This window comes from Balearica regulorum, chromosome 6 (assembly GCF_011004875.1).
Source record: "Balearica regulorum gibbericeps isolate bBalReg1 chromosome 6, bBalReg1.pri, whole genome shotgun sequence".
NCBI classification, from domain to species: Eukaryota; Metazoa; Chordata; class Aves; order Gruiformes; family Gruidae; genus Balearica; species Balearica regulorum.
In genome coordinates, this window is record NC_046189.1 from 9,192,149 (window position 1) to 9,475,390 (window position 283,242).

General features: G+C 40.5%; 4 protein-coding genes and 1 long non-coding RNA gene across 16 annotated transcripts in view; 3 read left to right on the forward strand and 2 right to left on the reverse strand.

Annotated features, from left to right (window-relative positions):
- The first annotated feature begins 3,847 nt into the window (after nucleotides 1-3,847).
- LOC142602325 (uncharacterized) lies at nucleotides 3,848-16,175 on the forward strand. 5 transcript variants are annotated; one of them, XR_012836027.1, is made up of 4 exons: nucleotides 3,848-7,178; nucleotides 7,860-8,305; nucleotides 8,446-9,368; nucleotides 11,516-16,175. It is a non-coding gene; the product is annotated as an uncharacterized LOC142602325 (long non-coding RNA). The 5 variants fall into 5 exon arrangements; XR_012836028.1 differs by having other exon boundaries at nucleotides 3,848-6,122; nucleotides 6,782-7,178; nucleotides 7,860-9,368; XR_012836029.1 differs by having other exon boundaries at nucleotides 3,848-5,750; nucleotides 6,782-7,178; nucleotides 7,860-9,368.
- A 1,490-nt stretch (nucleotides 16,176-17,665) lies between these two features.
- Nucleotides 17,666-82,078, forward strand: GLS (glutaminase). 2 transcript variants are annotated; one of them, XM_075756195.1, is made up of 18 exons: nucleotides 17,666-18,090; nucleotides 25,081-25,177; nucleotides 25,750-25,871; nucleotides 31,723-31,852; nucleotides 32,583-32,662; nucleotides 34,608-34,771; nucleotides 39,347-39,405; nucleotides 47,048-47,080; nucleotides 47,355-47,413; nucleotides 48,555-48,621; nucleotides 49,176-49,226; nucleotides 51,656-51,832; nucleotides 52,971-53,102; nucleotides 54,783-54,875; nucleotides 77,099-77,160; nucleotides 78,076-78,152; nucleotides 78,317-78,380; nucleotides 78,738-82,078. In XM_075756195.1, exons 1-18 carry the CDS (start codon nucleotides 17,741-17,743, stop codon nucleotides 78,892-78,894), a joined length of 1,974 nt encoding a protein of 657 aa, XP_075612310.1. In that variant the 5' UTR covers nucleotides 17,666-17,740; the 3' UTR covers nucleotides 78,895-82,078. The 2 variants fall into 2 exon arrangements, with proteins under 2 accessions (XP_075612310.1, XP_075612311.1); XM_075756196.1 differs by lacking the exons at nucleotides 77,099-77,160; nucleotides 78,076-78,152; nucleotides 78,317-78,380; nucleotides 78,738-82,078 and adding an exon at nucleotides 55,744-58,981 and having other exon boundaries at nucleotides 17,692-18,090.
- Nucleotides 82,079-82,569: 491 nt separating this feature from the next.
- Nucleotides 82,570-109,957, reverse strand: STAT1 (signal transducer and activator of transcription 1). The gene is made up of 24 exons (XM_075756194.1): nucleotides 109,830-109,957; nucleotides 107,693-107,821; nucleotides 106,902-107,046; nucleotides 105,569-105,667; nucleotides 103,614-103,709; nucleotides 102,814-102,892; nucleotides 101,588-101,679; nucleotides 100,851-101,002; nucleotides 100,423-100,581; nucleotides 98,962-99,054; nucleotides 98,398-98,457; nucleotides 97,510-97,539; nucleotides 97,334-97,427; nucleotides 96,415-96,456; nucleotides 95,822-95,905; nucleotides 95,177-95,275; nucleotides 94,497-94,632; nucleotides 91,924-91,979; nucleotides 90,739-90,833; nucleotides 88,245-88,384; nucleotides 86,726-86,911; nucleotides 86,022-86,097; nucleotides 85,464-85,566; nucleotides 82,570-84,865 (listed from the first exon to the last, which is right to left on the reverse strand). The coding sequence occupies exons 2-24, from the start codon at nucleotides 107,818-107,820 to the stop codon at nucleotides 84,842-84,844; spliced, it is 2,268 nt and encodes a 755-aa protein (XP_075612309.1). The 5' UTR covers nucleotide 107,821; nucleotides 109,830-109,957; the 3' UTR covers nucleotides 82,570-84,841.
- Nucleotides 109,958-112,476: 2,519 nt separating this feature from the next.
- Nucleotides 112,477-154,690, reverse strand: STAT4 (signal transducer and activator of transcription 4). Of its 4 annotated transcripts, none has more exons than XM_075756200.1 (24): nucleotides 154,585-154,690; nucleotides 151,898-152,026; nucleotides 150,211-150,355; nucleotides 137,115-137,213; nucleotides 136,226-136,318; nucleotides 134,259-134,337; nucleotides 132,556-132,641; nucleotides 131,502-131,653; nucleotides 130,156-130,314; nucleotides 129,204-129,296; nucleotides 128,285-128,344; nucleotides 127,476-127,493; nucleotides 127,303-127,396; nucleotides 126,440-126,484; nucleotides 123,581-123,664; nucleotides 122,696-122,794; nucleotides 121,323-121,458; nucleotides 120,139-120,191; nucleotides 119,261-119,355; nucleotides 118,693-118,829; nucleotides 118,098-118,289; nucleotides 116,840-116,906; nucleotides 116,201-116,274; nucleotides 112,477-114,076 (listed from the first exon to the last, which is right to left on the reverse strand). In XM_075756200.1, exons 2-23 carry the CDS (start codon nucleotides 152,023-152,025, stop codon nucleotides 116,208-116,210), a joined length of 2,181 nt encoding a protein of 726 aa, XP_075612315.1. In that variant the 5' UTR covers nucleotide 152,026; nucleotides 154,585-154,690; the 3' UTR covers nucleotides 112,477-114,076; nucleotides 116,201-116,207. The 4 variants fall into 4 exon arrangements, with proteins under 4 accessions (XP_075612315.1, XP_075612314.1, XP_075612312.1 ...); XM_075756199.1 differs by having other exon boundaries at nucleotides 116,201-116,292; XM_075756197.1 differs by having other exon boundaries at nucleotides 116,201-116,309.
- Nucleotides 154,691-188,274: 33,584 nt separating this feature from the next.
- Nucleotides 188,275-283,242, forward strand: part of MYO1B (myosin IB) — a 112,587-nt gene continuing 17,619 nt past the window's right edge. For 2 of the 4 annotated variants that reach the window (XM_075756203.1, XM_075756204.1), the window contains exons 1-22: nucleotides 188,299-188,426; nucleotides 204,851-204,991; nucleotides 219,032-219,147; nucleotides 237,926-238,020; nucleotides 241,158-241,262; nucleotides 244,185-244,231; nucleotides 246,849-246,912; nucleotides 256,074-256,172; nucleotides 256,540-256,643; nucleotides 257,535-257,682; nucleotides 258,362-258,480; nucleotides 259,250-259,336; nucleotides 259,666-259,731; nucleotides 271,620-271,724; nucleotides 273,214-273,276; nucleotides 274,054-274,254; nucleotides 276,362-276,588; nucleotides 276,761-276,961; nucleotides 278,202-278,295; nucleotides 278,742-278,891; nucleotides 281,095-281,163; nucleotides 282,801-282,887. In XM_075756203.1, coding sequence (XP_075612318.1) covers nucleotides 204,857-204,991; nucleotides 219,032-219,147; nucleotides 237,926-238,020; nucleotides 241,158-241,262; nucleotides 244,185-244,231; nucleotides 246,849-246,912; nucleotides 256,074-256,172; nucleotides 256,540-256,643; nucleotides 257,535-257,682; nucleotides 258,362-258,480; nucleotides 259,250-259,336; nucleotides 259,666-259,731; nucleotides 271,620-271,724; nucleotides 273,214-273,276; nucleotides 274,054-274,254; nucleotides 276,362-276,588; nucleotides 276,761-276,961; nucleotides 278,202-278,295; nucleotides 278,742-278,891; nucleotides 281,095-281,163; nucleotides 282,801-282,887 — 2,382 coding nt within the window. In that variant the 5' untranslated portion in view covers nucleotides 188,299-188,426; nucleotides 204,851-204,856. Of the gene's footprint in view, nucleotides 188,427-193,165; nucleotides 193,328-204,850; nucleotides 204,992-219,031; nucleotides 219,148-237,925; nucleotides 238,021-241,157; nucleotides 241,263-244,184; nucleotides 244,232-246,848; nucleotides 246,913-256,073; nucleotides 256,173-256,539; nucleotides 256,644-257,534; nucleotides 257,683-258,361; nucleotides 258,481-259,249; nucleotides 259,337-259,665; nucleotides 259,732-271,619; nucleotides 271,725-273,213; nucleotides 273,277-274,053; nucleotides 274,255-276,361; nucleotides 276,589-276,760; nucleotides 276,962-278,201; nucleotides 278,296-278,741; nucleotides 278,892-281,094; nucleotides 281,164-282,800; nucleotides 282,888-283,227 lie in introns of all 4 variants that reach the window. The other 2 variants (XM_075756202.1, XM_075756205.1) reach the window with 2 other exon arrangements.

Consider the following 283,242-nt stretch of genomic DNA (forward strand, 5'->3'; position numbering starts at 1 on the left):
ACTAATGGCATTTCAGCTTTGGAAGTGAGTCATCTCCAAGCTAAGGAGTGCACAATGACTCCTTTCAACTGCCTTGCCCAGCAGGGTGACTTGCATTTGAAGCTCCAGTTGTCAACATTTAAGCAGACCAGTTGCAGGCCTGTAGAAAAATCAACAGGCATATTGCTAATCATCTGTAAATAAATGATAAATTCTGTTAGTTTGCTACCCCAAAGTAATTGCTGTTACTTAGGCGGAGAAGGATGAGGGCTAAAGATACACTTGGCCGCTGGCTTGTTATCCTCAGCTGCCCTGTCTGCTGCAGATTATCATCTTCTCTGTCACCTTGCTCCAATAGTTCACTGAATCCGTGCCCTAAATTGGATCTGGGCAATAGCTTTTCTTTAAGAAAAGCACGTTTTTTAGGCAAATGTTTAATCAACTCAGTGAGATGTTAATTGTTAAGTCTTTATGGGTTAGGGTGGTTGATGCAGAATAACTTTGCCCAGGGCATCACAATCATGTGCAGAACTAAGTACAAACTTACCTTTCCGCAGCTCCTTTGAAAACCGAGGAATCCAGAGATCTGGGCTGAGCTTGAACCTTATCAGGTCAAGCACCAACATGGTTGGGTTTAATCCTGGCTTTCAACTTGAGTGTTGTATAAATATATATGCCCCCACTGTCTGAATATTCATCTGTCTCTTCCTTTCACTTCCCAGTATTGCTGCTGCAGTAACCGAAGTGCTTGTCATCTTCAAATTCCTTTGCAGTCCCTGCGTTTGAGACAATAGTTGGCTTGGCCTAAAGGCTCCAAAGGGAGTTAAAAGGGAGTTAGCTGGCCTTTGTGAGCGGGGATGAGTACGGGCCCAGCCCAGTCCCCTGGTAACTCAAGTCTTGGCAGGGTGTTGTTTGGTGGGGCTTTCCCTGTTTTCTGGAATGCCCAGGGGGCAGAGGGGCAGAGCTCTGTGGAGTTAAGCGCTGTACGGCCATGCGAGAGAGACCAGTGCTGAAGAGTTCGTGAGCTGTTGTTGGTGTGCAAAGCTGATTGTACACGCGGTACAATTCCTCTGCGCTGTATGTTTTTGGGGGTGGGGTGTTTCGGGTTTTTTAAATGGTGAAGGCAGCTGGCATTTAGTAAAGAGAGGAATCCCGTTTTTCTTCTTTCCAGTTTGATACTGGCGCAACAGCTACCAGAGCGCAGGTCTATTTTTTGCAACGAAGACTAAAGACTCAGGGAATAGCTAAGCCCGGCTGAGCCCGGAGCTTTGCCTTATTAGGGAACTGCCAGAAAGCGCACTTCTCCGGCGAGCCTCTCCCCAGCGCAGAAATCCATGTGATGTGTCAGAAAGGAGGTTGCAGGGATAGCCAGAAAAACAATGTTCCTCTAAATAACTTTGCAAAACTTCAGTGTGAAGGAGGCCACCGGCTTCCTTCTGACGAGCAGCGCGTGCAGCCGTGCCAAAGAAACAGCTACGCGTTTGCCTGAATGGGAGCCTCCTCTGTAACAGCTTGTGCAGAGAGTCTCTATTGCAGACCAGTACCTCAGCTGGCTTCTCCTCAGCTGGAAGCTATAAACACCTTCTGGACTACCAGGCGCTTTCAGCTGGATGGAGAAAGCTCCTTCCCCTAGTTTAGGAAATGTTCCTGGTTGTCACCCAGTCCTCTCTGGGACTCCTGGGGCAGATCATTTGTGCTGTGGTCCGTAAGGGCTTCATCCATCTGCAGACGTGTCCGAGCAGCCCACGGGTTTCGAGAGGGGAAACTGGGATGGTAGGTCCTCCTCTTGTGCCACAGGTCCCTTCCACAGTTAACGTGGTGCTAGAGAGACAGCAGAGATGCTTTGCAAAGACTGCTGGCTCAGCCACAAAGGTAATGCATTTTTTAATTAAAAGGGTAAATGGTTATGAAATGTTCCTGTAGCCTTAATGTAAATAGGCATTGACAGCACCAGTTTTGTTTGAAGTATAATCAATTTAAATAGATCTGCTAATATCTGCCACGCAGCTGTGTGACTCCCCTGGGTTTCAGCATCTCGGCTGTGAGGTGGCAGTTGCGGGGGGCTTGCTGGGACAGGGCGGGATGAAACGCAGCCTTGGTGGGAGAGTATAAGGTCGGCTTTGTGGGGAAGGCAGTCTCCCCAAGCAGAGCATCGTGGCAATACGCCAGCCCCCAGCTCTGCTCGTGCTTCCTCCAGTGCTGCGATTGCAGGGTAGCAAACCGTGCTGTCAGACAGAAACTGGATTTGCAAACAAGCAGATGTGGGGAAGTTCCCTTGCTCGCTTTAGAAAAGAAGGGCCAAAACTGAGAAACCACTGCCAGCTTGCCGTGCACGGCCTGTCGCCCAACAGAAGAACTTCACCTGATCTTACTTGGTGTTGAGCCCAACTTTGAAGACCACAGCACAGGGCAGAGACCTCCCAGTGCTTTGGGAATTCAGAAGTGACCCTGAACACTTCAAAAACCCGATCAGCCCCCTGGTTTGGAGTTAAAAAGGATGCTCCCTGAAGGGGAGAGGTGCCTCTGAGGAGGGTTTTAAGTGCAGATCGTCGGAGATTCTCCAAACCTGGTTATGACTTTTGGGGGAGCAGGTTCAGCTGCAGAATACACCTTGAGGGCAAGCGGTCGCGTAACGTGTGAAATGTGCTTGCGAGAGCACTCAGGTGCCACAGCTGCTGTTACTCGGCGTGGGCCACGTTGCTGGGTCACATAGCCGTAAAGCTGGGATAATTTTTAGGTTGTAATGGTAAAAAGCTGTCGTTATTAAATGAAAGGTATGGCTCCCCTTGCTAAACAAATGACAGTATAAAATAGTAAATATATATATATGCGCTGCTGTGCCTGGAAAAACTTTATTTGTGCAGAACCACCTGATATCCAAGAGCTCAGTTAAGTCTGATGGATGAGCTTAAAGTTACACTTCAAGAGCAGGCTTCAGAAACGCAGAGACGTTTCCCCACGTTAGGTATGTCCGTGTGTAAGTGGCTCTGTAGAGGTCTGAAATATTGCCCACCGAGCACAGGTGCAGGAATATTACACCTTGCCAAAAAATCTTAACAGGTTTAACAAAACCTAAGCCCTAGAAATAATTAGGAATAATAAATCCTTTTGCACAACATTGTTTGTATTAACACTGAAAAAAATTGAATTTAAATTAAATCAATCCCTATTTTATCCTCGTCAGTACTTAGTGCAGCATCCTTTCTCCCAGGGGGACTGCTTCACTGCATGCTGGTATTTAACCTCCCGCGTGTGAGCGAGCCACAGCAGAACCTGTCAGATCTAGAAACACGAGAAGGTACCTGTCCCTCAGGAAAGTTAAAGCTGTACGCTTCCATCTCAGGCTGGAGTTAATAATTGATCTTCCTCAGATGTAAGCTACATGCTTCTGAGAAAATAAAAACAAACATACATTCCTGCCCTGAACAAATGTCCCTGTGTCTGAACGTGAACTGCCAATGAGTAACTTTAGCACGTAGTTTGGGAAACGGGATATAAGCTCTTTTGTATGAGCCTTGGTTAAAAACCCTCAGCTTTGCCTCTTAAAACTATTGCAGTGTCTAGAAAGATATTCTTAGGCATCTTTTTTCTAACCTGTGATTTTGCGTGTGCTTTTCCTAACCACTCTTCTCCTCCTGGCACCTATCCCTAAACATGTAATGCACCTTCCTGGAGTTGACATAGTCATACCGATCTGTTGTTCCAGCTGTACAGTACGACTTGCCTTTGACTCACAGGATCATCCAGGCTGATTTTCCACTCAACTCATGCTCTTTCAAACAGCAGCATCTGCAGGGCGATGGTGGTGGTCGCTCGCGCTGTCCTCTCGAGTGTGGTGGCTGGGTGGGCTGGGATCCGCTACCTGCGTTGCGCTGGCCGCAGCACTAAGCTGACAGCGAGGATGGTGAAAAGCAGCTGCTGGGGCCCTGCTGGTAGCAGCGCCCCGCAACAGGAGCCTCAAAGAGTCGGTGTGGCGCGTACCGAGCGCTACGTCCGGTAGCCTCGTGGCTCAGCATCTCTCTTGGCTTAGCACGGCCGTCACAGGCAGGCGTAACCTCCGCAAGGGCATGAAACAGCCCTGGCATTCTGCAGCAGTTTATCTAGTGTTATGGGATGATGGCTCTCAGCTAAAAGTTGAAACGTAGGATATATTTTCTTTCACTGCGGAAGAAAAATCCCAGCTGTTCTTGAGCTGGTGGTCATCAGAACCTAATGCTGTGGAAAACCAACACCTTATCCCAACAGAAAAAATAAGTTTATTGCTTGCTCTGCTCTTCATGAGAAAAATTGTTTTTGATTATCCATCTTAAACGTCTGTCTGTATGCTCAACTACCATGGCCGTTCCTTTTTGCATTTGGAAAGATGTACTGTGCATGATCTGTGTCGCTGTACTCTCATTACAGCTACCTGTAACATAATCCTGTCATTGTCACTACGTTGACAGATTACCTGCTGGGTGCTGTCGCACGCTCCAGCGAGGCGGTTTGCCTTCAGACGTGGCGTTTGTTCCTCTGGGTTAACTAGCAGTACCTGTTTGGAAGGGATGGAGGCACACCTGGCAAGCCGGGGGGACTCCTGTCTCACCTTGCTTCTGCTCCTTTCCTCTGTCGCTTCCATGTCCTTGTTCCCGAAACCACACGTCTTCCCTCTGGTGTGTGCGGGTTTTTCGTGTTTAAGTTTAGCCAAAATTCAGGGTGCTCAGGCCTGACTTTAGCCTGAGGACCATAATTTTCACATGTACTTGCATGGTTTCTTTTTTGCTGTTTTCTTCTTCCCTTGCTCACGAAGCCCTCTGCTCCATCTCCTGCCAGAAGATCTACTGCACCTGAGCTTTCTGCCTGCCTTTCTCTCCGATTAATGTGCCCTGTTGCTTTTCTGCGCGTCTTCGGTGCCTGCTCTCCCCGCTGACTCCAGCCAGCTGCGGCAGGCTGTGGCTTTAGCTCCTGTGCCTGCCAGCCTGAGCAGAAACGGTGGGTTTTGCAGGAGAATGGTGGCTCTGACTGAACGTCCATCTGATGGAGTGACGCTCAGCAATATCCTCGTGCAGTCGGGGTGCCAATCATATCTCCAGTGCTTTGACCGTCTGGTTAGGGAGTTGATTGAGAGGGTGTAACGGTGCAGACCATGAATGAAATCTGTGTTACCTGATGGGCCTGACTTCACAGTTCTGTGTAGGCCAGGTATCTAATTTAGCGTTTTGTGAATATGTCTGCTGTTTAAGCCTGGCGAAGATCTGCACGCATTCTGCTATTTAAGCAGGGACTTCAGAGAGTGTAGGTCAATTAGTTGAGCCAGGCTGTAAACCTCTATCTTTGATGCAGGTAAGTGTATTTTGGCTGTGTTGATATATCTAGACAGCTTTAAAAGTACCGTTTGTGGTATGAAACTTGTCTGGGGCTGTCGCTCTAGGAGGTGATGATGACTAGGAAGATGGTCAAGTTGCCGTACATGTCTCTTCTGGTGGCTTTGCCGTCTTGTATGTCCTGTAGAGCATCGTTGATTCTGGGCAGCAAGAAAGGCAAAGGAACCTCTATCGATGCTGCCAAACCACATGAGTTACGCCGGACACACGCAGTATCAGGGGATGACTCACAGGATGATATGTCAGCGATGTGACCTTCTGAGCTGGGGCTCGGAGCCAGTTGGAGAGCACAGACTAGCTTGCTCGAGATAACTCGTGCTTGCTTTGTTCTTGTCGTGCCGTCTCTTCAGTGTCGTGGCTGATGTCGCCTGCATGTCCTGCAGTAGCTGCTGAAGCGCTCGACTGCTGGTCTGCCTCTCAGCAGGGCTCGAGCAGTGAAATAAACACGGGGGGACGGTTCACCTCCAGATGAACAAAAAAGGATCTCTTCCACTTGCCCTGTGTCAGAGCTCTTGGGATGATTTAGCATTCCCAAAAATGCAAGGGGCTAATAACACCATCCATATACTTGCAAATGCTTTCCAGACACAAGACACGGCGTTTGTGTTGCTATGGCTATAGTATTGCAGCCTCTTTTATCGTGCACCTTTACTGGGGCAGGGAAAGCTTGCTTTGTGCAGTTGCGGCACTATCGGATTGCTGAAAGGCCCCGCTTCATTTATCTTCAGCTCCTCGGAAGCGCTGCCGACCGTCGGCCAGGCTGCAAAAGATGGCTGTGAGGTGAGAACAATTGCGGCACTCTTTTCTGGCAGCAGCTAGGAAGGATGTTTTCGTGGTGAGGAGCCAGGCGCAGGTATATGAACTCTGGCTCTGCACACCTGAGAAGGTGGAGGGGAAGCCTCACATGAATCTGTTTTAATCCCGAGGGTTTAGAGCCAAATAGCTGCATGGGTTCGCAACGAGCGCGTCGGTCCTGTACGCAGGAAGGCTGCCCAGAAGCGTGGAAACGCGCCAGTAACTCTTATTTCAAGCGCTGCGATAGGTCGCGTCCATGGTGTAACTGACTGAGCCGTGCTCCCGTTCGCTTGCGTATCCTCTCCGTGTCCGACCAAACACCGCCGTGGGCATCCAGGAAATCCTTTCCACTGAGTCAGAGAAGGGACCCTGTTGTATAATATGGGGTTTGCACTCTATCATGGCTTCCACACGGGATTAGGACAGCATCTGCGCTTTCCCTAAACTAATCTTCAAGTATGCTAGCAGCCAGCCTTCACAGGGGTGTCCCTGAAAGTGTAAAATGAACTCAAGGGACACCAAAGCCCTGCTTTGCAGGGACGAGCCACAGCTGCAGAACTTGCCAGGGAGAGGCAGCGGGCTCCAGCTTGCAGCTGCTTCCAATCATTTCCATTTCCTGGATAATGGTCTTCATTTCCTTCCAGATTTTACTTGTCTGGGAACACAGTAACATCTGCTCCTCCAGGTTTCATGAAAGATGAACTTCATCGTGGCAGAAAAGGCTGATTTATTTTTGGTTCTCAGAACAGTTGCAACAATAATAAAAACTACAAGCTTGCCTCTATGTTTGGCTATTTGCTAAACAGTTTCTGCTCCGACCTGCTCACGACCCCAGCCCCGAAAGCCCATCTTGCCCAACGCTTGGGGCAGCACACAGAGCACCGACGGCCGCGTCTGTGCGGGGAGCAACGCTCCCGTGCGCTGCCTCGTGTCGCACAAAAGCTGAACAGATTGGCGGTGCAGCGAAAATGTACCTGTGTTGTAGGCAGCTCTACTGAGGATGTGTAAAATGCTATGGGAAGAAACCTTTCCCATGCAAAGGTACGTTCAATCTGCTGCACTAATATGAGTAAAACCCGAAAAGATTCACGACGATGAGAGTAAATGGATTATTCACTTAGTAAAATACCTCATTAAATGGTCATTCTTCTGTGTAAGCTTGGATGTTTTTAAGTAGAATGTGGCATAATTCATCTTTATAGAATCACTTATGGAACATAAATCATAGGGGGTTTTTGCATAAAATCAAAACAGCTTTTGTTAAAAATGCTACCTACCTCATGATTATCAGTAACATCATACCTCATTGCTTTCCTCCTCTTGTCACTACTATATGGTAAAAAGTATGTGTATCTCTAGGGAGGAAGAGAGATGTGGTTAAGAACAATTTAATTCTTGTGCAGCCCAATTCTAAAGAATTTTAACCCTCTAGCTCTCTTACTGTCTTCAGCAGGAGTCTAGCATCTCCTACAGCTTCTTGACACCTTTGGGGAAGGCATTTATATAAATGCCCTCCCTCTTTGGCCATCGCACGGCCTTGTAACAAACTTCCCCAAACCTTTGCACGTACGTGAGCCGTGACCCAGTGGACTGAGTGTTTCCTAGGGCATCCCTTTCCGCTCGAGACAGAGCGTCCTGCCATGCCTCTGCACGCTCTGCTTTGAGATAATGTGTAACAGGCTGCCAGACCGTTTGGAAATAACTTGCTCCATCCATTTGCAGCTCTGATCTGAAAGCCTCTCGGAGTTGAAGGTTAAGCAGTTCGAGTTCCAGCTGGAATAAGCAGGCTGACTTTATAGATGAACTCTGAAACGTGCATTCAAAGGTTACACCTGTAACTTTCACAGCACAGCTGCCTGTTACCCATGCCCTTGAACTCAGAAGACCAGCAGAGGTACAGAGAAACTAGCTTTGTCCTGCTACGGGCAACCTGAAGCCAGTCTTGCTGCTGCTGCTGCTCTTTTTGGAGCACAAAGTTCCCCACGCTGAGTTCCGGCAGTACTCAACAGGCTCGCGACGGTCCGGCTGGGTACAGCCATCCAGTGACTGTACTGCTTCTACCCTTCATCTCGACTTGCGATGCTCTTCAGATTTTGAAGATGTAGGTCTCAACATGCCAATAAATGTTGCCTAAACGTTAGAAGTGTACGTGGGAGAGAAATAAGCAGGTGAGAAAGCACAACTGTAATGCTATTCAAGATGCTCGTTCCTTTTCTCCTCCCCGTAAAGTTCACAAGACGGCGTCGGAGCCGGTTGTGTGCAATCTATTCAGGGATGCAAAAAACCACAGTAGCAGTCTGTTTTTCAGAACTACCATGTGGGAAGAGCGTCGTTCCTCGTGGGTTTATTTTTCCAAACTACTACTTAAGCCGATGGTAATCCCGAGCAGAGCTGAATGCCGTTCGTCTGGGCTGCACCGGGCATCCAGAACCGGGCCAAGTCCTCAGGAAACGAGCAGCAGCGTTCCACCACGCACATCCCTCGGCTTTTCCTGACGTACAGGGTCATTGGACTGAGCTGGTAGATGTATCGGTTCATTAACTTCATAAGTTAATGGTTCTCGTTATGCAAATTAGTATTGGGATGTAAATTAACCTTTTCCCTGTTAGCTGTTAAAATATGAGGGTATAATCTCTATATTCAGGATGTTTGTAGAAGATTATTACTCACTAGCATGTGGATTTCGATTGATTATTTCCAGTTCTAGTAATCATTAACAGCTACTGGTAGTTTAAGAATTACTTTTTATTTCAAAGGGTAGAATTTATTTGGCTTTACACCAAGGTAGATGAAGTAAGCCACGCTGAGCAGTTATTGCCTTTCCCTTCAATCATACTGCTGTGTAAAGAGGCAATACATTCTGCTGTTGTGCTTTTTCAACTCTGAATTTCACCTTTAATATTAATAAAATATGTTGACATATCAAACAATGTCACTAATAGGTAAAGCAGAACAAAATGAGTCACTATTTAAACTATTTTTTTTAGATCATGCTTTCTCCATTAAAGTATATCAATCAAAAGACAAAGAGATACAACTTAGATAACCAGAGGAAAAACTTGCAGAAATGTACAAGGTGAGATAAACTGAAGCTGAATAAAAGAACTGCATCAAAATACCCATAATGAAAGTCCAAGAAATAAACCAAACTAACTTCTTGATTAACTATGACTCCTAGGAAGACACGTGCCCTATCTTGAGAGTTTGTAATTCTGCTGCAGACATGATGCAGTAAGTCAAAGCTGGGGAGGAAACAGAAAGGTGGCTGGGTGATGTTTTCCTAACCATAGGTACATAAATAACTGCATGTATCTGTTCTGCATGCCTTCTGGTCCAAAATAAACAAAATGAACACAGTTCACTTTTTGCTTTGTTCTCTTAAAGTCCTTTTAGCCCAAAGTATCTTTGCTAACACAGCCCGGTTCTGGTCTCATTGCTCAGATGATGTTTTAGCAGAGCCCATCCTCAAGCATCTAATGAGAGTTTAGTCTGATGCAGCGTATATAGCAAAGGGCCTGGAGGCAAAAAAAAAAAAAAAAAAAAAAAAAATCCTATTAAATGGACTACTGGTAGGGTCTATTAGATTTGTTCCCAAATTAGGCCCATGATATCTTGGGTGATTACCATAGGGTATTACAAGGTTATTTTGTGTGTAAGTATGTGACAGAACAAGGGATGTTCTAGTAATTCCAGAACTGCTTATATTTTTTTCCTAAAATCAATACAACCGTATTATCCAGACAGACAACTGGTTTGACTTCATGCTTGATTATAAGGATATCTAACTGCCTGAAGCTCTGCTTGTTGATTGAGCTACCAAATGAAACTTTATCTAAATATTCAAAATATCCAAGCACTTGGTCATCGTTTAAAAACTGCCCGTGACAGGAAGACAGTGAAGTCTGTTGTGCGACAATATCCCTTTCCTGTGGTACGAGGCCAAGTATACAGAGAGAAACAAAATTATCAAAATTTCTGGGCTACTGCTCCTTCCTTTGAGCCATCCTATGGCAGCTCTAACTCAAAGCTCCTCAAGACATGTTTCACTGACTTATTATGTGAAACTCCTCTTCCTCAAAGAGGAGAATTATCACTTCTCAATTTTGAACCCAGGTTCACTCGCGCAGTTTACAGCGTCAGCCAATTCAATAGCTGTCTCGGAACAACTGTGAGGGGGTGACAAGCCACCGCGTGTGTGTGGGAACGAGTGACTTTGCCACCAGAGATCACGCTCTGAACTTCAACAGCACAATGCTGTCAGTCGAGGCAAAAGCCCACAAAATTGGGTCTAATACTGCTGTGGAAACTGTGCTGAGGGCTAAAAATATTATTTAAAAATTAGAGTTTCTTGTGCATTTTTCCATCAACTCCTGACTTCAGCGGGAGTTGTTTCAAGCCCTGTCTGAAAAGATGGAGCATTATGGAGAAGTTAAAGATGACGTGAAGGTGTTCTGTGACAGCAGTTAACTCTAAAGAATCACAAATCTTGTGCTTCTAATGCACCAAAAATACCTTACAAGAATTTTGAATGTTTGTGTCTTGGAAATTAGGATGAACATACACACATTTAAGCACTAAACTAGTTATTAGCAAAAACACATGCTTAATCCAGGCTAATTTACAACTTTGATTGCTCTATTTTTTTAATCTTTGAATACAGTTTTGCAAATTTTCAGTCCCCATTGACCTGCTGTTGTGGAACCGTTCAAAAGTCCTTGACTAAATATTAAATACCCTTGGAGTGTGATGGTACATTGTGTGCTACTGGAAGCGCTGCTGGTAGCACGTCCGCAGTCACCAGCAACGCGTGGGCTTGCCCACCGGTACCAAGAGTATCTGCTTTGTTATGCTCCCTTGCCTCCTTCCTTTCACCTCCTTAAGAAAGTTAGGTGTTTCTAAAGAGAGAATTAGATGGGTGGAATCTTCTTTCAAGGTTACGTGCTTCAAGAATTAAAAAAAACATTGGATGTTTTCCCATCAGTCTTTATGGGACTGAGTCAACAGGAGACATAAACAGTCTTGCAACTTGCAAGGAGACTTCCAGCTCGTGGTGGTTGCAAAGGAGAGCTGAGCCCTAAATCACCTGACGCGTCCATTCCTCTTCCTTCCGTGCAGCAACAGACGTGAGAAGGTGCCAAAAATATCCGGGCAGCAAGAAACATGTGGGTTTGCTGATTAGTTCACCATTTCAGAGGTCGTGGGATTTTGTTGATGCTAGCATTATTCCCTGCACTCGATCAGAGTGGTTCTGTGTACTCCAGAGGAGCCTTCGGAAGGACGGAGACTTTTTAACCATTTGGATTACCACTCGAGATGAGACAGTTTCTATTACAGTTTTGTAATAGAAACTTGTTTTGTTTTGTTTTGTTTTCCTTCAGGATGGGTAGCCCTGCTCCTAAACCCATGTGTCCTTGTAAGCTTAAGCTTCTACATGGCCACAAGTAATTTCAACCTCAATTTGTGAAAGGGCAAAACCAGGTGTGTTGAGAGGGTTTTTTCCTACATGGGACCATTACCTGGGATTCACTTGTGTGTCTTTGCCTGAAAGACTGCATCTCTCCCAGTGCCTTTTTGTAAGGTGCTGGAACTCAGAGGTGAAAGCAACCAGCTCGGGACGAGTGTGGCTGCAGCACGCTGCCATCTCCATCGCTTTGGGGCTGGGGTGGTGTGTGCAGATCTCAACGGTCAGCCAGCGATCGCCCAGCACCTGTAGCTTTGTACACGATGAGCCGGCTTGTGCTCAGCCTAAGTGCTCTGACCTTCGCTTAAATGCAGGCAGCAATTTTACGTGTCCGTTCTCCAAAGTAGCTAGACGTGAGTTCACAGACTCCCTGGAGCTCCCAGGCGGTCTCGTGCACGCTCGCCGCAGACATCTGGGATACGATGGAGCGGCCAGATGATGTTGTCGCTTGTTTCTATTTGCTAGCACAAGGTTACCAAGGCTAATATTTGAGGATCAGGAACATGAACAGAAGATCCAAGTCTGCTCCTGCTCCCTGGCCAGCTGTGGTAGCTAAGACCCGGACCGCAGTTTGGAAGGTGTCATCAGAATTAAGCGTTAAATACGATAGTGGGTGGAATGCATGGGGTTTGTAAAGCTACGATTTGGGTATATTATAGACCGAATAATATGCAGCGTGCTGGACGCAACAGGGGATGCTTCTCTGATAGATAAGCTGTTGGCTTCTGAAGGTGAATTTCTGATGCATAAAGAACTGAAAAGTGCTATAACTGATAATGTGCATGAGGAACAATGGTGCTGTCTCACTGGTGAAGATGAAAGGAAATGTGTTAACAAACTGAGTAATAGGAAAAAATTGTGACTAACAGACTGAACAAATCAGACCATAATTCAGAAGTTGCAGTGCAATTTGTCCATGTAGCTGTGAAAGAAGTTTTGGCCCCTGTTTGGTAGCAGGGATGCAAGATGTGAATGCAGAAGACTCGAGGTTACCTGTAGGTCAAATGTTACCGTTAGAGCTAGAGTCACTTTATTGTTTGGGCATATAGAATGCACATAGTCATGTGGTTTCCCTTTGGAAGTTATAGACAGAAAAGACCCAGCAATTGCATTGTTCATTTGTGTATTAAATCTAGTTCCTTTTTTTCCCCTTGAATATTCTCTTAATAATTTAATTTCAAGGCAGTTAACAAAGGAAGTCAAACCGAACCCCAAGCCATGGGGTAAGGAAGTGACCAAGCCACCCCATCAGTGCCAGGAGTGGGGAATAAACTTTGTCTCCTGAGAATCTATTCCTGTGCAGTGATTTTAGTGGCAGACAATCTTCCCCAATAGTCAGGTTAGGAAATGAGTCAAACCAGAAGCATTTAAAATATCACTATTTTGCAAATATTTGGGTTTGTATATTAATCATCATCTTTTCTGTTTATTCAAAATCAAATGGCAATTCTATGGCTTTTATGCATTTCTTTGATTTCACCCCTTGACTTTGTGCTAGTCTTTGCAGATCATTCTCAATGAATCTACTTCATTATTTGTTTACTCAGTCATGTACACTAAAAACCATCATATATTGTCTCTTAATCATGCTAGGAACGTTCCAGGCCTTTGTAGTCTCTCTCCACGCCAGTCTCAGCAAATCCTCCAAATATTTTTGTTGCTTTCCTTTGAATTAATTTCCTCGCTGCCTGTATTTGCCTGGAACGAGAGTGATGAGAAATGAGCTATGGTCTCACTGATGCCCTACACGGGGAAGACGATATTGAGTTTTTGCTATTGCTTGTCACTTGAGGTCACTCCCTCTACTGTTACCTTCCAGGTAAATTATTCCTCTGAATATTTTCCTCCTCATTGGATTTCTGAGCTATTATGCCTAAACATGTAAACCTTCATATTCTTAAATAGTAACTTTATTTACTGCCTATGCTTCTATGCTCAGAGGAAGCTGTTCCCTATCCTCTGTTTAATTTAACAGAGAATGTTTATGGTGACGGAGCACCTTTCATCTGAATCGATATCAAAATGTTACCCAAATGTGCAGCAAGTTAGACTCACAACAGAAAAATTTATTTTTAGGAACTGCTGCTAGAATTGGTAGGAATACTCGAATAGAGTCGAAATTGCAGTGTCTGGTCCTCAGTTCTCTTTTGGAAAGCATTACCCAGCAACAAATGAAATGGAGCCAACATAACCATTTAAAATAGCAAAGTAAACAGTTCATGTCGTAGTCAAGATAATCCTTAATTTCTGCTGCTTATCTGAGATCTGCCCTGCCGATCTGATGGGAGGATTTAACCTCCCTGAAAGCTGTTACCAGTGTATGTGCTTGAACTGGGAAGACCCCTTTCCACCTGCTTTTCAGAGCCCTTTCTCCTAGAAGATTAACGCTGCTATGCCCCTTTTTAGAAAGAAAAACCTCTGAAATACGGATTACTTTGAGGGATGTAAGTAGGAATATTTTGCTACAATACAGCTTAAGGGAAATACTTAAAAAAATAACGCCTGTTTAGAAGAGCTACTTTTTTCTTTACAGAAGAACTGTGTTATCTTAAATTCTCATAATTTCTGTTAATTGTGGAAGTGAAAAATAATTGGCCTACGGTTACTGCCAGTTGTGTAACCAACTCAAAATAAAAGCTATAGGGGAGTTTAATTTCAAATTTCTTTGCACTATGTTGGAAACCATTTTTGTAATTTTCTGTTTCTCTGGGGATACCGTGTGAAACACAGAATGGCAGAGCAGATGGCCTGTCTGCTCTTTCCAAAGAGACGAGTAATATTGCTCTGTTCAAGAGGGAAGTCTAAGGGGGGTTTCACTGCAGTATGGGAAAGCCCAGTCTAACACCTGGAGCAAAACAAAAATCAGAGCCAGTTTAACAGGTTTAATGTATAATACTTTTCACAAGCCAACGGCTGTATTTCTGATGCTATCTTTACTACATTTCTTATGGCTTATTTTAAAAGCGAAAAAGATAAATCCATCTTTAAATTATGACCCTCCGGTATACCTGAGCCTGTGGGAGGAGGGGAGAGAATCACTGGGTGGAACTTCTCAGGCTTAGTCACAGCAGGAGCAAGGAGCAATGGCCTGAAACATGCAGCAAAAGTTCTCAGAATAGGGAATGAGTCACTAGCACCCTTGAACTTTGTGAATCCGAAACTATATTTATCATTTTGCATTGTTCCTGAGCTGTGTATTTGTAGTTCCACACACAGAGCAACTCGCCTTTTCTGCCCTCAAGAGCTAAAGCACACACAAGGGAGTTTCCAGGGACAGAAGTTGAGGATTAATTTCTTGAAGTGAGTTTTTAGAAAAGCTTCATTGAAGAACACTCGTGTTGGGAGTTACTTGATGTGAGGGTGATAGGAAAAGGTTAAATGAAGGAATAAGGCAATAGTGTATGAAGTTTTAAAAAAAAAAAAAAAAAAGGAAATGAGTAAAATGAAAGAGTTCATGTAGGGTCAAGAATGTGTACTACGGGGTACTGTCACAAGAGGCAAATATTTTTGTTAATGTAGTACTTTTTTCTTTTCCTTCCCACAACCTTATTTGCAACGTTCCGAAGAGAAACCAGAGCACTAAAAGGAAAGATCCAGATCATTACATTTCACATTCTTCCTCTTCTTTCCCCTCTACGGTATAAGAGATGAATTGGACAAGTTTTTGAACGAGGTCAGCTGCTAAACAGCTGGCTTGTGAAAGAGTGCAGCTGTCGCACCAAAAATATCACCTTGGCACTAAAAATCAGCGGGGAATCTTGTAAGTGTCTGCAGAACCGCGTGATCAGTTAGTGACCCAACGCACACGCGTTTGGGAAGCGCACTGGCTGTCTCCGGTCTTACAGCAGTACAGAGAATGGAAAAGGTGCTTGAGAGACTTCTATCTTTACGGTGCTTTACATAACAAAATTTTAAAAATGAGAAATATTATTATTGGGTGGCAGGATAAAGGAGGCAGTTATTGGCTTGCCAAAAAGACTTAGCAAATGGAAATGCAGAATCAGTTCCAGGAAATATAATAAGTAATGTAATAAGTATGTGAGAACTGTAGGTACTTTGCATTTTTTATGTGAAGTAACTGTAGCCCAGGATTACACATCCCACACTGATATTTCAAGTTTCCTTGTTCAGCGGGAAGGAAAACCACCGGTGCACTGAGGCTCGTTTTATAAGCATAGATTATCAGTTATCTTTGAATCTGCTTCCATAACCTCTCATGGCTCTTGTGACAATTTGACAATTTATTAGCAGCAGGAACTCCTGTGGGCATTTGCGCTGTGGTGTAAGTGTAAGCAAAGGCTATTCTCATTGTCTGTCTGTAGCGATTAGTTCAAACTCAGTGTGCGTGGAAATCAGGTAACAAAACCCCCTCTGTGTTTTAGGTGGTTCTCTACGAGCAATTTACTGTGCCTGGACAGCTGAAACTTTCAGTCTGGGGGGTGGTGGAAAATAAATGATCAGTATCTTCGGAGTAAAACATTTCCAATAAAGCGTGCAGCAAGATCATTTTAACTCAGAGCTACAACTCGTCCACCCGCACCTCCCCCAAACATAATAAGCATACCGAAAGAAATAAACCTCAGTGCATGGGGAAATTGGTTCACAAGGAAATTTAGCAGTAACAGGCTCAGAACTCCAGCAGTATTTACATTTTTTGCTCAGAAAATTATGGTTCCTAAAGCGAGAAAGCTAGTGGCAATTTAAATACTCGTTTCCATGTTGGCGTTACCGATGAAGTAGGATGACACAGCTCTCCTCTTCTGCTGTTACCCATAATGGATACAATTTACCAACATAGATTCGTACTCCTCTAGGACAAATTTAGTACTTGGTTACGTGAGCAAAGAGTTTCACCAAGTAACTGCAAAATCCATGACTTCCAAGATGCTGTATACTGGCAAGCAGCGCGTCGGGATGCTGTGACAGACGCGTAAGTATGTGCAAAGAGTGACATTTATACCTTGTGCTAAGCCCTACAGTTATTTTCTGCTACTCTTCCCACTTTGGCCTTTGGCATTGCGTTACATGGGTCAGTGCTTCCCAAACTCAGACCTGTAGATGGGCAGTAGCAAAATTTTCACGCTGATTAAATGTTTGATGATGTGAACGTGAAGAACAGCCGCACCCAATTCATCTAGGCGTCCAGGTGGTTTACCTCTTTTTGTTTTGTTTTTTTTAAAGTGGTACACTTTGGCCTGCACAGCACATTCTGGCAGTGAGCTACGCCAGTACATTTTCACTGCAAGTGCACGGAGAGCTGGGGCACGGCTCCCCCGGCCGAGGCCATTTCCAACACGCTTTTGTCTCCAAGGCATCCTGCCCGCCCCGCATCGGTGACCGGCCCGCTCCTCTGTCCCGGCTGACGCGGTGCACTTGATAGTTAAAAATATAATTTTTTTTAATTTTTTTTTTTAAATCGCCTGTATCCATGGCAACCTAAACCTGACACCGCCGAAGCCCAGCCCGTTTCTAACCCCTTTACACGTCGCACAGGGAGGGAAGCGCCGCTGGGAGCGTTTCACGCCGCCCCGGGGCCCGCGGGGACCCCCGGGCTCGCCCGGCGCCGCCCGCCGCCCCGCAGGTGCCAGCTTCGCCCCGCGCCCCTTCCCCGCCGCCGCTGGGCCGCGCTGCCGGCGCGGGGGGCGGCGGTTACTCAAACCTTCCCCCCTCAGGAGCCGGGGCCCACAGAAAATGGAGGCGGCGGGAAGGGCGGGCTGACCTCGGTGCGGACGGCGGCCCCGGCCCGCTACGCGCCGCCGCCCCGCCGCTCCCCTCAGCGCGCCGCCGCCCGGCCCTGCGGCGGAGCCGCCCGCGGGGGGGCGCTGTTCTGTTCTGCTCCGCTCGCGCCCCGCCGGCCGCGGCCGGTACCGGCCCCCGCCGCGCGCTACCCGGCCGCCCCCTCCCACCCCGCTGCGCCGTCGGCCTCGCGCCGCCGAGACCCCAGCGGCCCGCGGGCGTCCCGCCCCGCGCCCGGGGGGGCGTGGCCCGGCCGGAGTGGCGTCCCTGCCGGCCAATGAGAACGCCGCGTGCCTGACAGTTACGTAGTCGCTCCCAATCGGATGAGTGGGGGGTGTGCGCGGCGGGGCGCGAGCGGCGCCGCAGGCCGCCGGCTGGGGCACTCGGCGGAGGGAAGTGGCGCAGCATGATGCGGCTGTGGCGCTCGGCGCTGCTGCGGGAGCTGCTGCTGCTCGGCCCGCCGGGGGCGGCCGGGGGCGGCGGCCCGGGTCCCGGCGCCGGTTCCAGGCGCCTCCCGCCGCCCCTGGCCGCTTTCGGCGCGAGTCCGCCCGCCTCCCGCCGCGGCCCGGGGCTGCCGCCGCCGCCGCCTTCGGCGCGGGGCTTGTGCACTCGTTCGGAGGGAGCCTTAGAGGAGCCGGGGAAGGGGGCACAGGCGGCGCCGCCGCCGCCCCCCGGCGAGCCCCCCGCCGACAGCGGCCACAACAATAACCACGGCGGCGGCAAGGAGCTGACCGGAGGCGGCGGCGGGGTGGAGAAGTGAGTGCGAGGGGGGCGGCGGAGGCGTGCCGGGGCGCGGGCGGCAGGGCCGGGCCGGGCGGCGGGGGATGCGGAGGCGCCATGTGAGCGCCGCCTTCCCCCTCGCACGCGTGGTGCCTGCGGAAGGGAGCCGGGCCGGGCCGCCCCGGGCGAGGCGCCGGGGGCCGCCGGGCCGCTTCCCCGGCAGGTGCGAGGGCCGGGCCGGCGCTGCTCCGCGCAGGCATCGCCTCTCCCGGGGGCTCCCGGCGGCGGCGGCGGCGGCGGGCTTGGGTCTGTCACGGCCGCTCCCCGGGCGCGGGGCGGGGCGCGCTGCGCCTGTGCGCTGCATGTGCCGGGCGGTGCGGGGCGGGCCCGGCTGCCGCGGGGCTCCGGGTGGGTGCTCGGGGGGGGGGGGAGCCCGGCTGCCGCGGGGCTGCGCTGCCCGGTGGGGTCCCGCGGGCCATGAAAGGCGGGATCGAAACGAGGAAGGAAGCGCAGACGCGTGGCGTGGGGAGGATGTGTGCTCCTCCGGGCTGCCCTCCCCGCTGCTGGCGGTCCTGTCCACGCCTTGAGCTTCCACTTGGCTTGGGGTCCCTGCCGCGTTAGGCGGTGTGCGTGTGCGGGGGTCTGGTGTTTTGGCTCGGAGGAGACTGTACGTTAGTGTGTTTTTTTTCTAGCGCTGCTACTTGGCATAAAATATTTTCCAAGAGAAGTGAAAGCTGTGTCATCTTACGTTAGTTATTAAAGGCGACGTAGGTGGTGTGTAGTTCTGCCTTGGAAGTTTTGCAGCGCTGTCTTCTTCCACGTCTCCATCTAGTGCAGTTAGGGATAGATGTTACCACGCGTTACTTATGTGTACCGGTGTGTTTGTAAGTGCTGCAGGATGTGTCCCGGTGCCAAGAGGTGGTGATTTGTTCCCTAAGTGACAAAGGTCTGTGCAGGTAACAGAATGATAAGGCTGTACATGTTTATGAAGTTAACATTCTTTCGCTTAGAACCTGAAACATTCCTAAAAGAATTGGTCCAGGGACAGGTGTATCAGCTCCAGCTTGTGTTCCTGGTTAATGACCAGCAGCAGATACCAGGGAAGGAGTATAATGATGAGGTAAATGGATTGATGGTTCTCCTTGGCGCTCTGCTCTGTTAATCCTCAGCGCTATGAAGGTCTTGAAAAAGTTTTGTTCATTTCCGCCCACCATCTGACATTTTGCCCTTTGCTTGTTCTGCTTTTGAATTCTGGTTTTTAATGGGTTTTTAGCATGAACTTGTACTCCTTCAACATGGCAGGCAGGGAAAGAAGCTATCTTCTTGTTCTTCTCCCCTTTCTCCCACCAAATGTCTTAGCTGCTCAGCGTGGTTCAAGCCTTTTGTTTTGGAGGGATATAACCCTCGTTAAAGGCATCATTTATCACTTCTGCTGTCAAATGCCTTTAAAGATGCATGCATGTCAGGTTATATAACCATATACACTATATGATACACAGTCACATATGTATTGTTCAACATACGTGGAGTCTCCTTTTTGAATTATCTCTATACATACTGTTTTGGAACAAAAAAATTACTCAGCTGTGGCTCAAGTAGATGTGGTTTATAAAGGTTGTACTTCCATTTTCAATGAAAAATACAGACCGTGCCATTAAAAGGTTAAGAAAAAAAGAGTATGCCAACTGTGAGGGGTTTTGAGGATGTTGCAAAGGTGACTTATTAAAGCGGTAACATGTTCTTAAACTGAGCTGTTATAAAACAGCTTCCTACAGCTAGCATCAATTGGGGAAATCCTGTAATTTCTACTACATCTGGTAAGGCTATGTAGTCACAAACCAGTTATACACTTTTAATCATTTTTGGCTTTTGACAAGAGGATGTATTTGAAAGTCAGATGCTTGTTCTTTGAGCCTTACTGCAAAATGGACAAGGAACAATTATGTAAAACAGACAGCATATAGTTAGGAGCAAGGAAAAAGCTGGAAACAGTTTCAGTTCAGGCTGTGCAGGAATTCCTGGTGGCATATTAGCTAGGCTGCTGGATACTTTCATTCTTATTTTTCTTAATGCAGAATTATAAAAATCTTCCTTAAGCATTTCTAAATGGTACATTACATGTGGAAATCATTGCTAGATTAAAACAGAATGCAGGATTCAGAAGAAAAATTAAGTTCTTCAAAAGACAGCATTCTGGCCTAAACTGACAACTAGGCTCAGTCAGTACAGTCTGCGTGTTCTGCCAATGCCAGCGCTTTGCCATCCAGCGGTATGTAACATTTGAGCCGTGTTTGGCAGATGGCTTGTGGATCCAACTGGGAATACAATAGTCTTTTTTACACTTTCTTTTTTTGTTTCTTTTGGGGGATTATTTTTTCTGTTTGGTTGTAAGGTCGTGGTTCTAGGATACTGGAATAACCTACAGTGTCAAAAGACAGCACCGAGATTTTTTTGCTTGTTTGCCTGCCTAACAGTCCCTGTGTACAGAAGAGTAGGAGTTGGAAATGAAAACCTAAAATCTTTCATGCAAAGACTGCACAGAAATTTAGAACTGTTTAATTCCTCACAGAGGGAATGACTTATGAGGTCTGTGGCTGATGAAATAGCTAGTATCCCATTGCATAACCAGATCCTCTTGTGCATTTTTTCCTAAACATCTTCCACCACCTCCTTATCCCTGCTATCCAGCCTTCACTCTGTGTATCCACCTGAAACTTACTATATTTTGGAAAGGAAAAATATTTGAGCTTAAACTGAGGGTCCTCATAGACCGATAATTTTGATTAATGAAGGATGTGGATCAAAATAAATGATATCTGTGTTCATGCCTAAATCATTTAAACACAATAACCTAGTGCATTTCTAAATTCTAAACTTGTGTAATATTTAGTAGTGGTTACTTCTACTTTCAGTATGTGTGCATCATTCTTCTTGCATCTTATGCTGGGCAGTAGTAGGATAAACATAGTTTATCTCAGTATGAGCTATTTCTAAATTACAAAGGCCTTGATTAAGGTGAGGGAGGAGGAAAATGTGAGCATCTGATTTTTAAAGTATAGCTAAATTGCAATAGGGATGGGTACTAGTATATGGAATATAGCAAAATGGTTAATGGGAGTGTGTTGTTATCTTTTCTTAAAATGACATGGGAGTAGTAGCCCTCCGTTTTAAAGACAGGGATGAATTCTGGCGATACTTTTTAAAATTTGTTTTGCTTTCACATCCAGGCCAGAGTGCAGAGGAATAATTGTAGAGTAAGCAGGCAGAGGTTCATCTCGCTGCTACTCCTGTCAGAGTGCAAATATAATAGTCGCAGATATAAGAAACTGTTAGAAGTGTGCTTTCATTGGATCTTTCATAACTTCCTTAGAGGCTATAAGGTTTTGAAGCAACGGTTCTTATTTTTACCATAAACACTTTGACATCTACTAAAACACGTTCATCTTTGGTCTGAGGTTATAAATACGTAGTTTTGTCTGAATCTTTGTAAGTGCTCAGGTAAACGGTTCCCCACCACTGTTAATGGGATCAGTATCTATGCAGGTTTTTTAGTGACTTGATGGATGTTTATAACTTTTAGTTGGAGATCAGTTATCTGTAGTATTGTGCCAACTTCTTCAGGATGCGTGTTTTAGATGGAGTGGCTACTGACTGCCGGTTGCAGCCCTTGCAGTTTTCAGTTGTGACCTAATATTTTTATGACTGGTGTCTTATGATTAATAATGAGCCTGGTACTATTATTAGCAGTATCATATCTTTATATCACTTGTTCTATAAAACCTGTTCTGCATTTTGCCAGTCACATCTCGAAGCATGAAGAAGGAATGTTTCACTGGATTTGAAATTGAATCTCTTTTATATAGTAGAAATCACAATTCAGCTTTGGCTAAAATTAAATCCTCCGTGGAATCTGGTATAAACATTGTACTGATGCAAAAGGAAGAGCTGAAGGAAGGAACGATATGGACCGCAAAGTCCTTGTGCTTGGAACTCCTGCATTCTGTTTTTCTTTAAATATAAAGAACAGTGTCAAGCATCCACTGGTATTCTAGTCCACAGATTAGAATACCACTGAAGAAGTCCAGTTGTGTAGTAGTCTGGGCCTCAATATTTTTTCTTTTTTTCTTTCTTTTTTTTTTTTTTTTTTTTTAAAGAAGGGAAATAAGTATCAAATGTCATTATTCATGAAATGGAATAAACTGGAATTTCCACTTTAATTTGACTATGGAAATTGCAAGTTCCCTGACTTGAAAAACAGCTCTTTAAAACATGTGCTGAGCAGCACTATCTTGCTAAGTGTGCTCACAGTGCCAAAACATAGCTTTTACGTTAAGCAAACACTAGTTACTGACATCACTGACCTGATAAACTGCAGAGCAAGCCTTTCCACCTCTATTTAGCTGATAAGCTTTGTCAAATAGTCCATCTTTTGATAAAGAGCAATTTTCTGTAAATATATTGAATGCCATCCTCTATGCTTTGGCAGTCAAGTGCAGATCCATGTTTAAATTAGGCTGACTGACCCAATATTGAACAGCAGCAGATGTGAAAGATAGGGAAATTGTGTCAAGAGAGAATTTATGCTGCGAAAGGTGCATATCTCTAATAGAAGAAAATTTTGGAGACACAGATAAAAATCTTGGTCAAATGTCTGAAGGTTTTTTCCCTGCACCTTTCCAGATAGAAATTCCACATTTGGAACAGCTGTAAAATTCTGAGTAATCACTCAGAAACTTGTAATTAAATAGGTTATCAGTTCAAATTTCTCAGTGTGTTTGCCAGCTTGTTTTGTCGGAGTGAAATGTGGGAGTTTCCTCTGTCAGACCTTCAGCAATCCAGTAATGAGTCTTACAGCAGAGACATTCCTTAAAGCATGAAATCTCCATGCTTTGAGGAGCTTAGTTAAATGCTCTGTGTAAATGGGGAAAACGTAGGACCATAGACTATGTAACTCAGCGTAGCTTTGAAAAACAAAGAGGTAGCATGCAGATACAGGATGAAGCTTTAATTGGTACGTTAGTAGTTTGGGTTCTGTTGGCTTGACTGGATGTACTGTTCTTAAAAGATCGAAAGCGCAACGTGCTGCGTGGAAGACTTGAATTTTCTTTAGGAAAAAGGGTGTTCAGTAATTTGCTTGAGGTAGTTGCAAGCGTTTGTCTTGGTTGAATTGCCAGCCTGTCTGTGCATTAGTCAGCCAGCATCATTTAAAAAAAAAAAAAAATCCAGACTGGAAGACAAGGAAAGTTCTGTTGGCTTACAAAGCTGTCTTCTGTTCTTAGTATGTAAGTACAGTGTTTTAAATGAATTGGAAAATGAGAAGTGAGATTTTTACTACTGGTTTTCACTGCTAGTTATGAGGAAAGGAGGGAGGTGAGTGCAATCTAAAGGTTGCCTTAAATTTAAAAGAGTATTTGGATATAATCAGATTTTTATTAAAAATAATCATAAATCTGACCTATTTTTGAGCTAGAGTAAGCTAGTATCGGGAGAGGAGGGAGCATTAACGTCAGTCTGTTTGCATTGGCCTACCTAGGTTCTCTGCTTATTTGTAGTATTTTATTTTCCTAGTTATAACCCTGAGTGCTGATATTCAAAGAGTTACTAACCTTGTGAAAACTTTCATGACTAGAATTTAGACCTGCTTTTTGTACACACATGCATACATGTATAAAAATAGATAAATTGCCACTGAACATTCTAGTTTCAGACAATAACTTTTATGTATTGCCCAGTATGTTAACAAAGTATTGCCCAGTATGTTAACAAAGTATTGCCAATATTGTTAGATTATAAGATTGAGCTTTAGAATTGATGGCTAAAATAATGTGAGACTGTACACTCTGCATTTTATTTAGTTTATGTCTACGTTTACTAGAGAACTGTTTTGTTTTTATTTATTTTTGCTTGTCAAACATCAGAACATTGGCTTTCTCTAAACTGACTTTGGCCAGAAACAAAGCCAAGCACTTCAGCGAGGCTGAAAGAGTTGATCCGAAGCCCTTTACTGTCTCTGCCCCTAGCAGTTTGGAAGCGTACATTCCAGCTGTATGCTACGATGCCATACTTACAGGGGAAGCATAAAGAACCGAGTCCAGACTTGCGGTCCTGCCTGCTGCAGGGTGCTTTGGAATATCAAGGAAGAGCGAAACTCTGAGGTTAAACCTTTAGAGAACTTGCAGAGGCTTTGAGGGAAAGCGGTCAGTATTACAGCCTTCTCTCTTGGAAAGACTCTTGTTGCTTAATCTGATACGTTTCCTTCCCATTTCACTTAAAGCATATTTCTGAGTAACATAGTTAACACAGGGAATAATTGGAGAACCAGTGTGTTTACATTGGTAAACATAGTGACCATTGAAGATGTAGCTACTCTGAATGTTAACTTACTCTGAGAAGTATGCACAATGAGAGTTACTGCTCCTGGTGCCGGAGCTGGTTCAGGTTACTGTACCATGCTGCAGATGGCTTTGCTTGCTTTCACCGTAACTGATGTGGCTTACGTAAGCTTCTAGAAGGACAAGGGCTTTTACGAGTTGCTAAAAAACAGGACTATTTTGGAGGAAATAATACACATTCATCATCCTTGCTTTTTCTCACCTGTAGAACCATTGGGTCAATCTGCTCTTACAGCTTTATTATGAGGCATATAAGTCTTTGAGTCTCATAAATACTTTATCCTATGTGGTATCATCAAGAAGAGGGAAATGTGGTGAATCTGCTCAAAAAAATTCCTAAATACAATCTTAGGAATGAATGTATGTCAGTAAAAACGTGACTATGTTGCAGTCAAAAGTGTTGGCTATTGTAAAGTATACTTATGCTACTTTTAATATTGCTATTTTTTCCTACTTAAAGCTGAATTAAGCTTTGTGCTCAGTGATAAAAGCGCTATTTGAAATTAATGAGAGCAGTTATATTGGTAGTGAAAATGTCTTTCCTTGTGAATAATGAAAAAATGTCTATACATAAAACGTGCTAAACTAATCTATGCATATGTTTTTTTTTTTTTTGTTTTCTTTTTCTTTTCAGTAAAATGAAGCAAGGTCTTCTTCCTAGCTTAGAAGATCTACTTTTCTATACTATTGCAGAAGGCCAAGAAAAAATACCGGTTCATAAATTCATAACTGTAAGTTTACTGTTTCAAAGTGCTGTATGAAAGCTAACTACTACAAGGTTTTTTTTAACATTCTATGTGCAATAATACAAAGCAAATAATTTCTCTTATACATGGTTAGCTGCAGCAAGATGTGTAACTTATTTATATAGTTAAGAAAAAGAATGAGTATACTAGTATTGGTATTCACTTCTTTGCTATGCAAAAGAGTATGCTTGAAAGCATATGTGTCTATGGCAGGGCTGGGTAGTATTTATACTTGTATAAAATGTAGTTGGACCACTGGATTTCAAATGACATTAACCTTTGATATCAGATGCAGCCAAAATGGCAAAAGGATCAATAAGGTGTCAAAATGTCTCTGCTGATAACGCAGTGGCAGATGTCTCATCTTGATAAATAACTGAGCAATAGAGAACTTGATTGTAATAATTGTTGCTTAATCTGATACGTTTCCTTCCCGTTTCACTTAAAGCATATTTCTGAGTAACATAGTTCACACACGGAATAATTGGAGAACCAGTGTGTTTACATTGATAAACATAGTGACATTCATTTTAGTAATTATTGTTTTATTGTAATAGGCACTCAAATCTACCGGATTACGTACATCTGATCCCCGATTGAAAGAGTGCATGGATATGTTAAGACTGACCCTTCAAACAACTTCAGATGGTGTTATGCTGGACAAAGACCTTTTTAAAAAGTAAACTTTCTGTCACTAACGTAACTGTGTAATGCTGAGTGAATGTTGTCTGTGTGTTACTGACTGCTGTCCTAGGAGAGACATAAGGTGTATAAATGAATGTGTAATTCGAAAGGGAGTCAAACACATGCTCCTACTGATGCTATTTTCATGCAAGCTTGTTCTCTGGTTTTATGCAGCAGACTGATTGGGTGATCTCCACAAGAGTTTAACGTGTCAGTGTTGTTTGCATGTGTATCTGACCCCATACTGCAACTCTTGGTCCGATGCCAAATAAACTAATTGATGCAGCATGGAGTATTTAGTATGAGTACCTAAAACTTCTGTCTCGCTGCATCATCAGTTTTTAATCTGAAGTTCAGGATGCTACTTCTGTGTAATGAGATGTTCAGAGTAGTTAATTCTAGAAGTGAGTATATGAAAAATAAAGCAAATTTCAAGATGTGTAGAGATGAGAGCAGTTAGGACTGTAGACTGCTGTGGTCTGTTTTGGAAGAGATTTATATTCCATATTTCAGTGATACTTTTTTTTAAGAAAAATCTGCGGTCAGTTAGCTGAAAAACATAAGCGTTGTTCAGGTTGTCTTCAGTTCATTCCAAGCACGCTCCTTTGCTCCCCTACTTATAGTTTTTGTGTGCCAAAAGATTGGTAGTTTAGAAGCTCTTAAATCTTGAAATGAAATTTGTAGACCATTTTAGAGTCTATATTTTTATCCCATTTACAGAGTAAATAACATAATATCTAAAACTTGCTTCTTTCATGAAGAGTATGCTTTTGTCAAAATTGGTACATTTTTGTTGTTCTATAGCATTTTTTGAATTTGTGAGCTAATGCTGTTTAGTGCTATTTCCTCTCAGTTACAATTTAAAATATATGTGCGTATAAAAATGTGTTTACATATATCATTACATGTATATATTATATACATGTAAGTATATTAAATATATAGTATACAATATATGCTTATACTGTATTATTTACATAGTTTATATAAATATAAACTTAAATTATATATGTTTTATATATATAAAAAAGTATATATTTTATATATTTTTAAATATGGAAAACTTTTTTTGGAAGTACATTGAGAAAAAGTGAATATCTGTGTGTGACAAAATAACAAACCAGTCAGCTCCTTAATCAAATGTGGGATACTTCCTAAAGATACAACGTGGACTAACTTTATGCCTGTATTTAAGTTCAAGGTCAGGTCTTTGGAAATTTGTCAGCACAGTAAAAACGCTGAATTGTTAGAGTCAGAAACCTTCCCGAGTATATGGTTGGATTGGAAAGGAAATGCTTTTGCTATGATGCATTACATTTGTACTAGAAGACTTGTTTGTGATACTAAACTATGAATTATGTTTTAGGCAAGGACTCTAGATTAAAAAAAGGACAAGTGATTGCTAATTAGAGGGCTGAAGATTAGCCTGTGTTCTACATCACATCCCTCGGATTTGATCCTCTGTGTTGGGGGAGCGGTTGTTAGTATGATAACTTGCAGAAAGCTTACGTGGTTGCTTCTTGTGCAGGAAGGGTTTTGAACATAAAGACTGTCCAGGGGGTGGAGTGGTGAATCTCTTCACATAGCAGATTTTCCTTCCAAGCAGCAAGTGTTAACTTTTTTATAAATGAGAAAACCCCAAACTTCAGTTATTTATTCCTCCTAGGCACACTGCATTTGCTGTGTAGAGACTTGTACAAGGTTCCTGTATTTTTTGTTCTTCTCCAGGTGTTTAAGGTGTGAAATACAGTGTATCTACTCAGCTGTTCTTACCTCAGGACTTTGAAGTCTCAGTTTCTTAAATGTGAAAATCAGTGGTGTAATTCTGTTGAATTTTAATACAAAGCCGCTAGATCAAATAAAGCATCAAGGATAAGTGATGTGGAGAAATGGTACATAAGCTTGACTAAATCCATCAAGTCCAGTAGAAATTAGCTGTAAAATATTTCAGCTCGTGCATCTGTACTGTCCGTCTTCGTAACAGAAGTTTCAACACCTTTTTAGTAGTTCTAAACATCAGACTGTAATTTGACTAAAATTGCTTTCTTTTGAAGATTTTTGGCTCTACAGTGCTGTCCACTTCCATGGAGATTTTTTTCCAAATTTTTATTTTACAGGCAGAACAACCTGGGGTTTTAATCTTTCATCTCCTGAGTTTCTTGAATTGCAGGCTTCACTGGTGCACATTTCAGAGAGAGTGCTTGACAAATTTCTTGAATTAGCCGTTCATGTTGCATCTCTCTAACAAAACACATGAGCTGCATAGCATGGGTGATACCTCACTGAGAGCAGCCTGCTTACTGAAAGCAGTGCAGCATGCCAGTTAGCTTGCTATGTGATTTTTTTTTTCCTTTTTTTTTTGTTTTTGTACCCTAGCTATGGTACTTACTTAATAAAGTAGTACTACTACTACTAGTTAACTAATGTTAGGTGAAACTTAGGCAACTTAACAAATATGGAAGATTGTACGCTCAAGTCTTCCTCATGAAGTGTGCACATTTTGACATATTTTTAAGATAATTTCTATGACATTGTGGCTAATTTGTAGAAAAATATGTAACAATCTTTCGAAGAAATCCTCCTACCCCTTTTGGCTTTTCCTCTAACTCACACCTCATTGCTAACACAAAAATAGAAGACTTGTAAAAAGCCCTGTTTCTTAACTAACAATGTTTTTGGTGGTGGTGGTGGTAGGGGAAGGAAAGGCATGAGGCAATCAGTATTGAGTTATTTTGAAAATGGTGTAAACTTGAATGAGATGATAGCTACTAAGTAACAGTTATAACTCTGAGGTTTAAACTCAGTTCTTTTTCAGAATAATTTACTTGGCTTTGTAGACTTAGCCTTTGTCACCCGGCGCTGTCTGTCCTGCTTCATTGACCCAGAGCTGAGGTCTTGCTAGCCAAATCTCCTCTCACCTGCGGGCGGGAAGCAGCGATCTGGGCACGTTATGTCCTGAGCACAAACCTGACAATCCGCTGCTGGATCTCAAACAGCGTATCTGTTTGCTTCCGAGTGGCTCCGCTGCGCCGTCAATCTAGGTAGCAATTCCCAAGGAAAACTTTCATTTTAGATATGCTTAACCCAGGCATTAATAAACGTTTTCATCCTATTTGTCTGAGCAATTAGAAAGCTTTTCACAGAAGACAGAGAGGGCTTCTGCTATAACATTAATATCTCATTTGTCAAAATAGCGTCACTTTTTTTTTCCTGAAATGTCTAAGTATATTGACCAGTGCTACAGACCTAATCTTGTTAGTTGGAAATGGAGTTTCACATTCCTTTCCATAACGCTTATACTATAGCTTTTTAAACAGGGAAAAAGGGTGCCCATTCAGCAGTATAGGTAGCCTAACAGTTCTGCAGAATTGCTTCGGTTCAGACTGTTCCTAGCGGATGTCTACTTTATGTAGGGAGGCTGTGATCAGCAGTTAGGGCCAGGACTTGGAAAAGAATGGATAAACGTAACAGGTTGTATGAGAAAGGAAACAAAGTGATACTAGCCTTATGCTAGAGACCAAAGATACAGTTTCAAAAAAAAAAACCCCAAAAAACCCCTACACTGTTACTTTCAGATTACAACAGTCACTGAAAGTTGTTACAGATGATAAGACTTGCATTCTAATCAAGTTTTATAGTTTGAAAAGACATGTTTTCAAATGGAGGAAGAAATGCTTAGACTGGGATTTGGCAAAACAGAATTTTTCAATGTGCAATTATAAAGCTTGGAGAAATGGAAGAATTTGAGGTTGGAAGTTTTTAGTGTACCCATCTTGAACGCTGCTAAAGCTACATTGTTCATAAAATTTGACTGCAGAAAGATTTTTATTTATCAATATATTAATTTACTTAAATTCCGCCCTGTGACCTTTTCCTACTGTTCTGCTTATTCTGAGCCTCAGATCATTCATCTCTGAAGGGTTACCCGGAACACAAACCAGTTAGAAACTCCGGTGGGGAGATGTCAGTTCCAGAATATTAGAGGCTGCCAAGGCTAGTGTCCTCTGTTGACTGAAAATATTACTGCCCCATTAACTGGGGCTTACCAAGACCCCTGTCATGTTATAGTAATTGATCTGTGCAGTAATTGTTCCGAATACCCATCTAGATTGACTGAACTCCCATATTTAGTGTCTGCGTATTCGTATGACTTGCCTGGGTTAAGGACTATCAGGATAAATACCTGGACGCTGACCTTGGCAGAAGTCTGGGAACAATAACTTCTTGCAGAAATAGGTAATGTCCTGAACCAGCATAAGCTATTTCTGCAGTGAGTTTCAATCTCTGGCTTAAAATGATTGCATTATTGAAGTGAGCATCCTAGACTTGGTGTGAATTGGTAAGTGTATAAATGCCCTTTCTGTTTCAGAAACATAATATGGTATCAGAGGACTGTATTGCACTGCATACTGCATCCTGCTTGTTTTCCTCACTTTGTATTCTTGAGTTGTTCTAATAGCTTTGGGTGAACTTTGAATATTTTATCTTTTTTCTTCCAAGAGTGCTTAATGCTGTCCAGGTAATACAGACAATGTAGAAGTGCACCTGAAAGTTAAACCTCGTGCATGTGTGTGTTGTTATTCCTTCTGCACACATAGCTGACATTATTTTGAAATAATTAATAAAATTTTGTCCAGGTTGTTGCACCTGGAGTAGGTAACTAAGTGGAGGCTGTTTGGAACAAAAACGAACAGGATTTTTGCAGGATATGTAAAAAAGCAGTGAATAAGCATGGCCAATTATTGCAACAAAACCAGCTCAATTGCTATTTTAACATAGACTATCAAAGGAACTTACTACAGACAAAGCAAATCTTAAGATGCCAATGTGTACAACAGAAACTTCTCTTCTACTGTATGTCGTTCACTCTTGGAGAGTAGTGCCCACCAACATTTGAAAGGGCTGTCACTGAATTTTGGATAAAGTCTCCTAAGTACAAAGGAGTTCAAACCGAAGCTTTAAAAAGAAAAAGGGGGGGGGGGGGAGTCGAAGGGAATATAATTTTGTCTCTTCACTGGTTACCCCTGCTTCTGCTCACTCCCCGCCCACAGACACACCACTTCAAGCAGCATGTCTCAGCTTGTATTTTGATCCTTCCCTTCTTCTGTTTCTCCTAGATAAGCCCTTTCCTTTTTTCCTCATCAGTTTTTCAAATGTACCGGATGGGCTGATGTTCAGAGGGTGTGGGCAATAATGTGTTGTGGGTTAAAAGGCAGCGAAGATTCCTTAACTGCAGATAGTTTGAAGCAAGAGACTTGCAGAACCGCTCACTGTCAACTTTTGTTTAGTTTAGAAGATGTTATTGAGTACTTCCACAGGGTTTTGTTCTTACTAGAGTGGAAACTCATTCCAGCTTGGTCTGTTGGCAGTGTTCTTGTTCAGTTCTTGGTGAAGCCAAATTCTTGGAGAAACCAGCCCTGAACCTCAGAAGTCTGATCTAACTCTAAAATTAGCACTTCTTTGGACAAGGACTGGATTAAGTGGCTGTCATATGTCTTGATCCTGAGAAATGGGTGGCTTAGGTCCCTTTTGCCGGCTTAGATGGTACTTGAAGGCAAATTGCTAGTACCCTGCAGTACAACCTTACTGTTGAAACTTCAAATAAAGGCTTTAAGTAAAAAGGCATAAAAGTGAATGCAATGAAACAATTTTAAATAATTTTAAATAACTATTTATAACTTATGGAGTGGAAAATGGAAAATTTTTTCTACTAAAGACCTGTTCTTGTAGGCATATAACTTCACGGGACTGATGGTCCTTATTTAAATAGCGTGTAACTGCTGCTTGAGTAGGCTTTTTGATGGTACTTTGTCAAAATACTAATAAACTTTTTTAACTCTTTGCAGGTGTGTACAAAGTAATATTGTGTTGCTTACTCAAGCTTTCAGGAGGAAGTTTGTCATTCCAGATTTTATGTCGTTTACTTCACATATTGATGAGCTGTATGAAAGTGCTAAAAAACAATCTGGAGGAAAGGTAACCTGTTTGTAAAGTCAACTTCAAACTTCTATAGATTTCTCAATACTAGCGAAATACATTCTTTAAATAGGCAGATTTTTTTCTTAATATCTTTAGCAAATTGTTGAACTAGTAACTTGATAAAATAGTTTTGGAAGTTCAGTTATGTCTGCAACTTCTAAACAGTGTTAGAAATACAGCTCCTTACCTCTAACACTCTTACAGTTTTCAGGTTAGAGAAAATTGTGTTATTTCTTTAATTTCATATGAACTAGTAAACTGCCGTATAATTTGTCAGAGTAAACTTAGTCTATAAAAGAGTTATGCTACTTTGCAGAACTGGCTGGGTTGTGTGACAGAAGTAATTGTCAACACCATACCTTTTTTAGTACTTTATTGTAGTGCTTATTTTCAATGAATTAATTGAAAAACTCCCAACTTTGTTACAAGATAAATTTGTTTGTGTGATTTGAAAATGCTAAACATAGTGCGATATAGGGCAGAGATTCCTCTTAGAATGTGCTGAAGTTTATACTTTCATTGAAAAAAATATTTTATTTGATAATGATCTAGTGAATATAATAACTTGTAAGGAAGTTTTAGATATACTAGATTATTATTAGTGGAATAATTTGGTTGTACCTTGTGTATCCTTTCCATTGGCATATATTTTAATTAACATATGTTAACATATAGTTAAGTATTTTGGATATTGTAATGTGTCTGTGTTTATTTCACATTGTGATAGGTTGCTGACTATATTCCACAACTGGCCAAGTTCAGCCCTGATTTGTGGGGTGTATCACTTTGCACAGTGGATGGACAGAGGTATATTCTAACTTGTAGCTTTTAGTGTTTCAGTTATTTAAACTATCTGACATATACAGCACTTCATGATATTTCATGGTTTAATAAAGAAAAAGCTTTATTGGACTTGTTTAAGAAGTAAAATCCACTTGGTCGTCTTAGCATTTTTTTCAGCTTCTTTGGTTAATCGTAGAATCATTAAGGTTGGAAAAGATCTCTAAGATCATCAAGTCCAACTGTCAAAGAATGAACCGTTAAGATGAATTAATTTGCTATTTTTATAAAATATTATGCGAACTGTATTTGTAAACACTATATTTAAGGCTGGATTGTATTGTGCTTATGATCCAAATGCAATAATGAAGTTATAGGTAGTTCAAGTGATTACCAAAGGACAAGGTAGAGACAATGCTTAAGTAGTATTAATCTTCGGAAGTTGAACAGCTTTGTCTAATAGTACCCATGCCTTGAGCTGTATTATTTATTCTGTAGGTCATGATATATTTAAAAGTTGGTTCCTTTTCTGCATTTTAATGTTCTTACTGTAGCATTATACATCACTATACATCACTGAAAATTTTCAGATCTATATTCTTTAAAAAGAAAATGAAGACATGGAAACTTGACAGAACTTAACATGATTTTGCCTTTCAGGTTTATTAAACTTTCTCCTGTAAGGGCATATATAGGTCTTAGATATAGCTAGAATTACTCTATTTTATTTTTTTCTTGAATAGTGACTCAGTGTAGCAGAGAGAGTTATGAGCCCAAATGTAAAGAGTGTCTCTCACCATCTAGCTGAAAAGTAAGATGAAATATTCTGTGTCTGCCTAAGATACTCATCAGCTTGCCTGTCTCTGCTGTCCTGCAGTTTGCTGTGGTCATACTGCAGATTCTGAGTACCATAATTTTTAGGTGTTTGGTGTGTCCTGGATGAACAGGGCGTTCCTGAGAGAGCATCAGACTTGCTTATGGTGGCGATGGATTGGGGTTCATTTAAATGTCATCTATTATGATCTGTATGTTTGTTTCTTATTAGCCATATACTCCATAATCTCATGGGGAAGAGCTGTACAAGTGAGTTGAAGTATCTTTCAGCTCCTTGACTGTCTGAATTATGATCTATTCTTAGTAAAACAGCTTTAAAAGTAAAAATGTTTTCCTTTGAGTGTTTTAAATTAGCATTTTGCATTGCTTTTTGGTATTATAACATGTACTAATGAAAGTTTTTATAATGCTAATTTTTGTAATGTTTAGTGTTGTGTAGTGTTATATTTTATAATGCCAAAATGGTTTTGTGAGAACCTGCTCGCATTTTCTGCAAAGAAAAAAGAAAAGAAGCAAATATGCTTCTGATCTTGCCATCAGACAAGTGGTTGCTTGGAGCCTTTTGCTCTAAATGGGGCATATGCTGCTTGTATGAGTCATTCTTTGATGCAGTCTGACTATTACTGTGATAAAATACCTACGCCATTATCAAAGGGAGCGTAAATACAGCTATTTAATTATTGCCCTTGAATTCCAAACTAAATTGGATCTCATCTTTGTTTATATAGACATAAATGTGAATAGTGGCTATATTCAGGTCAGGTGTACCCTGTACGTGGTTTGCAATTGAGTAGGGTAAGTGTGGTACTAGACCTCTGAGGAGATTTTTTTTTTGCTCTGGTACAAACCCATTTCTGAACTTGCTTTTATTTTGTTACATCTGCAGTAATCACCAGCAAGGGACTTGGTTATGCTTAGCTTATGGAGGCAGTTGTTAAAACCTTTAAATCTTTTTCTTCTGCTCTTTAAAGTGAGGCTTAATAATAATAACATGCTTTGGGGTTTTTGCATGTTTTTGTTAATAGTCGTAGTATGTTGAAGAATAAATGGAGCATTTAACATTCTTACTTGCCACAGCTGGCAAACAGGACATTTCAAACCTCTTCATCTGTTTTTCATCTTCCTGTGTTTTTCCCAGGCATTCTGTTGGCGATACCAAAGTTCCATTTTGTCTTCAGTCCTGTGTAAAGCCTTTGAAATATGCTATTGCTGTTAATGATCTTGGCACAGAGTATGTGCACAGATATGTTGGTAAAGAGCCTAGTGGATTAAGATTCAACAAACTGTTCCTGAATGAAGATGGTAAGAGAGATATATATATATAAAATACTTAATAATGCAAATACTCAATTTTAGAAAATTATAAAACAAGCTACACAGTTTTTCCAGTCTTATCATTTTACTGTATCCTCTTAAATCTTATTATTAGACAGTGTCCCAAAGTATTTTGCCATCAACAAGACAGGCTTATCCTTTGTCACTCACTTTTGCCTGATTTAGAATGCTAGTTAAAGATGCTTTATTATTTCTGTTCTATTTCCTAGTATCCAGCTGTAGGAAAAAACAAAGAATTTTGATAATGCAGATATTTGAAATGTGTATTTATTTAGCTGAGTTGGTAAGCGAATGTTCCTTAATCATGCCTTCTGTAAAATGGTGGTGAAAGAATGAAAGATATTAAATTGGTTTTAATAAATGTATATAATTTCTCACCACTCTGGTGCCAAAGACCAGCACTGGCTAGCTTCCAGAAGGCAAAATTGAATGCATCTTCCACAGACTGTTCTAAACTGAATTTGGCTATTGATTCAAAACAATATTTTTATTTTATTTCCTGTGGCAGGAGTGCTTTAGCAAGAATTTCTTGTACAGTACTAATCTAGATTTATTTCTCTTTCATATTATATTAATTCTCAAGCATGAAAATGTTATTTTTAAAAATAACATTATGGCAAAAATCTGAGAAGGATGACTCATGGAGCCTTAGAGGAAATACTGATGTTCTCTCTGAAACACAAATGTTTCTTCTAGCAGATCTTTCTCAGTAAGAGAACAGACAATGTTTCTGTTGCCATGGTATTGCAATTAATATTTAATTAACAGCATAAGGCTTGGATGGTATTTTTGTCAAGGACTGTATTGAATTCGGACTTAAATATCTATATTATATTAATATATGTGAAACGTAATTATGTTTAGTACATACCTTAAAATCATCTCTCAAAAATGACAAATGAAATAATCTTGACAATTTATTTCTTCTTTTTTTATGATGTTAGTAAGTGGTAATGAAATACCAACATATCGCCAAGGAGGAATTAAGCATTTTGTCAAGCTCTACTGTCTTGTTTTTGCTTTCCCAGTTATTCCAAATACAATGTTATGCGTGTGAAGACTGCCTTTCCTATCCTACAAAAGCTTTCGTATAAAAAGTTTTGATGGTGCTGAAAATGGCCACTTTTTTCCTTTGGATCAATATAGATGTTCGGGGTTTTTATTTTCTTAAATAAAAGCATCTTTTTATTGCTACTTTTAAAATAGAACTCTGAGAAAAGATGAATTGTTAGGCTGTGGTCTTTTATTATATAGTTGTTCGACTTCAAGAGTTTTTATAAGACTGTTAGGCCATAAAAGAATTGGGATTATTGAAAGTTTGACCAGTGTGCATGAAATTAATAGAGAGGACTAATTCATATGATAGGAATTTTAAATTTTAAGGATGTGCTTGTGTGGCTGGTAAAACTGGCAGGAGAAAAATGCATTAGAACTAACTTGAACAGCCTTTTATCTATACAATCCTTAAACAAAAGACTAAAACAGAAGGTAGAAATCTAATAAATAGGAACATTTCGGTTACAGGGAGAGAAAGGGAAGTTGAGTTTCTGTGAGTGGAGGAGGAAGGAAGAAGGAATTACACTTGCAATTTTAAATTGATGTATGAGGCTTGGATACGCAGAGTATTTGGCAGTCTGAACTTTGAAGATCAGATTTGGAAATATCTATATAATATATACATATTTAATCTATTTGTTTTCTAATTATTCTGGTAGAGTTGAATTTCATGTTTCTAATCAGGATTTTATGAAGTGATGCAGGTATTTAAAAACTGGTTAGACGTGCATCTGAAGGTATTTTTTTATAGTCACTACATTAATGAAGCCTAAACCAGGGTATTGTTTCATTTGTTGAGATTCAAGCTGGAAGGAATGGAGAATATTACAAGACAATTTTAAATCATAGCTAAAAATGCCAACTTAAAAAAGTGTTACTAAGAATCATGTATGTTTTGAGTAAGATCTGTGCTGGGCAATGGAAGTTTGGAAATCTCTGCACTCTTGTGAATATTCAATTTTAAAACTTTTTTTTTATCAAAGGGAACATATGGCCCATCAAACTATTCAGATGTCTCAAGGACTAAAGCTATATTCCCATGTTAATTAAAACCAGATTATTCTAGTTGATGTAGGTAGATCAGGAATTTTACATAGTAAAATGTACCTGAAATAGGCATCATCAGGAATAGTTTTTATGATCATCAAGCAGTTTGCAGGTTTTTTCATACCTATTGAGTTCATAATGTGACATGTCTGACAATACCTGTATATATTTACAGTTAATATCTTTTATTCATACGTGGGACCTTCTCTTGATAATTATTTGTAGAATTAGTCCAGTAATATAATTGTTTGTAGAACTTAGTCAAGTAATGAATGTTGCATTGTAATTGAATGAATGATTGCCAGGCAGTTGTTTGTTCTGCGGAAGGATTTTGTTAACCAGAGGTGGAATTCTTTAAGTTTTTGTATTGGACAAACACATTTTGATGTAATTTCAGGAAGAATTTGCCATGACAAGCTGTTCTGTGTATTCAAATGTCTGTATTGTGTATGTGTGGCAACCTCTGCTTTCTGTGCTCAAAGACTGCAAGCCAGTTGTACAAGACAGGCCTCGGGCCAACGATGGACAAGAAGGGTCAGAAGAACTGGCAGAGGAGAAGAGCTGTAATTTGAGCTCATTAGGGGAGAGGTCTAGTTTGCATATGACATAACTGCGTGGCAGGTTGCTAGAGCAGTCATGCTAATTGTCAAGCAGTTTTGAGGTATTAAAAAACCCCATAATTTCTCACCATTCAATAGTGATCTCCAGTGGAGAGTTATTTAGGTAATTATGTAAATTATTTTTTTATTTATTTTGAATTTAGATACACCTTTTAAATATATTGCAGTCGTCTATGTAAAAGGCTGTTCTAGATAAGTATCTCCTTCCTACAGGGAAAACAGAGCCCTGTATTGGAGAATATATTTACTATTCAGAAGCTGTTAGGTGGGTTGTCTATGCAAGAGACAAATCATTGAATCAGTGCTAGACTTAATCAGGGCACCCCAGTTAAAATTAAAGGGTTATTATGACTTGCACTTTTCGTTAAGGATAAAAACATGAATTTACTCCACAGTACAATGAGATGATACAGCAATATGAGAGACTTGCAGAGAAGCTGTGTAAAAGACTTTTTTCAGTCTGAGCAGATCATTGCCATTATTATTTGATTATATATAGAGAGTATATGTGTGTGTTTTTGTTTTTAGTGATGTATGTCATTTAGCTTTGCAGAGTTTTATACCTCTTTCAAAAGATTAATAGATGAGTTCATCTCTTTGGCAAACTGTTGCAATTACAGTATCAATCTTTGCTTCTTGTTATTGTACAATGTGGAATCCCCTTGCTGATGGCATCCACTGCGGGATAAATCGGTTGTAGTCATAGATGGCTAAGTGCCATTGACTATGACCAGTGTAATTTTCATGGGAAAAAGTGTATGTGTGTGTATGTACTGTGAATATCAGACTAATCTCCAAAAAGCAATCATCTCAAGTTCTATTTAGTGTGCATCTGTGTGTATTATGTATAAAAATAGCAAACTGTTTATGTGGTGGTTTTTTTTTTAAACTGAATGTTTTTTCCAATTTGGAAATAAACAAAGTAACAGCAAATAAAAAGAATTCAAACCTGTTATAGTATTTATGTATTGAGAATTGATTGAGGTTTTCAGACACTAGAACCCTCAAAAATCAACATCATAGTTAGAAGGCATAGCAAAAATGTTAGTTAAAAAATAAATAAATAGTAACTGTAGGAAGTAGATGTTGATGAATGAAAACTTGTATTTGGGAAAAGTAGACAGCTGATAAGGAAAACATTTTTGGAAAAAGAAGAAAAAAAAGTGACTCCTTCACATGAGCAGTCAAAAATGACTGGGAATGCAAAAATACTCTTAATATGGAGATCAGTGATAAAAAGAAAAACTGAAGTGTAGCAGGTGTATGCAAGTCAATTATAAAGTAAGTTAAATTCTAGTGAGGATGAGTAAATTGTTATTTGTATTTCAGCAGCTGCCAATAGAAACCTCTGATTCTTAAAAAGAATCAGGATTTTGTATTTATGTACAGCAATAAGGAAATTTAAGAACTGGAATTCCCTTTTCTTTTAAAGAACTTGTTTGAACACTTAAAATCACTGAGACTTGCTAACTTGGAGAAAATTTGGAAAGTCCCTTAGGGATTTTTCCACTTGCAAATGTTGCATTGATCAAATCTTGGAACAGTGGAGGGGACTGAAAATTTTCATGAAAAGAAATGATACCAAACTGATTAACTTATTGGACTTTTAAGTAGCATTAAGCTGAGTTGTTCTAAGCTGTAAAATGCTTTGATCAGAGTTACAAAAAAATGTGTATAATGTTGGATTACAGTATTTTTAATTTAGGATTATATTCCATAATCATAGCTTTAAGTCATATATTAATATTTATCATGTTTCACTTAAACACTTGACTGGTTTTGTTGGGATACATTTCTAATTGAAAACTTTATTTCACAGACAGGCCTCATAACCCTATGGTGAATGCTGGAGCAATTGTGATCACATCTTTAATCAAGGTAAAAAGTTAATTTTTAGTTTCTCTCGAAGTATTTTAATAGAATGTAGAAAAAGAATATTGTACAGATTATGAACTGTTTTTATTTTATATGTGCAATACCTGATGGCAGTTGATTCATTAGCAGATAGACAAGATCTGATGTTTTGGAAATAGTAACACTTCCAAACAAATGCAATATTAGAATAGAAATTTTTAAAAAGTGATAGTGCAGCTGAAAGACTTTTTCCTTAGTGTTTTTACTTTTTGTTTCCTTCTTTAACTGCACAACACTTGATATTCTTTTGAGAGAATTGCCTCATACTTCTTAAATTGTAAGAGTATGTCCTCAGGAATATACTTTTCAGCACTCAGAAATATGTTTCTGAATGTCTAATGCTCTTATATAGCATAAAGTTACAAGAGTATTTCTTGCTGTGCAGAAGAAATGAAGATACTCTTAATTTATACAGGAGCAATGCAGCTATATTTGCACGTCAGTCTTAATACTGAACTTGTCCGCTATTAACATACTGTACAACTAAATTATGTTTAACTTCTATGTTATGTAGTTTCTGTTGGAGTGTTAAATGTGCTTTCTTAAATAAGTGTATTTGGAAACAGTTACCTGTATTTTGCTGAGTAAACCGTAGCTGAATAATATGACTTAACATCTTTAGTCCATGATCTTGCGAATTTTGGAAAGCTGTATTTTATTTTTCCTTAGAATAGCTATATATATATCTCTTGAAGTTGTAAATGGCTTAAATTCCACATAATGCTAATGTTTGCCAGATACTTCACTTGTATTTTCTGCCTTTTTCTGGTAGCCACTAGTAAAAAAACCAACACATTTATTTTAAGGGTACCTGCTTAGAATTGTGGGGAGCATGTCAGTCCCCTGGAGTTTTTAAGTAGAAAACTTAATACTGTTATTTCAGGGATCTAAAAATTCTTATGTACAGCCTTTGTCTTCGTTATGTTTCAAAGTCCACTAGCTATAGTGTTCCCTACCTCCTATTTCCAAATTGTTGACTTTAAAATTACTTAGATCATGATTTTCTGTTATTTTGTATTTAAAAAAGGTGTAAGAACTCCTGCTTAAAGACATTTATCTTTAATAGCTGTAGGTGAAAGAAAATGGCCTTAAGTATGACAGGTAAATTTATTCACATTTAATATTTTTTAAAGGTTGACTGAGCATTGAAATTCACTTGGATAATAGTGAATTTTAAAATCTGACTTAACACATTTGTCTGAACTGTCAAAATGTTAGTCCTACTACAACATGCCCTACTGGCCTTAAGGCAAAACACAAGCATGTGCCTCTTGCAGAAGGCACATAGTTCTTGATAAATGGTGTACTTCTAAATAGATAACATGTATTTGTTTACTGCATGCAACTGTGATATTTGTTAGAAGGTTGGGTGGATTTTTTTTTTTTGCTGGGTGGTTTTTTATTTTTTTGCTGTAATGTTCTTATGAAGAGTATTGCATTGCACTGATGTTTTTGCATGTGGTAACTGCACGTCTAATGGACGCATATCATACTTATCGCACTCCATTATTTGTTTTCAGTGTGATTAAAATGTAGATTATGTTATGTACTGCTTCCACTAAGGTGCCATTTATCATTTGAGTAACTAACCAAACTAAATATATTCTGAAGAAAATTACATAGATGGTCATAGGTACAAAGTTACTTAGAGTTGTATCTTTTGTGAAATAACTTCTTGACAATCTGCAACTTACCAGTATTCCTACTAATTATTCAGTGATATAAGTAATTCACATTTAAATTTGATCTAATCTAAGACTTTTTTTCTGGATAAAGGTGGCTTCATTAACCCCTGTTTTGCTCTCAGTTCCTCTGCATTCATTCTGTTTATTTAAGGTGTTCCTTGAGTATCTTGAAGACTGTGTATGGCTTCTAGAGTCCAAGAAAATGAAGGGATTATTAAACATGGTCGAATTTACCATGTATGACAGATTTATCTAATGATAGCATGTTGATAGCTATGGAGAGATTGTTGCTGTATTTCAGTGTTAAGAATGCTTTTACCTCCTTGGATATTCATTATTTTCTCTCTTTCTGAGAAATTGATATAAGAAGTCTTTCAAAATTTACATACATTGTACTGAATGTAGCAGCTGTTTAGCTGTTACGATTTTGCACACAACTACCCTTAGAATCTGACATGAATTATGATTACTTGTGGATAAGAGATGAAGCTTGGAGTAATCTTTTTGTCAGAATATGTAATATGTTAACATTGTAGGGGCAAAAGGCGTTCCTGACTACCTTAAGAGTTTGGTATACGTACCTTGGAACAGAGCGTTGACCTAAACTGTAATGTTACGTTTAGTCTGTACTATTCATGATAATAATAAAGTGCGTGTGCATGTTAAGTTGTACGTTTGTTGGGCTTACTTAGGCATGACTATGTCGTGCTTTTACCAGCTTAAATGATCCTCCTACTGTCATGTGCTTGGAACTACAGCATATTGACATTTTGGTCCCTTATCTCATGGCTCTGTTCTAATTGTACTTGCATTACACTCCACACGCTGTTCCAGCAATTTAGAGTGTGTATCTACAATAAGAATGCTTTAGCAAAAGGACATCCTGGGGGCCAGTTTTAATGAAATAAAATTGTTGAAAAACCCTAAGGACCTTTTGTTTGTAATTGTACAGCCATTTGCCTTTATTACTACTTACATAAATTACATAGTTATAACAATTTTTTCAAATAATTGTTATCAAAAGAAAATAGTGGCAATTACAGGAGTTTGTGGAAAAGCGATATTAGATAAGATGGTAAATTCTTCCATGTCTCCAAGGAAACACAGGTGCTCGAAAGAAGATGATTCAGTTCCTGTACGTATTTAGCACAGATTCAGTGCTCTAACCACACAGCTTTCTGTACATCACACTGACTGGGAAAAGTCTTCATTGCCTGTAGTATGAATAGATTTTAATGCTTTGATCTGTTGGTTTTTTTTTTTTTTTTCTTAAACCTTAAACGCAATTCCCCAAGTGTGTCAACTCTGGGCATATCAGCGGTTGTGTCAGCAGTTGCCCACTTCCACCTGTCTTTGCTGGCTGGGGAGGGCAGTGTGTTAGAGGTGCAAGGGAGATGAAGAGGAAGGGTCTAGCCTGAGCTACATTGAAAGCAGATGACTGTGGAAGGAACCATCAGAGAACAAGGGATTAATCTTAAGTCATTTTTATTGTATGCTTCAAGATTCCATCTGTAGATAAAAGCTTTCCCAGTGTAACAGCAAAGGTTTGGGCCAATATAAAACCTGTAAGTGCTGCCAGCCACATGCAGAACCTTACACAGACAGTGGCGACAGATTTGAACGCTTGGTGAAGGGAGGTATTCTATGGTAATGGAGTGATGGGGGAAGCATTGAGACATGTTCGGGGACATAGCAATATTCATAGTCCTTGCAAAAAACCACGGTGTACGAGAAAATGAATATGCTGATCTTGCTGATGCTGAAAAACTTAATTCAATGAAAGCTTTGCTTTATTTTGTACAAAACATAGAGGTGCATCCGATATACTTCAGAGCTTTCTAAGGATGCTGATAAGTCATAAAATAAATGAGGCAGAGCAGTGGAAAAACCTGTCCAGCTGTGCCAAGGGGCTGTTTGCTGTCAGGATACAGTTATTAGGAAACTTATACAGTTACGGCCTAATACTTGACGGGTGGGGAAAATGCATGATTGATTGGGTTTATTTGACAGTATAGTTGCAATAAATAGTGCAGATTTAGCTTAATTGCTCTAAGCCATCCACTCCAGTTATCCTTCCTGATAGACTGATGTATAAATGTTCATGTGTACCACTTTAAAACATGTGTTGGTGCTGTGATCTTCTCTGCCAGATACTTATCTTTATTTTGATGATGTTTCCTCTCTTCCTGGGTTATTAATTTTCTTGTAGTAACTAATTTTCGATAGAATGTACATTCATGTTATTCTGCACTTGCTTTTTATTATGACTCAACTGTATTTGATGTTATTTGACATAGACTATGTAGTAATGATACTTGAAATGACGTGTTTTCAGCGGTCACATTTGCAAGTATTTAATACCTGAAGGACACAAAAATAATTCTTACATGTATTTGAAATAGTAATACTGTTGGTCTTAGTGGGTCAAATACTGTCTGTGACAGTGTGCTCTCAAGTATTTCAGAGCTGAAAATGGCACGCTAAGCAGTCAAGACACCACTTCTCACAGAACAGGCCCAGATTAACAAATAAAATTAAAAACATGTGTAAGTACATAAAGCTAAAATAAAGACATTAATAGTTAAGTTGATGTAAAATGCACAAATGTAAAAAAAAAAAATAATATTTTCTTGCACTCTGACATAGTGTTATCATTTTTTCCCCTGGATGTTTTCATCACAGTATAGGGTTAGGTTATAAATTTGGCTTAAAATTCTAGAAATTAATTTTTAAGTAGTCTTCTATTAGAAGATTATAAACTTCTCATGATTCAGATGTTTTTATTAGCTTGGCTTAGATTCTAAATTTAAAAATTATTTTAACAAGAGACACATGGTATGAGCTTACTGGTATAATCATATAAACATTGAATGTTGATCAATGAAAAGTGGCTACTATTAACTACTTTTCTAATAACTATTGCTGAATTTTGTTGTTGCAAGCTCTGGTAAGTATCCATGGGTCTCTTTCCTATGGATATCTATATAGGCATGCAACCTATGCAACTGCTTATATTCTCCTAGTAGAAATACAAATAAAAGTACCTTGGTGGTTTGTAGTTTGTTTGTTTTTTTTTTTTTTTTTTTTTAAAAAGGGAAGATCACTAAAACCTGACACAGTCAAAAAATTCAAACTTAGGATTGACAGCCATAGTGTCCGTTGTGATTTTAAGTGTTTAAAAAATTGTATTGAGCTGTCTTCTGCGAGTTTGAATTTTCTGCCTATCAAACTGCTTCAATTTCATTTTGTATTCATTTAGAAGTGCTTCTTCATATGTGTATATACACACAAGCATGTATACAGTAAGTGTGTATATGAACATATGTTCCAGTAAATGTACTAAGTGTTTGTGGAGTTAGTGCATGGAATGTTTCCTTTGATGTTCTAGACAGATGAATTGCATCTGAACTTAAATAAAAATACTTTTTAAGAAATACTGTTGCAGTGGCCCCAACCTCATAGGCTAAATCGAGCTAAAAATAAGAAGCACTGGTGCAAGAACGGAAGTTTTCTTGTTTCTTATATTTTTTTTAAATTATTATGGAAAAGTTGCTCAGTATTCTGAATGTTAGGATTTTATATTTGCAATTGAATTTTAATCATAGGATGTGTGTTGCCTCTGTGTCTCTTCAGCTTTTTAGGAGCAGCAGCATACCTCTGTCAGCTGCTGAAAGAGGGAAACTAATATGTTGGTTTTTTTAGTCATCATGTGTATAAAGCGAAGTTTTCTGTTTTCATTACCCGTTATGTTAAATCCCTACTGAGGTCTTGGTCATGTTATTACTTAGGCAAGTATTTTAGGTATACGAGCAGTCTAATTTCAGTAACAATGCTTTTGTGTGTGGTATCGAGTACCTATACAAGTGTGTGGAACATCAAGGACTAAAAATGCATCATATGAGTTAGTATACAGAAGATTTTTCTTCCCAAAATATGAGATTAGATATAAATTTTAAAAGAAACCTTTTTTTACAAGTTGATGTGGAAAATTTACATTGAGTCTTTTGCCCACCAATTTTATATGCTGCTAGTAAAGCCAGGTTTTCGTTGAAGGGCTAGGGATTTTTTTTCAACTGGGCAAAAAAAGTGAAGTATTATGTATTTATATTTTTGCAGAAAGCATGATCCCTTCCTTCCTCTTTCTTTTTTTTTTTAACAAAAGAACTTGTTTCAATTTATTATACGTGTCTAACCATACAATTATCAATGCAGCATCCCATAACTAATGCTGACCCACTTTCCCAGAAAAAGATGTTCATTGTGCATTTGAAAGGTTGAAAAGGTTTTTGTGGTTTAAATGTTGTTACATATTTTACAGCATTAGGATCTATGGAATATTTTGACAACTGCAACAGTTCAATGAAGTTGGTAATTTCTTCTTTTAATTATTTTTCATTGAACAGATTTGGAGTTAAATTTTTAAGACTTGTGTTCTGGTATATTATACAGGAACATTTTGATGAAATGTGTCATGATTTTTTTTATCTTATTGCAAATTAGCCTAGAGATTATTGCCTCTAATAGTAAGGTTATTAGCCTTTAAGCATAAGAATAACCACTGGCGCATAATTTTGACAAAAGAGTGTGGTGTTCCTTTCAGCTAGTGATCGTACGTGTATGACTGCACATCCTCTTGTAGACGAGCTGATGCATGGGCTTCAGAGATTATCTGCAACACCCTAATCCACATACAGAGTGGGAAATGAGACTGGCTTTACGCATTTCATTAAGTAAAATACTGGTTGATATAAAGCTTCAGTTTTTTCCACTTCCTTCCCCATTCCCTTACTAAACACCGTGCAAGTAGTGTCTTGAATTGCTTGAGATATGTTAAACTGAATTCTGTTATTTAAATGTAGTATCTTTAATACTAAAATTATTTATAAAAATATCTTCTCCAAATACATTGTTTCCACTTGTGTATTTGATGCCATTGGTTTTTTAAACTTCCTTCAAAAAAATACTACTTGGCTACTTCAAAAAATTAAAAACTCCCAGTAGACCATGTGCTATTTTTTACTTCCCACCCCTCTTTCAACATCTTGCTATAGGAATTTGTGAAAGGTCACCTGTCAGAGACCTATAAAGAATTAAAGCATCTTTAACTGGCAGCTACTAAATTTGAGAATGTTCTTAAATGGGGGGAGGGAGGGAAGAAGCCCCAAAATAACACCCCTCGTCCTCCCCAAAAAACCAAACCAACCAACCCTAAGATTTAAGTTTCACTAGCATCCTTGTTAAGTTGGATTTAGATTTCTCCTTGCATTGTTAGCAGAATTATGTACTCTACAATGTGAAATTCCATTTTTCTAAATATTTAATTTTTAATAGGTAGGACATTAATCAGATATTAATCAAATCAGTTTTTTTTTTATTAAATACAATGCTTTTCATAGTAAGGGGTAACACTTTATTTTAAGTCTTCATTCTAAATTCTTAGCATGGGCGTTAGCCATGGAAATATTTTAACTTCAGTAGCCTGAACTTTCTTATGCTCAGCTCTGTTGGTAATATAAGAATACCTTTGGGTTACTAATCTATAAAAAGTTAGTGTTTTCATTATAATTATCCTGATTGTAGTTACTTTAGTATTTTTTACTTATCTACTACGTTTACTTATGCCAAGCACGTAAAGTTGAATAGAGAGCACTTAAAATAAAGCATACCTTTTTCAGTTTAAATTCATTTCCAACATACAGGTGTTTGATAAGTCTTATAGGATTATTTAATTTAAATTATAATGAAAGATTTACTTATCTAACACTTTAATTTTTTTATTAATATACGAAATGATTGTAGTACCTTGTTCTTAATTAGCCTCATACCTTAGTTATAAGCATTAAAAATCCTAATACTGTTAAGTGAACTAACTTCTTTCTTACGTTAACAATTTTTGTAAATTATTTTTTCTTTTCTTGCAGCAAGGAGCAAATAATGCAGAAAAATTTGACTACGTAAGTTAATGTTATAACATTCCTTTTCTAAACTTAAATTCAGTGGTAAAAGTCTCAAGATGGCAAGGGAATTGCAAGTGAAATTTTAGTAATTTCAAATGTTTTGTATTTTTATCTGTACTTGGTTGTTTAAACATTTAGTGATTTGGATTGCATTTGTAAAATTATGTTACAAGGTTTAGAGTAAGGCTGGATTGAAAGTTCATCAGTTACAACTTTTTGATGTCCAAAAATGTTAGCATGCTTTTCTCCCCCTCCTCTCTGTCTCCAACAGGTGATGCAATTCATGAATAAAATGGCTGGTAATGAGTATGTTGGATTCAGTAATGCTACGTAAGTATTTTTTATTTACTTAATGAAGTGAGGTGGAAAATGCCTCAACTGATAGTTGACATACTGAGTTTATGGCAAAGTTCAGTTATTTGCATTAAACCCATCATTTCATTCCTAATATTTGAGGCTGTCTTTGGCTTAAAATTTGCAGGAACTGAAGTTGTGCATGTCTGACATCAGTGTGGCTAAATCTCACATAAAAGTGTCGGTTACCTCTTTGAAATGTCATTATTCTGTCTTAGTGCTCTGTTGGCGCTATGACAGTGAGAGCTGTAAGTGCAACTTTTATCTTAAACTCTGCATGTTGATGGCTGCATATCAAATGTTTAGATAGCATACTTTATACACTTAGGACTCTTCATGCTTTTTCACTTTGCATATTTAAATTCTCTTCTAAAACAATTCCCCCCCCCCCGCCTTAACTCAATGTATAGCATTCCAAAAGTCCTGAGAGCTTTTTGAGGCAGCACTGGGAAAATCCTAAAGATGCCATATAGCAGAGTTGCTTCCAGGTTGCTCATTGGCATGCACGTGCAGAGAAGCAGAATGAGATAACTAGTGTTTTTCTGAGCTTTGGTAATGTAAAAGTGTTTACTGTGGAAGGAACCGACAGGTGAGAATTACCTACCCTTGTACCCATACAGGTTCCTCCTTTAGGTTTCATCCTGAACTTAATCATCACAATAAACAGTGCAGCCATCGGGCTGGTTGCTGTTTGATCCGCAACTTGATCCGTGGATTCTTCTCTGGTTTGGTCAGTGTTGTCAGTGAATGACCCTTTCACTACAGCTCCCTGTGGGATGGTTCATGCCACTATGGCCTTCTTAGAAACCCTTCTAAGAGCAGGGTCTTGCACTTCTTTGCCTTATCTCCAAGTCAGCTTATGTATGCGTAGGCAGCCAGTACCATGTGTATTTGGATGTCAAAGCTAACTCACTCCATCCAACTGGGTGTACTGGGGTGAGCTTCTATGGCAACTTCTGTCCCATTCGTAGAATGTTTGTGTTCAGAAGTAACGTATCCTTTACATGCAGTTTTACTGAATTGCGTTATGCGTCTCTGAAGTTCAGCAGTTGGTTTTTTTGTTTGTTTGATGTGTTGTCTTGTCTCGTTTTTATTTTTTTAAATTTTTTTTTTTAAGGTTCCAGTCCGAAAGAGAGAGTGGAGATAGAAACTTTGCGATCGGCTATTACTTGAAAGAAAAAAAGGTTGATCTCTTTTGTTAATTGTATTTTGAAGACTGTGTGGTGGGATTTTTTCATAGTCTGTGAAGATTTTTAATTTATTTAATGTACAGTATGGCATAAATTATTCTAATACTGTATATGTTTTCATACTGTTACTCAAAATGCTGTCATTTAGAAAGTGTGATACTTATTCTAATAGAACACCTGTAATATTTTTTCTGTATCATAGCCATGATAATTTGTTTTATCTGTTGTAAAATGCATAACCTGTGCTGTACAGATGACTTTATAAAACTCCTAGATGCATTTTGAAGTTTGCTGATTTAAAGATGTTGAAAGCTCTACTGAAAAATATTTTAATACCTAGCTTATTGACCTCACTGCACTGTGTTATTTTAAAATATCTGACGTGATTTAAGATTTCTACTTGTTATATATAAGTACATACTTGATTTTAAATCAGCCTAATGTTAATATGCTGACAGGAATATAGCTTAATTTATGTCTCTCTAAAAGCAATACTTAAAAAAAAATCATAATTTTACCTAAAGACTCTCTTTATTTTTCTTCCTCAGTGCTTTCCTGAAGGCACGGATATGGTTGCTATACTAGACTTCTATTTTCAGGTAACTGACTTCAAAATTGAGACTCATTATAGACTTAAAATTACTATTATAAGCAGTAGAAGCTGATTTGTTCATAGATATGAAGACTTTAATGGCTTAGAGTTAAACTTGTCAGCTTCTGTTAAACTCTGGAAGTGAGCAATGTACATTTGATGTATCCAGATTTGCTTTTGTTTAGGTGATATACTTAGGTGTCTTTATTGCTAATTCAAACTAGCAATAGTCTTTAAAGCACTAGTAGTTAGAAGCTTAAAATGTTTTGTATGACTTCAATGAGTTTGACAAAATATTTCTCCTTCTTTGGGTTGCTGCTCTATATTGTACTGTGAAATACTTTAAACTCTATGTGTAACTACAGTAGTATATGCATGCTCTGTTGGAAGCTCAAGGGTAGTGTTATAAATGAAATAATATTAATATCTCCTCCCTCTTCTTTAGTTCAATGCTTATGAGTAACACGAAGAATCTAGTCATGTATAATCTCTCCTCCCCCATTTTTTTTTCTTTTTTACTTTCAGCAAGTTATTTGCAACTGTCACAAAATAAGAACTTGGCAAATGTGAGGTATTTCCTCAGTAAGGATTTCCCAATGTTAAAACATTCACAACTCTCAGCTCTGCTGCATGTAGTTCTCAAGAGGCAGTTCAAATTGTGTTACTGATTCAGTCTGTCTGGGATAGTTTAAAAAAAAAAATTCCAGAGTTTAGTTCTCAGAATGAATCTGCTTTTGAGTCATGAGACATGCTCTCACTCATGCAAATTATAAACAGTATTTTTTTAAATGCAAATTTTATCTGAGTTTTTTGTATTGGGATGCACCTGCTCCAATCTTAAATGGAGTTGACTGTTGATGAAGTAAGGTATATGTGATTAGCCTTAGTTGACCTCTTCTTGAGGTGGAAACTAGGTACAAACTAATAGTCTTCTCTGAACTTCTGTTACAGAACAAACCTGATAATTTATTTGAATTTACTGTTTAAACATGCTTTTTAAATGCTTCCTATCCCACTGCCTCAAGTCCTGATATGCTTCTGAGTGCAAAGCTAGTCATAAGTTAAGAAGTGCCAAACCTAACTTTTCTGATGTATTTTAATTTGGCCTCATTTTCATGCGTTGTGATCTCTGATTTCATAACTGTGTGTCATTCTTTCTTCCCCTTGCAAAATGCCCTTTTCACTCCATACTCAGAAAAAGGGCAGCTCATACATGAGCGGCAATTCTGTTTTTCTCTTCTTCTTACTGTACAACACTTACTTTCCACCACTCTGCTCAGATTCTACTTAAAAGGCTAGTTATTTCTTTTCTTTGCGTTTTCTGTAATGCTTCTCCTTTGTGTAATCGGAACTTTCTGAACAGGAATGAACTTATTTTCCTATTGTGTCTGTAAAGTCAGGATGGATTATTCTCATTTTAGAGAACCGAGGTACAAAACGCAGGTGCTTAAAGTGAGAGAACCTAGAAACACTTTTTTTCAAAGTAGGTGATATTATGTAATACTTCATATGTTTAAAACACAGTTGCCATTTTAGATGCGTCTCTGACAATCTCTTGATTTGCAACTCCAGTTGATTGGACTAGGATGTATTGAGTTTGGCACCCGGAAAATAAGAATTCCAGGTAGTAACTACTCATGCAAACTTGGCTTAGGTAACTTCATGAAGTATCATGTAATACTGTTTGGCAAAAGCAAGAATACAAGCACTAGTTTGTTTACTTTTCAGAGTAGCATTTCAGTTTCAGGTTGAAACCAGCTTATCTTTTGGTTTCTGCAGAAATGAGGCAACATCAGGTGATGGCATCATATCACATTTCCTGATGTGTCACCAAAGTATGTATAGTCTGTACTGAAGCAGGGATCCTGGGAGAAACTATGGTGTGGTCGTATCATTAATATATCAAAAAGCATATATGAGAGAAAGGTGAAATAAGGCTGCATCAGCAGGAAGTGCTGGCATTAAGACTTGCATGTGCTAGAGTTTGCAGCTTTAAAATGTACTTTTAATAAATGTGTGTGGTCTTCTAAGGCTTAAAAAAAAGCCACACAAAACAAACTCAAATTGAAAAAACCCCAGTCATTCTGTGGCTTTTCCATTTAAGCAGATGCAAAATACCAAGATTGTTTTCCAGACCTCTTCCTCTCAATGGAACGTAAGGGGGGGTGGGGGGAGGAATCAGGCGGAGGCACTAACCCATGTAAAATACTATCCCAAACTATTAAGAGGGCTTACAAACACTGTTGCTGGGATCTTTATAGTTGGAAGATTCAGACCGTATTAGTTGACGCTACTAGCGTCGCCTGTAATAAATGTTATGCTACAGGTTATTTTATGAAATGTTATTTCTATAGAGACATATCGTTGATCCTGCTATAGTTGGCCTTGCTGTGCTAGAAGTATCAGTTCTTATAGTCTCAATTTCTTTTTCATAAGCTTTGCTCAATAGAAGTGACATGCGAGTCGGCAAGCGTGATGGCAGCAACTCTGGCTAACGGTGGCTTTTGCCCAATCACTGGTGAAAGAGTACTGAGTCCTGAAGCAGTCCGGAACACCTTGAGCTTAATGCATTCCTGTGGCATGTACGACTTCTCAGGGCAGTTTGCCTTCCATGTAAGTAGTTTTCAGATATTAATCGTAGCTGACCAGGAAGGTTGGTCTGTGCGATTGTTTTCCATGTTCCAGGGCTGGCTGGCTGGCTTCTGGGGTGAGGAGGGGGGTGTTACATTAATTGTTTAGAATTTGAACAAACCGTATGGGAAAATTCCACCTAGAATTCATGGCATGTCTAGTACACCATACATTATAGTACTTTTTATTCTCTGCCACTTCACATTTGGGAGTCCTTTTCGTGTTAAATACTATCCTTTAAGAGAGGCTCTTCATGAGAGAAACAAGTGATTGATGCAGATGTAACTGGCAACAGCGTAACTCAAGAAATCCTGCTGTGTGGGAGAAAAGGATAGCAGAAAGCCTTTGCAGACGGTTGCTTTTTCTTCACCGACTCGGGCTGTTTCATAAATTGTTCTCGTGTGTTCTAAAAGCGGCTGTCACACACAGCATATGTACTATGCTTCCATTTTCCAGCAGTACATTTCTTACATGTAAGTATTTAGAGAGGTACTGCACCTTATTTGTGTGTTCGGCATTTTGTTTTGAATGTCTTTAGTTTTTCCTTATTGCATACAAGTAAAATTGATTATGATGCTTTGTGTGACCTAAAAGTTATTAGCTTACTGAGCTACAGGGATATGTGACATGTTAGTTCCTATAGGAAAAAAGCAATACCTTTATCCAGATTGTAGATAAGTAGGATATTGGATGGCTTTATGGACAGACTCTTCTGTTTTCTTAGTGGTTTTTTTAACCTTTCCAATCAAAGTTTTTAATGTATATAGCTTTGTACTACTTCCTTGTTGCAAACTGTTCGTGACAGATACACTTGTACACTACTGCTTAGTCATAATTACATTTTATAATAGATTTGACTTACCTTTTTCACTGTGTTACTGACACTCTTTGTTACTGAGAGCAAATAACTTTATGATCGTGTACCTTGGATTGCTACGAGCTGTGCTTCAGGTTATTGTCTATATAAAAAGAGGCAAGTAGTAATGCTTTCCCAGCTTAAATTACTTTCCAGACCTATGTCTTATAAATGCTGCATAATAATATTCACGAAAATGCTAATGCATTGTGTTACAATAGTGAAGAATGTTTGCAGAGGACTAATTGTCTAATTATTCTATAGGTTGGTCTTCCTGCAAAGTCTGGAGTTGCTGGTGGGATTCTTCTGGTTGTTCCTAATGTCATGGGCTTGATGTGCTGGTCACCTCCTTTGGACAAGATGGGCAACAGTGTTAAAGGAATTCACTTTTGTCATGTAAGCAGCATTGTCTTTAGCGTGGTGGGTTTTTTTTTTCTTTCTTTTTGCAGCTGATGTTTACTGAGCTTCAGTTAGTATAGCTGAGATCTAACTGAATTAAATAGTGATTCATTACTCTTCTATACTTAGCAAGATTCATCTGATCCAAGGCCAAGAAGATATGTTTGCGTTTTAGTAATAAATAACGCTAATTCAGTAAGCATTTAGAAAATACAATGCCAAAATCACTGGAGAAACTTATTGTGAAAAAGATTGGAAAAGGAACACTTCATGAAGTAATGAAAGAGCTGGTCTTCTGTATGCTGTGTTAGAAACTATGGAGCTTTATTTATAGCTTCTTTTCCTCTCCAGTCATAAAGTAAACAATTTTCAAAACTTTGGAAATGCAACTCTTATTTCATTGCAATGAAGGAAAAAGATTCTCATGAAATATTGCTGTTCGGCTATATTTTTAAACAGACTTTTGTGAATAATTTGACATAAATATCTTCATACATCAGACCTTGTTGTTGGGCAAGCTCTTCCTGGTTCTGTCTCTTGCTATAGAAAGGGCTGTGGACAGTCTGTTGATAGCAGAATTAGAAGGAGGAGAGATTTTCGTAGGGTACTTTGTAACAAGTAATAAAGATGTTTTGTGGGAGAGGAGAATGTAAAAAACCACTCTTTTCTCCCCAAAACCACCTTGTAATACTGATTAAGTAATTATAAATGGGAGGGAAAAAAGGCTCAAAAAAGAGAATAGTAGGCTATCTAGAGCCCTGTAGGAAATCTAGGATTATTGGTAATGCATTGGAAGTTGAAGGCATAACCAGGCTTTTTCTTGTTGGTTTTCTGTGTGGTTGTTGTTGTTTTAAAGTAGTGATAACAGTTAAGCTGCAGCAGTGGTACTAGTTTGGACAGACTTCAGTTCCTAGGGTTATTGACAACAGCATGGAATTTACAGTATTCAAGGGTTTAGATCGTGTGGATGAGCAGCAGTTAAAACTTTTCATACTTCTATTTATCTAACATCTGTACAGTTGCAAATTAAGAGCACTAGGAGTTAACTAATTCTAGTTTAAATGCTTTAAAATAGTTCATATGAAATAGTCTTGTACTTGATAATTTAAATACAAAATCATAGAACAGTAGGTAGGTGAAGGATTTACTGCATTTATTCTGTGTTATAATGAGACCTAAAAACTGACCGATCATCATGGCATACAAGTAACCTGATGTAACATTCACTTGTAAAAATACAACAGCATAGCAAAGTTCCGTAATTACAAAATTTCACGTTGTAATTCAAATGGACTTACAATCACATCACACGTCTCCTTGTTTTATCCTTTTGACTGAATTTAAAAGCTTTATGTACTAGACTAGCCCAGACTATTCTTCCTGTTCCTGAAGTATTTAGTACAGCTGGAGGAGAAATATATTAAAATACATATTTTGTAAATTGCTACCTGTTTTGTCTTTCTTTAAAAAGGAGTTTAAAGGTGGTGTTAGAACTTAATCGTATCATTGTGTTATGTTCAAAAGGCCTTACAGAGATTAGTACTAATTTATTAAATAAGCTTCTCTTATGACTGGTTTAAGTTACTAGGATATGATGTAAAACACAAATGGTAGTATTAGTATATGCATTTGACTATCACATGGAAATAATAATGTATGGTTTTCTGATATTTGCAGGATCTGGTTTCTTTGTGCAATTTCCATAACTACGATAATTTGAGACACTTTGCAAAAAAGCTTGATCCTCGCAGAGAAGGTGGTGATCAGCGGGTAAGTTAATATGTGTGTGTTCAGTGAGTATTGCTTGTGGACATTAGAAGAAATACGGAAGGTTCTTCTCTAAATGCAAAACTGCTCAATGACATGTATTGCATCAAAGCTTTCAGATAAACTAGTTAGTTTGTGTTAGTAGTGGACACTTACCTGGGTGGGCTACACTATCACAGGGGTTTGTGTAGTAGAGTTTCATATTAGATTTGTAACTCCGTTTCATGCAGTTCATCTCCCGTGCTAGAGTAAGTATATGGTATCTGATAAAAGCTGCAAAAAGTTTTACTGTTCTGGTTGCCTTTATTAAAGATTTGACCAGCTGGTCAAAGGCTTAGCCTTTCTGTTCTGTGCTGCAGTGCATGAGATGTGTGTTCAGCACTATTCCACAGTGGTATCTCTGAGACCACGTCTTGCTGAGAGTTGCACAGGCAGTGAATTCAGGTGTTACACGCTGTAGGCAAGTGCCTGTTACTAAGGAAGTGGTATAAGCGATCTCTGGGAATGAACTGAATGAACTGAATCCGCTCCAGCTACATGTACAAAAGATAGAAGCGTGAGGGTGCTTGAGATAAGGAAAACCTCTTTGCTTTTATTACCATTAATGTTTTAACTAAGGCATGAAGATTTCAATAGGAGAAGATACAGTAGAATGATTTTTCAAGTGCTTCTGTTTGCATGTATATGTCTTAAAAAATACCCAGTTTGGAATTTGTGGTTGTTTTTTTTTTTTTTTTGTAATAACTGGAAAAGTGAAAATAACAATTTATGTGAAGAGGTGAAAAACTTGAGTCTGATAGCATTGACTGCAAGTATGGATTTTTTTCCTTCAAACACACTAATAAATAATGTATGTTGCTTGAACAACTAGCATTCCTTTGGACCAATGGACTATGAGAATCTCCAGCAAGAACTTGCTTTAAAAGAAACAGTATGGAAAAAAGTGTCACCTGAATCAAACGAGGACATCTCCAGAACCGTAGTGTATAGAATGGAAGGTCGGGGAGAGCAAAACTAAACGAATGGGTTCTAGTTTCATTAAATTCTTCATTTAAAACTCTCAAGCATCTCTAGATTTAACTTTGATTTGAATATTGTTTGCCTGGTGTTTCATTTTATATATACATTTTGTATAAATTCTGTATGCTATACCAAAAAAGACTGTCAAAGTTCAAGAGGAGAGGGGTTGGGCGGGGAAGCACATGCAAACAAAACCAAAACTGTTAACTAACTTTTGTAGGTACTTAAAACATATTTACTTTTTTTTAAAAAAAAAAAAGTAAATCTGAATGTTTTCAAAGATATACCACTTTTGTGTATATCTGTTTATTTTTGTTTATATCTGAGAATTTTAAGTAAACTAACTTTCAGAGCTAAGCAAGAACTTATGATGTGTCCTCTTATCAGGGTCCGCATGTAAAGATAGAAGAATTTTAATGAAAATATAAAGTACAATAGTGTCAGCAAAATACAGCAAATTCATGAATCTCTAAATAATTATCTATTAAGTGGAAATAGGTTCTGAGTCATGTTATTATTGTATCCTCTTTTTTTTTTTATAGCTTTCAAATTGCTTTGAATAGAAATGGATCCTTTGGATATGCCATGCTAGTGAAGATTATATATATATTTTTTGATGAGACCTTTAATAATTATTAATGCTAACATTTACATAAAAAGAGGAAAAAATGGCTGGGGAGGACTGGGAGAAGGGGGGGAAAAAACCCTGCCTTGTCTGCAAGTTAACTAATGCAACAGAAAGATTTCTTACCAGACTATTTTGAGTGTCTTGCTAGCTGCTTGCACTGCCAGGCGGTAGTTATGACTCGGAAGCCTGCCTTACTAACACTGCTGTGCTCCACCCTGGAGAGGAATGTAAGCAATCTTGGGTTTAGAGTGGTAACCGAGTCGTGAGCAGGAAGTATATTCAGAGCAAAGCAGATAGGTAGATATTATTAAAAGTGTTTACAATTAACTTATTTTTCAACTGCTAGTGTGTGTGCATGTTCATATATAAGATCAGAGGTTTTGTTTACTTACACATGAGCAAATTTGTAAAAAGATATCATTAATTGCTACTTTTTAAAATGATAGCGAGTTTGCACCTCTGTCAGCTTGCTAAGAAACAGGACTTGCATTCTTCAACAGGCAACTGCATCTGTTCATCTGCTAATTTGATAATTTTGAGTATCTTGAGCAGAGTGTCTCTTGAAATGGTGTATGTAAACTTCAAATAGGCTCATAGGCGATGCTGGACAGAGGGCACAGACTTGCTAAATTCTTGATAGTTGTAGCTATTAGATTCTTAATGATGCTAAAAATCTTAAGAAAATTATTCTCTATTTTTATAAAGTTTTCCCCTTTAAAAGCTTGCAGATATATCCCACCCCTGGTACACATAATGCAGAATCCTGTTTATAAAACTGTTGAAAACTTGTCCAAACAATGATAAATGGTATTAGCCGGTTGAGTGTTTTAAGAGACAATGACAGATAATTCCTTAGTAACACCTCCACCACTTCTCCCTCCCCCAGTCCCTCTCCTTTTAGTTTATCTAAAACTCCAAACTGGACTCAGACAAGTTTTGCATAAGGGGAGAGTTAGGTTTTTCCTGCCCCTTTTTGTCCCATCTGGATGTTTGTGAATTAAGGGAGATGCATAAAGCAAAAGCTGACGTTCTCTGAGAAAGCAAGCTGTTCTAATTACTCTGTTTAGGTATTGTTAGTTTTGCATAAACATTTGAAATAAGCTCTAAACCCTGAATAATCTTCATCTAGCAGCGTATTGTAAAAAGATGGGCTTCCTGTCTTTGAAGCCTAGGATTAAAACATTTAAACAAAACAATACAGAACATCAATTTTCAGTGAATTCGAAGTCCTACTGGGATGAAGAGGTAAATCTGTGGTGCAGATGTCAGTACTAAACGTCAGTCATGAATTGCTGAATAATAGCTGTTTTATAGTCTTATCACTATCGATAAGATTTGTCAGTGCTTATCTTGAAAATAAAGTAAAATAAGTAAAGGCAAAGTCATGAATGTGAAAATGTCTCACCTGTTGGAGGATTTTACGGTAAACTAGTAGTTGCCAAGACATAACAAGTATTCAGATCCTGCAAAACAACATGTCTTTACCTGAAATACCCTCAGTTGCAAGAGGGAACGTAATTTGTCTGTGCTGCTAATGAATAGTATTTACAGTGATGACGTGTTGCTGGTTAAATTACTGATTTAATTAGAAAAGGAAAATGTATGATGCAGGATTTGCTTATTAAATCTACACACTTTATTTTCTGATTTTTAGTACTATTTCAAGCTAATTCTAAAAACGTGGTTGAAGATGGAAAATTGTTCCATCTGGGTTTCAACTTGAAAATAAAAATCTTTACCGTATTTATATTTGTCAGTTACATACAAAAGTTATGGTAGAGGCAAGTCCTGCATGGTCAATAGGAAATTAAGGAAACTAGGAGATCTTTAATATGCATAATAAGAATATTTAGGGTACAGCTTACACAATCTTTACTTTAGATATATATATTACAGTTCTGTAATATATGCTTTGGAAGCCTGTCTCAGAATTTAAGCCAGCCTCTAGTTAGGAGGAGACTCCTTTGGACCAATGATTCGGTAACTTGCCTCCACTCGCAGTTTCTCGTTGTGGCCTGCCACGTCTGCAGATGGCCCTTGGCCCTTGGCCGTGGCAGGGTGCACAGCAGCTGGGACCATAGTTAGGTCTGCCACCGCCGCTTAGCCATGCCGGCGCTGTGTGCGGCGAGCGGGTCCGCAAGAATGCGGTGAGAGAGGCTAGGCATTGAACATTCGAAGTCTGCAACGGTTTTAGTGTTCACCTGTGCTACAGTAATAGCAATTCTTGATATTCAAGCATTTTAGCTGTTTGTTTGTTTTTCTTTGTCAGCATCATTAACATTTCATTAGAAATGTAAATGCTTTTTAAAATTTTATTTTAGCATTTGTGTTGTACTTTTTGGCTCAGTTGTTAAGTTACCTGTCTCATTTTCCATTTTTCATTTGCATTGTATGTTATTTATGTATCTCGGTTTCCGGCATGCTTAATTTTGTATTGTTTAATAAATTTATTTTAAGCTGATTTTTATTGTATTTTTTTTCTCTCAATGGAGAACCGATTTGTTCAAACACATTTTTGAGACTGAAGTGAGATAGTGAGTGCTCCGTTCTAAAAAAGACAAAAGTTCTCGAAAAGTAGGTGGAGTAAGCAGATTTAGTTAAATCAGTCATTGAAAACCTTCCTAAGATTTCTTTAACATTTTGTACAATAATCAATTAATTTTTTTTTCACTTGGAACTGTTATCTCGGAAAGTTGACAGCAAAGATCAAAGTAGCAAAACTTTCTCACCATGGCTTGTCTAATAAAAATGTCATGGTGCAGTAGGTTATTATCGTCACGGTGTGTTTGTGTGGTTTGAAGATATTCATTCAGGCACTTGGAAAATATGTGGTTAATGGCGCCAGTGCCAGGGTAGTAACTGTTGGTCCTGAGCAGTATGAAGTGAAAAATACAGCTTGTACTAAATCACACACAGCAAGGAAGGTGGTCCAAAAACCACATCCCTGTAGTAGCAACAGTGGGGTCTGAGCAACGATTTGTTGAATCTGGGTTTCTGGCAAAGCACTTGCCCTTTTTTTTTTTTTTTTTTTTTCCCACAGGCTTGCTTTTTTTGCCCTGTGAACATTTGAGATACTAAATAGTAAATGTATTTATAATGTGATGATTCTGAGGCAAGATTTTGTCACTACAGACATGCCCATACTGAGGATGGCCATAATTATTAATTTAGTTTTTCTGTAGATAGGTTTATAAACTGCAGTTACTTGTACTACATTTTTAAAATTAGCTCTGTGTTCATTGTACATACCGCATATCAAAAAAGTTGATTTTCTGGAAGTCATAAAGACGAGGAAAGGCAGAAGAGTTGTAGATACAGAGAGAGAACCACGGGTGATTTACTGTAGAATTACTTTGGCTCTTACATCTTGGTTTTCATTGTGCATTTGTGTCAAAAGACCAGTGGGTGGGCAGGTGAATAAAAAGGCAATGGAGTCAGAAGAGGGTGGGTGGGAGGGGGGATAGAGAGTATGTTGGGTTTTCATGCCTAATATTCCTCTTGGTCTTGATACATACATGTCATTGATGCACAGTAGTTAGCTGTGAGCAAAGTAGTTAATTAGGAGCTTCATAATTTCTGTATAATGTTTTAGTATCCTAAGCATTGTTTGGGAGGTTTTACTAATTTATTTTTTAATTTTGTTTAAATATTTCTGTAGTTTTCTGATGGGAATTCAGAGCAGTTACTCCCGTGAAAGAAGAATAGACTTTTTTCAGTGGAGTTCTTATTAGGATGACTAAATACGCCTAATAATTTATCTTCAGTGCAGAGTCTCTGAGGAATTTGAATGTCACAAATGTCCCTAGTAGTTGTAGGGATGGCAAGAGGCTTTAAATCAGGTAGAAATCTAACTAAAACTTAACTCCTATTTTTTTTTTTTATGATGCTAGTATCTTGTCTGTTCCACACTTGTCCTGTCTAGAAAACGCATGACTAAGTAGTCTGCGTAATGACACGCTTTTAAAGGATGGGCCATGCACGCTCCCATTTGCCTTCAGGGATTTATGTCCTGGTATGTTGAATGGTTTGTTGCAGTCTAAATTATTAAGCTACCTACTTGGAATCAAGTGTGGTTTCTGACTTGCCGTTTGTTCTTTCTAGAGAATATTGTGTGCAAAATAGAAACACCCTGTTTCCTTTTGGTTTTCATGCAGGTAGAAGTTAATTTTATTATCGATGTCTAATAATGCTTTATGCAGACTTTTGATACCACTTGAACACTTAGCATTTAGAAGTTTTTGCAAGACCTGAGGGCAGCACAGCTCTGCACATCGTTCAGGTGCATCTGAAAATGCACGTGCACTTCTTTTGTGTGTAGCAGGCCTTCTGTAATGGTTGCATCTCAAACTGCAGTTTAACTAAAGCAACCTTACGAGAGTCTTTAGCCTGTGTGTGGTGGTGGCAAGTTTTTGGTTGGGTTTTTTTTGTTGGTTTAAACTGGTTTAGTTTAAAGTAGTTTAAACAGAATTTAATGTAGGTAATGAAGCTGCCACGGATGCGTGACCTATAGTAAGGGTGTTAGAGTTAGCTGGACCATGAAGATTTTTAAAAAGAGAAAGACAGACATGTTTGCACATTGGGAGAATAATAGAGACTTTGGCACCTCAGCACTAAAGCTGATGGGGAAACAGGGTTGAAGGAAGGATAAGGGGAAAAGGAAAGAATTTCAGAACGCTTTTCTAAACTCAAAAATGTTCCAGCCAGCCGTACTTTCATGTATTTCATGTACGCAGTGGGCATGCGGGGGAGCGTATCTGCTCTAAGGTAACGCTTCCTGTTTTAGCTGCTGCTCTGCTCTGATTTTGACCAAGCTGGCACTGAGCTGGTGCTTTCTGCAGCGTCGTCCGCATGCTTTCCTGATACCAGTTATGCTTGCACAAGGTAAAAGCTGGCTTCCACATATCTACTTTCCAGATTTCCTCTGATGCCTTTATCTGATCAGTTACAGCAGATCTTTTCCTGTTAAGTAGCACTATTATTTTGTGAATTATGGGCAGTTGGTAGTGCTTCTGTTAAAGATCACTATATGTTAATTTCGTTGTTATTTGGTCAGACTTGGAATAAAGTCTGACTCTCTTTTTTCCCCCTTGTATTTGCACTTCTGTTAATCTGTTCGGCATCATGATTTTTCAGTGAAGTTGCTGAAATTTTATTCTTATTTTTACATTGTTGAATATTCTAAAAATTTGAAGTAATTGTTTTAATAATACAGTCAAAAAATACCTGCTATTTTCTTTGGAAGGTTCTTTAATGGCTAAGTGCTATTGTTAAGTAGGCTTTTCACTTGAGTTGCCAAACAGCTGGTATACAGAATTTGAAGCATTCATATGTTATTACAGAATTCTTGTGCACAATGTGAACTGGAAACTTATCTTCATACTGCATCTTTTCTTAAATCAGGTCATTTTTACTTAGCTGGGTGTGATCATCATAAGCCGTTCGTATGAAGTGCAGGAGATTCTAGTGACTGTAAGGAACCTAAGAATGAAACCATAAGGTCTTAGAGCTTGGAAGGGATCTCTGGAGATCGTCTAGTCCGACCTCCTGCTTAAAGCAGGATCTAACATCAGTTAGATCATGTTGCTCAGGGACTTTGTCAGTCAAGTGCTGAAAACCTGCAGGGACGTTGGTAGCTGTAACCTCACTGGGTAACCTGTCGCAGTAGCTTTATCACTTCCATTGTGAGGAATTCTTTCCTAACCTTCAGTGGAAGTTTTCCCTTTCTGCAGCCTGTGATGGTGACTCCTGTCTTTTCACTGTACGTGATGAGCTTACCATCATGTGGAAATCTGTTGGTCTTTAGGGAGTCCTAGAAGTGGTGTAGGTAAAAATGCCTTTTGATCAGCAGTAACTAACATTTTCACCTCCTGCTATATTTTCCTACTGGATCCTAATTTTTTTTAATTGTATCATTGAAATGAAAGTGATTTAAGGATTTCAAAACTTGGTATTCCCTTCATTTTTCTATTAAAGCTGCTAAATGCAAATGTAGCAGTATGTTATTTGCCGGGGACAGCATGTTACTGTTAGGACCCCTTGTGATCAGAGCACTTATTATCAAAACAATGAACTGAGAACACAAGTGGAGTGATAGGAAGAGATAATGTTGCTTGCTTCCTGTTGATGTCATTCACCAGCCCAGCTTTTTCCTTGAGGCAGGCAACTTTATTGTTTGTTCAGGAATTACTCATTCAATATCAATTTTTTTTTTTTTTGACTGGTAGACCTGGTTTTGGTTATATGTGTAGCTTTGGCTTTCTGTCTGGTAAGTGTATTTCACGCTTCTTTGAAAGGACTTGTCTTAAACTTCTCCAACCTGTAATTGTTTCAAGACAACTAATTAAAATGTAATTGCGATCTGAGAATAAGCTGTTCTGATCAAACATGTTTGTTTTTTTTTAAAAAACCCCCACAAAACAACAAAAAAACCCCCAAACAAACCCCCCATACCGTTGCAGAACAGGATTAAGAATTGTGATTGAGGAAATGGAGAAGAGGCTAAACCAGCTGAGTACGTTGTGCCCCATGTATCAAAGGTGGTTGGGGAATAATATGACTGTTCTCAGGGTTTGGAGCTAAAACCATGGAGGCAGAAGATCTGTGTAAGCTAATATTTCTGATGCAAGAAAAGCAGGTACAAATATACGGTCTAAAAATTAGAAGAAGGTTTCTAGAAACTTGTTCCTAATAGTTTAGAAATAATCCTCCCAACAGAGTAGAGTGCAAATTTCTGGTACAATTTCCTCTATTCTGCTTTCGACAGAAAAGGTTATAGGCAGTCTCTTGCTTGTAAAGTTTTGGTAAATATCTTTGGAGAACATCCCCCTTTATTTTGGGAATAATTCCTGCTCTGAGTCCTGCAGTTAAGAGTAAACTGTCATCTCTACATTGCAAAGTACCTACAACCTGGAAAGTGGGAGCATCGCTGTACTGGGAAAGCGGGAGCGTTACTCAGTTGTGTGGATATCTGCGGTAGTCAACAGGTCCTTGAAAAGGCAGACGTTCTTTTGTCCTGTCTGCTTAATACAGCTAGTGTCACTAAAGCGCCCATCAGCATTCTGCTTTATCCGTGTGACTATCATTGATCCCAGCCCTTTGGTCCCAAATCTTGCAGTGTTAGTAATGTCTGTATCCACTACTTCAAAGGCTCTTGTTTTTTTTTCCTGCATCCAGGGTCAGCTGGTCAGTGTTCATTCCTCTTGTTAAGATTTCTGTATATGTTCTGCATGCTTTTTGTTGCAGAAGTGTTTGCAGGGTTTAGTCTATGAAAGAACTGAGCAGGAATACCAAAATCTGTATTATGAGGTGATGCTGACCCTAAGATTCCTGCAATAGTTTTCTGCAAGAATTGCTACTTTACTATTTTGGAATTTACAGTCATCATTTACTGGCCAAACATTATTTCATTGCTGCTAAGAAATGCTGAAATACTTTAATGGCAGCAGAGGCAGTTAAAACCTTTGAGAAGGTATTTCATTTTTCTCCACATAACTTTGATTTGAACAGCAAGATTCAAGTATTTCCATTCAAAATACTGATGGCAAACACATACCACCTCAAACTGAAAATTTGCCTGGTCTTCATCTTCTGACTTGAAGGGTAAAAGTCTTTATGCATCCCTATGCCTTAAGTGTTTTACTTGGTCTAGTAAACTTTGTGTTGGGGTAATTTGTCTACCTACTACTCCTTTGTCATTCCTCTTATGGCAAACAACACAGCAGTAACATCTCTTATCAGGACAGGAGTCAAGTCAGATTTTTCTGTTACTCCCTCTTGTTAAGTCGCAGTTCTCTGGAATTGTCTGATTCATTATAGTTATTCCAATTTGGTTTTCCTTATTAGACTTTCCAAAATTTCTGCTTGCTGTCATGATTTATGCATTTATGAATGTCCGTGAAAGGGGTTGTTTTTTTAAAGACCCTGTCAGTATGTGGAATCAGTGAACTTTAGGTCTTAAGTCTAGTTAAAGATGATTAATTTTTTTACTTCACATTTTTTGAGTTTTGTCAGTGATATGCTTAATTCTGTTGTCTCCAAAAATAAAAAGTCTGTTAATTCATTGATACTAGAAGAAATGAGAAACAGCAGGTGGAACCAAGCATCCCCATGCTCACTGTAGTCTGTTCAGGGCAAGTTTGGTATTCGGGTTTCTCTCCTCTTCCCAGTATTCTTACCTTTTGAAATCAACATAATCATCCTCAAAACAAAGGTGATGGGTATGAAGCAGAGCATAAGACTTTATATGTAAGTAATTTAGTGAGTGGCACTTGGGATCAGCTACTTCTCTACCAGACTCATTGATTTGTCCAAGCACACATGTCACTACATCATCATCATCTAAGCTTTGGTGAAGCTTCAGCATTAGTTACTAAAGGTGTCCAGTGCTGAAAATTTTAGGATCATCTGTGTGTTGTTCAGGGGTATCTATGACAGAACAATATTGGCTGTGTCCATCCTAGTACCTGTTCTTAATATTGGGTACCATAGTTGTGTATAAGGGAATCTTGAGGCCTTTTGTCTTCCAAGTAGAGAGGTTTCTGCTCCTGGGATCTTGTAATCTAATACTGATGAAGTCGATGTCTCTGAATCTTGAGCTCTGACTTGTGTGTTCTTTTTTCTGCCTGCCCCTTGAACCAGTCCATCTTTAGTGCTGGCTTTATCTGCTAGAAGGGGAAAGACACAACCGATGATGCACTGCTCCTCCTACAACGTGTCCCACTGTCTTGCTGAGCAGTCCCTGCCCCGGTGATGGTACAGGAAAGGAGAAACTGCCCCATCCATGCACCCTGGATGTTCTTATGATACTACGTACTCTTGTCTAGATAAAAATGGTTTTGAATGCCCTGGTTCGGGGGGAGAGGCAGGGATTCAACTAAACTGCCGTTTGCGTGACCCACTCTCCATCTCTGGAGCTCAAGTTCTGGAGTCGGTGGTGGTGGAGGAGTGATTCTTCTGCATCCACTGAGGAGGCAGGGGTGGGAGTGGAGAAACGTGGCTGGCCAAGACAGTCTGGGCTCACCCCGTGGGTTTTATGCATCTCAGGAGTGGAATGGGCATGGTCTTTCTGAAAGGATCTCAGTTACTGAAGGTAAGTAGGTGTTTCACTTAATCTAGTAAATATTTTGTTTAATGATTTAACTCTTAATTCATTTTAATTAAATAGCCTTATCTGTAGTTTAAACAGAATCAGTTTACTAATACTTTAGAATTAATCAATAGCCAGAACTGTAAATAATAAGTCATTGCAAATTCACGGTGTTTGTCATCATGAAATACGGTCTCTGCTTTCGTAGCTTGCCATCTTCAAGGACAGTTTAACCGGTTCCCTTGTTACTGTCTTTCAGGCACCTGAGCAAAACCAAACATAGTATGAACTAGACTATTACTTACAGATTCACAAAGTATATTGGAAATATGTAGTATTTAAAATTTCATTTGCAAGATGCTAAATCTCACCATTTAAAAATTAGCAAAAAGAAGTTCAATAATCTCTGAGCATGCAGTGGCTGAATTAGTTGTAGAACTGAGCTCAGTCCTATCTACGACTCTTGCTTTTTTCCGTATGTAATAAAGGATTTTTTTTTAAACTCCTGGAAGAGCTTGCACTTCCTGCCTGTTAGTATTTAAGATGACTTAGCCTTTTCACAGGCAGAGAGATGTTGTTTTGAGGAATACCAGTGAGACAGACTCTTTCCAGAACAGTGTGTCCGCTCAGTGAGCATCTTATGAGCAAGAGGTTGGGATTGGAAGAGGTGAATTCTGGTTTCGTCTGTTTTTCGTAGCTGCAAATACAATCAGAAGAAAAGGTCGTTCTGTTCCCAATGACTGCTTTCTGTGTCCTTGTTAGGCTTTTCAAATTTTATGCAATATAGTACAGTAACGGAGCAGAAAAGATGGACAAACAGTTATGGTATTGTGCTAGCTTATAGCAAGTATCATTTTTAGATGCTTTTAAATACCTAGATTATTTTAAAGTATTTTGATGGAAAAAAACTACTTTGGGCAGAGATGGGCAAAGAAAATCAGTTTACTGTAAAATGCAGTGTTGATACTCTAATTTGCAATTTCAGGTAGGCATACTCTAGTGCTTTAGAGCTTTTGACCGAGCTCTAAAATGTTTGAATCTGAAGGAAATGTGAATAGTAGGAATCCATTTGAATCTAGTAGATGAGGAGAGAGAGAGAGAAATCATCTCTGCTCAGCCTTCACCTCCAGGAAGGCCACCCCTTTCCGTTTGTGACTTTAGCCTGTACGTTAACCAGTAAAGGAGATGGACAGCTGTTCTCAGGGTGAAGGCAGGTGTTTAGGATCACTCTTTTTTTTCCTGGTGTCAAGAGAAATCTTTAATGTATGTATTTTGTTTAATTAAATGTTTCTTGGGTTCAGCTACATGCACAGGTTCTGTGGCAGGTACTAAGATTGAGCGACCGGTCCAAGCTTGTTTGCACGTTAGCATTTCTGAGTCTGCACTGAACCTAGTCAAAGCTCTTTGCTCTGTTTTCAGGCTTTTAAAGGGACACTCCTTTAAAACCGTAGGATCGCTCTGTCAAATGCGCACCTGCCAATTTAAAAATGTACGTAGTCAGAAGAAGAAATGCCCAGCTTTATCCTAACAGATCAGATTTGGATTCGAAACAATTTTAAATGTTGAATTGCAAAAAGAGGATGCTTAAAAGCATACTAGGATTTTGACCAGCTTGATAAACAATTAAAAAAAAAAAAAAGAAAAAAGTCTCAGGATTGCATGATTTTTTCTGCTGAGTTGGTGTGTTTGTTAGTAGTCACACCTGTCTCATAACTTTTCGTGCCTTTGTTCCGTCTGGGTCCGGAGGGCAGCCTGACGCTGAGGAGCGAGGCAGCAGCCGCAGTGCTGGCCCTGGGCACTGCCCTTGCCGTTCCCTGCCCTGCGCGTACCGCCGGGCTGCTAACCCAGCTGCGCGTCACTGCCCCGCTGCCTCAGGTGGGGTTTGATCTAAACCCCTTTTAACCTACAAAATTGTCCAGCACGTTTGTATCGTTTTTAATAAAGTACAAATTCATGAGTAAGCAGTAACATCACCTCAAATATCTTGTTCCTTGTGTTTCTGTGTAATCAGCTCAACTGTCCAGGTGCGGTGAGGGTCTGCGTGTAGGTCACAGAGCACAGGAGCAGGTCCTTGTTGGGGTTAGGAACGCCACTAACTCATCTAAGTGATTCCAGACTGAAGGCTGTCGGTACTGTATTGCTGTCTGATATGGCCACGGGGAAACTGAGAAGCTCCTCTGTGAACCTGGGTAAAAAACTTCCCTGAGGTTTTTGCAGCTATAGCAGTAGAGCTGGTTTAGAGCTGCTTTGCATATGTGTACGTGGAAATGCAGCCTCTTGGGTGGCTGCAGTCTAGACATAACTCATGGGAGCAGGAGCTGTCAGTATATACCCAAATCGTGTTGGAACATGGCCGCTGAAAACTAAGGCAGTTACTGAGGAATAAATGTGTGTTTTGTGAGTCTGTTAGTTTTTGACCAACAGCACAAGCTACGCGAATAATTGCTGTGCAAGCGGCATTTCAAGTTAATTCTACCGGGGAGACTCCAAAAATAAACTCTGCGGTGGCAGCTTTGAAACTTACTGTTGCAGCTCTGACTCCAAAAATAAATGCTGCACTCGGGGCTCGTAAAACGGGAGGAGCTGGCCATCCCCCTGGCAAGGGGAGCTTGCACCATCTAGAGGGAAAGAAATGATAGTCGGTGCTCTAGAAAATGGGCTGGAGAAAAACTTGGTAAAATCTTGTTTCCTGTGTTAGTTTCAAAACACAGAAGAGTAAGTGTTTGCAGGTTCTAGAATTGGTTTTGCACTTTCTTCGAGTTACAGGAGGAAACAAGGATCAGTAGTGCAGAAAATAGGCTACAGAGGTGGGGGGGAAAGTCCTGAAGAAGAAACGAGAGTTTTATGGAACAGCTGGCCTTGTCTGTATTTACAAATATCTCTGTGTGTCACTAGTGTGTGTGAGCGTATGCATTAGTTTCTTCACATATCCTCTAATTATTTAGAGTATAATGGGAACAAAGACTTTCCCAAGGAATTCTAACTTTCTAAACTTGTTGTGAGTCTTATGTTTGCCCGAAGTTGGGGCAAGAGGCTCTCTTGGAGGCAGTTGCCGTTAGGTTGCTGTCGAGGTAGGTGTTGGTGTTGGTCGCTCTTACTCGAGCCAAAAGACTTATTTTTTACACGCTTCACTAAGTTACTTTGAGAAATTATGTTTTCTTCTGTAACTCTCAGCTTTCTGTAGAATAAGCTAACTTTGTGGCTTAATCCCAAGGTTGCTTAGTGCCTTTGTGGACTGTCCGTCCCTAGAAATGCTGGGGGGGTAGATCCTCGCCAGGCGAGCTCTGAGACCGCTTCAGAGCCAGCCCTCGCTTGGGGGGGGGCTCCGGCCGCCCGCCTAAACTGGTCTAAAAAGGGGCACGAATAAACCACAGTGCTTAGTTTGGGCATCGCGTCCTGGCAGGCTGCCTGCGCGGGAGCGGGGCTCGGGGCTCGGTACGGCCCTTCGCATCCCCGCGGGGAGAGGGAGGTCTGGTAGCTGTGCTTGGACATCTCTGCCGGGGGGTCTCACACGTGCGCTTCCACAGCACCAGGTTGAGTCCTTCGAGGGCGCTGGATGCCACACAGCTCCTGCCGGGCTGAAAACTACCGGCTTGAAAAGCTGTAAGGAACTTCAGTGGGAAGGCAGAGTAATACTGCAGCGCTGTTGACAAACCCCTATTGTTTTCGTTGGATATTTGTTTACAGTTTGAGTTTTTACTTTTAAAGGGAAATGTTTTACTTACCTGTAGCTAATAACTTTCATTTTATTTCAGGGGAAACAAAGCAGAAGCTCAGTTGCAAAGATACTGACTTTCAATTGAGATTTCTTTCCCTACAAAATACAGCTTATCTGCATATTGAGGAATGGTATTTTAAAGGAAAATTGTGGCTGTCTCTTTTAGACTTCAACAGTGATTGATTTTTTTTTTTTCCCCCCCAACACTGGCCTTGTCAGTAGACCCTGGACAGCAGATTCCAGTTTATTAAAAATCAACCATTTTTGTATTTACAATAAATTTGCAAAGCAAGTGGTCCTGTCTAGTGTCTGAACATACGTTCCTCTCTGAGATTAATCCCTGGTTTATTTTTGTCCTTTCGGGGACTACTTGCATTCTAGATTTAATTTCAAAGTTGCAGCTTCAAAATTAATTTTGAGCAGGTTTGGGTTTTGTTTTCTTTTGCAATTTTATTTTCAAACCTTACATGGAGGGAGAAAGTTATCTGTAGGCTATGTTTCAGCATAGTCAAATTACAAGTTCACTGTGTAAAAACTAGATAAGTAAATTGTTTAATTTGTGCTCTCGATTTACTTTTTCTTACTTTTATAGGTCATCACTGCTGTTTCAGAATTTATATTGGCATCTTAGATTTCAGGAATTTTCTTCCAATGATAAAATAAGCGTCTAAAAACCTGCAAGTTTTCCGGCGAGCAGGAGGAATGATGGCTTAGTGCTGCATACTCAGATAGCCCTCACCGGGGAGTCAGCTTTGGGAGAAGTAGCAGAACAGTGTTACTGTGAAGTCAAATTTCTGCTGAGCTGGGAGCTTTCATTACTTTGTGCAGCCCTTCCTGGCAGACGTAGACGCTTTGCTCCTGCCTTACTTGTCGGGACGTGGGCGTTTGCAAAGGGCAGGAGAATAGGAAGGCTTTATAGTAGTCGGTCTCTTCCCAGTACGAAACGTTAATCCTCATTCACTAGACAAACACTCACCTTAGACGGCTTAAAAATCTATTTTTTGCGTTTCAGAGTTAATCCAGCGCTGAGCCGGATTAGCGATGCCGTGTGGGGCTAACGGTGGGCGCGGAGGCTCAGCACGTATGGCAGCGGTGGAGGGGTGTGTGGGACCCCGTGCCAGCATCCCCCAAAGCAGGGCTGGCCGGCAGCGGGCGAGGATGAACTGCCTGGAGAAGTTACCGAGCGCTTCACGCTCTCGTCGTTCTCCTGGTCGTTACAATGCGTTGCCAGGATCCGCGGTTTTGAAATAACATCTGCCAGGCTTTTCATGTACGTGGGGATATTGTGCTGCGTCATCTCGGTTCTTGGTGCAGGTGCCAAAGGAAGATAGCCAAGGTATCGTAAACGCAGATTAACTGTGCCGCAGCGTTAGTGGCGTGGAGAACTGTGCCTCGGAGACGCTTCCAGACGAGTCGCTTTAATTTCTCTGCTGTATTCCGCGCTGGTGCAGAGCTGCAGAGCTTCAGCCCCGGTCCAGCGCAGCTCTCCTACAGCTGGGAGCGTTTGTCAGCCGACTGGGTGGTGGGCTGTCGAGCACCAAGGGTCCTGCCCAGCTGGGACCCGCTCCCAGATCCCGCTGCCTCAGGCGTCGGTCAGGATGACGCTTGCTTGTCCTTGGAGAAGCGCGGAGCTGCGAGAGCTGCAGTTGATATCCCCGTTTATCTCCGCGCCTCTCTGCTGTGCAGGGGAATGTTCAAAACTTGGTTTGTCAAGCCAGTTGGCCAGGAGGGCAGGGTTCCCAAAAGGAAACATTGCGTCCCATTTTAAGAACGAAAAATGAGACGTGAGAGAGTGTCGTGGCTGTTTTTTCTCAACTAGCTCTACTGTCTTTTTTTTTTTTTGTCCCGTGTTGTATTTGACAGTCTCCTGTTAGCACACTGCGTCTGGTGCGTAGTGAAGTTCAGATGTGGCAAAGTTCTTGAGAGACAATATGCATTTAAACAGCCTTTTTTCCCCCCCCCAATATTTTGAACATCTTTTTGAAGGATAACCTGTGGCATTGGCCTTAAATATCATGTAAAGAGCATTGGAAAGATTAGGGGGGTTGTTTGTTTATCCTTGTCTGTATTGCCTTTAGCAGCACCATTGTAAACTATTGGCCTTGACTCTATTCCTCAGCCACCTGGAGAAACAGTAAAGTTGGAAGTAATATTTTTTTAGACTGTAAATTCTGTAATGTTTTCAGAGAAATTGGGAGGGGGGAGCACTCTCAGGAAGCACGACACGGTAGGAAATTAAAACCCAGATTCAGTGACCTTTTTAGCTAAGAGCTTCTCATGGAATTAATCCAGCTCTGAGAGAAATTAATTTTTTTTCTAAAGGATTTATTTTCTTTGTGTGCACAGCTGTTTGGTTTTTCTCCCCCGACCCAAGCGGGGCACGGAGCAGAGGCTCGCCGTGCCGTGCTGGCGTCGTTGCAGCGATAGCAGCGCGGGACGGATAGCCCCGTAGCGATGGGGCCGGGATGTGCGGGCAGGTTCGGAGCACGGGGCTGGCGCGGCCAGCTGCGCGGCTTTGGTTCCTGCTCGAGGTTTGGGTCTATAACACCACTGAAGTGTGTGAGGCAGCGGGCAGAAGGCACCGGGTCGCTCTGTGCTCGCCACGAGACCGTAGCAGCTCGTTTCCATCTCTGGGCCTCAGTTTCCCCGTCTCAGTGCTGATAACGATAGCAGCTTGCTCTCGGAAGGCTTCGGAGAGATCTGCTGTTGCTAGCGTTAGAGCCAGGCAGTGATACACGTGCTGTTCTCCTGCATTAAAAAACCTCTAAACCAGTCTGAGAGAGAAGCGATTCTCACCTCAGTTGTGTATGGGGATTTGCTCATGATCGACTAGATTGTGATCATGAGACTAGGACTATTTAAATAAGTCATCCTAACTCAACTGGGAAGGAGTGTTTTGTTGCGAATGCTCCACCAAGGCTGTTCCCACTTAGCAGCCAAGCCTTTCAGATCAATTTGATGTGTTGAAATTTCACTTGTGATAAGTATCTTTAGCATATTAACGCTGAAGTTAAACTTATTTTTGTTAGGTTTGTCAGGTTGGTACACTGAGAAATCGAAAACCAAAACAAAACCTGTCCTGTCTTACCAAAGTACTTGGACGACGCGTGTTGCAGAGGACTGGGGGCCGGTGATGTATTGCCGTGCTCTGCTGGGCCGCGCTCCCTGAAGCGCCGAGGCGGCCCCGGTGCTTTGCTGCACGGTTGGCGTCACACCTGAATCCTGCTGCTCCAAGGAGACCGCTCTGAAACTTTTCCCAGGGTCAGGCTTAGGTGATATTTAACGTGGCTGCTCTGTGGGAGCTTTGGACTGAGCTGCTTTAACGCTCAGCTTTCCTTTCCACTTTCAGTGCAGTATCTCGCTCCATTTGTGCTTTTGGGGGTTGGGGTTGGTGGTTTTTCCTTCTCCTTTTGGCCCCCCCGTGTTTTATCTGAAACGTCTGCTGCAGCGGTGTGACTTCCTGCCGCTCCGAACTCCGAGAGTTTCCTTCCTTCCTTTAACTTGACCTCGGCGTAGTTCTTCAGCAGCAACAGTCTTGATTTTCCTTTCTCGTGCTGCTCGCGCTCTTGCCCACAGACTCAGCAGCAGAACAGTTGGGTGGAAAGGACCTCTGGAGGTCCTGGTCATTTGGCCACCTCTGACGTGAAGCAGGACCGTTGTCAGTGTTAGGCCGAGTCGGTCACAGCTTCATCCAGCTGAGCCTGAGACCTCGAACACCCGCTAACCTGAAGGTGAAAACAGGAGGCGTGCGGTCCGGGACTTCCACTCTTTAGTGTGGAGTGACACAAACAGTCCCGAGGAGCCTTTCCTTGCTGGCTTCACCGCCCGGATAACCGGGATTATATCCAGCGCTCGGGGGAGAGCGGTGCCCAGAGGGGTTTTGCCGCAGCTGAGCGAGTGGTGCTGCGTTGCTGGCAGGGGGACGGCCGAGCTGTTAGGTTCCCCTGGCGCGGTGCACGCCGGTTTTAGCTCCCTTTTGACAAAAGGTGGAGCGGTTTTTGCTCTGGGTGTGATGGCTGCTGTGTGGCTGCATGGTGATGTTTGGTCCAGCTCAGAGAGACTGAAGGGACTCCATCCCTTCTCCTTTTAATAAATGTTCATAGTTAAGGAATGCTGTGAGGTAGAAAAAAAGTAATTCGTGGCTGTCGGGTTGAAGGTGAACTTTCTGTTCCTGTTTCTGAAGATGAGGGAAAAATTGTGTATTCATCAGCACAGTTAACAGAAACACCAGCACCGAACGTGGCGTGTAGAAGATAATGAACCACTCGGTGAGAAACACCTTGACGGAGTCTCTGAACACCTAAATTAGTTGCCTTGTCCCTTGCGCCCTGCTTAATTTGAATGGGTACAGCTCACCTGGTGTCTTCACTAGGGTTTTTCCCTCCCCTGCAGTTAGAAACCCCACAGTCACGTTTGTTGCTCCCACTTCAGTGTTTCTTTGGCTCTTGGTTTTTGCAGCAGACCTGTGATTTCGGGCCAGCAGGCTGAGAGTTTGGGCGTGGGGAATTTTCACTTGCTTTTTTTGAAGACTTGGTTGTGCTCAACTTTATGGCAGCCTAAGTGAGATTTTGTGCAGATACAAAGCTTCTGGCAGCAGGTTATTTTCACATAATAACTTTTTCTCAATGTAAATGATAACCTCTTACACGATGGTTTAATAGATACGCCACTTAGTTTTCAAGTGAATATTAATCTAAGGGATGTTCCAGAAGATGCTCATGGAGACTGTATACTCTTACTTTGAATTCAAAATGCATTTTGTATTTTCAGATTTTTAAATTTTATTCTTGAATTCACTTTTTATGCCTATCTTTATTGTTTATGGCTATCTCTTGAGCAATTTAGTTTCATACCTTATAAAATTTGTTAATTGTTTGGCCTGGACTATGCAGCTGATGGAGTAGTGTTGGGGTTACAGAGTCGAGGTGTGGTTTATTGCTAGCAAATCCAACCAAACTCTTCCACAAAATCACTAAAGTCTCACTTGCAATGGGGCGGGTAGCCCTGCGGGGGGTTGTTTCAGCTATGATGGCTACACTCTGTCTGCTTTTTTTCAGCTTGAATTCATTCCTGATCAGTTTTGGATAATTATTCTGCTAATAATTGTCCTGCTAAATTTGTCTCCTGCTTCGTGTATCCCGTTACCTTTACTGTTGTACAGAGAGCAGTCGTATCTCCTCTCAGATTTCCTTCTTCTGAACTAAACCAGCAGAGACTTTTTTCTTTTTGTCTGGACTTGTATTTCTTTTTATTTTGATCTGTCAAGAAGTTCAGTTTTATAGTAATGCGACCTTAGATTTTACATTACTTTTCTTCAGAAAGGAGCGGCTTTAACCTCTCCCAGATTGCTGAGAGACATGGCCTAAGATTATTGCATTAGAAAGCTTCCAGAATCTCCAAATTACATCTTGTCACGTTGTTATAGAAAACGAAAATGGCTTCTTAGCAAAATGTTCGGCTGAATCCAGAGGGATTCTTGGCCCCAGCTGCACTTGGAAAGTTACTTTTTTTGTAAGGAAGGAATGCGTGTTATTTTTACTTTATTATTTTAATACACGTTTGCATTTCCCAGAAACATACAGAAGCCCAGCCAAAATGATCAGTTACCTCTGAACGAGTTTTTATTCAAGACAGAATGTCCTTTGCTCGTCCTTGTCCCTGAAAAGGGAGGGCATTCAGCACCTGCGACATCTGAGCTTGCTTGGCCCCTCTCTCAGCAAGGAAACCGCCTCAGCCAGCGTGAGGAAATCTGGACGTTACCAAACTAAATTCCCCCTTCACGCCTGCGTTTAAGTAGAGTCTGCAGCCCAGTGTCTGTAAAAGGTGTACGTTCTTTTAGGAGGTTTTGACGGTTTGGCGTGACTGCGATGTTTCCCATTGAAAGCCTAATGAGAGTGCTCTTGGGCGTTGGCTGCCCTGAACCGGCCTTGGCGACGCAAGTCTCCGCGCCCTGACAGCCGCACGTCTGCACCGAAACGATGAGACTCGGCACCCCTGCGGGGTCCCGGGCTGCCGTGACTGCTGTACCGACCGGGGGCTGGAGAGAGGGGGAGCCCAGCCGCGGGGCACAGGGGCAGAAAAAAGGCTGTCGGGGTGGGTGGGCTCAGCCAGGGGTGGCTGCTCTGCCTCTGGAGCAAAGCCCACGCTGACGTGCTGTAGGATTCTTGGGTGGGTGGTTGGGCTTTTTTGGTTGTTTGGTTTTTGGTTGATTATTCCCCCCCCCCCCCCCCCCCAACTTTAAACAAAAACCCCAAACCTTCATGGGAGGACCAGAATTAGTTCAGGTGCTTCGGGGTCAGTGCTGTGAGCGCCCGGGGGCCCGGCCTTTGGAGCCAGCGAGGTTTAGCAGCAGCCCGGGGGATCCTGAGCCCCCCGAGGAGGGATGGAGCCCGCGGGTCCTGCGCGGCAGCTCTCGCGCTCCCTGCGCGAGGCTCCGGGGCGGCCCAGCCTCAGGGCACGCACGGAAAAGGAGCCGCAGGCGGCTGCGGACACCGGAGCAAGGAGCGCGGCTGTTTCCATCCCGGCTCTGTCTCCTTTTGCTTCGGTCCCTCTCTGCGTCAGCGCATAGCTGAGCTGTAAAACATAACGAGCGGTTCCACTGCTGCGGTTTGTAAGAGGCGCAGATGTTGGTGGCTCTGTGAAAACACGCCAGTGTCCTTGCAGAAATCTGTGGGAGGCTTGCTCGTGGGCCCTGATCTCGTGGTGTTTTGTTTGCGTCTCCTCCTTGGTGTGGAAGGTCAATGCAGCACCAGGTTTTTTCCTTTATCTCTGTTACTTGGCTGGTAGCAGCGACAGAACTTGGTAGGCTCAACTTAAAAAGCGAGACAGCATTTCGAAAGTTTACTGGAAAATGCTGTGAAGAAGTGGTGCCTAGAAGTGGCCGTATCAGTTTAGGAAAGAAGCCGAGCTGGGATGCTTAAAACCATCTATCCTGTCAGTCTGGGCTCTTGGTCAGACTTTTGGAGTTGTTATAGCCAGGATGTGTTAAAAAACGTGCATGGGATGAAGTTGGTAGCCTAACAGTGTGGTTTCTTACTCATTAATATAGCTGAGAAGAGCACTACTTGCCCGAGACGTTACCTGTGTTATTTGATCTAAAAAGATCCTACTTTTGTCTTCTGCCCTGAAACCTTGCTTTTCTTGTAGTGGCTCATGATGCGATAGAATTGCTTAAAACTGTTTATTTGAAAAAAGCCTCTCTATTAGATGTATGCAAGGAAAATCTGTGATACGACGCAAAACCAGTACCATTTCTTCTCTTCTCCTAACATAGATTTCTCTTAGAATTAGGAGTCCCCTCTGGAAAAAATAATAAAAAGAAAAAAAGCCACACCCAACAAAAAAATCATCTGACTTTTCCAGAATGAGTTGGTTTTACGAGGTGTTTATGGTTTGTGAATTGGTCCAAGTGATGCTGTCTTGTAATTCACTACTCGGTATCATGGGGCAATCGGAGAGAAATAGGGTTTGTCCATACAGTAAAGCTCATCTCTTTTACCACAGTAGAACAGAAATACACGTTTTATGATTCTTTTACTGTTCTTATGACTTCAGCCTTGGAAAGATGGGCACGCAAGTCCTGGTAGCAAAGCAAGCTGGAATGAATTCTTCCCGTGTTGTGCGCTGTACTGCAAAACGTGGCCAGGGAGGGGGATAAAATGAACAGGTTCACAAGCACTGGACTGACTGGCCGCACTGGGCTTTTCTGGGTCTTCCGTGTAGCTTCTCTCCTCAGAAAAGAAAACAAATAAACTGGCCTTCATCTCTCTCTGTAGGTGAAGTCTGTGATAAATCTGCTCTTCGCTGCCTACACGGGGGATGTGTCTGCACTCCGGAGGTAAAAATCGGTGTGGGGTTGGGAATAGGAAAGCTGTTTGTTTGGTCCCTGCTGTTGCTGTTGACTTACGAATACGCACTCTGTCCGTGCTGGGGACATCCAGCCTGCACTGCAGATGGAGTATGTTCACCCACAAACCAAGCAAAAAACCCCCAAACCTGACCATCCTGAAATCCCATTGTCTTCCCATTTTTTGGAGCCTTACCCAGTCGTCGTGTCGTATGGCAGAAAATCCTAGCTGTACTCTAGCCTGCTTTATAATTCAGTTCTGAAACTGCCGCAAAAAATCAGGCTGGAAAATGCACGCTGCTGTTAGAGGGGTTAGGAGATCTAGCTTTGCTCCATAAATCTGGAGCAGGATCTGGCAATGTTTAAAGTCACAATAGGAATAGACGAAATAAATGTATTGATATGGCTAGAATATACCTGAATATAGTTAGTGGCTGGAAAAACATGTATAGTTTAGCTCTGCTTGTCCTGGAGCACCGTAGCGTGATGAACGATCTCTCCTGATGCTGTAACACTGCTCAGGATTTTCAGACTTGGGAGTCCTGCCTGGGTTTCCTCAGCTGGCATAAATTCACTTGGCCTTATATGACTGAGCTTGTCCATGTTAGATTTTAATACAGATACGTGGACCGTTACAAACCCTGCAAAGACATTTTTATTGCATTTTTCTTTATAAAAACTAGAGATCAGAAGGAAAATTAAGCCCCTACCTTGTTTCTAGAGCCAAAGCAGCAAGGGCCCCTTTCGTTATAACTGCAGGTACGACGTGCTCTCGCTACCGTTTATCTCCTCTTCAGCGGATGTTTCATCATTTTAGCATAGGGGTATTGCTCCACGCTAGTCCAGAACTTGTTTTAATTATGTAAGAGTTCTCTGTAATCATGGGGGGATTTGGGGCTTTTTTAGGTTTGCTCTGTCAGGAATGGATATGGAACAAAGGGACTATGACTCACGAACGGCCCTGCACGTGGCAGCTGCGGAAGGTAATGTCTCCTCATCATGATTTCCTGTTTGGTACTGGAGTGTGGTCAGTTCTCTTTACAGCTTCTTCACTCTCCATACATGCATACCTGCTTTTCAGAATTTTGTATGTATAGACATATATGTAAAAAAAATACGCACACTCACAATCCTGCTTTTCTTTCAGGACACGTGGACGTTGTTAAATTTCTCCTGGAAGCATGCAAAGTGAATCCTTTCCCCAAAGACAGGTGAGTGGGTTTACTGCGGGTTTGGAGGAGAGATACTCTGTTAGCGTCGCTCTGGCAGCCCCCGTGAGGAGAGGTTATCTGTCAGCGTGGAGCGCACTGAGCCAGTACGCTGAAGCAGAAGGAACAGGATCCTGCTGGTGCTCTGTAGGTTCTGCAGAGCAATCAGGAATAAAAACTGGTGAAGCATTAAACCCATTATTTAAAAGGTTACGCTCAGCTTACGAGGTATTTTCACGGTTGCTGAACTTGGTGTGGTCTGTGTGCTGAATTATTAGCACAGTATGTAACGAACTAGATTTTTGGTGGTTTTGGCTCCATGCTTATGTGCTGATCTTAGAAATACTGTGTTCCTTGTAGGTGGAATAACACTCCTATGGATGAAGCTTTACATTTTGGACACCACGATGTATTTAAAATTCTTCAAGAATATCAGGTCCAATACACGCCATCAGAGGATTCCAACAACGGAAAGGAGAACCGAACGGTTCATAAAAATCTAGATGGCTTACTATAATCATCTTCAGCTAGATCCTAAGAATCAAATCACTTACCTATTTAATTGTGGTATACATAAGTAATGAAGAGCGTGTGTGTTTCTATCTGATAGTGGTATATATTTTACAGAAGTCGCTGTTACTTCAGTGTTATGTTACAGGAGTTTCTATACGCACAGGACAAATCCAATCTCTCTCAAAAGAAACAAAACCAACTAAGAATCTCCCTCCATAATGTGAGCAATATTACCTCATGCTGCATATAATTGATGTATAAAAATATTTAGCTGTTGTTGGCTTTACTGTGCACTACTTAATTTATTTTTGTGTTCTATGTGAACTCTAGTCTGTGGTCAGGAATTTTTCTGCTGATTTTTTGTTTCTATAGCCCTCTGTTTCCAGTATGGCCAAGATGAGCCAGAGTACTGTCAGGCGTGAGCGTCAGTGAGGTTTTTCAGAAGCTGAGGATGCTGATGTAGATTTAGGCTGGGTGTGTTAAGTAAGGATCTGCACTTATCTTTGGGGAAAAAATTAAAAAAAAAAAAAAATTCCACACAACCTTGTTTACATAATATAAATATCAAAAGAGTATATAGGTGATGGTTGTCAATGGTCTAGGCTTGTTCTTAGAGATAGTCTTGTCAGGGAATCTGTTTTAAGGTTTGTTTGACCAAATGGCATAGAGGAACGCGACCTGTAACATCGAACGGCGTTTAGCGGGGTTTTTGTTTCGGAAGCGTTTCTTGCGGTTCCCTTTGTCTCGCCTCCCTCCCCTCTCTGCCTGTTCAGCTGCCGAAGCGCTTCCCCCGCGCCCGGGGCGAGCGGGTGCCTCCACTCGACGCAGTGGCGTTCCTTGCAGGTGCGTTGCACCGCAGCAAGCCTTGGCAAGCGGCATCCCCCCGTTCGGGCTGACCTGCGGTGGGCTTGGCGGCTGCACCAGGAACCGGCGAGGGGAATGGAAGTATGCGAAAGGCAAAGTACTAAACCAAATATTACGTGTAAATCTGACTTCGTGTAGGCTTGCAACGAGGAACACGGAGGGAGTGAAACAGCTTTAAGGAGCATAGAGCCAATCGACGCGTGAGCAGAGCAGGGGCTAAGCCAAATGTTGGGGTATGTTCTCTTCTTGCACTGCCACCACCCAGGGAGTAGGATATCGCATCGGTGGGATTCCGCTGGGGTAGAGCAGGGGTTCAGCAGCAGGAGCACAAGTAGGTGATGCCTTTTGTGGTGGACGGTGGCATTTATTGCCTCGCCGCTGAAGCCACCTTGGCACGTGCCCCACCGTGGGGGCAGATCTTTGCTGTTGGCAGAAGTACGATGTTAGGACAGTTCCCTCTCCCGCGTGCAACTGCTTCTGCCAATTCTGTGCCGTAAAACCTCGGCAGTGAGCAGTCACTTCAAGTTAGGCGTTCAATATTCACAAAACACCACAGTTGTTGGACACAGGCAAGAATTTTAGCACAAGGATTTTAGGCAAGAGTCATTTAGCACATGGGAAAGGAGATTGTGCTTGAGAATTGTGTATATGGCTATTTTTATCCTAGCACATAGTGTGTAAGTCATTAGTAGATCTCAAAGTTCACATTTTCTGTGTTTAGGCACCAAACTCCTCCTGAAATAATGCCCGAATTCTTTCTAGAATGGCCCAAGCACTTTATAAAGACGATATGAACCACATTACCCTCCTTTTGCAAATGGGTACTCTAAGGCATAGAGAGAAGGAACTTCTCCAGAGTGACCCAGCAGGTCGGTATAGCTGAGAATAAACCCTCCCGAGTTCCTGTACAGTCTCTCGTCACGATGCCATACTGCCTCCCTGCAGGGAGGACAAATCACATGGAAAAGTGCTTGATACTCATCACAAGCAGTGACTGTCTTCATGATGATGAAATCCTGGAGGAGTCTGAAAGTCAAAAGCCCTGAAATAGCATTTCGAAGCTGGCTGGCGTGGTTATCAAACACTTTTTCTCAAGAATCTTACTGTTCTTAAACCGCTTTTTTTTTTTTTTTCTTCTCTCCTTTTTTTCTGAAGATCAGCTATTTTTCTGAAGGCTTTTAACCTGTTCTTTTTGCGTCCTGTGTCACAGCTACCTTCGTTGTAATCAAGAACTAAACGAAACGGCCTCTGGCTCTTTGTTGAGCCACATGGGTCCCTGAGTAGCCCAAGGCCTCTTTGCTGCACCCTCAACTAAATCCCAACATGTTTTCTCTGGCAACAGATCTGTCAACTTTAGTGTAGAGACATATTTTCAGATGGATTCTAGTTTAATATTCTGTGCTAATCTGACTTCTTCCATATCTTTTCCTTTAGCTTCTCAGAAAAATACCTGATTTAGCTTTATTTAACTGAAATTTGCATTGCTCAAACTGGCATTTTTAAAAGATAGATATATTATATAATACACATTTAAAAAAAAAAAAACAACCAACAAAGAACAACCAAAAAAAACCCCAAACCAAAAGAAGGTTTTGACTGAGTTAATGTTGAAGATCATGGCTGTCCCTAAACTTAACGCTTTCCTGAATCATACCGAGTGCTTTTAGCCGGTCTTAGCTTCAGTGCATTTTTGCTGGTTAGTTTTAGTATTTTCTCATTGTGAGAAGATGCATTATTTTGTAATGTCAAATTCAGCGATGCAGCTATTTAGACATGGCGTTATTTATAAATATAAATATATGCAGTACATTGGTTTGGCTGTTTATCATTCATGACACTGACATGTAGATTTTACCGTAAATAGCTTTTGGTTACCTTATCAAATGCTGACTTCCTTATGCTCCAAAGAGGATTCCCCCACTCCTTTGTTTTTATGTCATGTATGTTTCTTCTGTATCACAACCTAAAATCGTTAAGCTAACTTAATGCTTTGTACTCAGAAATATTGTGATAGTCTTAGCATTAATTAGCCTCTCTTTGTGAACAAAATGTATCGTACCAGACTTTTTTGCTTCAGAGCTGGCCTATCAGTGACTATACTTACTGGCAGTGTACTTCTGGTCCTTGTAACTGACTGGGCTGATCGTGACTTTTAGATTCTGTATTGTGGGGAACAGACAGTGATGAATGTATTTCTAGCAGTTTCCCATGAATGAATCTAAACTTGAGCTGTACTGGTCCTGAAAAGGAAAGTTATTTATTTTAAGAAATAAAATCCAGATAGTGTTGCTTTTTACAGCATAATAAATGGAAATACCAAGGTGGTGGTGGTGGTGTGTTTTATTGGTTATCTGTGTGACTACCGTTGAAATAAGCCTTCAGGCACAGGGAAGGCGGTCCAGGAAAACCTACTGCGGTCATTTCCACTGTGCAAAGCTCACAGGAAATCAGAATGAGTTTATCTGGTCTAGCTTTGCTTTTTTTCTTTTTTTTAAACCTACACTTCTAGAGCTGTCCCCTTTCACTGCTTGCTCTTTGTTAATGCTGGGATTCTGAAGTGGACTGGCCACGTGCCTTCAACAGCTCTAGCTTTTTCTTGCCTTCATTTTTGCTGTCCTTCATCTCACCAACAGTTCCTTTCTTTTTATTATTCTTCTGGCTGTGTATTTAATATAAAAGCCTGACAAGTGTGAGATAACTTGTGTAACTTAATAGCCCTAGAGAAAAACAATGCAGTGGTAGCCCAGCTTGATAGATCACAAAGCTTAGCTATAGATCGGTTATCCTACTGATCAACTCAAATTAGACATTCAAGTTGAGTTTATTGAAGTTTATTAAGGAAAAAAAAGTCAGTGATGTGATACAAGCAGTAATAATAAATATTCTAACCACCACCTCTAAGAACTCTGTCATGCAGACAGGCCTGCAACAATACAGCGAATTAAAAGGATCTCTATTGCCTTAGACTTCAGAGCTGTAACTGTTTAGTCACACAAACCAGTTTAAAATGAGATATACAGTAAAGTATTGGCAGATGCATCATCTTTATAATAGAAGTAGCCAAAACACAAAGGACTAAAGTGTCAACTGATAGTTCCATTTATTTAAAATGGCAAAAGAATATTCCATCAGGAAAAAACCCCATTGCTTTTAGAAATATTTGCTATGTAAAGACAAAGCTATGAATAAGGCCACTGCTTTAAATCTCACCAGCAAATTTCACCCTGGTCGATAAAATTGGAATATAAAAGTAATGAAAACAAACTGCTGAGTATGGAACATGAGTACAAGGTGTAGCTCAAGAAACAAGTATTTGATTTTTGTATTACAATATAGATATACATTTAGCCAGTTGTAAGATGAAAGCAGTAAGTCACCAGTAGTGATGTTCTGTAGCACTGTTAACCTCAGTAACCAAGGGTACCAAAAGTCAGTCAGTGTAGCAATGCTTTCCATTTAAATAGGTACATTACATGCTCTAGGTCCTTTTAAGTTTTCTTTCTCTCTGGCTTTTGCAGGGGGCACATCAGTCTTCCTGGGCACAACACACCAAATTGAACCAGTCGTTCATTTTCTAAGCAGCAGCTGATCGTAGCATTTCTGAAGGGTAGAGAAGTGCCCTGCAATGGCTGTGAGTCACACTGGCTGCCACTGCCCTCCTGGGCACTGGGACTGGGTACCGGGGCTTGAGATGCTGCAGAAGCAGCTGGTCACAGGTGGGCTGAGGTTGGAGGGACCCTGAGGTCAACTTGTCCAACCCCTCTGTACCTGAATGCATGGGACCCGGTGTCGGCATTGTGCCGTCCCTCTGCTTGGCTGCTGCCAGTTAGCAGCCTCGGATAATACTGCGACGGGCAGTGTAAGCCAACCTTGCCTCTTAACTTCCACCGTTATCTTCCAACATGCTGAGAAACAAACCTGTTCCTCCTCGGGTGGAAGTGCAACTTCATCCTTTAAGTACTAAGGATTGCATATCCTGCAGCCATTACTCAGTATAAATTTAACTTCTTTGCTTTCCTGTGCCTTATCCCTAATTGCAAAACCACTTCATTATCAAAGCCTGGAGGGTCTTCTAGCTATTCAAATCAACAGTGAAATAAATGCCCTTGTTCATAGTGCATGAGAAAATTAAGTTCCATTCCACCTGTTATAACCTAAATAGGTCATGTATTATTGTAAAAGATAGGAGTGACCAGATTCTCACCTTGGCAGATTAAGCATAGTGAGTAAAAACATACTCCAACCCCTTTTGTACTCTTACTTTTATAAGAGCAGGTTCTCGTTTTGTCCGATAATGCTGCCAGACAGCACGCTTGCAGTCTGTAGAGGCTTTAGTCTTGATTGCACGCATTGAGTTGCAAGCTCAGCATGTGCCAGTGCAGCTTTAAGGTGGTGTCCCAAGTGCTCTTTGTGAGAAAGCTTGTGCTAAACATCCTACACAAGAAGACTTTGTCTTAAGAAACAAGCAAAAATGAAATGCGGATAACATTTTTTCTTCAGTATGCCATGCCCTTAGAAAAGAGAAAACCAGGACAAACTTCAGTGGCACATGGATTCAGTGTGGCAGAGTGTTTCTCGTCTCGTTTCTGTGATGCAGAGGGAAATTTAAAGTTGTGAAAGTTCTTCAAGAGTAGTTATGCAAAAGGTGCAAGCTTTCAGAACACAACCCCTGCAAAAGAACTAGCTTTCCTTTGAAGCCTTCTATGTACAGCCAACTGTTTTAAATGTTAAATTTAACTAATTCCCTTAAACAACAAAATGCACGTTTCTCCCATCGTTCTTCCTGAGGACCTCTCATTCCTATCCTCCTCTCTTCCTCCGCTCTGGCACAGTATCTTGCTAACTGGAAATTCTTTAACAAAGAATTTCTAAACAAAGTGCGTGCGTGTAAGAGGCTATTCAGAATGCTGTTTATATTCCCACTAGATAAAAATTGCTACTGGACCTTCAGGTTGAGAAACTGATGTGCTGTGAAATATCTAGGGCCTCCAAAGAATTGAAGTGAAGCATGTCACCAAGTCATTGACTGCAGAGCAGGATGCGGAAGCTAATCAGCTGCGTTAATGATGCAGTAGAAAGCTCAATCTTTAAGTTGAATATGCTGAACACATCTGCAACAAGAAAAGTACGTGTCAATTAAGCCAAGCAAAGGCCTCATACTCTAGTCTTTACTAACCACAGCACAACTAGGTCCTCCCGAAGTAGCACTGGATGCATGTCTTAGGATCAAACTAACAATGAGAAAAGGAAAAAAAAAAACCAACCCAGAAAAAAAAAAAAAGTGCCATGCTTTAATTTGGATTTTTTTTTCTGAAGTACACCCTGAAAGGGCAACAGGCAGAACCTTGCAGGTGTCGGCAGGGCAACACTTCCAAGCCGCACACTTGCTCTAGCTTCCCTCCCCAGCCAGACCCCACACAGGAAGGACTACAGTGCTACTCCCTCCTTGGCTTCCTCCCACTGCAAGATGCACACTGGAAGCTTTGCTCTCCTGTTCCTCACCTCTATCCCCACTACCAAGTGGAAAGAACAACTGATAGCAATCCGAGCCTAACGCCGGATTCCCAGCTTTTCCTGTGCATTTGAAGAGACACAGTCTGAAGTGTTAGCTCATGTTAAGTGGCTGATGTATGTCTGAAGGCGAAAAAAAAAAGGAAAAAGCAAGTTCCGGCTCAACCCTCCCACACAAGGCTGGCTTGTGGTACATACCACAGTATCGATCTCTGCTGGGCTCACCATCCGAGACACCTCATCGAACTCTTCAGGAGACATGGGGAGCAGATTTTCTGGAGACTGGAGCCTGGAAGGATGGCTAATAGAAGGAGAAGAGCAGGGACAACCCTTCACTAAAGAGCCACAGCTGGGCTACACATCTGGCTCCGAGTCCAGAAGGGCCACTGATGAGGTCCCTTGGGAAGAGGACCTGGCCTGTGAGCAATACACCATGCTTTGCAAAGCCAGCATGGCTTTAAGTGAAAACTGGGATTACCCAGTGATCTACACTCTAATCAAAGTCCAACAAGTCTTTAAGAACTTCCTTTTCAAGAAATTATTTGCCAGTACAACCACTGGCAAGTTTCTAAGGTTTTTGCCTGAAAACAGTGTTTAAACACAGCACCGCATGTACGTGGTGTGATCAGATTCTCAAAGAGAAAGAAGAAAGATTTGACAAGGGCATCTACAACTTAAATACTGTGAAGAGACATGAACTATAGCTAAAAAGTTATGATCAGTTTATAGAAATCCAGCATTTCTGTGGAAACTTACACTTCAGATACAGAGATTAACTCGGTCTTGATGTAGCCATTTCCCTTGGGACCATCCAAATCCATGGGCTCTGGTGCTTCAAGAAGGGAAAAAAAAAAAAAAGTTTGATTTTTTTTTTAGCATTGCCATCTTCACATTGCCATCTTTTTTGTACCAAAAATAAAGCCTGTGACCCAGATAACGTGCAAGTCTCTCTCCCATGCATTTTACAGCACTATGGTTAATTTATTCCATTTTTTTAGTCAGATTTTCCTTTCTGCTTTATTGAAAATGGGGACCAAAACCTCCCCTAAAGCTTGCTGTAGCTCTACCAAGACATGCTGCCAGGCCACACAGCCAGGATCAGTCCTGTGTAAGAGTCAAATATGAGTCACGGTTCCAGCTGTTAGTGGGAACCCACATCTCTGAAATATCTCGCAGGCTCGTGTGAAAGCTGAATTAGAAAGCCAGCAACAATTACATTTTCAGTTTTTGATCTGGCTGTCATGTTGTGCCTCTTTAAAACCAGAGCTTTTCTGAACCCGCTAAAGCTTAGGTGCTTGTTCTCACTTTTCAGCTGAGCAGCACTCAAGCATGGGTCAGGCTGCCAAGGTGTTCACTCCAACTGCCACCCTTTCTTTCCACGCCACAGAAATTATCCAGTGCCCAAGTATCCCAAGAACAAACATCACACTCGGACTGTATGGGTCATTTATAGCACTCACCCTCCTTCGGTCTGGAGTAGTATTTGCCAAAGGCATTGTCTTTGGGTATATCTGGGTACAGAAATCTCAGTGGATTTTCAGGAATGTTTTCAGCTGCCATCACTTTGTAGTTGCGAATGATATCAGGGAAAGTAACAGCAGAGAGCTCCTTCTTGGTGTACGGTTCTACCGAATGGAACTGGGGCTCTGCAGATGAGAGAAACAGCAACTCTTCAAGGTGGTTTCCAAGTTTTTTCTAAAACTGTCCAGAAAAACTGTGGCCACTTTCACAAATTCAGAGGCCACATGAACAGAAGGCTTACCTGGATGAAACCTACTGTGCTGCAGGTAAATATTTAATGACTATCAGAGGGAAACGACAATTGTTTTGTGGGCTAGGAAGGCAGGCATATGGTGGGGTAGCATCTAGTGATGGCTTTTGGTGTAGTTTGTATTCAGAATGACTGGGGTGACCTGTCCATGGACATGAAATGCAGTATCTCATTAACTAATTAAAGCTGTGCTACCTTTTCAACCTTCTTCCAAATGAGGTCATTCAGACTCTATTGCCTATTAGGAAGTTTGATCCCAGCACATCACTTGGAGCTCTTATGAATCATAAAGAGAGACAGATAAAGCTGCCCTAAATGCTCCAAACGCTCTGACCCTTCTTTGCTCAATTTTTGGATGTCTCAGCTAGGAAGGCAGCAAGGGGGAAGAAGTCATTCAAGCACATTCAGCAGTTTCTCTTCCAGCTGTTGCAGGTCTTGGGCTCATCCAAGTGAAGTGTCAGCAGCTGCAGCATCCTGGCAGGTGGGGTTGATTTAAGTAGTGTGATAAGGGAAGAACCTGGATAGGATATAGTGGGAGGGAAGTACAGCTTTTTGCAGCTTTTAAGTCCCTAGCCTTCCTTGAAAGTAGGAGAAGCAGCCTAGCTAACTAGAGAAGCAAGTTCTTCATCAGTCTCCCTCCTGGAAATAGGAGGAAGAAGAACTGCTAGGAAAATGAAGTAAGTGAATATTGGCTTATCTGGGGAGAATGTGGGGAGGAAGGAACGTGTTGGACTGTGAGTTAAAGCAAGCTGAGAAAGGAGTGTTGCCCACAAGGTGAAGTGGTGGGAGAGAACAGCAGTACAGAGGGCTGACTGTGGCTGTAGTGAACCTTACCTGGGAAAGAAGGCTCTGATGGGGTTTGGAGGGAGATGCAGGTGTACATGTACTAAATGTGTCTTCTAAAAGAGATTCTGAGGAGGCAGGGGAGACAGCTTGCTGGTCAGTTTATCCTCAACAATGTTCCAGGCTAGAAGCAGCACTTGGGAAATGTTATCCCAGCAGAAATGTTGAACAATCCACTGTGTGGCTGATAAACTACACCAAGTAAGGTGTATGTCTGCTATGGCTTGTGGCCTGCTGCTTGTAAGGGTGGAGACTGCTCAGGTGGTTTATTGTGTTGGTTCGCAGTCTGAAGGAGCATAAGGACTTCTTGTTCTGATGTAAGCTTGTATTTTTGAAGACAAAGATGTTCTCTGTTACTGACTTACCATTTTGAGATCCTTCTACCCAAGTAAATGTGATTGCTCCTTCTCTGCTGCTTTCACTGAATCTTAGTAAAAATGTTCCTGGACTCTGGTCTTTCAATAAAGCACGTTCTTTCTCCTTACTGATGAAACCCATGATGCAGCTGTAATGTTGAAAAGAAAAAGCTGAGTTTACTCCTCAATATAAAATCTAAGCTGTGCTGGGCTAGCTTAGGAAAACTAAAAAGCTAAAGTACTTGTAAGAGCCTCACAGAAGGCTTTGTCCTGTGAACAGCTGGGAAGTTAGCAGTAGGGCTGACAGGCTGGAGCTGTACTGTGGAAGCCATGAGCTGCCACAGCTTCCCTCAGTGCTCTTCCTTCTGCCTGGTGGCTTTACACAATCACTTTTCTGAGCTCAGAATAAAAGAGATTGTCTTTTGCTGTCAAAACTGGGCTGTGCAAGCAGAAGTAAAGTTATATGTGTGCGATATGGTCAGATTCTAGCTAGCACTTTTAACCTCCAAAGTACATTAAGGAACAGTTCTTTCTCCTCTTTGGCTGATTGTAAAAAAAAAAAAAAAAAAAAAAAAAGTCTGCTAGCTACCAGATTGCATCCATACAGGTGTGGGCTTTGTTTTATTCCTTGTGCACATGGATGAGCTGTTAGGCTTGTGTGACTACACCCCCCCCCCCCCCCCCCCCCCCATATTCCCCCAATACATTATGCTCAGCAAATGTTATTGCGTAGGCAAGGTGGTAACTCTAAGAAATGGATTGGTCTGAACTGGGACTGGGGAGGGAGTTGTACGAGCAGCACTAGGGCATAACTCTAGTGAAACCCCAACTGTTGGCTTTTTGTTTTTTAAAAGGTTAGAATTTCTCTGCACTGCTGCTTATTGAGTACTACTCAAAAAGTACTACTGTCCTTCTGTGCATTAAGTTAGGGGAAGTGCTTTTTGTACAAAAACTACTAAATAATAATGATTTTGCTTAGAAATTTCAGGTGCTGTAAGCTGCTCTATTTTATGGGGTTGTGGGAAGGGGTTTTGGGTGGTGTTCGGTTTTGTGTGTTTTTGTCGTTTGGTTTTTTTAATATGGCATGTTTTAGGTAACAAATCTGTTTGGTAGTAAATGCACTGTGTATAATGATATACTTAAGGGATGGGAAGACTAAAGATGGAAGAAAGGCAAGTGTTTCTGAGGGTGTAATACTTATCCTTTTGTGTACAATGGGAGTCTCTATCATAACGAATACTATAGCTTTGTCTCTTTTCCACTCAATTATCTGTGTAGTTTGCAAGATTTTTCCCTTTAGTTTCCCTCTTTGCCTTTTTAGAAAACAAAGATTTGTGACTATCCAACAAAGCCAGCTGAGAGAGGAATAACTAATAGTACTCTGGCTTTGATTACCTTCAGGATTTAACTTGCACCTCTTCTTTCTGTTAAACCCTAAACAGGGGCTTGCTCTCATAACTGAGAGCAATGAGTAATGCTATTCAAGGCTGTATGCTATCAAAGACACATGTGAAAACAATCCCACAGGTGCACAGCCGCGCTGAGGTGGAACACCAAATGGGACAGAATTGCAACTGTGCTTCAGTAACAGTGGCAAAAGCTTCTACTGTGCTGGACTCCACTTAGCTATGAAATATGTGGGCTTTAGGCAGTGAAACAAGGCTTGTACTGCTAAGGGCTTTGACAGAACTCATCTGGAGCCAGGGGGTAATAATTTGAAGCCTGCTACTGAATTTGGCAAGATGGAGCAACCCTGCTGTTGTATCTCACAAGTGTGTGGGATCTACTCAGGTGCTCTGCTGTGAGTGTGCTGTTGATAGGGTTTCATAATGCAGCTAAACCTAGGAGGCAGGATTGTGACCTTGGCTGAACCTGTTTCTGGCAGCAATTGCTTCTGAAATTGGCAACACCAAAACTGAAAGTTTACTAAACCAGTATTAAAGGGCAAATGGAACTGCTTTACCATCTGGCAAAGTCTTACTACTTAATAATACTCTATTAAAATCAGTAAAGAGTGTTTTCTGGACTCGTTTGCAGAGAGAGATGTTCAGAGTCTGGCTGCTGCCACCTAGAGGAGGCTCACAAAGCTTGCTTGTGGGCAGGTTTTTCTCTTTGGATTTTTAAGATGGATGATCACTTTATGACTTACACTTTGTTGTATTTGACAGGGAAGACTAAAGTACAAGAGAGGCTCTGTTCTAGGGTGTGGAAAGAACCTACTTATAGCCAGGAGCAGAGGCAAAAAAAATTCTAACATTTGAAGCCCTGTTCTGTGACTTAAATGGGACAGCTTGGTCATCAGACATTTTTGCTTAAAAGCGGTTGCCTCATCAGAGGTTTCCTCACTACTAGAATATTTGCCTCGGATTTTCTGGTTGCAAATTCCACTTTATTGGATCCAAATTATCTGCACAAACAATAGCACAACCTGAGGATGCAACTGTTAGCCTAAATGAAAAGTCCAAGGCAATGACCGTGTCTGTTAAGCTCACTTGGGTCTTACCCATCATTCCAGAGACACAGGAGGTGTTTCTTAATAAGCTCCAGGATTCCCTCAATCCACAGCCAAAAGGGGAAATTTTTATCATTTATATTTTCCTGGAATTCAGAGTGTGGGAAGGGGGAGAACAGGGATAATGAAACAGGAGTTTTATTAAGCAGAGGAAGCAAGCTCTCAATCCTACCAGCATCTACTTGTTCTTTTATTTTTCTCCCTTCTTTCTTCTTTCCCAGCATCCCCATATTCTCTTAAGATTTTTTCCCTTTTCTGCTTCTCTACTCCAGAAGGACAGAAACCTATTAGGAATGAAGCATGTACTGAACCTTAAGGCAAGAGGCAGTGTGAGAGAAATGCCTGCCTGAGCCTCCAGATCCATCACCTCTCCTGCAATGATGCTGGTCTAAGAACAGAGAAAAGGCTCTGGCTTCTGCCTGGGCACTGTCCTTACTGGAGCTCTGCAACACCCAAACCACCCCATGGGGCCCTCAACCACGCTAGCTAGCAGAATAGTTTAGAGATGCTTTCTGTTCAGACTCTGATTTCCATTCTTCATGAGACTGGTATTAATGAACTTGAGTGCTTGTAGGGTCACCACAGCTTTGCTCTTCCCCTGGAGTCTGTTCCTGTCTGCTGTTGTCTCCTGCTTACCAATCCCAGTTTAGGGTCTAAAGCCAAAGAAAGCATGAAGAGTTCTCCTGTCTTGCTGCAGCCAGGGTTATGAAATCTCATGCTGTGGCTTTCTGCCACCATGGTGACCCTCTTGGCTGCCCTGTGCTAATCCTCACTCTAACCCAGTTGCCCCTGGTCTGGGAAATGTCCCTCACTATGACAGAGAAGAATTGCTCATCTTGCTGGGGGTTTTTAACACTTTCTGTAATGGTTAAAATAGAGAGCTATTAATAGCAATTCCATTAATAATTCATTTTTCTGTATAGTTTACATAGCTCAAAATCATCTACTCCTTGCTATTACAAGCCCTTTTCCTCCTTTTGCTGCTACTTTAACCTCACCATCAAAACCTCCCACAACTATGTAAGCTCTAGAATATACGACTGAAAAAGAAAGCACACTAGAGGAGTAAAAAAACCCAAACAAACAAAACCCACCCCAACCTGGCCTTCAAAAAAAAAAAAACCACCCCAAGACAAAGCTCTCTGTTCTATCTCAATTTTTAAACTGCATTCATACCTTGCAGAATCTTGTCCAAGGAATAAGGCCATCGTGAGATCCTCCACATGCTGACCCTGAACAGAATAAATTTACTTGTCATGTTCCATAAGTTACTTAGGCTGAAAGAAAAGTATTTATAGCCCCAAGTTCTGAGTGCTTATTTACAACTCCGAGCTGTTGGACTCAAAGCAATGTAAGGCTACAGTAGTCTGATAGCTAGTGCAGGGAGGGCTTGTAGAGCTCCCCTCTGGAGAAGCTCACTGCCTGAGAATGACGAAATGTATTTAAACAGACCTTGTGTAATGGGAATGAATTTGTTCTCACACTTTCTGTGCTGTGCCTTGCCTAATGCTTGCCAGTTTCAAAGTGCTTCCAGGAAAGAGACTGAAATGTTGCACATATCTTCTCCAACAAAATAAGAACACTGCAGCCCATAAGCTTTTCTGTAGGAGCTCAGCAGAGCCTACAACATCTTTCTGAGGTGAAGCACTTCCCTGTCTCAGTCCTGGTGACTTGTAGGCTTTTGCCCCAGAAACTCTTGACTCCTAGGTCTGCCCCAACCAAAGACTCATCTCATTCCTGTTGCAATCATTTCCCCCCTGCCTTGTTTTTATGTCAACAGTGTTTCATAACCACAGCAACAAAAATCCTATGCTGTGGCTACAGCAGCTAGAGCTTTGCAGACCCTGACTGTATTCAGAGCCAAATTCTTTCTGTTACAGATCATGCTATGGATTTCAATAAAGTCAGGAATCTGCTGCTTTCCCTCCTATATCTCTAAAAATAGATTAGGTTAGGGAGCTTGTTTCTGATACTTGACACCAAGATTCTGTCAACTTTCACATCACAAAAGCAGCAGGTGAGTGGTATCCTGGCACCCTGATAGATTCTGCGTCCCCTTGCACCAAGGGATCCTGAATATATCATAGAATATCCTGAGTTGGAAGGGACCCAGAGGATCGAGTCCAACTCCTGGCTCCACACAGACCAGCCGAATCAGAGCACATGACTGAGAGCATTGTCCAGACTCTTCCTGAGCTCAGTCAAGCTCGGTGCTGTGACCATGTCCCTGGGGAGCCTGCTCCAGTGCCCGACCACCCTCTCGGTGAAGAACCTTTTCCTGATATCCAACCTAAACCTCCCCTGTTGCAGCTTCATGCTGTTCCCTCGGGTTCTATCGCTGGTCACCAGAGGGAGGAGATCAGCGCCTGCCCCTTCGCTCCCCCTCCTGAGGGAGCTGTAGGCCACAATGAGGTCTCCTCTGTGTCTCCTCTTCTCTAGGCTAAACAAACCAAGGGACTTCAGCCTCTCCTCATACACCTTCCCCTCTAGACCCTTCACCATCTTTGTTGCCCTCCTTTGGACACTCTCCAGTAGTTTCATGTCCTTTTTGCACTGTGGCGCCCAAAACTGCACACAGTACTCGAGGTGAGGCCGCACCAGCGCGGTGTAGAGTGGGACAATCCCTTCCCTAGAGCGGCTAGCAATGCCGTGCTTGATGCACCCCAGGATACGGTTGGCCTTCCTGGCAGCCAGGGCACACTGTTGACTCATGTTCAACTTGCTGTTGACCAAGACCCCCAAGTCCCTTTAAATATAGCATTCAGCTACCTAGATTTTTTTTTTAGTAGTAAAATACTTCTAGTTGAAGACAGAAGAGTTAAATAGCATCTCTACTGTTACTTGGAGCCTGACAAAGAATCTCTGAAGTTCTGAACTGCAAGTTGACCATAGAAATATGTCAGTGGTCACTTTGTCTTCCAGATGGTTAATTAGACTAATAAAAATTAATCTCCTTGCAGAATTCTGAAAAGTAACCTATTAAATCAGTAAGCTTTTTGTCAGATCTTGTGTCTTGGGGAAACTAGATGAAGGGAATATGAGACTGGAATGCTGTACTTACCATCCAGACCCACTAATGTCAAATCCCTTTAAATATAAATGCTGCCTGAAACTTAAGGTTAGTGGAATATACAGTATTTTAACTATAGTCTACCATGTAAACTCAGTAGCCATGTCAAGTGTCCTGCCTATCAGGCAAACTGACAAGGAGTTTGGAAAACAAAATTCATGGCTGATTAGGCTGTAGACTTTCATTTGGGATACGTTCCATTTGATATCCCTTAATAGTTTCATAGTGTTTGCACTCTGATATTGCAACTGCGTTTATGCAGACAGAGTAAATCCCCCTGTACTTGGGGCATGCATGAAGTTAAAATCAATGGAGATGGATTTAACAACAAACCCCAAAACCCCAAGAAACAGCCACCTCAAAGATTGATTAAACATGTGCATTGTTTCAGTAGCTCTTCAAAAAGCAGAAGTAGTCCCAATCCGCACTGCCCTAATGCATAGAACTCCTCAGTTAGAACTGCAGACCTTTTCACGGCTTGACTGTCATTTGCAAACTCTACCATACTGAAAACTGGAAAATGCTCCGCTGCTATGAAGTGACACCATATGAAGGGAAAAGGTGTGCCAGGAAATAAAAACTTAAAATACATTGCGGAAAAGAATTGGCTTCAATTCAAACAGGCCACCTGTTTGTTCAGCAGAACCAAAGGGTTTGAAGTGATGGAAGCAGACCATACCAAGTAGCTTCTCTCCCAGCATGCTCAGCTGATCCGCATTAAGTCCCCTCTTTGTTACAGAAGAAAACTGCCAACTCAAAACTTCAGAAAGTTTAGACCACTTTGCAAAAGGTGGATTCAGAAAGAAGGACAAGTTCTAGAATGGAAGGGAAAAATATAATCTACAGTTAATAAGCATTAATTTTGGAATGCCATTTGAATTTACAAAAGCATGTTGCCAAAACAAAATGCTGACTTAAGAATGGATGTCAGCTTGAGATGCCTCTAGAATAGCAGGCTGCTACCCTGACAGGCACTCTTTACCCGGAAAAGCAATCTCTGGGTCTTTCCTTTGGGCATGTCTCCTCCCACTGGGTAGAATTCCTAGATCAGCCAAGTGCACTGCATCTGAATTCTTAAAAGTTCATTTGGCTTCTCACTGTGTACTGTATATACTGAATACAACGTATAATATCCTTATGTGAGTTTCAAACATTGCTCTGTTTAGGATAGGTAAGTAGGTCACTGTCTCTCTCCATTAGTCATCTGCATGGGAAAAATGCAGCAGCCACTTGTATACAGGCAATGCTTGAAAATTACACATAGTATTTCTGATGGAATTTTGGGAGCTGAGGAAGCTCCTCTTCTACGTAAAGAAGTAGAAGGGGGGGTGTTGATTTGGTTTTGGTGTTTTTAAATACCTTGGGATCAGTAGACAGCATGTTGAACCACAAGATAGAAGCCCATCCACTTGGAAGCTGGCTCACATTTGAGATCACAACAATGGGAAGGGATGTGGTCTGAAAGGGACAGAAAAGGAAATGTGTCAGATTGCCCTGTACCCCTGCTGCAGTCCTCCCCTAGATTACCCACAAACGCATTTCCATTGCAACTCCCTGCTTGCATGGTCTTAACTCTTTCACTGGACACTTGTACGTAGGGGAGAAAGTGTCAGTAGGATGAAGTACTAGAAAGACTTGGGTTGTGCCTTTTTTTGTCTCTGATAAAGACCTCCATATAGTGTCAGTTACGATAGCACTGATAGTAACAGAGTTCTTAGCATATTGCTTCTGAAATAAGTGGAAACTGATACCCAGAGAGCTTAAAACACAGGGCTGGTTGCTGGTTACTGGATACTTTGCAAAGCACATCTACTCTTAGTTACCCAGAGATTTGAATGCATTCTCACTGTATATGTGTATAAAGAGGTGTTGTAAAGTGTCATTAATGTATTTTGAAATAACTGAAAGTGTTTTATATCCAAGTACTTTTTTAAAAAAAGTTTAGATTATTACATGAGTGACATACAGAAATTTAAGTCCATCTCTCTTTCATCTAAGACATACCTCAAGGTCTATTACCAAGCCAGGCTGGCACAGCTGCGTCTCAAAACTCAAAGAGTGAAGCTCTTCTGTTACAATGAGAGGACCCTTTAAAGGGAAAAAAAAAAAAAGCAAACAAAAAAACCAAACCCAAAAACCTTTCAGGGTCTGAAAATTCGCGTGCAGGGAAGGTAAGGGATTTATTATAGGGGAAAAACCTTTTCTACTCAAGGTTACTTACTCTAGACATCAGAAATGGTTTACAGGTCAAAGTCAAGTGACAATGCTAACTTCCTAAGGGTGCCTAGAAAATACCCTTTTTTTTTTTTTTTTTTTTCTTGGCTTCTACCCCAGAGCCATATAAGAATCTGTCCTTGCCAGAAAGTCCTGTTAAAGCTAGGTGCCAGTGAGGGAGAGTCCAGAGGGGCACCATTCTGGCAGTAGCTCTCATCTGCAGATGCCTCCTAAATGGATTGTTTCGCAGAAACACTGAACTCCTCCTTTATTAATCTGTCATCCTGTCTTTTTTCATGGCACTGAGCAGAGTATTGTCTTAAATGCCTGAATGCCTTTTTGGTATTACACAAAGCTTTATGAACAAGGTTAGTGTTGCTTACCTCATTTGTTCTGCTCCCCGCGTTCTTCTGTTCTTTCAGTTGCTGCAAACAAACAAAAACCCCTGTTACTCGTTTACCTCAGCCACAAATGAAAGTGATAAGGGATGCAAACACTTGCATGCTTTAGTTGTTTGACTGTATGCAAACTTGCTGCCCTAGTGTCTGATCCTATTTGGTCCTAAGCTGTGGAAGCCAAAGGATTAAACTATAGGTAACTACTAGTCTCTTATAAACCATTCATCTGTGAAAATAGATATTGCATCCTTTTGATGTAATGCCTTTATGTACGAGGCCTCATAAGAACAGAAGCAGTGTGAAATTGGGAAGGATCAGATGAAATAGTGGTTTATCAAAGTACCCCTCTGACTTGGACAATAAACTCCAGACAGTGTCTGCTATGGACAGTGAAGGGAGACTTCCATGTTCACTGCTTCAGGACTTTTCCTGTTGTAATGATGGAACCAATCTGATTTATCTCGCAATCTGCAGATAGTGTTGTATAGTCTGTTCAAGGCACTGAATTTTTTTGTAGCTGCCCCCTCCTAGACAATTTTCCTCTTCCAGTTTCAAAGCTCTTTAAACTACTCCAAGCTCTCCCATCTATGGGCCTTCCTCTGAAAGGCCCAAAATATCATTTTTGGCTTCCTTTTTTCCTCCAAAGAACTCATTGCAACATAAGCTGTATGGCAGCAAATACTTGTTTGCCTCTCTGGCCTTACTTCAGTGACAAGCGATAGCGTTTCAATTGAAATGGGACAAAGATTTCAAAAAGGGAAGAACAAAGAAAAATGATTCACAGTTCCTCTTATACCAAAATAAATGATGACTACAATAACAAAAGCAATTTGTATCCTTCCTACCACACCCTCTACCCACACAATTGAATGGATGTGTTAATAGAAGAAAAAAAATCCCCTACCAAGTGCCTGAATTCTGCTGCTAGACTTCCATTAGTAGATTCTTCCATGTTCATTACTTTTGTGTTTGTTCCCAAAATATTAAATTTCCTGAACCTTCATAAAAAGAGAGAAAAGAATGGTCTCGTATTCATTGAAAGAACCCAATATTAATATACCAAACTGTAATGACACGTACCCTTTGACTGAGTTCTTCTCACTTACATCTCTGTTAAAAAAAAAAAAAAGACAAAAATGACAAGTCTTTTAAAGATTCTGCCACAGACACAGAAAATGTGGGTGTTTGTTTTAGTAGCTGACTGAGAATTGGTAAAATGCTTCTGTGAAATCTTTTGCGTAAAGGAGGAGGCATTTGGCTCAAGCAGTCAAAATAAATATTGTGCTACATGGGCCACCTTTTACTGAGGTTTAAATTTTGCTATGGGGGCTTTTATAATCAAAGCAAGTCCTTTCTTCTACTATACAGGCCTTAACTCTGGCTCTGAGAAAAAAATACATAGTACTATCATTCTAAAGTGGCTTTCAAAGCCTGCAATGTGTTGAATAAAGTGCTGCATCCCTTGAAGCGGTTTTCCAAACACTTATGACTTTACTGAGTTGCGTTATACCTGGTGCACTCCTCAAACCCTCAGCTCCCACATCCACATAAGAATTTCTTTTCCTTTCCCCCATTTCATGCAAGCTTCTGGACCCCAGAGGTGTTTCAAGTGAACAGAATGCTGCTTAAAGACTGGAATGTGAAGATAAAAACTCTCCTGCTTTCTTAAAAGCACATCCCCCTTTCATGACCTTACAGCCACTGTTATCCTGGAGAGCCTGTTCCCTTTTCTTTCCCTACCCTTAAAGCAAGCGCAGAGACCTTCTGTGCTTTGTGACAAGTCTCTAATGGCAGAGAGAGATTTAGAGCAAGGGCATGGGTAAGAGGAAGGGATGATACACCTGCTGCCATGGAGAACCAGCCTGCTCCTGGCCAACTCGACACTTAAAACATGACTGCCTTCTGGATTTCTGAACATGGGGACTGCTTACCATTAATGTACACAGGGATGAGAAAAAAGCAACATACTTATCAAATAAAACTTTGACTTTCAAGTTGTAGTTCAATTCCTGCAATTTCACCAGCAATCTGGAAAGAGAAAGTAGTTTGTGTTTGGTTTTTTTGACTGCAATTGCAAAAGACAGGTTCTCTTCTATCATACTGCTTATCACAGGTATACCTAAGCTGCACAACTCGGGGCTATGTACAGGCTCCAAGCTTGTTCCATACAAGATATTATATTTGCAGTGACAGGATAAATTAGCAAGGTCTGTAGATGCTGATCCCAGGTCCTGATTTAGAGAGGAAACTAGATGGGCAAATGAGTTTGTCTTCTGCATGACAGAGTGGTGTGCGTGCATTCTGCTGTTCTGTTGTTTTTCTTATACACTCAATACCCCCCGCTCCTGCTAAAGGGTAAGAGCTAAATGCAAGTTAAACTTTGCTAGAAGACATCCCCCTGCCATGTGGCACTTTCCTCCTCCTGACCTTAGGGCTTAGGCTACCATGTAAGATTTGCAATGCTTTCAGCTGCAGGAAGCCAGTGACATGAAAGGCTTACCACAAAACAAGATGGAGAAAGGGAAAACATACCTCAGCTTTACAGTAAACTGTACGCCTGTCTTCAGAACTAATGGCCTCTGAGGATGTGTTGGCATGCAGGGCTGCCTCTCTACCACAAAGGAGCTGTGGAAAGAACATATTAAAGGCACTTTGATTTATCAATGTTGTCCTTAAGGAATAAGAAACTACATAAGTAAACTTTAAAAGAACGGTGATTTACTGGTAGTACTATACACTTTATTCATTCAGTTTCTATCTACGCAGAGGTCCGTGTGGGGGTTTTTCACTTGTATCAACAGCATTAGAGATACTGCAAGTATAAAGTGATTTCCGAAGGGGTGGCTTTTCCTGAATACGTTGATGACTTGAGTGGGAAGAGTGCTACCTCAAACTTCCCTGAAATCAAATGGCATGTAAACACTGTGATGGTAACCAGCATAATCTAAGTGAGGAGTGTGGCTTTGCAACTTCCTAATACTTGCTAAATACTTACAGTTACGGTGCTACGTAACAACACATGCGCAAGAGCTAGATAAACGAGCTGGGGATTTCAGGAGGGCTTGCTAACCCTACAAGGCAATCTCCTGAGGCTAACCTGTTCTGATACACCCCAAACTGTTGCGTCTTGGGCACCTTTTGTTTAGCATGGTGCTGCATAGACATAATTTTGAAGTATTTCTACTGTTACCAAGTCCTAGGCAGCATGGAGACTTTTCCTTCCACTATACTCATAGGCAAGATATCTGTAAGCTGCTGTTTAGATAATTAAACAGCAGATAGGCTTCTACAGCTCTTCCTCGCTGCCTTCACTTCACTGAAAAGCAGTGCCTGTGTTTTCCGATTAGTGGTCAAAGCGTCTGAATGGGACTCTGGAAACCTAGGTAACACCCTGTTAAGGGAGGCTAGAACCTACTTTATCTAAGGCCCTGCTCTTATCTGGAAGCAGGAATTCTTGTCTGCTGTATGTTTACAGAATGGGACTCTGACATTATGTGGGGCAATTACAGTTACAGTAACTTGCATCACAGAGATGGTACAGCGATATGGCTGGCCTCCCTATGCTGGAGACAAAGAAGATGCATCCCAAGGCAAAGGGCTGGAGAATCTAGCATGTAATCATCTTGGGCATAGCTTGGTGTGGATGGCTTCTTGTCTCTATCTACTAGAGATACCTTTGCAGGGCTGAAGCTTGAAGTGAGAAATGGATTAACAGACTAGGAGTTTGATTCCGTAACCAATGCATATTGTAGCATAGCTCTTGCAAACTTAAATGATGACTAATCACAAACCCTTTCCATGGGCCTAAACCAGTGGAAAGCCTAAATAGGGTAAATCTCAAAAATAGTCATTGAGTTTAATGTTTGTGATAAACTTAGGAAAACCTCAGAAAAAGCCAAGTTAGTGTGCAGGAAATACTGAGGGAAAAGGAGGAAAGGTGCTCTCCATCCACTTATTTACACAAACACAAAGATGACCCTTCTCGTCTGTTACCTCTGGATGAGCTGTTTGAAAAGACTGTATGTTCGGTCCTGCAGAACTTGTTTGTTTTTTGTGATGGGATCAGGGTCATAGGTAAACTTCTGCTCCAGTTCCTCAAGCTTTTTGAGCTGCTGACGAACTTGCTGTAGACTTTCAGCAACAATGGTGAACCTACAATTACAGAATCTTATTACTTTTAGCACCGTTTTGGATTGTAATAATGTAATGAGACACCAGCCAAGTGACTGTCCCTAAAGGCTAGGCAGTGTACAGGGAACACTTCTTGCTAATTGGAAATGTGGTGAGGTAATCAATGAAATGTAGTTATGCTGTGACAGAATGAAAGTGCGCAATATAGATCAGTATATTTTGCAGATCTGGTGTTCCTTCATAACACATTTCAAGTTCCTGGGCAACACAGTCCTTGCCTGGAGACTTACCAGTTCTGTAGCTGGTCAAGGCAGGCGTTGGGCGGGCCACCAATACATGCAGTCTGTTGCCTGTGTTTCCACTCCACCAGCTCGTCATTAATAAGAGCACTCTGTGTGTGCTCCGTGGTGTTCAGCAGCTGTACTATCTTGTTCACCACTTCCTATAGAGGAATTACTGTTTATTAAAAATACTTAATATAGGAAAACTAAGTACTGTTTTAGCTAATGCTATCTGTCTTGCAAAACTTTGCAAGGACCTCAAAGTAATAGTTTGTCAACAGTGGATGTTTCCTAAAACACCTGCTTCTCTTTAGCTGGAGTATTTGCTAGAGTAAGTGGAGAGACAACACATATTCAGTATTGCTGAATTCTAAAGATTGTCTCAGGGTCTCGCACCGCGTGTCCCAAGCGTGTGTGTGGGATTGCCCAGTGCTTGCCGTAGATTTGAGCACTGCAATGAGAGTGAGCACATTAAAAGCTAGAGCTGTAACTTTTTTTCAACCAGTTTTTCCTCAAGAACATGACTATTTTGATACTTCTCCCTTTCACTGTTCTAGCTTTACCTGACAGTTTGATAAAGGTTGCTAAAAGAGAACTGCTTAGAGATGCTAGGTTTTTCAGTCAGGATGGAAAGAATGAAATCTTAGTTCAGCTGATGTTTTATATAAATTATGTCAACCCAATGAAAATGAACATGTGTTCAAAATGAAGTGCTGTCACCTTCTGAAAGAAAACTAGAATGCTACCTTTCTCTTGAGGTCAAGTGACAAAAACATCTTCTTGAGATTCATCTGCTCTTTCTTATATTCCTCCTGCGACACACCATTGGACTCATGCTCTGTAAAATAAGTCCAAATTGTGAAGGTGAGGCTGGAGGAGTGCAACAGGTTGTGCCCCTGTGAGAACAGGGAAGTACGGGTGGAGGAAACATTGTGGGGAAGAGGGCACCTGCCTGGCTAATGTTAAGTGAAGTGTATATCTCTCAAGCTTAAGGGAGGAAATATTTACTGCCTCTTAGACTTTTCTTGTGATTCCTCTTTTCCTCCTTCTGAAAGGACAGAGTCTACACTTAAAGCACTAATGCAAGGAAAAGCTGCTATCCCAGTGAAGTAATTGAGATGTGAGTTAGCTTGCTTTTTTAGCAAGAACATGATTTAAAATAATGATTATATTGTGTAAAGATACACACAGAGCAATTTGTTCTCATGCTGACTTCAGACTTGAATCACTTATTTACTTAACAGGTAACTTCTGTTGCCAGGTTATCTTAAGGGAGGATGTTTACAGCTTCCTGAGTGTAGCCCATGCTGACAGATCCTACTTAGCGGCCCTAGCTACTCCCTCTGCTGCCTACTGACCTTAAGTTAGAGGTGCCTGTCTGCCTCACGCAAGCGCTACCTGCCCCCAAGTACAGAGCACAAGATCACGGCTCAGTGTTCCCCGTAGTCTCTTCTGAACATGTCCCTCTTCTGAGGGACAGGCAACTGCCAATTTGCACTGGAATCTGAAGCCTTTTCTAGAACAAAGTAAAAAATAGAGACAGATCTGTAGAATGAAACCAGTGGGGACTACAGCTGCATGTGCTTCCGTCAGTACACAAGGGCCTATAAAACTTGATGCAGGGAAGGCGTTTGTAAAATACAAGATGACAAAGAGAAGCATAAAATGAACTATTTGGATGTATGGTTGAATGGTCAGTGAGTCTATAGGGTTTGCTATTTCTAGTAGCAAAGGGATGTAAAGGACAAAGGAACCGGGTGTTAACAAAGAGGCTCGCTTTCTTCCTGTAAGAACAGGCACATGCAAAGAATGCATTTTTAGGAATTTAGGTTTCAGCGTAAAGCAGAATTAATAAAGGAGGGATATCATCAGTAAGTTTGGCTACATATTGTCATATTTAGTTTCCTGACATAAGACAGCAAAGTTTACTCTTATAAATTACATGCAATAGGGTATGTCCTTGATAAATTACCTCTGTTCTGCAAGGTTTTACATTTAAAGTCATACTCATCTTGCATATCTTCCAATGTCTTGATGTCTTGCTCCACGTCCTATAATGCACAAATGAAAGCAGCCACAATTATTCAATACTTTCAGGTAATGCAAGACTTGTGATGAGGAACTGCCTGGCACCAGCCGTTTACAGAGACGAAGTCCAGTATTACAGCAATGCCTTTCCTGGAAGTCCCTAACAGGAACTATCCCTAAACTTAGTCACCCTCCCTTCTTCTCGGCTAATTAAAATCTGTTAACTATAAAATATGGAAAAGGTGTCATTGTCTAGCCATGTAAGTTCACAGAAGTCAGGAGAACCTAGGCTACAGTGGAAAAACTTGGAACAGCACACAGCACTTTAAACAAACTTTCAAATTCTTAATAAATACTGTCATGACAGAAAGATTTTCTCCAAGCAATACTTAAGACAATAAACATCTATATGGTAACTGAAAATCTATGTTCTAGTTAACAACAAAACGGTCACTATATGATTTCTTAAGCTTTTCCTCAGTTGCTAGTATTTCAGATGGGTAAAAGCTTTTGTTATTAAAACTGAAGCACAAGAAATTTGATCTTGCTAAACCAGTGAAATACCAATCTGTATTACGGTGCCATTGACAGATAATTACTTTTAAGTCACTGGTGACAGAGTTGAAAACCAAACTATTACCTTATTTTTACTTGTCACTTTAGAAAGTCTTATTTCATGTACTGAAAGCTTTTCAACATGTATCAACCAACAAACACCACTTTAAATAGTTACATTATACTTACTATAACGCTATTTTTTACAGCCTTAACTTTTGCATCAAGCTCCTTCTGTTTGTCCAGCATCCCAATCACAGTGTTCTGTATGCTGCCCACTTCCATCTGAGGGTGCAAGCAGAACAACAGAAGTCAAACCAGAATGACCCATGACAGCAAATACTTTTTCATTGATGTAAGTTAGTGGCTTTTGTTAGCAAACAGCTTGAAACATGGCTTGTTCTGAAAAAAATCATACTAAGGTTTTATAATATAAAATCAAGTTGAAGTGAATTTGCAAGAAACAAGGGAGGATTAAAAATGTCTGTGTGACAATGCTGCATTTTTTTATCATAGCAACATAAACCTATAAACGTATTTTGTTTTCTCTTTGCACAAATCTATTCTTTTATTTGCTTACCTTCATGTATTTCAAGAAATCGGCAACCCTGAACACTGCCTGACATCTATGTTAAATGTGAGATTCATCCATACAGGATAAAGGGAGAAACAGGCTAAGAACAAGATAGGCCTGCATACAGGCAAAGGGGGTAACCCGGTATGTAATTTTTTTCCTACAGGGCATTCAAGCACTCTTTAGATCTCTGTACAGTTTCTTTGACAGCTGACCCCAATATTGTTCAGGAAGCTTATTGCATCACATCACTCGGGGAGAGTTGCAGTAATTTGAAAGACAGGATTTTTCGTTCCACACATCAGCAGTTCTGTTGGTGTTAGAAACTTGTTGTTCCTCTAATGTGGGACAGTCAGGTATACAGTGCCTCTCTAACATGTCAGCTTAAGCTAAGGTGATCAAAAGTGTTTATTCTGGTAAACTGGCAAAGGTCCCTCGTCATAGATTTCAGTCATGACCATTAATGCAATCTGAGCGTACTCTAATGCTTGGGATTCTCCTTTGGTTTTTATGATGCTCATAATTGTGCTTGCTCTGATTTTACCTTCTCAGCTTTGGGAAATGAGAGTGTTAACCAGAATGCAGAGGTAGGGCATAGTGGTGTACCTAGTGCCAATAGTAAGTACTGGAGGACTTGTTTCCCTTTCTGATGACCCAAACATATTGCATGCTGGAAAGGCAGTTGTGTCTGCTCTGTCATGTGCCAGAATAGAAACTGCACAGCTGCACTGCAGCTACAAGGTATTGGGGAAGGGCTTTGTTAGTCATGGTTTTCGAGGAGCTGGTTTTGGACGCAGTTGCGTTAAGGCTCCTTGTTGAAAGCCTGTGCCTGAGTGCTCCTCCCACTCTCTACAACACACATGCAAAAACTTGCTCTAAAGGGAAGTATTTCAGTATCAGAACTTAATATGCTCAGTCAGTCATCACTTTATTACCACATAAGTGGATTACATCTAGCTATACAGTTTGCACTCCTTTTCCCAACCACAGAATTAATTTTATTGCAAAACAGTTCTCCTTGAGAAGGAAAAAACAGAAAGATGAAAAATCAGAGAACAGATGAGGAAAGAGAAGAATATGGCTTTATCTATGGGTCAGAGGAAAGAAATGGACTTTACTTAAAAAAACAAAATAGAAAGAAGTACTTGGAGATAACTGGAAGAAGAATGATGCATCACTTGTCTAGAGAAGCTCCAAGGCTCAGCTGCTCAGTAGGGAGCAAATTCAGGAGTAAAATACATAAGAAAAAAGCTAAAATCTGGTTGGTGAAATAAGGCAAGCACTAATTATTAAACTGCAGTAAAATCTGATGAGCACATCAGGCTATACTACAGAAGCATTAAAAAAAGCGTAGGAATAAAAATTACTTCCTTGCCGTTTCCCTTCCGAATGCCTTATATAGCACAAACAAGCCACACCATCCAGCTGGTACATATTAGTGCTCACTTTTCTGTCTTTAAAAAACATGTTGTTGAGCAGAGAGAGGACAGCCTGTTTCCTCTTTCAGTCTTCTTCCACTCCCTCTGCCCCATATAATAGGAAAGAACAGCAGACATTCTAAGCCTGTTACCTGATTTGACAACTGGGCACTGTTCAGAATTTTCCTCTCTTCTTTCAGACAGTTGTAGATGATCATTGCCATGTGTATTGGGTCTTCTTGGAAGTTATCCTGGCATTAGAGATGGCCTATTGTTAAAGTTCATACTCGTAATCTCTCGTCTTTCAGTAAACTGATTGGCAAAAAGATTAGTGGGTGACTGCCTGTGAGCCTTGGGGCACACGTTGGACACAGCATGCCCCAAGATCGCAGGGAGCATGACAGCTGCAACCACCTCCAAGAATGAATTTCTATTTTAGTTCATTAGCGTATGAAGAGATGGCACTCTGCACAAAACAACAGGAAAGGGTCAGAGATGTTACTGGGAGAAGTGAGATATGTTCTCACCTTCTCTCAAGAGCCGTTCTCACACACCTTTGAAGTATAGCTGCTGGTTTTGAAGGGTGGCTGTCCTATTTTGACAGGTACAGCTCTTGCTCGGTGATGTAAAGGAGATGTTAGCTGCCACTTACAAACACGCAGTCAAGGCTGGATATAAGTTCAACCTTATTGTTTTACAAGCATATGACATTGAAACACACTCTGGATTAAGTACTGCCCTGGGGATGGCTGAGCTGTACCAGCCTTGACTGGTCTTCATTGCTGATCTATAGTTACTATCCAACAAGTACAGCCTGGTTCTCTTCTCCTCAGAAAATGCTCCCCTAATCACTGCCTTGTGATGAGGAGAAGCTAGGTGTGTGGGAAACAGGCTGTGGAGAAGGTGAGCCTATGGAAGATCCTCTGCCATGCAGCCCTACAGGGAAGACTGACTAAAGGAAATAACTAGGTCCACTAAGGATATGTTCTGCACTGCCACTCACTACCAATTGCTTTGGACCTTTTCTTTGTCGGTACAATACAAAGCACAGAAGTGCTATCTAATGACAAGCCCTTTGCTATCAACTGTAATTCTGCGGTTACATGGGAAGGATTTCTTCTCCTGTGTTGCTTCTGCACCAGAAGCTTGTTAGGACACTGAGGAAACTGGCTGGGGAAGGGGTGGGGTAAGCAAAACTACATTTGAGTAAGTGCTCCAAATACGTATAGTAAATACTTTACAAACTATAACTTTCTTTTTTTCTAGAGTTCTCAGAAACTGTAACTGTACTGGTAATGAAACTGTAACTTTCTAACGGTAGCAAATTAAAACAAAAATGGAGCAACGTTTGAATTCTGGCTTTAAATTAGGGTTCTCGCACATTCTCTGTGAAAATCTCTCATGGCAGGGTAGTTTGCTTAGAGGCATCCAATTACTCTACTGAAGCAATTCAAGCAAATGTATAGGTGTATACCCCACTCATACCTGAAGATTACGTTTGCTTTTCCTTATGTTGTGTTGCAGCAAAAAGTTGTTTTCTATCAAGAATCTACTAAATTGATCATCGAGCTGTGACAGCAGGTCGTGGAATAACACCGTAGCAAAAGATACGTTGTTGGCTGCATGTTCCCTAGAAAAATTTAAGGCATGCTTGTGTTAAATACACCTTCAATATAGCATTCAAAAAATGTATACAGGAATACTTTACTTTTAATCTCCAACTCCAGCTGAGTATATGCAAGCAGTAAGAATTATCTTTAAACGTAAGCCAGTTTCATTATCTCAACTTTGACTTTCCTTGATACAGAAATGTTGCTTTTCTCCGTATTATTCTTGCTACGTTCTGTGCAACTTCATCTACTCACTCCATGCACATCAAGAAGCTAAAAGTGAACCTGATGCAGGTATGCACACTGTACCACTCTTCCAAAAGCAGCTACTCCATAGAAATTATAGCAAAAGTTCAAAGTCTGCAAGCAGTGAGAGACTGAGCTGCCAAGGAAATAACTGATTGGTCTTGAAACAACAGCTTCTGTTACAGACCAGCTGAGGAAAATACGAGATGGTACACTTGTTACTCCCAGGTGTCAGGCCCCTCTAGAAAGCCCTGAAGAGGGGCAAGAACCTGGGCTATAGCACCCACACAGCTATTGAAGCATCCTACCAGCAAAGGTTCACGTAGCAGCTCTCTTTCCCCAGTGTTATCCTACCTCCTGTAGCAGCACGTTTGAGAACGTTGCTTATTGCACGACCTGAAGGCCAATTTCTATACTTACCAATCCTGGTTTTCCAGCCACTGTGCAAGGTACTGCCTGATTTCCATTGGAAAGCTGTCATCGTATAGCTGGTGAACTTGCTCTAAAAACTTGGAATCGAGTTGCTGTAGCTGATACCACTGAGCCATCCTGGGTGGGGGGGGAAAATCAATGTAAATGCTTAATCAGTATTTGGACTGAACTAGTGAAGAGTAACTCATTTAAAGTTTTCAGGAACAATGGCAAAATTGGAGGAGTTGGAAGGAAAAGTGTTTCCAGCAAACAAAGATTTTATTTTCAGCTGCAGCAGTTTTATAAAGCTAATCAGTAAAACTGAATATAACTTCTTCTGTGCTTGTTTTAACTTAAAAGAAAAACTGTAAAATTGCAAATTAGGACAGTGCACTAGTTAATGAAAAATAACTCCAAAGCTAGATCACCTTTCCCTATGAAAACTTGCCTTTTCCCTCCTCCCCACCCCCCCCACCCCTTTGAACCCCTTTTCCCAGCATTTAGGGTACTGGTAGTGTTACTGTTCCCTTGCTCAGTAGGGATACAGGAATGAGGACCTGTGACTCTCTAGGATCGCAATCCTGTATGTGGAGTTTCACCTTTTGTTGGTGTAGAGATACTCCCCATCACTGAGAGCTGGAAAAAGTGAGAGTGGAAAATCAAAAAGGAACCTTTAGGGGCCTATTTTCAGGTGCTATTTGTGTCCTCACTTACTTGTTCTGCCAATCAACCAGATCTCAAGTCACTTTAAATGGACAAGTATTGGAGAGCAGGTTTTTTCTACTATATGCTTTAGCTCCCATGATTAAATTTTCAGGCTAAATTAAGTAATGTCTGCAGCAGACAGGCTACTTGAAATGAACTAATCTGACAGAGAGAAGCCATGATGTTCAGCACTTGTATGACAGAGTGGCTGTATGTTCTGATATATGATCTCTGGCTGCAGACCTGTTACTGTCTCCTCACTGGGCTGCAGTTTAGCATCTTGTAGTGGAAATGGCATGTAAAGATATACCCAAGGTTGATAACATGGGTGGTGAGATGCGGGTCCACTTGCATCTGCAGCTTTTTAAAAAGAGTGATAGGACCTATCCAAGGAATAGGGCAGCGTCGGGGTGAAGGACTGACTAGCTTATAGATGGCTTCCTGACAAATCCCGTAGTGTTTGTATGCCAGCTCCCTTAACTGCTGAGTGGCATACGCTAGAGTTAAAAATGCTATTATGTTTAAAGCAAAGGCTCTGAGGATTTTGACGTGCGTGAGGTTCAGATTACAGGTAACGTGGCATTTGAGTATGCTGTAGTGACACCAATATCGTGTTTGACTGTGTGCCTTGGTGAGGAAAGCTGGAAGAATTTGTCTCAAGGCATGGAATTAGTCTGGCTTGGCTTCCCCCCCAGCGCTTAAAGGAAGATGTACTCCAATCTTCCTGTGTCCTAAAGCCACTAGACTGGGAAAGGACTGAGCAGTGACACAGGACAATCTGAAAAGGTGGTTACAGAACAATATTGATAATGCACCAAACGTGATCCTTGGGGATGCAAGCAGGGAAACACGGAAAAGGTGGGAAAGCAGCAGCTTTTGTGGAGAAGACATTAGAGACCCATACCGGGGTCCAGGGCTCTGCCTGCCCCTGCCAAACTGACCAGAGCGGTGGCACAGGATGGAACCCCTTTGGCTGTTCTGCCTTCCCGGGGACAAGGGCAGCACGATCGCAGCCCGTACGTGTCCCCAGAGAAGAGAGGCCTCGCTGGCAGCCCCTCACTGGGTGGTCTGTCTGCAGCTGTGGGGGCCTGCGTGCCCCGCTAGCAGCCTTACCGGAGGGTTCCTGCCGCAGCCGAGCTCCGAACTACGCTGAACCCCGCCGCCTCCTCGCGATTCCACCCTTCGTACCGCTCCCGACTTCCCGGGTGATGGCCGCCCACCCACGCGGTGGCAGTTCGGGAGCAAAGGGCGTGAACAGCCCTCCTGCTGCCCAGGACCGACCTCCCACACCTTCCCAGCCACGGCGCCTCGACGGGCCCGCGGGGGCGGACAGTGCTTCCCCGTGTGCTGCTTCCCCCCAAGGCCGGGTGGGCAACCCTGCCCGGAGCCGCGGCCGTTACCGGCCGTTACCCACCGACCGTTACCCGCCGCCCGCACTTACTCGTGGGACGAGACTGCGCTCCGGCTCCGCACCGCGACCCTCGCTTGCGCCCAGAAATACCCGCAAAGCTACCGGGGGGGGGGACCGGCCGCAGGGCCAATCAGAGCCTAGCCCTCCGCCGCTTCGGCCAATGGATGCGCGGCAGCGCCGGGATGCCCCGCCCACAGCCCTTTGCCTTCCGCGTAGGGGATCGGGGTGTTCCCGGCGCGGCGCCCCCCCCCCCCCCCCCCCGCTGCTGGCCGCCCCGAGGGGCCGCGCTGGGTCCCCCGGCCCCTAATAACTGCGCGGGGTTTGCGGGCAAAAGCACCAGGCGTGTAGTGTAGAGAGGGGTTCCACCTGTTAAGAAATGGCCGCCCAGCAGCGCGGCCATGCTGGCAATGGCAATAGCAATAGCAGGCGAAGCAGAAATAGGGTGAGCACCGTTCCCCGGCACAAGTCGCCGTTTTTGTTGGCTTTTGGCTTTCCTGAGCAGCGTTACAAGTCTGGAACCATGTGAGAGAACGTGCGGCTATCCAGGAGGAGCTCAAAGGTGTTTAAGTAGGATGTGTGAGGCGTAACGGGTGAAAGAAAGGTGTAAAGCCCAGCGGAGAGCACCCAGGGCCGGCAAGCTCGCCAGCGCGGCCCTAGTGTGAGGAAGCGATAGGCTCCGCTGCGCTGGGCACGCAGCCCGCTGCCTCATGCCCTGAGGTGGGGTCACAGCACGGCCCTGCAGCCCCCCCGCCCTTCGCAGCGAGCAGCCCAGCAGTGCCCGCGGGCGCTGGCCCCGGCCGGGCGGTGTGCGCAGGCGCGGGGGGGGGGGAGCGCCAGCCGAGAACAGCCGCAGCACGTGACTTCGGGGAAAAGCGGCGGGGAACCAGAACGGGCCGGCTGAGGGGAAGGCGAAAGCGAAAGCTGGGGCCGCCCGGCCCGGGCTGCCCGCACGCCTGGCCACGGCCGCCGCGGCGTTACCTCCCCGCAGCGGAGCGGTCGGTCTCAGCGGCGAGAGCGGCCGGTTCGGGCCCCGGGTGGTGGCCGGTACCCGGCTCGGCTCGGCTCTCCCTGCCCGGGCAGCAGCCCCTTGTTTCCCTCACGGTCACAATTTGTTGGGGTTTAAAGCGGTTCTGAGGTGTAAGCAATGGAAAGTGACCTGCTTTTCATCGTTGTACGGGGAAAAAAAAAAAAAAAACAAAAAACTTCCTGACGCTCCGGTGGCAGAGTGATGGGCTGGCAAGAGCAGGACATGGCGGTCTGTGAAGGCCACCCTTGTCCCAGCCGTCTGCGTCGCACGGGTGCGGGAAGGGCACGCGAGGGCATTAAAGGGTTGTACACGCGCAGCTGCGACTGTTGGTTTATGACCAAGTTACAACCAAGGTTTCCATCAAAGTTACAGAAACTTTAAGAATGCTTATAAATTGCAGGCTGCTGGTGTGCTCATCGTTCCTGGCATTTAGTCAGTTGGTAATTTTCTTCCCACTTCCCATCTTTTGACAAAGAGGGTTCCTTTCCTTTCATATCCTCTTTCTTTCAACAGTCTTATTTGCTAGGACGCTGTTACTGCTACCTGGATGCGTGCGGTCTCGTTTGTTCTTGTCTCATATATCAAGCGTCAACAAAGACCAGAAGAATTGAAGCCCAGGCTTTGGGGCAGGTCTCCAGGATACTTGGATCCTTCACGGTATCCTTTGTATCCCCCCCTCCCCTCAGATGGAGGAGATAATTCTCAGTCCATGGAAGAAATAAATACATAGAAGATCTGTTTGGTAAACTTCATGGTATGAAATGCTACCAAGTAGTGGATATAAGCGTGGCTATAAATAAAAGCTACAGTAGAAGGTAACAGTGTTTTTATATTTGTTTGATTATGATCATTATGGTGATGCAGCAAGATACAAAGCACAGAACAATAACGTTTTTTTTCCCTCTGTTATTTCTTACCTTGCTGCCGCAAAGCACAGTAAAAGCACAAGCGCAGTTAGTAAAAGTACTTAAAAGCAGATGTTTCGTTTCTTCTGGCAGTATCTGAGGCATTCCTTTCAGTGTGTTGTTCCCCCCCCCCCCCCCCCCCCCCCGCCATCATTTTACTAGAGAACTCTACTCTTGTGGTGGTATAAGGACAAAATTCTCACTTTTTTAGTAGAAGGAGGCTTGGGCTGTATACATTTATCTTACAGAAAATGACTCCAATGTTTCTTTAAAGCAGCAAACTGATGTGAAGTCATATGCCTTTCAATTAAATGTTAAACATGCACCCCACCCCACCCCCTTGCAAAATCTGTTTTAAAACAATAGTAGAAACTAATGCCAAAGCCTGATCCACAATGCTATTTGGTAACATGAAATATTTTGTGTTCAGGTCAAGACTTTAGAGTCTTGAAGAGTTGCATTGCAGAGGGAGCAAGGGGGAAGGAGAGAGAAGATTGATTCACGTACCATGTCTGAGCCTTTTTAACCTTACTTCTCATGAGGTTTAGATGGTCAAAAGTACAGGGTACTCCCATTTTGGTTGCATTAAGATTGTGAGAACAGGTTAGAATGAAAAGGCATGCAATAGCTGGTGTGAGGTGAAGTTGCATTTACTGCTTGTAGTTCAGACTTGAGCTCAACAAAAAGATGGCAAGATTATTTTTGTCATGTCTTGAAAAAATTCCACAAAAGGCCAGGTACCCAGCTTTAAGCCAAAATCAGGTTTTATTCATACTGATCATATAAATAACAGATGTTACCAAACTATATACACAATTGCTCTTGTTGTTCTGGACAATTATTTATATATGCTGCTTTCTGAGAGAAAATGACTTATCTGCAGCTTGCTTTGAATCACTCAGATTAATGAACAGAGACATGTTCATTCGTTTCAGATCTATTCCTATGTATCACAGAAGTATCTCATTACTCTTTCCATTCACTTACTTTCAACTAACATCAACAGTGTGGGTGAAAGGAGTGAGTAAGAAGGGAGAAATGAAAGTAAAATCCAGGTCTTACTGATTCAAGGAGGTTATGTTTTCACCCCAGATGTCTAACTTGTATCTACTTCAGAACAGTATGAGGTGCAAATGCTCGAGTTGTCGTATGCATGCTTTAACCATATATTCTGCAGACAATTAAATCCTGAATGAGCCTGCATATATGAAATGCAGTGGCCTTGGAATTGACTGTTTATTATTCTATTAACAGAGTTTTTAGGGTTAATATTTGGGGGAAAAAACAACAACAAAACCAAACAACCCAAACCCAGCACTAAACAGTGCCTGAAAAAAAAAAATAGCAATTTTACCACTTATATAAAAACTAATTATGCTTATTGAGTCACTGACAGGCATGTAATATTCTGTCATGTAGCAGAAATTGCCCAGTGGTCAGCAAATGCTGTGGCTCTTCAGTAACTATTTTTAAAAACTCTGCTTCCCAGTTTGTGTTTACCAGATAGCATCCAAACTCTGTCAGATCAGGATTTTTTTCCTTGTAGACTTTCTGATAGTATGTGCTGTAGTATCTGAGCGTTTCGTCCACAAATAGATTTGCCTCTGCAAATATTTTGTGAGAGGGGTAGGTTTTACTAACCCTCTTTTCCAGTGGCAAAATGGAGGCAACCTTTTTGACACCGTAAGTTTTGTGTGTTTCCTTTCTGGAACTCCCTTCTTTTCCCTGCCTGTCTGCCTTCCGCAACTTCTGCTGTGCTGGCAGATAAAAATCTATGCTGAAGGTAGTTCATCTCTGGAAAACAAGCAAACCCTGGACATCTATGGGACATTTGAACTCAGAGGGATGAGAATCTTCACTTTAAAATAGAAGCTGAACTAATTGTATGATGATTAAACAGAAACTTTTTAACATAATCCTAATTTCCCCAAACGCATTAATGTCTTTAGTTATTGTTTTACGCTGTTCTCAGAAGCAACACATTTTGTTATACTCTTGTATTTACAACAATTCTATGGACGTTAATTCTGCAAGTAAAATTTATCCCTGCTGGACCCCAGTGAACTCAAACGACTTCCAAGCCAGAAAGGATTTGGCCTTTTATCAGTGAGGACAGTAATTCTGACTTGCAGGAGGCTATTTGGAATCCCTAGGGAGGAGATTCCTGGTTTACATGGTATTGATAACAGAAAGAGGCCCAAGAATAACATCATAACCGTTTCCAGGAAACGCTGATTTACAAAGATGATGAAAAAAATTACTGCGTCTTTAACCCAGCCGGTGTTGACACGATTACTAATTTTTCAAGTATGTGAACTTCAGTCAGTTGAGTAAGGAGAACTCAGCTAGAAGAGAAGGAGGAAAAGATTAGTCTCATGCAGTTACTGCTGTTCATTCAGAAATGACTGCAGATAAAATCTTCCCTGGCTCAAGGTAACCACAGTGTCATTTGACAATGTAGTACAAACTGGTAAGGATCTGAGGATCCTGTTCCCAGTTCTTTACAAAATATAGGCATCCTTATTAGAAAACACTGTGTGGGAAACAGTTGCAATAAAAATGATACATATTTTTCTATGAACTTTTGTGGTTCTGGCAGCTTATGGATATGTATAGCAGGGTTCTTGCTGGAGTCTTTGTTTTCCCAACGGGTAGGGGAATCTGGAGAGGGGGGAAATAGAAGGAAATTGAGCAAGACTGCAGAAAGTGTATCTTGCTGAGACTGAGTTATAAGATACTTTGCCCCGCTGCAGATTTCACTCTTGTTCTCTGCATCTCCCATGGTGCTTTTTATTGGCATCTCATGGAGGAAAAGTGTTGCTTTAATAATGCAGATTGTCTGCTTACTGTGTTTAGCCAGCTCTTCCCCAGGGTGGATTATATTGTGTGAATTTGGAATGATAATGAAAAATACTTCATATTTTCCTCATTCCCAATTTAGCAAGGTAAATAGACTGGAAAAAGGAAGGAATTCTGTAAAAATTCTCCCAAACTATTTTCTTCCCTAATTTCTAGCAGAACTTGAAAACATTTCTAGCCAGAGCCTCCAGAAATCCACCTGCCATCTAGCAGCACTGAGCCGCTTCTCTAGTAGCCTTAAGAACTGCAGCATGATTGTATTTGACTCTCCCAATTCATCACTGAACGCATTCTTTTTGTGTGGTTGTGACCCCAGAAGACGCCGACGGTCACGGCTGGTTTGGAAACTCTGGACAGAGCTGGTTTGAGAATTACGGTGAATGCAAAAAGAAACCAAAAACATTTGGAGCCTGATCATAAACAAAAGTGAAGCCAACTATTCTTTTCGCTGCCAAAACTTTGGGAAATGCAAGCGCATATGTAGTTCACAAATGCACTTTAGAAGGTCAGAACTCTTTTCATATGTATAAACCAACCAACAAATGAGTGGAGACATGCCTCTGGGTACAGTAGGTTTTAAATTTCAGGCTAGTATTTCAATTTTCGCTGAAGAACTAAATTTTCCTGAGCACTATCAGAGAAAAAGGTGAAGAAGCAAGAAAAGATACTTGCTCTTGAACAGATCTTCAGCTGGGTTTATATTAAAGAACTCCTCTGTTTGTATACAAGATTTGAGTTTCCAATCATCAACAGTCAGAGTTCTGGTTTAGTTTTGTTCTGTTTGTGGGTGAGGAGGAGTGTTTGCAGAGAGGCATTTGAAAGGGAGTTGACAGGCTTTTAAATACATAACCATTTTAAGATCATAAATCATCGAACATATGGAAAACTAGGAGCTAGTGTTAAAAAGGAGGTTTTCTTTTAAAGCTGTTGAAGCCAAACCACTGCTGTGTTTCCTGATAGAAGTCTCCTGGACAAATCCCCAGGGGGTATACATCAGTGCTGCAAGTACTCTAAGCCACAATGATTCAGAATACAATTTCTAGTCAGGAAGTAAAAGAAGAAAGAAAATATTTTTAACAGGATATAGGTACAGTATTTTCCCAATATTTCTGTGTACTTACTGAATATTAGTTGTATTTGCTAAAAATGTTTTAGTTGACTTTTAATTTCTCACTTTAATACTCCATGTAGAAACTTGCAGCACTGAATAGTTGTGCAAGTTTGCCGAATCGGAAATTTTTACGTTCCCTGTGCAGCTTCCCTGAGCTAGTCAAGTCCTTTGCACTATCTGTAGAATTGGTGTAATTGTTATGTATTTGTCAGTGTAAAGGCTTTGTTTGTGCAAGAACTCTGAGGTCTTTCAATTATGACATTCACGGCCGCGTGTCAGACAACTTCGCGTAACACAGTACTTCCAAGTATGCTTGCGACATCCTGTTCCATTTAGAATAGGAAATGTCTGCACCATCATTTCAGAATGTAATACAGCAAGTGATGAGAGTGCTCTAATTTTTTCATAATTGTATAAGCAGCTTTTTTATAACCAGCATCTGTTGTACATGTCCTATTTGCTTAGTATTAACTTATGTATGGAAAAGTTTACAACATACGGCAGTTTCAATCACTGTGGGACTCAGGTGTTCTCTCAGCACAGCATAAACGCTTGGAGACATTGGAAGAAGATCTGATGGAGAATGTGGATCTGTAGAATCATTTAAGCTTAAAAAAAAAAACACAAAAAACAAACAAAAAACAAAATACACAAAAATAGTCTTAAAAGCAACCTAATTCCCTCTAACTTGATGCATAGCAGTGGAGTACGGTGAATATTTAGTTAGTTAAGCCTGTGCTCGGGCTTGCTAGTGGCCCTGTAAGAACACGCCAGCAACCTGGTATACGTTTAAAAATGTAGGAGATAGGACTAAGTGAAGAGAGGATGAGCCTGACTCTGTCATAGCAGCTGCTGGAGAGGAAAAGGAGACAGTGAAAGATAAGTAGATCAGACTACCATAAAGTCTGCGTTCAATTGTTGTAAACGCTTTGCCACAGGGATGGGAAAAGCACTGTAGAAGTGAAGTTCTTTACTTCCCTTTCTTGTCTTTAGCAGTACTTGGCCAAATAAAAACACGTGATGTGTTGCTATCCCAAAGTATTTGAATGGGGGAAGGGATGCAGGGAAAACTTTGAAACAGTATGTAAATTTAATAAAAGTAGCATTTGAAGTGTAATACATCTGTAAGGGTACTTACATTTTGGAGACTGGGATAAATACAGAAGGAACATAACCTTTGCCTCCTCCATCTGAGGGCTTTGAGACTAAAAGTAAATATTAGAGAAATTAAATATTGCCTAGTAATTTTAGTATTTATTGGAAATTGGTTATCTGCTTTAAGTGCTGCACACTGTAATATATGGAAAAAGAAACGTCCCTGTTTATGCTTAAATAGGCAGCCGTAGAAACGAGGGGAATTCCTGAGATTAGTCTTTGAGTTTCTGGTCTTAGTCACATAATTGACTGTGCTACCTTGACATGAATCGCTGCCTCAGAATATACAGCAGCTGATGAGAGAGATCTCATTAGGCCTTCAAAAGCAAATATACTGTAACTCTACAAGCTTGGTGGTACTCAGCCTCGAGATTTCAGTTCTGCAGATGCTTGCGTGGAGCTCAGCCTCTACAGATACAGCTCCAGCAATGTCTTTTGCATGAAATTAAGCATTTATGTACAGTTTTGGAGGACTGGAGCATTAGGCAAAGTCCACTGAATTAAAATGAAGAGGAGAAACATTTGTAGCCTCCAAGTATTTTTGAGTAGCGTAGGAATTTGAACTCGAATTGTAACCTTTTATACTGAGAGTCCAGAAAAATGTGTATTATGTCTTAAAAAAAATCAAGGCTTTGAGGGCTTTCTTGAGAGGGAGTGAGTTTGATGTAAAAATGGCCTGACTTGTAACTTGGACAAGAAAGAGCATGGGCCTGAACGTATTTGGAGCCATTCTTGTCTAGCTTTTTGTATTTTCCAGTGCAGTTGCCAAAGGTTATACGGCTGGAATAAAGCAGGTCTTCCAAGCTGTTTGGAAAAAAACAGAATTTCCTTGAAATTAAAGAGACCGTGTGCTACGGTGTAATACAACTATGAAGCCGATAAGCAGGATGACTTTTAAGTTTTATCTCCTTTGAACACCCGAGCACTTAATTTTGTAATGCATTGGTCAGGGGAAAAAAAAATAAAAATCCTATTTTTTTCAACTCTTTCTACCCTAAGATGTATTTCTTAGTTTCTTTTAAATATTGTTGTCATCGCCTCTAATGTAACCTCTAAGACCAGGGATATATTTACAAAACAAAGCTGTCTAAATGACAGGCACTTGTTAAAACAGTTCTCTTGAAGATGCCGACTAAAGGAGAGATCTTAATCTGTTCCCTTCCTCACCCCCCCACCCTCAAATCGTCTCTTGACTTTGCCGCCGCTCTGCAGAAATGGTAAATACAGAAATGGAGCCCAACCTTCATTTGGCTGACAGCTGTAGTGTTTGCCAAAGGCCTTATCTTTGGGAATGTCTGGATACAGGTACTTCAGAGGGTTTTCAGGAACGTTGTCTGCCATAATAACTTTGTAATCGCGCAGTATGTCGGCAAAAGGCAGTGCAGATAAGCGGCCTTTGTTATAGGGTTCCACCGAATGAAATGTCACGTCTCCTGTAAAAATACAAAGGCACCATAACTGCTGATAACTGGCAGATCAGCGCCTGCACTTGGAACGCATTTTTGCCTTTCTTTCGCTGTTTGCATTGGCGTGGGTTTTACCTGTTAGTATCTTTCAAGATGTACTTTCTACGCATTTGGAAACAAATTTAAAGCCTGCAGTAAGCAGGTATGCCTCCTAATGAACTTATATAGTTAATATAAAGAACCGAGAAGGTAGGTTTTCAGAGTTTGGGGTTTTTCAGTAAATATGATACTTGTATCTTGCCCAAAACCATACTGAGACACGATACACGTGAATTTTACTTTCAAACCAAAGAAACCGTGGCTCCTGTATTACGAGGGTATTGCAGAGTTGAAGTTTATGTTGCTTATTTATTTTTAAAATTATACTTACCATTTTCTAACTGATCCACCCAAGTAAAGGTAATTCCACCCAGATTGCTTTCACTAAACCTTAATAAAAACGTTCCTGGTGTCTTGTCTTTGAGCAAAATTCGTTCCTTCTCTTTGCTTACAAATCCCATTACGTACCTGAAGTGTAACAGGAAATCATGGGTTTACTTTTGGAAAAAAAAATACAGACTTCAATCTGCGCAATGCATCTGGGCAAACTTTATACAGGTGTTCAAAGAGTGGTTACAAAAGCATTATAAGGTCTTGAAGCTATGACAAAAGCTTCACGTGATTTACGTGTGGAGCATGGCATTGAGCTGAATGTACTAGGAAGCATGATGAAATTTATTGCAGTACTTGACCGTACACTGACAGAACTGATAAACAGAGCTAAGCCTGCATTTCTAAGAGATGCAATGGTGCTCCCTTTGGGCAAAAATTTCCAGAAGTTATAAATGGGAAGAGGGAGACAGAAGTATTAAACTCTTTGCAAATACTCTTCTGAGATTAGTCAAGAAAAAAGACAAAGCAGAGAGAGGTCAATATACAGCTGTTTTCTTGTTGCTCACCCATCAATCCAAAGAGGAAGAATGTGTTTTTTAATTAAGTCCAGGATAGCTTCAAGCCAAACCCAAAAGGTAAAAGACTTTCCAGGCAAATGTTCCTAATGGTTAAAAAACAAAATACAAACAAAAACAAGACGCACAAGAAGAGAATTGTGAGAGCGTTGCTACCCACCATCCACATGACATGGCTATCTCGGTTTCTTTAGAATCACCTAGTTTGTTCAAGCAAGAATGACAAATTTGAACTGCTGTTTTGAGTAACATCTCTCTTTCAGCCTGACATAAAAACAATTGATTTTTAAGATATGCATTGTAAGCATCTCATTTTTCAAGAAAAAAAAAAAATCACATTTGTTGTTTCTTCCTGGTTATGAAATTACATTTTGAGAGAAATGATGATGAGAAAGTTGAACTTCCTTCCTAGGTTCTATACGTGTTTAAATAATGCAGCTGATATGAATAAAATGGGTTTACCCTTGTTTCTCAATATCTTTTCCATTCCTCATCAAGCTTACTGAATGTATCAACTGACTTGAAATAATTTAGGTCACAACTGAGCATATGAAAAAAATTACTGTATGCTTTATGAAAAATGTATTGTACACTTTGATAGCACAATCTATTGAGCATTTACGGAAATATATAGGGCACGCTATCATGACAGTTTCTGATCTCTGTAGCAATGTAATTAAGTAGATCACTTAGCCCAAACATTAAAGTTCTGGAAATATTATTTTCCTATTTAAATTATTACAATGAATGTGATTGTCCCCCCCACATATGGCAAGCGGGAATCTATCAGTAGCATCAGAGAGACGGAGTTAGGCATGCATGCGGGTGTTAGGAAACAGAAGAGTTGAGTTTTACTTTCGGAACCGTACCTTGCAGAACTTTGCCCAGGATAGTTGATAATCATTGTAACTGACTTGTTGTCCTGAAAGAAAAAAAAAAAAAAAACAAAACCAAACAGCCAACAAACTGTGAGTCTATTTTTCTGAAGTTTTGAAATAATGTAGCTTGATCTCTGTATAGTTGGGGAGGGGGGAGTACAGTACATCGAGACTTGGAGAGGGATTGAGAGGGACGTGCTAAGGGGCTGCAGATCAGTTTTTCTGTATCCTTCTGAAGCCACTGATAATGGTAGTTTTGGGAATATCTGCCTGAATTAGTCTGGGACTTTGTTTCTGTGACACTGTGTCCTTAGTTTCAGTTTTTAGCCTGAGTGTTACTTGGCCTTCGCTTTATCTTGAGCTTCCATATTTTAAAACTTTTTTTTTTCCTTTTTTATGATTCTTGCTGATTTACAATGGCACCTCTCAACTCCACTACCTCCACTAAGCAAGAAATCTCCAAGAAACTATCAGAAAAAGTAACTGTTATCCAGGGAAACCAGTCTTTGCTTCCCAGCTTTGAAAGCAATAAAAGTAAAGATTCCCCCCAGTCCTTGACAAATGCTTTTGTTCTTGCGCAACAGCAGAGGTATTGTTACACCCGCAGCTTGGCGTTTCTTACGGCTCGCAGCATACTTTATAATTGTTTCTTCTCCAGAAACAGATAAGGTTTTCTTTTCTTCTGCCAGCTTTCCCTCCGGCCTCTCTCCCTTCTGGGGAAGAGTCAGATCAGAGTGTTTTGTCGTCCATCTCGCTGAAGTTACAGGGCCTCTTTGCTATGCTGTCAGCAGTGAAGGATGGGTCCCGGAACTAAACAGACCCACAATGACGGGTACTTAAAATGAAACAAAACTCAAACCCCATAAGCAAGCAAAAAGACTTCCTTTTGATTTCAGATGCATGAGATAATTACTTGCAAAGGAAACAATAACATCACAGTTCAGTGTGACTCTGATGCCCTCTTTCTTTGGTTTAGCAGCCTGGAAGTTCAGAAGTTTAATCACTCTGTGGTAAGAATAAGCTGACATGTGCTTTTCTTTAAAGAAAAACAAATGTCATTGTGGCATTTTTTAAGTCAGCTCTGGACGTGGAGGTTGTGCTTAATATCATTACCTGTGACTACCAAATATAAGAGCCCAAAAGCAAAGAAAATCTGTATATTTCTACAATCTTACCCATAAGTTTCTCTGCCAGCATGCTGAGCTGCTCAGAATTGAGTCCGCGACCAACATATGATGAAAATTGCCAGCTCAGTACTTCTAAGAGCTGACTTAAAGTGGCTGCAGGGGGATTGTTGAAGAAAGACATATTCTGCAAAAGAATTAGTGCTTTGTTTAGACAGTTAGCAACCATGAAATACGCTACAGGCCGTAAAAGGTGGCTGCAAGTACTCGAGCAGAATCCAGAAGTGTTAAAAATGAGGTGTGTGTGGGGAGGATAGGTTGGGGTAAATAAGTGCTGGCCCTCCCACCTGCAGCCACCCAGCAAGGTCCACTCGGGTCCCTGGGCAGAGTTGGAAGGGGAGCAAAGCGGGGGGCACTCCTAGAGAGAGTGAGAGTCTGCGTGTGCGACTTGGATCATAAAATACCTTGCTATGCTTCTCATAGTACGTTAAGACAGTGAAGATAGGCTGAAAGCCCATCCAATAAATGCAGATACTCTCACTGTAATGTTTGGTGCATGGAAATCCCAAACCGCTGCATACTCGTATAGCAATATGGTGTCGAATCGTTTGGCTCATCTTAGATTTTCATTTGGTTTCTGGACTGTACATGTAACGAACACACTGAAGGCTGTGCAGAAGACTCTTTGGAGTATCACAGAGTGATAGTAAAGTCCAGGTTGCTGGTCAGCTGGCCTGCCATCACCCTTAGGCGCACTCAGTGGTAAACTGTCTTACTCTTTCTCTCCTCCGAACATCTGTGTGACTGCCACTAAGCCTGAGAGTTGTTGACAGCACTATTCTTCAATCTGCCAATACTGTAACAGTGACTGAATCTAAAATATGTGCTGAGTCAGCAGGGGCCCGAGAAAGAACAATTCTGCTTTTGCTCATGGTTAGAGCCACTAGACGGTGCTACCTGACACTTACAATCTTCTCCATAAGAAGCACTAGCTCCTATCAAAGGCATGAGGGAAAGCAGCACTTAAGAACATTACAGTCCCACCTATACACCTACTTAGACACTTCTGAGTTGTACTAGTAGAATTATTTTGTACCATGTACAGTTTTGGTCAACCACATCAAAAAATGAGAAATTCAAACTAGAAAAGCTGTGGAGAAGGGCTTTTTACATTTCCTTAGTTTAAGAACTACTACTTTATCTTACAAAAAGGAAGGCTCAATGTGTGTTTGGTTTTTTTATCTGGGCAGAGAACAAAAGATAAAGTGAACAACATTAAAGTATGATGTTGATAACAGTGTACGTGAGAAAAATAAGGCCAGTTTAAGAGGGAAACATAGCCTTTTGATAATGAATATACTTGGTAACCAAATCACAGAAACGTGAAAATGCAGAAAGTCAGCACTTGCATACTGAAGACCTACCTGAGGATCGTTGGTAGATAAATTGTACCAAATAATGGAAGCCCACGCGTTGGGTAGTTGGCTAACATTGGAAATCATCACCACAGGCAAAGAGCTGGTCTGGTGGAAAGAACGAACACAGGATGTAAATGCTGCTAAGGAAAGCGTTAGTGCTGTGTTATGCTTTGTTTTCTTCTAGCCCCTTCTTCCTTCCTTCCTTTCTTGTTCCTCCCCCCCCCTTCAAGATCCTGTTGTTGAGCCTGCGGAGCAGGACCAGCTGTTGGTAACTGATGCCTAGCTTGCATTTCAAGAGAGAAGCGGGGCTTCAGAGGGTGTTCAGGACTCAGCTGGACCTGGACAGAAAGCCTAGCTGTAGCTGTGGGACAACTGCGTGGGCATGGCAGCCTGCAGCCAGAAGAGTGATTTGTGGCAGTCCTTATCGCTAGAAGAGGTTCTAAAGGTCCATTTTAGGCACACAAGTGGTGTCCTTAGCCTATGACTTGCAGTTGGTATCACAGACTTTCTCTAATGCATTAATTTATAACACTTAACAGAGGGATGTGCCTGCCAGTGAATATGGATTTTGTGACTGGATTTTGTCACTGACTTCAGTGGATCCCACAGCCTTTGCTTAGTAAGATCTATTACCTTTGCATGGCGTAACGAAATTACTGCGAGAGCCGGTATTTGAGCTTCTGAAGAGAAGGGCTAAAAATGTTGCTGTAAACCTGTGTATGCTTCTTTCTGTCTGGAAGTTCTGGAAATCTTGTGTCTGCTTATGGTTACTGCTGCAGACAAAATCTAGGATAGACGGACCCGGGGTCTGGCCCCACGTGATTATTCTCATATAAGCTGCTGGAAAACACTTTTTATTCCTGCCCCAGAAAATCTGGCTAGAATACTCACTTCCAAATTTATAGTCAGTCCGTACAGGCAGACCTGTGTTTCAAAGCTGATGGAGTGCAGTTCCTCGGTCACCATGTGCGGGCCCTGAGGGAGTGAGTAGATTGTAAAACTGTGAGTGCACAGCTGGCAGTTAGCACTGTGTCAGCCATCCGACTGCTGAGATTACACAACTTTGAAAGAAAACATGTATCAAAGATGTAAGTAGAGCAGGGAAAGGAGGATGTGAAGGAAATGATCGGTTTGTTAAACGCCGACACTAAATTAGTCCAGCACTGGTAGTTTTTCCTGATGAATCTAAAAAACGCCTGAGATTGTTAAAGTAACACTTTTAAACTCTTAACTTTTGCTTTTAGTTTGTTCAAAATGTTGCTTTTAAAGTGTTGCACACGAGAAGTTCACGACAGATTATTTTTTGTGCCTGATAAAGATTGTGTCCAACTTTTCCTAAAGTTTCTTTACTGAAACTTTGAGGAGAAACAACCCAAAAAGTCACAGCTTTAATGACAGGCTCCCATCTTACAACGGTTTTGTTCTAAATATACTTAGATAGTACTAGTTGAAGGAGTGGAGACCTAAATCATTAATCCAAAGTAAATCTGGTATTAAAAATCCCAAGTTTTTCTTGGATGGAAAAAAAAAAAAAAGAAAATTTGCTTGTTGTAGTTGATTAAAGTTTGCAGTACAAGCGTTTTGTTTTGATTACAAACCAGCGTAGCTCTATAAAGATCCAAAACTCTGCCCCTTGGGAAACAGATCTTTTGAAATACGTTTCCATCCCTGGAAGTCAAAGTATAAAAATCTGTTTATCCTTTTCCTGCCTTTTTTTTTTTTCTTCCATCACATATTTGTTTTGTCAGATTTTTTTTTTAAAAAAACCAAAACTCTCAAATCAAAATGTTTCCATTTACTGAAATAGTCTGCTTTCAGCCAATGTAAAATGAAACTTTTCCTTGGGGAAGTGCCTCATACAGGACACTGCAACAAAATATGCTCTATAAATGAGAGGCTGAGACCACAGGAGATCCTCAGGCATCTGAATAATAAATCTGCCTTGCAAAAGGAAAATCCAGCTTAACGCTGAAGGCTTTTACACGAAATACTCAACCATCAAATGAGCTCAAATGTTTTAATACAGGTAGAATCAATCCAGTTCAACCTGTATCGCTCACACAAAGTTGAAAAGGGTTGAAACACCCCTTCCTCTCCCCCCATTATGATTTTGCAAAAACTTCATTTTTTTTTATTAGGGAAGAATCATCTAGACAAAAGGCATAGCTGCATGAGAGAACAAATGTCAAATATAGAGAGCTTCCACTTTTTTTTTTTTACGAGGTGAGTCATACTTAACAACTACACTCTTGGCTTACTAAACATCCTGTAAACAAACCAAGTTTTTAAATTATTATAGTCACCGCTAATCAAAAAACTTGATCGCGCTAATAATGATTTCAGACTGTGATTTGACCACGGGGAAGTGCCGTTTGAGGAAATCAGCAGTGAACCATCTCACAGCTCAGCCGTCCTAATTCTCCACAGCCCTACACTTTACATAGTTACAAAGGCACAGTGTGTGAAAGTGGGAGTAAAATGCTACCAAAAGTAGAGCACCAACAACTTTACACCTACGTTTTTGCATTCACTTGTCTTATGCAAATGACTTTGTAAATAGCAAAGTAATTGGGAGGCGAGCCTTGAGTTTCAGTCTTGCTAATCAGGTTGCAAGTTATTCCGTTCAGAAACACCATGCGAAGCGTGCAGAAGTACCTTCTGCTTCAGGTTTTTGGTTAAAATCCTCCGTGCTGAACACGCCTTTGCTTTGTACATAAGACTACTTGTAATAATGTTTGTGCTGGTATAACTACACCTATTGGGACTGTGATATGAGTGATTATTTTTTTTAAATTTCTTTTGAAACTTGCCAATACAACGTTACTCTCAGCACTTCTGTTGTGCACAAGAGTTACGGTTTGTAGGAAGCCAGAGCTGAGAAGGATGTAGGGTAGAGCTGTGCAGATGGTGAGGAGCCGGGCAGGGAAAGAAGGACAAGGCGGTGGTCTGGATGCGAGGGGTGCTGGAGGGTAACACAGGAACGGAGGGAGCGCTCTGTGATGGAGGTGGGTGCAGGGGCACGGAGTTCTACGTGTGGATTAGCGCCAAGGCCGATACTACTGATTTCTGTTCTCCGCAAAGCGAGAACATACGGATTTTAAGCAACTCTGCTAGGAAGCAAGCACTTGCAATAGGCGTTCGCCTGACGTGCCAGGGGTATGTGCGTGTCTCTGAAACGTGGGTACCGCCAAGTGCCTGCTGGTGTTAGGGCTGCCACGGCACAGTGCCGTGTCGCCGCAAGAGGGGAACCTACGACCGGAGTCGATGAGTAGTGCTAAGCCAAGCACACTGGTCCTGGCTGAGGCGAGCAAACTTCTTTGATGCGAATATAATTATACCGTTACTTCAGCTGTAAACTTGGCCAACAGAATATATATTTAAAGAACCGTTCCTATAGGAAAAACTGTTTCAGAAAAAACCAAACCCACCTCAAAAAGCTCATTTTTTTTTCAAAATGTAAATGACCAAAAAGGCAGTGTTAAAGAGGAATGCGTACTTTCAGTCAGATTACTACTTCCTACCTTCTAACGTAACTTTTTTATACACAAATTTGAGACAGGTAATTAAAATTTCTGAGTACTTCTGAAAAGTTCTCATTGTACTATTATGTAATAATTGGCCCTATACTTAATATAAGGGTAATATATTTCAAAATCTAACAGGATATGGTTGCTCTTTGATTTAAATAAAAGCTAATCTGAAATACTTGTAAGAGTAATCAAAAATAACATGTAAAATAAATGCACAAACCTCATTTCCTTTGCTTCCAGCACTTGATTTCATTTCTTTGGGTTGCTGTATAAGGCAAAACAGTATTTATGTGGCAAAGAAACTACAGAGAGAAGTACATATAGAGACCGTCATTTGTAACCACGATGTTCTTAGTATGCTAAGGTTTTGTTACACAAATACGCTGAAATGAAGGCTCTCACACTATGCCTTGAAAAGTCTAATCAGAGAATAGTCTTTTGATATTTTTAAAGAAACCAAGTTAATGTAACAAGGTGTTAATTAGGGTGCTTGCAAAGCATATTCTACAGAAAAGCACTAAAAACTTTTAATCTCCATCTCGTTTTGCAAACTACGCTGATGCACTGCATCTGTGGTTAAGCCAAAAAAAAAAAAAAATACGCTAGGTGAGGAAGTCTAGTCAGAAAACACGATTCACTGGGATATTAGAGAAGTCACAGAAGCAGTACTAGAGTCTCTCAAAAGACAGTTATGGCAGGCATTCATTTCAACCAGATCTTAAGGATTCAATTTATTCAAATCAATATATTTCCCCTAAACAATGGTGGTGTGGTTTGGGGTTGCTTTTTTTTGGTTCTTTTGTTTTTAACAAAAAGAAGCTGTGTAATTCAGCATGATTAGTCTTTTCCTTTTCTGGCATTATTAGGATTTGCTTTGTCATTGCTGTGAAAATATATAGTCTTATTTTATGGAATGGATAAAATATGGATGGGATAAAGAGATTCTAGGAATAAACTTTCTGCATAACTAAAAAGAAAATGAGTGTAGGCTTGACAGTAATACAGTTCTCCCTGCATAGTTTTTAAAGAATATTTTATTTCTTTACCAGAGGTGCACAACAGGAAAAAAGCAGTTAAACTTACCAAATGTCGAAATTCTACTGACAGGCTTCCATTTGCGGATTCATCCATGTTCATTGCTTTCACGTGTGTTCCACACAGAACGAATCTACGATTACTATGGAGGACATTACACTTACGTACTCAAATGATGTTGTATTGGATAAATTAAGAAATCTGATATTTTATTTTCTTACCTTACAGTTGAAACATTCCTGAAATAGAAGAGGGGGAGGAAACAGGTTGTGAATCAGTAAAAGTGTAAGCCACACTTGCACTGAGAAAGTTATCTTGAGATGATAGATTTTTACCTTGTTAAAGTTAATTCATATTACCAATACAACTGCAATTTTTACAATAAAGAACTGAAATTTGTACTGTCCAGTTAGACTTTTGCATCTGGCCAGGTGCAAGTAGTGTATTTTATCTGGGGGGGTTTTTGCCACTGGAATGATATGTGGGTATCAAAGTACCGAACCCCTTAGAAAGAAGGAGTTTATGTAGCAGTCTTCATTTCAGGCGGGATAAAACTCTCTAAGCTCCACCGCAATTACAGCACCAGCTTTTCAAGCACATGTACTGCTTGGAGCAGCTGCGTTGAAGGTACTGGGCCTATTAACGCAAGTGGAGGTAAATGCTATTTCAGAGCTAACTATCCCATAAATGCAATACACTGTGATTTAGAGTTTTTGTGTGATGCTGCTATTTCAGATTGATGAATTTTATCTAAGTCTTGAAACAAATCTTAAATGGACTTCTTGCCTCCAATTTGAAAATATCAATTGGAAATAGCAGCCTTTTTTAAAAAAAAAACAAAACCAGACAGTCTTCCACGTTAAAAAATAAATAAATAAATAAAGCATTGCCTTGATGTTTTAACTGGGGTTTTTTGTGGTGGTGGGTTTTTTCCTTTTTAAAGCAACTTCTAAATCTGACAGGGTAACAATTGAAAACCTGTGTTGTCTCTGTAGGGAGAGAGAGAATATCTTAATTTAAAGTTTCTTACTTGTCAATAGTTGCTTTCACTCTGATCTGGTAGTTTAGCTCTGGCAATTTAATTAGCAACCTTGAAAACAGAAAATGTAAAAGTGAATATTAACAGAATAAATTTCTCACCAGAAAACATTAGAGATCAGTAGCTCCGCACCAAAGTATCTGAACTGATTATAATCTGAAAACAGATTAGGCATCTAGGACTATATCATGATTTACAGGGTTATATACTCAGAAAGAGGGGCTGAGCTGTTCCAGTGGCTGGTGTCCTACCCTCCCCGCAACTATGTGGAAAAGTTAGTATGTGTTTGAGGGAATGGCTAGCAAGACAACAAAGGGGTCACAACTGAGAGATGGATAAGTATCATCTGTGATTGCACGTAGATGTACGTGTACTTTGCTTCACGTGCCCTTTCCACCCTCTGACCCCCATGCGCTCTTTTTGCTGCAAGGTAGAAATGAGATGTGAGTTCCTTTCCCAGCTTTGCTCTTTTCACAAAGTCAGGCAAGGAACTAGTGAGAGAGCGACAGCTTGTCATTGATTCACTGGAGCCCCCCCGAAATGCAGAAGTTTCTCATTCCTACGTGCAAAAGTGGCTCTGAGGATTCTGATGTTGGCTCGTATGTTGTGGATCATTATTCACTCGGTTCGCAAAGTCATTAAAATAAGAATACAATGCATACAGAATCTTGAAGGTGCTGACTTTTGGCCACAATCTGCCTTTCTTCCTCACACTGATTTATTCTTTATTGCCACTTGTTATGAGTGACAGATTCTGTGGCCTTTATCTCCTCATTCCAGGAAACTCTCCTTGGAGTCAAAAGGATCTCTAACACAAGTTGGTCTGCTTTGCTTTCTAGACTCTGAAACAGTCTCCTAGGATAAAATGCAGTACACAAATGAAGGACTTTGTCAGATTTCCTTTCCTTACCTTAATTTAACAGTGAACTGTATTAATGTTTTGAGAACCATTGGCCTCTGGGGATGTGTTGGCATGCAGGGCTGCCTTTCAACCACGAACGAACTGTGTGAAAAGAAATGAAACAAATAGATCGTTAGCAATATGCATAAACAAACAGCTGTATTAGGGGGAAAAAGTGCTGTTATCTCTTAGAGATTTATTTCTCTACAGATGCTGAAGTGGGAGGTATGTATTCCAACCCTCAGCTCTCAAAATGATCCAGCAGTCTAATTTACAGTTGAACTGTTCCCATAAGAAACAGATATTTGAGATACATTAAAAATCAAACCAAAACAAATTCCATAGTCCTAAAATACCAGGCTGATAAAGGTCCGGAACACCAAGACTTTTATCAGAACCATAAAACGGAGTATGAAAATACACTGAGCCTGGCTCCGGTGATATTAAACAATCATTTTATCTTTTTTCATTTTTTCTAAAAAAAGCAATTGACCATGTTTTGCCTTCACATAGTCACTTTTGGTATATCTCTTATATAGCCAGTACAAAGGGCAAGAGGAATGATGATAATATTTTACATATTAATAGAATGTCTTGGTGGGGAAGAGGAAAGACAGGGAACAAATTAGCACCTGCCACTTTACTTAAAAAAATAAACAAACACAACCCCTGCAATCTTTCTCAGCAGTATGTTCATGACTCCTACTGAAATAAGTGGATTTTGTGTGTTCACCTCAAGTCAGAACTTGACCACAAACCCTTAACTGCTACACAGGAGCAGCTGCCTGGCACCCTCAGCTTCTAGGGATTTTCGTGACACCTGTACATACTTTTTTTATATTGGAAACTCAGAGACTCAACTTTTTTAAATTTTTTTTTCTTCTTAACAATATGGTCTTATTGTTGCCAATAACTTTATCGGTTCAGGTAAGGTTATGTACGTTGACGAAGGCTTACGCACTTCCGGAAAAGGTTGTAGAGCAGGAAGTTGACTTTTTCCAGCAGCTGAGGTCTTTGCACTGGGATAGGGTCCCCATCGTAAGTCATTCTGGTCAACAGTTCGTCCAGTTTTTCTAGTTGCCTTCTAACTTGAAAAAGACTCTCTGCCAACAGCGTAAAACTACAGCAAGACAAAAGAGCGGTTTGCAATCTTTCAGGTAAATGGCTGCTTAGAATGTAACGGTTACTGAATTTCTTCCTTAGGGAAACTGGAATCGGTACGATTGGTGTTTCTAGCTTTATCCAAACTCATGTCCATTCATCTTTTGTTTACAGGAGTATATAAATACATCAGGCAGAATCTCCTACTTTTATTTTCAAAGATGAACATTTTCGTCAACAGCAATGCGATGCTGTCTGCAATAATTTAGAAGAACTATATACACGGTTCTGATGTTTTACATGCAAGGCACTTGTGCCAATTTTCTTTCTTTCCTACAACTTAGTGGTTTTGCCAAATGTACTCCTCAAAAGGATAGTATTTATATAAATGAAAAAGTTACAAAGACTGAGGAAGTGCATTTCTCAGAAATGAAAAAACAATAAGGAAAATAAAATCCAAACACACTTGCTAACAGTTTAATAGGGTATATGTGGATAAAAGCTATTTTTGACATCTTCATTGGAAAAAAAAATACTTCAGTGGGAAAAAACCACACAAAAAAGGCAAAACCCCCTAAAACCTAAAAAGCTGCTTGGTTGTTTTCCTAACTTTTTCTTCTTATTTTTTACTTCACCTTCTCCAGCAGACAAGTTTGATGGAAGAGAAATGACCAGGACATTGACATTCTCTGGCTGCATTACCTTTTTAAATATAATGCTATTTTTAATGAATTATTTTTTTTTAATTTGCAATCCCCTTTAGAGTTACCACCACAGAGACTACTGCCGTTCAATTCCTGTGTCGTTTGAAGTCTGGAGGAGTGATGTACGTAGTGAGTCAAAGCATAAAGTGTCTACCCAGCTCCTGCCTAGACAAAACTCCCACTGCCCTCAGTGACAAACTCAGTCAGCACGGTTCTTACTCAAGCAAAACTCCCGAGAGGGTACATATCATATATCTGGAACAACTGTCAAACCAAAAAATGACCGACTGCCACAGCTCAGGCTCAGCAGTTCACTATAATGTTATTAATTCTGAATAGCGAATGTCCTCCACCAAAACAAATTGCGTTTTTGTTATTTACTTGCCCAGCTGCTAATGAATTCGCTGGTTTTGCAAGGTAACTGATCTAAAGGAAAGATCGTTTCACGTGCCGCAGACTTCCTGTGGTTTTCAGTGGAAACACAAGCTCAAGGCAAGTTTACCAGTTCTGGAGCTGGTCAAGCCCACCGTGGAGAGGACCCCCGATGCAAGCAATCTGCTGCCGTCTCTTCCAGTCTAGCAGCTCTTCAGTCAGCATGTTGCTCATAAGCATATCGATTTCATGAATCACACGCCCTATTTTACTGAGTACTTCCTGTAAAATAGGAAAGGTGTCACAAACTGACCACAGGGAACAGCCACAAAATTCAGCAATTATCATAAAAGTGCTGATTACATTTCCTTCAATTACTCTGAAAGTCATCATGTTTAGCCCCTACAACTTTAGTCTTTTTAACTCAGAGGTGACTGGATTCGTCACCCGTTGCATTTGAAATTAATCCTGAATCTCTACGGGCTCTTCCTCAGTAAAACTGCTTTTTTGGGGGGTGGGAAGGAGGATTGTTGCGTTCTTTGTGGGAATAACACCTCCCTAAGTTGGCACTTATAAGTACCGTTAAGGCCAAAAAGTCCTCCTTTTGTTTTGTACCATACCCAGTGTGCTGGTGGTTTTGCGTGCTTGCTTTTATCCGTAAAAAGCACATGGACTAACAAATTACCTACACGTACTGTTTTCTGTGCCAGCAAAGAATTGGTCAGGGGAGTATTTGTCATATTTGCAAGTCTCTGTCACTGAACAGAGCAAGGTACCATTGGTGGGTGGTTGGTTTGGGGTTTTGTTAGTTTGTTTTTGGGGTGTTTTTTCAATTATTAGATCACATTTACTTTGAATATTTTTTTGCTTACTTTAGCTTAGTTGGCAATATATACCTTTTATCTATTTAACACAGCACATAAGAGATCCTGAGAAGTGATGCCCTCACCTCCCTTCTAAGGTGTGCAGAAAGGTATCTTTGATTGAGCTGTTATTTAATTGCCAATTTCTTAACTGCTAGTCAAAATCACCCAAAACCATTTGTGGATTTGTAACGTAACTCCTGTTATTTGTCTGTTCTTCTGAGGCGAATTTTAAAAAGGCACACGTACGCATTTGAGTATTCGATGTGGGAATAAGGGGAGAAAGCAAATGAACCACAAATGACAAAATATGTCACTAACCTTTCTCTTGTAGTCTAAAGTATTGAGCATTGCCTGCAACGCCAACATTTCCTGTTTAATGAGGACGCTGTTTTTGTCACTCTGCTCTGTAGGGGGAATGAAAAAAATCGTATAAATGCATGTGTGTGTTTATAAGGGGAGGAGGGGGGAAAAAAAACCGTGACCAGGCTGCAGCGTGAACTAGTGAAAAAATAAACTGCAGACATCAGTAGATTATGTAATAGTGTGTTTCATTGGAATGTACTAACTTTAGTAGAAATTTAAGATAAGGTTTTATGACTCCACTCTTTAGATGTGTTATGTGAAACAGGAAAAGGTAGCAAACGTACGGATGATACCTAGAAATCTATACATTTCCTATGTGCATACTCATGTGTGTTACGTATAGCTGGCTTGGATCAACGATTGATCTGTGCGCTGCTGAAATAGGCTTGTGATGTCAGCAGACTGACTAAAGCTCTTTGGACTTGATGTGAATTACATGTCTGGCTGAGAGAATGGAGGTTAGGCACTTGAAACAGAGATAAAGCGTTCATTGCCGTGGGGATTTCAGCAGCTGGGAGTACTGATCACTTGCTATTTCCCTCTCTCTGTAACTTTTTTCCTTCTCTGGATCATGCATTAGTTTCAGGCTTCCCCAAGCTTGCCCCACGCTCTTTCATATGCAGCTCTTCCCCCTCCCCGCCCTCACCTTGCCCCACCTTTTGTTCCTCTTGCATCTTTCATGCCACCTTCAGGAAAGAAACTGGTGCCAACCGTGTCTCTGCTAAGCTCTGGACTGACATCTTCCCGTTGGGTTAGGGTAGATGTTTCAATAGAGGCAGACAAGTGGCTGATTGTCAGCTCAGCCACAGGAATTGCTCACGCACATGGTAAGGTACCGCAAGTGGGCTCTGCTGGCGTGGAGTGGTTGTTGACACAGTGAAATTTTAAGCCCTGAAAGTCATTTATGTAAGCATGTTTTATTTTACAAGTGAGGCAGGCTTCAATCATTTGTGTGGTCAATAATTATGATTGGCCTGATGACTAATGACTCATTAAACCATGGCAACTTGATCTCTTCCAATTGCCTGGCCATACCCAGCCTTAAATGTATGGGATTGCCACGTTTAAGAACTCGGACATTTCAAGCCCGGTATCTTTGCATGTTCAAAGGCAAATAATGTGAAGATATCTGAGCAGACACGAATGGACCTCAGTTTCTTTTCTGAAAGAGATCATGCAAGGACTGTTGCCGTGTGCAGATTTCAGCCATCGTAGGCTGGTCAGACATGCATTCAGAGTGCTTACCAGCTGGTTATCACCACTGTGGTCAAAAAAGAACAGAAAGCCAAGTTAGAGGCTAAAAAATCAGTTTTGCACAACTCTATTCTGGGAAATAAGAGGCTCTTCCACATCTTGCCAGGGAAGGGCCATGTCAAAGGTGAGGAGATTGAAAAATAGGTTAAGACAATTACTGCTCTTCATGCCATTATGCAGCTTATCTATAGAAAATAACCATACTTGCTCAACAAGATCCTGGTTACCCTCTTAACCCCAAAAGAGTCATTATGTTCCAAGACTATAACTTTATATAAACTGAAAATCCGTTTTTAGGTTTACACGTATTATCTGGGTAACTCACAAAACAACCTGATACTGAGGTCTAGCTGCAGAATCAGCCATATCCTAGAGAATCTGAAAATTTTTATAAAAACTCTTACCTAAGCTTTGTATTGTTTTATACCTGAAGTCAAATTCCTCTTGCAAGTCTTCCAAATACTTGACATCTTGGTCAGTCATCTTTCCCGGGAAAAAGAAAGTAAAATTATTTGGTTGTTCATAGTGACATAAAAAGGAATTTGTCTTGTAATGGATAAATCCATAATATAGTATTTTCCTACCATTTGAAAATCTCTAAGCAGTTCTGGGAACACTGGTTTACTATCTTGTAAACTTTAAAAAAGACGATTGAATGAATGCACATTTGTAACTACAGATTTATTTTACTTGTTCAGAAAGCCGACTATTAGCCTCTCTCCCACAGTCAAACAGTAGTTGATATGGCTTAACCGGTTCTTCTTTAGTAGTTCAGTGATGTAGTGAAAGTAGGAATGATTACACCAATAATGTAACTCTCTTCTTGGAACTTTATCTATTTGCCCTGCTTTAATTTTGCATTGCTTTCAATGGGAATTGGACTGGGGTGTGCAAAGCCAAGAAAGGTGGAGCTAGAGCCAGGAGCAGAGCTCAGAGACTTTATTTAGGGAAGTACTTAAGAATTTGGGTAAAGAAATGAAATGTTGTTGCTGCTTTGGCTTTCTGCAAGGGTTTGTTTTCATACGTACTGCAAAAAGTTTAGGTGGCGTTTTCTAGTAACCAATGACAATTCAAAAAAAGACACATCAAAAGAAGGAAAATAAAACTGCAGAAAATCATCTGGTTTACTTCTAAGGTCTGTTTCTGTGCTGTTTCTAGGAAGCCTTGATTCTACTAGCAACTCATAAATAATCCTTTTTAGTTCCCTGAGATATGCACCTTGAGCGTCTGTGAAAATACAAAAACTCATTTCCTAAATGAGGACACACAGAATTAGCCATTCTGGTTTCCTCTTTATTTTGGAGACTAAACTTTTAAATTATATGTGTAAGGTATGAAATTACATACGCAAGGAGCTGGCTGATTTCTGTGTTCAACTTAATTGCCTACTAAAAACCTTCATATCTAGAAATGATTCTCATTTTCACTGGTCTTTCAGGAATGGCTGCGCTTCCCCGCGCCGGCAGGAGAAGCAGCGCCGTAGGCTGCTGGGTTGCAGCTTTGTCTGCTTTCGTTCTGCTACTCTTATAACTTTATACATGGAGATCTCGTATGGGATTCTTCTAAAGCGAGCTTTATCCTTTTAAGGGTTTCATCTCTCTAACCCTTCTTCCCCATCTAGGGAGACACTGATGAGGGAATGCTACTGGGGCCTCTTTCCAGTATACCAAAAGCATTGCTCTTGAGGGGCATACGGACAGGTATTTTGATTATAACTTCCACATTGAGACTGCTGCAAAGCTGAAAGTGGGGCTGGGATAAAAAAAAAGGCCGTGGGCAATCTGAATCCTTATCCTGCCTTGAACTGAATGGGCAGGTATTCTCTGACCGAGCTTTAGGGTCTCTGTGGGACATAGCTACAGGTTTGGCTCTGCCCTGCAATGGTATGGAGAATTGTTATCATCAGTCCCCAATGTTCTTCTCCCCTCGCGTTTCCAAAACACGTAATTATGTCACGTAGCCTTCAGGTTTGCAAAAATCTTGGTACGTGACTCAGAGGTCACAAAGGCTAAGTGCTGCTGACCCAACTAAAAGAGGTGAAGTTGCAGCAATACATTTACTGACCCTCACATCTCTTCAGAGACAGTAGGTACGTTCTTAACTGCACTGGAGGTCTGCCTGCAACTCGCATAGGGATGAGTCTGACAGCTTTAAAATAGGGAGCTCTCACGCTGAACCCAGAGCAGCTGTAAAAACCTGAGGATCCAGGTATGTCCTAGGTAGTTAGTCTGGGCTGAGGTCCTCAGAATAATGGAAAATGGTCGGCGCAGCTTGTTAGAAAAAGTATTCGCGCTACCCAGCTTAAAGATAGTCCAGGTACGTCTGTCTGACAATCCTGGCTGCGTAAACAGCAAACAGGACAAAAAAATACCTGAGCACTGTTCTTGATGGCTGACACTTTGTGTTCTACGTTTCGTTGCCGTTCTGAAACCACGGAGTTCTGCAGAGACTTTTCCAGTGGCCCCTGGAACACATTGATGAAGAGATAATGGTGGATGAGTAACAATAACAAGTGATAGTAACTGTACTGCAAGTTGTAGCATAGAGAGGGCATTCAGAAGCTGGTCTGTAACCAGCTGGAGACTGGGGTAAACAGACAAATCTGTTTAGTTCCACAGATGCAAAACCCAGGCTGCTTTAACTTTCAAATCCAAAAGGTGAAAGGGTGTGGGTATACTGCAAATGTTAAACATCTAGTAAATTAAAGAAACTGAAACGTAACTGTTAGATTTCTGAAAAAGACCTGTGTCACAATACTCATATAAGAATATGTACTGTATCCACAGGTGATTAAAAAGAACACATTTGACTTAAAAATTCTATCTGGGTTTTAACCATGTAACAATTTCCCCAAATTAGGCTTTATATGTAATTTTAAAGTGTCTTTCTTCAAACAACGTAAAAACTATCAGTGCCTTTGCAACATATCTGATGGAATGTCTTTTGCATTGCATAATTAATATGAATGAATGCCTTCCATAATTTAAAATATACACATCTGTTTTTTTGCACAGAATAATCTCTTTAAAGCCTTTCCCACAGATTAAAGTCTTTGAAGATTAGCCGTGACATAGAAGTCACCTATAGCAATGTTTGCAGCAGTAGAGTCACTAATGAAGCACAAACATGAGTTTAAAGGGCAACATTTGGCAACCCCTAGTACACACAAATCACTCCAGTGGAATGAGAGGACAGGATTTGGTCCTAAAAGCATGTGAGCATATTAACATGGGGCGGATTAACGAAATGTAATTCATTACCTGTACAGGCATGCTAGCTGCAGCCAATATTCTTCTTTCTTCTCTTAAACAGTTTGAGATGATTACTGCTATATGCATGGGATTACCGTGATATTTGCCCTGCAAGCACAAATAAATACAGCTTTAAAAAATTTGGAATCCAGGGTGTCCCTCTGGAAATCACAAACAACGTGTTTCAGTGTCTATGAGCTAGAGCTTGGTGCGGGTGGAAAAGACTCCCCTGCTGCTCTTGCCCTTTGTTCGTGCTGGTTCAGCCTTGCAGTGCAGGGTCAGTTAGTACCATTGTCATAAAATATTCTTAACAACGTTCTACAGAGATTATAAAGATACAACTCTGAGATGTACATCATTTGAAGATCAAATTGCTCCACTGCTAACACAGCTGTTTTGAAAGGGCTTTCCTGTCAGCCTACTCTGTGCGCGATTTTATCGTGTCTTCCATTTTCAATAGGATGTTGCTGTTATCATGTAGCACTTCTGCCAACAAAAAATTGTAAGCGTATCAATACGGTAATGACGCAAGCAGAAAAGCCTCCTCAGCAAAATGCAGAAGACTAATATTTTAATGTCTATGAACAACTTTTCTCCTTCAACAAATAACGTGCCTAAGATGAAGGAAGAAGCAGCTCTTGTCCCAAGCCAAAGAACCCCAAAAGTCTCTATTTTTACATCACCATAAATAAGGTGCAGAATTGCTGATGCGTGATGGAGGAGTGGGCACAATTTGAACAAATATTGGTTTGTGCTGTATTTATCAAATTGGAACGATTGAGGACTCTCAAGCAGCATCTTTCACGGTGATGTTTTTGTTCTGTGTTTCTCAATACCCTTCATGCCTTTTACTGAATAATCATGTATCGTTCATTCAGATGCCCTTTATTCAGTGCTCATACAGTCTTCAGCCATTCATTAGAATTAACCCGGTTTATTTCTTTTCCTGTATGGTTTCCACTTCTGGATTTTTTTTCTCTTTTCACCTCCTTCTGATTAGCTTTTATTATTATTTTATTTTTTATTTTTTATTCTCATCATATTTTGCTGCCGCTCAGATCTTCATTTATTCTTGCTTTCTCTGAATGTGGCACAGTAAGTTTATACATTCCTAAATTGATGCTGTATTTTTTGATATCTCCTCACAATTACTGTATTAGAAACAAGGGTGTGAACGCATCTGATAGAAAAAAGAAGCGGTGAGTAACACTACCGCAGGGCACACTGTGTCTCAGGTGAAGCACTAAGCACTCCCTGCCTGCCTGCTCCTTGCTGGGCAGTGAGGGGGGAATTTAACATTCGGGGTGCACTGCTGATTTCCGGTGCCAAAGCTCTGCCCTTACTCCCTTCTCCCTGCCAGCTTCTGTGGCTAGCCAGCTACCTTGGCTATAAAGGTAGTAATCGTGTTCTCGCTGCGCGCTTCCTTGAGCACAACTGAACCTCAGGTCCAGGAACATATCCGTAGTCCCCTTTATCCAGTGTATTCCCAAGCTGTCTCTGTATAGTGTTGGGATGTAACTTTGGGAAGGGAATGTGGGAAATGGCTACGATCTTCCTGCAAAAGATGAAGAGCGGAGCTTCATGACGAAGTAAGGTAATGGTAGGATCCAACAGCAACAGCTGGAGTAAATTAATTGCTGCAAAGAGTGGTCCTGCTCCTGGCTGTCCCGTGCCAGCCCGGTGCCTGTCTGACTCGTTAGTGAGCCAATCCACATTGCTAACAGGGATGGAAACCACTCGCGCTTTTTTGCTGAACAGGCTTTCTGCTCTTCGGTGGACTGAAACTGCTCAGCAAAGGATGAGTTTGCTGTTAAGGACTAGGCCCCGTGAAGTCAGGAGAGGGGAGAACAGGCCTGCCTTGTTTCAGCTGCAGTGGGTTGTACCGCTAAGCTCGTCCCATCTATCTGCACCTTGATTAGACAGAAACAAAGTCCAGTTTTTAATAAGGCTTGGGATAAAACTGTGGTGAGAAATCTGCGACTGGTGTAAATCCACTGATGTGTATATTAATTCCTCAGTTAACGTCTCTTAATTTCTGCTTGTTGGTGTTATTTTTTTGCTGGTAAAACAGAGTCCTACTTTCCACATAGATGGCTGGTATATGAGGACCATACCACACGCTGGTATCTGCAGGCTATCTGAAGCTACAAAGCTTGAGGAGTTTTTAGTCCCAGCTTACCGCTGCCCGACAGAATTCGAGGACTCTAAGGGTTGATGGTTGCCTTTAGACTTTGCCCTGTGACAAAAAGGAGTCAAAAGCTATTTAACGAAGTCCAGAAGAAATAAAAATCCTCTTTTGGAGCTGGAAAATGTATTTATGTAGAAGAGGCACGTGTAAAAAAAAAAGTTCTGACAGTGGGATGTTTTAAAATCCCCCACAAAAAATGCCAGGTATTAGGGACTTTCCTAGCATTTCTAGATACTATTCATATGCAAAAAAGTTTTAAAAACCTCTTTCTCTGTCTCTTTTTCTTTGTTTCATTAAGAGAAAACCATCTGAATCAAGAGATGAAGTGGAACGTCACTTTTTTCTCTTTTCCCCTTTTTTTCTTCTTTCCCCTTTTTTTCTTCTTTTCCCCTTTTTTCTTCTTTTCCCCTTTTTTTCTTCTTTTCCCCTTTTTTCTTCTTTTCCCCTTTTTTCTTCTTTTCCCCTTTTTTCTTCTTTTCCCCTTTTTTCTTCTTTTCCCCTTTTTTTCTTCTTTTCCCCTTTTTTTCTTCTTTTCCCCTTTTTTCTTCTTTTCCCCTTTTTTTCTTCTTTTCCCCTTTTTTTCTTCTTTTCCCCTTTTTTTCTTCTTTTCCCCTTTTTTTCTTCTTTTCCCCTTTTTTTCTTCTTTTCCCCTTTTTTTCTTCTTTTCCCCTTTTTTTCTTCTTTTCCCCTTTTTTTCTTCTTTTCCCCTTTTTTTCTTCTTTTCCCCTTTTTTTCTTCTTTCTTCTCTAACTGGTAAAGCTGTAGTAGTAAGCTGTGCCCGTAGCAATTCCCATACTCGTGCCTGTCTGTTGCTTGTTCAACCCCACTTGCTTCAGTGCGAGCAGACACGCAGCAGGTCGATGGAGAACTGCCGCCTGCCCTCCCGGAGCTGCAGCCCCTCAGATAAGAGCTGGAGTAGCGGTGGATCTGCAGCATCAACACTTGCGATTGAAGGCCAGGGTTGGGTCTTGCCTTTCCGACAGACAGATGTGCTGGACAGCTGGCACGGAGCTGAGCAGTGTGCCCCAGCCTGAGTGGGCATCCCCTTCTCTCAGCCTTGAGCCTCTCTCTCCCAGAACGGCTGTATTTGTACAATATATGCTGTATCGATAGGCTCTTTTGCAGTCATCTAGCAGATTGATGGCAACTCAACAATAATAAATTGATAAATAGTAAATAAGTTGTAGCATCAAATATCTCAATAATTGTAACTTACTAAATAACAATTACTAAAAGTCACAATAACCAATGTGTTTGACTCCGTCAAAGCAATAACACTGAATTTTTTCTCCCCCCGTTTCATACATCTCAGGCGTAATTACACTTCAGAACGCACCGCTCGGTGTTCCCTTATTACCTGTCTACTGCCAACTCTTGCTGCTCTGCACTTCCATTTTGTCTTTGGTTGAGGGCAGAGGTTGCTCAAGATGACTTTGGCTTCTGAATGACTAACTGAAAATTATTTCCTATCATTGAAAGAGTAGTAAAAGTTGGAAAATAAAGGAAATTTAACCAAAAAAAGGCTTGACATGGGGAATCCTAACTTAATGTGACATGAGTATTGGCAGCCAGGAAAGGAGGAAGGGTGTGGATTCTGTAGTTATGCAAAATTGTATTATTAAGTTTAGATATTTGCAGAGAAAACTTATAATTGTCTTTTGATAAATACCAACAAAGAGAAATTGAGGATTCACTTTCCACCTGAAATTTCAAATGGAAAAGTTAGTCTTATCTGCTAACTTTACTGTAATTCTGTTGTTAGAAATTTTCTTTCTCCACTCTTCCATTTTTATGAGGTCTTCCACATCATGATTTACAACAAATGATCTTGTTTGGACTAGATTCTTCTCAATAACTACCAGCATGATGCTGAATTTAAGCAAACAGGGGAAATTAAACTTTCATTCTGAACAGGGGAAAATTTTCTCTGAATGCTGATGAAATTTCCTCAGGAGAAAACCTTCCTGCATGCCCAGCATGCACTCTCTTGACTTCAGAGACATCTATTGTCATAGTACCTTACTAGATCATGAAGAAATACAAAGAGGCATTTCTGCAAAAACAATTTAGACATTTTGGTGTGCAGAGTTTAGACTCTTTAGCCAAATTTTAAAACAGCTGGAACTATTTGGGATATGTTAAGATGCACGAAACAGTGGCTGGAGAAATGCAAAATTTGATTTTGTAAGTTGTAAGATCATGGAGAAACATTAAAATACGTATTATGACTCTTTAAAATGTGCTTTTAAAAAGAACAAATGACTGTCAATTTTAGTATCTGAAACTTACTGCTTTTCCTGAGACTAATGAAGAAATCTACAACAGAGATTAATTTTCTTACTCTTCTTTTCTTCCCATTTTTTTTAAATTTTCCAAAATTTAGCTTGTTTTCCTGTGGGCAGCTCCATCACAAAGTGGATAACTCCCAGCCACAGTCATACTGGCCAGCTTTCTTTTCATGTGTCAAAGGTTTCTCTATAGTGCGCTTCTATGAATGAATACTGTATATGCGCTGCTTGAGTATCCTGAGTCTGTTTGCAGCGATTAGCGTAGAGGATCGGGTATGAACGACCGTTGGTCTCTACTTGTCACGTAGAAGGATGTGCTGTGCAACCTTTAGAAAGCCAGGCAGGAGTTCACCTGGTTATCTCCTGGTTTTCAAGGTGACCTAAAAAGGACTTGAATAGGTTTTAGTGCTTTTGAATTCTGAAAAAAATGTTTCAGAATTTGGTTGATTTTTCCCCGCTTTTCTCTTTTTTTTTTTTTTCCCTTTTTTTTAAACTATCAAAAAAATCAGCCGTATTTTCTTTTTCCTTCATTCTGCTAGAAAAACCCTGCTTGAGCCTTTTAATTGTACACAAGAGCTTTACCGGAGGCGTGGAACCATTAACTAGTATGACTGTTGATGTATTTGTTGAAGTTGAATGAGTATTTAGAGAGGCTAATGGAAGGGAGGTGGGACACGGAGAGACAGGAAACAGGATTACAAAGTCAAGCAAAAATACATTTCCTTCCCTGTTGCTCACTTGTGATATACTTATTTTACTAAGTCTGATATTCAGCATCTTTCTGGATAAGCAGATATCACATCTTTCATGCAATTAAAAAACCTTTTGTATATAATTTTATTTTTGAAACATAAAAAACTTTGGTATAGTTGTATCTCAAAGAAACACGTGGGTGGGAAGGCATAACCATCCACACTTATTTCCCGTTTTCACCTTCAAATATGACAAACAACATTTTGCCTTGATTTGTTTTCTACCTTGGTTTATGCATCCAGGCAGAAAGTCTAATGAAGACAGTACTAGAATACAAAGAAAGTGTCAGACCTTGTGGTACCCTGGTATAGGTAAAGTGCTTGGGAGGTTTTTGAAAGCCTGTGTATAAACAGGCAGTATTCTTACCAAAAAATCCTTTTCTAATAGAAAGAAGGCTCTATTTTATCTAGGACTTTAAGAGGAAGTACCTGTGACACTATCTATTTAGACTGCTCTTGTTAGACTTTTATTTTTAGATTTCCCCTTCCCCTTCTCAAAATACATGAGAAAACTTAAAGGCAAACTCATTGTTTTAGACAACGCCTATGGTGTGTGGGTAGTCCTTAATACATAATTCTGCAATGTTGTAATTCTGCTGTTCTCATATTGTATAATGCATAACTTCTAAAATATCGTAGATTTTTTTAACTTTTTTTTTTTCCTAAGGGCATGTGCAACCAAATTGCAATAGGCAAAGCTATCAAAGCACAGCGAATATGCTGTGAAGACAGATCTTATTGTCCATTTTGCAGTTTGCCCCCAAATTCCACTGCTGAGTCCCTCCCAATAGACACTAAAACTGGTCAAGGGGTGGTCTATAGAAATGGAGATTTCTAGGCAGGTAGGGTGAGATATAGCTACAGAAAATATATGGCTGTAGGTCTCATCATGAGGCAGTAGAGCTGGGATGCTACGGGAGATGAATAATGTAGCGATGCTTCTTATTTAAATGAGATTTATTTCAGAATAAATAAAAGTATAGTGTTCCCTATGAAAAAAAAAAAGGTAGAACAGTGGAAGAGAGAGGACTTATTTTTTTTCCTTTATTTTTTTTCCCTCCATCTTCTGGACACAAAGACCTGAATATTATAAACTAATCTCTCAGGCAGATGTTTGACTGCAACTGGGCCCTTAATACTCCAGAATGAACAAAGCCCACACGAGGTTGCTTCATTTGTTTCCTTGGTTTTTGTTACTTCTGTTTGTAAGGTAACTCTTAATCTTTCTACAAAACAAAACTGAAATGTTTCTAAATTGTTAGAAATTCTTCAAATAATAACTAGGAACTCAAAATACTTTGCTTCTAATAAGTAACCTTTTTTTGGTCTGGTGTCAAGCATTTTTAAAAATCTTTCTTAGCCGATGTGCAGTCACCAGCCAGTGATCACTAACAGCAGACAGCTAGCTGCTTTAGCAGACAGACTTCTGTGCGGGGTTCCCCATTTGTAAGCCAAATTTTTTGTAAACAGCTTTAATGGTTGAACTGGAAAACTCACTGGGGGCAAGATGCTGATATGAAAAACCGATCTGAATTGTATTAGACAGCAGGGCACATTGGTTTAAAGCACGTTTCCTACTATAATTTGTTGCTTTGTTGATGTGGCAGGTTACGCGAGGACTAAATACATGTAAATAACATTTTGAAATGGATCTTCTGTGGTGTATCAGAAACTTTCTCTATTTTGTTCCATTCTCACCCTGTTGTAAGCTTTAACAGGAAACTGCAACTTAAACATCAATGGCTATGTTTCCATTCTTCGCAGCTGTTTCTCAGCACAGTGTTTATTAGAATTGTTTGTTAAGTACCAACTGGAATGTCCTATTTCAGATCTAATGCTATTTTGTCCACTTTCTTTGATGCACTGAAATAAATAATCTTAGGATCCCTCATGCACGTACCTTTCTGGTACAGTGACTTGCGTAAACAGTCACCTGACCTAAAATAAAAAACTTTGTATGTTCACTTTAGTTCTATCTGGAGAGGCACAAAGGTGTTCAGTTCCCATTACAGATGGAAACAGGCTGTGCAGTATAACTGAGAACCTGAAACAGAATCAGGAACACTTTTCTGTGTTACTGTTGAAAGTAGCATCATGTAAAGTAAGGTGCTATTTGTACTACGTGGAAGCAGGGTGAATTTTATATGGAAAGGCATGCCATAATGTTAATTGATGTTGATTAGGCTGACAGAAGATACTTTCAGATGCTATTCCAGATCTTTCTATAAAAAAGTAGGGCTGCGTAAGAGGAAGAAACATAACTAAAGTATTATTTCCCAACTTCATAGTATAACCATAGTGCTTCCAAAAAGCTCGTTCGGGTATAATTGCTTGGTGTGAATTGGCAAATCTGGTGATCTTCCCTGCCCTCTGCCTCTGTAGGCACACCCCAAGGTGTTGATGGTGTGTGCACAGACCTGCTCGTTCACGCAGAATCCCCCCTGCGTGCCCTCCCCTCATCGTGGGCTCTAGCAGGGCTGGTGAGTGGGTAAAGTTCACCAATACCTGAGAATCTGCTGTATTAAATCAGTATCATGAATATACATCATTTACAGCAAATCGTTCCCCAGAGCACACAGTATACTCATTAACTCAGGCTTCAATGGTAAATGAGCAGAGCAGCCCTTCTTCCTATTCCTGAACTCTGTTATTTCACTTTTACGAAGGAAGATTTATGTAATCAGATTTTCCCCTGAATACCGTAAACAGTGATGTGACACAGATGCATGTTGCCATTAATGAGAAGGGATAGCTTTCAAAAGTTATTTTGAGACTAGAGCTTAAATGAGAGCTTCAGTGACGAGTAGGATGATTCTGGGAATTTCTGCCTTTTCCTGATGTAGTTGTCGCGCCCCCACCACAGTGCGCAGGACAGCCAGTGGCCCTTCGGTTCCTGGGAGCTCACCTGAGCCCGCACACGGGCCAGGCTGCATCCAGGTACCTGCTGAGTGCTCCAACTTCCCAGCTTGGAGCTGGAGCAGGGAAGAACATCCCTGGAGTACTCGGAGACCCACAGGCAATCGTCCGCCAGCACCATTCCGAAATGGAGCGGTGGGACACTGGGGCACAGTGCCATCGCTGATTCCCAGGCTATGCCGAGGCTCCCCGGTGCACTGCAGCCCAGCTGCTCGCCCCTAACCAAAGATTTTGGCACCCGAGTCAGGAACACGGACAGTGCCTGCCTTACACGAGTGTCTCTATATTTCACCAGTAGTCTTTGTGTGCTAGATCTACTCCTGTATTGCACAGAGGCTTACATCAGGGGCAGGTATGCTGTCATTTAAAAACGTTCCTTCTGAAAACTAAGAGCTAATTGTTCATGGGCTAAGGTTGCGTAGACTGTTGCATCTGCAGTTTAGTTCCTAGAAGCGATAGGCAGCTCTTCTGAGCTTAACATCTGCCCTTTACATCTTGTTGTCATGGCAACAGCACAAACCATCTCCTTGTGACTAACCTGCTTTGCTTTTCTCCATCTAGGTTTTAAGCAGGAGAAAGAACCCCAGACATAGTTCCCAGCCCCCTCTTTCCCTCACTGCCTCCAAACATTTTCCCTCCTCATGCCTTTCCAGAGCAGCTGCTGGGGGGAGCAGGAGTTCTGTCAGAAGACGGACAGAGAATTTAACCTTAGCGAATCACTGTGCTGTGCTGTGCTGTCTCCCACCGAAGACCACAGCAACAAAAGGCTCCTCTGCTGTAAAAATGAATCCAATTTACTGACTAGAGAAGTGATAATAATGCAAGAAGTAAATATGAAGGATTTTAACCTAAACCACTGAGCCTGGTTTTAATATAATATATGCATTTATACCAGATTAATATCAGGAAGCAATGTTTCAATGAAAGCAAGAAATAGATAGAGAAGCAAATTACTGAGAGCTAGCAGTAACCTCAGCTGCTTAGCTAAGTTTCTCAGCACTTTTTCAAGTGCTTATAAGTTTGTCAAATTGCATGTTTCCTGGTCAACGTTTCTTTTTGCCTCAAGATAATTTTGGAAATGTCAACAGTCTGAGCAGAAACGCCACGTTCCACAGTTATTTCTGTTACGGTGAGAGAATAGGGATGGTGCCTGTGGCCTAACAGCAAGGGTGCCGGGCAGAGCCACCTTCCTGCTCAGACTTCTCCTCTTTGCCCTTCACGACACCTAAGATTGCCCAAAGCTTTGTACTGCAAGTTACTGTACTACAAGAAGCAGGCAGGTTGTCACTTCTTCCACTACTACCATCGTTATTTTCATGGAGCAACTAAGATGTTTCTGTAAAGATGTTGCAGGTGAAGCTCAGAATAGAACATTTTCTCTGTTTTATAGCAAAAATGAATCCCAGGGAGATTTTTCAGATGGGGTGTGCTTGGCTGTGGTGCTGGTAACTTGTAGGCATAATTCTCTCTAGATTCAGTAACAGCACCAGGAATCTTGATCCTAACGAGTCCTTTGCTGTCTAGCGAACAGCTGCCCAAGCCATTTGTGAAGTGTGCATTGCTTCCTCTTCTAAGGCTGCTCTTCATTAATGATCTAGTTGTATTTCTAATTAAACATTAGTCCCTCATTTTGCCTTTTGTCAAGAACTGCAGGTTGCTTTTGAATGGCTTTTGTGTGTCCTCTAATTATTTTACTATCACTATCATCGTAGTATTTAGGAACCTATGCTATAGCTCAATGTACTAGTCTGCATCCTTAGTGATAAATGCTAGTTTCCAGCATTACCTGGTTTGACAAGTATTACCTAATTCTGTAACACAATTTGGCTCAACATGATGAACAAACTTTGCACTCAGATCCTGTATTGAAGTCGAGCAGCTTTGTGTGTGTTTGTGCACGTTGTCAGTGTGTCTGTATGTCTGTGTGTGTGGTGTAGAGGGGAAGGAAGAGGAGTGAACTGTGAAATTTCAAAGAAGTGCTTGCGCTAGAGAGCAAAGCAGAGATAAAGGTGGGCTCATGGTAACTAACCTTCAGAGAAAGTCAAACCAATGCTGTTCGCAGAGTCACCAGAAATGAAAAGATGTTTACAAATGCAGCTTCCTCTCCTATTTAGGAACCCAATCTTTCCTCCATCAAAGTCAGTGAAAAACCTTGCTAGTTTTACAGCGTACCCTTCCAGTTTCCCTTTCTCTAGGTGGCATGTTGGGATGAAAGGGACCTTGGCACTGTCCTGTGTACATCAGTCACCTTTTTCTGGCGTTGTCTCATGAAACTGTCACAAACTAGCTCAAACTGCAAGAGTTAGGTACCCGCAAGCGCATCCAGCTTGTGGGTGCGGAGCCAAATGCCCAGTTCCAAACTTCTTATATATTCAGCAAGAAAATACAATCAGTGATGCATTAAAAGAATTAGACCCATAATTACATAATTTGCATACTCAAATTTAAGGACATTACAGCAGATACTGTCCATGTGCAGTATGTGTCATGTACAGTTCACAGTCCATTAATAATACTTGACAGTTAATAACAAGGATAGGATGTCAGCTGATTACAACTACTATACCTTTTTTTTTTCCTGATGTACTTACCTAACCAATAAAGAAATAATGTTAGCAGCTGAAGCTCAGGAGACTGCCTGTGCAGCTCTGTAGGACATGCAGTCCATACTTTGGCTGAAAATGCATTTATCACCTATGTTCTAAAAATTAGAAGTTGTAGCATAGTATTTCACACAAAAATCCAAAATACTTGTGTCACAGATTTCTTAAAACCTAGTTTAAGTTATTTGCCTTATCCAAAATAATAATAATAATACCACCACTACCACCCATTGCAAGAGTCTGGTCCTGCTCCAGCCTATCAAAATTATTGTGGAAATCAGAATAGACTGTGGGTGATAGCGCTAAAGGTCATAAGAAATCAGGAAAAGCTCTAACAGTGAAAGTGCTGTTCAGTATCTGGTGGTTCGCATGTGTATTTTGAAATGGAACGAGTAGCTTTTTATCAAAATACAGGTTATCTCCTGCCTTTATATAATGGAGAAAGGCCAATGTTATTAGCAATGGAGAGAGCTGTTGTATTTTTTTTTTTTTTGCTTAGCTAGAAACATTTTCTTGCAAATCTCAAGACTGAGATCCTTTTTAATAAGTGGTATAATTCCAGCATGACGAGTTAGGCTACCCCACATGGACCTTCACTGTTGGAAGAGACCAGCTCTGGTGCTGGCTCTGCTGCTGTAACTAGTATGTGGTGACTGTAACCTCACTGGACAGTTGTAATGGGGACACCTGAGAGTTTTGGCTTCTTCTGGAATCACGACTCAGATCCTTGCCACCTGAGAAACCACTTGATCAGAAATCACTTAAAACTCTCCTTCTCTTGCTTTTCTGGAGTAAGCCTCCTTTGCTTTGTGCTCCTCAGGAAGCACATCATAATATATTTCCAAACATGCCAGGACTTAGAGGAAATGGTTTTCATTCTGGCCATTTTCACACTGGCTATTACATAAATTCATGTGTGTGTGCCCAAGCCCTGATCACTTGTCTCGGTACGCTAAATTTCACAGAGCATGCAGAGCTGCTACTTCAAGTTTTGGTAAAAAATTTAGAATAAAATAAATGGTGTGCAGAGAAGGAACAGTGAGAGACTTTAATTTTGTAGACCCTGTAAGTAAACAGATACCAGTCCTCCTGCATGTGCGCTTCGTGATGCTACAATCATAAACGCGCAATCTTTTAAGCCAGGAATACAACAACGCAACTGCTTTTTTCACTACCCTGAAATGCTCTTTCCATGTGTATGCCACTGTGGGACAATACCTTTAGTAAGGTGCTACAGCTCTGTCTCAGCCCTACTGTGGTAAAGTGTGCCAAGACCATGACAGACATAACAGGATTAACCTTTCAGCAGTTAACTCCAAAAGCAGTTAAGTAAATTTGCTGTTTGAGCAGTACTGAAATTATGGATAGTGCTGCTACACAAACCAGAAAAGAAATAAAAAGCAACTTTAGTTTCAAGTTACATGAGACTGCTTGCATAACACTGGAGGAAAAAGTGGCAGCAATGGAAATATTGTCACGTTTTTAAGAGGCCACCATTAGGGATAAAGAATAGAAAGACACACAGCCACAAAATAATTGGCAAGGTCATGCTAAGATTTTCCAGACCTCTCTGTGTGTGTATGTATATATAGCAAATAAAGAAAATGTTTTGCAAGCAATATAATTGTCATTTAAGTACTTATGGAAAACACCATCAAAGAAGAGAAAAACCCCCAAACTTTCATTAAACTCAGATGCCTATCTGTTTTATGCAGAAGAGAGATAGATGTCAGGAAGTAGGTGACTAATGAAGTGGAACTCTGAGAATCTTTGCCTTAGATAAACAATTATTAGAGAAATGTTCAGCCAGTCAAAATAAATATCATTTTGCAGACGCCTAATGGAAAATCCTTTAAGCCATTCATAACAAAAAATCCCAGCTAAGCATAGAATAGCAAACGTGCTAATGATTTACTGGGGTTCCTTTTTCAGGGTGCTGCATTAAGCCCAAAATATGCACTTTTATTCCTGAGATAACCACAGCTAATCATAGTTAAATATCTGTATGTGTCTGAAAGGTGGTAATTACATTTGTGACAAACATGAACATCCATAAGCACTATACAGTCTTCTTTTGAAGAGCTGAGACGCAGATACACACAGAGCTAAGAGGTCACAGCACTTGTATCTAAGCAGGTACATTAAAATGTGAATTATTGTTCCACAAAGTAAGACAGTGGAATTATTATTTTGAATTCTCTTTGTTGAAGGCTTGGTCTTCCCATAGCTGCTTGGAGCCTATAGCGACCAGGACAGCTCTGAGCTGTGCACAGGAACAAACTGTGTTCAGCAGACGTTGGGCATTACCTTTAGAAACCAGTAAGAGTGTGCAATTTGTCATCTGAAGGAATGACCTACCTGCAGCAGCTTCCTGATTCTTTTCAGGTTGTGTATCAAGAGAAGATTCTTCTCCTGTGAAACCCGGTCCAGCTGTTCATCCACTTGTATTAGCAGATTCTGTAGAAGGATGGTTGCCATTGCTTCATTGTTGGATGCAGCCTCCCTAAAGAATCAATGAATGAGAACCATGCATGTTAAAAATGTTGTAAGAAGTGTCCATCTCTCTGTACAGAAAAATATAATCCATTCAGAAATTTAGGCAGCAAAAAAAAGGCTTTAAATGTATGGTGACTTGCATGTAGTTAGAGGTTTGTGAATAATTGATTTTATGATCCTTTTATTTATATTCATGCAGATACGCAGCTATAAAGACAGGGTGAGGATGTTCTTAGCACAGGCTACGGAGTCAGCCAGAGGGGAAACAACCAGGGGTTTGTAGTCTCTGGTCCAGTGAATATTTAAATATTTTTAGCCCACTTCCCAGAGGGAACAAGGCTTATGCATACTATCCCTCTCACTCAGTCACACAGATTTAATTTCTGGATTTGCTGCCCAGTTTCAGACAAAGTTGACAGTGGGCTCGAAGTCCAAAAGATAGTATGTTCTTACAAATTTCACAGAAGACTGGCAGATTGGTAGAAGAGAGGAATCCAAATTAGTGCCTCCACTGAGGAAAATGGCAGTAATAACTTGCTGCGGGAGGCAACAGCCAGATGGCTAGTCAGCAGATATATATCTTCACACCAGGCACCAGATGAGCCTTTGCCCGGCCAAACTATTTGGAGATACAGGAAGACTCTGAAGCTGCTGGTGAAGGGTACGTAGGGGACAAAGGACGCAAACACACACAAGAACAGGCTGAACTGGTTCTGCTGTTTATGGAACAGCTTGGTAAGTGAAGGGCAATAACATTAGCAAGGAAGATAGACTGTGGACTGCATAGCATCCTTGCCCTTGGGATATTCTCTCTCCTTGCCCCTCAAATGGCAAATGCCTGTTTGAGATATGCCTGCTAAATCTGGCAAAAAGTAGATTTTAATGTTTCCCATGTTCCTATAGCCCCATAAATACTGAGCTATAAACTGTAAGGAAAGATAATATACCTTAGGAGATATTTTTTTTTTTTTTCCCCCAATAGTGCTCCAATAGTCTTGTGGATTTAGCTTGAAAAATTGACATGTCTCCTTCTGGTACGACTAATATAAACTTTTTTTTTTCTGGCATTTAGTTCTGAGTTTTCTTAAGATAATTATCCAGTGAATTCGATCCAAATTTGTGCATAAATTCACCTTCTAGAGAACGGTTCCTGCAAATAGCTGGCTTGTTCCCCAAAATTATATATCCAGCTTTAAGTGCTATTTTGGACAAGTGAATAATTCTATGCTGCAAGAGATAAACGTTTAACATTTCCATTGAAAACTAACTTGCATTTTTTTTTTCCTATGAAAAACCTGTAATACCATTAATTTGCTAGACCATTTTTATTGGATTTTGTTTAGGAATAAGTTCAAATGAAACCTCACCTCCAGCCATTTCTTAAATTTAAACTTTGACAGTTCAACGGGCTAAATCCATAACTAGTGGAGTACTGTTCTTGGAGTGCAGCTGCCTGCACAGTTCACAAATGAGCACCCTAAAATCTGCCAGATAATGAAAGAATTGTTCATGACTGAAATCATATGAGAGGGAATAAATTTAATCCTACCAATCTTGGCTTTCTATCCATTGTGCTAGTAGGTGCCGGATTTCCATGGGGAAGTTATCATCATAGAACTGGTCTACCTGCTCCAAAAACTTTATTTCCAGTTGCTGAACTTGACTCCATTGGGACATACTGCAAAGGAAAAGAACAAACATGTTTGCCATTGAAAGGTGAATATGAATTAATAATCCAGAGTGCATAAATCACTTATTTTCATTGCAGTTCTTATTATGTACTTTAATGTTCCTGTTTATTCTGTTTCTCAAAACAGACAGTACTTGACTAATGTCAGTCAGTTAAAGGGAAGAGGGGAAAAACGTGAGTATGACCATTAAAAGAAGTTTAGCTCATACACTTGAATGGGCCCCTCTGCTAATTTCCTTCTTTAATGCAAATATTTTGGGGTATTGTACGATGCCTTTAAAACAGGGAGATTTACACAGCATCTCTCATCAAGAGAAGTAGCTTAGGATTGTATTCTTCAAATCCAGGTGAAACTGTGCTTGTGAAAAAGTAGTAGAAAGCAACAAATTCGTTCTCCTCTTAGTGAATTCATACCACTCAAACTCTTCCTAAAGCTATAATGGTTGTATGTTATTGTGCTGTTCCTAGAGCCCCACATCTTCTGTTTGGAGAGTACTGTTTGTTTTACAACCTGCATTGTTTATCTAGTGCATCTTTTTCATTTTTAATTCCCATACAATCCTGAGATTTGATGCTACAGAAAGAAAAAAAGATTGGGAAGCGTAAAGTCACATGAAAACTGTAAGACAAGCAAGAGTAGCATCACCTAATGACAGGCTCTGAAATTCTTACTGAATTAACTATCCCAAGTAAGTTTTGACTGTTTACTGAGTTACTGGAGTTAGAAGCTTGGTTATTCCAGATTTTAGGCGGGCGGAATTAACACCTGCTCCTCTCTATGGCCTAAAGAGATTGCTTTGGGTGAGCAGGCTCTTCACGTAGGCATCTCAGCCTGAGTGACACTCTCTCCGTTTAGGAGAACGTTACCTTTCTGATACCTGCACTCTAGGGTTGCACAACATCTTCATTAATCCCACTAGTGAAAACACCATTTTCATTGTGATTTTTTTCAATGCAGGAAAGACTAAAGATAAAACATTGCCTCAGGGCAGGCCATGCCAGGCTATAATTCTTGATGTGGCATGTGGGTAAAACGTCAGTGGTAGGGTTGGGAACAGACCATGGTGGATGAGCAGAGAAGAGGGATGTCCTAGGACCTGTGCCCTGGGATCTCTGTCCTCGAGTGGGCTCTGCCCACACCCTGATCCCGTACCAGAGGTCATCATCCCTTTCCTTAGGTTGGTTGGTTGGTGTTAACAAGCTCCAGAAAATCCAGCCATGGACTGCAGATGGTACTGCAGTAGGTCAACATATTACAACTGTTAGAACATTTTTTGATAGAAATTTTTCCTGAAAAAAAGATGAGATTTCATCAAAAGTGACATTTTTATAGAAAGTTGACCTTTTTATAAACAGCTTTTCTATTTCCTATTCTGAATCATAGTTTCAGAATGTCAACAGTTTGGAGTAGAGAATACATCATAGTTTTAATGCTGTGGTCTTTCATTTTGCATTTTCTTAAGTCAGAGGGAAAAAAAAGGAGATGAAATATCTCAAGATGTAACAGAGTCCTGAGTACTTATTTATGCAAAAGTAAAAGTGAGAGTTTTAGTTTCTCCTTAACAAAGGCTGGATGGGACAATTCTGTGTGTGGTATGAAGGATGCTGTATAACGTCAGTGGAAATGTGCCCAGCAACATTTCCCTTGTCTTTATTATTCCTGTTCAGAGAGGAAAAAAAAAAAAATACTGCCTGAACATTTACTTTGTTTCTTTAAATTGCTGAGAAGGAGTAACACACAGGAGTGTTTCACTGTGCTGCTATGCTGATAGTTCCAAAGAATCACAGACCTTATTTTGAGGTACATACAAGGAACCAAATCATGATGCATTAATAATGTTCATAGAAAAAAAAAAAAAAGATTTGCAAGCCTGTTTACTTTCAGTGGGAGTTTTTATTGCAATTTCTGGTGAATTCTGGTGATTATGATCTCCTAAAGAGATTAGTAAGAAAACTTGTTTTTCTTTTTTTCCTTAGATGACAATAAGGCAAGCTTTTGCCCCGGCTGTAGCCCCTCGGGCCCTCTGCGCAGCGCGCAGGGATGCTCACGTGTGTAAGCCCTTGCATGGCACATGGGTACGGTCTGTACCGGGATTTTTGTACCATCCTCGGTACGATACGGCCTGGCATCCGTCTTGCCTTTGCGCGAAAGAGGTGGCACCGCAAGTTAAAGAGCTCGGAGAGTTGCGGTCTGTTCTGGATGGCCCCTGAAGGCAGCCAGCAGAAGGGGTGCCATGTCGCAGCCAGCAGTAAGACGTGGGTAGTTGCGATAGCGCTGCTGCTTCACGTCCCGCTTTTTCCGTGGCCAAGGGCTCGCTTACGTGCTGCTGGTTTTGCCCGCGAGTCTCTCCCTAACGGTACCCGCTATGCTAAACGTTACGTGAATTTCCTCTCGTCCCTCCGCCCGAGAACCGCTTCGCCCTTCCCAACGCCTGGCGCGGCAAGAGGCCGCCGGCCCGGGCGCCCGCGCTCCGTCCCGCCGGCGGGGGTACGGCTAGGGCCCCGGCCCCCCGCGCCCCCCCGTTCCCCCGGGGCTCCCCACTTGCCTGCGCCAGCGGGTCCCTGCCGAGCCCTGCTGCCGGCGGCGGCTCACCTCCTGCCCGCCCGGCCCCCGCCGCCCGCTTTATGGCGCGCCCGCCCCCGGCCCCGCCGGCAGCGGCCTTCCTGTGCGTCAGCCGGGCCCGGCGGAGGGCTCCGCGATCTACCGAGCGCTCGCAAGCCCACAAAGAAACGCCAGGCCCGCCGGGGACTCGGTACAGCCGTGCCTCAGGGGCTGTGAGACGTGCGGGGCGGGCGTCAGAGACACTGGAGTCACGGCAGTTATCTAGAAGTGTCGAGGAGGAAGGAGATTGTTAGTCTTCAGGAGGCTTAAAAAGCACTAAACCCTTTCTAATTTGTACTGTGGGGCCCGGCGTGCAGGGGCCATCGCCCCTGGGGAGCCAGGCTGCTGCTGGGCCGAGGGGCGTGGAGCCAGCAGCTTCCCCCTGCACGTACCCACCACCCCACTTCTGCTGTACTGAGCCCCAGTTAGGAGGCAAAGGGTGGTCCTTCCAGGAGTTTGGTGGCAGAGCATGGAAACAACATGCGCTGTGGCTTCCTGCGGCTTTCCTCATTTAGGTAGTACCTGGGATGCAGGAGCATCCTAGATAAAGGATTTAGTCCCTGTCCTAAGAAGTTAACGATCCAACGTCGTATCTCTAAATAATATTCTTACAGCAAAGGTTGCAGCAATAGAGATATTCTTTAAGTATTTCTACCCTAAAGTAGTATATTATTGGAAAGAGGATTTCTACAATAGCGAGTGGAATGCTGCTAAAACCAACGTGAGTGGAAAACACTAAATCATGCCCGTTTCAAATCCATCTTACCTCAGCACGGAGGTTGAGGGGTAGGATCATGGCTCTGGTGTGATGCAAATCAGCTGCAATCTGGCCTAAAGAGGATCCTTTTGAGTGACTATTGTTCTTTTTGTCATATTTTGTCTTACCAGAAACCCCAGTCATGAGCAAGGCTTTTCTGCGTCAGGCTGTGCAAACCTGGAGTAAGCGGCATGCTTACAGAACCTGCTAGCAAGCCGGCTGAGTGGTATTACGCTCTCTGTGCGCTGGGAGGAACGTCCAACCTTGTTCATGTGAAAAAGCCAGGTGCTGGAGATGCAGTTAGAGGAAGGTGCGTGTCTCTATTGATGTGTAATTGTATTTTCCAGGTAGAGCAGAGAGAGAATTGAAAGTGAGATGAGAAGCTTTGTTACGCAGGCAACTTCTAGAAGATCGTATACAGGTGTCAGCAGCTGATTCGTGTCAGAGTATTGGCTAGGTAGACATCACATTCACGTACATGTGCTTGAAATGAGATTTGGTGTTATCTTTAATAGCATGTAGCAATTTTTCAGGTGCATTTGTATACAGAGAGCCGGGATCATACCAGAAGTCTGCAAAATCCTGATTTATAGAATTGTGTGGTTCAGTGCATATTTCAGTAGACTATTTCTGTTATTCTTTTGTGTTGTATCATTGCATATTTGTTCATTACCTTTTTCAAGTGAGATGAGGATATTATGGACTAGAGGATTTTCTTCAGCCTTTTTTTTTTTTTTTTTTTTTTTTTTTTTTTGGCTAAATGGTCAGAGTGCAAAACCACGTTAGATTTACAACCCAGAAATGAAAGCTAGGCGTATAAGGCCAGAGGAATGCTTCTGTTGCTGTTCATAACCAGACGCGCATCTAGTCCCAAATTGCATTTTGACTTCTGTAAGTGGCTGTTCTTGGTTCTGATTTAACTCAGCTGCCACTGGCTCGAAAGAGCTGACACTAGAGCAGAATAACAATATTTTTACTGCCTTTTGTTGGGAGCTGGGGACCAGACTGAATGTCAGATTTGCTCTTTGTCTGAAGAGGTCAGTCCTCAAATATAGCCAGAGTTTGGCAAGTCTCTGCTCAGACCTGCCATCTGTCCTCTAGATTTCAGCAAGCATAGGAAGCTATACAGCTCCATTTTGCTTACGTTTCTGGTTTTGCTGATGGATATCCTGGCATTTCATTCAGAACACATACACTCGCACATATTTTATATTATTTCCATAGGACTGCATACTGTCATTTTGTGTATGTGATAATTAATCATAGGGATCAACTGGAGTTTTGTCAAATGTTGTTCTCTACCATTTGGCGAATCTTTATCATCTTCTAAGGCAGCTGATTTTCACATGCTTTGCTGTGTATGGATAAGCTTGTGTAGATACCACATTGGGACATTGAATTAGTAATTTGATTTTGTGCTGTCAGTAGGGGGAACTATTGCACTGTACTTTTTGCTTCAGCCTTTAAATAAATATTGGTAACTATTTATTTTTCTTTTTAGATTAAGTACTGATTCTCTGAGCATCCTTACATAACTGCTATCCATAACGATAAGAAGACAGGTAGTTCTTATCATCCCAATAAAATAAGACAGTAACAGGTTTTTGATCCCCTTTTTGCTTTCTGTTTGTGTGTTCAACCTAGAAAAGAAGCTGTATGGTGGAGTGGTTGCTATTAAGATGATACTGTGCTTCCTATTATCTGATGCAAATGTCTGTTCATGCTTGCTTCAAGAGGCCACGAGAAAAAAATTCAGTTAGGTGTCATTCCCAAAACCTAGGGTAATTGGAGGTCATTCTTCATCTGATGTTCAGAGATCAGTTTCTGGGAAGATGTTTCCTATTTCCCTCCTTTCTCCCCCCAGTTTCTGGTATGTCTGGCAGCAAAGGCAGATCAATTGCTGTATAGGGAGCAGCTGTGGGGGTGCAGGATGCTGGCACGAGACATGGCTGTGGAGGGAGGAGAGCAGGGGGGTGATCCTCACAGTGAGGGAAAATGAGTGGAGTCGCTTGTGGCAGTACAATGAGGCAGGGAGACCCCGGGGCTTTACAGAAGCTTGTTGGAGATGGTGGAAGGGAAGCACACTTTATTTGGAGGAAGGGAATAAAGAGGCTTGTGGTCCCAGGGCCAGTTGGATGTTAAATGTGAGGGAAATTACTGTGGAGCAGGACTGAGATGAGAAGGAAGGGATGGTCTAGGTCAGTTCGAGGAAGCTCTGAAGGAGAGCTACATGGACAGGATCCCGGAGGAGATGGCTTGAGGCACGCAGGGATTACTGCTGAGCTAACACATGAGGACGGTGTGAAGGAGGCAGCTGTGTGGGCTGAAAGGAGAAGCTCAGGGGCAAGGAGTTGTGGCTCATACTCAGTGGAGGAATCCAGCAAGGCACACTGGCAAGGCAGGACAGGCTGAAATGATGCTTGCGAAGGCAGGGGGCAAGGAAGTACAGAGCCTAGGCCAGCGTGTGGAGGGGAAGGGGTTTCTTCAGCTGCGCTGAGTCACAGCAGTATGGGGAGGGTGCGGGTTGCAGCCCTGGAGAGTATGCATAGGCATAGGCCAGGAAAGGTTCAAGCCGCTGTCGAGTTTGGCAGGTCAAGGCTAATCTTCGCTGTGTAACGTTTAATTCCAGTTCACCAGTGTTTCAGCACTGCTTAAAGCAGGAGAATAAGAAGCAAGTGTCTAAATTTTGTGGGCTATTTAAAGGGAAGAAAAAGTCTCAAGTGATGCAGAAGGAATTCAGGACACAGTAATCTTCTCATCAAAAGTTCACAAAGTTGTTTCTAGGCCAATTTATTACTTTGATCTGTCTGACCAACCTGTAATCAAGATTATCATCTCTTATGTTTGGCCTCTAGTCATTATACTCCTCAACTAACCTTTAATTAGAGTATGCGTCATCTATCTTTTACATAAAGGAGACATTTAACTTGTACATGCTATACATGTGTTACATCTTGTATCTGCACTGTTCATAGCTTTTCTTCTCACATTCAGAATATGGACTTCTGGTCACAGTGAGACTAGTAAACACTGTAATCGTGAGAAATTGTCTTGCTGGCAGTGTGGTTCCTCCTAGTCAGCACAGCATAAATCAGCAGTTGTGCGTGCAGGTCACATCCCTTACTGTCCTCTATCTGGAGAAAAAGACAGGAACAGCAATGTTGTCCTCAAGTTACACATTGTAACAAGCTGTTTATGAACACTGGAAAGAACTCTTAACCCTGTGTTTGTGCATAGCTAAAAGAATGATTGTCCTGCTTAGAAAAGATGGGGGGGTTTGGCTGTTTGGTTGTTCTCAACTGCTGAAAAACTTACTGTTTTCCCCCTTCTAGTAATGAATGAACCATATGTGCAGATGTATAAATCCATATGAAGTAAAGATACATATCTCGCGCAAATTCAAGATGATATTGGCTAAAAAAAAAAAAAAAAGTAATTAACTTGCTGTGTAGAGAAAAATGAGAAATCAGGAATTTATAGGAAATGAAGTTGTCTCCCACCAAGCTGGGCTGAGGTCTCTGCTTTCGTGGCAGCATGGCCTTTCGATACTGCAGTCCCAGCTTTGCTTTTTTGGCAGGTGCAGGTAGAGCGACCACTCCGCAATGCGGGAGCGGGTCAGAAGGAGCGCCCTGCAGGGAGAGGGCTTCCCTCCTGAGGCTTTTTGCTGCGGCTTGTGCCAGTGCCCAGACCTCTTCGGCACTAATGGAGGGTCCGTGCCCATCCCTACTGCTGGGGAGAGGATCTTCTGCACCGGTTCACAGCAAGATCAAGGCGAGAAGTTCTTCACTCAAGCTGGGACATCAGGAGTTCTCCTCTTTTATTGTTATCTTTGAACAACAGGTATGTTGCTTTGGTGCATGCCTTGTCTATTGTTTTACCTCTTAATGTTATATTGGCGATTTTGCACTGCGTGGTTTAATGTCTATCCTAGGAAAACTCTGGAGGTATTGGCTCTCGAGAGGAAAGATTTGGATATTCTGAGGAGTTTTTTCTGGGAAGGAGGTATTCCTCTAAGGAGAAAGGAGCCTGTGCATCACTCTCTTGTAGAAGTTAAGGCCAATGCCAGTTGGAGTCCTACAGTCACTATGCAAACTTATACACTGACAAAATTAAGGTAGGAAGAAATTATCTGAAAAGCCTCAATTCCACCAGGATGCCAGTCTGCCATTGTTTATGGAAAGGGCACGTGTGGAGAAATGGAGGAAGTGTGGAAAGAAGGGAGGGCAAAGAAAGTAGTTTAGAAGAGCAAGGAGAAGGAAAGGAACTCTGAGGGCCTTGTATTAATTACCTTGTGTAAATGAAACTTCCTTTTGATAATGAAAAATTGCACGTGTGGAATATCATTGTGAATTTGCTTTGCCTTGTACCCTTCCTCCAGGACCTATTTTTTCAGCAATTTTCATTGCTTGATATATATGATTGTTTTAACCCTTCCACTTCCTAAATGATATTTTGCAAACTGAAGTTTTGCTTTTCCTGAATTACTTTAGAGTCGGGTTTCCTTTTTTTGTTTGTAGTTACGTAGATTGTTAGGAATGCTAGTAGTGCTATTTTAACAGGCTTTTCCAGTCAGCGTAGTTTGTGGGTGCTTGGGAAGCTTTTTTCTTATTTTATACAACAGCTTCCCTGTCAATCAGTAACGATTACTTTTTGTTTACACAGAAGCTGAGGACTGTTTGATTAGTGGTTTCCAAAGTAAGGTGTGAGAAAGGAAGACAAAGTCAGTGTGATTTGGAGAATGCTGTGGGTTTGTATATACATTCCTGCAAGGTAAAGCTTGGAGGGCAAAAATGGAGGCTCTGGGTGATGCAACTTGATTAGTATGTAAGTTGATGTCAGCTGTACAAGAGAAAAGAGAATTTTTTCATAGTAAGCACACTTGGGATTTGTGCTGTCGATAGTTACTTAAGTTCTTACTGCTTTCCTTACCTGGGATCAAGATGACTATGCGTAATGGTAATTTCTGAGCAAACTTAGGAATATTTTCATTTTGCAGTCTCTTAGGTCCTTAGAGGAGTCCTTGAGTTTTATTAAGCTTGCTAGTATATGCTAAATGCAAAAACGGTTTGATGCCAAACAATGACTTCCAAATGAAAAGATCAATAATTTTAGAATTAGTAATGGATCGTGCTCTGAGAAGATAACTTGGTTAATTAATTTAATAAAGTCTTTTCACAAAGGGAGCAATTAAACCAAAGTCTGATTATCTCTGCTTGATAATACTTGAAATATTCAATCTTAAATTTACAGGTTTTAACTCTGATGGTACCAAAAGAACCTCTTGATTTATGTTACTCTCTGAAACTCCTTATCTTTTTATATTATTTGTATAACAAAGCACACATCTTCAGAAATAATGTCAGCTTTTTCCTTGGCTAGGCAGTAAGATATCAACAAACCTGAAGCAGTTGTACAGTTGACTGTATTATCGGATATCACAAGGATAGCAATCCCATGCCTGTTATGCACTCATTGTCTTTGAGTCCTGGTGAATCTCTTAAGCACTGAATTACTGATTTATTTGCAAAACAGGGCATGGTTTTGAAGGGGAGGGCAATGTTTGCAGCAGGAATGCCTCTCTCAGACCGGCGTGTTATGCGTTGTTTGAGCCTGTGCTCTGGGTTTGAGCGTGCTGAGGCTCTTGCCAAATCAGAGAGTTCTGAATCAGAACTGGGTGAGGGCTGAACTGGGCAGCAAGCTGTTGAACAAACCTGGGTCTGGGCGGCACAACTTCAATGGCATCGCTTGGACACCCACAAATTCTAGGTGTGTAAAAGACTGGGCACCGATTCTGAGGGTTGCATTCCTCAGCTCGACTTCTAAATGCCACCTAGATTTCATTTTAAGTGCATCTAGGATCTTGTCTTTAATGAAAAATGAGGCCAAGTTTTGCTTCGAGACACTGCCTTGTGTTAGACAACAAACTGCTGCGTTGTTGCTGTTCTGTGCATGTGGCCAAGTTGGGTGGACGGGTCACAGTAAAGAACTACTTGAGTATTTCTGCATCTGTCCTTGTCAGTCTTTGTGTGCAGTCTTGTGTTAGACTCACACTGCTGAACAGGAATTAAACAAGGGCTTTTTCTCTTCTGTCCTAAGTATCTAGTAATATAAATGTTGCTGAAACACAAAAATGGGAGGTACTATGAAGGTAGTCTTTTAAAATATAAGCCATCAATAACTTTTTTCTGATGTTCTTTGACTCATTTAGCATTTCTAATATTTAATGATATTTATTTCTCACATTTGTCAATACTTTGAACACAGAATAAAGAGCTCCTCTTTGTACAGTTTGTATCATAGATCCTAAAACCAACATGAGCGGAAATCTCCGATCTCAATTTTCCTCCTCTCTCCTCCACTTTAGGATCCTTAGCATCTGCCTGGTGAGAATCTGTGACTTTTAGATTTTCAGGCAAGGAACTCTGATTGTGAGGCCATCTAGACCAGTGTTTTTCTAGCTTTTTTAATTCATATAGCCTCCTAAACTCACTGGAAAAAAATCCGAGCATTGCCTAACTTCTTTGGGGGAAAAAATGAATCACAAAGACATTGTGGAGTGCTGCCACAGTGGTTATCGTTTACAATCAGAAAAATGAGGCAAACCTTCTGAATGATTATCATTTTTCCAGTGCTGATTTTATTTAGTTCTTTCCATACCTAGGAATGTACACATATCTTTCAAGAAAATCTTACTTTGTGTATTGTTGTTTTGCAAACTGCTGCATGAAGGTTTATGACCTACTTGTGACCCAGAGACTATGAAGTGCTGCTATGGTGGTACAGATAACCTCCACCACTAACATTATCTTTTGTCAAAAAAGAAACCGCTGAGTTCTCTGAACTCATGAGAACTGAGCGAGAGGTTCTCAGTTAAACTGATGCTAATATCTCTTGTGGTATTTTCTTTTAACTTTGTTTTACAAGCCATATGTTGTTGTTTTCTGAAGTGCTTTTACTGGGAAGGAAATAACATAGCGCTGTATTTGAACGCACAGAGCAGTCACAGCACTGGGAGGTGCAGGGCACTGAGCAATGCTAAAATGTGTGATATTATTGAAAGGTGTTGTATTTTGTAGTATATGACTCGGTTTGTAACTTCTTTCCTTGAAGCCCTAGGAAGAAAATGGACAGCTGAGGGGTTTTGCCCAACCTGCTTGTCATGCCCCTGCTTTGCTGGGAGAGGCGGCTGTGCAATGGCTTGATGCCGTGGGGGCTGAGCCCAGGGGACACGTCAGAAGGGACCTTCACAAGCACTTGAGGGAAGGAGGTACAGCCGGAGTCTGTATGCTGTGTAGTTTGAAGACTACATCTTGTAAAGTGCTATTCCTTTGTACAAAAACTTCTTTTCTTTTTCTTGAGAGCGTTGGAGCCAGGAGTGTAAGTGCACATCTGGAAGGAGAGGACTGCCCTGTCTGAGGAAGCAAGTGATCTCCACCCCAGGCAGCTCCTATGTCATCAGCTATGACTACAAGCCATGCGTACAAAAATATAAATACATTTCTTAGTATTAAAAGAATATTTAGCAATAGGAATTACCTATATATGCAAACTTAAATGGACATACTCAGCTGCTGAGAAGAACTATATTGATGCATGGTGTTAAATTTTGCATACTTCTGCAGCTAGATTTGAATCTTCTGTCTTCAACTCAGTACCAGTGTTATGTAAATCATACCATATATTAGGCATCTTCAAAAGAAAATTGAGCAAACCACACAGTAATTAAAGTAGTAGTTTGGTTTTTTTTAAATCAGACTTTTTTTGCTTATTTGAAGATTTATTGCTTTGTAGTTCTGCTGAGAACAATTATCCTTATGTTCCTTTGTAAACTGCATATTTTTTTCTTAGAGGATCCTAATTCTGCACAAATGCAGGAATCTATGGTCTTTGTGCCATGTCCATTAGCATTAAGAGGGGAAACAACTATGAAGGGAATTCCCAAATTCAGCAGATTATAGCTAGGGGACAGCAAAGCCTACTGCTGTCTCAAAACTTTTCCTGTTTCATCAGTCTGAAGAGATACAAGTCTCGATAAGTTTAATGAGGTTCTCAAATGACAGGAGGTTGTGTGCTGATGTGGAAGTTGTGTGGTGACTCACAGGCAGCCATATTTGAGTTGCATGAATGCATTTGTTTTAAAGCAATGTGGTTATATTGCCTGGGTTCACCAAGGTAAAAATTGTGTTTTCCATGTGCCTCTCTTTACCAAGAGCTAAAATTGTACTAGGTAGCAAGTAATTAGCAAGAAGGCTATAAAGAGATATCCTCATGAAATTACCAAAATTAAAAGGACTGTGTTGCTATTCGAAAAGATCCTGTTGAGAAAGTACATAAAATTAGGCTCTACCTTATGTTACAGAAAGGTAATACTGGTAGGATATAGAATTGTAGAATGGTTTGGTTTGGAAGAGACCTTACAGCCCATCTAGTTTCACCCCCCTGCCATGGGCAGGGATACTCTCCAGTAGCCCAGGTTGCCCAAAGCCCCATCCAACCTGGCCTTGAACACTTCCAGGGATGGGGCATCCACAGCTTCTCTGGGCAACCTGTGCCAGCGTCTCACCAGCCTTATCGTGAAGATTTTCTTCCTAATATCTAATCTAAATCTACCTTCGATATATAACAAACTATTGACATAGCTTGTTTCCAAACCAGATCTTGTTCCCATAGCTACCTTTTCTGGCCTACACACTAACTCGACTTCATAGTCTGCCAGCTGGGTGGGACGCAGAGGACCTTTTGAAACTAAGCTAAAGTAACCGGTGTTATGAGGTGTGTTTAATTCCAGTATATTGGAAAGCCAGTCATGTTTCTCACTAAAATTCAGACTATCCAAGGACATGTTATCCATTAAAACATGAGATCAGTATTTTTTTCTATGAGTTGTAAATAGTCTTTCTGAATATGGAAAACAGGCTAAAGAGAGTGCTGGTTGGAAAAGGCACTTCAAGTAGTCCAGGAGCAAAGTTCAGATTCAAACTGTAGAAGCCCATTTGGTCTTCCATCAACGTTCAGGTTTGTGTATGTCGTGGTAACTACCACATCCCAGTAAGCATTTCTTCACTGTAATAAAATGTTTCGTTTGTTCTAGTATCTGCTTTACTATTTTGGTATTGTCTTCACAGAGATTTTTCGAATTATGATTCCTTCATGTACCTTCTTTTTTAGTGTTTACATCTTAATCTCTAATAGATATGCTCGTTTGACCTGGAAGAAAAAAAAGTCATGACGTTGACCACACAAATGCTTCAGAGCGGTGAGGTTGTGCATCATTTATGCAAAATAGAAGCATCAGATTAGTATGTAATGAGCTTTATTACAGTAAAAATTCCCTCTTGTAATCATTCCTTCCCATCCAGCATATAGCCAGGCTTAGGACTGTCACCACTCTGTGTGTGTAGTGATGGTGCTTAGAGGCCCTGACTCCGTTTTGCTAACCGTTGTATGCATCTCTCACCCAAAGTGCTTATTATTTAAGGGTAAACGGGTGTGCAGTTGAATGAGCACTAGAAACATAGAAGGGGGAATAAAAGGTGACAGAGGAGTAATGATCAGCATACGAAGCAGTAGTCACGTTGCTCAGCTGCCTCTCTGACTCAAGCTTTGAGGCAAAGCCCCTTAGGATAGCGTTTGGCTTTCGGTGCTATTGTTTGCCCATCTGTAAAATGCAAATAGCTATATCCATCTGACAAGTGTGTTGTCCTGCTTGTAAAGTTCTTGGTTTTGCACGAGAATGCTATTTTGATGGCACAGCCATTATTTTTGTGGATGGGGCTTATGGTATAATTAGAACTGCCTTATCTAACTTTTTTCAAGTAGATGGTGTTATTAAAATCATCATGATATAGACAAATAAGGATATCCAAGTGCAGTATGGGTCACTTTAAAGATCACCTTTTAGTTATTATTCGTCAGCTTCTGATCTTTCCTTCTTCATTTTGTTGTTACTCTTTTTTGGAGGGGCTGTGCAACTAGGTATGAGGGTCTCATGACACATGGATCCCAAACAGCCAGTGTTTCTGTTGAAATTCATGTGTAGGGATGTGATGTGTAACAAACCAAGGAAATACTGGTGAGATCACAGTGACTATTAGGTATAATTTGGCAGGTTTAGTACTAGAAATGTTTACAGGCATCTTATTAACTAGGGGAAAACTTTCCAGATTATTTATTATTGTTTTAGTGTTCACACTGTAGTTTCTATTCTGTGATGCTGTCTCTCATGGATTCAGAGATTTCAAGCCTTAAAAAAATAAAACATATAAAAAATATGGATTTGAATCCCACTAAGATTAGCAGTGCAACAAGCTCTTTTCTTCTCCATAACCTTCTTAATCCTTCTTTAAAATTTTAACAATTCAGTTTTTCCTGCTTCCTCCCCGTTGACCTTGACTGTATGGAAAGTATCTTTGGAGCATATGTTTAAAACAGGAGTTCAGAATCATGAGCAGACACCCACATACACTCATCACCTGGAATTAAACACTTTCATGACAAAACAGGGTGTAGCATAAATGTGTTTGGATATAGCATTTTAATTAAGCAAGAGTTGCTTGTAGAAACACTGGTCAAGTTGTGTTGTTTTTTTTTAATAAGGGAAAAGATGATGCAAGTGCAAATTGTTGAAATGCTGAAATACTGTAGGTGTAGTTTCAGTGGAAGAATAATACAGTCAGGAATAATGTCTTTGATATCTCATCCTGCTGGTTATTTGCATACAGTAAAATACCATTCCAGTGCACAAGCTAAAACTTGCCACTGTATTAAGTGTAACTACTGTCATATGAATGTTTAATTTAAAGGAAATATTAAAAAACCCAAAAGCTTATTTTTCAGATCTTCATTAAACTACGCTCCCCTACAAATGGTGCCTGAGTTTCCCTTAGATTCTGTTGAAGTTAAGTAAGAGAGAGCTTGTCAGGATTTTGAGGCTTGCTATGTATTTAGACAGTTCATTTCCTAACTCTCTGGCTTTGAGACATCCTGAAGTCCGTTACTTATCTTTGTATTGTTCCTCAGCAATAATGGATCTAGCCTGATATGCTGGCAAAGCAAAACTTTGTCTTTCAGTACTGCACTTGAAGGTACATACCTTTTTATGAGAAGGTAGTTGCAGTAAAATCACTTCCTACAAAAATGTGCAGTGAAATAATGATAACGTCACAAATCTGCAGTTATGTCTAAATGAGACTAGTAGCTAGCCCTCTACTCTAGGCATGTTTCCTGTATAATATTGAACTTATCGGTAGGGACTTCCAAACTGGGAAAACCAATATATACAGTACTGTGTTTATAAATCTAGCTGATGTCAAACTTTCTGTTGCAGAAGGGGACGTGCCAGATTTACTAAACCACATTATTTCTGTAAAGCCTGCTAATCTCTTTTTCTTGTTTCTTTTCTTTAATCACAACACTAAATGCCCTGAGCTATCTGTATAATGATTTCAGGCAGCAATCCACATTGTTAGTTTATTTCCCCTGGGTATATTTGTTGTATTTTTGAAAGTCAATTTAAAAATTACATGGATCCATTTGAGAGGAATACAGCAGCTTCCATTAAATTTTGCCTTACTAGCCTCTAGCAGGCTGAATTACCAGAGGCACACAACTTATTGGAAACCTAGTGTGGAATGGTAGAGCACAGCTCACCAGGAAAGGTGGTGTTAACACGTCATGGCTCTGGTATTTGATGTTCTGGATGAAGACTTGCAAGACTGGGAAAAGAAAATCTCGCTTAAGTAATATCTGCACTTAGTCACCAAGTCTGTATAGGCAGATACACTGCTTGCACTTAATGCATTTGCAGGTGGTTGAGCAAGGCAATGAACACAGCTAGCTTTAGTCACATTTGCAGTTGCACCTTGAACTTTGAAGAGCTGAACTCATTGAAACCTTAGTTGAGATAGAACCTCTGATTTTTATTGCCATTAAATAAAACCACCTGGAGAATAACAAGCTAGGTAAAAGCAAATTTACTAATTTTGTATTTTCTAGACCAGAGCTGATTAAAATGTTCAGCTCAAATCTGCAAGGATCAAGGCTGCTCAAGATGCTGAGCTCTGCAAATGGCAACTAAATGGCAGTGGCAACTGCTGAGCACCCTCCCGGCCCTAGCTGTCCCCCTGCAGCATTGACCACTCTGTCGAGCAGTCAGCATAACTTCTAGCCCCAAAGAAGACCTTGTACATTGCGTCTGACCTGGTACGCTGTGCCCAGTGGCTCGTGTCACGGCAGCGCAGCTCTTTGGTTATATCTCACCCAAAGGCTTGGAGAGCAATTTGCTAAGCCCTGTGAGTATTTGTGTTCAGTCTTGCCAACTCTTACAGCTACTGAGCTCAGTGACGGCTGAGCTGCTTCCCTCCCACCCACCCTTCTTCCTCCAGCTAACCAGCTGAGAGCTTTGTATCCAAAAACGTGTCAGCTTTAGAGATGGTCCTGCCAGTTACTGTCCTTGAAGCTGTGCCATCTGTAAGGACAAGTCCTGTGCCGCTCAGGATACAGAGAGAGAAGTCCTCTGAAAAGCTGGCCTCAGCTAACCCACCCCCAAACATTTCTCCCAGCACTAACTGCTTACCCCAAAGCCCCTGTGCCCCCTGAATGCTGTTGTACTCGTTTCCATTTCAAATCGCTGTGCCCCGGTGCTTGGTGCTCATGTCTCACGTCACACCTTGCTAGGGAACCTGTCTGGTTTCTTTCTTGCCTCTCAGTTCCACGGGTGCTTGTGCCTAAAGCCCACCACGGTTGTACCATTCAGGTGCTCTCTTCTGCCTTAAATGTCAGTACAGCCTCTGGATCATTGATCTGCGTTTCTATATCTGTATTTCTGAAAGATTTTGCATATCTGTTTTGCCTTAGTATTTAGTTTGGGTCTTACTCCATACTAAAACCAGAAGGACTTTTTGTCATTTTTCTACCAGGGAAAAGTGATTGAATATCAGGCTTTCCATTTGTTAATAACTCTTCTTGTAATAGCTGTGGAAATGCTGTTATGACTGAGCAGAAAAAGTAGATAAATAGGTTTGCGGTCCAGAGATGTGTGCTCTGCTGTTCTGCTGTTATTTCTGGAAGACTTGTTCTTATTTTAATTAAGCTCCTTGTTCGATTTGAGAAGAAAATGTTTTACTATATTCTGCAATATAATTGTTAAAATAAGAACTAAGAAATAAAATAATAAGATTAATAATAATAAAATAAGAAATTGCCTCACTGCAGAAGCAAGAGGAAGAATCCAGGTGCTCAGCCCACCATGTGTGCTGCAATATGATAAATGCAAGAAATTGTTGTCTTTACTGACTTTACGTTTCCTGCAGGGACTTGAAGTACAAACCAGCTCACCAGTTAATGAAATCAAGGGTAAAGCTGAAGTATCACTTGCCTTGCCTAAGGAAAGAGATAATAATTATGAGACCGTACTTTAAAAAAAGGTGGTGATCAGTTCATTTTATAAAAGAATATAAACAAACCTCCTGCTGGCCAAGTGTCAAGAACCCTATAGAAATGTTGGATTTGTTCGTGTGTGTGTGTAGAAGGCGTTTCTGCTAAAATTGACCTCCAGCTTTCTGCTAAGCTCCTGCACAGCTCTGGAAAAAGCTGCACATAGAGTCAGAGCTAATGGATTTTACAGTTAAACACTTTTGCTGACTTACAGGACTCTACCTCTTGATCAAGACGCATGACATCTCAGTTAATGATGTACGGTTTGCTGATTGACAGTTGGATAAACACAGACTTCATAAGGATTATTGCTTGGTTTTCATAGTGTCTTGTGTGTTTGACAGCATACGATCTATGGACATTAGGATGCTTTTGAAATTTGCCTCTTCAGTGGCCTGGGTTGATTTTGAGCTTCACAGAGACAAGGTTTCCTTTGTGTTCAGGTGATGTAAAGGTTTCACTGTTTGGTCCATTCACAGGCTCATATACTTAGTGAAAAATCTAAGGTCTTCAATTTTACGAGGATATCTATTTTTAAGCCATTTTGCAGAATCAAGAAAAATTTTCTGGAAAATTTAGTTTAATTGCAGTGGCCATTTTGAGGATGGACTGACTCGTGAGTGATAAATTTTGGATGTGTTTGATGAAGCATAATTCAGAAAGAGTTGTAATCCTATTGAGACAGAACTGATGTGATTTCTCCTAGTAAATGAGACATTTAAATGGAGTCCCTTTTTAAGGAATACATAGCACCAGAGGATACCGCAGGTGTAAAGCACACACTCTTGCAGCTCATGCCAAGTAATGTTTCTTAAATGATACACTGGGGCACTATTTTATGTAACTTGCCATCGGATGACATAAATTCTCTGACAACTCTTAACTAAACTGAAGCAAGCATTCTTGGAATAGGTTGTAGTACTGGAGCCAAGCAGTTAATCAGGTGTAACATGAGGCTTTGACATGATTTACTGCCTGCTGGTAGCTTGTACTGGGACTGTATTGTCCTTCTGTACGTACTGTATAATAGTTTTAAGCTGTCCTTGGACAGGACCCTATTGTAAACAAGCTGTCTGGCTTAACTGGGATATCCTGTAAAAATATGTTAATAAAAACTGAAGTCATTGTAAGAGATCCTGCTCCTACTATTTCTGCTTCCCAAACTATTCCCACCAGTGTAGTACAGCACATGCTCTTAACTCTTGCTGTGCTGATGCTTCGCTGATGCCTGCTAGTGTTGTAATACTTGTTTCAAAACTGATCAATCACCGCATGCCATCTCAGCTGGCTGCTGGTGTTTGTGAATTCTCTCCTGCCTCAGCTTACACAATGCAGAAATTACCACCGAAAGCAAGCTTATTCTCAAGGGGGCACATTATTTTATTAGCACTTATTTTATTTCATGTGTCTTCACGTCTCAGCTTCAGGTCTATGGAGTGAGTTCTGAGATAGTACTTTATTTAAGTTAAAGGAGTTTTTTAAATGAGGTAACTTGTGTCTGGTATTAGAATATTATATTAGGTCCTTGTAGCCTGGAGCTAGTAGGTCAAGATAAAACAGTAAAGCCTTACACTCGGTGTAATTTTCAGAATGAGATTCTGAAAGACATCATTGGACATCATTTATTGAGGGCAACCTCTACTAGACTTTCTGGCTAGGGACAGATGCTGAAAATGTGGGTTCTTGCAAAATGAGGCACCATTCCTTTAAATCGAGAGGTGTGCTCCAGTGGGTATAGTCATGCAGAATTTCTTGAGGAAGCAGATGCTGAAAAGTGCATGCTGAGAGTCTTCTCACAGAAATCACTGAATTTTGCAGGCAGGGTGAGAAGTTTAGGAGACCCTCAGAGGAGATGGTGACCTGCATGAAGGGCCCTTGTTTCACTAAGGTGCCTACGGTTCCTGGAGGAATGATGCCTCAGTCTGCAAAGAGTGGCACTAAGCAGTAAGCAGAGTGATGCTTTGGAGAGGTTACTGGTTCCTCCCTCTATCCTGCCGAGTACTCTGCTGAGTACAAATCCCCTGGAATATGGGCACCAGGATTCTAGCAGGACCTCAAAGGGGCCTACTGGTGGCTCTAGAGAAATGCATCAATCCCAGCTTGAAACAGCCCCCTCCCACCCCACTTTTTTTTTTTTTTTTTTTTTTAGACAAACTTGTGATATACTTCCTTTTGTAAATTAATATGTAATTTTCAATGTAAAGGAGGCATCAAATCTTTTTAATAAGGATTTGGATGATCCCCATAGATGGAAACAATGCTTGGGGGTCGTGTGGTGGTTTGAGGAGGGAAGGGCTGTGTGTGTGTGCGCAGCTGTTAAAGGCCGTTAAAAAGTGACCTGAGCCCCCCCTGAGAGTAAGCCTGGGATTAACTGTAAATTGATACTGCAGATCTCCACAGTTTTCATCTCAAACACTAATTTCAGATTTCTACATGGCAGAGTTTTGCTAAATGTTCTTATTCCAGGTATTCAGGTTACACTAATCTGTCACGTACTTTTAAAAATAGACTGCACAGCAAGTCATTGGCTGTGGACACAATTTAGTAGTTGAAGAGTTACTCTTTCAAATCTGAATAAGAAGAATGAATCCTCCTTGATATATTTCCAACATAGCAGTAAATTGAAAACTTATCCTAAAAAAAAAAAAAGGAAGAAAAAAAGAGAAATGTAACCATTTTGATTCTATATTACAAAAAGAGACCTGAAAAATTATTTTTCTTGCTTGGTTTTTAAATTTATAGATGTACGTTGTCTTTGTTCTGGAAAATATTGGTCGCTGAATGCTACAGGACTTGCTGTCGTGTTTGTGCTGCTTTAGAGGTTCAGTAGAGCTTGGAAAAACTTTGGGTGGTGTTGGTGAGAACAAGATGGCAGATGCTAATTTGGGTTTGAAAGAAGCTTGCAAGCACACCTCCTGTGGTGCAAACGCTGTGTGACTTTTTTTTTTGTTCTCCCCTTGATCTGATTAATTTAAAGTTCCTGTGGTAAACTTTAAAAGATGGGCATGTTGTTTGTTTTCTAGGCATCAGTAACACAAGTGAAATTACTTGATCGAGATGGCGGGGTTGGGCCTCTGAGGCAGTGTGTTTGCCAGAGCAGCAAGTAGTACTTTCTAGTGGAGTAGTTAGTTACCTGCAGGGAGGTACGTCCCCGTAAAACCCCATAGCTAACCGAATCCAGTTATTGTACTTAAGGATGCAGTGGAGGCAAAGCAGAGGTACTCACCTCAGCTAACAGCCTGAGAGAGGAACAGGCTGAGGGGCCAGCGGCAGAGACCCGGTGCCGATGCCGGCCTCGAGTCTCTCTGCTGAGGTGAAAGCCTCGCCCGAGCCCTCTCTGCCAGGCTTTGTCGAAACAGTAGCTGCGCAAGTCGTCTCGCTGTGGCAGGGTTTGGTGATGGTGATGAGGCAGAGTTGCAGAAAGGACGGGGTGTCTCACCAGGCTGGTTAACCCTAGCTTCGTCAGGTAAGAGTGAACAATTTTGAGGCAGCAGAGAGCTGGAAGCAACTGGATGTTTCAAACAGCCTGAAAATGGTGGCCGCTGGCCACCAGCTGGGGCCGGCTCCATGGCTTACCTGTACGTGCAGCCTTTGAAAGGAGCAGCCAGCGGGGTGTAGGAGGTGCAAAACCGTATCCTTAAACTCCCAGAAGTGTTTCATTTTTAAAAGGCTGCATTTTATTATTTCTCTTGATTCCTGTGAGTGGAACCAGTTTCAACAGCTCTGGAAGCAGCTGTGCAGGACAGCCATTGCTGCTTTTCGGTGGGAATGCTGCTGCTGTTCTCTGCTTGTGTGATTTTAATTTTTTCTTTCTTTTCTCTTCTCTTTTTGTTAACTGCTAGTTTAATGAAAACACGAGGAATGGAACCTAATTTTTACAAGATGATTTGCTTCAGAGCAACAACAACAAAAGCAGTCATGTAACTGCACAGAAATGAGCATCAATGACTGTTGGGGGGGAAATACAGATAAATTGCTTGTTTTTTAGAAAAGAAACTGCTGCCCCCCCCGACATACTTCCTTTTATTCTTGTTCTTCAGCTCCTGTCTGCGCCAGTTTGCACGGCAGTTGCACAACTTACTTTCAGCAAGGTAAAGCAGAATGCTTTCCCATTCATATAAAAAGGTGAACCGTGGCCTGCAGAATATCATTTATTCACTCAAATGTGATAGTCATGATAGTCATGTCTTGCAAAACATTTTGCCCTAACTTGTCTCTAAATTTTTCATTGATGTAGTTCAAATTCATAATTAGTTTCCCTCCCTAAGCCAATGAGACTCAGGAGGGAGTCATAGCAGAAGGTTAAAGCCTATTGTATAATTCGGTATTTAAGCTGCATGCCTTTTGCATACAGTAAAAGCATCAGGGATTAATGAAAGAATTTTAATGGATTTCTATATTCATGAATCATAGCAGAACCATGAGATCACTAGAGATAGCCTGGCTACCAGATTTTCAGACTGAGTAGTGCTACTCTATATTATCAAGTATAGTTTTTCTACGCATGTGAAAAATTACCTGGTGAATGAATGGTGGGTTTATTTTCTGCATTGTATTGTTATACTGTAGAAGATGCATGGTAAGGATAATCAAAATAATTTTGACAAATAGAGAATTGATATCTTAAGTTTGATCACAAGACTAATTCTTTTCCTAATTTGTTCTATCCTTTTTCTGAAAAACTGAAGCCACTCTAGAATGTCATTTTACAATGCGTGTAAGATACTTACTAGATTCACATTCATTCCCAATTAGTGTTAAAATAAGTGATATTTTCCTATAAATACATTCAACAAAAGGAATCACAGTAAAATAATAATCTGTTTATTCAAAGTTAAGGCAAGAAGACAAGTTAGATTTGCCTGTGACACGTAGGAAATCTCCTAGCATGTGGAAAAATTACTCTGTGTAATGCCTAGAAATCAGGCTGCTCAATACACTTCAACAATGATGCAAAAAATGGCTGGAAGTGTACAGCAGAGGACGGTCTTGCCCATGACCAGTTTTTGATGCCTCTGCGTTCTGTGACTAGCGGAGCAGAGCTCAGTCTGCAGCCACTGGAAGTGTTTCAGTAAAGCAATTTAGAATATCCTGGATCTGAAATAAGTTAATACTTCTATTAATTCTTTTAACAACCTTAACATATTGACCTGATTTATGATTCCCCCTCAGATTTCTCTAAGGAGAGGTTGTAAGTAGTTTCTTTTACCATTGATCTTGAGGAGTGCAGGACCCATGTTGTAGGCTGGGTAAATGGGGTTTCTTTTATACTGTATCTTGTATGCTGTACCCCTATCTTATCCGCATGGACTTACATAGCCTGATTGTAAAAACGCTGTGGTCTGAATTACCCTCATTCTGCCACCGGATTACCAATGTCCAAGTCTTGAAAGTCTGGGATTCTTGTAACTTCCCTGCCCCAAGTCCACTATAGCATTTTGAGGACAACAGCATGCACCGATTTGGAACACAAGACTAGAAAGCTATTACTTAATATTGCTAAGAAATACAGAACTCATAGATGAAATGTCACCATATGGATCGTTGCCATCCATGAAGAAAATGGAATTGGTGCATATGGCTTGTAGCTCACTTTTTTATTTCTTTAAATGCTAGGGAGCCTAACTTCTCCCTTTCTAATGAGAACCCTTTACTTATTCTGGCATTGTCAAAGGGCCTTAGGCTGAGTTTCATGCTATTCCTTCAAGGTCCTCTACTGCTGGAGGGAATCATAAGGAGTATTTAATACAGTTGGAAATCAGACGTAGCACTCTATCCGGGAGACAATAGCCCTGTTCATAGGTCTGTTTATAAAGTCATTAAAAATGAAGAGAGTGACTTCAAAATAGCAGAATGAACAGACATGTCTAAACTCCAATAGAAGCTGAACAAGCTGGACAGAAACTCACGTTTTCTTGTAAAGCGATAATTGCTTCCTATAGAGACCATATGGAGCTTGACAAGAACAGCTGAGATGACCCTAACAGTTTTAGACATGAGCGTTCCTTAACCAATCATTAAATTGGTTAATGGCTTTTTGCCCCGCCACAGTCAAGATAAAGCAGCTACAGTGAAGCACATATAGTGGATAATGCTATGAACACTTTCTATGTAGATATAAGTTTGCCTGTCTGAGCAATGACATCAAAATGTCCAACAATGTTCTAGAGAAAATGGCAATACATGCATTTAGGCAGACCTTGGTTGATGACTTACAATTCTGTGTAAAATGTTTGCAAAAGATGCATCACTTTTATAGAATACAAGATTTAATATATACTACTAGTCCAAATTGATTCTTTTAGGGCATGGGAGAGAATTCTTATCTAATTACTGCTATGTTGTTGGTTGTTTTTTTTTTTTTTCAATTTTCCTGATTTAGTTTCAAAGCATAGAAATGCCATTTCCCCTCTTTCCTGATTGCTCAAGACATTTTTATTATTAAAATACATTTTGTATAATTTCTTCACTTAGCCTTACAGTCCCCCTTTGAGCATCTGTTTTAATTATACTGAAGCAAGCTATGATTTTGCTGGCTTAAAATTTCCAAGACTGGATGCCAGTAGCAATGTGTTTGGCTACTGCCTTACTCTAGTTCTGCCAAAGCAGAAACTCCCCAGGCTATTTGCTTCTGGTTTTTTTGTGTTGGGTTTTGTTTGTTTGGGTTTTTTTTTTCCCCGCGAGGGGGGTGTGTGTCAAACTTTAAAACAAGAGATGCATGATCCAGTGTTAGTTTTGATTGGCTTTCAGACTCACTTATCAACACACATCCCTTCCTGCAAAAATGGTACATAGGAGTTCCACAATAATGGAAAAAAAATTCTGCTTGCTTTAGCAATGAGAAGAGAAGGGATCAGAATAGACCCAGCATGAAAATGTTAGAGTGGTGAATATTAAGCTTTGGAGCTAGTGTTTACAGCTGTAGAGGATGTTTTCTTGTAATCTTATTCTTGTCTTTATAGTTGTTATACTGAGTAACTTATTCTGTTTGCTCAGGAGATGTCTATATCTGGCATCCTGTGGAGCTGGAATATGTAATGCTTTCTTCTTTTTTAGGAAGAGTACACTGAAGAAAGAGAATAAAACAGTATTTTACACATCCCTGGTGCAAATAAAATGAGTTACCATAGATTACTGTTATGTTTGAAATCAGCTATAGCTAACTGGTTAACAGGGGCGTTGGGGGGGAAGGAGGTGCTGCTCAAGATTTCTTAACACATATAATGGAAAGACACAAGCAGGATTTCTGTTCTTTGTTTACTCTTTAAGTGCCAACTGAAAAAATGTGAAGTCTAAGATGAGTGATTAGCTTTTTTTTTTTTAAAGACAAGACTAACTATAGATATGCATGGTCTCCCTAATTAAAATGAAAAATTGCTTAATATTAAATTGAGTGATTATTCCTTAAAACACAGGCGCTAAGGGAATGCCTGCAGTGAAGACTAAAGCATGACTTCAGCTCATGCAAGCAGTCCTTGTGACGCTCCGTTCTGCCATGACTACGCTGTTGGCCATATCAGAGGTGGTTCAGAGGCAGTCCAGAGGCTCCCATCCATGGGTTCCAGCTGCTGTAGCTGGTAGGTATTATCTTAAGTTTAAAAGGTCAGCTGGCATCTGGGGCAGACTGTTTCTCTTTTCCTTTCTCTTATTCAGTTTACATTACTGTGGATCCTTTAGGAAAATATAAGTTGAGGGGAGTGGCTTCCTCAGCTGTGTCATAGTCTTCTGCTAATGAAGACAGGCAAGCTGTGTCCCCTAAAGGAAAAAAATTGCTGGTTTAAGTGATAATTGGGTGTTCTTGTGTTGGATATCAGTGTGGTGGTGAATTTAACCTTGTGTGAAGCAGTGGCACAATCCTACCCTGTGCTTGGACTTCAACAAGTTTGTCTTGCTATGTGCTTTTTCTTAAGTTCAGAGATAAAATTATTCCAAACAAAATTTCCTGAAACAGGTGTCTGTTTTGAAATATCTATGTAATGTGGACAAAGGATGATTATGTTGACAATGACATTTCCATCACATCTTTATGTAAATAGCTTTGAATCTGAGCTTCATGATGCGTTGTATTTGGAGTGGTGGCAGATAAGAGTTTTGGAATAAAATCAGACTTTCCTGAGGAAGTCTTAATGCAGCTGCAGGATCAAGCTAAAAGGTGAAGTCCTTCACCACCTGATACCTGTGGAACTCCAGTCTTAGAGCATGATTTTCAGAAAACAGTTTATTTGCTGAATATGAATTTCACTGAATTTCCTAAAAGTTTGGTTGCAGTGAAGGCTGAAAATGGAAGAAAGATAAAAAGCTGCAGAAATAGATGCAACCCTTTTCCTGTCTAGTTGGAAAGGATGTAGAGGACTAAATGAGTGTCACTAGCAAGCAAAAGTGCACTTGCCCCTTAATTAGTTGAAGCTTGCTTGCAGAGGATAGGGCTTTGTTTCTGCAGGTGGCTGAACATATTAATTAGTATTTCATACCCCTTTCTATGTACATCTTTCTGTTGCAACTTTTTTTTTTTCCCAAAGATAAAACTGCAGTATTACTGAAAAAGTCAATAATACAGAGTAAGCCAGAGCAATAAGAAAGGAGTCTAGCCTGAGGGAAGGAGTGGGAAGCCCCAGCGTAACATATTGAATGTTTCAACAGAGATATGTCCGTGATTAATAAATTCATGAGAAGCTGTTGTGCAACAGTACGTAGAACAGATCAGTGAGTAAGCATTTGAAAAGACTTGGTTTTGTAGATTAATAATTATGCAGGGCTATTCTAATTTCACAGGAGATATTTTAGTGTATGACCTGAACCACTGTATATGAAAAGTATAATTTCAAAAGGCTTTATAAAAATCTAGTATTAGTAGAAACAGTTTCCTGATTAAAGAAATTGCACAAAAGCCTTTTGATTTTAAATTAAACACCTCTATGTTTTTTTACAACTCTATTGCAGACTACTGGCATAATCAAAAAACAATAAAAAAACTAATCAAAGGGTAAAATGAACCTATATAAATTCACCTCATAAATGAGGTGAAGAGACTGGTTTTCTGAAGGGTTTGTTTTTACAACTGATGTGATATTTAGTTTCTGGCTTTCAGTATGGCTTTTAATTTGGAATCTTCTGCTCCTAATATGCGCAAGGAATAGCAAAACCGTAGCTAATGTGCGTGCATCAAGTTGTGTTTGTATTGTTAGCTTTAACGCAAAGATTCACTATGTCTTTTTAGCTTTTAGATACAGAAGCACAAAGTAAAAACCTTTTAGAGTGAGAATGTGCCTGTTTTCCAGTAAGGTTGCAGCACAGTTTCCTTTAGTCTCTGGGTTTACAAGGACAGCCCAAAACTCGCCATAGGTGGCTGAGGTAAAATTGCATCGAATTCTGAATGTTCTGTTATCTAAAGTCTAGACTTCAAGTCCAGCCACCGCTGCTCAGTATAAACTCATTCTTTTTGGCCTGACCAATGCTTAGGAAATAAAATCTGGCTGTTCAAAAGATTGGAGACATGATAAACTCAGATACTTGCCCGTATCACAGTCTGGATGTTCAAACAAGACCGAGTTGTTCATTAACCTTGATAGCCTTTAAAAGAAATCCTTCCTTATGTCTGAGCTTGATTTAAGGCCTCATGGCTCTCAAACTGCACTGTCAGGAGGTGAGAAATTGCAGACTGATCAGAGTCGATACCCCAGTTTCTGCTCTGAAAAGTGCCCCACAAAACCAGTGCATTTTCTTCACGAGCTTTGAAATCTCAAAGTGGCAACAGTTGGTGAGTGTTTGTATGAAATGTGCAGTGGTCTCTGCAGTTCTTGTTCATTCCTCTGAGCCCGTGTCTGCTGGAATTTCTCACGTGGAGAAAGTTATCTATTCTTTAAACAAGCAAATGTAAATGTATGTCTTTTGTAGGAAATGTGCTGAATAAGGATCTCCTACAGACCTAGTTCTGTGTGTAGGCTGAGACAGTTTCTGGACTCGAGCCATTAATATTTCTCCCTACAGTCAAAAACATTCATTATAGCCTACGTAGTTTTACTTGAAGTCTACCAGCTTTGTTTGCAATAAAGAATCCAGCCTTTTGGAGACTTTTCTATCTTTTCTGGTATGCTGTCGTGATAAAGTTACCAGCGCTAATTCTTGCACAATGGCAAATGCCTTTTATCCGTCCTTTCATCGGATCACAGAAACTCCCTTGCCATGAGTGTTCTTTTCAACGGCTTCAGTAGCATATGTATCCTCAGTATCTGCTTCTCCATTGCCTTTTTACATTGCTTGTTGTCCTGTGTTTCAACAGCCTGCTCAGTTCTGTGGCCTTGCCAACACATTGTTGACTTTGACAGCACACTTAGTATGTATTGCACATATGCATTAGTATTACACAGAATGGTGCCTTGTAAAGCAGGGTGCGGTAACACTCATTATGCATCCTATAGTGAAATTTTTTCTGGCATTGTCCCTGCTGAGGTAACTGCTAGATATAAGAGGCAGTACAGCAAGTAACTTTGATCAATTTGGACCCTTCTCATTCTTTTTGTATAGGTGTAAGAAGCAAATGAGATGGAGAAGAGGGGCAGGCACCCTTTTCCTTCATCTGTTTCCCAGTATTTATAAGATGTATGGCAGGAGCAATCCTTGTGATCTACTAAGTACACTGCATCTAACTCTCTCTGGCTCCTGGGATGGGTGATGTGCTGCAGGAAAGGTTCCTTCTTTATCTCTTTCTCTCAGAACCCCCTCTTTCATTAATTTTTTAAGGCAAAAGAGTAATTTGTCCCTTAAGCAGGTGCTTCAGAGCTCACAGACAAGTTATACAGATGAAATGGCAGCTTTCTACCTATTTTCTCTCTGTTGTGCTTTCCTAAAGAGAATAATCATAGAAACCATAGGGTCATGTGTGAACCCTTTCTAGTTGCACGTTATATTAAAACAGTACATCGCTTTCTTTCATGAACGCAATTCGCGTTGGGCATGTTGGGCAATTCAGTCCAAAGTCAACTGAACATCTTTAGTTACTTCAGAGATAACGTGTCCTACAGATGGGTTCAATTAATATTTGTTTAGGGCTGTCTAAAGCAAGTAGCCAGTCTGCTTGTTTAGTAACTGTCAGAAATCTCTCTATGGATGTGAAATGTGACCTTCAGACTTGTTGTGGTCTGCTGGGTAATACCCCCAAAATTGCTTGGCGCACGGGGTTTTAATTTATGTCTTTCTTTCTTTACCTTTTTTTACCCAATGTTGGAAGTGGGCACAATACCCAGAGTTTGTGGGATGGTCAGCCTCAAGCCCCTGCATCTGACTGAGGAACAAAAATAGTGATCTTTGTTAAGCAGTTGTTAGGGATTTTACAGAAAGTATTTTAGATGTTCAAAGCCTGGTTCAGCCCAGCTCTCCTGCTTCAAATAAGCACGCATTTAGGAATAAGACTTAAACATGAGCATGGTTTATGTACTTCACTGCCTGCAGTCCTTCAAAAAGTAGCAGGGCCTTTTTGGTTAAAACAGTATTGGAGGTAAGGATGGTTTATTACTCGCACAATAAGAGTGTTTCTTAATGAATGAATATGAAGTAACAAAGCTTATGTTTTGAAGAAAAGACAGACTGTGTGTATTGATGAGATCTGTGAAAACAAATGGCATGTAATACATATTATAGGACAACACATGCATAGGAGCAAACACCATAAATATACAGAAATGGATTGTAATGTGTACATTTTGTTTGTGTAAAAATGAGAATATATTATGTGGAATACTAATCACAGAGCTAAATCATACACAGTCAGTGAATGCTGGAAGTGCTCGTGTAAGTTACATTTTGACAGACTAGTGATTAATCTGGTGACATTTAATAAAGTATATTCTCGGGTTCAAACAGGTAGTGGAATAGCTTGAGTAACTGCACTGATGAGGAGTTAATAGGGCAGTGTAGAGGGAAGTTACATTGATGTGTTTGCTGTTTCTGTTTGGACAGAGTTAAAAGTTTGGCTGAGGCATCACTTACATCACCATTGCCTTGCTCCTTCCAGTAGAATTGCAGTTGGTTCATGCTGGCGTAGCTGGGGCTGGATTCCAGATCCTTGCTTCGAGAAGGTTGCAAATAGCATCTCTTACAAGCGCTGCCTTCACCTACGATGGAAGCAGAAACACATCGTATACATATGTTATTAATTTGCTTCTTGTTGGCAAAAATTTGCACTCCTAAAGAGTTTACTATGCTGAAATAAAGCTGGAGAACAAAGAAATTGCTATTTCCCTGCATATAAGACATGCATAATCTCTAGTGAGTAGTTAACATTTGGGGAACATAAGAAGAACTCCAGTGCTGGCAATGTCTGTCTGACATGTACAGTCACATCCACCCTAGTTGGGTTACCTTCCACAGGCTTTTCTTGCAATTAAGTTGGAAGAAAAAAATGTCCTTATGTGCCCTAGATAACTTGATCTTTTTCTTTAGCTAGTAGGGGAAGCGGAGAGCTCTCAGGCTTACAAAATTGTTAAGATGCAACTTCCAGAAATATCTTACTTCTGAGTTTTTTAGCCACTGATTTTTCCATGCTGCACTTCTTTTTATTATTTATACTGCTTTCATTGTTGCTACCATTCATAGACTGGTGCATAGCCAGCAAAGAGTTTGTCTGAATTGTCCATCTGTCTGCACTTTTGCTTGGAGCCTAAAAGGTTTTGAGCCCACAGCCTAAAACTTGCATAGGCATTTCCTGTTTAAACTCTTCTTTAAGGAAGTCACAAAGGTGAGAGAATCATACATAATTAAAGGGAAATATAAGCAAAATAACTTTCTATGTAGCTATGTGTACACTGTTCAGTATTAGTATTTGTGATGAGACCTTTTATAAGGTCTTTGTTAAGATTTCACAGTCTCCTGTTAAAGACCGAGGTCATCCTCTTTTAAACTTTTGTTGGCTTAAATGGTGCAACTCCTTTTCTAACACCATCTTCTGTCAGTTACTTTTGTCAGAAGTGGGCTGTAATTTTTCAAATTCTAGTGTAAATTGCAGACCAGTTTTAAACAGCATAACTCCTCATTAGAAGTCTCGATAAATACATTGTAGAAATTCCACATCTTTTCATATTGCCACACAGGAATGGTCATTGCCAGTCTGCAGCAACTTGTTAAGCCTCAACATGTGACATGTGGGATATATTATTATTATATACTTGGTTTTATTCTGAAAATAAGGTTGCATATATCTACAATTCCAACTCTTTTGTATTGGGTAATTTTGTTTGCAAGAATAGTCATAGTCCAATATCCTTAATCCAAGTACAATTCTTCCTTCCAAGCAGAGTCCTGGATAACAGAGGACTATACAAAGCACAAGAACATGTTGTCGCTAGGTTCATATGCCTGTGGGAAGGAGGATCCCCACAAACAGATGTTACATGTGGTTAGAAATCTCCATAGAAGTGCAACTGTATCTTTAACACATCCCATATTGTGCTTGGGAATCCATAAAAACACATATATTACAAAATCAGAGAGTTCTGTGAGAAGTATATAAAATAAAAAAATATCTATAATTACCCCGCTGCAAAGATTTTCAGGCTGTATATCCCTGTACGCACGAAGATCACAGCATGAATACTTAACTGGTGATGTTTGTCTTCCGGTGCACTATGAGACTCTTCTCCCTGGTGCTCCCTAGTTTTCAAACTGAAGATTTTGCCCTTGCCACTTAATGTGAAGACTGATCTGACATGAAATTTTGAATCTCACAGGACACTGAGCCTTTCCCTCCCTTAAATACGCTTTTTATGATTTGCTGGAGGGGGTGTTTGTGAAGGGATGCATGCAGCTGTGTCTCCAAAAGGTTTCTTTTTCAGAGGGAGGAAAGATGAATTTGTTATATTAGGAAAAGTGGGACCTTCTCCTGTTCTGTAACATCAACAGTACAATTCTTTGTGTGTGAATATTATTTCGGAAGTCTGAAATTGCAAGTGTTACCTCTGAGCAAACTCTTCTTTAAACTCTTGAAATACGTTCCACATTTGCAGAATTACAGGGTGACAGAAGGTTCTCATAGGTTTCTTATGGTTTTTATTTTCTTTTTTTCTGTGTTTTTTCTTTATTTTAATGGATGTACTTACTCTTGAACAGAAAAGCAGAGATGTTTGGTTAGTTTGACTGAGGAATCCATACTGGGAAGAGTTATTAAGGTAGGTTAGCAGGGAAAGTTGTATATGGTTTGTTTAAAAAATAGGAAGAGAAGACGACCTGTTTGGGGGCTCCTGGTTTCGTGGCTCAGCGTCCTGATCCAGTGGCTACTGAGTCCATTGGACAGTGTAGTGCCTGCTTCCCTGGGGAGTCCATTTTTCTGTGCACTGCATCCCAGGTACTTACAAAGAGAAATCAGGAAATAGTCACCCAAGTATGTAACAGAGGGGTGCTCAGCCCTTCAGAGCAGAGGAATTGCACAGAGGTTCATTCTGCCTGGTTGCGATTGGGTCCGGCTGCGGAGACCACCGGATCAGATGGGGATATGCCCTTGTACAACAGTCTCACAGAGTTGCAGAGCCTGCCAGTGTTGTATTCTCTGGGAGTTTTTCCATCCTTCCTCCTTGCTAGCTGCTGAGGAGGACACCCAAACCCATTTCTGGGGAAATTCTGTTAAATTGAATCAGCTGCCCCCAGATTTATACCCAGTCAGTTTTTAAATGTGTTTTCAAAGGGAAGAACTGCGGAAACGAAACTTCTAACATGTCCCCATTGTAACTTAACTGTGCTAATGTAAAGATCTTGCCAGTGTTAGCATTGATGGGGGGGGGGCGGGGGCACTTTTCTGGGTGTGCAGCGGGACAAGGCAGGGGCTGAGCCACCTCCATACTGGGCTATCACAAGACCATTACCATCAAATGTATAAGTTAGTTTTGGGGACTTTGGTAGCTTTCCTCGTGTACGAAACTGATTTCAAGCCTGAATTAGCCAGAAAAAAGTGAATGCTGCCTCTCAGATTCTGTCCTGTGCTTAATGTCAATACACAGGGTGAAATCTCCCTTGGGATGACCTCTTCTCTTGAATTGTAAGTCTAGACCCTCAGGCTGTTTTACACAGGTCTTTGCTGCAAAGGAGAAAAATACCATGCTAATTGAAGGCACGTTGCTGCCTCTAAACATAAAGGGAAGGTCCCTGTTTGGCAAAACAAGGAGACATGGCAAAATGGAAAGTTGACAGGTGGGAATACAAATCCTGTATAAGATCCACAGTTGGAGAAGGCAGATGTTCTGTCTTGGTACTGAATTAACCGATGCTTTGCAAAGCACCCGAGGAGCATTCCAGCATGTGACTGTACAGAGCTGCTGCTTGTTCGTTCGAACTCGCATGCAATTTAATTTGCCACAGGTGGGTGAAGGATGAGCTGTGTTCATGTACAGATTTTGCTTTCTGGTTTTCCAGTCACAAAACTGGAATTCTCTGGACCACTGGCAGCTTGTTTGTTGAATCATTCACTTGTTTGCAGACAGCTCAAACCTGTGGCCATTTTCCACGACAAAGAAGCCAGAGACTATTATTGTTAAATCCTTGTGCTTAGTCTTAGAGCAAGATTTCCTGTCGTTGTCTTATGAGTACTGGGCTTGAAGTGAAAAGTATTATAACTACTGTAGGGTATATTCCCACAACTTCTGGTATGCTTTTGCTCCCACTGCTTTAGATCAGAGGTATAGCTGCAACATTTTATGAGTGCACAGAATTTTCTCACTGAGTATAGAAAAAATGGCTGAGGTTAGTCTTGCAGCTAAGCATGAGATTAGAAACATAGACACCTAAATTGTGTTTTCAGCTCTGTCAAGGAATTGTATTTTTTAAAAAAAAAAAAAGGATTGGTTTTGTTTTCTCCTTCCTTTTTTTTAACTATTGAAAGCTAATTTTAAGTTATAAGTAATAATATCTGTCTTAAGTACTGATTTGTTAATTATGGTATTTAAATGCGTGGTTCAACCAACTAAATGCATTTGAGAGCACTTCTACCTCCTATCCAATTTTATCTAATAATGTCAGATGTTTTTGTGTTTCTAGTGAACTAACCTCATCTTAGAGCCATGAACGCAACTGAGACTATATTACTATCCTGCCTTGCTGCAGTCCTGACAGGCAGTACAAATTATGGCTCACACTAGTTCTGGTTTTGTTCTCTGAAGAGGCTGGTTTAGCTATTCTTTGCCTTCTTTTCTCGGCAAGGTTGGCTAGGAAATACTTCTAGCCATTAACTAGCACTCTTCTAATTGCCAGTGATCGTCATAGGGAAATTTAAGGACTGTTGTGTGTTAGATTCATGGTTTGTCAGTCAAAATAGGTCCCTGAATCTCCAAAGTTTTGCCCTTGCAATCTTAGCAACAGCTAGTTTTACAGTTGGTTTCGTATCTGACTTGCTTGGCTCGTGACGCTGTAGCCCTTAAGTCTGTAATCAAGAAACTATAATCCACCCTGTGGAAAGGTCCAAATAAAGAAAAGAGGAAAAAAAAAATCCCAAACTGGTCATCTGTAAATACGCAGCTGCTAAACCGCTCTGATGTACACGGATGTCTGCCACAGCTTTTGGTGAGTCCGTGATTTGGGAGCTGCAGAACAGGGATGCAGCCACATTCCCGTTTGCTCTCTGAAATTGCTGTAGGCTGGTGCCAAACGAAGCCTCTGCCTATCCCCTTGCAGAATGATGTGTGCGTGCTAAAGAAAGCATATTTAATGGTTCAGTAGTTGGAAATCCCCCTTAAATATCCTCCAGGTTATATCTAACATTCAAGAGAGGCCTGAATGTGTGTTGAATACTGATTATCCCTCATGTCTTATAAGGTCCAGGATATACCATTTGGCTTTAAGAAATAAGCCATTTCTTAAAGAAAAGAATTCTTGGTAGCTCCTGATCATGTGTGACCAAGCATATGTTTTAGTTTATTTTAGATTTTTTTTTCATTTACTGCAGATTGTGTCAGTGGTAATTATGGTAGTCCAGTAGATGTCGTAAAAAGAAAAAAAAAATCTAGATTGAGTTGAGATACCCTTTATATTGCACTAAATTGCCTTAGGGAATTTCAGGACCAATGTTTCTTATTAAGCCAGGACAAAGCAAAGAGTTTAAGATACAGTGATAGGATGCTAACTCACATTTTAAAAAGAGTGAGAATAGAAAATTGCCCCAGAATAAGCATAGGTAATGAGATGTCTTTTGCACAGATCTGAATCAAGGGGGGGAATGGAGTGCTGGAAGGCTAGGGGAACATCTGGATATTTTTGGTTCATTTTTTGGAGGACAAGGGAGCCTCATGAGGATGCTTAATATTATCTGTGTTATGAGTGCTACCAAATATCACTAGCTGTTACAGATGAAAAAATCTTATTTACAGGAATCTAAGCATCAAATGGGCATGGAGAGTGCATCTGAGAAGTAGCCACCATTAACCCTTTTGAAGCACAGCGGTAGGACCATGGAAGGAAAGCTATGCTGCTTTTTCCCTGTGTTGATGCTTTTGTTTGGATGAAATGCAGAATTTTAACATCTGAGGTAGAAAATTTTGTATTTTCCTGCCAATGCAATGACTCGTGATAATTTTAATGTGTAAAGTTGAATAGATACTTTCTCTGTGAAATGTTTGCAGTCACTGTCTTGTGGTGCTACTTACTGTTCTGGGTACATTGCTGATAAATAGCATTGGCTGGACAGTAACTGCTTTCCTTACAAAAACTTGAATTTAGTTTTCATTTAGATTTGGAGTAAAAGGAAATGACTTTTTTTTTTTCTTCCTTAATTGGGAAAGAATGCAATAACTATGTCCCAGAACAACAAGCTGAGTCATGAACAAAGTACTCACCTGAATGGAGAACCAGGTGAAAGGACGGGGTCATGGTATGGCTCAGGAATGGTTCTTGCCTGTGTCTCTTTCAGACCACCCCAAACCTAAATTATCTTCCTGAGAATACCTGCATCAGAACTGTCACTGTTTCCATAGAACCAAATTTTGACCAAGCCTTCAATTTTTCAGTGGGAAAATATTTTGTTGAAACAGTTTTGACCACTTTGGATGAAAGCAGGCATTATTTTTACAGATATAAAAACTTAAGGGCAAAACAAGTCTTAGGAGCTAAGTATCTGCTCGGAAAATCCACAGATAATAAAATAGTGATGAGTCTATTAATTTGTAGGGCTTTAGTGCCTGGAATTCATCCGAAAGCTGTCTCTAGCATTTATATGGTTACAGATTTGAAAACCTGTGTGCAAATACAATCTTTTTCTATATGCAGAAGGACTACCAAGGAATAGCACGTGTAGCTGGAAATCTAGTATTGATTTTGAAATAATGGAAGTGTTTTAATAAGAAAGGCTTTTAAAATGCATTTTGCATCTTTGCTGTATGGTTCTGATCATATTGAATCTGGTGATACAAGCTGTAACTCTCCATGTACTGGAGAGTTTTGGTTGTGTGTCTGCAGTTCAGGTCCTCTTCACTGTTACCTGTGAAGTGCAGGGTTAGCTTGCAGTTGAATTGAAGCTTATTGCTGTTTAAAACCAACCCAGCTTGGAAAAAGCCTACTTGCGATCATGAAAAAAATAACAAAAAGAAAATGTGGTAATTGGTTTCTTAGGAAAAAGCATGTATAGTGAAACTTTTTACGTGGGGTATTTTGCCAGGAAGTGTGTGAGTGTAAAATATAGACCTAAATTCTCCCCTGTCTCATCTGTGCATTGGGGGGGAGTTTTTATGGGGGTGGGGAGAAATGTCTGCTTATTTTCCCTCAGACCTAGTTTCAGACCAGGGAATGGCTGAGACACAGTAAGAATACAGCCCTTCGGGGTTTGTTTTTTTTTTTTCCCCTTCTCTTTTCACACAATGGGGTAGTCGCCCTACATTGTTGATGGCTTATGTGCTTATCAGGGGCAGGATTGGGCAGATAAGATATGTCAAAGCTTGCTGTAAATACTTTCGGGTGCTTAGGTTTAAAATGCTGGTATGTTTTGAGGTGCTGAAAACGTTATTGCAGAAATCTTGTCGGGAATGTTGGGTTTCACGCTAAAATAGGTCAGTTTCTCTTTTTGTTTAGTTTTTGAAGGCGAAAAGTGAATTATACAGGAATAAAAAATTAATACTAGGGTAGAACTGGAGAACTGTAGATGCTTTACAGTGTTGTGGGAGTTGTATGCCTCAAACAACAGGACGGGTGGAAGCCCCCCCCCCCCCCCCCCCTTGCAGCACACGGGGGAGATCAGGTGAGGAGGATTCCTGCTCGGAGCACCTGCCGCTGCTCAGCCCCCGCGGGCTCATTCGGGGGGCCCGCCGTTCGTTGCACAGGGCGAGGCGGGGCGGGGGGGGTGCGGGCTGGATGCAGCGGGAAGGAGGCTGCGGCGGGGCTCCGGGGCGGGCCGGGGAGTCCCCCGGCGCGGGGAGCGGTGCCCGCCGGGCGGCGCTGCGAGGCCGGGCGGCCGGGCGGGCGCTACCGGGGACGGCGGGCGGCGGCGCCTCCGCCCCTCGCAGGCGGGGAGGGGCCGGGGTGCGCCCCGCTCCGCTCCGCCGCGGCTTCGGCTGGGCAGCGTCCGCCGCCGGCTCGGGGCGGGAGGTGTCGGGCTGCCGCGGGACGGCGGGCAGCGCCCTTCGGCGGCAGAGGTACGGCTCCCCCCGGGATCCCCTCTGCCCTTTGTTGTGCGGGACCGGGGGGCGGCGGGGCGCGGAGCGCTGCGCCCCGGAGGGACGGGATGGGATAGGACTCGCCGCGCACCCCGCGGGGATGGGGTCAGTGCTGCAGGGGGTTGGGGTATTGGGGGGTTCGGTGCCGGGTCCTTTGCGAGGAGGGGGCGGCGGTGCCGGGGTCTGGGTGCCGAGCGCGGGAACCCTGGGCGTCCGTTCCCGGGACAAAACTGCGTCTTTGGGACGATTTACGGGCGTTGTGGCGTTCGTTACCATCTGGTGGATGGCTGTGGGCTTTAGGCGGCTTAGTTTAGGCATGAATGCTGGCGTGCACACACGCAGAGATGGTCTGGATCTTACCCTGTAGAATAAGAATGTGTGCGTGTGTGCTTTTTCTGGAGAGAGGCTGTGGCATCTGTTTCTTCTTGTCTAAAATAATTACCCTGTGTGCGCGGCTTTGCTTAATTCAAAAGAGCGGGCTTGGGTATGAGGAGAGAGGAGGACCGCCGTGGGAAGAGTGTCGGTAACTTGGAGCGGGATGATGAATTCTGCCATTGGGTAACTTTTGGAGAAGAGACTTAGGGACGGTCCGGGGCAGGGTCGTTGTCCCAAAGAGCTTGCCTGAGGGCACGGCTTCATGAACCCTCCCTACTAAGACCGTCTGTCTGCGCCTACTGGGGCCGAAGCTGTCGGGATACGGTGTAGGACATCTGCTGCTGCTGCTGTGTTTTGGGAAGGGCATCCCTTTGTTCCTCGGAGTGGCCAGATTCCCCTGTACAAAACAATGGCCATCCTAGCAGGGCCTGCAGCGAGCGGGGCTGGCAGTACGGCCACCAAGTGCATAGGCACGGTGCTCACTTGTCTTGCCCGCAGTCCCCATACGCACGTCTGTCTGTGTGCATGCATGCCATTTGCTTTTTTGAGTAATTTAAACCTTTGCAATTTCAGATGATGTGATTAAGTCAATTGCTTTGTATTTAATTAGGACCACTATCCTAAAGGACAAATGTAACAGTAATGAAATAAAAGCTAACTACTCTTAAAATGTGTGTTGGAGAAACTATTTAAAATACATCCAGATTAGAAATCACCACTGGAAAATGTAAAGGTCAGGTAAAATGGCTGACTCTGCAATTTTTGTGTTGAATCGTGAGTTTCCCATATCCGGCTGTTCTATTGTTAATTGTGAATTAAGGCTGGCAACAAGCTGCCCATCCTTCCCTGGATGAATCATCACTTTGTCAAGCCCTGTGTCAAAAACAAGGCTTTCCCCAAAAGTGCACAGTGTTAGGGAACAGAAATAGCTCCGACCCATCTGTTAAAGTCGAGTTCAGTGCTTGGCTGCTTTTAAACATATTAAGGGTAACGATGATGTTCTCTTCATGTGTTTTTATTTCCAGTTGTCCTGGGTCTGAGTTTAAGAATGTCTTTAATTTAGTTCTTAATGCAATGTGCTGCCTCTGGCTTGATTCTGTGTGAAGGTGTAACAGTTGCAGCATTCCTATTATTCGCAGAGTAACATACAGTGATCACCGCTCATGTCGGTGTTCACCATCGTGTAGCAATTACTGGCATGTTAGGTTACCACAAGTCCCCCCCTGTCCGTAAGCAAAGAAGATATTTCTGAAAACACCTCTGTGGTGTTAGGTGGTGTATTTGATGAACATCTTAAAAGCTTCTGGCTCCATATGGGCACCACAAAGGCTGAGTGCTCCACAAGGCAAAGGTGAAAGAACTCATGAAAGCATCTCAGATCACAGAAACTTGCCTTTTTTTCTTTCCTTTTTTTTTTTTTTTTTTTTTTTTTTGGTAAGAGACCTTGTTAAATCACATCTGTGGGGAGGAACTCCGTGAGGAAACGATGCCAGGGGACGGTAGTTTAATTTAGCTATGTGCGTTAGCCCTTTCAAACGTTGTGCAAGACTTGATGTAATTCCCTTGTACTTGATGCAAATGTACATTGCAAGCCTACTAGTGCTTCTGGGGGAAGGGAAAATAAAAGTCTGGCAAAAGAGAGGAGGAAGTGGGAGAGAGAAATTGGAAACATAAGCAAAGCCATTAATTTTTCCCACTGTGCGCTCTTAAGAAACTGCTGGCAATATACTGGAGATACTCTGCCTCATGGAAGTGTCATGGACTTGCTTCACATGATTCTCTGAGATCATCCGTTTTCTCTGAGCTCTGTGGGAACAGAAATTCCTCGTGTTGGAGCCTGATCTCATCTTCCTTCGGCAGCAGTAATAGCAGTGGCTTGGGAATCGGAGAGGAAGGTGAAGAAAGCGCAAGTGGGACGGTTTGGAGAACAGCTCAGTGCTCGTGCGGGTCAGTCTGGACACTGCGTTTCCTCTCTTGCTTGCTCTGTGTGGTCAGAGCTGGGACAAACGCTAACACACCAGCCAGAGTTAAGCGCTCTGTCAGTGTGCTAAGCTTATTTAGTGCAGTTCATGTGTCAGACCGTCCTATAAATCTTACCTTATATTTCATTTATCCTTTTTATTGTGCTAATGAAGAGCAAACCAAAATGGAAAATTGTGACTTGAGTGATTGTAGGCGTCAAGCTTTTGGGAATTTCCTGAGTTTGATGAAAGGCAAAAATAAAGGCTTCCTCCCCTGCCTCCCAATAGCTGTGTACTTAGTCTTTTAAATTCTGAGAGCCGACTTACTTTGAAATAAAAAGTAGCTAAGTAGCTTCTCCTGTTTGGGGGACTACTGGCAAAAAAAATTTGGAAGGCTGCAGTAGTGATGACCAGCCCTTGAGTCTGTAACCTGATCCACAGCTTTTTCTCTTCAACTGGGAAAGGAAGTAACAGCTCCTATTACATCCTTATGTAACCTCTCCATTCATATCCTCCAAAAAGAAGGAAACCAGAACTTGATTTCTGATGTATAAACTAACATCAAGGCATGCTTTGTCATAAAGAGGCAGTAAAGAATAACATTAATTTTATTTTCTTCTGTAGTTCCTAGAATAAAAAAGAAAAAAAGTAAAAGTAAAGATTTTTCTTTTGCGCTGAATTGATACTGGAAAGGGTTGCAACTCTTTGTCATGTGCTGTAAAGTAGCTGTTAAACAGAAAACTGGAACTGCAACAAGGGTCTTTTTGTGAGTCTTTCCTGGTGGGTTTGAGCATTACTCTCAAAACATTCACCTTTTACAGTTGTGCCCTGCTTTGCTTGTAGATTGTCAAAAGTTTTGCTCTTTTGGTTTTTATGACTCCAGGTTCTGGTGTGTGAACCAAGTGCGGAGACCAGGATCTCCTGTTTTTTGCTGTTGGACTTAAGCTCCATCTTGGGGAAGACAAAGATGAGTTTCTCAAAACCTTTCCATGTACTTTTGCATATATAAAAACATATGAAAGAAGTGTAGTAGGTGTTTCTGCTTTTGAATAGGCGAAGTACCTCTGTTTAATGAGCAAATAAAGGAAGTCTTTCTGTAACTCTCTCTGGGGTTCCCATCTTCCATACTTCTGTAGGGACATTAACTCTTTGCCACACTTCCTCATAATTTTTGTCTTTGGTCTCTTGCCAAGCTTTTTTTCTCTAACCAAGTGGCCTCTACTTCTTTACCTAACTCTGGTGCCTGTACCCCATCCTTCCAAAGCCACTGGCATATCATGCTTATTGCAATCATATTCTCTATCTGGAAGGTGGGTAACTGTGAAATCTGTGACTTGATCCTCAGCGACCCACCTGGCCTGTGACAGGCTCTTCTTTCAGTAGAGCTGGAGTGTGCTTTCGGGGTATGCATGGCCATTTTCAGTGACTCCTGCCATTTTTGATCCTTTGCTCTGTGTTTGAAGAAACTTGTAAACCCAAGCAGTTTATTTCACCTTTTGCTTACCTTTATTCAAGTAACTGTAGAGTCTTTGGAGTTTCCTGCAGGCTCAAGATTTTAGACTAATGGATCATCCAGCTGCAGAGCTAGAACCATCCAAATTGTCTTTTTGCATGTGAAGAGCTACTGGCATAGCTTTTGGTAAAAGCCATGCAGACACCAAATAGTTTATCTCTCCCAACTCCTTGTAACTGGGAAATTTCCCATATGGTATCAGCAAGTCAACTTGTGTCTATTTCTTGATATGTTTTAATTCCACTAGCAAAGTCACTGTGATGATGAAAGTGTTTCAATGAGAGAGACTGAAGTTTCAAAATAGGGCTTCAGAGATGAAGTAGACTTAGGAAGTCCCCTTCTCAGATGCAAACTGGTTGGGGAGTCATTCTGTGCAGACAGTATAGCAGCAGTAATGGATCCCAGAGACAAGGGCAGCATCCTTTCTCTCCAGTGGAAAACAGAATCATAAAATCATTTTGGTTGGAAAAGACCTTTAAGATCATCAAGACCAACCGTTAACCTAGCACTACTAAGTCCAACCACTAAAACCACATATGCACACGCATGTACATGCACGCCAACGCTCGAGCCTTTGGGTGAAAGCAATGAAGAGGTGGCCTCTAGCCTAAGCAGCCAGACTTAACATTTCAGCAAACCAGCTGAAGGCCCAAGATAAGGAATCCAAATATCCAGAGGCCTAAGGAGAGAGGATGAGAAACATTTACTGTCACAAAGATTTTCTCCTTTGCAGGGGTGGGAAGTGGGTGCATCTTGGGCTTTAGGTAATTGCTTTGTGCTTGACTTTGTGCAGTGCTGCCTCTGAATTGCTGTGGTGTGGATGTAGTAATTATGTTCATAAACTTTGCCTTGTTCTCCTTCTCTTGTAGATGCAGCAGTCCTTGTGAGGGTCTTATATTGGCAGAAATCCTTACAGTGTTGGGCAGCAGGACCATGAAAAGCAAAGATAGCAGGAAGAAAGAAAAAATGTATAGGGAGGAGAGAAGGAGGAGATAATTATGAGGAATAGATGCTGAGTAACAGAAGGGTTGGTGGGTACTGTTCTATCAGAATTGCTTACTGTAGATTTCTTTATTTTCTAAATACGGGCAGCAAGGAAAGACTAATTTTTCCCTACTGTCAGCAGAAGGCAGTTTTTAAAAGTTTGTGACCACAGCCTGGTCAGCATTGGTACAAGTTTCCTGGGCTCACAAATATGCTCTGTATGTGAGCTCTCTTGCTTTTTCCTCTCTGCTCCTTTTTCTGTAACTTTCCATACTTTTAATAGTTTGTGTGCTCTGCAGTGCTGCGGGGGGTAACTACTTTGAGTTAGAAATAAGTTAAACTGCAGGACTTACTACAAGGGAAATAAAAACAGGTACAGAGCAGTCACATCCTGAAATATTTCTGTTCTTTTATATGCATTTTCTTTATGAAGTCTGATCTTCCTCATGGTTGCAGGAACACACTGGTGTTTGAATATCTTTGTTAAAGGCTTGACCTTAAGGTAACCAGTTTTGTGTACAATAGAGTATATGTAATGTCCTGAGACTGTGCTTTAACTTTTCCACTGACCTTTGAAAAACCTGCACCTCAGACATGAAACAAGGAAACTACTGGATGTTGAATTCTGTGTCTTGGGGAAGCACAAGCAAAGGAAGTTGCACCTACTCTCTGTATTTTAGTGCCTTTGTGTTAAAACAATTTGTAGGACAGTTAATGGTGTCTTTTTAGATCAAAGAGGTATCCTTAAAGTCCTTATTGCATAAGGACTCTTTGGATGGCACTGCAATGAGAAGTTAGTTCTGCTTTAGGAGAGCTGTTGAAGGGAGTGAAGATGGTATTAATCCTCTCCCTTGTTCCTCTGTGGGAAGCAAATAAGCAGCTTAATAGAGAGACTTGATGCTGGCTGAGACATGAAGAGGTGCCATTTTTTCTGGGACTCCAGGGACCAGTTAACTGTTCACTTTGCTAGAGCTTCTTGTTCCAGCATGGAGAAAAAAGCTTTTTTTAGTGGGGCTCATGCTCAGTCAGATGTGAAAGAAAGAATACCTGGGATGTCTAATTTACAGCTAAACCACTAACCAGTTGCTTACTGAGAGTCTGGAGACCATTCTTGGTTTTTACCTGTGAGAGTAGGTCTGTGACTGATGGAGAAGTCGAGCTTAGTCACACAGGGTGAGCTAGGGAAGTGCTGATTCCAGGTGAAATGTTGGAGAAGGAAAGAGTAGTCAAGAGGGTGAAGATGAATCCCCCTCTCTTGGAAGAGATATTCTTGGCGGTGGTGAGGAAATACCGCTGCCACAATGTACCAGGAATCCTCTGTACAGCCTTGGTTAACCCTGCTCAGCAAAGATGGGCTCAAATAGGAGTGGGAGTGGAATTGTCAGGGGGATGGAGAAGCTGCTAAGAGGTAAATGAGCAATCCTGGCTATGCTTTATTCTGAATGAGGACCATGAGAAGATCCTCTCTAAATATTTTCCTGGGAGGAAGAAAACACATTTAAATTTAAAACCAAAACAAACAAAAAACCCCCTATGGCATTAGCCCAAGCAAGAAGTGGATATTAGCTGACCATGAATAAATTTAGGCTAGAAATTAGGCCCGCTGTAGGAACTATTTCTGAGGAAACGTTAGAAGGCTGAAAAATCGTGCTCTGGAGTAGAGCAGTATAGTAGTCATGACTGTATGATACAGTGGTTTTGGCACCGGCCTCAAACACGCAGGACATATAGCTACTATTGCCATTGTTCAGTTCACAGACTGTCAGGCTGCAGGAGTTAAAAGGGCTCTGGAGATTACCTTCAGTGATCAAAGAGGGAAGGCTGCGTTAAAACAAAGTTCACTCCAGGAGAAACCCTGGAAAATCTCTTGGCAAGCAAGGGTAGAGCTGGAGCTCCTCGCACCTTGTAACAGATTTCTGCCACAGGGAACGCTTGCGTGTGTCTCACGTGAATAGATCTTTTTGCTTCCTAAAACTGCCAGATGATAGTTCTTTCTGAACAAAGCAAGGGAAAACACAGTACCTGTGGGTGTATGTTGAGTTTCTCTGCCGTGAGACCAGCTATTTTCCTTCTGTGGGAGGGAGGTGCTTTCTATTGATGTTTTTGGAAGGTGACCCTCTCTAAATCTGTGAAGTGTTACATTTTGTTTGGAAATGCCTTGGTTTATCATGCTAGATGTTAATAAAAACACTGTGTGCTGTCTTCTAACTTCACGGCTGTCTGGACAAGAGCAATTACTGTGTGTTGAAATGCAGCCTCTTGAACTGCCCCCATTGTCCCAGATATCTCTTGATAAGAGGTACACAGGAATAGCTGGAGATACTTTGATTTAAGAATTGATGACTTTTGTCCTGTGATTTTAGATGTCTTACTGGAAATGACTGTTACAATGAAAATGACTAAACTGTGGATATTGTTTAACACTTGAGAAAAGCAAACATGTCTAACAGTACATGTAATGTGTCTAAGCTTCCTCTGCCCTTAAACAGATGCTTTTTTAGCTTGGGTTTAAGCAAATATTACTTCCATTTCCTGCACCACTTGCATCCATTTTTTTTTTTTTCTAATTTTCTTCCCTCCTGCTTTTCATGCAAAAATAACAGTGTTTTTGCTGAAGAGAAATTGATGTGCAGAATAGACAGCGATGGCAAGTTGTAGGGTGAAACCCTGTTCTGTTACCTTGGCAGCTAGTCCTGGGAGAAATGGGACTAATCAAGTCTGACTTCCTGCAGGTTTTTCTCTTGTGACGGATTGACTTGCAAAGAGGCAATAATTTCCATTTGAAGCTCTTCTGCAGCTAGGGAATCTTGTGAAACACCTTTGCAGTGGCTCAGTGGTACTTAACAAGGTGTTTGTTCTCCTTGCAGCCCACATCTCTGATGGGACGCTTATGCTGAAATCTTCCCTCCTGCCCGCTTTTACAAACATGTAGAAAATCAGCTCTTCTGTTGTCCTTTACTCTTCTTCCCTTTGAATGAAATTCAGCAATAGGCATGTATGTCAGTGGATGCATAGACCAAGACATGCACAGCTAGCACGATTTGTCTTATTTTTATAAAATACTAGGTTAAAAACATTCCAAATATTGTTTACAAATATTACAAGGAGCCTGTCAGGTGAGGTTTCCAGGAGGGGGAAATTGCAATGGGCAAGAATAAGATCTCCGGGGTGGTGTTTGGGTGACTTTTCCTTTTGTTTTAAATTGAATAGGGAAGTGAATGATGTGGAAATACACGGTGCTTTCAGCCATGTAAATTTTAGCTTTACTCAGACTTTCAGTGCTTGGAAAGAGAATACGGGTGCATGGAAACTTGGACCTTGCTCTGTGGGTAACTGAACGTGATGGTGTCTGCAAGCTGCTCTAGGAGTTACGGGTATGCTTGGTTATTGTGGGTGGGTTGGTGGTGGGTAGATGGGGGCACCAATGCTTCTTGAGGGATCTGGATTTCCTGAGGCTCCTGATTAGCTTTGTGTTTGTCTGTGCCCAGTTTTAAGTCTGGTTCCGTGACTGCCGTGATGATTTTCTGTGGCTGCTTTTCCTTCTGCTCTTGGCAGCTGAGTGAAGCTGCGGTGTTACCTGTTCTGTTATTTCATATTCTGCATATCTTTGAGGCTTATCATCAACTGCTTAACAGGGAACGCATGCAAGCATTTGAGGAGAAGATTAGCATGTACTCTGATATTTTAACCCCATAGTATTAAGACATCTCTTGATATCCACCTTACTGACATACATAATTTGTATTCACTCCAGTTGCCCCCCCTCCTTGAGTAGATTTCTTTTGCCTGTATCAGGGATGTGTGATTTATGTGCCGACTGGAGGAATGCAAGGCTTGCTCTCTGCCTGTGCGCTTGTGTGGAAGGGAACTTAAAAAACCTATTACAATAAAATATTACAGTTGATTGCTGGATCACTCCCAAAGGAGTGAAACCTCAATTGAAAGAAATGTTTTGACTTTGTATTTTGTGAGGATCTGCCACTGGACATTCTTTTGAACACAAACTCTGGTGTGGTAGCAAGCTACTGGTGTGTCACATACAACAAATAAAGAAGATCCCCCAAAATAAACAAAAGCGCTACCTTGGGTTTCATGCCCCTATTCTGCAACAGCTATGCAAACATAACCTTTAGATTGGGCAGGATCCCAAAAAATTGGCAGGAAACTTTAGGCGGCAGCTTGAAAGATGAAGATAATCAGTTTAAAAGGGCACCCTCTACTTAGTGGAGTTCAGATATCCAGTAATAAAAGCTAATTTTTGTGGATTTTTTTGAAAGAATGAGAGTGTTTTCTTTGTGTTCATGTTCTGTGCTTTTAAAAAAATCACGCCTGAAGAACACTGATAATCTGAAATCTAGTTTTTGGTTTAGGGGAAGAAGGCAGGACCTTTGACAACTTTGTAGTCACATTTTGCTCCTTACTTTGAAAAAGATTCAAGAGAATCTTAGCAAGGTATGTGCCAAAAAGAGACCCCCTCTATTCCTGAATATTTTATCCCTTTCTGTAGATGTGGACCTGGAATGGTTATAAAACTCTGTGGTTAGACAATGGCTAAGAAAAGCCTAAATGTAGGAAACCACCATGGATCCTGTTTCTGCTGAAGTCAGTGGGAATTTAACCAGAATTTTGGACTCAATCAGCCTTGTTAGTGAAGACCTATTTCCAGATGCATTACACATTGGAAATGCCCAAGGTGTTCTCCCTGTCAAATTGAGGTAATTAAAAAAAATCCAAACAATCCAACCAAAAACCCCCCCAAAATCTCCCAAATTCAGGCTCTGGAATAACCATTTATGGAAAAGACTACTCCACACCTGTAATCTTTGAAATCTGTCAATATAATCCAAAATGTAAAGGAATTTTTGCAGGGTAAAAATGGAACACCAAACGTTTTTTGATTATTTTAAGGCTGTATTTTAGCAGGTGCTAAAGAAGGATGCCTTGGCAATGTTGAAGGACCAAATGTTTCTCCCCAAACCTAGCATGACTGTATCGCCCACTGGATGAGTTAAAGCGGGGCTGCAAGTTGCCTTAGGAATTATATCAGCCCCTGAGTGCAATTACTGTGGCAGTTACTGTGTTGTGGTTGCAAAATAATTATTAGAAGTAATTTGAAAACCTGTGCTTCCGGGAGCATAAAGTAGAAATAGTAGAATAGATACACCCTGCGGTCTCTTACAGTAGGTAATATCCATGCTAGTGTTATTCAAACTAGTATGCAAAAGTTACAGAAAGTAGCCTTAGAGAAATGCAAACAGAGCCCCTCACTCCTTCCTCCAGGCTCATGAATTAGTCTTTTATTAGGGAAGAGAAGGAGGGCAAAGCTGTATCTTCTGCATACGTGGCTCAGGTTATTTTGGTTTTGTGGTGAGGTACTGCACGCCTTTTACGTGATATGAGTCTTGTGATGAAGGGCGTGAATAGAGGCATGAAAGAGGCATCTCACTTTTGGGGGCTTGATAACAACTAATTACTGCTTAATGTAGATTGTAACTAAGCTGATCTAAAAATAAAAAAACGACATAAAACTCCCAACAAATGCCAAAGAACTCTGGCAACATCCACCAGATCTCTCCCCTCTGCATTTATAAAGGACCTGAGTCCTATTAGTGAAGAAAGTTTCAGTCACTGTTTAAGTCAGTAGGAGATAACGTCCCAGCAAACATTTTATACACTTCCTAATGAGCTCTAATTATTACACTGTCAGTTTTCCTAAACTGCAATTAGGTCTCCATTGTTAAAGTACTGCTGATCAAACAGCTGCAACCACGTGAAGCAATATCATCTTTTAGTAGTTTAAGTGGCCTGTTTCTTTCTTGAAAATTGCCCCATCCTTAGCTCTCTAGCGTGGCGCTTGGTAGCAGGAGCCAGTGGAGCATTCGTTCCTCCTATGGAATTCTGCTGGGAAAATCTTCTGTCATCTAAATTGCAGTCACTGGTATGCAACTCTGTCCTAAGCTGATGTTGCTAAAGAGCCATTCCCATTTAGCTGATGCCGAGTGCAAACATTCCTGCAGTTCTAATACAAATATACCCTGTAATGCCACATTTTACTTTCGTAATTCACTGGAGCTGTTTGTTGTTAAGTACTCAAGGAATCTGGTACACGTGTGTAATGTTCAATGCCTACAGAAAATAAAGAAAAGTTGCACAAGGCTTTCAAATACTAGCTCTTGCTTGGTAGGTAAGATGCTAATTCAAAAGCCCCAAATTATAAACTTTTTCAGTTTGGAAAACACTGATTTGTTCAGTTGGACTGTGGGAGGAAAAGGAATTCAGAAGATACTCAGACATAAGCCAAACCAGAAGGAAAGATGGAGAGTGAGGGGAAGCATTTTAGTTTTTTTAGGGTGCTTGTACTGCTGTTGTGATATCTATTAACATTCCTGCCTGCAATCTTTCTGTCAGGTTTCTCAGGTCCATTTTCTTGCAGGAAGAAATCGTAGGTTGCAATATCGTGCTGTTTTCTGCATGCTCTTTTCTTCAGCACATTGATGGTGACAGAGCAACATCTGTGAGCAGTGACGGCTGGCCAGGCGGGTGCAGGTGTTCCTAGCAGACAGTGGCCAGGCAGCAGATAGGAAATGCTCGGTGCGCTGCTCCCCTCCAGCATCCAGAGGCTAAAACGTTACGGGGTCTGGAGGGAAAGCAAAGATTTGCTCTGGATGATATCAACATTTTTTCGTACATGCTGCTGTTGGGCACTGTACTTGTTCAGTTGCAGAGTCTGCCTCGGTTTATCTGGTGAACCAGCACAAGGTGTTGGTGAACTTGTGCTTTCTGGGCATCAGTCAGAGGCCTGTGATATGCAGGCTTTGGGCAGCAGAACAGGATGAATTTAAATCCTGCCTCTTGCTAAATTGGTACTTATATTTGTTGAGTAGCACAAGATGGCTTTAGGCCCTTTTGGTTTTGTTTTGTTCAGGTAATGACACTGTGCCCCGAGCTGTTTTTTGCAGCAGTGGCCTGTCAGTGTCCCCGCTCTGTGTGGGCTGATTGCTCCCTCAGAGAAAAAAAATGACGAGTGGGCAAGCATAATTACAGCCTGATGGGGGCTCAGGATCAGACCTGGAACATGAAATCAGTTTGAACTCCACTACTGAATTACTGATGTTGCAGGTTGTCCCTGTTAACTTTTATAAAATAAAAGGTGGTATTTTCTGCAGTGAGTTGGTGGTAGTGAAACCAAAGGCTCTCTTTTTTTTTTTTTTTTTTTTTTAAATAGAGCTTTAAGCATATGTGAATACATCTATTGTGACAATTTTGATGGTAGAGAAATTACCCTTTTGCTACAGTGCCACAAAAGAAGAAAACCAAGCAAGCCACCTCTGCAGCTGGTGATAATTCCAGTGCAGCAAATGGAAATATGTGCTAAGGACTGCACGTCCGTAGCAGCAGGAAGCTGCTGATAATTGTTGCTGTTTTAGTGGATGAAGGTGATGTGGAAAACCCTGGACAATTCCGTAACATGCTGCATGCCAATAAGAGGGTATTACTTCATTTCCCCCTTGGAGGAGGTGCGAACTTAATTGTACAAGGCTTTTGGGGTTTTGCCTATTCTCCGTATCATCTATTTATAGTTCTCATTAGCTCTTATTTCAGATTGGCTGATGATAGGACTGCTGTGGAATAGTGTAATTTTAATTTGCCATCCTTGCAGGAGGTTTTAGATTCAACTAACCTAGCTGTATGGCAATCCCAGGTGTTGCAAGGAGTAGGTACAACAGTCTGTGTTTTAAAAGGCTTCGTGTAATGTGGGAGCATGTGGATAAAAGCATTTTACAATGTAACATGCCCAGCACTTCTCCTCCCCAGTGTGTTGTCCGACATAAAACAGATCAAGCTGTGAAGGATTACTGAATAATCTTTTTTATTTTTCTGAGAATGGAAACGTGTTGAAAGTGTTCTCACGCCATTGAATTAAGGCCTAGATATGAGACCAAAGTGAGGAAGAACAGATTTGACAAATGACTAGAGAGCAGGGAGATGTTCTGAAACGCTGCCGATGTTTGCTTTAGGGATAAGAAAGGTAAATTTGGGAGAAGACTCAAGTGGTAAGTGGGTGTGGGAGAGATCAGAGAATGTTTGAAGAAGAATCTGATTAGCAAGCTGCAAATGTTAGATGAATTTTGGGGTTTTTTTCCGAGCTAATTTGTTGCTATATTAAAATTTCAATAATTTGCAGCTGTAATCTTTATACAATACTCTCGTTTTTCTTAATGTCAAAAGACTGACACATTACAGTCGCAAAAGCAATGTATTAGGTAAATTGAGGGAGTACCACTTGCATTTTGAGGTTACTTTTTATTGAACTTCCCTTTGAAATAGATAGAGCCTCACTCCAGTACCTCCATACATCACCTCCCATTCAGCAATCTTAATTTGAAAATAACTAAACGTGTCCTTGTGTTAAAGTACACAACCCATTCTGGTTCTTTCCTTGAACCTAATTCCTGTTTGCCAGTTCCTGCACAGCTGTGGTTTCAGTCCTTACTGATCCCTCAGGCACTGGGAGCCCGTTTGGGTCCCGGGCCCTCTCGTGGTTCTGGTTCTTGAGAAATGTTCATCTTTTTAGAGGTGCATGATTACAGATATAGGTAGAAGCCGACTACTTATATTTACTGTTCTCCAAATTGCGGTGAGCATGTGGTCACCAGCACTGATAAAAAGATTTCCAGCTGCAAAGCATCTTTGAATATATGGCAAATACATGTACTTGGACATGGATTTGGATTGAGTGTCTGAGCTTAGTGACTGATGTTTAGTCTTGCAATGTAGCAAGGATTTAATTTATTTTTTTTCTGTGCAGTGTGCTGCTTTTGAGTTGTTTTTTTTTTAAGGCTACTTTTAAAATTGCTATTTGCTATTTTGGTATTTTGAGATAAATATATTATCTTCTATTAAATTCTGCTAGTAGATTAAATTCAATTATCGATTAAATTAGATCTAATTGTTTAATGTGTATTTAAACATTGTTGGCTTTTCTTAACAGTGTTTTTTTCCCCCACTTGTTACCTCAGATAGGCAACCAAATAATCACACAAGCTTGCTGGACTTTTCTTTGTTGTTAGCTAAATCAGAGCAGGGATTATGGTTGGATTCCACCAAAGTGGGGGCTAACAGCATTGGTATGGCAGAATACTCCTGAATCGTACATCAGCGTGTGAGGTAATCTTTAATGAATATTTTGCAAAGCCTAAGCTATTGCAAATGATTTTGAGAATTCAGTGTTAAATAAGATGTCTAGGCGTATTGTCCAATTTTTTCAACACCTATGTTTGTAATATTTTCTAGCTCTCAAGTTAATGGAAATATTTTAACCATAGTATGATGCTAAATTATTGTGGGGAAAAAAAAAAAGCTAAAAATTAACCTTTGACCATAAAATTGAACTTTGCAAATACATTGATAAATTAGTATTTGTATACAACTTTCTGATCCAGTTTTTAGTACTAGATATGGTGTCTTTGTGCACCTCTTCTGCAAAATGTGCCTCTGAGCTTGGGAATACATGAATGTTCTTGATGGGTTTGGCTGCTCTTGTTCTTGAAATTCCCGAGCAGTGATGCATAATTTCACAATGGTAGATGAGGTATACTACTTAGAACTTAAATTTTAGGTTGAAATTGCCCATATTAGGATTTTTATGTTGGCTTTTTTTTTTTTTTTTTGGCTATAAACCCAATATTTAATAAGTTCCATACTTGAAAAGGACTCTTTTTTTTTCGGCCTTCAAAAATTATTTGAGCATTAGTTGATGTATGGGAAGTAATTAGGTCATTGAAACAAGACTAATAGTTTAAAGAATTTGTCTTAATGGGATACAGAAGTTGAAGTGATACTTCTGAAAAGATTTTGTGGATGTTTAAAATATTTTTTGGTGATTCAGAGAGGTGAACTTTAAAGAATAAAAGTATCTTTCTCTACAAAAATATTTGTCCAGTGTTTTTGTTTAAAATAAATATTCTTGTGTTTGTTTAGCAGAGTTGACTCGGCTTTGGTTGGTTACCATAGTTCAGCATTGTTTTTGCATTTCCATGTGAATTTCTAGTAATTCCCAGGCTTGGTTCAGGTTTTGGGGTTCTTGTCGTATTGCTTCCGTTAGCTGCCTGTGGAGCAGGCAATTCTTCGTTGAATTTGGAAAAACATCAAACATGACTTAAGTCTTGATCTAATATCCCTCAAATGTCACTCACTGCTCAAAAATCAAATAGTATCTAGTAACACAGTGGCTGCGGACAGAACCAAAAGATAAAAGGCTTCGCTTCTTTTAAATTAGTTATCTGACGGATAGCTACTATGGCAGGTCAATGCTGATTGTATAAGCTAATATGCTGTTCAAAGATGTTTTGAAAAACGAGGAAAAAATTAGAATCAAAATCTGCTGCAGTGATAGGGGGAGCAACTTTAGAATTATAATATGCTGCAGTGGTAGGCGGAGCAAGGACAGCTTCATAGCATTTTCTAGCTGAGAGGTTCCAGCTGAGTGGTGAAGTTCAACTGTTGTTTTGTGTAGCTGTAGCTGTGCAGTAGTTGGTTCTTGGTTTGTGTTGTCAGCAAAGTTGTTCCCTCACCTCTGGTTTCCTGTTTGCTGGCCGCCACTGCTAATACTAACAATTTTTCAGTCTTGTCATGAAAGCTGAAAGCAGTAACTGTGTGCCTGGGGTTCCTGAGGAGCTCAGTTAATCTTCTGTAGGGTTTGGATTGGAAGAATAAAAGGCTAGGAGGATCAAATAGGTGTTGAGTTTTGGCCTGACCTTGACTTCTTTGTCTGAATTACTTCCTTTATCAGCCTTTGTTACTTTGTTTGATCCTGGTCCCCTGCTTAACCCCAGCTTCTGCCTTTTGCCGCTCCAGTTATATAGATGCAGCCTTCACTTGTAGGTTGGATTGTTTCTGCCCAACGAAAATGCTCTCTTAAGCAATAAAATTACAAATAAATCTATAACTTAATTGAGTCTGGTTAGTAAATGAAGTAATTTGGTAGCCTCGCATAACCAAGAGCAGTACTGTACTGGAATATAGGCACTCTAGAGTACAGGGTTCATGAATTAAGATAAAATAGTGTGTTTTTTGTCTCTGAGTGAGTTCTCTTAGTTGGTTTCTGTTTAAAAGTTGATGGGGTTGGAGAAATACAAGTAAGGGTGAGAAAGAAATTCATATTAGGGTATTGACAAATTTAAACCCTAATTTCATACACTGGAGATGTTGATGAAGCTTTTGATAAAACTTGGGTTTGCATGCACTTGAACACTGTGTTGGTCATCCAGAAAATCTGAATGTGGCACGTACTGGAATCTTCATTCCTGTTTATTGCAGTTTCATATTTAATGACTAGAGGGACCAGAAGGTACTGTTGACTGTTAGAAGTTATTTTTTGGTATTATGTGGGCTACCTGGGTAGATAGAATGACTTTGAGAATGTTCCTTGGAAAAAAATATTTTAAGTCATTTGATGGATGTTTAAATTGTATTCCTTAAATAGTGTTACTGGATAATACCTGTGCATAATTAGACTAATTTTGAGCTAAATTTGCTCTTTGTTTTTTTTCTCATTTCTTTCTTGACAGGAGAAAATGGCCAAAATGGAAGTCAAGACATCACTTTTAGATGACATGATAGGGGTGGGAGATATGGTTCTTTTAGAGCCACTTAATGAAGATTCCTTCATCAACAATCTGAAAAAGCGCTTTGATCACAATGAAGTATACGTGAGTATATGTTCATAAATAACATCCTATGAGGAGCTATGTTGTCATTCTTATAATATGTGTTTGTTTATTTATGAGGATACACATAGACTGAATGCCCGAACATAATCTATTGTATTAGGGATATTTTAAACCTCACTTGTGCTGTAGTCTTTCCTGTACTGCATTGTTTGCATTTGATCTTTTCCATCTGAGATATTTTTCCTTTTTCTTTTTCCCCATCACACAACATGGTGGACTTCTGATTTACATAAAAAGCAGTTCCAGAACTGATGATGACAATAACTTTGATTCTTCTGTTGTCAGAGGACGTTGCAGTTATAAATAATTCACTTCCAGGATGTTAGAGCAGGTTGATGTAGAAACAGTATATGCTTGGAATATGCTAGGGCTAGCTTTGATTTGCAAAAAAGTTATGTTTATTAGAATGGCTGGATTTTAAACTAGAAACAATGAGCTTGGATATATGTGGAAGTAATCAAAATCTTCAGGCATATTAATCTTAATAGGAGAGAGGTTGTGAACTGACAGTTGAAACACAGGCTGGGAATGAAGAGGCAAATTGTGATTCCAGTTAAGCCTTTCATTTCCTGCTTCATCTCTCTTTGTTCCATTTTTGTTAAAATGTGCACAGTATTGTATCTGTTGTACTGCTGAGGCTATGAGAACATAATGATTTCTAGAGACTTTCCAAGACCGCTAGTGAAAGATAAATCTTTTAAGAGTAAAGCTGAAATATTTAAGCCAAAGTATTACTGTGATCTGCAAGCAGTTGTGTCTGCAGTTTATTATAATCAAATGGATGTGTTCTGTACTTAATTATAACTTAGCCTTCCCCCTCCCCATTTAATTTTAGTGTGACTATATTTTTCCTTCTTGCTAAGCATTTGAACCTTTGTGGTTTCATTATACTTTTTCCTTTCCATCCTCCAGTATGGGAGGATCTGTATTATTTTTGTTTGCTTCTTTTATCCCTTAGTCTGTGCTTTTGACCTCTGCTATTCATTGTCTGCCGCATCTTTCTTTTGGAGTCATTTTCCTACTCAGCCATGCCTGTTTCCTTTTCTGTAGGCATTTACTTGGCAATATACAGTTGCATCTATCTGCTATTGTATCACCTCCACCTACTTGTTCCTTAAGTTTGGACTGACAACCAGAAAATTAAAGACGAGGACTCTCAGTATGCATAAAACTTTGTTGGAGAAGAAACCAAACCGATCTGTATTTGTGGAAAGATTTCTTCCACAATAGTTAAAAAAAAAATCTTTCTGCTATCTTTGAGAGTTATGTTTCCAAAAACGTGTGTCTTAAATTTCCCTTGTTCCTTGAAGATGTAGCCTGTTCCCTCTTGGTAGCCCTTAGATATTGATACAGGTATGTAGATATCAGACTCCTCTTTGCTGCCCTTTCATCCTGCTTCTGTGAGTCTTCCATATTCAACAGCTGCACTGGCTGCCTCTGCTGGGATTCAGAGGTTTTTTCAGTTGAGTGGCTTTGATAAACCTGTTTCACATAAGTTTTAGGGTTAACTCTATATTCCTAATACTGACAGTAAAGGTGGGTGATACTGGATCATCTCATTCTACTTTAGCTCAAGAAAATATGAAGGAGAAGAGAAGGAAAGGGAGCTGTTTGCCTAGAGATTGAAGTACTACCTTGCGCAATCCTTGGGTCATATTTGAAAGTTTTATTTAAAGCACTGAGGATAGAAACCTATTCTGTGAGTGTACCCTAGACTAAGCAGTCTCTTAAGAAGGATTGCTGTAAGTCAAATCTTTAGAAAGATTTTTTTTTTTAATGTAAACTACTGTGAATTGCAAAGTATTTAATTACATGTTTCTACTTAATTTGGATTGGATAGCTTTTTCTTGAAAGAAATCAGTTTGAATAACAAATGGGTAATCTGTTTTATTTTTATCTGCTATTGCATGCTAGCTGACAAGCATGTTCAAACACACAGTCCTTTGAGACGGTGATGGAGAAGCACGTATTTCCCCCAGTTTTGGATTCGGCTGGGCCTGGCACTGACGTGCAATGTAATTAGCTGTATTATGTGCTTTAGCAGGTGAGACAAGGTGTCGCTTTTCTCTAGCAATGTAGGATCATTTGTCTTGCAAGTGGGAAAGCCTAATACGTAAACGTGTTCTGTTGAGAAGCGTGAACTGTTGCCAAAACCAAAGGATTTTTTTTGTTTTATTGTTGGGTTTTTTTCCCTGAATCATTCCCTTACAGTTTGTTGCATATCATTTACCCTTTTTATCTCCAGATTTGTTTGATCATGTGATTATTTTTTTTTAAGGTCTTACAAGTACTGTTTGTGAATCCATGCTATGGAGGCAAAACATTGCAGATCTTTGCAAGTATTAAAACATTCACTACATCACAGATGTTTACGTCTGTGCCACATGCTGTTACCAAGTGTATAGGTTACTAAGTTTGTGACTGCATGGTTTTATTTACCAAAGCACCCAAGAATAATATCTCCTTTTCCTATCAGTTGGGTTCTGCTGCCCTGCAAATTTCATGCCACTGTTGCATATTTTAGAAAACTTTTAAAACAGTAAGAGTTGGAACGGAGCTCACAGTAACAACTGCATGTTAATTTTCAAGTGCAAACTCTTCTCTTCCTTCTCCTTATTGCTACCCACTCTCTTCTCCCCAAACTTCACTCATGAAAACTACACTTTGCATTTCTGTTTTCAGACTCAGATGAGCACAATGAAGCCTTTGTTACATCTGGAAGTAATGTTTGTTTTGCCATGTAAAAGCCATAGTTTGCATGCTATCCAGGGGAAACCAAATTGGACTATTAAAGAGCTACCGTTGGTGTTTAACAAAGCTGCAGATTTCTTCAGCTCCAACAAGCAACACGAGTTGACCTCTCGGGATCCATTCAGAGGGCAGTAGGAATGGATTTGTGCTTTCATGGCTCAGTTGTGGGGTTAAGTTCACCTCTCATGTCAGTGCTCCATTGTAGGCATTACCAAAAGTTGTGTCAAAGTTTAAAAAAATGAAGTCAAACTGAAGCCATATGAATGGATCAAAACATTTCTACAGCAGAAAACCAGGGCTTACTCAAGATCAATTTCTAAGCAGCTTTCTGTAGACTGATGGCTGTGTCTGTGCTACATATGTTAGTTTTAAAATGGAGTTGCAGTTGTAACCTGCAAAAGGGTTTGTTGTGAAGCATGAGACCTGTAAATTGAATAGCTTTGAAAATGCTGTAAATTGGCCAGACATTGCATAATCATGTTAGCCAGTCTTGGTAGGTAAATGTGAGAGTCAGATCGAGCCATCAGTGAAGAGTGCTAAATCTCTCCCCGTAGCCAAAGATGACAATATAAATGGGCTCATTGCACTGGAAGAGAATGCAATTTTTGTCTTTTCTAGTCTCTTTCACAGTAGTTATGTTTGACGCTGAATGTTTGATGTTGGAGATCCTAGTGCCAGCTCCATTTACCCCTTTGAAATTCCAGATCTTGTCCATAAGAGCTCCCCTTGCAAGAGCATTCACATCCTGATCCCCTGACAGTCCTCTTATACCACCCTGGGCACGGTCACTGTAAGCCCTTCAAGAAAATTAGCTAAGCTGCATGCCATGGTGCAAACAGAGCAATAAGAATACTCCTAACAGTTAGAGAACACGCTACAGCTTGATTACCTGTTGTTCAATTTTATGTGTATGTGATGGAAAGTTTAATGGACTTGGGTGTTATGTTGCATACCAGAGTGCAAAGCTGGAGGCTGTGCCTATAAAAATACGCATGAAGGCTGGTGGAGCTGGAGTTTGGCCAAATATTCTACTAAAGACCATCAGATTCCGCAGTAATCTCATGCTGAGTGGCTTTGGGGGGGGGGAAGGTCTCATTGGGTAACACGCATGTGTTAATTGGAAATGGGAATCTTGGAGTTTAGTCATGTCTGGAAATGTCTGAGGTATGTCTGACCAAGAAAAATCTCATTAAAAAGCTGTAATTGTTTATTATATTCTTTTTGCAACACTGAAACTCTTCATTGATAAAATTTGCATTGTTTTTTCACAAAAGTTCTTTTCTGTAAATATCAGTAACAAAAGCTTGTGAGAGTTTGACTTTACAGAGTAAAAGGTGGCTCATGGGCAATGCAGTTAGCAAGTAGAAAAACCCACAATGTTGATTATATGAAGGTTCCAGAGAGCAGTTTGTGCGGTTAAATTGCGTGACCTAGAGACCGCATGGAAAACTTCAAATACATTCATAAGATTCAGTTTGTATGTCACTGATGAATTCAACTCATTCTGTTGAACTCCCTTCCTGAACTTTTCTTTTTTTTTTTTAAATTTTTTTTTAAGTTGGCTGAAATATGCTCAACGAATCCAGCTCAGCAATTATTTTTCCTTTGTATTTTGGGATGATGACAAATGGGAGGGGGGCATCTCTCTATATGTGTATTTACAGTGACTCATGAATTGTAGAGATTTGGGTTAAATTGTAGCATATGTATTGGTCTGAAACTTATCTTTGTACTGGGTTTGTTGCTTTGTGAGATGTGTGGAAGTGGCCAGGGAGGTGTGAGGAGCCTGGAGGGGAGCGCAGCTGCGTAGGCTCACGGGAGTCAGCCTTTAGAGGCCAGATACAGCTTAATTGTGCTGCCCTGCACATTTTTCCCCACAGTTATGTTGTTTCTTGAAGTCCTCCCAAATTTGTAGAGGTCAATGTTTTGTTCCTTACAACAAAATGTTTGTTTGCTTTTTGTTCTTACAACAAAACAGAATCTTTCTCTGATGTCAGCGTTTAATTTGTATTTTCTGCGCGTGGAGTTTGTGGGCTGCTTTGGGCAGGAACAGTCTTATGGTACTGAACACATGTTGTTTTATCACTGCAATATTAAATATTTGGCATTCCAGTATAATAACTCAGTGTTAGCTGTTTGAGGTAGCATCCTTGTGGCCGCCTTCTGGTGGCGTGGCTATTGTGGTGTGCTTGTTTCGCAGACTGAGCTGCTTCCTGTTGATCTCTGTTGCTTTGATATTTGAGGGGTAGCCTTTTTCTTTCTGACTTGACTTTACTCCACCATGTTTGTCTGTATTATTGATTCACTCCGTTTTCAGCTACCTTACAATATTTAGGAGTTTACTGAATTGCTGTCGAGCATAGTGGCTTTGTTCCTGCTGCACTCGTACCTGGTATTCCAGATGTTACATTTGGAAGAAGAGAGTGGAGGACGGAATTATGAGACCAGTTGTCTTGGTCTGCATTGGCCTTGTGTAACCATCCCTCCATGTAACTCTGCTGTTGTGAAGAACAGAGTTTTGTGGTTTGGGAAATGTAAATACAGCTTGCTGGGAAAATCTTCATTGTAGTATGATTGAGTGATTGTTAAAGTTCAGTTTCATTCTCAATTTCATTACCTTCTGATGTCAGCATGATCATGTTGGTCTTTAGTATGTCGTTCCTGAGGCCAGATGGAGTCTTTTGTTGGGTTTTGAAGTGGGTTGTTTTTCCCTGTGGTTTTGGGTACGTGCTAGCTGCATGCATGTCTGTCGGTAGCAGGTCTGTGGCTTTGCTGCTCCTGCAGCAACAGGCAGAAGAGTCTATCCCCCTGCCAGGCCCGGCCCTCTTGCAACTCGGTGTATTTACTTGTGTTTATCCAGTGAGTCCAGCCTGGACTGCTGGTCTTCCTTTGGGAGTTTGAGTAGTGGCAGGTGTGGTGACTGAGTCATTTCTTAAAAGGCAGGATGGTTTGAGAGCTGGAGCAGAGCAGCCATCCATCCGCCTGCGATGGGAGCCCAGGGGACCCGAGTTTCCTCAGATCTCCTTCTCTTCCTCCCTTGGGGGATGCCTGCGTCGATTTGAGCGATTTTCCCAGCAGTGCCTCAACAGTTTTCCTCTTTAAGGGAAGCTGCTGAGTTGTAGTAATAATATTGTTGCAGCTGCCACAGGCTAGGACCTTGAAGCCTGCCTGCTTCTTCAGATGTAAAGAAGGGTTTGTGTGCCCAAGGCACGTCTTTTCCCGTGATAGCTTGTGGTCTAAGAAGTATTCTGCCTCCCTGTAAATCTAGCTTTACTTGTTGTCTAGATGGAAAACCCGTTGGTCTTCTGTCCCTTTGCATCAGTCCGCTCTGGTAAAACAAACTTTGTAACTTGCCTGGAGTCAGGAGTAAAGATTTTTGCAGCCAGCAGGTTGGTTACTTTTAACCTTGAAGGGCTTTGTGGGAGGAGAGTTACTTATCTCAAGGCATTGCTTTGTTTCCTTTCCTTTTTGTATGGCTCCCACGATGCCAAGTGTAGCATTTGTAGGGCTGTATGCAGTATCTGCATAAAGGAGTAAGAAAACATGAATAAGGATCACAGAAAATTATATGCATACTGTGGGCTCTGTGTAGGGGTCTTCTCCATCCCTACATGGTCTTTCTTTTTTGCATTTGATGTGACACTTTGGAAAAAAAGAGAGAAAGTGGTGTAGGAAGTGCCTCCCATAGGGCCCCAGGGAATGCTACAGTGATGGCTTTGCCCCAAAATGTAGTGTGATGATATTTTGGGCATTTTACTAGTGGTTTCAGTGCATGTTATATGAAATAAAAACCCCAAATGAAGATTAATGAAAGATTGGCAAATAACAGAAATAGAAGAAAAAATACCCAAGTATTGTAAAAAACCGTGGTTCTCACCCTGAAGATCATAGCTTAGCCTTGGCTGCAGCGTGGTAGGATACTCTTCTTCCCCCCACCATGTTTTATTCGTACAGAAATAACGAAACATTTTGTAATGAGTGCCCTTGCTTAATGTTTCCACCAATGGTTTCTTGGCACAGACACTATCCAATCTCCAGCTACTGTTTGCTTATGAAAACAAGTCTTTATCTTTTGAAAAGTGAGCAAGTACTGAGGTTCTGGGGTATTTAAATAAATTTAAAGAACCTTTAAAACGTCTCATGTCTGCTTTTGGGTTGACTTCCTCATCACTTACTTTACAGGTTTTGTCTATAATTGCATCTTGTGCAGGAATTCTGTTTGTATAAAAACATCCCAATGTAGTCAGAGAGGCGGATGGCTGAGATGATTAATCTGCTTTGTTGATAATAACATTAGAGTCTGTCATAATGATTGTGAGGTTAGCAGCAATATTCACCGAGCAGTGGAGAGGTTTCTGCGCCCTCAAGAAACTCGGAAGAGAAACCTGAAAATCTCTGCACATGCATCCCCTTTGAGTACTCGCTTCAACTTGCTGTGTGGGTCTTTCTTGGCAAACATACTTTTTCTTGGCTCTTACTTCAGGGCTTGAATCTGAAACAGGTTGCAGTATGATTAGGGGCTTGATCCTGATCGGTGCAGGTTACCTGTAGCTTGTTCAGACTGCTGCTGTTTGCGCAGTGACTTGGAGGATCAAGCCCATATCAAAGAATAATTTAGCAGTCTTATTATCCTTTTTGACATAGGTTGCCTGTGTCGTGATTGTTTGATTTGGGATATAGATGTGTGTTTCTACCCATTTGAGCTTTGTTTCTTGAGTTGTCCTACCAGCCTTCAACATATTTAGTACATGACTGTGATACGTACCAGTGCTGAATTTTGTCTCCTCTAGCAATAAGATGGTTTTGCTTGACCTGTGGATACTATTGCCTCAGTTTCTTCTTTCGCTTGATTCTCCCTCACCCTCAAAATTTCAGGAACTCACCCAGTGTTCTTCTCTATGTAATTCTCTTTACAATCTTTTCTGTCTTGTCCAGGTTTTGCAAGGCTGCCTATCATGATTAATAACTATTAAGCACATATAATAGCCTACTGGGATTGGGTTTTTTCTATTACAATGTACAGAATTTGTCCACTATATTCCTGGGGTGAAAATACCATGTCCAAGAGGGTGGGCTTGAGCAAGAGAATTTCAATCATCATGGGGAATAAGCTGTGTTTGTTCAGAAACCCAGTATTGTATTTCTTCACTCATACAAACATAATTAGAAAGGACTTCTAACTACAGTGAAAAATATTAAGTAGTATCAAGGAGAAGGAGAGACAGACACGAAGTATGAGAGTCTGGTTTGTATTTTCAGTTTACCGCAGACTAGCCTTTGGAAAAGGAAATTTTTAACATTGACTTCCCTTCCAGTGAGGGCTGTAGAGACAGGCCTTCTCATCTGTAGCATCTCACTGATTATGGCAGCCTCTTTAGAGCTGATCCAGGAGCTTTGGAGAGATGCTGTATTTGCTGGGAAAGACTAATGAGAGGACTCAAAGCACAGAAGTTTCTTTTGCTAACTTAAGGACTAGTGCTATGTGATGCTGTGTGAGTCCAACCCTAACTGGGTATGGGAAAATCCACACAGAAGCTCCTGGTCAAGGAAATAAACCTGGTTTTTTCCACTCCATCAGTGCTCTTTGGGATCCTGGGGTTGTGCCTGCATAGTTGCTTGCAGATGGTACCTGGAGGCTCTGCTCGTGCTCCAGGCTCCCTGAAGCAGGAGGCATTGGCTGAATGCAAAGTGCAGCTGCACGGCTTGGATCACAGGTAGAGTTTATTTTGTATGTGCTGTCATGAAACAGTGCAGGCAAGCCCTTGAGTATTACAGGATGAAGTCCTGGTTTGTTTGTGTTTTTCAAGTACCCAGCCCATCCCTCTCCACCAAACAATTCAAACACCTACATTGTGATACACAGCATTACAGTAAATCAAAGACCCAGAAACAGTAATAATGATCTTAAGGTGGTTTTACTTTTAGTCTTGATGTTATTCTTTTTCTCATTTTTTTCAAACGTAGTCTCTTGCAACTTTGCAAGTGTTTCCAACCTGAAAAAACACAATGGACCAGAAGCAGGGTGCATTTAGTTATGTTATTGTGGCCAACCACAATGAAAACCAAATTTGAGCACACAGCATGACAGTTCAAATAAGAGATGGTATTTTAATAAGGTACTGATCTAGTTGCTAATGTTTATTAAAATGAGAAACTTCATTATTGAGTAACATTGTGGTGTTAAATTTGCCAGGTTCTGTTTGAGTTTGAGACGGTTCAGAAAGCAGAACGTGTAAGCACAGGCTGCCTCCGCGTCTGCCATCTCCTTGGCCTCAGCTGTTCTGAGCATGCAGCGACACATGTGCTTATGAGCTGGCAAGATCCAGAACTGCAGTAGTTCAGGCAAATACAAATGAAAATGAGTATTATATTAGAAATATAATTTTGCACATATCATATTAAAAAACAAAACCAAAAACTCAAACCACCTTCCCCCCCCATCCCCTTGCAAAGAAAACTGCTGCCCAAGCTTTGGTTCCGGATTTGTTCCAATAAAATCTAGTCACACTTCTCTTTGATCTTATTTCTTTAATGTCTCTCATTTCAATGACTTCTTTTGAAGGCGTGATCTGAAACTCTTCGGAGTCATAGGAACCTAGTACACTCAAGCATAATCAATACTAAAGTATGCATTATGCATATCTGGAGTATTAAAATTGGTCTGCATAAATGGAGAATTGGTATCCACCCTAGTGATCTCATTTTACTAAAATTTCTTTGTTTTTTGTTTCTGTGCTCCAGCATTTAAAAAATAAATAAACAGAAGAACTTTGCTGGGCCCTGGGAATTTAGCACACTTGCAGGGTACATTAGCAGTTGGGAATTTTACAGCAGGAGCGACTTGTGGGCAGCAGCAATTTTTCTGGACTTGTTAGAGGCTACCACGGGTAAGAAGTTTGTTTTTAATAGAGCTGACAAAAGTGATGTGGAGTATGCTTCCAGAAGGTTTTCAGCAAATCTGTGTAGATGCTTAATGATTTTAAACTCAGAAGTTTTGATTTTAAATGATTTTAATGATCTTTAAAACAGAGGGTTGCTTTGCAGAGGATGCCACGGATCCAGAAAAGCTTTTAAAGACGCGAAGCAGGCTGTTACAGTAGCCCCAGCTCTGCAGCTCCTGTGCTGCAGCCTCAACTGCTGTCACTAACATTCCTTGGCTTCTGCAGCTGCAATCTTCTCTCTTCTGGGCCCTTGGGATATTGCAAGACTAACTTTGCAAGGAGTAAAAATAACTTTATTAATATACTGTATCCCAGGGTGTGAAATATTCTCCCATAAGCTCTACTAGTGGTATTCTAAAAGCTCCCCTTCTTGAATTGGTCTGTACTGCCTCTTCCCTCTGTATCAGATTTCACCGCAGTGCTTGTGCATCCTGGCTGCAGAGGTGTTTGGGGACCTTTTGCTGGGCTCTCTATAAGGTTTTTGCAACCTCTCGGCTGAAAAGGTCCACAGGCATTTCAGGCAGTTTGCCAGTTTCTAGCAATAGCTTTCCACAGGCCTTGGCTGGGAAGAGGCTGCTGCCTGTAGGTTTCTCCCGAGCAATGGGAGCCTTGTATTGTCTTGCTATTTCAGGCCTCTTCTGAAGCCAGTCTTAAAGCTGTTTGGGTTAGAAAGGCACAGAAAGCCTTGCAAGGCGGATATGAGCTTGAAGCAGTAGTACCACCTTGCCCCAAGTGGTTATGTTGACTTTCAGGCATCAAAGTGTCTTGCTTGTTGCATCTCCAACAGTTCTTCAAAGTGATGTAACAAATATTATTGGCTTTTCCAGTTGAGTTGTGATTTAGAATTTTCTGCCGACTCAGGATCTTAAACTCTTTACTGAAGAGGAATGAGTTGTCTGCATTGTTTTGATGGAGAATGCAGAATATATTGTCATTTGACCTGATGGATATTTGCTCTTTTCTGCAGATGAAACGTTAGTGCATTACAGTGTTGCTGTGCTACATGACAGATGCACTGATAAACGACAAGTGAGAGTCCTTTTGGTTTGGGTTCTGGACAAACACGCCAAGGAGGCAGAATTTGCCTTTGTGAGTTGTTACAATAAAGTAGAAATTTGGAGGAAGGAGTATTATCAAGAGTCTCTAGTTAGCAAAACTTGAGGAGACAGCAGATCTTGTCCAAACTCGCATAACAAGACTATGTCAAAGCCAAGAAAGAAATCGGATCTCCTGACCACATTCTGTGCGTTCATCATCACGAGGCTATTCCTCTGGGGTTTCATTTTTTCCTTAAACAAGGAAAATGAAGGATCTCTTTAGTCCCTGGAGTGCCACGGTATGGTCTCCCACTACTCTTGGGCGTTCTGCTTTCAGCACTGGAATGTTTCTGTGCTCGTCGCTTGCTCAAAGATTTAAGCCATTTATTTTGTTTGTTTATAATAGAGTTCTGGTGGGAAGGCAGATGTTATGTGGGAAAGCTATTTTCCGGATCTGCTTATCCCCGTTATGTGGAATCTCACAGACCACCAGTAGCAAGTAGCTATTAGGCATCAGCTTTGACATAGCGGCATTTTTAGAAGAGGAAATGTATTAGTTCTTGTAATGAGCTTTGCAGCAAAACCAATGATTTCTTGGCATGCTTTGGCTTGGTGTTTAAAATGGACATGAGCATGTCTTTGTTTCTATATAGACATTTGCCCTTTTGAAATATTGGTATTTTAGGAAATGGTTTGTATTTGTTCATGTCTGACAATAAACAGCTGACTTGAATGCCCAAAATACATTGCCTAAGCAATACTTAGCTATGAAGAGATGGTTCTAAATAAATCTAGTCAAATGCCTGTATTCAAAATTAAAAATCAGAGTTTTCACTTTCACTCATCTTTCTTTACCTTGGCACGTCAGGGTACTTCAAGGAACTTAGCAATTAAATTGTATGCTATTATGGTAGCAGAATAGCTGAAAAGGGCAAGTCTTCAAGTTCCAAAGAATTCCTGTTTCAAAATACAGTCTTCAAGATCTGGCCTTCATCTCTCTCCTGCTGATACTTTCCAGCACTGATTTCACAATAGGCTGAATTCACAAATTCTTGAGATTTAGGAGGAAACAAGTTAACATATTAATATTTTATCAGGAAAGAGTCCTAACTGGGGTATGCACGCACTTGTGAAGACTTAGAAAGCTTCTTACTCTTGGGTAGCTTTTATTCTCGCCAAGAATCTGTAGGCTTGCAAACTGCCAAAGCCACGTATGTGTGTTGAGAGCGCAAAGTAAACACTGTAGAAAGGCAATTTTTGCATTTTCTTCTTGTTCAGCCCAAGAGATTGGACATAGAAGGAAAACACTTTCTTCCTTAGGGGGAGGATGACCACAAAACTAGAACTTTTTTTTTGTTTGAATATATATAAGCACGCACTGCAATGTGTGTTTCAAAGAAGCAAAAATCTTAATTATTTGGGATTTTCTCAACAGTCTGTATCTGAATGCCTTTGGGGGTGCTTCCCTCAAGTTGTGGTGTGGGGCAGATTGGAGTTATTCCTCTTAAGTTGCAGCCTGGCTGCCGAGGCTCGCACCTTCAGGCTTGCTCCCCCTCGTAGCACTCTGGATAGACTCTTGGTGTGAAACCAGCCCATTTTGAGGGTACTGGGTCTGTTCTGGGCTTGAATGCACAGGGGGAAATGTTTTGCAGAAAGTTTCTGGCCAGTTCCAAAGGAGAGGAGAAAGCATGCATGTTTAGAAAGGATGAGTCTTGAGCCCAGTTGCTGAAGTATTGTGTTTCATCGCAGCAGCAGTTGTATGATGAGTTGTCAGCAGTGGCTGCTTCTGTTTCATCCTATGGGTAGTAAACACTGCAAGGATGAACTACGAGAGTCTCTGGAAGCCTCATACTATTTGTTTTATCACTGAAGTCTAATTTGTTCAGCTCTGGTTTAAATGGGACAGAAAATACCATGTGAGTTCACAGCTTGCCTATGTGTATGCATGCTATGGAAGATGGGAAATCTTGCTCTCCTGGCTTTCTGCCTAGGACCAAATTTGTTTAGCATTTAGCAGAAAGTTGCTTTAGAGGTGGAAGATAGGGAAGGGTTGCAGCCCTTAGTATTGTTAATTTGTGACTGCAGCTCTGGAGGTAATTTGGTGCTCTACCGAACCTGTTGGTGAGTAACTTGGGCTTCTTGTTGCCTCTGTTCCCATTTTAAAATTCATATTTTAGCACTTCCCTGTAAGGAAAATTGTGGGGATAAATCCAAGCAGTGATTACCAGGCGCTAAGGTGTCATTTAAAAATCATACGTCTATGGAACAAAACATTGTTTTTCTTCAGTAGTTATTAGCAAGTATAATTCAAATTGGAAGACTGTGTTTCACCAGGTGTTATTTATTTATTTCATGGTTGTGGAAAGAGAAACTAAACTCTTGGGGTTTAATTAATCTTTGATCAGTATCTGCAGGCAGGGTGGGATGGGTTTGTGGCGTTTCTTACTACTCAGGTGTATTTGAGTGCAGCCCTTGCAGGTGGAGGGAGGTGTAGGGAGCTGTGGGGCATCCAGCAGTGGGTTTGACGAAGGCAGCTTAATTGTGTCATGTGCTGATGTGGTAATGAGGGTCTACAGTATCAGTCTTTATTCAGCTTAGTGGTGAATGGGACCTAACAGAGTAAAACAACACATCGCTCCATCTGCTTTTCAAGGGTAATGGTAAGTATTTTAAGAATCTGGAAATAAAAATTACGCTTCACGTCTGAGGAACCACAGTAGGACTTCGACTGACTTGAATCCTGACAGTAAATCTCTCTGTTGACAGAAACCTGTCAGAGGCTATTAGCCTTCAGGTTTCTTCCCGGTGAAGCTCTTCTGTGCCCAAGGCTTTGGAGAGATGGCACGGAGCTCCTCCTCGGGTGAGGGAGCGCAGTCCAGCTCCGGCTTTGCCTTTACTTGGTTTTGTATGAGTGTACAAGGGCTGCGGCAAAGCTCGCGTGACATTTGCCATGCAGACAGAGTTGCTTCTTCGTGAACATCTGTGTCCTTTTCCCTTTCCCTCCTCCAACGGAACTAGTCACAGAAATATTGTACGACTGGGCTTTATTTTAAAAAACGTTCGTAAGAGGCTTTCAGTTATGTAGAAATAGCAACTGGGTACTCAACAGTGATTGTTGGGAGAGATCCAAAAGGTGTTTCAGAGGGTATGTAAATATTTATTCATTGCTACAAGTAGGCTTTTTGTTTGTTTGTTTGTTTTTTGCGTAAGTATTAAATGGGAGAATAATATATAAGCAGCAAAAATATGTTAGAAAGAAAAATTCATGATATTTTGTCTTCCTTCAACAGACATACATTGGCAGTGTGGTGATATCAATAAACCCCTACAGATCTCTACCCATTTATACTCCAGAGAAAGTGGAAGAATACAGAAACCGAAACTTTTATGAACTCAGTCCTCACATGTAAGTACAGTGAAGAAGTTTTAGTTTTCATTCTGTCCTGAAACAGATGGTACCAGCTGTGTCTCTCATCAAAAGGTCTGCGTGGATTAAAGCAAACAAAAATCACACCACGGCTCCTCCAAAATGAATTTTCATTAGATCATTCTTATTTTAAAGAGAAGTCAAGATGAGTTACTCTTTCTGTTTCATGTATTTAGATCGTGGTGTGTGCATTTTAGAACATTTTCCTGTAATGGTTAGCAGCAGCCTTTATTACTGCATTGTAAAGTAAGTAGTCTGTTTTCGAGGAAATCTGTTTCTTTCAAAGTCCAGATTGCCTTGTGAAAGTCTCTAGGTGTTAGAAATGTTTGAGTCATATAGTGTTGCTTTTGATATCTGAAACTCTTAATTTCTCTTTGCACAATGCAAAAAATGAAAAACCCTCACGATGAATGCAGAAACATATTGGATATGTCTGAACGGTAACTGTAGGAAAAGGAAAGCTTGGTGTCCTCTCCTCTGTGCTGGGTGGAAATGAGCCTAAGGGGGCAGTGCCACAAATATGTAATGCAAATTTTAAGGCTAAAATATATAGCATATATGGAGACATATACTATTGCAAAATACAATTTGCCTATGATCATAGGCAAATAGATATCATAGATCATAGATTTGCCTATGATCATAGAATCATAGAATGGTTTGGGTTGGAAGGGACCTTAAAGATCATCTAGTTCCAACCCCCCTGCTGCGGGCAGGGACACTGTCCAGTAGACCACATTGCCCAAAGCCTCATTCAACCTGGCCTTGAACACTTCCAGGGATGGGGCATCTACAACCTCTCTGGGCAACCTGTTCCAGTGCCTCACCACTCTAACAGTAAAGAATTTCTTTCTAACATCTAATGTAAATCGACCCTCCTTCAGCTTGAAGCCATTACCCCTTGTCCTGTCACTACACTCCCTGATAAACAGTCCCTCACCATTTTTCCCATAGGCCCCCTTCAGTGTATATTCCAAGTCTAAATTTAGGAATAGAAGGCTGGGAAGTAGGTATAGTCTCTTATTCTGACTTTCATTCCGATTCTGTAACTCCTCTACAGGGGTGCATATTGCAAAGGCTGCAAAGGCCTTGCATTATGGTTATAGAGACACGACCCATATTATTTGGGCCTGGGCAGAATTATTGAGAGTAATGGAATATGGTTAAGCCCTGTCCATAGCAGGGCAAGACTTTGATCACAGGTGTGGGTGGTACAGCTGGAATTAAGGTATCTTGTGAGCTTAAAGCCAGCTGTTCCTCTTCTCTGCATGATGCTGGGATAGAGAAGTGTTTCCAGTGTGTTGTGGGGTTGCCACCTGACTTTGCAGTCACATATTCAGGAGACTGCCTTGAGTGATCATCAGTTGGATGTGTGCCTAAACATGGCCATAAATTCATGCATCTTCCTGTAGTGTTAGCTTTTAGGTTAAAGGAAATTATGTGTGGAAAGAGTTCTGGAAGTTATTTTGTTCTGATTATTTTTTTTGCCTTCACACTTAAACTGTAACTTTTCCAGATATGTTGAGTGAAATGCAAACAGCCAATTAATCAGATCGATTGAGCTTCTGGTAGTTCTTGGCCCCCTTGGATATGAACTCTGGCTATATTCAGGTTTCTTTCTTCACAGTTTTGTTTAGCAAGCACAATTGCTAAATTAACACAGTTGCTTGCTAAAAGAACTTTCTGCTCTGCTAACTTTATTCGGCTGCATAAAATTTGCTGTCGTACGATGGAGGATTTTAAAAATGAAATCTGGGAGTTACAGTTGGTCTGACATTCTGAAAGTCAGTACTATCGACTTGGTTACGTGTTGAATCAAGTACATAGAAAAATGTGGAGATAAATATATTACTATCTCACTTGAGGGATTTTTCTTCCAGAACAGAAATCATCAAAAGTTATTGTTGTATGTATTATGAGAGTCTTAACTTGGTAGAAAAATGTTTCATAAACATCATTCATCACTAATGACAATAACTGTATGGTCAGGCTGCCATCTCAGAGCAAGAACTTCTAGAGTCCAAACACCAGAAATCCACTTTAAGAGCAGTAGTTTGAAGCAAGAAAATGTTCACTTTTAAATTATGTCAGGAGATCTTGACTGTGATAGTAATAGATTTTACTTGCAAGTTTGGATAGAGTGCAAAGTCAGGAAAAGTGTAAGACTAATTTGTCTTGGACAGATATGATCTCTCCACAAATCTTCTTTTATTTATTATTGCTTATGTATGAAAATTTTGTCGTCTTATACCTTCTAAGTGGACAGCATATCTTTTAAAAAATACAGGATTGTGAAATGATCTTTGTTATGGTTTTATTTACAGATACAGTGTTATCTTTCTAAACTGTAGAAATATAAAATGATCTTACTTTATGGTGACCTTGCTTCCCTTCCCACCTGTTTGTAAACGCTTATGATAACTGCAGAATCAAGGGTGTCACTTTTGTCCCTGCTAAAATTGGTAAATTTCTCACCATCTTTAAAAGATACTTTTAAAATATTGTAGGTGTCTAAAATAAGGGCTACGTAGGCTGCCTTACGCCATCTCTGACAAGCCTAAATAACCTTTCATCCCCTTTAATGTATAGTGCCTTGTGCTGTAGCCTAAGGATTCATGCCAGTCCAGTTGTTCACTCTGCAGACATGGAGCTGGGACTTGAATGCTGGTTTATAGACCATGAGGTGAGCTCGCAGGGTGACCCTATGTTCCTGCTGCAGCCAAGCCCAGACTGATCACCAACGGGGTGCTTGCCTACCACGTGGGTCAGTACAGGCCAAGGACTGGTTTTGGGACAGAGCCGGCATCGTCCCAGCCTTGGAGCTTGCAACTAATTCTAGGGTTGACTGATCTTGGGAGTAGGCGGCCACTGTTAAAAGCAGGGTTCAGGCATATCTGGGGAGGCTGCCACACTTCCACAGAGACTTTGCAATCTTCAAGGTGGTTGGTTTTTTTCTTTTAGCCACTCAGGAACTTTAATGAAGAGATGCTGTGAGACAAATTGTAATTTGTGGTATTTCTTCTGATGTGGGGGTAAAAAACCCCACGTGGATTTGTGGAGATGTACATACTTATTTTTCTTTGATGTGTAAATCTCCGTTGAGCCATGGCCTCTTCAGAAGAATTGATTTTGGGTAAGCCCACCGTACCATTTAAGTGTGTTTTGGGAAAAGACTTTTGGTTCCTATTGCATAATCCTGAGCAAAGCAAAACTCTTGACCATTTATAAGGAAACTAATGCGTACAACCTAGAAAGTGTGTCTAGAAATAAAATGATGCGTAGAGTGTTTCTTATTTCAATGTCTCCTATGTACACATAATCAATCTAATTTTGTTACTAGTACTAGCTAGAAAAATGCAAACAATTTATTGCAAAAAAATTCTAGCAGTGATTTGGTTTGAGATTCCTATAGAAACCGAATCTGTGTGACACCAGAACTCTTCTGTTGGAAATAAACATGCTGTCACCTGTAAACATGGTAGCTTATATTCTCCAAGGTCTGTCATTTTGGAGAGAACCTTTAGCTTTGGGAATCACAGGTTTTAAGCATCAGTGTCTCTGGAGCAGAATGCCCTGGGACATTCCCAGAGCTCCGGCTCTGTGTGGGAGCTCCTGGGAAACAAGGAATCTAAATCATGTTTTGCTTATTTTCCAGTAGTTTCATATGACCTTCTGTCTGTGCTCGAGGCACATGCAAGCGTCTGGATGTGATGGATTGGTATAGGGAGGTTGTGCTTGAGAATGCGAACAGCCTCAGTAAAACAGCAGGCTTGGTGAGCAAAGGAAAACAGAAGGAAAGAGAGAAGTATATAATGACATGAAGGAAATCCATACCTAGATTTTTTTCCCCCCGTATATGGACATTGAAGGAAACATATACCCATGGGAGTGAAAATCTGTTCGCGTGTTTTCTTAGCCCTAATCTGAAAGTGAACACCTTGTCATCTGCTCTGTGCTTCCTCAAGAGCGTCTGCGAGAGTGACTGACGCTTTCAGTGACGCTAGTTAATACTTAATTGCAGGCTTTGGGCGGGTTTGTGTTCTTTAAAATGGTCTTTGGAAACTAAAGAGCAAGGCCACGGACACATTTTGAATGGGCAGCCAAATGGAATTTCTAGGAGAAAGTTTCTGGTTAGGGGATTTTGGATAGTGTTATACCTGATCAGATTTTATCAAAGAGATTTTGTTTTAATAGTTCATTCCTCTCTAAATACACCACTGTTGTTGTGGCACCATGTAATAAAATGTTACTTTTCTAGGCCTCCTGAATGCTTGTTTTCATAGTCTGTGGCTATTTGCATAGTTGTAATGGGAAGTTTACCAAGCTTTTTAATTGTTTTTGTCAATGTTTTGTTAATCTCGCTGGTTTTGTCTTTATCTGCCAGGCAGGATCAAACTTGTCTCTGACTTGACAGGGCAGAGTATGACATTTCAGTGTTCAAACAGTTTGCTGCTTGATTTGTGCAGTCCTTACGCTTCTGTTCTGCTCTTTCAGTTGATGTAATTACTATTTCAGTTGATGTAATTGCTGTTTTGCTTACCTTTTGGGTAGCCTAGACATGAGAGAGAACCAAGCTGTCTATCTTGCTAATTTACATTGACTTCTACCAGTGACAAAGGCAACTGCAGGCATCTTCAAAGTGAAGGCAATCAGAAATAAAGCGCTTATTGTACCATTTATTTGTAACCATCGTGCTGTATCACTTTCCTACCAGTAACAGATTTACTTTAAAGGATTGCAGAGTAGGTGCTTTCTTGCATTTCTTATCTTAACATCGGCTACTAGCAGCTCTGTGTCTCTGGGAGGTAGGGTGGCAGGTGACTTTTTGCTCTCCTTCACATTCTGAAATGCCTTACCTGCTCACTTTGGAAGAATCATGGAGTATTTTAAGTTGAGGGACAAAATAGAAAGTGGCAGCTGTCCAGCTAACAACAAGCTACAAGCAAATAAGAGTTCAGAATCAATGTACTTTTTTTTTTTTTTCTTTTTTAGCTATGCACTGAAGTATTTATGGTGAATAACTGGAACAGCGGGAAAATATCTGGGGAAGGCTTTTATCAGACATCTATTGCATTCCACTTAGGCAATTTTGCTGTATATTTTATTTACTTGTTACTAGTTCTTTTAGGTCAAATATTTCTGAAGAGGCGATAGTTTTGCATTAAAAGCTTTCAAATTTAGAAAGACTTAAACTTTTGCAGGCAACTCCTGAAAACCAGCTTGCCTTTATATAGGATGCAAGCACAAAGATATCAACCTGATGCCTATTAAAATGCAAGAATGAGGAACTTACTAATGTTCACCATGTTAATGATTATCACTTTAATAATTATTGGAACAAATCATTATCCTGTGGATATTTTTTCAATTTTTGAGCTAATGTAAGCAGTGAATGTAGAAGTTATATTTTTGCTTCTGGCTTTTTTTGCTGATACTCCAGGATTGCATGTTTTTGGAAACACCAAGGTTACAGTAACTCTTTTTCCTCCTTCCTTTAAAGCAAATATTTTTGCCTGAAGGGCATGACAAAGTCCCAGCTGTGAAGGAAAGTTTTTGCCAATATGTAAAATTAAGCTTTTCCCTATGGGTACACAGTAGCTATCTTTATTTGTTGAAGAAGGGGATGGTGGGGTGAGAGTGTGTGTCATAGTTTAGTGTCCTTCATTGCCCCAGTGTGTTTATTTTAACATTTCCTTCTCAGTTTGTCCTTTCCTCATCTTCATTTGCTTTTGTTTTGGGGGATTTTTTTTTTTTTTTTTTTTTTAAATCCTCCCCCTATGGTTTTCTTCACCTTGCAGTATCTACTTTTTACAGAGCTTTTGTTCTTATTCCTGACTTCTCCAGACACTCAGTCTTTGGACTTGTTCATGTGACTCAGCAGAGTGCCTCTCTCAGAAGGGATTTATAGTCGAGGGAAGGTGATCACTTTAGAGGTTAGTTGGCAAAATTAACCGCTGGGTAGGGAGCGAACTTCTGTGGCTGACAGCAATCATAAACAGCGATTAGGGAGGACTGCCAGTACCTAATTGTTAACCCCACACTAGGAACGGGTTGAAAGAAAAAGGGGGGAAAAAAACTACAGAGAATATTGAAGTCTTATTTTGGAAGGAGGTCAGGCTTATTACTCTCTTAACCTCTATAGTGAAGCAGTGCTGAATATGGTCTATCCATGAATGTAAATCCCTGAACTGTATAGATGAAAAGGGGATGAAGCATCACATTTGCTTCAAGAGTCAGAAGGACTTCATGCCCCGGAAGAGCCTGTGGTATTGCAGGCTGCTGGCACACCACCCATGGGATGCAGTGATTCCTAAATTTTACTTGATAGGAGACCTCAGAAGTCCTTCTGAGAAAACAGAGTTTTGAGGAAGGGAGTTGTGATGTGGCCATATTGAAATGGCTGTCTGATTCTCTGAAGAGCATTTTGGAAGTGATTTGTGAACTTGAAGGCTTAGGGTACAAAGCAAGGTTTCTCTCCCATGCAACAATAAATTTAACTTTTTCCTGAAATTTGAGCAGGGCAGTTTTGCTTGGTTTGGATAGCACATAATGCAGTCATCTCACTCCAGTGCTTCGGAGGTGAATCTAGTCTTACTGACAAGAACAGTGGTTGCTTGTTTGCTGCTGGTATTAGATTGCATGAAATTTTGTAATAATGCATAATAATCCAGGAACTGATTTATAGCAGGACATGCAGTTGTAAGGAGGCTCAAAAAACACACCCAACACCCAAGAAGTATAAACAGCCTGGAAAAGCAGTGTATAGATGAATGTTGTTCTTTAATTTTTAAATGGTCTGGAGTGACATTTAGACTGGATTCCAAAGTTCACTGGAATGAGCCTTTCCCTTGGTCATCTAAGTAGCGCTGCATAAATTAAGAAATGAAAAAGCCCTTTAAATTCTTTATGTATGGCACTGGTGCTGTCATTCTTCTCTAAGTGTCTGGGATGTGGGATTTCCAACGTGAAAACGTACGATGCTGTGTGCAGCCACAGAGCTGTAGCACAGGTGGGGTGGAGCTGCAGGCAGGTGGATTTTTGTGCTGCTGTGGCATTTAAATGCTTCCTAGGCTAGGAAGGAGTATATGTAGACTACAGGGGATATAAAAAGCATCAGGACAGAACTGTCTCCCAGAATACCCCAGGAGACAGAGAGGACTCCGCCTCTGGTCTCGCCCTCCAGCATCCTTCTGTCTCTCAGAAGCTACAGCAGCATCTACTGCTGTGACAAAATTATTCAAAAGCACCAAATCCACTGGCTCACAAACAATTTTGTTCTCCACAGCTATCTCAGTTGTGTGTATTGTCAGTCACAGCTCCTGAAGTCCTGTTGCCAGAGGCCCTCCTCTCTGGGCAGGACCCACCTGGCTCTGGTAGAGCCTGCTCATCCATCAGCTTCTTGTTTGGAGAGCTGTGTGTGGTCCTGATTTAAAAAAAAAAAAAACAAAAAACCCACAAAAAACACCAAACTACCACCACAATAACAAAATTCATGTGTCCACTGGACTTTTTGAAGAAGCTCACCAAAAAAAAAAAAAAAAAAGGCAAAAATTGGGTACCTTTTAAACCATGGTGAATTTGTAAGGGAAACACTTAACTTGAGATCTGTTCCAGATGCTTCTGTAACTCTGTAATTGTCGTCATAGTGTACGAAGGAAAATAATCTTGGGGCATCCTTCTTGAATTAACTGCTGGCTTAGAGCCTCAACAAAATAACTTTGTTTTCAGAACTGTTTTCAAATATTTACTCGTGCCTCTGTACACAGCATACTTTCACATTTGACTTCAGTCATGTTGGGGATTGAAAGTCAAATGTTTTTAGTTATCTGTGACGATCTCTCTCCTTTTTTTGAATGTGAGTGTATTTGTTATAGTCTGTGTTTATTTGTAAGCATAAAATAATTTGGGGTTTGGCTATATTGTTGGAGCAAAGATAACTTAGAAAAAAAAAAGGGGGGGGGGCAAAACAGCACTTTAATATATGTTGGCTAGTTGGAGATGTGTGTTAATGCTCCAGTAGTCTAAACTAATGGTAACTTTTTTGCCAGATCCCATTTCTCTCCCTTTCCTGGAACTGGAGTATTCTGGATAGTGTTCATGTTATGCCACTGATATTTTTGGGACATAAAATGTTGAGATTTTAAAAAATTAATTCACATTATCACATAAAGTAGAATCCCTCTAATTCACACAAAAAGCTTGGGAATCCATTCAGTATGTCTGAATGAATTTTGTGAGTGAAGTGGGAGAGGAATAATAATAAAGGAAAGGACCTGCAGTAGTTTTTCAGTTTTTCACCAGATTTGTCAATACATAACTGCTCTTTGGCTCTTCTCAACATTTCAAATAGTTCTTCCAGCTCTTTGTACATCTAGGCTAGAAACAAGACTAGCCTCTTTTGTGCTGCTTAACAAAATGACGTTCTTCTGATTAGAAAATTGACTGATGTTATGAGAGGACTTGGAAATAAAAGCATTTTTAAACAGTTTTTGTGGCTTTAAATATAACTTGATTTTTTAAAAAGGATCTGATAGCTTCCTTTTTCTTTTCATTATAATTTTGGGACTTACTGCACACTGAAAAGTACTTAAAAGGAGGCACTGCTGTGTTTCACTTCTTAAATGCAGACTGAAGAGTGAGGGCAGGTAGAGGCCCTAGCAGAAATGACAGCAATCCCATTTTATGCATTGAGCGTACGTGGACCAGAATTGTTGTTATGCATTTCCTCAGTTGGCAGTGTGGTACTCCCTTAAGAACTGGGATTTCAAATTGCAATTAAGAACAGCTGTCATCCTTTCATTGGAAGTGTCTCGTGTTTAACGGTAGTCTTTTTTTCTTTTTTTTTAGCAATTTATAACACACGAGGAAGTGCCCATCTGCTATGGTAGAAGTCTTTGTCATGATTTTAGGTACAGCATAAACAAGGCTAATGTTTAAAGCCTTAAAGAAACTTCAGTAAAATTCTAGCTCTTATACCACCTTTAGAGGCAGAACATTTTTCATTCAGCTTTACACAAAAAGCTCTGATTTCTTCAACTCTGAGTACATCGTGATTAATGTAGTTTAGGTTATTAAAGATAAACTTTCTCATTTTATGAATCAGGAAATACACAGTCTTAATATTTACTGTCTAGCATGCTGAATAATCTTTTACTTATGTTTTGAATAGATAAGAGAGCTAGGACTGGGGTTTACAAACAAAGGTCTGAACTACAAAGACAGTTTAATTGTGGTCGTTTCAGTAAATTAGTTCAAATCTGCATTTTTCTTGTATACATAGTTTCTTTTTGTATACTACAGAAATGATTTTTAGTTGCTAAAGCTTGTGGAGTTTAAACTGCAACCGATAATAATTACTCCAAGATGATTCTTAATGAGGGTCTGTCCGCAGGACAAAAAAAGATGTGGGCAGTTGGCATCCTCCTTGAGTATCAGCAGACCAAGCAAGGACGTAGATGAAATACATTGTCTCTGGAAATAGTCCACGTGGGTTGAACTGAAGCCTAGTGTTTGAGCAGTCTGAAGAAGACTTTTCATTTCTTGCTTTGACCATTCATGGAAAGAAAATTTTGGATATATATATCCACAAATCTCACGCACAAACTTCAGCAAATGCCTTTTTATAGACTGAATAGACAGGTTAGCTTGTTGTACCTGAGCTAACAAGCTCTCAGTAGCTGAGATAAGCTTTAGTGCCTACTTTGTCCAGGGATTCATGAGTAGTACTTTGTTTGGAAAAGAGAGCTGGGAGGCAAAAAATAAATCATGTAAGGCTTCTTAACTTGGTTTGTTAAGAGAACTTAAGAGTTGCTTGCAAAATTAAAAAAATCAGTAGCTCCTGCAGTAAAGTAAAACATACCTATGTAAAAAACTGTACCTATGTAATTAGCTAGTGTTGGCGTTGCCCATCAGATGTTTTCCAGATAACTGAATTACTTTTATTTGCAGTTTTGTCACTATTGTCTCTGATAAACTTGTGGGCAGCTGCGTGTTAGCTTTTGTGTTACAGAGCCTAGATTTCAAATCTGATGATTAAGCAGCTTGCTCTAGCTTGCAAATAGCAACAAGGATGTGATAATACTCCTATTTCTCCAGTACAGTAATATGAATTTGGTGAAGTGGTTGGTATTTTTTCTGATGGCAAACTGTTGCCTTCCATTGCAGTCTATTGCACTAATGCATGGCTGGCCATTTCTTTACCCCATTGCTTCACTGGGCAGAGCTATGAAGTCACTCCAAGATATATCTTTTTATAGAAGATGCTGTAGCTTTTATTATGTATGTGCAGAGTACTGGAGTTTAGTTGTGCCACAGTATGCTGTTGTCCTGAGCTGAGACCTTTGAAAGCACGTCCCTTTCTATGAAATATGTGAAACTGGGCACCTCACTATTTGTCTTCCCTCTGTGTACTGAACATGTTTAAGTACTTTAGAATAAAGGAATACATTTATTTTTCATTCCCCAGTTAGCAGAGTAGAGCAAGCTTGTCTGAGAATATTGATACTTCTGCGAAAAAATTATTTGCAGCAAGGGAAGTCCCCGCATGAGCACGTGGTAGCAATGCACGCTTGTTGTGGAAGTCAAAACTTTACATGCTATATCTCTGCTCTCGCTGCATCAGGAGGAAATTACTTATTTCTATCTTCTGACTTCAGTGTGATGCTTCTTAGGGCTGCAAATAAAAGCAGGTTTTTCTTTTTACTAAGCACGAACATGCAACACTGAGGCACTGCCTGTTTGCTAAATGTTTTTCCATGTGAAATCTCAAGAGCGGCACTCCTCTCTTCTCTGCCTCAGGAAAACCCCACAACCGGTACAGCCCTATCATGGTTTCATTGCGAGATCAAAAAGTCACTGCCATTTTTACATGGAGCATCTGTGCTCTGCCGCTGATTTGTACAAACTCACCCTGTAAGGCCCAAAGATACATCCTATTTAAAAAATAAATAAAAAAAAGAAAAGGAAAAAAGCGACTAACAGTATATTCCCATCTGTACAGGAAAAGCCAAACTATAGTGATCATTGTTCCTCTGATAGAATTCTACACTCTTGTAAGTATTTCATTTCACCTGTGCTCTGGGCCTGGTTTTTTGAAATAGCTGTGGATGATTGTGAAGACCTGCCTTTAGCCACGGTCAGTGTTTTAAAAATGAGGGATAATTGTTTCTCAGTGGTTTATTTTGATGGAATATGTATTGTGCTTAGCCACCTAAGCCAAGACGAATTACAGTTTTATTGGGGGAGTTTACCTGGAGCGTGCTATTCACACGGTGCAGCAGCATACTCAAAGCATGTCTTGTTCTGCAGAAAAAGATTTCTTTTATGTAAAATTTGGTTGAAGCTGACATGAACTGAACATGTGTGTTTGACCAGCAGACTTCCCTAATTTTCAGACACATGCTGTATTAGGTACAGAAAGTAATTCAGTTTTCTGTGAAATATTGAGAGTCTGGATATTTCCACACAGAAAGGGAATGACTGTTATCCCCTGCTCCCCCTTTTCCTCCCTGTCCTACTATTTCCACATATGTGCAAGAGCTCAGAGGTGCAGTTCAAATCTGCTAGTATGTAGATGAAATAGTAAACTGGGATTTTAAAAAACGCTGTGTCCTCTAGTTAAACTCTCACAGAAGCCAAGCAAGGAAAATCAGTTTGCACCTCTCTTTCCTTACTGTCCCGTTCAGCTGTCTGACCCCTTGCTACTCCATTTGAACTGGGGACAGTGTGTGTTAGTGGAAGAAATCCTAATTTTTACAAGCCGAACCTCAGGGACTGCAAAGCTTCAGAAGGACCATGGAGAAATGCGAGTCTCTCACCACCGGCGTTTCTGGCGTGCCGTGAAACTGCTTCCCTCGCAGGCTTGTTTAGTGCAGTCAGGCTGGCAGTTCAAGGAAAAGTATGAGCTTCTGACCCAGAATATGGCCACCAAAAAGGTACAGTGTATATCCGGTGCAGTAAAACCACTGAGTGTAAGGGGCTGGCTGGTTTTAGGCAGTCAGTAGATCAAACATGCAAGTGCTGATTTATCATAGGAAATAAACTACATATAATTAAATATGCTTTTTTAATAAAACAATAGAAAACACTTCCTGTACTTCCCTTCAAGGATATTATGACCCAGTAAAATTATTATTTTTTTGTAAAGGGAAAAACCCTTTCCCCCAAGAAACTTAAAATCCTTGCAGCGCGTGGTGCAGCAGACTGATTTGCTGTAGGTCTGCAGGAGGCCCAGCAGAGTCCTGCTGCGTGATTGTGTAGGAGCTGCTTGGCTGCTGTGGGTAACCCAGCCTGGTGTGTGGGGCGAGAGATTGCTTTGGTTGCAAACTCCTCTGGTTTGTGCTGTGCCTTGGAAATGGGAGTTACCCGTTCGTGCTAGACCCACGGGCTGAGTATTAGTATAGGTGAGGAGGTGATGGTTACGTGGCATCCCCCTGGCTGATGGCATGTTAAGGAATGGGACTAGTCAAGGGGGAACTAAGCCAAGCTGCTCTTCTGAAAGCTCATGACATGGAGATATTTGCTTTCCCCCCCGGCTTGCTTTATGTATATATTCACTTCAGTGGACAAGAGGAACCGGCTCCAAAGAAGAATTCACTATTTTAATTCCCTTCGTTAGGCAAACCAAGTCACGAGTGATACCTGTTGTTTGCCTGCAGCTGTAAGTGTTTATGGTGTGTACAGCTGGCACTGGTGCACGTTAAGTCCCATTTGGTATGCCCACGTGGGCTTTCCATGGCTAACAGTTACCAGGACAGGAGACTGATCTGTCGGCTTGGTTATCTGCAGCACCGAAGCTCTGCCTGCTGCTCCGCTCTGCCATCATATGACATTATTTTGGAGGGCCTAAGCTTGGACCCATGCCCAGGTCACTCTCCTGACAGTCTACTGGGTGTATTTCACTGCTAGCTTATGGGACTGAGCTGTTGAATATGATGTGGACACGCTTCCTGGGGCTGGTAGTGTTTGCTAAAGTTTAGAGGAAGGATTTATTTTGTGGTCTGGATTAGAAAGTGGCACGGTAATCCTCAGCTTCAGAGATCCTGTTTTGCACCAGTTGAAGGAAAATAATGCAGCAGCTGGGTCATAGGCTCCTGGTAAAAGGCATTTCTTGTTTTCCATTGTGCTAATGTGCAGCTCTAAAGAGATGCCTTAGATGTTGTTGAAACAGGCAGAAAATCATAGGCTGTGGTTTTGGCTTTTGTGTACAGTGCTGGGGACAGACTGCTGTTGGTTTTCAAAAAATTACATTTTTTTGGACTGCCAATCAGTAAAAAGTGATCAAAACTGATAAAGCCTCCTGCTCGCTTGGAGGGGAAATGTGTGCCATCCTGCGAGAGGGAAAAGGATCGAGAACGGACTGGGCTGTGCTGAGCTGTGAGGTTGTACAGGCACGGTATTTGGGGAGAAGCATTGGCTGGGCCTTTCTGTAGGGAGATTTTTGAGGCAAAGTCCATTGGACATGTCTGAAATCTGCTTCATCTTGAGAAAGACAAGATTTTCAGAAAGAACATTTTCTTCTTTTTGTCCAGACCTCAGAATATTGGCCTAAATCACTCTTCTGCTAAACCTGCAGTGCGTATATGAGCATCGGAGGCTATATTATTTTCCCAGTCTACTGGAACAGAAAATAAATCTCTCTGGCTTAATATTAGGCTGTGTTTTAAAGTGTTTTACTCTAGAAAATCAACAACGGCTATGTCTGTCCTTTTCCCCCTCCTGTCCCCTTTCTCCTTTTCCTGCCATAAATTATGGCTGCTTCGTACAAATCAAATGGGCTGATTTACACAGCTTTGGGCTTTATTCTGCCTCTAATGATGTCACAGTTGTTAACGTGAGTAACAAAGTGGGGGAGCATGCACAGGAGGTACCCTTCTGTGTGTGTTAGCTACATAGTATTGTTGATAAAACAGGTCTCTGCTCCCCAGGAAAATAAAATTGGAGAATATGAATAGGAGAAAAGGCTTTCCATCTGTCTTAGCACATCTCTTTATCCTGGCGTTTAAACCTGGTTTATTTTTTTCCTGATTGGCATTTTTCAAAGAGCAGCTGCTTGCCTGTGAAGGTCTATCCTAGCCGATGCTCCACCAATTTAACTGTTACTTTATTCACTCCAATAGCAGGCTAATCAACCTTTTCTTTTCAAGTGTATCAAAGTGCTGAACATGAGACAGTTTGTAATTATGGAAAATGGGAGTACACTTTTTATCCTTAGGGCAATTAGATTAAATGATTCTGCACTATGAGCTAATACTATAAATAATCTCTTACGGTTATTTTTCCTGAATGGCGAATTTTCCACTGAGCTTGAACGGGCAGGGGGAGCATATATAGCAAATAGTGATGATTTACAACGTAAAACCTCAAAACACTTTATAAAATGTGCTTCCACTGTTCCTAGCTCAGGTTGCTAGGAATTTTTATACCCAAACAAACTGTGATTCTGTGGTTCTGATGTTTTCCCACTGCATGTTGTGAAGGAGGAAATCATTTGTTTGCTGTTACCCTGTTACAGAGCACTTCTGTGCATTCAGGAAAAGAAAAAGAACTTAAATGATGCTCTTAATTAAACTTGAAAGAATTAATATAAATTACATTTTATGTAAAATTTACATTAAAGATGTATGTACAATTTACATTTTTGTGCTGTCTCTTTTGGTCTAGCATGGTAGATAGTCTTTGATAAGCACTGACTTCCAGTATCCTGCCAGTGTGTTTAGACACAGCTGACCAGACATGAAGTGGTACAGGGCTCTGCTTCCTGAGGAATTGGAATGCTCAAGAAGAGAGGTTTTCTTAATTTCCTTTGAAAGTAGCAAGTGACTTGACAGTTGCAAGCCAAGATTAAGCAATAGGTGTTTTTAAATGGGGACTGAGACTCTCAGAATCAAAGCAACAGTCAGTGAGGATGGGATGAAGGGAATTGACTCTATTGGTCCATGAGAAAAGCAATTGGAGGGAGTTTAAAATAGTGTTAAGTAATTACTGTTAATTGAGAATGCTGAGGGAAACGAGAGGAAGAATGAAAATGACAGCAGAAACAAGTAGAATAGCTGGCAAATACTGATCCTTGTGATTTTAGCTTAAAGGAAGAAGGTGGTAGAAGAACTGCTCATGTGAGCTGAAGTTATGACAGTAAGACCAAGGTTTTTACCCCGGTGTAATTGTGGGTGCAATCTTGAGCGTTCAAATGAAGCACTAGCAGTTGAAGTCCATTTCAGGGTGAGTGGTTGGAAATCTTGCTCTGTCTCTTCCTGACCCCAGTGTTCTGTTAGAGCACAGAGATGCTGTTGTGCTGCTGAAAATTGCTGGAGCCCTTTGGAAATCCCCCTTGGAGGCCTATTTGCTGTTTCCCTTTGTTAGAATTTTTGGGTTAGGACTCAGAGAGAGATCTGGCCATCTGGAGCTATGTGGCTGAAACGGCTGTGCTATAAAAAAGCAGAGCCTTCTTACTGAGCTAGGTGTGGGTAGTGTTTTGATTTCAAATTGCTTCTATACTTAAGTCTCAGCTAAAAGAGAACTCCAATAAATATTTCTGTGTTTGTTGTGGTAGGAGAATGTCATCTTCTTTCATGAAAACCTAAAAATCAAAGGAGAGCTTATTATAAGGTATGGTAAATGACACTGCTGACACACTCACCAGCTAATTCAAAACACATGGTTTATAACCGCTTTTTAAACTACAAGCTATTCTAAAATTTTATTTAGGCTCTGTAATTGTGAGGTGGCTCAAAGAGTGGTATGTGGTTTAAACCTATAGTTGCAAATGGTGACTTTACAGAGCCGTGCCTCTTAATGTTGCTAAAAGAATAGAAGGATTCTCTGTGGTCTACAGATCATTAAAATGTGTTAAACTAAAATGACCTTAAATTAAATTATTTGATGTGTTTGTAACAAATAGGGAATAGCATGAAATTATATTTTTGGAACAAATAGAGTTTGAAACAAAAGACTCGAAGTCTTTTTTATTTTTACTGCAAAACTAGAAGGCTATAATAGATAGGAAGGACTGTAAGGTGTAATGGTGCGCCATGAAAGTGGACATGACAAATGAATAGATCTATCTTTTTCTTTGAGATAAAGATCTTAGTTCAGGCTCTCACATAAATGTGTCTAATGCTGTTCATGCAATGCCAGGAAGACAAAGAAATCTTAGTTATTTAAATACATTCTTGGTTATGCCTTCTCCAGTTGAATTGTTGGAGCAGTGGTTGAAATGTCAGAGGTAAATTTTAGAACACTTCTACTAGGTAACTTTTGATAAGTACATACGCAAAGCTTCTTTTGAAATGAGTTGACTTATTTTTTCTTTTGTCTGTAGTAGATAACATTTGATATACTTGTGAAGTATTAGGCTTTGCTGGGTTGCATAGATTGGAGGCAAAGGTGATGTATACCAAGCATCTCTTGACTAGATTGGCTAAAACCAGAACTGGATGAAATCCCACTGTCTTCTCCAACTTCAGAGGTGTCATTGCAGTATTAGACTCTCAATTTCTCTGCTGGGGGAGGAGAAAGAGCATGATTGGTGTTTTTAACTATGCAGTGCAGGCAGAGTTAAATACATCAAGCAGTAAAATGTATTTTGACAGGGGCTGTTGGGAAACTAAAACTCAGTGTATTAGAAAAGATGAATGGTTACTAAGCTGATTAACTCATAACTCAGTATATCAACAGAGAGAATACTTTCTCTGTGCTCAATGCTGATTTCATTTTCTGGTGTGAAACTACTGCCAAGTAAGTTGTTTCAGCAGTGAAATACTAGCTAGTTGATGGCTGAGATTGTTTGAAGGACAGCAGGCATGGAATGAGCCATCCAGTCTGTAGGTTCAAAAAGCATCTCAGGGTCTTACCTTCCCGCTGAAAGCTGGTTTCCTGAATCAAACCCATAGAAACCACGGCATTAGTATTAACGTGCTCTCACATGGCCCATGAATGCTCAGTGCAGTTTTATTTCTTTCCTCTTCATCCTACTGGGTATTTTTTTCCTTGCAAAAAGGAACATAATGTGTGCTGGAATAAGCTTTTCTGAGTGCCGCACATTGTACTCTTCAGTTTACAATTATATCTGCAGCAGTGTTCGACAAATATTATTCATTTCCTAAATATGTCCTGTAAGAGAGTCTGGTAAAGTGTTATTGCTACTGTAGTTTGGATTCCAGACGGTAAAGTGGATGCCAGAAATTGTGTCATGGTCTCTCAGCAGCAGCAGAATTTTTTTTTTTTTTTTTTTGTTAGTTCTCCAGCATGTTGGCCTCATCACAAATTGACTTTGTTGTAATGCTAAAAACATTACAGTCTGCTACTTTCTCGTAAACACATTTTCACCTCCAGTTGAACTACTGAGTTCAAATGCTTTAATCACCATAGCAGTATTAAGTTTTGAGAGATCAGTCTTAATTCAGGTTCAATGGTACGTGTTTCAGAAGGAGTTAATGACCTTTGATCGTGGTTGTTAAGTGGATGGCCCAACCATCTGTGCGGAGAGAAGAATTGTAATTTAGTGCCTTAGGCGATGTAAGTTGGTGAGAAAAGCGGTGAGAGCCCTGGGCTGGTCCTGCAACTGGACAAGCAGGGGTGCTGCAGGAGCGAGGAGGAAGGAATCGATGACATGAGCATCATTGGCAGGAACCTGCGGCGATTGTACGTTTTATGTTGACCTGAGAGTTCGTTTCTATTTTTCATACATAATTGCTTACTGTAAATAACAAATGATATCCATTTTAAGTACATACAAACACTAAATATTTTACTAGGTGCAGTAATCTAACAAAGCTCTTGGTCTGTTGAATGGGTGTTTATTTCACGTAAAAATATGCTGTGTTTGGCTAGTAGACATTTTCTTTAAGGTGTGTAGTGCAAGTGTGCCTTTTTATTTGGATTTTGCTTTTATGTCCTTTTTTTTAGATACTACTTGCTCGAATTTTTCCACGGGGTTCTAATGCTCAGTTTTCAGAGGCCTTTATTCCATAAACTGAAAAATGCAGTTGAAATATATTACTCTTTCTCTGTCTCAAAATTACTATAAAGAAAACTAAATATAAGGAATACATCTGCATTTCTCCAAAATATATGTTGCTGCATAGCAACAAAGCACATCTGGATTCCAATTGCAGTCTTGTATTTTCAGGGTCATGATGTTCTGAGCTCTATGGAAAGACATTTTTGGTACAGGAAAGCTGTTGATTCTTACTATATTCTTTAATTTCACCACATGACATCACCCTTACTGAGTTAAGACTGGGAAACACTTCTGCATATTTATACAAAAGTCCAGCAATACCTGAATGCTTAAAATGCTCGATATTTTGTAAGGTTCTGAGATTTCTTCATACTTTTGAGAGTAGAAATTGCAGCTTATGGTTTTGTTAGTGCTCAGGATTCTCCTGTTTCCTTTTTCTTCAATGTCTTCAGACAGAACACGTCCTGTTGATGCATTGACATTTTGTTCAATGAAGCATGCTACCTAAATTTCCCTGAAATTTTGTGAGTTTGTTTTGAGCTTGCTATCTTTAGAAAAACTTAGAGGTTATGCTTGTTTGTTCCTGGAGAAAGTCTAAATAAGCCACTGAGAAAAAGTATCCGTTTTGCTTCTGTGGGTCTTTATATTCTGAAAAGTGAATGCTTCACCCCTTACAGAACATTAGCACTTGGGGGTGGTTTGGTTTTTTTCTCCCCTGCCTGGACACGAAGGACAAATTGTAGTTATTGTTGATGTTTGTTTTAGCTAATTCTCAATTGACTCTTTGTTACTTTGCAGCTTTGCTCTGTCAGATGAAGCATACAGATCTTTAAGGGACCAGGATAAAGACCAGTGTATCCTTATTACAGGGGAGAGTGGAGCTGGAAAAACAGGTAATAAGCAGTTTTGATCTTATTCAAAAACATTCAGAGTTACTCAGTGTCTTGCAAAGTGATGCTAGAGTCTGTCAGAGTTAAGAGATATCAGTATCTTTCTATGTCTGGCAATTGCAGAAAATGAATGCTGTCATGCTTGTTACTATAGGTGTGAACTTACATAAACTAGTGTTTTTTCACATTGTCACCATGATGTGTGTTTGATACAGTATCCTCATCAGTATGCAAAGTCATACTAAAGTAATGCAGGTTTGTGACAGAGCATTGCAAGGGCCAGAAAACTTTTAGACTGTCCCTGTGGGAAACACGGAGACAGAGAAAACTGAATGCTCTTGGTCTTCTAGACGGGAAGACAATCCTTTGATACTTTTGCATGTCTTTTAATAAATATATACGCTTAAACTGGATTATGTCTTTTATCCAAGGAAAATAAAGAATAGTAGCCAATTACTGTGAATATTTCATCAGTCTTTGCATGCTGTGCTCAGCTGCAATTCTAAGATTGGCTTGTGTACCAGAACACTGTGTTTCTCAGGAAAAGCTGAAATTGCCTTGAAAATGCTGATTTTTAAACTGGAGTGGCAGAAATCAAGCAAGGATTGCATAACTGCAGAACATTTTAGGTAGACCTTAAAAAAGAAAGAAGCCAGTTATTTTCTGAAATAACAATTTAAAACTGAGATGACTTGCAAAAGACACAGTGGGTAGGAACACATACATCTGTTTCTATGTAATTTAAGAGATTTTTCCTTTGAATCTGAGAAAATGTGGAGCTTTGTATGCTTATACTGAGCAAGACAAAGTGGGTAACGACTTAAAGTGCTTTCAAGCCTTTTGTCAAAATGTGAAGTGTAGGCTTCATCTTTGTTTTTCTTTGTCTCATTAGTGGCATCTAGTTGAGTGGTCTTGAACTCTTGTAATTATAATCCTTTTTTTCAGTTCAGTAACATGAAAACACGTGTGTGTTCAGTAAAACAATATATTAAAACAATGAAGTTCTTATTAATATGATTGTTAGGGATCCTGTCTAGGAGTTCAGACTTTAGAAAGGAGTTCTGTACTGGTATTGTTTAATGTCTTGATTTTCTCAGGAATGTGAATTATCAAGCACCTCATACAACTGAGATCCAGCTTTTATTCATTTATTTTTTCAGTTGAAAGGTGTAGCAGTGGTTGAGTTTGTGAACTTCTCTGTTTGTAGAGAATATTCTGGTAAATTCAGATTTGTATAGAGATTTTGACTGTTCTGTAATTTTCATAGCCATATGGGACATAATATGAATTATTCCTTCTTTATAAAAGTAAGTACAGAATAATACAGGGTTTGAAATTCAAGTCAGTAATCAACTCTGAATCTGTGCTATTCTCTCGCTAATATTTGATGTAACTACTGTTGCTGAAATGGGGCTATTAGGTGAGAAGTCTGCAGGTTTCTACTGGGGGGAAAAAAAAAAAGGACAAGGAGGAAGTTGAGGAAATGAACCTGTTAGTACAGATCCTGTATAACTCTGTTTTAGATTTTTGGTAGCCAGAACATTTGGCGTATTTGGGCAAGAAGAATTGAAACTGAACAGCCATCAGCTGGGGTTTTTTAATTTACTTCCAATTTTATTCTTGTTGCACTGCATGTTTTTATTGGTAATCAATAGCAACGTTGTGCAAGAAAACATGGTGCATTGCCAGAATGAGTGTTGTATTTCAATGTTTTTTGAGGTTGAGGTGATGATTCCCTTCCTGGTATCTTTAATGGACCAAACAGTTTCCTAATAAAAGAAAGGGGTTTTATTTTCTTTCAGTGGTGTCCAAAGCCTGTCTTTAAGCCATTGTATGTATTCTTAATGCCTATTATTTTATAATAGCTTATTTGCTGTTTCAGTGCTTTCGTCTCTCATTGATTGAGCTCTCCTTAAAGATGTTGACTGTTTCAGGAAATATTTCAAATCAAATAATTTGGTAGTTCCAAGCTCTGAAGTGAATGGATTCTTAAAATGAGAGCTGGGTTCAAGGTGCAATTAAAGATTGTGGGAGGCCTTATGGACGCACCTATAGTTACTGCTCCTTGCTTGCTTGCTGTTTTGCAGGCTTGCTCAGTTTTCTCTACAATATGGGATAGTAATTTAATGCTAGCAAACAAATTTGATTAAATTGGAGTAAAAATCCAAGGGATATCTTCTTGTTTGTCAGTTCTTTCCTGAAATGAAACCCTGAAATTTGTAACAGATCTCTGAAGAACAAGTAATGGGTTTTTTATGACCACTGTCTTGAGTTGATAGAGATTCCAGCTGTTAGTAATTACATTGTATATCAGCTGATATTGCATCAAATTTCACTATCTTGCATCATACTAAACATCACAGACTTTGTTTTATAAACAGAATCCTTTCTCAGCTGCTCTTTGTCCTGACTAGAAAAACCATACGGGTTGCATGGATTATTTAATATTCATTTCTGTCTGTATACGGGTGATTGACACCCATATGAATCCAGCTCTGAGAGTCCACAAATAGTTCCAGACTTTGTTAAAAGTTTGTACCTTCGAATTAGTGTCATTGTTTAAATGAATGCTTGTCTTCCTTTATTCATTACACTTTGAAACAGACTGCATAATGTTGTGATGTTGAATTGCAGTTACTCACTTACTTTTAGTGTACTTTAGAGTTGTGATTACATCTGTATGGTGTTACATGTTTACACTTGTGTTACTGTGTATCTCCTGATATAAACTGATTGAATTTTCCATCTCCAAACTCCTCAGGCCTATTTTTTGAAGTTAGATTAAAACATTTCCAACATGCCAGCTAGGGATAATGTTCTTTCCTTACTGAATGCCTATTACTGAGGCTAAATGAAAAAGTAGCGGGTAATGTGCTATATCCACTGGTGGCATCATCAGCTTGGGAGAGCTCTAGGTATTTAAGGCAACAGAGCTGCTGATGTAATGGCGTGGGTCTCATAGCCAGATGAGCTCCTTCCTCATTTCCAGGTGGTACAACAGTGTAGAAGACAACTGAAATGAAATGTGCTTACAGCTCCTATCTGGCATGGTGAAAATATGATGGAGATCAAGTCTGCAAATCATTTTATGGCCTATTTGCCAATACTTACCACTGTTTTATTTTGCTCTTCCCCCGTAGAGGCAAGCAAACTTGTCATGTCATATGTAGCTGCTGTGTGTGGAAAAGGGGCAGAGGTTAATCAAGTAAAAGAACAACTTTTGCAGTCAAATCCAGTTCTTGAAGGTAAGAATCTCATAGAGCATGTGCGAGCGTATTACTTCTGTGTGTATCAGCGTTCCTGCTGAGGTTATTGTTTCATTGTTATTTGCTGTCCAAAACCATAGGAGATGCCTTCTGTGAAGACAGCTACAAGATTTTATTCAGTTATGGAAAGGTTTTCTTGAGAAGAAAACTGTTTCCCTCATGAAGGGAAAGCTTAGGAAGTTAGGTCATATTTCCCAGACTCCTCCTGCTGCTCTCTGAGGGTGTACCCTTTCTTAACCCTGCCTTGATGATGCTTGGCTGTATGAAAAGGCTTAACTTCAGTTCAGTCCCTCTGATTAATTTCCTTCCAAATTATATTATTATAGTCTCTAGTAAACAAACAAGCTCTGTAAAGCGTTATTTTTCTTTTAGGAAAAAAAAAGGGTGAAGAAATGATAGACAAAACGAAGCCAATCCATATGCATGCCTGTCGTTCCCTGAGACTTATTGTTCCCTGGGTCTGGTGACTCTGTTGGCCCGTCTTCCTGACAATTGCCTTTCCTGCTCTCCCATGAAAGACCTTTTTTTTAAATTATTTTTATTAGTCATTTTAATTTAAAGAGGTTGGCTGCCAGAAACAGGATCATCATTTTTCCTGGAGATATGATATATCATCCTCAAAGCTTGCAGTTTTGTCCCATTGTCTAATAATTGCCTTCAGAAGTGCCTTGGTTAGCGTTGACTTATTTAGGTCTATTGTGTTGATTCCTGGCTCAGTCTTTCCCACAGTTCTTTAAGCTATTATGGAGCAGAGACAAATTCCCATGACTGCTGTACAATAATTTTGCATTATAGCTAGATGATATGCAGTCTTTGTAAGACTGTTGAGTGTCAACATCTTACTTATTGCCTAGCTATCTATATGCGATGATTTGGAGTCTATGGGGAGCAAGCACTCTACAAGTGAGAGCAGGGGGGGAAAATAAAAAAAAAAGGGATGAGAATGCAAAAGTGCACTGACAGCAGTGGTGAACTGGATGGGTAAAGTGTAGTCGTTGACTGTACACAAAACAAAAATTGTAAGCAAAGACTTGTAAAGAAAGGATAAAATGTTAAGATTTAAGAATAATAAAAATGCTGGATAAGCCTTTCTTTGATGATCAGATATCTTCCACTTAAAGCTGAATGGGAGGGATTGCAATCTTCCATTGGTTTGGATTCACAGAGAAGAGCTGTGTTGCTTTTATCAATGGTTGGGAAGGCAGATTTCAGATGTAGACAGAAATAATATGGGAAGTATGGAAGTTTTTCTTGCCAAAGCTAGATTGTTCCCCGGGGACTGCCAAATGTATTGGATTTCTTGTTCGTTTGTGAATCTTTGTTTTAATGCAAGAGGAACAGACTAAGCTTACAGAAGAGCACCTTATCATTTTAAGGTATTATTTGTTCTACTTGGTGCGCTGGTAACTGCCTATTTAGCTTTGTGGAAGGCAGGATGCTGGATTATTCTACAAGGCTGCTGAGCAAGCCTGACTGCTTATATACATTTTAGACAGAAATTAAGCATTTGTGGTTAGATTTATTTTTCTTTGGTTATGTAATTCTGTTTCAGTCAAGCTGCAGTGCAAGAAATTGACATAAATGTTACATATGCATAATTTATCTTATGGGATTTTTTTTAACTACAGTTGCTACTGTAAATTAACTTTTAGAAACAATGAACTTAAGGGAAAACTGAGGAATGCATTTCATGCTTTATAATGGAACGTTTGTGCTTGATTCTGTGCAGTTATAAATGACTCTACTGTTCAGCACTGTGTTTAAGAAAATGCAGCTCGGAGATTTGGTTGTTGAAATGATGATTTATTGCAGGGCATAAAGATTTTAAAAACAATTCTTTCGCTTATCCTTGGCCTTCAGGAGCAACAAACTTTTCCCTTTGGCTTCAGTTCTTTGATCAAGAAAAAGTCTACTCATGCAAGTTTGTTGAAGTCTAAAAGCATGTATTTATTTCTGTCCAAAAAACATTGACTTGACTTGATCTTTGTAAATATATATATGCTATATAAATGAATACTGGGATAAATAGTCTCCTGTTGTTGGAGTAGGAGTTCTATACTTGATAATGTAGGGGACACTGCTGTTGGGCTCAGCGTGCTTTGACAATGTGAGATGTTTAGAGCTTGAATTGTCCTCCAGTCTGAGCTCTTGTCCTGCCTGTGTTCTAAGCTGGTGGCTGCCCATCTGAATGTAGCCATGGGAAGTCCTTTCTTGGAGGGTTTTCATTGTCAGAAAACTTGACCTAAAGAAATTAAAACCAAACTATTAAAAAAACTAGTTTAAGTCAAGCTGAAGAGAGTGTCTTAAACTTCTGTTGTAAATCAGACTTATTGCAGCTCATTAGCATTCAACTTAAGCTAGGATAAATGTATCGGACTAGTGTAAATAAATCCGTTTCAAAGCATTGATTAAACTGTCCCATGCAAACAATTTTTAAGTGTTATTCTGTAATTTCCTCAGTTCTGGCCTCCATCTTTTACCACCTTCAGTTCTGGGAACCAAGATTCATTTCTTTCTCTGCATTGAAGAGAAAGAAGTATTTCCTATGTTAAGTTATTTGGGTAATAAAATTTTAAATTTGATGATTCAAACTCCAAGGATATAGGCTTAATCCAGGTGCAGTTTTGTCTTGGAACCATTTCCCCTTGTATGTTTTTCTTCCACTTTTTTAAACGAAGCGTTGAGATGAAACTTCTTTGGGCTTCCAGAGGTGTTTTCTCATTTCTGATCATGTCTGTCACACTCCATCAGTCCTCAGTGACTGATAACCATACAAAGAACAGGGTATTTTTTCTCAGAAGTCTGTGATTCCTTTAAATATATAAACAGTCATAGATATTTTAGCATTTAAATATTTTTTTACTGATAGATTTGGCATATTTGTTTTTCTATTTTCTCCAGCTTTTGGAAATGCCAAAACTGTGAGGAATGACAACTCCTCTAGATTCGTAAGTATTTTCTTCAAAGCTGAAATTGAATTCCTTTTAGGGGAGCATGTTATGTTGTTGATTATTTCTGTTTTACCTTGTATCAGCCATCAAGGAATCTATAAGGACGGAGTAAATAATTTGGAGAGAGAACGTTCTTGTAGTTGTCTGAGGACTGTGGTATTTGGAGAAGGCAAATCCCTTCAGCAGCAATCAGTATTTCATTTTGTACATTCGAGCATGTTCTTCCCGAATGTGTGCATTATTAGAGGTCACTTTTCTTTTTAAACAATGTTTCACCTCCTTGTCAGAAATCTTGTTGTTTTCTGATGTGGCCATAGAGTTCTACTGAGAATCAAAGTAAAGGCTAAAAAAACCCCAACCAAACAAAAAAAAAATTAGGATGTGACAGTCTGTGACTGGATGAAAACACAATTGCAACGCAGCTGGATTCTTTAATTTTCTGGCACTGGTGGCTTTAATGTCAGCAACCATGTGCCTGGCAAGTGGTCTGCTTAGCAGGTCGATCTTTCTGCGTGATCTTGATACATTTTTTTTTTTTTTTTAAATTGCTACTTCAGGTTCTCATTTTCTTTCTATGAAGTTTTAAACTGTATTTACACCTTTAGTTTTAATACAAACATTTGTAATGTTACTTTTTTCTTACATTCTTTATAATAACTGGTTGAATTCGGGCTTTTTTAGCATGAAACTGAATGTGAAATTATAGGAATTAACAATTGGCTCCCCTCAAAAAAAAAAAAAAAAGTTGAAGCTGAAGTTGGGAGATTCAGAAGTGTGAGTACTCATCATAGTTTTGCCTGCTAAAATCAGAAGACTGAATGCAACTTTGTAATTTGCTCACTTGTGTGCAGAAGCGTAATACCATGAGATGCGTAAAGTAGACAACAGAAATTAATACACTGGGAAAATGGTGCGTTGTGAGTAAAAGCAAATGGATAAAAGCTTGGGATGTTGTGACATTGGAGAGCGGCTTTTTTTCCACATGAGAGACTTCTCTCCCCTTGTCTTCTCATTTTTGAGAGTTGGTGATATTGTTCCACGTGGCTATGAATGCTCCTTCTGCAGCTGTCATTGCCCCGCTTCTCAACAGAGCAAAGGGTCTTCATCACACAGGCAGGGCCAAAATTTGAGACACCATAGAAAACTTTTTTGGATAGAAAGGGTAGGAAAAAAATGCGACTGTCAGAAATGACATACTGCAGAAAGGAGGAGGAGACAGCAAAGAGGAGAAGAGGTGCCATTTGCAAACAGAAGTCTTTCCAGGACAAAGTGCAAGCAACTACTATTTCGCCTTTCAAGTCCTTGCTTATAAACACAAAGCTAAAAATACTTTTGGAAACATCCAGCTGGCCCACTCCTTGGGAAATTAAAATTTAATTATCTGATTTAATTCTTTATCTCAGAAATTTGAATCAGCTTAGAATTAACTTCAAACAAGAAAGTACAAGTACTATCCTGTCTAGCCTGCTTCAGCTGCCAGCAGGGAGAAGAATAGAGTTTAAATAGTCAAGCCAATCTTGACAAAATACTCAGTAAATTAGAAAATAACTTTGAGGGAGTCTATGTAAAGTGCTTGTTTTTTATGTTCTGTAATTAAAATCAAGAGAGAAAGAAAAAAGAAAACTTCGTAAATGCAGTCAAGAAAGAAGTATAAAGACAAGGCTTCTCTTTTCAATAGGCTGTTTTTGTCCTCTGTTAACTAAGTACCAGAGGGTGGTGAGATCATTTCTGTGCATGGTTTGCAGAACTTGGTTGAATTACTATCAGAAGTTTTTAACTTTCTAAACTTCCTTGCCAATGTAAGTTGCGCTGCTTTTGCCTTTTGTACACAGACTGACTCTGCTGATTTTGTCACTGTTAAAAGTAGCTGTTACTACACTAAACACTTGTCATATAAATTAAAAAGATGCAAAGACCGGAGCGATCTTCTGCGATGTGGAACAGAAGTCAAGGAAACACGCTGCGCCAGTACAGCTAAAAATGAAATCGCTTTTGCGGTGACAGTCTGTTAATTGTTGCCTCTGGTCTCCTGAGTTACGAGGCAAAGAGTTCAGTGGGAAAAATCCATCACTTTTACAAGGCAGGCACACGCTTAGGGACAGACACCCCGTGATGACTAACAGTAGTCGTTGCCAGCCCCAGCCAGTCCTTAAAGCCAAATGAGGCAGCTGTCCTTCAACTGCCTCGAATCACGCTCCGAGATGAATTTACGCTGAGACAATAAGTCTGCGTGGAAGAGAGTTTCTTCCTGCATTCCTCCGTTAATAAACATGGCAATACCTGCGTGGCCACAAGTATTATTTGGTGTTCTTGGCGTTCTGGTGGAAGTTTGTGTAATGTGCTTTTTCTTCATATAACCTTAGAAACTGAGCAAATTCCTGGGTTGCATTACAAACCTGATCAAAGCTATTCTCTTGAGAATCTCTGGCTGTTATAATGCAATTGTCTTGGAAGCTTTGAATCATTTTCTGGTTTTCAGAATTTGACTGAGTGTGCAGGAGGTTGCCAGATTGCTCTTTTAGCCTGTAAAAATGGCCAACTAAATTCTTAAAAAGTGTTTTGAGCAGTTTTTCTTAAACAGAACTTACAGTCTTAAAATATGTTGCTTTCACAGGGAAAATACATGGATATTGAGTTTGATTTCAAGGGTGACCCACTTGGAGGAGTTATAAGCAATTGTGAGTATTACTCGGTATCAGCATATTAACAGCTTAAAATGTTTTGTTCAGAAAGGAAGATGGTTAAATTATTGAGAAGATCAGTTGCGTTTGTCTGGTCAAATCTCTCTCTATTATGCGATAAATTCTGCTTTTTAATTTTATTGTTGTTTTGGTGCCGAGTAGCGTACTTTGGAGTAAATGAAAACAGACTTGAAGAAATAAGCATGAACAATGGATGTACTGTGTTGTTTAAAAGGTACTGAGTAATGTTCATGAGTTCATATGTTGTCTCTGAAGCTGGTAGCAGATGGATAAGGGTATCTGAGGCTTTTTTTACACCTGGGATCAGTTATGTTTCTTGATTTGATGGGTCATGTAATAATGGTTCATGATGTCTGAGGTATGCTGTTTTGTAATTCATAGTGATACAAAGTATGCTGGAGATCACCACGAGGTGGGTATGTTTATTTGGAATCAAAGCGTTCTGTGCTGATTTTAGCGCAACTCACAATGTAGTAAATGGGTCATCAGGAGAGAGGATGAACAGCTGTTGAGTTCAGGGAGGCAAAGGTGGCCTTGGAGGTTGCTACTTGACGTGAGGATGCTGCTATGAAATCCATAGGATTCAGAAATTTTAACCAGCTCTCTGTTGAGAAGAAAGAGGCTGGGAACAGAATGCCAGCCCAGGGTGCCTTGACTTCTTTTCCTTTTGAGAGTTTAAATGCAGCTTTTAAAAGAAATTGCTCTTCTGTGCTATATAAAGCTATGTTTGTTTGTTTTTCTTATTTTTAAAAAGGGATGGAGGAGAGCAGTAAGTGACTATACTAGGTGTCACTGACCTAGCCTTGACCTCTCTTCCCACTCAGCCAAATTCATCGCTCTTTCTAAAGACTGACTTTTGACTCCATTGGTATTTTACTGGTTGTGAAATAATGAGAATCATCCAAGGTGAACTGAACTCTCCATATACAATATAAACATTTTAAAACGTTGCAAAGAATTTTACACATAAGTATCGGGTTTCGGTTGGGTTTTTTTCACAGGGCAAACATCTTTTCTGGACCAGGTCACCTTTTGGAACAGTGCCTGAAAGAGCATGATTTTTGTGACAGAGTCGATCTTGAAACTCAAAGCAGTCACCATTTAAGTGCTTACAGCTATCTATTAATGTTGACGTTTGGCACACAACAAAATCTGAGGCCATACATACTCGGTGTATTCATCAATAATTAAATGTGAACGAAAAGGTTCTAGCAGGCTAGCTGTGTGGTTTGTTTCTTTTTATTTCGCATTCAAAATAGGTACATAAAAATGAGCCCTCCTTTGTAGAGTGGACATTCAACAGTTTGTCTTTGAACGTACTGTGCTGAGTCATCTCATTAAAATATTGTGTCACATCAAAAGGCAATCCAAATAGTTACTCTATAGTTTATCTGCCTTATAAATCTTTGCATGCTGTAATTATAGCATTACATGTAATTATAATGATGTGATGACACATGTAATCAAGGGCGGACATATTTTTAGATCTTCCTAAAAGATGCCTATTTTGGGCATTCTCCCCGTGTTCTGACATTTAATAAATATCTAATAGGAAAAAGATGAATTTAAATTTAAAAATGAAGACCTTATGTGTAAGCCCTGTTATGGAAAAGATATTACTTACTGAACTATGAAACACCCCATACTTGGCAGGGTATGTCACAGGTAAATACTGAGTTCCTGTAGCTGCGTGTTAATATAACTCATCTTGGATTTAATGTTCGCAAAATTTGATAGTACATCCATCTCTCTTTAAAAGAGAGATTGAATTCTGTGCAGTTTTAAAGCAAGTTTGTTGTCCTTAGATCTTTTCCACACATCTACAGCATTGCATTGCAACAGAAATGTTTCTGTTGTGAGGCATCACCATTCTAGAGATAACGGGAGCTTAAATTCTTTTACACCACTTACAATTTATTCTGGTTTTAGTCAAAATTAGGATTTGTCATCTTAATTCATCAAGTAGGAAGTCAAGTAGTGCTGAAGTTTCCTATCCTTAAAAGGGAAAGTATGATTAGTTTGTTCATAAATATCCTTTGCTTTTGGACCATCTGTTGGTTTGGTGTTAACATGATGTGAAGATGATATCATAATATTTTGATTGCGCTTTAATAGTTGTATCTGATGAGCTCATATTTCCAAACACCTATGAAGTTAGTGGGCTTTTTGGATTACAGTCTATGTCACCAAGCTGTATTTCATACGGTGAGTGGCTAGAGGCAGATATGGTGAACTTCTAGTTTATTTTGTGGCAAGAAGGGTAATGAAAACAAGGTACTAATTTTATCAGGCTGGTAAAGATAAGCAGAGATCCATTAGCCTAAAAGGTCTTGTTTGAAATACTCTGGTCTGCCCTACTCTGAAATGCTATGAAGCCCTGTGAAGGCTGGTCAATCTGCCTGCGACCCTTCACGTAGCGGCTGATGCTATCTGCCTTGGGCCATTCTCTGGTGCTTTTCAATGAGCTCTTACTACTTATGGACAGGGGTTAACCTGCAAGTGAACCTCTCACGGGATGGAGTTAGAGAGTAAAATTCTCATGACAATGCATGTCTGTCCTGTCTGGTTTGCAGGGAATGGACATGTCCATTGGCTTTAGCAGGAGCTGATAGATCTGAAATGTTTAACGTGTCATAAATGGAAGGGTAAATATTTTGAGTAAAATTAGAATGGGAATAATAAAATGGAAGGGATTGTAATAGAAGAGGTTTGTAGCACCTACTAAGTCAGAACTCGTATGTTTTCAGACGGAAGATAATTTTATGTTTGACCAGTGTAAAATACATACAGACTCATGTACATTACATAGCTGCTCAGAGCGTCTGAGTGTACTGATTTGTAAGGCATTTGACATATTGCTATATCGCGATGTACAGTCATAAAAAGAAACTGAGTGGAAAGTTTGACATTAATGTGATTTATGCTGTCTTTAAGTATATTATGTCAGTCAGGAATTTTTTCCCCTTAGACTACCAAAGAAAAATGATTTCAGGTAGCATGTGTTATACTTGTTTGATCCTACTTCGGCAGCAACTGGGACATGGGGTTGAGCGGGAGGGTGAAGAAGGGCTGAGAAGCTGAGGTATGTGGTAAGCCTGAGTCGTTTGAATCCTCCCTTTTTGTTAGTTTTCTGTGAAGGTCCCATCTGGTTGTCCTAAAGGGTGGGAGGTGCTGGAATCCACGTGAGGTGAGGCACACAGCCCCAGTGCTAGCTAACAACCAGCCCATCCATTCACCAGCTGACCCTATTGACGTGCGTGGGGTTAGGAAGCCAAAATTACTCGTGAGCTCTTCTGAACACTAAACCCTTACTGTATTGTCACCTGTGATTGTAGAGATCCCATCACTGTTTTGTTACAAAAACACCAGTCCCTGCTTAAAGTTATGCTGTGGCTCTAAAATGCATTCACAAACAGGCAAATTGCATTTGCATTTTCTCTCACTGAATTGAGTATGAGGTGTATCTGTTCTTTCTGTCCTCCCGCGGGGCGTTTACGGTTGCTGCTGATGCAGTGAATGCTCTTGTCAGTGCTTATGCTCTCTGAGGGTTTTTTGCAGAGCACTTGTGAAGACAGACAGTTGGGGTGTTGGGTAATTAACTTCTTTCACCTAGGTATAATATTGTGGAAATAAATTACAGAAATCATCAGTACTGTTCTTAGTTTTCCATTTATTGTATCTGCCATGGTAGTGGAGGTGGCAACAGGAGAAAGATAGAAAAGAAACTACTGTTCTCCTGTAATTACAGAATCATATGTATTTTATGTAAAAATGGGTATTTTTTTTTTAAAGTAATGGGTGCTGATTGCAAGAGCTTGTACAGCTCTAAAATATGACTTTTTATCCGCAGATACTGCATCTGTTTTGTGTGTCAGGTGATGTTTGTGTGCACACTTGGTTCGTTAGTTTTGTGACTGGTTTGTGTACACTAAATTTTATGGTTGAAATGGTTTTGCATAATACAGTTCAAAATGTTTCACACTTACAGTTGTTTAGACCTTTTCAAAAGCAGGGATTACAATATCTTTCCCAGAATATTTGTAAGTCTTAAATTTTCAGGTTTCACCTGGGATTTCCTGCTGAAAGATACCTAGCTTTTTAGCATTAGCTGCTCTTTCCTAATTTGCCTAAGCCCTTCAGGGATTTAATGATTAACGAGAAGACAAGAGTGGTGCAGGTACAGTATAATATATGTAATGCTTGCTTCTGAAAAGCCATTTTTAACTGGCACAGTGTACTTAAAATCCAAATAACAAGCGATTAAGAAAGGGCCTTGTTTTACAATCTTTTCCACAACAACATGAAAGAAACCTATGATGTTTATTGGAAGTTATTTTTAAGTTACCGAAGTGACAGTGATAACTTTACAACTTGTTCTTCTTTACAGCGTGTTTCTTCATTTTAAAGGCAAAAGTAATGACCCACTTAGTGAGAAATCAACAACTCGGGCTGTTGATTTTAGTTATGTGATTACTGTTAGTAACCTCCTTTATCAGAGAAATATTACACGTATTTTACAATTAGACATTATGGAAAGAGATACTCATTTGTGTTGGGGTTTTTTTTAATCTTAACTTGTTCCAACATCTCCCTCGGTGTTTCAGTTGGCACAGTTGCCACCATTTAAGCACTTGTCTTGCCTAAATTAGGAAGTATTTAAAAAATAAAACAACAAACAATACTGAACATTTTTATTAGCTCATTTTTTAAACATGTTTTATCACTTGAGTAACCAGGATTTAACACTCTTAAAATTGTGCAGTCAGATTTTCACTGCGCAGACTGCCCACATAGTAGTTTTTGTTTGAATTTCATTCAAGAGAAGATTATTATAAACTTGGTGGGAATAATGGGAAAGAGCTCCTGAGAAACCACTACTGTGTTTTCTTTTTCATCAGTGACTGTTTTTGATGACAGCTGAGGCATCAAGGTAGGAAAACAGAAAATATAATTTAATATAATGTGAGCTTCTGTGACTAGAGAACGTTCTGTAACTTTGGCTGAATAACTAAAAAGGTCCTTGGTCATGGGCTGCTGAAGAGAATATGACTAAAATAAACTTTTCTTGGGTTATTCAGAGTGTACCAAGGTAGTGTCATTTTTTTTTTTGTTTGTAGTATTTACGTATTCCTTTCTTAAATGTCGATTTGATTTCTAGTATATTTAAAAAAATACAAAGATCCTGAATTTTTCTGCATCGGTTAAGTTCATGGGTCAAGTAACCAAAAAGAAATCCTGTAAATTTGTACATTAGAGTTTGCAAAAGTATTCAGCATCAATGTATTTTCTTTTTTTTTTTTCCTTCATATTGAGTTCAGTTGAGTGGTTTAGCAGGATGCTTACGCAGATCTCTTGCATTTAAACCAGTGTTATCTAGGAATAACAAATAGTCTTCAGAACCTGAGGAATGTAGCTGGATTTTGAGTTATGTGAATCGATGGATATTCTAACAATATGATTTAAGAAAGGTTTCCAGGTTGGACCTTTCCAAAATAATTTAATTTTTATAGTTGCTTTGATACACACGGCATGTTAAATGTTTCAGTTCAAGCAGAAGCATTGTTAGATAATTCAGAAAGAAAACCTAATCCATAAATACACCATGTGTAATTCTCTATGTTCACTCTAGATAATTCTGTATAGTGCCTATACATAATTTATATATACTATATAACAAAATGTAGTATGTATAGAGTTTGGGGTTTTTTCCTTGTGTGGGTTTTCATAAAGATAAGCACCATCTGTCCACACATGCCACTGTAAACAGAATTACCAAGTGGATGCATACAGAAATCTGATGTGCATCTTTGTGTCTTCTCTTTTCACTCTTCGATCAACAGAATTTGTAATCATGTGAGAGTTAACACAAAAGTTACTGGTTGTGCAGTAGTTGCTTTAAGGAAAATATATTTGGTTGACTTATTAAAATGCTAATTAGGGCAAACCAAGGGAATAAGTTTTCTTAAGAGTAGGGCAGATGGTCTGGATCTTTTCTACCAGTCTGATTTCAGTCTGCTTGTGGGCATAAAAGAAAAAATAAACCAGAGAATGAATACAGCTTTGCAAAGAATTGATAACAGCTGCTTTGTTAAGGTAAAGACCTGATTTACTGTCAATAACTGCTTTCTGGAGCCTTTTTCCTCAACTATGAAGGCTGGCAGAATATAGAATATTGAGACTTTGGAAAGCTGACTGTTAATTAGTTAACCTCCTTGATTCTAAAAACATATAACTAAGATAAACTGCATGAAAAATCTAAGACAGTTATCCTTCTAACATAGCTCATTTGACATATGCTCAAGAAACTGTTTGTTAAATCTGCTGAAGGCATGCATGTAATTAGAAGAAGGCTTACATATAATATTTTGCCAGGATATGTAGCTGAGCTTTTATGACAGTATTTGAGTAAATTTATATATAGAATGTTTTTAAACTCGAATAAGCCAAACCGCTTCACAAACTGCATTGCCTCAATATCCTTTGAAAATACAGCCATTTCCTGAAGTGTGTGTAGCCACCGCAGGAGCTGAAGTTGTTTATTTCCTTGAGATTAAATTTGGCTGCGATCTGTTCCAACACTTCACTGGAGAACCTTCACAGCCAGCGTGACTCTGAACTGCCTGGCGCTCACCTTGCCTTTCGCAGCCCAAGTATTAACACTCGGATGGTGGACCAGCCTCTCCCTTGGAGTTATGGATTTAAAACTACAGAGGATCACGTATTTGTTAGGTACAAGATGACTCTGAGTTTGGACCACAGCTCAAGGAGGGGAGCCTCGAGCTTAGGTGAAGTTGGAGGTAGAGAAGTTGCACGTTTACTGGCGAGAACTATGCCTTCTGATCTGTGCCTTTCTGACATAGCGTCAAACATCAGATGTTAGTCATCTGTCATCTAAAAAAAAAAAGAAAAAAAGAAAAAAAGACAATAAAATGAAAAAAAAAAAAAAGTGGGAATCTGTAACCTGCCCCATCCTAATGTATAATGAGCTGCTGGCAGTATGGGACAGCCACTCGTTTGGGTGTATCTGTACTTTGTCATCTGGCATGTGCAAAACTTCCTGGTGTGAAACAGGCCCACTGTGGAAGGACAGAGTCTGTGGGGCTACGGAGTTACAAAAACACAATTGTCTGTTCAAACAAGACTGAAGTTCTGATGTGGTCACACAACACGTTTGACAGCGAAGCGGTATTCATCTCCATATAGTCTTCACCCTCTCAGATGCTCTGCTCGATGGGAGCTCTGTGCAGTCACCTGCTGTGCTGGTTACAGTTCTTCTCTCAGGCAATTGCACGGTTTTGGAATAACGTAGTTCAGCTGGTCTGCAAATATTTGAAATTTGTCCTACTATAAGCCAACCAGAAGACTAATAATACCGTCTGAATTTTGTTATTGTTGTCACTGGCTAATTGTATAGAGCAGAAATTAATTTTTGAATCTGTCTTGCTGTAGTTTATTTGGAGGAGGGTCTCCTAAGGTGTGTACAATTTTGCGGATTGGAGTTTGCACTTTGGTTTCTCTTCCCCAAGAAGGGGTGTAAACTTAGGTAATTACAGCGGGTAACACAGGCACAGCATGCTACCTGTAGCTAGCAAAAATATGAATATGCTCTGTTGCACTCCTCCTTGCTCCTCTGCTCACAGAGCAAACCCCAGGGCAGACTCTCCCTCTTGGGCTAAGCCCTGGCCTGCCAGAAAGCCGGCGGAGCCCGGGGGCTGCAGCCCGAAGCAGAGGCATCCGCTCCCCAGCTGCTCCTCTGTGGCGGGGCTGGAGCAGGGTTTGCAGCACAGCACAAAGGCTGCAAAAGCAAGCTGGAGAGGGACTGTTTACAGGGGCAGGTAGTGACAGGACAAGGGGTCATGGCTTTAACCTGAAGGAGGGTAGATTTAGATTAGATATTAGGAAGAAATTCTTCAGTGTTCAACTGGCACAGGATGCCCAGAGAAGCTGTGGATGCCCCCTCCCTGGCAGTGTTCAAGGCCAGGTTGGATGGGGCTTTGGGCAACCTGGGCTAGTGGAGGGTGTCCCTGCCCATGGCAGGGGGGTTGGAACTACATGGGCTTTAAGGTCCCTTCCAACCCAAACCATTCTGTGAATCTGTGATTGTGATTCATGTTACTGAATATATTTAGCTTAAGAGAAACTGTATACTGGGAACTGTGGGTTTGCTATCTGGAAAAATGGTATGGAGGCCTCGTGTGCCACTAAGAAAAGAGGGGTTTTTTGGGTTTTGGTGTGGTTTTTTTTGTTTGGGTTTTTTTTTTTTGTTTTTGTTTTTAACAAAAGCAGTGAGTGACACCAATACCTGTGCAGAGGTTCTCTTATCACATCCCTCTCCCCTCTGCTGGTGCACTGGGGACTACAGCCTTTCAGTGGAGCACAGGCTGAACAACCCTTGTATTGTCACCTCCGTAGTAAATATGATGTAGAGTCTGAAGTGTTGCCATGTGTTACAAGTCAGTCTGCTTCTGCAGTCTGCCTGGATTCCTACCCTTATTGTTAAGGCTTAGAAATGTGCCCATCACTAATGGTGGTGGACAAAGCAATCTTCTTGTTAAACTACTCAATCAGTGCAGTGATGCTTTTCAAAGCGCTGCTTTTCCATTTCACTGTAAATGTCTTATGGTGGAGCTTCTGTCAGTCCCATTGGGAATTATTTCATAGTCTGATGCACGTGAGGATCACAAAGTGCTACATGATTATTCAGTTTAAATTCTTTCTTTGTCTGGCTTCCCCCTTTCATTTACCCAGCTTTCATGTGCTTAGCCTTTTAACATTTCATTTCTTTTCAAAACTTCACCCATACAATCCTTCTCACAAAATCTTAATTTTGTGGTGGTACTGTAAATCAGTTGACGGCCTTTGAGCACGTTGCCTCCCTGGCCCGAGTTTTCTTTGCAGCCTATAGACTGCAGCATTTAGAAGTGTACTGGGCTTATAGCTTGCTCCAATAACTTATTTGAGAAATATGTACTAATTTAATACATTGTTATAAGGTTTCTGCCTACCATTTATCATCCTAATTTGCTGATGATGATACAAAGCAACGAAGTAGAAAACGATGGGGGATTATGTTCATATTAAAGTGTTTTGCTCCAACAATCTTTCCCTGACCTGTGAGATTTTGTTTGTTTGTTTAGATCTGCTAGAGAAGTCTCGTGTTGTTAAGCAGCCAAGAGGTGAAAGAAACTTCCACATTTTCTATCAGATACTGTCTGGTGCATCAGAAGACTTCCTCTGTAAGTGTTACCCTTGTGCCATATTCAGATATGAGTCATCTTTATATTGAATGTGCTGTTCCACACACATCTTCTTTTATGGGAAATGTGGTATTGATTCGTTTTTCAAATTGGTGGTGGTAGTGGCAATAGTAATACCTGAAGTAAATACATGGTTTGGTATTATCCAGATATCTGAGTCAGAATTGGCTTTGCAATGTACCATAAACAAAGAAGAAGGCCTATTCTTACTTAGAAGGCTTGTAATTAAAAGATCCTTAAAACTTAATCCTACTAATAATGACAGTTCTTGACAATACTGGTTCTGGGATAAAAGAGCTACTGACAAGAATGCTGTTACTAATGAGATTTTTATGTGACTTATTAGGCGAACTCAAACTGGAGCGGGACTTCAGCAGATACAACTACCTGGGCCTTGATTCTGCCAAAGTGAATGGAGTGGATGACGCTGCAAACTTCAGAACAGTTAGGGTGAGAAGTGGCAGGGCTTTGGTGTAAACAGCAAAAGGGCTCAACGCTAATTGCTGGGTTCCTGTGCCCTCGGTCTGGCCGTTTGCGCTGGGCTGGGAGGGCCATCTTTTCCAGGGCATTTTCAGAGTGCTACGCACTCTTCGTGCACAGGTGTAGTGTGTTTGCACAGGGAAGCTTAGCTACAACTGGAAGATACAAAGAACCATGTTTCTGGAGTGTTCTAGTGGGAATAAAAAAAAGACACCAAAAAAAAAAAAAAAAGGGAAAAAAGAAAGAAAAAAAGCCCAGACCCCTTGATCAGACCACAGAAAGGTTTATATTGTGTAGTTGCTTATGCTGGCAGTGACTGAGCTTCATGAACCGGGCAATGCTGACCAAGTTGAAAGAAAAACAGGGCTGCGATAGTTCTTAAGATGATTTACTGTGATGTTTTTGCTAGATTATTTTCAGGGACAAGAAGAATACAGGACCCTGTTACCCAGTGTATGCAAATTTACATTCTAAAACTTACTGGCTTTTAGGGCATCAGAGTGGACTGAGAAGACAGCAGTACCTGTTCATTCAACTGTGAAAATTTGGGTTGGGTTGTAAACTAAATTAAGTAGCTAAAATAGAAAGTACTGTATTTTAGAAACCTATAAACTGAGTGAATCCTAGAAGTGGACTGGACTGACATGCCAGCTCAATTACCAGGTCTTCCTTAACCTGTCTTTTATATAAAAAAACCTTACGTGTCTGAGCATAGTAATTATATCATGGGTTTTTTTGTAGAAAAAGTGTTCATAAAACATTTGTAATTTGTGCTAATACAGATAAATGGTGACTTTTGCAAGTATGATCTGTTTAAATGTAGATTCCTTTATCTTGTAATTTTATCTGTCCCCTTTCCAGAATGCAATGCAGATTGTTGGTTTTATGGATCATGAAACACAGTCTGTTTTTGAAGTGGTGGCAGCCGTTCTGAAATTGGGAAATATTGAATTTAAGCCTGAATCTCGCGTGAATGGCCTAGATGAAAGTAAAATCAAAGATAAAAACGGTAAGATGAGATTAGTGATGGGAGTAAAAATACTAATTTGTCTGAAGTTATTATTAATTTTGTAGTTTCTGTAGACATACAATATCCTTACAGATGAATTAAATTAGATTGTTTCCAAAACTCACCCGCAGGCAAATATGGGTTGAATTCTGTGCGATTTCAGTTGCTCTGTTTGAAATTCCAAAGATTATTATTTTCTTTTTTCCACTTTATTAACACTTTCTTCTGAAATGTTAAATGGTGCTATGCATTTCTGTAACTGCTTGGTTATTCTGCAGTGAAGGCTTTTTGTTCTTTCGTAGTAGGATATTTCTGCCTGTAATGTCAGATTCATTTGGTCATGTTTTTGCAGTTGATACGTGTTGAACGTCCATTTATTTTCATTTGAAAGTTTTTCATCATGAAAAGTAGTCTGTGATAGATGAAAGAAAAGCTTCTTCACAAAAATAACCAGATAGAAAGTTTCCAAAACCAATAACTCTGTTTCTTCATGCTGTGCACATTTTTAAAAACTTGGCTTGGCAGGGTAGGAGGAAGAGAGTGTGGATGGGGGACGCTTCTGTTGAAGAAAACGTGCTTTAGGAAAATACTGAACTACTTACAAGCTAACAGTTTGGGGGAAGAAAAAACAATGATACAAAAGGATTAATTATATTTACACTCTTCTTTTTCATGCTAGAACTCAAGGAAATCTGTGAGTTGACGGGTATAGACCAGTCTGTATTGGAAAGAGCTTTCAGCTTCCGGACAGTTGAAGCGAAGCAGGAGAAAGTTTCAACAACACTAAATGTGGCCCAGGTAAAGAGAGGTCCTGATTTTAAAAGAAAGAATCATTTTAAATGACAATTTATTCTCCATGGCTAAACCATAAATGACCAAATAAAAACTACAACTAATAGGCTGGACTGAATGAAACACATCACTAGCACAAGTGTGTTTTTTCTTCAGTGGTTTGTAAGCATTCAAATATACTGGATCTTTTGTTTTTATGTGTGAATTATCTCAAAAAGATGAAGGATAGGAAAATGTTGCAGAGAATGAAAAAATGAAATGGTTCTGTTCAAAATGCATGTTGAAAGTATTGTGGCAGACTGTTTTTGTTAGAGCAACTGGTGTAATTTCATGTGAGTTGGATGCCCCGGCTGCTGAAAAACTTTTGCTGCCAGTGTGACTTTATCTTTCTGCAATGCCGCAGAGGCAGTGTGACTGCCACCTGTGTCTCATCAGCTCAGGCTAGCAGGAATGTAGTTTCCCTAACCACAGCTGCTCAAGTCTCTTTGCTTAGGATGAGGATGGGGGATGTGAGTCTTTAGAGGATATCCGGATGAGCAGGAAGGCAGTTGAAGTGCGGTCCCAGCCAGGAAGGCAGAGGGGTGCACCAGCAAGTCAACGATGCTGCCAGAGTGTCCCGGCACCCCTGTTCTGGCTCCGGTGCCAGGCTTAGGCAGAAGCACTGCTGACAGAGCTGTTCTCACTCTGTTCATAGGACCGTTAAGATACCTCAGTAACATAAAAAGTTTGGGATTAGCCCAGCATTTATAACATTTTTCTTCTTTCTTCTGTTTAGGCTTATTACGCCCGTGATGCTCTGGCTAAGAATTTATACAGTCGACTGTTTTCTTGGCTTGTTACCAGAATCAATGAAAGCATTAAGGTATTGTTGTTTTGTGCCTGTAAAAAAATCAATAGAAATCCTTTAAATTAAAGTGGACAGTAAAACTGTGTTTGACAATTTCGTTTTTCCTGGTTGTCCACTTGTTGCACTTGGTACACTTGGTGAATAAATGTATCACAGCTCAACAAATTACTGTCTGCTCTGTTTTTAAGCTTATGAAAATATTCACATTAAGTGTATTTTGGAAAAAACATACTTAACATTTCAGTTTACAGAATTTGGCATCCTACTTCTGAGATACATTAGTTTTCTTGATTCCCAAGTATGAAATGTACAGATGACTGATTCAATGTTTAATTTTTTTTAAGGCACAAACAAAAGTGAGAAAGAAGGTAATGGGGGTGCTGGACATCTATGGCTTTGAAATTTTTGAGGTAAGACCTTTATAATGGTAAACATTTAACGTGAGAGCTGTTATTAAAGCTTAATAGAATGGTTTATGAATTTATAATCAGAATACATGTCATTCCTGACAAAAAAAAGCTAGAAAAGTAAGGCAAAGAGAGATGTCTTAGCATGTCTGGCAATTGAAACAAAAATTTATGAAAGCCAAACTTGTGTTTTTTACACCATAGGTAAATAAATATTTATGATGGGTCAATGAAATATATTTTGTTGTGACACACATTCTGAGCACAAGAAAAACTCTGGCAGTATCATTTCTGCCTTGAGGCATTTTGCGGATGTCTTTGAACAAGCTTTGTATCCTTTAAAAACCGCAATAAAAACTATACATTTTTTCCTGTCAAAATTAAACAAGGAATTATATTCTATTTCATCTCGATTCACTTAGATAAATAATCTGTACTGATTCCTAGCTAACAATCTGTGGCTCGCTGCTGTTTGTTTATGATAGTATTTTTACACTGGTGGTATTTTGAAACAAAAACAATCATCAAGGAGTTTTTAATTGGATTAGAGAACACCAAGGAGAGGGAGTTTTCATAAATCTTATTCTGACAGTTTATTTTAAGAGATTTATAGATCTTGGTTGGAATCTGTATGGTGTTTAAACTAGAAATTCAATTGGGGAGAAAAATCAATAGAAAACATGAGATCCTTACCCACTTCCCTACATCCCTCTTGAAAATCCAGGGAGTGTGTTTAAACTGTGTAGAAGATGGGAATAATCCAGCAAAGAGTAATTATACATGGGAGGGTGGTGTAAGTTTTATTTCAGAAGCATAACATCAAAGTATGTGCAAATCAAAATACCTCTCTGAAGAGGAAAAACAAAGCTGATACTTGCTTCAGGGGTTTACTAAGCTAGGTTGTATTGTTTGCATTAAACATGAGAGCATATTTATGAAAATATATTGCAAATGGTCAGGTGGCTGAGTGGAGATCTGAGTGCCAGATCTCTTTGGAGCTGGTCCTTGGCGTACCTTTAGAAAGCTGGACACCGGAATGGTACTGCTGGCATCTTTGGGCAAGACTCTTGTTTTCACTAGCTCTTTCTTTTATGTTTGGTTAAGGATAAACATGTAGGGTGAGATGGGAGACAGAAGCTTGCACTAGTGCACAAGCCAACTGAGTAATTGTGTTTGTGGGATGGTGTTCCAGAGACAAGGTTGTTTCTCGTAGGTAATTTTCCTTTTTTTTGTAGGAGTTCACCATCTCAGAAGGTCATAAGTAAGTAGTTGAGTACAGGAGATGTAGTTTTGCAGAAGAAAAATGAAAAAACAAGGCTCTTTTCACGTACCTTTCATACTGAATTACAGTGTAGCTTTCCCAATTCATGCAAACCCAAAAACTTTAAAATAATATAGGTAGTTATTGTTCACTCCTTTAAATGCTGAGTATTGGTTCTACTGGAAAAGATGGGAAAGGTTTGCCTTGTGACTTGAGGGTCAAATTTATCAGTACATTCACACAAGCCAGGACTCTTCCCCTCATGAGTTAAGACCTGTGGTGAGAGCCCTAGCCAAGCAGCTTGGTTCAGCATCGCAGAAGTAATGGAATTATTTCTGAACATTCAAAATGGAAGTCAGGTCATGTGCCAGAATCATACGTGGCTTGTACTATACCATATTTTAATTTAAAGATGTTTGAAAAAGAAACTTGATTGGTTTAGTTTCTAGAGGTAACTAGTACAGTTACTGGTATTGGGACTGCACAGCAGTACTGGATTTCAAAGGGTGAATGATAGAAAAACAATCCATTAGAAAATCCTGAATCAGCTGCCTTTCCGGTGCCACCCACTTAGCCATCCTTGTGTTTCCAGACAGGTTAATTTTATAATCAGAAACTGCTGACTTACTCTCAATTGAATCAAAAGCAAAGATATTCTTTCAAGACAAAACAAAATTCATTTTCAATGCAGCTCTAGTTGGAACAAAAGATGTTGTTATGTCATAATCCTTAAATTGAGTAAAATAATTCTGTAATGAACACTGTGTAGGCAAAGTGTAACTGGTCTTGTGGTTGCTTGAGTGAATGTCATGTAGTATGGTCAATTAAGAGGATGCTCGCCAAATATTTTTGTCAAGTTTTGTAACAAATGATCAAATCTCACAAAAAATTATTAAAGGTCTCGAGAAAATGCTTACAAAAACCAATTATTGTTGAGAATTTAAGTAACCACTTCACAGAAAATATATTGTTTAAAGTTAATTATATTCAAGCAATCAATAAATGAATGAAATTTTAACACTGTACAGTCCTGTAACTCAAGGAAAATTCAATAATGTCTTCAGATTTATAGCATAAAACCATTAGTGGAATTGGGAGTGTTTTGCTGTGTGCCACATTTGTAAACATGATGGCTAAACATCCACAATAATAACTGAGGTATAGCTAATGGCAGTCACTATATCCGATTATAAATTACTAAAAACCTCTGAATAAAAATGTGCTGTTTCCTTTTGAACCTAATTCCTAAGTCAGATTTTGATTTTCATGTCTGTTCTTTAAGGCGAGCACTAACATCATCTCTACAGAGAATGTTTTTTTGGCAAAAATGTATTTGAAAGTCTTCTTCATCCGTAAACTTAAGCATTTTAAACTTGTAAGCTATTTGATATGCTGAAGGTAAAAAGGCATGCTTTAATCATGTTTCTACTCAGGAAGCAGATCATTAGTGCACATTCTTTGACCTAAAGTGTCCTTGTACCTTGGAGACAGAGCATATCAGAAAACATAGAAGGTGTAGTAGTAGTTTTTTATATATTTGCTAAATATTTACACATGAAGCTTAATATCATTGAAATACATAGCAAGATACGGGTTTACTGAAGGGTGATTTTTTTTTTTCCCCTTTAATATTACACATAGCTATTAAGATTGCTGAAAGAATAAACTAATGGTGTTGTAGTTTACTGGTTTTGTGCTGAGATTCTCACTTAAAAGTTATTGGAATACATTATAGAATAGTCTGCTTCCCACTGCAAAATCATTAGTTTGCTACAGGGTTTTGAGGCTTTTGTTTTGTTTCATAATGGGCAGGGCAGACAATATTTCTTGGGCCTGATTCCCATTTAGGATGATTCCTTAGATCATCCTACAATTCCTCCTGTAAGAAGAGTAAAGAAATCCAGATTTACCATTCTGAAAGATCCTACGCTTCACCCTCTGATGACAATAGTAGTATTGTTCTATTATATGCAAATTGAAGCTTATATAAATGAGATTTTTTTTTCATCTATTTTTGAAAGATTTCGTTATTCACTGCAATTTCTACAACTTTCTGTAATTTAAGCTGAAGTTAATTTACAAACTAACTGGAGGTTTCTTGAAACTTAACAAAGGAAAGATACTGGAGTATTGATAATGCTGGCATATACTCTTTGGGACTTGGTTTCCACTAGTATTTTTTATCAAGCACAAACCCCATTTTTTAGTCAAACCCAAAAGCTATCCAAGGAAGCAGACTTAGAACTTGGCTGTCCAAAAATTCAGATTAGGGAATTTAAATCTATCGATAATCCTCAGCCTCTGCGGGTTTGGCAGATGTCAACTGCAAGCTTGGCTAAACAATCCCCAAAATAGGTGCTGTAAAGCTGTGTTTATTTTTGAATCCTGCCATGCCCTTTGTGGTAAGCTGTGTGCTGGGACTGAATGTTCTGAAAGCAAAATACTGAAATTTTGGGGGTGTCTGTGTGAATTGTCTATGGGTAAGGATTTAGGGACTAGGATTAGTGTGAAAATGCAGGCTACAGGACCGGGTTAGTTGTGTAACGCTGCTGGAGCTTGAGCAATGGGTTGAAGCCTGACACTAATTGCTCCAAGTATGTTTATCCACATTTTTGAGCGGCTGCATGCGTAGTCAGTCTGCAGTCTAGACTGTGATTTGAGATGGGGCAGGGATGATGGTTGGTGGTACTGGGGATTTCAGAACCAGCTCGATTGCAGACCTCCTGGGCTAGGTTTAGGGCTGGTCCTGGTTTATTCCATGTTTGATTCTGTATTTTTGGGCAGAAGAGGTTTCTGCATCTCTGCAAAATGTTGGAGTAGGGTTGTGGAAGGAGTGGAGTTTATGAGAAAGAAATGAAGGCTATAGAAGGCAGATAACTGAGGGCCTGGCAGGTTTCAACAAAGATGAGCCGAAGACTCATTCTGTTCAGTTTGGATGTTTAATTTTCTGTCGTGTACGTTTCCTGTGCAGACGAGGGCTTGGGTATGTAAAAATGAATGTCATGGAGCAAGTGTGAATATTTCATCCTGCCTAGCCTTCAGAGATAAAAATGTCTGTCTGTGCTTGTTGGCTTAAAGGCTTTATTCTGAATTTTTAGGCACCACTGCGTAGCTGGTCCGTATGACGAAGCTAATGATTTGGAGTGCAGTTTTACAAAAGTTAAGGCTGCCAAACAAGGCTTATTCTTGAAATTTGCCAGGCCCTGACAGAAGACAGTTTGTGAGTGTGAATGCTTTCTGCTCAGTCCCTTGGCAGAGCAGTTTGTTCCATGTATTTCAGCCTGACGAGAGGTGGGGATGCACTGGGGATAGAGCTGCAAAAGTAAAGGCTGCAGAAAGAGAGGGACTGCGTCCGTTTGGCCCTCAGACATTTGCTGAGGGTTGACCTGAGGTGGTGTGAATGCCTTGTCTTTGGGAACAGCATCTGACCAGCTCTGATTGCTCCAGGTATACAAGAACGTGCAAAGATATGGCAGCATCTGTCACATTCTGCATAAAACCCAGCAGTAAATAAAAATACTGTGAACAAAAGAGCCAAACAAGCCACCCAGCAGTAAACCCAGGTCCATTTCTCAGAGTCTGTGATGCACTTTGATAGTGCTTCTATTTATGGCAATTAGCTTGTTTCTTGTGTGTAGAAGTCCCTTGTGGTGATGGAAAGAAGATTGGTCATATTGCCGTATGACATAAACTGTCGTCTGGACGTTGATAAAATGCCAGTATCTTTATTAGGGGAATCTGTTAGAAATATGAATAATGCAGTTTTGTTATATTAACATGTTCATAGTTGTGGTAACTATCTGTTTTTAGAGGGAGGTAACCAAATAAGGAGGGGCTAAACACTGAAAATACCTTCCCGAGATGTTTAAGGCATGAAAAACTTGGGAAGGTATTTCCACTTTTACTGTAAACCTACGGTCAGCTTGGTCCAGTTGCTGAGTAGACGCTTTGCCTTTTCCTATCCTGTTCATTATGTGAAGGCAATTACAGTTGCAGAGCATGTTGAGCTCTGAGAGATTGCTGCTGGCCCAGAGACTTCCCTTTTCCCCCCAAGGATGACTTTACTAGAGAAGGGTCTAGTTATTTGCTAGAAAGATGACTTATTAGAGAGAAAAAAAAAGCATATGGAGAAGATTGGCTTATCAGGATCTTTTATCTTAATCTTCCGCCCCTCCATTCTTTTAGGCTCTAGGGACCCTTTCTTCATGTCTTGACTTTGGCTCTAACTCAGCCATAGATATCTGTTGTTTTGGTAGCTGCCTTAATCTCCAGGCCATGATTTCCAGCTGCCTCTTCTAGGCACTCTACCTTGCAACAGATTTCCTTTTCAAAATTGTTCAACTCTTTTCTGATGCTCATCAGCATATCACGTACTGGCAAGCGGCAGTGCCAAAATGTGTGTACCCGGCCCTCTAGTCAGTCTGGTCGCACAGGGCAAAGTCCAGTCTAGTGTGAAAGAGGAGAAATGAATTTTTAATCTATAATTGATCAACTACATCTGCTGGCAAGTGTTATGAAAGAGGGGAGCTTTATGGACAGGGACCCTTGTTTGGACTCCTAGGTGCTACGGAGATTTTAAAATACAGTTAAAGCAATAATTTCCTTAAGTGCTAGAGTGCTCAGAAGCAGACGTGCATCCCAGGAAGTTAATCATCATTTAATTAATCACATTATAATTTAAGTATTTAGAGAGGCTTATTTTGCAAAACGCAGGTATATGAAGTAAATCCCATTGGCTGGCTGTTTTCAACAGAGGAAATATTTGAAATGCTGGAGCAAATATATATAAATGCTCTGCTTCAGGTTGTGAGAATAACATTTTGCCTTACAGCAGCTATTCTGTCTCAGCAGAGGAATGGCTATGATTATATAGTAGGTTCTTGCCTATTTGTAATTCCTGTTGTTCCAGGACTGTAATTTATCAGGTTGAGTTTGTTGAAGCAATTGTACCTGGGTTTCCCCGTGGATCACGCATGCATTGGGTGTGCTGCATTCACTGTAGTTTCTTGCCCTTTTACCTCCAAATTTGGTTTAGACCTGTGTGTCCAGCAGCCCAGCCGAGAGCAGGGTGGATTTCAGAGTGTCAGTAGCATCCATAAGGACTGCACTTGGTCGTGCTATGCAAATATGGGAAATGGATAATCCCTGAAGCTTCAGCATATATCTTTCTTGCTTCCATTTGATACACTGAAACACAGTTTGATTACATATACATGCAATATTTATAGTTAAATGATGTGCTTCTCTGATTCTTTGCCTATAGAGATATTTACACAAAAGCACAGAGCTTATTCTAGTTTAAATGAGATATTTTTCAATTAAGTTTGATTACGTGAATGTTTGTATATATAAACAGAAAAGTAAGGGATAAATATTGATAACATCTTCACTAACTTTGCAAAAAATTTAAAAGAAAATATTTATAACTGAGTCACAGGTATCTCATTGCTTTCTAAGCTAAAAATAGTGTCTCTTTCATTTTCTTTAAATGCATTTTCCCCATTTTGCTGATTTTCATCTTCTAGCATTTATATTTCTTAGTTTCATCTCATAAATTCGTATGCTTCTGTGGTCGTACATAAAAATTCTGATCCCCAGAGACCACAGTAGGATATAAATTAAATTTGCTGGTTGGTTTCACCATTCATTCCACCATTCATCTCAGTGAAGCGAGTCTGTTGGTCTTTTATCATCATTACTTTTGCCATCTGGCTTCTTCTCTAGGAGCCTCAGTAGTAGTCCAGGGGCTTGATGGAACTACCTGGGATCACCTGCCTATGTTAGGAGGAGGTCAGAGACTTCTGATGCCTGGAGCTGCACTGATGTTGAAAAAAGTTGTTTTCTGGGGCTATGTGTGTTAGAGCAGAAGCATCAGTTTCTTTATGTCTTCCCATCCCTCCATATTAACCAAAAAGTTCAGTTTGATAGTATTAGTTCTGTTGATTTCAACAGACAGTCTCATGATTTGAAGTGTTTAAGTTTTGTTTTAAATTATGCTTTTTCTTTAAATACGTCTCATATTTTTTTAATTGTATGTGTTCACATAAGGTGTTTGAAAAGGTGTTGCTGAACACCTTTTTGTCATTGTGGTTCTAGGCAGAGCAATGTGTAGATTTTTGAATTGGCACTCAGCAAGAACTGGTGTGGTGAAAGATTAAGAAGGAAGAGGAAATATCGAGAAACACCTTGTATAGGTGTGATACTGATGATATAGCTAAGTCTGTAGATTTGGATCAACAACATATGCTTGATTTGGGGAAAACAGTGAAGCCAAGAGGACACAAGATAATGGAACACTTAAACTACGATTTTATTAGGCAGGTGGAAGATAAGGATTTATTCCTACCTACTTGTATGGAAAAGTACCCAGTTTTCAGTTTTAAGTTAGGTATCTTAGTTGCCTCTGTCTCTGGAAATCACTGGAATCTGGGTACTCAAAAGTGAATTTGAATACGCTATGGGGAGAGGAGGTTAGAAGATAGCTGGTTTTCATAGGAAAATACCCTGGTTTAGATATTTTGTGTTTGTAAATCTGATGCAAGAAATGACACTCAGCATCAGCATGTGGAGACACATCTGCCTGAGACCAGTAAGAGACTTTTAGTGTAAGCATGGAGGTTTTTTGACAAAGATATTTTTATTTTATCTGTTTGCTATTGGTATTTTACTGGTGTAACATTTGATAAGGTCGGGAACATCCATAGGTGTTTTTGCAGATTATTCCATGATACACATGACTGGAACCTTCCAAAGAAGAAATCAAGTAAAATATTAAGGAACAAAAAATATTTTCCTTAGACTTTCAAGCACCTGTATGTAATTCATGTAATAGCAGTGGTTCAAAACTAGAACTTCTTGTCTTTTCACGATTGACTCTAACAACTTGAGTGCAACATCGTGATCTACTTGTTTATCTAAACACTATATTTTTGCACAGAGCAGAATTTTTTACAAGTACAAAAACTTGCTATTCATGAAATGCCACCTTGATGCCCAGTAATTTGAAGGTTGATAAAGAATAAAGCTGCATGAGCAAGACCCCATTATTTGTGAAGTAAAAACCACAGTGAAGTAGGCTTTGATTTTTGTTCGTGAATTTTTCTACTTGTCTAAATTTATTGTTGCATCTGATAAAAGATTGAGAGAGTAAGCTGAGGGTGATTGGTTGATCTGTATCTATAAATTTGACATGACTTTAAGCTTATCTCAGGTGACATTCTGTTTCCCAGCACTTTTAATTTAATTTGAGAGACTGAGTGGTTTTTTCTTCCCCAAAGGTTACATTTTGTATTCCACAGCGATTTCAAAGGGATAGTTTGAAATGCTGCTATAAAAATACAGGGATTGAAATGATGCTCTCAACATTAAAGTAGCAGAATTACAGCCTGGAAGAGAAGCTGACACTCTTAAGCATTTGAGAAGTGCTGGCTTAAATATTTTTTTTCCTTAAGATTTCCCAAGAGTATTTGTAATTACTATCTCTTCCTGAAATTTTGGGTCTGACTGTGCTGCTTCTGTGTTTGTCAAAACCCCTTCTGGCACTTAATGCTGGCATAAGGAGCAAGTACAGTCTCTCGATGTTTGGGTCCTCCCAGCCTGTTTCTCCTGCATTAGTGATGTGCTATCACTGATATTAACCATTCTCTATTGTCTTCTAAAAAACAATGTCAGAAGTCCTTTAGATGCCTTCTTGTTCTATCATGTTAATTTCTAGGAGCTTTCTTTAAAATGTGAGGGGACAATTCATTTGTGAGCATTCATCTGTGATTTGTGAAGTCCTTGCATAATAAAAAATTATAGATATGCAGCAAGGGAGATTAAATTCACAGAATCTCTATTGCCTTATTCAGATAAGTCCAGAGATAAGCACTCAAATCATTTTTTCATATGGTGTTTCTTCAAACCTGTAGGAGATGCCTCTTTCTGAACTGTATTTAATTTACCAAATGTCTTCTGGTCTGTTCAGAGTTAAGTGTCTTGAGAATTCCAGTAATTCCAAACATTTTTCCTCATTTCTTTGCTGTAATTAACTGTTAGCCTTTTGCTCTGTATGGAGCATAAAGACCAAAATCGCTACTGCTTCAATGACTTTTTTTCCTGGAATAGCAATTTTCAGTGGCTTGGCAATGCCAAATAGAATTTCATAGCTTAGAGTGAGTGATTTGTGAAGAACTCTGTGGATTTTGGTTTGCCTTCCTTTGGCAAACCATAAATATCACAGATACATAGCAAATCAGGAATGCATCTAGCAATTACTTTTAATGTATTGTTAATGACATTTGAGTTGGATGGTTTAGCTGGATTTGCAGTCCAGTTTCCATCCTCTTTTGAAGACGAAGACTCTGAATAACATGTGAGCGAAAAGTCCTGCAGTCTTTGTAATCGAACTAACATGGTCTTTTGGAGAAACAATCTTTCTGCGCTGGGTGGCATGTGCCTGGCAGGAGGATGTCGAGTGTGTTCTACCCTTCCACTTTGCCAGGGTGATGTGTCAGTTGGGGTCCATGTACTTCACCTCAATATGTCTAAAGTGATGGCCTTATCTGAATATGTCAAACTTTTACTCATTCTTCCTCCAGTACTCTCTCTTCCCTCTCCCATTCTCCTCTCCCTTTAGTGAGATTTGTCTACGGAGCGCTATATATATGGCTTTTTGAGACAAAAGAGACATGGCAACTTAGAAATGTGACAATGCAAGAATGCTGTTCTGTGTTAGACTCTGATGCGCCTTGGTTTATTTGATAATCTTTGGATAGCACCTAAAGATACACTCATCTACAAAGAAGTAATACATAACATTTCTGTATAGTACTTCACATTTTCAGTGACATAGAAATGAGTCTTAGACTGATCTACTTGGTACACCAAATAAATGCTAATAGATATATTATAGTCTGTGTTGTTATGGAAGTAGTATAAGTACTGACTGCAGTTTATGTAATTTCTTTTTGCAACAGAATGCAGTAAGTATGACTTGTTTGCAGTGCTGATTTTGGTGCATGCCAAATTTTAACTTTCTCATCTAGAGCTACGCAAATTTTGCAATCCTTGATTGATAATTGCAATTGGTGTGAGGGGCAGAGTTTGATGTGGCTCAAAAAGTGTGGTGATCAGCTATGATTTTTGCTTTACCTAAAACTAAAATGATAAAAGTAATCTGTGCTACCTCAATATTTTTCTAATCTGCTTGTGTGTTCTTAATCTCATTTGAGCAACCAGATCCTTAATTTAAAACATTTAAATGATTGCAGTTGCCCTTAGTCATAAAAATTGAGTCACTGTAACTTGAGCTTCACAAGCATTGTACAGCAGACTTATTTGACAGTGTAAAAAGGCGTAGTGGTTTATTCTGCAAATTTTCAGGGTTCCTAAATAACCAAAGTATTCTTGATGACTAGTAATTAAGAAAGAATTAAAAAAAAAAAAAAGGGACGAGGGAGGGGGAAACCCACAACCACAAAGCTCAGAAGAGAAACCAGCAGCAGATATCCAAAATTACTCTTGATTGCAGTTATTTCTGCAGATAACATGTATGGAATCCTTCAATATTAATGACTCTTTCAAGCACTGGAAAAAACCAAGTGAAGCTGCCGTTTCCTTTTTCTTTGAAAGTGGCATTTTAAACCAGTCCTCAGAATGGGCACCTGGCCTCCAAACTGCACTCATTTAAGATAATGAAGTGGTGAACCACAGCTTTTATGCTGCAGCCGTGGCCCTGGTGATGTTAGCAGTAAAGCTTTAGTAGGCTTTTTTAAAATACCTCTGGTATTTAGGGGCTTGCTGTGGCCATCGTTTCCGATGCTGACGTGTGTCCCTCTGGAAGCGTGCTGTGCAATGTCACAGCCCTGCTCCTGCAGCCGTCCTGCCGCGCAGCTGTGATGGAGTAGGCTGCCGTGGGTGCAGTTGCTGAGCAGCCTTCCCACTGCCCACCCCTCCTCCTGGGGTCTGCTCTATTCCCCGGTCCCTTCTGCAAAGGGTCACGTGCGTGCTCGCTCCCTAACCCAGTTTTATATGAGTTGGCCTTTTAAAGGATTTTTGGCTGATCAAGTTTTTTAATTCCCATCATTTCAGGGGGCAATTATACAAGCAGTTTGTTGGCAGGGAGGAGGTGGGTTGACCTCTGGAGTCAATAATCTCTTAACCCAGGCTCTGCTGCAACCAGAAGAGCAGCTTGGGCCTCGGTCTGTAGTGAAACAGGAGACTTTCTTGGCTACTGAGGGATCCTGGTTGGAAAAAAGCTAATGCTACCTGCATAATTTTATTTATCAGAACCTGCAGGGGACTACATTTACATGTGGGGACAGATTAGTGCAGGCAAAACTTTTGTTGTTTATTCCCGGACACCACAGACCTCCTTATGACTTGTCCCAAGGAATCAATACAGAGCCATCACGAATAGAAACCTACAGAGTTTCTGTCCCTCCCAGTGGAGAAAGTCTCAGGGAAGGACTTGGTCTAAAATTTCCAAACTAATCTCATCCTCCATAAAATATTACTCAGACCATCCCATTGCGAAGTTGCAAGGAGTAGTTAAAGCAGCGTGTTGACTTGCAGCTGCTGCAGTAACTTACTCCAGCTGAGTTCCAGGGTGCTTACACAACAGCAAATGCAAACATGTTTTATCTGACAGGACAACAGCTTTGAGCAATTCATTATCAACTACTGTAATGAGAAGTTGCAGCAGATCTTCATTGAACTCACCCTCAAAGAAGAGCAGGAGGAATACATCCGAGAGGTAATAATGGATCTTTCCTTATCCTCTCCTCTTCCTGTTGTTCCTGTAATGAAGATACACAGGCATGCATGCTGGAATCTCTTTTCAGGGAACAGAGTCACTTTTTGGCCACAGGCCTGGCATGGAGTGTGTTTGTGTAGGACTGTGTGGTAGTTACATTAAGCAAAAAAAGTTGGTTTGGGTTTTCTTTCACTTTCTGAGTTCTCCAGGTACAAACCAGAGCCAACTCTCAATTATTGGCATCAATGACTAGCAGTTCTGAGCAAGGGCTAATTCATTTATTAGAAGGCTAATACTGCTTTCTGGTATTAGTGCCATTACCCTACAGCCTGTGTTTTGGATTACACAGTAGCGTCTGGGATACACCCCAGCAGTGGCCACAGCTAATCCTGTTTCAAAAGGGAGTTGGGTGGGTGAAACAATAGCGTGCAACATGAAAGAAACTACACGTAGATTTTGGTTCTAGTTTTCTCTCAATTGAGTATTGAAGGAAGCTGTGTAAGCTCTACAGGTAAATTTTAAGATGTGCTTTGGAGCCTGGACTCTGATGTTTGATGTTATTCTGTGAGTGTATGTTGAGTTAAAGTTTTATTAGGTTTTAGCAGTGCTCCCTGTGATATACAGAGTTCAGACAAAATATCAGCTCACAGCTGTAGAAACCAGCATATGCTGTCCGTACTCAAATTGGATGATGCCATTTTGCTGGGTAAACAATTTTAAAAATTGAATAAGATTCCTGCCTTATAATCCTGAGGAGAATATGAAGTTTTAGCATGTCTTTTTTTATTTTGGCATTCAGTGATAAAACTCTTGAAACATCATTACTGCAATTTGCTTCTTGAGCGATATTTAAAACATTTTGAAAAAACTAAACCGTAAGATGTGCCGCAGAATGCAAATTAAGAATGAAATTAATATTATTTTTTTCCAGTCCTTTGCCCTACCCATATTACCTCCTGATGCATTGGCATTTCATCCTGGAAATTTGAAAAAAATAGGGTATTAAGAATATCTGACCAACAGCCAGACTCTGGATTTTTCAGATGGACTCATCTAAATTTAACCCTCTTTCTTCTTCCCATTAAAAAAAAACAAAACACCAACCCAACAACTAAGAGCTTAGAAATTGTGATCCAGGATGCTTGCAGTGAAATGGGCTTATTTCCTTCTAACGAGTGGGAGCGTGGGCAGAGCGGAGCTGGGGCGGGAGGGGTCTGGCGGGGCGCCAGGGGAGTGCATGGGAAGCTGACACGGGTGGGGGAAAGGAATGGAGACCGGGTTTGGCAGCCGCTTGGGGACAGTCATTTTGCACAGATAATGTTAGCAGTAGATGATTGCATTTCTTTCTTAATAAATAAAATGTTGGTAAACACATAGAATTACATTTGGAAGTGGTATCTTAGTTAACTGGTATATAATTTCAATTGCCTAGAGGAAAAACTCCCTCGATTGTTTTCCTGTTCATACGTTTATTCTTTTTTTCTAATAGGGGATTGAATGGACTCATATTGAGTATTTCAACAATGCTATAATTTGTGACCTAATAGAAAATGTAAGTTATATTCTAGAATCTCTCTGAATAATTTTTTAATGCGTGCATTGAATTTAGCTGTAAAGTCTGTACCACATCCTCATGCCCTTTGATTTTAGAAAACAAGCTACTCATTGTATGTCATCTTATTTTGTATGGTAAAAGTTTATTTTACTGAAAAAAAAAATATTATAAGACTCTGTGTTGCTTTGTTAGAGGTGTTCAGCAGCACCTACACAAAAACCCCACAACCACCAAACAACCGTTAAATGTTTACTTTAGTGCTGTTTTCAATAGCAGATATCACATGCTGCATTATAAATGACATTTCTTTTTATATGGAAACTAGAAAACTCAATGACTTGTTACTGAGTGCTTTAGGTACATAAAGTACTTGTATCTAATAAGAGGACTTCCTATGGACTTAGCACAGCAAGAATGATAAAATTCCTTAACAATCGGAAAAGAACAGGTTTTAACTATTAACATAAAACATGTGCTGGTTTTACCCATAAACTGGCTACTTCCAGTTAACTTGGAGTTTCTACAGTCTGAGTAAATGATATGAAATTCGCACATGAAGTTCAAGATTCAGATCTCAGAAGCAGTCTTTCAAAAACGCAGATACTAAAAATCTGTTGGAAGTGGGGATGAGGAAGAGAACCAAACTTTGAGATGGCTTGAAGAACGTTTTTCTGGGTAGCAAAAGTCAAACAGGAAGAGAGCGCGGTCTCTTTTTTATGCCTTGATGGAAATGTGATGGAAACAAACACTAAAGTTCTTGTCTCGAAACTTCAGAACCAAACTGGAATCCTGGCCATGCTAGACGAAGAATGCCTGAGACCAGGAACTGTTACCGATGACACCTTTTTAGAAAAACTGAACCAAGTCTGTGCCACTCACCAGCATTTTGAGAGCAGGATGAGCAAGTGCTCCCGGTTCCTCAACGACACCACCTTGCCTCACAGCTGCTTCAGGATTCAGCATTACGCTGGCAAGGTACCTGGTGAAGCGGGGAGTACGCAGTGTTTGGAGGGTGTTATACCTGTGTGAAGCCTGGGTTTGGTACAGTGGGGAGGCTCTTCATCCATTACATGATGTTACAGTAATGGAGGAGAATTGCTTGAGTCAATAGTTGATCAAAAAGTCCAGATCAGTCTTAATCTTTTCTATCTTAAGCCTAAGATTTGTGATTTGGGCTGGAAGGTTTTCAGAGATCATGCCGCTCTAGTTGAAATCGAGGGCGGTATTCCTTTCAGCAAAGGAAAACGATGTCCCATGTGCTTTGGTGGTGAACTGCTTGTGCTGCTAGGGTGTCTGGAAATAAAAATGTTGTTTAGAATGACAAAAATTCACACAGATCTGAAGGCAAGACATTTTGGAAAACATGTTCTTTGTCACTGAACTAGCTGAAGTCCTTAGTCATATTGATGAGAAAGTAGAGTTTTTGTATGTTTGAAGGAACTAAGTTTATTTTGACAGCCTACATGTTTAAACAGATGGAAGAGAAAGCTATACAGAGGGCTTGCAAATATATTTGCTTTTTACAACATAAGCAGTATGAATAAATACAATTCTGATAGTTTTTGATGTATAATCCAGTATGACTTTTTAATAATAAAAATAAAAATCATTACATTCGTAAAAAAGAAGGAAAAAAAAAGTAAGGATAGGGATTGAAACTATACCTCTTGTTTGAATCTGCTGAACCGTTAATTCCATAGAGTAGTGACTATTTGGAAAGTGTTCAATTTGCTAGGACTTTAATACTTCCCTATTTTTTAACATTTTCTCAATCTTAAAATTTTGAATAGCTCGATAACTTGCTCATTCAAAATAGTGCTGGAAATGTCATAATTTCCACCCTCGAGGCAGCCATTCATTACCTTTATGTTATGTATTTCATAAGAATGTTTTGTAATGGCATATATTCTATTGGGGATTAATACTTAGATGCTTCTTTGCTTTTCCAAATTCAAAGTGAATTGAAAATACCCCATTGCTTTGAGAAGGACTGCAAACAGACTGTGCCTTAGCAGGCAGTGAGGGTCTTTGATTGTTATTGGCATTCACTTACCCAGTAGAGCAGTCAGTGAATTCCTCCTATTTTGGGAGGAATGTTGTTTTTCCATCCTCAGCTGAGAACATTTTGATCTAGTCACTAGACAACAAAAGTTTGATTCTCCATTTATGAAATATAAGCAAGTTCATATGAGCAGGTTTGTTTGTTTTTTTTTTTCAGTAGTGGCATTTACCACATCTGTCTGAAACAGAAATGTGTACTCCAAAGAACAATGCTGCCTGAATTCCCAGTCCCTTGCTGTTGTGTAAAATATGGCTATGTCAGTGTTAGTCTTATTCGGTATTCTGTGTACATAGTACATATCTACACAGAACTGAGAAATCATGAAGCTGAAGAATCTGTATTACCAGCCGGATGACTGGTCACAATTAATCAAACTAAATTCCCTACCCTCAAAAATTAAAAAAGCCAGTAGCAATCTGAGATCTGCATGAAGTTCCCCTGGATGCCTCCTGGGTCTCCAGCTGCAGGTCAGAGCTTTGCATTCATGCTTGTCGTCGTTGGACTGTTTTCCTGGTAAAAGTCCTTTAAAATAACAGTCCCCTGAGAACTGCATGGATAGCTGCTGGCTGCTGTGATATCAAGAGGTGATATTTCATATCTCGTTTCAGGCAAATAATGTAAGCATTAGTACTTTGAAGGGAAAGGGTATTTTTGCTGTTGTGATTCAAAAGAGAAGGAGAAAAGTTTTTTTTCAGCCAATAAAGGATTGTTTTGGAGTATTGGCAAGCGGTGGTGTGTCAGAGTTACCAGGGATGATGGGTTTTTTCCATTTCAGAAACCAGAATTGATCAGCATAATGACCTGTTAGCAGTGTGAGAAAATGCATCTTTCTCAGGAAACGTGTTCAAAGAAGTTTTATCCAACAAAGTCTTCCAAATGTCAAATTTAAAAGGGAAGCTAAAATGTCTTTTGTTTTTTTTGGATAGTGAGAAAGGAGAAATCAATTTCTTGGTTCAATTTTGAACTGTCCTATGTTACAGTTCAAAACATGCTCTGATGAGGCTCTTCTGTATTGTTCAGGTTATGTACCAGGTGGAAGGATTTGTTGACAAAAATAATGATCTTCTGTACCGGGACCTCTCCCAGGCCATGTGGAAGGCCAGTCACACTCTCATCAAAGCGTTGTTCCCAGAAGGTAACCCCGCTAAGATCAATCTGAAGAGACCACCGACGGCAGGTTCACAGTTCAAGGCTTCGGTTGCTACCCTGATGAAAAATCTTCAGACAAAAAATCCAAACTACATTAGGTAAATTACCCTGTGACAAAGCTTTGGTGAATTTATGTTTAGCAAAGTTAAGAATTTGAAAAGTGTTGATATCCACAGCTGAACTATTGAAATGTGTGGTTTAAACTCACAATAATAGTTGTTGACATGTACAGTGCTGCAAACAAGCGTCCCTGTTGGTTTCCCTCTCCAGGTGCATCAAACCCAACGACAAAAAGGCTGCACACATTTTCAATGATGCCCTGGTGTGCCACCAGATCCGCTACCTCGGTCTTCTGGAGAACGTCCGAGTCAGAAGGGCAGGTTATGCATTCAGGCAGGCGTACGAGCCTTGCCTGGAAAGGTACAAAATGCTGTGTAAGCAGACATGGCCCCACTGGAGAGGGCCAGCCAGGTAGGAAAACATCAGTATTCTTACCTGTCCTGTTCCAATGATTGAAATTACTGTCTCCCACATGTTCTGGTATTTATTTATTTATTTATTTAATGAATGTTCAAATATTTTAAAAGTAAATTAAAACTAAGCCAGTGCGGCTCAAATGTTTTACTTGTATGTTTTCCTTAGGATCTTGTTCTGGATTTTGGATGATTTCACTGGGAAACCTATACTTTTCAGTAGGCTAAAAATTACATTTCCTTGGCAAAGGACATGATTTTAATTATGCAGTAATCTTCTAACAGAAAAGAGCAAGGAGAGCACGTTGGGTTTGGAATATATTTCAGCCTTTATACTGATTTGGGCCTGAAAGAAAGTGGTGGGGAGAGAGATAATGGAGTAGAATCATGAGGAGGTCTGGAATGATCAGAAGGACACTTATCTTTAATAACCAACTTTCAAAGTGTAGGAACACCCATTTCTGTGAAGACAGTCATGCAATCTTCCTTTATCCTTTCAAGAATAATTTTACATAATGATCAGTGAACAACTATGAGATAATACCTCTTGCAAATCAATTGTATGAAGTATGTAATTTTAAATCGCATAGTATGGACATGTATTTTTACAGATGACATCTTGAGTAGGCAAATGAGCTCCTCTTAATTTTTCTTACATTTGGCCACCAATAGCGTGATTTAAATTTCTTTCATAATAGATTAATATCTTTAGCTACAATTTAAATATTTAGGTTATCAAGATAGTGGTGGAAGTGCGGTATTGATGACAACAGCATTGTTACAATCCTCACAAAATTCCGTACAATTTCTCTCCTTTCTTTTTTGTTGACATTTATAAAATGCAGCTGGTAGAGTGTAGAACATTAGCATTTGTCAAACTCATCGGTCTCTGTTTCACATTTTTATGTTAGTATGTGAGGCCTTCCTTTTTTCTTTTCTTTTTTTTTACGGTAAAATCTTTATAGCTGTAAGAGGAAAAAATAGGCCATTGCTGATGGTGTTAAATAAAAATTACTCTTTTTTCATCAAATTATTCTGAATCTTTACAGTGATTATTCTTGCCTTTAGCTAAATAACCAGTGAGTAAATGAGTTAGGTTTTCAATCTTCTTATGTGAAGCACTATTTAAGAATTTAAAATATGCTTTCATATATTTTCCATAAATTAATCTGTGAACGTAAACTAAGAAGTTTTAGAGCTGGGGGTCATGTTTGTTAAGCTCATTTACTTCTTATTAGGGCTGGAGTAGAGGTACTGTTTAATGAATTGGAAATCCCTGAAGAAGAATTTTCATTTGGTAGATCAAAGATATTCATCCGCAACCCAAGAACGGTAAGTGAGAAATGTCTTCCCCGGCAAAATCAAACCATCTTTCATGAGGATAGCCTCTTCTGAACTGCATAATTTACTAGCTGATTACTACAGTTTTTTCTAGATACAGTGCATTGATGTATTGCTGTGGAATATAGCATTTAAAAAGGCAATTTTTTATGTTGGACCTATTAAAATTGGTGTGAATCAAGACTCTACAATAGTTGTCAGCCTGAATGTAATGTAACTTTCATGTACTGACTTGTGGCAACGTATCTGCCACAAACCCTGTTGATGCATTTGCCTACAGCTCTGAAGATGAATAAATCTAAAGGTGTGTCAAGGGGGACTTGAATAAAGGAGAGATTGCTCTTACAATAGCGTGCTTATGGGTTTTTTTGGTCTTTTCTCCCCTACTATTTTTCTTCCAATGCCAAACAAACCCCTAAAAAAAACTTCACACACAGCTCTTCAAACTAGAAGATTTGAGAAAGCAGCGGTTGGAGGACTTGGCTACTCTAATTGAGAAGATTTACAGAGGTTGGAAGTGCCGCACACGCTTCTTGTTGATGAAAAAAAGCCAGATTGTGATTGCTTCCTGGTACAGGAGATATGCAGTAAGATAATTCCCTTACTAAATGGGGGGGTTCTTTTTATTGTTTAATATGTTTTTTCATAGAACTTTGATATTTCATATAATCCTCATATGATATTTTTCCTTGATATGTATGGAGAAATGTTGAAAAAAATCAACTTTATGTTAGTATTTAAGTACCAAAAATGTGAATAAAAGAAAATTCAGTTTCTAGAGACCACTGTTAAGTATTTACTTTGTGCTTGTGCTTCAATTATTAAAAAGCTCACCAGAGTCCTTTAGCTCTGCAAGAACAGGATTTTGTAGGGCAGCTGGGAAGAGTCTTTTTCATTCAGCTAAAATGCTGTGCTGCCTGGCGTTTAGAGTGCTTTCAAAACATATGGTTAACGTGTAAAAAAATGTTTGGTAATATACATGTGCAATTCTGTGGAATTCAGCCATTCCTAAGACTTTTTGTATTTTTTGCCTTATTTGGAACCTTTGCATTTGAGGCTCAGGAATGCTGCTTGGGAGGATCCCAGGGATTTATTTTAATTATAGCTCATAAGACTCGTAGTTCAGTAGTTGTTATTGATACAGTTCTAAAACAGTTTCAAACCTGTTTGTAGACTGGGTATTCTGTGTCCTGAGCTGAACAATACTGTTACATGACTCTTTTATGTCTTTTTGTCAGTTAGTAAATAACAATGACTTACATGATAGAAAAATGTTTTATTGCTTTTAAGTTTTAAAACAGTTCTTAAACATCTCAGCTGGGTTTTGTTATTGTGTGCATATTGGAAAGCTTGATAAAATACATGATGTGCAAAGAAAGTGTCTTAAACTGGAAGTTGCAGACTTGACAATCACTGTTTTTCAGTTGACGAGCACTTCTGTTTATCATCTTGAAAGCCATTAGTGTTTGGTTCAGTTATCTTGGATAATTAGAGAGAAGTATAGATAATTTGGAAAAAGTATGAATAAATGCTTTTTCACTGTAAAAACTCTTCTCTCTGAACTTCTGTGATAGAATGCACCATTTCTACAAAAAAACATCATTACAGAATGGCATTGCGCCCATATAGCTTCTTTATGATCTCATACAATCTTAATGAATTAAAAATTGAGTTATCAAGCTAGATTGGCACAACTTTTAATTATGAAGAAGTAAAAAACCAAGTGTGTGACCAAGTTCACATTAGTCTTGATTTCTTAACTGTAGACCTTTACTGGTTAACTGGTGAAACATGGCAGCAATTGTCTATGAATGCAGGATGAAGTCATAGCAAGACCCTCAGAATTACTTATGGATGACGATAGCGATATTTCTTCAGCCTCTCAATGTAGATGGAGAGCGTCATTCTCTTAACCCAGCATGACTGTTAGGCACTGTGATTTGGAAGGCTTCATAAGGAATCCCTTGCACGTACAAAGCTTTTTGACAATTCCTTATGCTGGAGGCTTGGCTAAAGGCTCTGCGGACACTTGCCTGTCTGTTCCCTTGCGAGGCACGACAGACATCAGTCGTGGCATGAACGTGGCCTAGAGGGGATTCTCTCTAGCTTGCTCACAGAGATGTTCACTGTAATTGAGTGGGCTGAGCGTAAAGTCTAAAAGCCTTGTTGCAAAGTCTGTCAGCTGTTGATCGCTTAGTATTATACTAACCGCTTGTTTACTGGAGAGCTGAGCTTTTTAGAAAGAAAACGCTCGGTTCTCCAGGAAATTTATTGTTCGAATTGGCATACTTGGACAATATTCCAGCATGTCATTCAGGAATCCATGGGTTTTCATTTTTTCTGTTCCTAAGTTATCATCAGCATTTGGTATTATAAAGGGACTGCGGCTAATAGGAACAGCACAAATCTTATGAAAAGGTGGTAAAAAGCTTAGCCAACAAACCTGAGCATTTGTGATGGTTTGTATGCCACTCTGTTGGTGGGAAAGACAAATAAAGCTGTAACTGTTAGTATTTAATCCATGTCACTTTTGTGCTGCTGACCATGAAGTCAGTGCTCCTGTAAACAGAGAGTGACATTGTCTGTGCAGCATTGTTGATGCGCTTTGTTTCCTCTCGAGGTGAACACAGAATCTAAACTCTGATCTGCTTGGTCAAAAGTTGTTCATTTTACATATAGTGCTTGTATCCTTAATCATATTTTCAAATGTTAGTAATGAAAGTTTTATTATACAGTACTTTACAGTTGCAATACTCTGTTCTAAACATCACATATTTATTCCCAATACAGCAACAAAAAAAGTATCAGAAGATAAAGAGTTCGGCTATTGTAGTACAGTCTTACATCAGAGGATGGAAGGTGAGTTTCCTGTTACTGCAGCTATGTAAGGTAAGGAGCAGATCAGAAAACACATTCCACGTGCACTGAACCTCCTGACTTTCATGCCTTCTGTCCATTGAACTGTGGCTGTGCCATAGACGTTAAACACTCGTGTTTGCCGTAGAAGAGGTGAGTTTGGGACATCTGCATGCAGCCTGTATTTCCCTGCAAACAGTGCAAGTGGAAAGCTGGAACCATGCTAAACTACTGGGCTATGCTTGGGGCGTCTTCTGCCAGAGAATTTGGAGAGAGGAGCCCTCCTTACATGGGCTGGAGTGTGAATGAGTGAGTCTGGTGTTCAGAGCAGAGCTAGGGACGTGCTGACCAGGCAGCCTGGCAGCTCCAGAGCAGGATGGTCCGTGACTCTGCCACTGAGCTTATGGAAACTGTAACGTTGGACTGATTTGGAAAGAAAAAAGTTGTGGTTGGTGGTTATTTTACGGTTAATGGGATTCTCAAAGAATGAACAACATTGAAAGCAGGCTTAAAAGAGTTTGGGTCACCTGGGCAGTATGTTACTTGGGATAAGTCTTCAATTCTGTGTGTGCTAAGCAGAGGGGTGAAAGTGTACTGTGCTCAACTTGTTTCGAGCAAGTACTTTATTGCTGTTTGCTTGTCCTCTGCCTCAATTTGCTACAATTTTGCTTCTTCTTTGAGAGATTTGTACTTCATGAAGGGATAACCCTGCAGCCATAGTAGAGACTTAAGGAGTGATGCTGTAATAAGGGGTAAAAATGAGGTTAACAGCTCACATGAAAGCAGCCACAGTGCTTAAAGCAACTACTGCTGTCCAGCTTCAGTAAAAATGTCCCTGGGCTCGTCTGTTTTCTTATTAACCTTTCTCCACCCCACTGAATGTGGCTTTCCTCTCTGTTCAGGGAAGAGAGAACTGCCTTTAATTCTGGAGTCAGTTCCCTTCCTGTCAGACAGGGAAGGGGCTGCAGTTACTAGCTATAGGTGTAAACAGCCCTCTCCTGCCCAGAAGGTTTTAAAGTTTGCCACCAATAAGGTAGTGTAATTTGATTTTACTGTTTTTCTTGATTATTACTTCTTACAATTTTGTTCAAATGAGTTAAAAATATCCTTTCAGTCTAACTATTGATGTGCCATCTTTTCCCATGAGCGTTACTTGAAGAAAACTGCATAAAAGCATCATCTCGAGTTACGGTTTTCTGTTTGTTATTGGAGTAACATGCTCTTTTGCAGTAGCACTGCCATGGATAAAAGCCTGGTATGACAGCAGCCTTTAGTGTGACCTAAAGCCAGGCAATTTACTTGTGATTTGTTCTTTATAGCAGTCTAAATGGATAAGACATATACTATGTGCAGCAAAGTATTGTTGCCAGACATATAGATACCTCAGGTGATGCAGCAAATCAGGGAGAAAACTAAACATTGAACTAGATCCCCTGACCTACCCGTCCCAAGCTCTCACTTGCGCACAGAATCCTCCCTGGGACAGCGAATGTTAGGCTGTAGCATTTATAAATTTATTTATTTGGAGGCATCATTTTTTGGTTTTGCCTAGATTTACAGGTTGCAGTGCCTTAATTTAAAATCATAAAGGAATTTATAATTATTATTTTGAATAAAATAATGTTTTCAATTGTGTACAGGCTCGGAAACTTCTTCGGGAACTTAAGCATCAGAAGCGTTGTAATGAGGCTGCTACAATAATTGCTGCTTATTGGCATGGTACCCAGGTAAGAAATGGCAACAAATTGTGCACTTAATTGTCTCTACATAGAATGAAGAAGGCCCTTCAGGATAAAGTTATTTGGAAATATTTTCAGTAGCTTAAACTGCTGATTTTATTTTATTTTATTTTATTTTATTTTATTTTATTTTATTTTATTTTATTTTTTTTAGTTTCTCTTTGCTGCTAACATGTTTTAGCTGGTGCAATCTGGGAAGCTGGGACACGCTTTAATATTTGCTGTTTGTAGTATCTGGTTTCTTGCTTTCTTTCTCGCACCGTTGGGAACTTGCAGTAACCTTTTCTTTCCTAAGCTTTTCTATATCCCATTTTCAAATGCATCACAGGCGCGAAGGGAACTG

Coding starts and splice junctions, on each gene's coding strand:
- GLS (XM_075756195.1), top strand. CDS start 17,741: ATGATGCGGCTGTGGCGCTCGGCGCTGCTGCGGGAGCTGCTGCTGCTC. Junction 32,663..34,607: donor TGCACAGTGGATGGACAGAG/GTATATTCTAAC, acceptor TGTTTTTCCCAG/GCATTCTGTTGGCGATACCA. Junction 34,772..39,346: donor ACTGTTCCTGAATGAAGATG/GTAAGAGAGATA, acceptor TTTATTTCACAG/ACAGGCCTCATAACCCTATG.
- STAT1 (XM_075756194.1), bottom strand. CDS start 107,820: ATGGCTCAGTGGTATCAGCTACAGCAACTCGATTCCAAGTTTTTAGAG. Junction 95,276..95,821: donor GCTTGGTAATAGACCTTGAG/GTATGTCTTAGA, acceptor TGTCCCTTTCAG/ACCACATCCCTTCCCATTGT. Junction 86,098..86,725: donor CTACTCCAGACCGAAGGAGG/GTGAGTGCTATA, acceptor CCCTTCTTGAAG/CACCAGAGCCCATGGATTTG.
- STAT4 (XM_075756197.1), bottom strand. CDS start 152,025: ATGTCCCAATGGAGTCAAGTTCAGCAACTGGAAATAAAGTTTTTGGAG. Junction 150,356..151,897: donor TGGATAGAAAGCCAAGATTG/GTAGGATTAAAT, acceptor TTGATTCTTTAG/GGAGGCTGCATCCAACAATG. Junction 118,290..118,692: donor GGTGGATCAGTTAGAAAATG/GTAAGTATAATT, acceptor GTATTTTTACAG/GAGACGTGACATTTCATTCG.